The sequence below is a fragment of the Camelina sativa genome, chromosome 9 (assembly GCF_030686135.1).
Source record: "Camelina sativa cultivar CO46 ecotype springtype chromosome 9, ASM3068613v1".
In the NCBI taxonomy this organism is placed as follows: Eukaryota; Viridiplantae; Streptophyta; class Magnoliopsida; order Brassicales; family Brassicaceae; genus Camelina; species Camelina sativa.
Window position 1 is genome coordinate 12,861,668 of NC_141888.1, and position 288,358 is coordinate 13,150,025.

The 288,358-nt window shown below is 38.8% G+C and overlaps 1 long non-coding RNA gene across 1 annotated transcript; it reads left to right on the forward strand.

Annotated features, from left to right (window-relative positions):
• Positions 1-75,529: 75,529 nt before the first annotated feature.
• LOC147938105 (uncharacterized) lies at positions 75,530-233,795 on the forward strand. The gene is made up of 3 exons (XR_015565615.1): positions 75,530-76,500; positions 159,541-160,249; positions 232,535-233,795. It is a non-coding gene; the product is annotated as an uncharacterized LOC147938105 (long non-coding RNA).
• The last annotated feature ends 54,563 nt before the right edge of the window (positions 233,796-288,358 follow it).

The window sequence follows — 288,358 nt, forward strand, 5'->3', positions numbered from 1 at the left end:
CCACTTATATCCATTTTGTCCCAAAACAGGCTAAAACCAAGAAAATATTGCTTAGAAGCTGTAAATAGCTATGTTAGTGTTTCTGGGGTTCAAATGTGTCTTAATCCAATGCAACTGACTAGTTATAATTGTTTGAGATGGATGTGGAGAGTTTAAAAGCCACTTATATCCATTTTGTCCCAAAACAGGCTAAAACCAAGAAAACATTGCTTAGTAGCTGTAAACAGCTATGTTAGTGTTTATGGGGTTAAAATGTGTCTTAATCCAATGCAACTAACTAATTATAAGACTTTGAGATAGATGTGGAGAGTTTAAAAGCCACTTATACCTATTTTGTCCCAAAACAGGCTAAAACCAAGAAAACATTGCTTAGAAGCACTAAACAGCTATGTTAGTGTTTATGGTGTTAAAATGTGTCTTAATCCAATGCAACTAACTTATTATAAGAGTTTGAGATAGATGTGGAGAGTTTAAAAGCCACTTATACCCATTTTGTCCCAAAACAGGCTAAAACCAAGAAAACTTTGCTTAGAAGCTGTAAACAGCTATGTTAGTGTTTATGGGGTTAAAATTTGGCTTAATCCAATGCAGCTAACTAATTATAAGAGTTTGAGATAGATGTGGAGAGTTTAAAAGCCACTTATTATTGATCAAAAGAATAAGCCTAAGGCAGCCATGGCCGTCCGTACGAGTGTTGAATATGGGCTGTCCGTACAAGTGTGGTGAAATGGCCGAGTCTTCTAGTGATAAGGAATGGAGAGGAGGCCTGAAGCCCACTAGAAGGATCGAGAAGCACATTATAACCGTTAGAGAGAAGGGAAGAAAATAGTCACATGTTTGGTAAGGATGGGCTGTCGCTTTCACCTTGGGATGTAGTGTGTCTCTCTCCTAATGTCCCTATCCCACTTGTGTGTCTCGGTCAAGGGTGTAGCCCTAGTTTGTGTTTCCTTAAATAGGCTCATAGCCACCTTGTATTATCGCTTCTCATGGAATAAGAAAACCTAATCTTTTCTCCTTCCTCATTCTCTTTGTCTACCGAAACCTATCTCCATTCTCTTGATTCTCTTCTTTATTCTACAAAGTCTTACATGGTATCAGAGCAAGTTGTTCGATTCTCTACAGTCTAATCTCATTCTTCTACTTGTTTCTATTCTCTAGTCTCCTTTCCTTCTTTTCTTCTCACTCGCATTCTTTTGTTTATTCTCCGGGTAAAAGCTTTATCCATCGGTCCATAGAAATCCGACCATGGAAAACGCCAAGCCCATCGTTTCACCGATTGTCCTAAAGGGGACAAACTACTTGCTGTGGACAAGAACCACAAGAACCGCCCTTGGAGGTCGTGGCCTTTGGAGTCATGTCGAGTCCGACTATGTCCCAAAGCAAAACCCCAAAGAAGAAGATGCTTCCGAGGCGGAAGCGGAGGAAGAGAGCGAGAGGAAGGCCAAATGGTTCCAAGAAGACCAAGTTGTCCTATCTGTTCTCCAAAACTCTCTGGACACGCCTATCCTTGAGGCCTACTCATACTGCGAGACGGCCAAGGAACTGTGGGAAACACTTAAAGGCGTGTATGGTAATGTCTCTAACATGACTAGAGTCTTTGAGGTCAAGAAGGCCATAAACGACCTTAACCAAGATGATGTGGAGTTCACTAAGCATCTTGGTAAGTTCCGTGCACTATGGTCCGAACTTGACATGTTGCGGCCAAGTACACTTGAGGCGAGTGTGCTAAACGAAAGGAAGGAGCAAGACAAGATCTTTGGACTCCTCCTTACCTTGAACCCATCCTTCAATGACCTTTTGAAGCACATCCTAAGGGCAGAGAAGCTTCCCTCCTTTGAAGATATTTGCTCCCAAATTCAGAAAGAACAAGGATCTCTTGATTTGTTTAGCGGTAAGGGGGAGCTTGCTACGGCCAACAAAGGAGTGTACAAGCAAGAGGAGAGGAAGGTGTGGGTATGCGACCACTGCAAGAAGCGGGGCCACCTGAAAGACAAATGCTGGGTTCTCCATCCTCATCTCAAGCCGGCCAAGTTCAAAGCCAACTTCTCAAAGGAAGCGGTTAGCGACAAGGGAGCCGGATCATCAAAGCAGGGAGATGAGGTGGCCATGACCGCAGCCTATGGAGATGTGGTGAGGAAGTCAGACCTTGAGGCTCTCATCCGCTCCATTGCCTCACTCAAGGAGTCTGGTATCTCTTTCTTTACCTCTAAGCCTAGTAAATCGCTTGTTATTGACTCGGGGGCTTCACATCATATGATTAGCAACCCTAGGTTAATTGACAACATAAAACCGGCTTTAGGGAATGTTGTTATTGCCAATGGAGATCAAATACCAGTAAAAGGGATAGGGGACTTGAAACTTTTTGATAAAACCTCAAAAGCTTTCTTTATGCCTACATTTACCTCCAATCTTCTATCGGTTAAGAGGGCCACAAATGATTTGAATTGTTATGCAATTTTTGGTCCTAACAGTGTTCATTTTCAGGATATTGAGACTGGAAAGGTTCTTGGAGAAGGGCAAGGGAGTGGAGATCTCTATGTCCTAGAGAAAACTGATCCAAATTTATCTTCTATTAAGTCTTGTTTTGTTGTTGATTCGAATATGGTGTGGCATGCTAGGCTAGGCCACCCTCATTCGCGTGCTTTAGGACTAATGTTTCCTAATATTTCTTTTGATAATTCTACTTGTGAACCTTGTATTCTTGGAAAACATTGCAAGTCTATCTTTCCTAAGTCAACTACTATTTATGAAAATTGTTTTGATTTAGTTCACTCAGATGTTTGGACTTCACCATGCCTATCTAGAGATAATAACAAGTATTTTGTGACTTTTATTGATGAAAAATCAAAATATACTTGGATTACCTTATTGCCTTCTAAAGATAGAGTGTTTGATGCCTTTGTCAACTTTCAAAACTATGTGACTAATCATTTTAATGCAAAACTTAAGGTACTTAGGTCTGATAATGGTGGAGAATACACAAGTTGCAAGTTCAAAGAACATCTCTCCAAGCATGGCATTCTCCATCAAACTAGTTGTCCCTACACGCCACAACAAAATGGTGTGGCCGAGAGAAAGAACCGGCATCTCATGGAAGTGGCGCGGGCAATCATGTTCCACTCTAGTGTTCCCAAACGATATTGGGGTGATGCTGTGATGACTGCATGCTATCTCATCAACCGGACACCAACCCGAGTTCTTCATGACTTATCTCCATTTGAAGTACTAAACAAATTTAAACCATCCCTTGATCACTTACGCGTTTTTGGTTGTGTTTGTTTTGTGTTAGTACCAGGAGAACAAAGGAGTAAGCTGGATGCCAAGAGTACAAAGTGCATGTTCATTGGCTACTCTACCACACAAAAGGGGTACAAATGTTATGATCCGGCCACAAGTCGTCTATATGTCTCCCGAGATGTCCGGTTCCTAGAGAATGTGGGCTACTATGACAAGAAGGACTGGAACAATCTTAAAGGCCTCTCTCACTCACCTAATGACCGAGCTTCAAGTCTAAGGTTCCTTCTTGATCACCTTGGCAACCCGTCTCCACCAACGGGTGTCGTGCAGCCTATGCTACGCCAAACTCCTACCGACGGTGGGTCTGACCAAGGAGATACGAATAACAATGTTTCAGCCCAAGATAGTGTGTCCCTTGAGTCTGGCCTACCCATAGCCGGTGTTACTGTTCCTGGCCCTACACCGGACACACATGCTCCGGCAGCGGCTCCTACCGAGGAAAACACGGAGACGGTTCTTACGGACGGTACGTCAACGGAGTTGCCTAGGACGGATCCACCTCCTGCACCAGTCCTGCGTCGGAGCACCAGACCTCGATCTGACCCCTCCACTTGGAAGAACAAGCGTGTATATTACAACAGTCAAGCCGTCGCTCATCCCATCCAGTCCGTTTGTTCCCTTGAGCTGTTACCTGCTGATCACCAAGCTTTCTTCGGCCAAGTTGACGCCAATTGGATCCCGCAGACATATGATGAAGCCAAGGAACATCAGGTTTGGTTAGATGCGGTCAAGGATGAAACCGGCGCCATGATCCGGAATCATACGTGGGACGAATCGGATCTTCCTCAAGGCAAGCGGGCAGTTAGCTCCAAATGGGTGTTCACCATAAAGTATTTGAGCAATGGTGACATTGAACGGCATAAAGCCCGGTTAGTGGCCCGTGGCTTCACCCAAACCTATGGTGCGGACTACACGGACACCTTTGCACCCGTGGCCAAGCTCCATACGGTTCGGGTTGTGCTGTCTCTTGCTGTCAACCTATCATGGGACTTATGGCAGATGGATGTGAAGAACGCCTTTCTTCAAGGTGAACTTGATGAAGAAGTGTACATGACGCCTCCTCCCGGCCTTGAAGACATGGTTACACCCGGAAAAGTCTTGAGGCTACGTAAGGCCATCTATGGCCTTAAGCAGTCCCCACGAGCTTGGTACCACAAACTAAGCTCTACTCTCAAGACTTATGGTTTTAAGCGATCGGAGGCTGATCATACTCTCTTCACACGTTGCACCTCTATTGGTTGGGTGGTGGTGCTCATATACGTCGACGACATCATCGTGACTGGTGATGATAAGGCGGCCATTCAGGACACCAAGGACTCCCTCAAGTCGGCATTTGACATCAAGGACCTTGGGGAACTCAAATACTTTCTTGGTATTGAAATTTGTCGCTCACCGGAAGGACTCTTCCTCTCACAACGCAAGTACACTCTTGACTTGTTAGAGGAGACTGGCAAGCTTGGTGTGTCTCCGGTCGCTACGCCACTTGATGAAGACTACCAGCTCAAGCGAAAGGGGGAGAGCTTACGGGAAAAAGAAGGCCGACCAAAGGAACCAATGGACGAGCCATTCTTAGACGTCACACGCTACCGCCGGCTTGTAGGTAAGCTAATATACCTTACTATCACACGACCTGACATATGTTATGCTGTGAATCAGGTTAGCCAACATATGAAGGCACCAAGCAAGTACCAATGGAGTCAAGTCGAGAGGATCCTAAGCTATCTCAAGGGCAGTCCGGGTCAAGGTATTTGGATGGGCAAGAATGACAACACCGAGATTGTTGGCTACTGTGATGCGGATTACAATGGCGACACGCTGGATAGAAGATCCACTACTGGGTACTGCACGTTCGTTGGAGGCAACATGGTTACATGGAGGTCTAAGAAACAAAAGGTGGTTTCATGCTCTAGCGCCGAGGCCGAGTATAGAGCTATGAGGAAGCTCACTAACGAGATGACATGGCTGAAGGGTCTACTCAAGGACTTAGGCATCGAAACAAAGCAGCCCATGACCATGCATTGCGACAATGAAGCGGCCATCCACATTGCCACAAACTCGGTCTTTCATGAGAGGACCAAGCACATAGAAAGCGATTGCCACAAGGTGAGAGAGAAGATTGAAGAAGGAGTGGTGTTACCATGCCACACAAGGAGTCAAGATCAGCTAGCTGACATCTTCACCAAGTCTGCAAGCTCCAAGGTTTGTGATCACATCTATAGCAAACTTGGACTTGTAGACATTACACGGCCATGATCAAGCTTCTCTAATCCGTGGACAGCACACTCTTTTTCCCTTGACTTGGTTTTGTCCCATGAGGTTTTCTAAGTCAAGGTTTTTAATGAGGTGCTGCTTCACGGGTTCCAAGCTTAGCCATTTCATTAGGCTAAGCTTGAGGGGGAGTATTGATCAAAAGAATAAGCCTAAGGCAGCCATGGCCGTCCGTACGAGTGTTGAATATGGGCTGTCCGTACAAGTGTGGTGAAATGGCCGAGTCTTCTAGTGATAAGGAATGGAGAGGAGGCCTGAAGCCCACTAGAAGGATCGAGAAGCACATTATAACCGTTAGAGAGAAGGGAAGAAAATAGTCACATGTTTGGTAAGGATGGGCTGTCGCTTTCACCTTGGGATGTAGTGTGTCTCTCTCCTAATGTCCCTATCCCACTTGTGTGTCTCGGTCAAGGGTGTAGCCCTAGTTTGTGTTTCCTTAAATAGGCTCATAGCCACCTTGTATTATCGCTTCTCATGGAATAAGAAAACCTAATCTTTTCTCCTTCCTCATTCTCTTTGTCTACCGAAACCTATCTCCATTCTCTTGATTCTCTTCTTTATTCTACAAAGTCTTACACTTATACCCATTTTGTCCCAAAAAAGGCTAACAGCAAGAAAACATTGCTTAGAAGCTGTAAACAGCTATGTTAGTGTTTCTGGGGTTAAAATGTGTCTTAATCCAATGCAACTAACTAATTATAAGAGTTTGAGATAGATGTGGAGAGTTTAAAAGCCACTTATACCCATTTTGTCCCAAAACAAACTAACAGCAAGAAAAAATTGCTTAGTAGCTGTAAACAGCTATGTTTGTGTTTATGGGGTTAAAATGTGTCTTAATCCAATGCAACTAACTAAGTATAAGAGTTTGAGATAGATGTGGAGAGTTTAAAAGCCACTTATACCCATTTTGTCCCAAAACAGGCTAAAACCAAGAAAACACTGCTTAGAAGCTATAAACAGTTATGTTAGTGTTTATGGGGTTAAAATGTGTCTTAATCCAATGCAACTAACTAATTATAAGAGTTTGAGATGAATGTGGAGAGTTTTAAAAGCCACTTATACCCATTTTATCCCAAAATAGGCTAACACCAAGAAAACATTGCTTAGAAGCTTTAAACAGCTGTGTTAGTGTTTCTGGGGTTAAAATGTGTCTTAATCCAATGCAACTAACTAATTATAAGAGTTTGAGATAGATGTAGAGAGTTTAAAAGCCACTTATACCCATTTTGTCCCAAAACAGGCTAAAACCAAGAAAACATTGCTTAGACGCTGTAAATAGCTATGTTAGTGTTTCTGGGGTTCAAATGCGTCTTAATCCAATGCAACTGACTAGTTATAATTGTTTGAGATGGATGTGGAGAGTTTAAAAGCCACTTATATCCATTTTGTCCCAAAACAGGCTAAAACCAAGAAAACATTGCTTAGTAGCTGTAAACAGCTATGTTAGTGATTATGGGGTTAAAATGTGTCTTAATCCAATGCAACTAACTAATTATAAGACTTTGAGATAGATGTGGAGAGTTTAAAAGCCACTTATACCTATTTTGTCCCAAAACAGGCTAAAACGAAGAAAACATTGCTTAGAAGCACTAAACAGCTATGTTAGTGTTTATGGTGTTAAAATGTGTCTTAATCCAATGCAACTAACTTATTATAAGAGTTTGAGATAGATGTGGAGAGTTTAAAAGCCACTTATACCCATTTTGTCCCAAAACAGGCTAAAACCAAGAAAACTTTGCTTAGAAGCTGTAAACAGCTATGTTAGTGTTTATGGGGTTAAAATGTGTCTTAATCCAATGCAACTAACTAATTATAAGAGTTTGAGATAGATGTGGAGAGTTTAAAAGCCACTTATACCCATTTTGTCCCAAAAAAGGCTAATAGCAAGAAAACATTGCTTAGAAGCTGTAAACAGCTATGTTAGTGTTTCTGGGGTTAAAATGTGTCTTAATACAATGCAACTAACTAATTATAAGAGTTTGAGATAGATGTGGAGAGTTTAAAAGCCACTTATACCCATTTTGTCCCAAAACAGGCTAAAACCAAGAAAACATTGCTTAGAAGCTGTAAACAGCTATGTTAGTGTTTATGGGGTTAAAATGTATCTTAATCCAATGCAACTAACTAATTATAAGAGTTTGAGATAGATGTGGAGAGTTAAAAAGCCACTTATACCCATTTTGTCCCAAAACAGGCTAAAACCAAGAAAACATTGCTTAGAAGCACTAAACAGCTATGTTAGTGTTTATGGGGTTAAAATGCGTCTTAATCCAATGCAACTAACTAATTATAAGAGTTTGAGATAGATGTGGAGAGTTTAAAAGCCACTTATACCCATTTTGTCCCAAAACAGGCTAAAACCAAGAAAACATTGCTTAGACGCTGTAAATAGCTATGTTAGTGTTTCTGGGGTTCAAATGCGTCTTAATCCAATGCAACTGACTAGTTATAATTGTTTGAGATGGATGTGGAGAGTTTAAAAGCCACTTATATCCATTTTGTCCCAAAACAGGCTAAAACCAAGAAAACATTGCTTAGTAGCTGTAAACAGCTATGTTAGTGTTTATGGGGTTAAAATGTGTCTTAATCCAATGCAACTAACTAATTATAAGATTTGAGATAGATGTGGAGAGTTTAAAAGCCACTTATACCTATTTTGTCCCAAAACAGGCTAAAACGAAGAAAACATTGCTTAGAAGCACTAAACAGCTATGTTAGTGTTTATGGTGTTAAAATGTGTCTTAATCCAATGCAACTAACTTATTATAAGAGTTTGAGATAGATGTGGAGAGTTTAAAAGCCACTTATACCCATTTTGTCCCAAAACAGGCTAAAACCAAGAAAACTTTGCTTAGAAGCTGTAAACAGCTATGTTAGTGTTTATGGGGTTAAAATGTGTCTTAATCCAATGCAACTAACTAATTATAAGAGTTTGAGATAGATGTGGAGAGTTTAAAAGCCACTTATACCCATTTTGTCCCAAAAAAGGCTAATAGCAAGAAAACATTGCTTAGAAGCTGTAAACAGCTATGTTAGTGTTTCTGGGGTTAAAATGTGTCTTAATACAATGCAACTAACTAATTATAAGAGTTTGAGATAGATGTGGAGAGTTTAAAAGCCACTTATACCCATTTTGTCCCAAAACAAACTAACAGCAAGAAAAAATTGCTTAGTAGCTGTAAACAGCTATGTTTGTGTTTATGGGGTTAAAATGTGTGTTAATCCAATGCAACTAACTAAGTATAAGAGTTTGAGATAGATGTGGAGAGTTTAAAAGCCACTTATACCCATTTTGTCCCAAAATAGGCTAAAACCAAGAAAACATTGCTTAGAAGCTATAAACAGTTATGTTAGTGTTTATGGGGTTAAAATGTGTCTTAATCCAATGCAACTAACTAATTATAAGAGTTTGAGATGAATGTGGAGAGTTTTAAAAGCCACTTATACCCATTTTATCCCAAAACAGGCTAACACCAAGAAAACATTGCTTAGAAGCTGTAAACAACTATGTTATTTTTTATGGGGTTAAAATGTGTCTTAATCCAATGCAACTAACTAATTATAAGACTTTGAGATAGATGTGGAGAGTTTAAAAGCCACTTATACCTATTTTGTCCCAAAACAGGCTAAAACCAAGAAAACATTGCTTAGAAGCACTAAACAGCTATGTTAGTGTTTATGGGGTTAAAATGTGTCTTAATCCAATGCAACTAACTAATTATAACAGTTTGAGATAGATGTGGAGAGTTTAAAAGCCGCTTATACCCATTTTGTCCCAAAATAGGCTAAAACCAAGAAAACATTGCTTAGAAGCTATAAACAGTTATGTTAGTGTTTATGGGGTTAAAATGTGTCTTAATCCAATGCAACTAACTAATTATAAGAGTTTGAGATGAATGTGGAGAGTTTTAAAAGCCACTTATACCCATTTTATCCCAAAACAGGCTAACACCAAGAAAACATTGCTTAGAAGCTGTAAACAACTATGTTATTTTTTATGGGGTTAAAATGTGTCTTAATCCAATGCAACTAACTAATTATAAGACTTTGAGATAGATGTGGAGAGTTTAAAAGCCACTTATACCTATTTTGTCCCAAAACAGGCTAAAACCAAGAAAACATTGCTTAGAAGCTGTAAATAGCTATGTTAGTGTTTCTGGGGTTCAAATGTGTCTTAATCCAATGCAACGGACTAGTTATAAGTGTTTGAGATGGATGTGGAGAGTTTAAAAGCCACTTATATCCATTTTGTCCCAAAACAGGCTAAAACCAAGAAAACATTGCTTAGTAGCTATAAACAGCTATGTTAGTGTTTATGGGGTTAAAATGTGTCTTAATCCAATGCAACTAACTAATTATAAGACTTTGAGATAGATGTGGAGAGTTTAAAAGCCACTTATACCTATTTTGTCCCAAAACAGGCTAAAACCAAGAAAACATTGCTTAGAAGCACTAAACAGCTATGTTAGTGTTTATGGGGTTAAAATGTGTCTTAATCCAATGCAACTAACTAATTATAAGAGTTTGAAATATATGTGGAGAGTTTAAAAGCCACTTATACCCATTTTGTCCCAAAACAGGCTAAAACCAAGAAAACATTGCTTAGAAGCTGTAAACAGCTATGTTAGTGTTTATGGGGTTAAAATGTGTCTTAATCCAATGCAATTAACTAATTATAAGACTTTGAGATAGATGGATTAGTATATATGAAGGAGAAGAGAGAGTGAGGCCGGTGAGGCCGAGCTGCACAAGGAAGAAGAGAGTGGCCGGTAAGGCTGCTAGTACAAGAAGTGTGGCCGGTAAGGCCATGAGTGGTGTGGGAGCGGCCAGAAAATTAGTATATATGAAGGAGAAGAGAGAGTGAGGCCGGTGAGGCCGAGCTGCACAAGGAAGAAGAGAGTGGCCGGTAAGGCTGCTAGTACAAGAAGTGTGGCCGGTAAGGCCATGAGTGGTGTGGGAGCGGCCAGAAAGGCCGTGAGCACAATAAGAGTGGCCAATAAGGCCATGTGGGCCGTGAGCACAATGAGAGTGGTTAGCAAGGCCATAGGTGCAATGTGAGAAGAATTGTGAAGTAAAGGCCTTATAAGAAGAAGAGGCCCAAGAAGAAGTTAAATGTCTCACAAAGGGAAAAGAAGGGAAGGAAGGAAGCATGTGAGACCTTGGTTGGTGAAGAATGAGACAACCAAGGGAAGGAGCTGTCCCTTTCACCATACACCCACTTGTGCACCAACGGCCATATGTCCCTTTCATCTCTCATTTGTGTCTAACGGTCATGTGCATTTTGTATTCTCTATATTAAGGTGTAATTTATCTCATATGTAACAACACACAATATTATCTAATAGAAGAGAATCCGATTTCCCCTCTCTACTTGTGTTCTTGTTCATATTCACAATGTAGATTGTTTAGGTGATTAGCGGTTAGGGGCTGCCCTTAAGGCAGCCTATTCTCTTCTCAAATCCACCTAAACTCTTCTTATTTACTGCTTTACTTAGCCTAGATTACTGATTCTTAATCCTCCTTCTCCTAAGTACACAAACTCTAAGTGTTGTGATACTAGAAGAGGATAAGTCTCAAACTAGTGCTTCTCCTAGTTAGGATCCGCTTACTCTCTAGTATTTGGGTTCTATCTAGCTTGTTTATGGGGAGTTCATCACAAGTTGATGTTCTCTCCTCCCCCTTGAGAATGAGTTAGTTTGTTGTGGGTAAAGGGGGATTCATTCACCAAGTGTTTGTCTACCCTCTCTTGTGAGCTTTGTCTCATAAATCCCAACATGGTATCAGAGCAGGCTCTGTTCTTGGTGACTCAAACTCGTTCTCAAGTTGGTTCTCTTAGGAGTTAGCTTAATTAAAGTTTTAATCCTAGCCTAGGTGTTAAATCGCTTAGCTTAGTTTCTTTAAAACTTTAATTTTGCTTTTGTTGTTAAAAACGATTCTCTTACAGCTCAATATTGAGTAAGCTTGGTCTCTTATCTTGTTAGAATTTGTAGACCAAGTGAGTGAAGAGAAATCGAGTTTAAAAGCCTCATCCTTATGCTTTACCGATTTGGTAATAGTTTTGTCTAAATGGGGAAGTGATGAACCGATGAACAAATTATGTTGTTCAGGGTGAGGATTCACGGTTCTTGTGTGCTTATATGTGCCACAGGATCCTCTTTGGATTTGGCTTTAGATGCTAAAGCTTAGTTCCTTGTAAAGGTTTAATTTTGCTTTAGATGCTAAATCGCTTCTTCTTCATCTCTTGGTTGAGAAAGCTTTGTTTCTGGCCATATGGTGTGTCCAGATTCGAGTTTGGGGAAGAGAGAGTTCTTGTTTTTAGCATGTATGGCCCGCTTGGTCAAATAGATTCAAGTTGGTCCAAGATGCATTCTTTTAACCAATGGACAAAAGGTTGTTCCAAAGGTGTTTCTTCTTTTATTTGAATTTTGAACATGGAAAGCATCTTCTATATGCTCTTTCGTGATCCTTGAAGGCATTAGACTCTTGGAGAACACCTGTTTAAGTGATTCTACCATGAGAAGTGTCCCAAACCGTTGGAGAAAGTAATTTTCCAAACGGTCCATGTGTTTCAGCCATTAAAGCACCAAAGTCTTGTTGAATGTTGGATGCTCTTGGCTGTCAAAGCTTCTGCAAACTCAAGAAAACAGAGTATAACTCTGTCCATAAGAACTCTTGAGCAGATTCTCTATTCTACTCTCCATTCATCTTATACTACCGCCAATACTCTCCCTTATACTCTCACTTTCTATACTCTTGGTTACTGATTCTCTGTTCTCTATTTATACTCTTACTTATTCTCTAAATTCTATTTTATTTTTCAGTAATATTCTCTATACTCTAATCTCTAACAATCTCTTGTTTAGAATCTGTTCCATTGAATTTTGGTTTCAGTTTCAGCATTGAGGATTGTGTGGAGCTCGCTCACTATCTCAAGAAGAAGAAGTGGCGAGGTTGAAGGCTACAAGATAGCCATGAGGAGAGCGCAGCACAATGCCTGGAGTTAGAACCAAGGGCCACCAAGTCTTTGTTAAGCTGGTGGAAGGTGATGAATCAGTCCAAGAGCATGTGTGTTAGTGCCAAGTTGTTGATCGGATGTGCACAATGGTCTTTAGGAAAGGTGATGCACAAGGTTTCAACTGTTGATTGGATGTGCACAAGAACGGTGATGCACAAGGCTTCAACTGAGGTGATGAGGTTTCAGCCCATCATCAAGTAAAGGTTACGGGGGAGATCAAGTGACTTCAGACCGTACCTCACAGATTCTGCTCGGCCACAAGCAAAAGTTTTTACTTAAAGCTCAGCCGAAGCGTCTCAAAGATTGACTCGGACGAAACCCTTCCACTGCGATTCAGCTTCCGCGTTCTTCACAAAAGTTCTAGACCATGGAGTCATCTTGCCAGTGGAAGTGGAATCATACCAATCCGAGCAGCCGTTCGAAAGTTATGCCCGATTCAGTGGGCATATGTCAGTCTGACGAATAAAGCTAGCCGGGTTTAAAACCATGGTTAGAGAAGCGGTCTCAAGGAGGAATTCCAAACCGCATCAGTGATCAACTCTCTCCTTCCTATCCATCAAAACACCATAAAGGCTGTGCTCTAAACCCTTCTCTATTTTAATTCATAAATTCATTACCTTAGCTTCATTACTAGTCTTTAGTCTTTAATATGATTCTTCTTAAATTGTCACACTTTTAGAATTTTTCTTTGATATTCCTCATAGCAAACACTTATTCTTTTCTTCTTTATCACTTGTTTAAGGGTAAAGGAGACTATGAGAGCCTCAAAGGAATTCTAAAGGAACAAGGATGGAGATCATAAGGAATGTGCTAAAGGCAAGGAGGGCTAAGGAAGTGTAGCGGTTCAAAGGCTTAAAGAGAAGAGAGCTGGTTCTTGACAAACCAAGATCATTGCGACATCAAGGAACGTGGAGACTACACTCTTTTTACTTAACAAAGTTTTCTCCCAAGTGGTTTTCTTTGTTAAGGTTTTTAATGAGGTAGTCCTCACGTGTCCACGCTTGATCTTTGGTCCCCATGGTGCCCTGCAGATCAAACGTGCGGGGGAGTATTAGTATATATGAAGGAGAAGAGAGAGTGAGGCCGGTGAGGCCGAGCTGCACAAGGAAGAAGAGAGTGGCCGGTAAGGCTGCTAGTACAAGAAGTGTGGCCGGTAAGGCCATGAGTGGTGTGGGAGCGGCCAGAAAGGCCGTGAGCACAATAAGAGTGGCCAATAAGGCCATGTGGGCCGTGAGCACAATGAGAGTGGTTAGCAAGGCCATAGGTGCAATGTGAGAAGAATTGTGAAGTAAAGGCCTTATAAGAAGAAGAGGCCCAAGAAGAAGTTAAATGTCTCACAAAGGGAAAAGAAGGGAAGGAAGGAAGCATGTGAGACCTTGGTTGGTGAAGAATGAGACAACCAAGGGAAGGAGCTGTCCCTTTCACCATACACCCACTTGTGCACCAACGGCCATATGTCCCTTTCATCTCTCATTTGTGTCTAACGGTCATGTGCATTTTGTATTCTCTATATTAAGGTGTAATTTATCTCATATGTAACAACACACAATATTATCTAATAGAAGAGAATCCGATTTCCCCTCTCTACTTGTGTTCTTGTTCATATTCACAATGTAGATTGTTTAGGTGATTAGCGGTTAGGGGCTGCCCTTAAGGCAGCCTATTCTCTTCTCAAATCCACCTAAACTCTTCTTATTTACTGCTTTACTTAGCCTAGATTACTGATTCTTAATCCTCCTTCTCCTAAGTACACAAACTCTAAGTGTTGTGATACTAGAAGAGGATAAGTCTCAAACTAGTGCTTCTCCTAGTTAGGATCCGCTTACTCTCTAGTATTTGGGTTCTATCTAGCTTGTTTATGGGGAGTTCATCACAAGTTGATGTTCTCTCCTCCCCCTTGAGAATGAGTTAGTTTGTTGTGGGTAAAGGGGGATTCATTCACCAAGTGTTTGTCTACCCTCTCTTGTGAGCTTTGTCTCATAAATCCCAACAAGATGTGGAGAGTTTATAAGCCACTTATATCCATTTTGTCCCAAAACAGGCTAAAACCAAGAAAATATTGCTTAGAAGCTGTAAATAGCTATGTTAGTGTTTCTGGGGTTCAAATGTGTCTTAATCCAATGCAACTGACTAGTTATAATTGTTTGAGATGGATGTGGAGAGTTTAAAAGCCACTTATATCCATTTTGTCCCAAAACAGGCTAAAACCAAGAAAACATTGCTTAGTAGCTGTAAACAGCTATGTTAGTGTTTATGGGGTTAAAATGTGTCTTAATCCAATGCAACTAACTAATTATAAGACTTTGAGATAGATGTGGAGAGTTTAAAAGCCACTTATACCTATTTTGTCCCAAAACAGACTAAAACCAAGAAAACATTGCTTAGAAGCACTAAACAGCTATGTTAGTGTTTATGGTGTTAAAATGTGTCTTAATCCAATGCAACTAACTTATTATAAGAGTTTGAGATAGATGTGGAGAGTTTAAAAGCCAGTTATACCCATTTTGTCCCAAAACAGGCTAAAACCAAGAAAACTTTGCTTAGAAGCTGTAAACAGCTATGTTAGTGTTTATGGGGTTAAAATGTGTCTTAATCCAATGCAACTAACTAATTATAAGAGTTTGAGATAGATGTGGAGAGTTTAAAAGCCACTTATACCCATTTTGTCCCAAAAAAGGCTCACAGCAAGAAAACATTGCTTAGAAGCTGTAAACAGCTATGTTAGTGTTTCTGGGGTTAAAATGTGTCTTAATCCAATGCAACTAACTAATTATAAGAGTTTGAGATAGATGTGGAGAGTTTAAAAGCCACTTATACCCATTTTGTCCCAAAACAAACTAACAGCAAGAAAAAATTGCTTAGTAGCTGTAAACAGCTATGTTTGTGTTTATGGGGTTAAAATGTGTCTTAATCCAATGCAACTAACTAAGTATAAGAGTTTGAGATAGATGTGGAGAGTTTAAAAGCCACTTATACCCATTTTGTCCCAAAACAGGCTAAAACCAAGAAAACATTGCTTAGAAGCTATAAACAGTTATGTTAGTGTTTATGGGGTTAAAATGTGTCTTAATCCAATGCAACTAACTAATTATAAGAGTTTGAGATGAATGTGGAGAGTTTTAAAAGCCACTTATACCCATTTTATCCCAAAATAGGCTAACACCAAGAAAACATTGCTTAGAAGCTGTAAACAGCTGTGTTAGTTTTTATGGGGTTAAAATGTGTCTTAATCCAATGCAACTAACTAATTATAAGAGTTTGAGATAGATGTGGAGAGTTTAAAAGCCACTTATACCTATTTTGTCCCAAAACAGGCTAAAACCAAGAAAACATTGCTTAGAAGCACTAAACAGCTATGTTAGTGTTTATGGGGTTAAAATGTGTCTTAATCCAATGCAACTAACTAATTATAAGAGTTTGAGATATATGTGGAGAGTTTAAAAGCCACTTATACCCATTTTGTCCCAAAACAGGCTAAAACCAAGAAAACATTGCTTAGAAGCTGTAAACAGCTATGTTAGTGTTTATGGGGTTAAAATGTGTCTTAATCCAATGCAATTAACTAATTATAAGACTTTGAGATAGATGTGGAGAGTTTATAAGCCACTTATATCCATTTTGTCCCAAAACAGGCTAAAACCAAGAAAATATTGCTTAGAAGCTGTAAATAGCTATGTTAGTGTTTCTGGGGTTCAAATGTGTCTTAATCCAATGCAACTGACTAGTTATAATTGTTTGAGATGGATGTGGAGAGTTTAAAAGCCACTTATATCCATTTTGTCCCAAAACAGGCTAAAACCAAGAAAACATTGCTTAGTAGCTGTAAACAGCTATGTTAGTGTTTATGGGGTTAAAATGTGTCTTAATCCAATGCAACTAACTAATTATAAGACTTTGAGATAGATGTGGAGAGTTTAAAAGCCACTTATACCTATTTTGTCCCAAAACAGGCTAAAACCAAGAAAACATTGCTTAGAAGCACTAAACAGCTATGTTAGTGTTTATGGTGTTAAAATGTGTCTTAATCAAATGCAACTAACTTATTATAAGAGTTTGAGATAGATGTGGAGAGTTTAAAAGCCACTTATACCCATTTTGTCCCAAAACAGGCTAAAACCAAGAAAACTTTGCTTAGAAGCTGTAAACAGCTATGTTAGTGTTTATGGGGTTAAAATGTGTCTTAATCCAATGCAACTAACTAATTATAAGAGTTTGAGATAGATGTGGAGAGTTTAATAGCCACTTATACCCATTTTGTCCCAAAAAAGGCTAACAGCAAGAAAACATTGCTTAGAAGCTGTAAACAGCTATGCTAGTGTTTCTGGGGTTAAAATGTGTCTTAATCCAATGCAACTAACTAATTATAAGAGTTTGAGATAGATGTGGAGAGTTTATAAGCCACTTATACCCATTTTGTCCCAAAACAAACTAACAGCAAGAAAAAATTGCTTAGTAGCTGTAAACAGCTATGTTTGTGTTTATGGGGTTAAAATGTGTCTTAATCCAATGCAACTAACTAAGTATAAGAGTTTGAGATAGATGTGGAAAGATTAAAAGCCACTTATACCCATTTTGTCCCAAAACAGGCTAAAACCAAGAAAACATTGCTTAGAAGCTATAAACCGTTATGTTAGTGTTTATGGGGTTAAAATGTGTCTTAATCCAATGCAACTAACTAATTATAAGAGTTTGAGATAGATGTGGAGAGTTTAAAAGCCACTTATACCCATTTTGTCCCAAAACAGGCTAAAACCAAGAAAACATTGCTTAGAAGCTGTAAACAGCTATGTTAGTGTTTCTGGGGTTAAAATGCGTCTTAATCCAATGCAACTAACTAATTATAAGAGTTTGAGATAGATGTGGAGAGTTTAAAAGCCACTTATACCCATTTTGTCCCAAAACAGGCTAAAACCAAGAAAACATTGCTTAGAAGCTGTAAATAGCTATGTTAGTGTTTCTGGGGTTCAAATGTGTCTTAATCCAATGCAACTGACTAGTTATAATTGTTTGAGATGGATGTGGAGAGTTTAAAAGCCACTTATATCCATTTTGTCCCAAAACAGGCTAAAACCAAGAAAACATTGCTTAGTAGCTGTAAACAGCTATGTTAGTGTTTATGGGGTTAAAATGTGTCTTAATCCAATGCAACTAACTAATTATAAGACTTTGAGATAGATGTGGAGAGTTTAAAAGCCACTTATACCTATTTTGTCCCAAAACAGGCTAAAACCAAGAAAACATTGCTTAGAAGCACTAAACAGCTATGTTAGTGTTTATGGTGTTAAAATGTGTCTTAATCAAATGCAACTAACTTATTATAAGAGTTTGAGATAGATGTGGAGAGTTTAAAAGCCACTTATACCCATTTTGTCCCAAAACAGGCTAAAACCAAGAAAACTTTGCTTAGAAGCTGTAAACAGCTATGTTAGTGTTTATGGGGTTAAAATGTGTCTTAATCCAATGCAACTAACTAATTATAAGAGTTTGAGATAGATGTGGAGAGTTTAATAGCCACTTATACCCATTTTGTCCCAAAAAAGGCTAACAGCAAGAAAACATTGCTTAGAAGCTGTAAACAGCTATGCTAGTGTTTCTGGGGTTAAAATGTGTCTTAATCCAATGCAACTAACTAATTATAAGAGTTTGAGATAGATGTGGAGAGTTTATAAGCCACTTATACCCATTTTGTCCCAAAACAAACTAACAGCAAGAAAAAATTGCTTAGTAGCTGTAAACAGCTATGTTTGTGTTTATGGGGTTAAAATGTGTCTTAATCCAATGCAACTAACTAAGTATAAGAGTTTGAGATAGATGTGGAAAGATTAAAAGCCACTTATACCCATTTTGTCCCAAAACAGGCTAAAACCAAGAAAACATTGCTTAGAAGCTATAAACCGTTATGTTAGTGTTTATGGGGTTAAAATGTGTCTTAATCCAATGCAACTAACTAATTATAAGAGTTTGAGATAGATGTGGAGAGTTTAAAAGCCACTTATACCCATTTTGTCCCAAAACAGGCTAAAACCAAGAAAACATTGCTTAGAAGCTGTAAACAGCTATGTTAGTGTTTCTGGGGTTAAAATGCGTCTTAATCCAATGCAACTAACTAATTATAAGAGTTTGAGATAGATGTGGAGAGTTTAAAAGCCACTTATACCCATTTTGTCCCAAAACAGGCTAAAACCAAGAAAACATTGCTTAGACGCTGTAAATAGCTATGTTAGTGTTTCTGGGGTTCAAATGCGTCTTAATCCAATGCAACTGACTAGTTATAATTGTTTGAGATGGATGTGGAGAGTTTAAAAGCCACTTATATCCATTTAGTCCCAAAACAGGCTAAAACCAAGAAAACATTGCTTAGTAGCTGTAAACAGCTATGTTAGTGTTTATGGGGTTAAAATGTGTCTTAATCCAATGCAACTAACTAATTATAAGACTTTGAGATAGATGTGGAGAGTTTAAAAGCCACTTATACCTATTTTGTCCCAAAACAGGCTAAAACCAAGAAAACATTGCTTAGAAGCACTAAACAGCTATGTTAGTGTTTATGGTGTTAAAATGTGTCTTAATCCAATGCAATTAACTTATTATAAGAGTTTGAGATAGATGTGGAGAGTTTAAAAGCCACTTATACCCATTTTGTCCCAAAACAGGCTAAAACCAAGAAAACTTTGCTTAGAACCTGTAAACAGCTATGTTAGTGTTTATGGGGTTAAAATGTGTCTTAATCCAATGCAACTAACTAATTATAAGAGTTTGAGATAGATGTGGAGAGTTTAAAAGCCACTTATACCCATTTTGTCCCAAAAAAGGCTAACAGCAAGAAAACATTGCTTAGAAGCTGTAAACAGCTATGCTAGTGTTTCTGGGGTTAAAATGTGTCTTAATCCAATGCAACTAGCTAATTATAAGAGTTTGAGATAGATGTGGAGAGTTTATAAGCCACTTATACCCATTTTGTCCCAAAACAAACTAACAGCAAGAAAAAATTGCTTAGTAGCTGTAAACAGCTATGTTTGTGTTTATGGGGTTAAAATGTGTCTTAATCCAATGCAACTAACTAATTATAAGAGTTTGAGATGAATGTGGAGAGTTTTAAAAGCCACTTATACCCATTTTATCCCAAAATAGGCTAACACCAAGAAAACATTGCTTAGAAGCTGTAAACAGCTGTGTTAGTTTTTATGGGGTTAAAATGTGTCTTAATCCAATGCAACTAACTAATTATAAGAGTTTGAGATAGATGTGGAGAGTTTAAAAGCCACTTATACCCATTTTGTCCCAAAACAGGCTAAAACCAAGAAAACATTGCTTAGAAGCTGTAAACAGCTATGTTAGTGTTTATGGGGTTAAAATGTATCTTAATCCAATGCAACTAACTAATTATAAGAGTTTGAGATAGATGTGGAGAGTTTAAAAGCCACTTATACCCATTTTGTCCCAAAACAGGCTAAAACCAAGAAAACATTGCTTAGAAGCTGTAAACAGCTATGTTAGTGTTTCTGGGGTTAAAATGCGTCTTAATCCAATGCAACTAACTAATTATAAGAGTTTGAGATAGATGTGGAGAGTTTAAAAGCCACTTATACCCATTTTGTCCCAAAACAGGCTAAAACCAAGAAAACATTGCTTAGACGCTGTAAATAGCTATGTTAGTGTTTCTGGGGTTCAAATGCGTCTTAATCCAATGCAACTGACTAGTTATAATTGTTTGAGATGGATGTGGAGAGTTTAAAAGCCACTTATATCCATTTTGTCCCAAAACAGGCTAAAACCAAGAAAACATTCCTTAGTAGCTGTAAACAGCTATGTTAGTGTTTATGGGGTTAAAATGTGTCTTAATCCAATGCAACTAACTAATTATAAGACTTTGAGATAGATGTGGAGAGTTTAAAAGCCACTTATACCTATTTTGTCCCAAAACAGGCTAAAACGAAGAAAACATTGCTTAGAAGCACTAAACAGCTATGTTAGTGTTTATGGTGTTAAAATGTGTCTTAATCCAATGCAACTAACTTATTATAAGAGTTTGAGATAGATGTGGAGAGTTTTAAAAGCCACTTATACCCATTTTGTCCCAAAAAAGGCTAAAACCAAGAAAACATTGCTTAGAAGCTGTAAACAGCTATGTTAGTGTTTGTGGGGTTAAAATGTGTCTTAATACAATGCAACTAACTAATTATAAGAGTTTGAGATAGATGTGGAGAGTTTAAAAGCCACTTATACCCATTTTGTCCCAAAACAAACTAACAGCAAGAAAAAATTGCTTAGTAGCTGTAAACAGCTATGTTTGTGTTTATGGGGTTAAAATGTGTGTTAATCCAATGCAACTAACTAAGTATAAGAGTTTGAGATAGATGTGGAGAGTTTAAAAGCCACTTATACCCATTTTGTCCCAAAATAGGCTAAAACCAAGAAAACATTGCTTAGAAGCTATAAACAGTTATGTTAGTGTTTATGGGGTTAAAATGTGTCTTAATCCAATGCAACTAACTAATTATAAGAGTTTGAGATGAATGTGGAGAGTTTTAAAAGCCACTTATACCCATTTTATCCCAAAACAGGCTAACACCAAGAAAACATTGCTTAGAAGCTGTAAACAACTATGTTATTTTTTATGGGGTTAAAATGTGTCTTAATCCAATGCAACTAACTAATTATAAGACTTTGAGATAGATGTGGAGAGTTTAAAAGCCACTTATACCTATTTTGTCCCAAAACAGGCTAAAACCAAGAAAACATTGCTTAGAAGCACTAAACAGCTATGTTAGTGTTTATGGGGTTAAAATGTGTCTTAATCCAATGCAACTAACTAATTATAACAGTTTGAGATAGATGTGGAGAGTTTAAAAGCCACTTATACCCATTTTGTCCCAAAATAGGCTAAAACCAAGAAAACATTGCTTAGAAGCTATAAACAGTTATGTTAGTGTTTATGGGGTTAAAATGTGTCTTAATCCAATGCAACTAACTAATTATAAGAGTTTGAGATGAATGTGGAGAGTTTTAAAAGCCACTTATACCCATTTTATCCCAAAACAGGCTAACACCAAGAAAACATTGCTTAGAAGCTGTAAACAACTATGTTATTTTTTATGGGGTTAAAATGTGTCTTAATCCAATGCAACTAACTAATTATAAGACTTTGAGATAGATGTGGAGAGTTTAAAAGCCACTTATACCTATTTTGTCCCAAAACAGGCTAAAACCAAGAAAACATTGCTTAGAAGCTGTAAATAGCTATGTTAGTGTTTCTGGGGTTCAAATGTGTCTTAATCCAATGCAACGGACTAGTTATAAGTGTTTGAGATGGATGTGGAGAGTTTAAAAGCCACTTATATCCATTTTGTCCCAAAACAGGCTAAAACCAAGAAAACATTGCTTAGTAGCTATAAACAGCTATGTTAGTGTTTATGGGGTTAAAATGTGTCTTAATCCAATGCAACTAACTAATTATAAGACTTTGAGATAGATGTGGAGAGTTTAAAAGCCACTTATACCTATTTTGTCCCAAAACAGGCTAAAACCAAGAAAACATTGCTTAGAAGCACTAAACAGCTATGTTAGTGTTTATGGGGTTAAAATGTGTCTTAATCCAATGCAACTAACTAATTATAAGAGTTTGAAATATATGTGGAGAGTTTAAAAGCCACTTATACCCATTTTGTCCCAAAACAGGCTAAAACCAAGAAAACATTGCTTAGAAGCTGTAAACAGCTATGTTAGTGTTTATGGGGTTAAAATGTGTCTTAATCCAATGCAATTAACTAATTATAAGACTTTGAGATAGATGTGGAGAGTTTATAAGCCACTTATATCCATTTTGTCCCAAAACAGGCTAAAACCAAGAAAATATTGCTTAGAAGCTGTAAATAGCTATGTTAGTGTTTCTGGGGTTCAAATGTGTCTTAATCCAATGCAACTGACTAGTTATAATTGTTTGAGATGGATGTGGAGAGTTTAAAAGCCACTTATATCCATTTTGTCCCAAAACAGGCTAAAACCAAGAAAACATTGCTTAGTAGCTGTAAACAGCTATGTTAGTGTTTATGGGGTTAAAATGTGTCTTAATCCAATGCAACTAACTAATTATAAGACTTTGAGATAGATGTGGAGAGTTTAAAAGCCACTTATACCTATTTTGTCCCAAAACAGACTAAAACCAAGAAAACATTGCTTAGAAGCACTAAACAGCTATGTTAGTGTTTATGGTGTTAAAATGTGTCTTAATCCAATGCAACTAACTTATTGTAAGAGTTTGAGATAGATGTGGAGAGTTTAAAAGCCAGTTATACCCATTTTGTCCCAAAACAGGCTAAAACCAAGAAAACTTTGCTTAGAAGCTGTAAACAGCTATGTTAGTGTTTATGGGGTTAAAATGTGTCTTAATCCAATGCAACTAACTAATTATAAGAGTTTGAGATAGATGTGGAGAGTTTAAAAGCCACTTATACCCATTTTGTCCCAAAAAAGGCTAACAGCAAGAAAACATTGCTTAGAAGCTGTAAACAGCTATGTTAGTGTTTCTGGGGTTAAAATGTGTCTTAATCCAATGCAACTAACTAATTATAAGAGTTTGAGATAGATGTGGAGAGTTTATAAGCCACTTATACCCATTTTGTCCCAAAACAAACTAACAGCAAGAATAAATTGCTTAGTAGCTGTAAACAGCTATGTTTGTGTTTATGGGGTTAAAATGTGTCTTAATCCAATGCAACTAACTAAGTATAAGAGTTTGAGATAGATGTGGAGAGTTTAAAAGCCACTTATACCCATTTTGTCCCAAAACAGGCTAAAACCAAGAAAACATTGCTTAGAAGCTATAAACAGTTATGTTAGTGTTTATGGGGTTAAAATGTGTCTTAATCCAATGCAACTAACTAATTATAAGAGTTTGAGATGAATGTGGAGAGTTTTAAAAGCCACTTATACCCATTTTATCCCAAAATAGGCTAACACCAAGAAAACATTGCTTAGAAGCTGTAAACAGCTGTGTTAGTTTTTATGGGGTTAAAATGTGTCTTAATCCAATGCAACTAACTAATTATAAGAGTTTGAGATAGATGTGGAGAGTTTAAAAGCCACTTATACCCATTTTGTCCCAAAACAGGCTAAAACCAAGAAAACATTGCTTAGAAGCTGTAAACAGCTATGTTAGTGTTTATGGGGTTAAAATGTATCTTAATCCAATGCAACTAACTAATTATAAGAGTTTGAGATAGATGTGGAGAGTTAAAAAGCCACTTATACCCATTTTGTCCCAAAACAGGCTAAAACCAAGAAAACATTGCTTAGAAGCTGTAAACAGCTATGTTAGTGTTTCTGGGGTTAAAATGCGTCTTAATCCAATGCAACTAACTAATTATAAGAGTTTGAGATAGATGTGGAGAGTTTAAAAGCCACTTATACCTATTTTATCCCAAAACAGGCTAAAACCAAGAAAACATTGCTTAGAAGCACTAAACAGCTATGTTAGTGTTTATGGGGTTAAAATGTGTCTTAATCCAATGAAACTAACTAATTATAAGAGTTTGAGATATATGTGGAGAGTTTAAAAGCCACTTATACCCATTTTGTCCCAAAACAGGCTAAAACCAAGAAAACATTGCTTAGAAGCTGTAAACAGCTATGTTAGTGTTTATGGGGTTAAAATGTGTCTTAATCCAATGCAATTAACTAATTATAAGACTTTGAGATAGATGTGGAGAGTTTATAAGCCACTTATATCCATTTTGTCCCAAAACAGGCTAAAACCAAGAAAATATTGCTTAGAAGCTGTAAATAGCTATGTTAGTGTTTCTGGGGTTCAAATGTGTCTTAATCCAATGCAACTGACTAGTTATAATTGTTTGAGATGGATGTGGAGAGTTTAAAAGCCACTTATATCCATTTTGTCCCAAAACAGGCTAAAACCAAGAAAACATTGCTTAGTAGCTGTAAACAGCTATGTTAGTGTTTATGGGGTTAAAATGTGTCTTAATCCAATGCAACTAACTAATTATAAGACTTTGAGATAGATGTGGAGAGTTTAAAAGCCACTTTTACCTATTTTGTCCCAAAACAGGCTAAAACCAAGAAAACATTGCTTAGAAGCACTAAACAGCTATGTTAGTGTTTATGGTGTTAAAATGTGTCTTAATCCAATGCAACTAACTTATTATAAGAGTTTGAGATAGATGTGGAGAGTTAAAAGCCACTTATACCCATTTTGTCCCAAAACAGGCTAAAACCAAGAAAACTTTGCTTAGAAGCTGTAAACAGCTATGTTAGTGTTTATGGGGTTAAAATGTGTCTTAATCCAATGCAACTAACTAATTATAAGAGTTTGAGATAGATGTGGAGAGTTTAATAGCCACTTATACCCATTTTGTCCCAAAAAAGGCTAACAGCAAGAAAACATTGCTTAGAAGCTGTAAACAGCTATGCTAGTGTTTCTGGGGTTAAAATGTGTCTTAATCCAATGCAACTAACTAATTATAAGAGTTTGAGATAGATGTGGAGAGTTTATAAGCCACTTATACCCATTTTGTCCCAAAACAAACTAACAGCAAGAAAAAATTGCTTAGTAGCTGTAAACAGCTATGTTTGTGTTTATGGGGTTAAAATGTGTCTTAATCCAATGCAACTAACTAAGTATAAGAGTTTGAGATAGATGTGGAAAGTTTAAAAGCCACTTATACCCATTTTGTCCCAAAACAGGCTAAAACCAAGAAAACATTGCTTAGAAGCTATAAACCGTTATGTTAGTGTTTATGGGGTTAAAATGTGTCTTAATCCAATGCAACTAACTAATTATAAGAGTTTGAGATAGATGTGGAGAGTTTAAAAGCCACTTATACCCATTTTGTCCCAAAACAGGCTAAAACCAAGAAAACATTGCTTAGAAGCTGTAAACAGCTATGTTAGTGTTTATGGGGTTAAAATGTATCTTAATCCAATGCAACTAACTAATTATAAGAGTTTGAGATAGATGTGGAGAGTTAAAAAGCCACTTATACCCATTTTGTCCCAAAACAGGCTAAAACCAAGAAAACATTGCTTAGAAGCTGTAAACAGCTATGTTAGTGTTTCTGGGGTTAAAATGCGTCTTAATCCAATGCAACTAACTAATTATAAGAGTTTGAGATAGATGTGGAGAGTTTAAAAGCCACTTATACCTATTTTGTCCCAAAACAGGCTAAAACCAAGAAAACATTGCTTAGAAGCACTAAACAGCTATGTTAGTGTTTATGGGGTTAAAATGTGTCTTAATCCAATGCAACTAACTAATTATAAGAGTTTGAGATATATGTGGAGAGTTTAAAAGCCACTTATACCCATTTTGTCCCAAAACAGGCTAAAACCAAGAAAACATTGCTTAGAAGCTGTAAACAGCTATGTTAGTGTTTATGGGGTTAAAATGTGTCTTAATCCAATGCAATTAACTAATTATAAGACTTTGAGATAGATGTGGAGAGTTTATAAGCCACTTATATCCATTTTGTCCCAAAACAGGCTAAAACCAAGAAAATATTGCTTAGAAGCTGTAAATAGCTATGTTAGTGTTTCTGGGGTTCAAATGTGTCTTAATCCAATGCAACTGACTAGTTATAATTGTTTGAGATGGATGTGGAGAGTTTAAAAGCCACTTATATCCATTTTGTCCCAAAACAGGCTAAAACCAAGAAAACATTGCTTAGTAGCTGTAAACAGCTATGTTAGTGTTTATGGGGTTAAAATGTGTCTTAATCCAATGCAACTAACTAATTATAAGACTTTGAGATAGATGTGGAGAGTTTAAAAGCCACTTATACCTATTTTGTCCCAAAACAGACTAAAACCAAGAAAACATTGCTTAGAAGCACTAAACAGCTATGTTAGTGTTTATGGTGTTAAAATGTGTCTTAATCCAATGCAACTAACTTATTGTAAGAGTTTGAGATAGATGTGGAGAGTTTAAAAGCCAGTTATACCGATTTTGTCCCAAAACAGGCTAAAACCAAGAAAACTTTGCTTAGAAGCTGTAAACAGCTATGTTAGTGTTTATGGGGTTAAAATGTGTCTTAATCCAATGCAACTAACTAATTATAAGAGTTTGAGATAGATGTGGAGAGTTTAAAAGCCACTTATACCCATTTTGTCCCAAAAAAGGCTAACAGCAAGAAAACATTGCTTAGAAGCTGTAAACAGCTATGTTAGTGTTTCTGGGGTTAAAATGTGTCTTAATCCAATGCAACTAACTAATTATAAGAGTTTGAGATAGATGTGGAGAGTTTATAAGCCACTTATACCCATTTTGTCCCAAAACAAACTAACAGCAAGAATAAATTGCTTAGTAGCTGTAAACAGCTATGTTTGTGTTTATGGGGTTAAAATGTGTCTTAATCCAATGCAACTAACTAAGTATAAGAGTTTGAGATAGATGTGGAGAGTTTAAAAGCCACTTATACCCATTTTGTCCCAAAACAGGCTAAAACCAAGAAAACATTGCTTAGAAGCTATAAACAGTTATGTTAGTGTTTATGGGGTTAAAATGTGTCTTAATCCAATGCAACTAACTAATTATAAGAGTTTGAGATGAATGTGGAGAGTTTTAAAAGCCACTTATACCCATTTTATCCCAAAATAGGCTAACACCAAGAAAACATTGCTTAGAAGCTGTAAACAGCTGTGTTAGTTTTTATGGGGTTAAAATGTGTCTTAATCCAATGCAACTAACTAATTATAAGAGTTTGAGATAGATGTGGAGAGTTTAAAAGCCACTTATACCCATTTTGTCCCAAAACAGGCTAAAACCAAGAAAACATTGCTTAGAAGCTGTAAACAGCTATGTTAGTGTTTATGGGGTTAAAATGTATCTTAATCCAATGCAACTAACTAATTATAAGAGTTTGAGATAGATGTGGAGAGTTAAAAAGCCACTTATACCCATTTTGTCCCAAAACAGGCTAAAACCAAGAAAACATTGCTTAGAAGCTGTAAACAGCTATGTTAGTGTTTCTGGGGTTAAAATGCGTCTTAATCCAATGCAACTAACTAATTATAAGAGTTTGAGATAGATGTGGAGAGTTTAAAAGCCACTTATACCTATTTTGTCCCAAAACAGGCTAAAACCAAGAAAACATTGCTTAGAAGCACTAAACAGCTATGTTAGTGTTTATGGGGTTAAAATGTATTAGAATGTACCAAGGAGGAGAGAGGAGAGGCCGGTAAGGCCGAACCTTGGAAGAAGAGAAGAAAGGCCGGAAAGGCCATGTAAAGGCCGGTAAGGCCATGTCCGTGTCCGTGAGCGACCATGTACCGTGTCCGGTACCATGTACCGTGTCCGTGAACGGACCCATGTCCGGAGAGCGGCCAGTTAGGCCGTGAACACATTGAAGAGCAGGCCCGTCCGTACAGGCCCGTCCGTACAGGCCCGTCCGTACAGGCCCGTCCATACTATTAGTATATATGAAGGGGAAGAAGAGAGTGGCCGGTAAGGCTGCTAGTACAAGAAGTGTGGCCGGTAAGGCCATGAGTGGTGTGGGAGCGGCCAGTAAGGCCGTGAGCACAATAAGAGTGGCCAATAAGGCCATGTGGGCCGTGAGAACAATGAGAGTGGTCAGCAAGGCCATAAGAGCAATGTGAGAAGAATTGTGAAGTAAAGGCCTTATAAGAAGAAGAGGCCCAAGAAGAAGTTAAATGTCTCACAAAGGGAAAAGAAGGGAAGGAAGGAAGCATGTGAGACCTTGGTTGGTGAAGAATGAGACAACCAAGGGAAGGAGCTGTCCCTTTCACCATACACCCACTTGTGCACCAACGGCTATATGTCACTCTCACCTCTCATTTATCTCAAACGGCCATATACATTTGTTCTCCTATATTAAGCATTGTAATCTCTCATTTTGTAACACATCATAACATTATTCAATAGAAGAGAAACCGATTTCCTCTCTATACTTGTGTTCTTGTTTCATATTAACAATGTAGAGAGTTTAGGATTAGCGGTTAGAGGCTGCCCTTAAGGCAGCCTATTCTCTTCTCAAATCCACCTAAACTCTTCTTATTTACTGCTTTACTTAGCCTAGATTACTGATTCTTAATCCTCCTTCTCCTAAGTACACAAACTCTAAGTGTTGTGATACTAGAAGAGGATAAGTCTCAAACTAGTGCTTCTCCTAGTTAGGATCCGCTTACTCTCTAGTATTTGGGTTCTATCTAGCTTGTTTATGGGGAGTTCATCACAAGTTGATGTTCTCTCCTCCCCCTTGAGAATGAGTTAGTTTGTTGTGGGTAAAGGGGGATTCATTCACCAAGTGTTTGTCTACCCTCTCTTGTGAGCTTTGTCTCATAAATCCCAACATGGTATCAGAGCAGGTTCTGTTCTTGGTGTTTTAAACTCATTCTCAAAGTCGTTTTCTTAGGAGTTAGCTTAGTTAAAGTTTTAGACTTTGCTTAGGTGTTAAATCGCTTAGCTTAGTTTCTTTAAAGCTTTAATTTTGCTTTTGTTGATTAAATCGATTCTCTAGCAGCTCATTGTTGAGTAAGCTTGGTCTCTTGTCTTGTTAGAATTTGTAGACCAAGTGTGTGGAAAGAAATCGATTTTACAAGCCCCATCCTTAAGCTTCACCGATTTGGTAATAGCTTTGTTTATTTTGGGATGTGTGGGAAGTGATGAACCATTGAGCAAATTGTGTTGTTCATGGTGAGGATTCACGGTTCTTGTGTGCTTGTATGAGCCACGAAATTCTTAGGATTTAGTTCTCTTAGGATTTAGTTAATTTTCCTCTAAAGGTTTAATTTTGCTTTTGTTAAATTTCCTTTAAAGTTTAATTACTAAATCACTTCTTCTTCTTCTCAAGGTTGAGAAAGCTTTGTTTCTGGTCATATGGTGTGTCCAGGTTCGAGTTTGAGGAAGAGAGAGACTATTTTAGCATGTAGAGCCCGCTTGGTCAAATAGATTCAAGTTGGTCCAAGATGCATTCTTTTAACCAATGGACAAAAGGTTGTTCCAAAGGTGTTTCTTCTTTTATTTGAATTTTGAACATGGAAAGCATCTTCTATATGCTCTTTCGTGATCCTTGAAGGCATTAGACTCTTGGAGAACACCTGTTTAAGTGATTCTACCATGAGAAGTGTCCTAAACCTTTGGAGAAACTAATTTTCCATAAGGTCCATGTGTTTCAGCCATTAAAGCACCAAAAGAGATTGTCTTCTTGGTTGTTCTTGGCTGTCAAAGCTTCTGCAAACTCAAGAAAACAGAGTCTAACTCTGTCCATAGGAACTCTTGAGCTCTATTCTACTCTCCATTCACCTTATACTATCGCCCATATTCTCTCTTATACTCTCTTATACTTTATTCTCTTGGTTACTTATACTTGGTTACTTATTCTCTAAATTCTATTTTATTTTCAGTAATATTCTATATTCTCTATTCTCTAATCTCTAACAATCTCTTGTGTAGAATCTGTTCCATTGATTTTTGGTTTCAGTTTCAGCATTGAAGATTGTGTGGAGCTCGCTCACTATCTCAAGGAGAAGAAGTGGCGAGGTGAAGGCTACAAGATAGCCATGTAAGAGCGCAGCACAATGCCTGGAGTTAGAACCAAGGGCCACCAAGTCTTTGTTAAGCTGGTGGAAGGTGATGAATCAGTCCAAGAGCATGTGTGTTAGTGCCAAGTTGTTGATCGGATGTGCACAATGGTCTTTAGGAAAGGTGATGCACAAGGTTTCAACTGTTGATTGGATGTGCACAAGAACGGTGATGCACAAGGCTTCAACTGAGGTGATGAGGTTTCAGCCCATCATCAAGTAAAGGTTACGGGGGAGATCAAGTGACTTCAGACCGTACCTCACAGATTCTGCTCGGCCACAAGCAAAAGTCTTTACTTAAAGCTCAGCCTAAGCGTCTCAAAGATCGACTCGGACGAAACCCTTCCACTGCGATTCGGCTTCCGCGTTCTTCATTAAAGTTCGAGACCACAGAGTCATCTTGCCAGTGGAAGTGGAATCATACCAATCCGAGCAGCCGTTCGAAAGTTATGTCCGATTCAGTGGGCATGTGTCAGTCTGACAAATAAAACTGACCGGGTTTAAAACCATGGTTAGAGGAGCGGTCTCAAGGAGGAATTCCAAACCGCAACAGTGATCAACTCTCTCCCTCCTATCCATCAAAACACCATAAAGGCTGTGCTCTAAACTCTTCTCTATTTTAATTCATAAATTCATTACCTTAGCTTCATTACTAGTCTTTAGTCTTTAATATGTTCTCTTAAATTGTCACACTTTTAGAAATTTTCTTTGATATTCCTCATAGCAAACACTTATTCTTTTCTTCTTTATCACTTGTTTAAGGGGTAAAGGAGACTATGAGAGCCTCAAAGAAATTCTAAAGGCGCAAGGATGGAGATCATAAGGAATGTGCTAAAGGCAAGGTGGGCTAAGGAGTAGGAGCGGTTCAAATCATGAAGAGAAGGGAGCTAGTTCTTTGCAAACCAAGGTCAAGGGACATCATGGATAGTGGAGTCTATACTCTTTTTCCCTTAACAAAGTTTTATCCCAAGAGGTTTTCTTTGTTGAGGTTTTTAATGAGGTAGATGACACTAGTCCACCCTTGATCTTTGGTCCCCATGGTGTCCCACCGATCAAGCGTGCGGGGGAGTATTAGAATGTACCAAGGAGGAGAGAGGAGAGGCCGGTAAGGCCGAACCTTGGAAGAAGAGAAGAAAGGCCGGAAAGGCCATGTAAAGGCCGGTAAGGCCATGTCCGTGTCCGTGAGCGACCATGTACCGTGTCCGGTACCATGTACCGTGTCCGTGAACGGACCCATGTCCGGAGAGCGGCCAGTTAGGCCGTGAACACATTGAAGAGCAGGCCCGTCCGTACAGGCCCGTCCGTACAGGCCCGTCCGTACAGGCCCGTCCGTACAGGCCCGTCCATACTATTAGTATATATGAAGGGGAAGAAGAGAGTGGCCGGTAAGGCTGCTAGTACAAGAAGTGTGGCCGGTAAGGCCATGAGTGGTGTGGGAGCGGCCAGTAAGGCCGTGAGCACAATAAGAGTGGCCAATAAGGCCATGTGGGCCGTGAGAACAATGAGAGTGGTCAGCAAGGCCATAAGAGCAATGTGAGAAGAATTGTGAAGTAAAGGCCTTATAAGAAGAAGAGGCCCAAGAAGAAGTTAAATGTCTCACAAAGGGAAAAGAAGGGAAGGAAGGAAGCATGTGAGACCTTGGTTGGTGAAGAATGAGACAACCAAGGGAAGGAGCTGTCCCTTTCACCATACACCCACTTGTGCACCAACGGCTATATGTCACTCTCACCTCTCATTTATCTCAAACGGCCATATACATTTGTTCTCCTATATTAAGCATTGTAATCTCTCATTTTGTAACACATCATAACATTATTCAATAGAAGAGAAACCGATTTCCTCTCTATACTTGTGTTCTTGTTTCATATTAACAATGTAGAGAGTTTAGGATTAGCGGTTAGAGGCTGCCCTTAAGGCAGCCTATTCTCTTCTCAAATCCACCTAAACTCTTCTTATTTACTGCTTTACTTAGCCTAGATTACTGATTCTTAATCCTCCTTCTCCTAAGTACACAAACTCTAAGTGTTGTGATACTAGAAGAGGATAAGTCTCAAACTAGTGCTTCTCCTAGTTAGGATCCGCTTACTCTCTAGTATTTGGGTTCTATCTAGCTTGTTTATGGGGAGTTCATCACAAGTTGATGTTCTCTCCTCCCCCTTGAGAATGAGTTAGTTTGTTGTGGGTAAAGGGGGATTCATTCACCAAGTGTTTGTCTACCCTCTCTTGTGAGCTTTGTCTCATAAATCCCAACAAAATGTGTCTTAATCCAATGCAACTAACTAATTATAAGAGTTTGAGATATATGTGGAGAGTTTAAAAGCCACTTATACCCATTTTGTCCCAAAACAGGCTAAAACCAAGAAAACATTGCTTAGAAGCTGTAAACAGCTATGTTAGTGTTTATGGGGTTAAAATGTGTCTTAATCCAATGCAATTAACTAATTATAAGACTTTGAGATAGATGTGGAGAGTTTATAAGCCACTTATATCCATTTTGTCCCAAAACAGGCTAAAACCAAGAAAATATTGCTTAGAAGCTGTAAATAGCTATGTTAGTGTTTCTGGGGTTCAAATGTGTCTTAATCCAATGCAACTGACTAGTTATAATTGTTTGAGATGGATGTGGAGAGTTTAAAAGCCACTTATATCCATTTTGTCCCAAAACAGGCTAAAACCAAGAAAACATTGCTTAGTAGCTGTAAACAGCTATGTTAGTGTTTATGGGGTTAAAATGTGTCTTAATCCAATGCAACTAACTAATTATAAGACTTTGAGATAGATGTGGAGAGTTTAAAAGCCACTTTTACCTATTTTGTCCCAAAACAGGCTAAAACCAAGAAAACATTGCTTAGAAGCACTAAACAGCTATGTTAGTGTTTATGGTGTTAAAATGTGTCTTAATCCAATGCAACTAACTTATTATAAGAGTTTGAGATAGATGTGGAGAGTTAAAAGCCACTTATACCCATTTTGTCCCAAAACAGGCTAAAACCAAGAAAACTTTGCTTAGAAGCTGTAAACAGCTATGTTAGTGTTTATGGGGTTAAAATGTGTCTTAATCCAATGCAACTAACTAATTATAAGAGTTTGAGATAGATGTGGAGAGTTTAATAGCCACTTATACCCATTTTGTCCCAAAAAAGGCTAACAGCAAGAAAACATTGCTTAGAAGCTGTAAACAGCTATGCTAGTGTTTCTGGGGTTAAAATGTGTCTTAATCCAATGCAACTAACTAATTATAAGAGTTTGAGATAGATGTGGAGAGTTTATAAGCCACTTATACCCATTTTGTCCCAAAACAAACTAACAGCAAGAAAAAATTGCTTAGTAGCTGTAAACAGCTATGTTTGTGTTTATGGGGTTAAAATGTGTCTTAATCCAATGCAACTAACTAAGTATAAGAGTTTGAGATAGATGTGGAAAGTTTAAAAGCCACTTATACCCATTTTGTCCCAAAACAGGCTAAAACCAAGAAAACATTGCTTAGAAGCTATAAACCGTTATGTTAGTGTTTATGGGGTTAAAATGTGTCTTAATCCAATGCAACTAACTAATTATAAGAGTTTGAGATAGATGTGGAGAGTTTAAAAGCCACTTATACCCATTTTGTCCCAAAACAGGCTAAAACCAAGAAAACATTGCTTAGAAGCTGTAAACAGCTATGTTAGTGTTTCTGGGGTTAAAATGCGTCTTAATCCAATGCAACTAACTAATTATAAGAGTTTGAGATAGATGTGGAGAGTTTAAAAGCCACTTATACCCATTTTGTCCCAAAACAGGCTAAAACCAAGAAAACATTGCTTAGACGCTGTAAATAGCTATGTTAGTGTTTCTGGGGTTCAAATGTGTCTTAATCCAATGCAACGGACTAGTTATAAGTGTTTGAGATGGATGTGGAGAGTTTAAAAGCCACTTATATCCATTTTGTCCCAAAACAGGCTAAAACCAAGAAAACATTGCTTAGTAGCTATAAACAGCTATGTTAGTGTTTATGGGGTTAAAATGTGTCTTAATCCAATGCAACTAACTAATTATAAGACTTTGAGATAGATGTGGAGAGTTTAAAAGCCACTTATACCTATTTTGTCCCAAAACAGGCTAAAACCAAGAAAACATTGCTTAGAAGCACTAAACAGCTATGTTAGTGTTTACGGGGTTAAAATGTGTCTTAATCCAATGCAACTAACTAATTATAAGAGTTTGAAATATATGTGGAGAGTTTAAAAGCCACTTATACCCATTTTGTCCCAAAACAGGCTAAAACCAAGAAAACATTGCTTAGAAGCTGTAAACAGCTATGTTAGTGTTTATGGGGTTAAAATGTGTCTTAATCCAATGCAATTAACTAATTATAAGACTTTGAGATAGATGTGGAGAGTTTATAAGCCACTTATATCCATTTTGTCCCAAAACAGGCTAAAACCAAGAAAATATTGCTTAGAAGCTGTAAATAGCTATGTTAGTGTTTCTGGGGTTCAAATGTGTCTTAATCCAATGCAACTGACTAGTTATAATTGTTTGAGATGGATGTGGAGAGTTTAAAAGCCACTTATATCCATTTTGTCCCAAAACAGGCTAAAACCAAGAAAACATTGCTTAGTAGCTGTAAACAGCTATGTTAGTGTTTATGGGGTTAAAATGTGTCTTAATCCAATGCAACTAACTAATTATAAGACTTTGAGATAGATGTGGAGAGTTTAAAAGCCACTGATACCTATTTTGTCCCAAAACAGACTAAAACCAAGAAAACATTGCTTAGAAGCACTAAACAGCTATGTTAGTGTTTATGGTGTTAAAATGTGTCTTAATCCAATGCAACTAACTTACTGTAAGAGTTTGAGATAGATGTGGAGAGTTTAAAAGCCAGTTATACCCATTTTGTCCCAAAACAGGCTAAAACCAAGAAAACTTTGCTTAGAAGCTGTAAACAGCTATGTTAGTGTTTATGGGGTTAAAATGTGTCTTAATCCAATGCAACTAACTAATTATAAGAGTTTGAGATAGATGTGGAGAGTTTAAAAGCCACTTATACCCATTTTGTCCCAAAAAAGGCTAACAGCAAGAAAACATTGCTTAGAAGCTGTAAACAGCTATGTTAGTGTTTCTGGGGTTAAAATGTGTCTTAATCCAATGCAACTAACTAATTATAAGAGTTTGAGATAGATGTGGAGAGTTTATAAGCCACTTATACCCATTTTGTCCCAAAACAAACTAACAGCAAGAATAAATTGCTTAGTAGCTGTAAACAGCTATGTTTGTGTTTATGGGGTTAAAATGTGTCTTAATCCAATGCAACTAACTAAGTATAAGAGTTTGAGATAGATGTGGAGAGTTTAAAAGCCACTTATACCCATTTTGTCCCAAAACAGGCTAAAACCAAGAAAACATTGCTTAGAAGCTATAAACAGTTATGTTAGTGTTTATGGGGTTAAAATGTGTCTTAATCCAATGCAACTAACTAATTATAAGAGTTTGAGATGAATGTGGAGAGTTTTAAAAGCCACTTATACCCATTTTATCCCAAAATAGGCTAACACCAAGAAAACATTGCTTAGAAGCTGTAAACAGCTGTGTTAGTTTTTATGGGGTTAAAATGTGTCTTAATCCAATGCAACTAACTAATTATAAGAGTTTGAGATAGATGTGGAGAGTTTAAAAGCCACTTATACCCATTTTGTCCCAAAACAGGCTAAAACCAAGAAAACATTGCTTAGAAGCTGTAAACAGCTATGTTAGTGTTTATGGGGTTAAAATGTATCTTAATCCAATGCAACTAACTAATTATAAGAGTTTGAGATAGATGTGGAGAGTTAAAAAGCCACTTATACCCATTTTGTCCCAAAACAGGCTAAAACCAAGAAAACATTGCTTAGAAGCTGTAAACAGCTATGTTAGTGTTTCTGGGGTTAAAATGCGTCTTAATCCAATGCAACTAACTAATTATAAGAGTTTGAGATAGATGTGGAGAGTTTAAAAGCCACTTATACCTATTTTGTCCCAAAACAGGCTAAAACCAAGAAAACATTGCTTAGAAGAACTAAACAGCTATGTTAGTGTTTATGGGGTTAAAATGTGTCTTAATCCAATGCAACTAACTAATTATAAGAGTTTGAGATATATGTGGAGAGTTTAAAAGCCACTTATACCCATTTTGTCCCAAAACAGGCTAAAACCAAGAAAACATTGCTTAGAAGCTGTAAACAGCTATGTTAGTGTTTATGGGGTTAAAATCTGTCTTAATCCAATGCAATTAACTAATTATAAGACTTTGAGATAGATGTGGAGAGTTTATAAGCCACTTATATCCATTTTGTCCCAAAACAGGCTAAAACCAAGAAAATATTGCTTAGAAGCTGTAAATAGCTATGTTAGTGTTTCTGGGGTTCAAATGTGTCTTAATCCAATGCAACTGACTAGTTATAATTGTTTGAGATGGATGTGGAGAGTTTAAAAGCCACTTATATCCATTTTGTCCCAAAACAGGCTAAAACCAAGAAAACATTGCTTAGTAGCTGTAAACAGCTATGTTAGTGTTTATGGGGTTAAAATGTGTCTTAATCCAATGCAACTAACTAATTATAAGACTTTGAGATAGATGTGGAGAGTTTAAAAGCCACTTTTACCTATTTTGTCCCAAAACAGGCTAAAACCAAGAAAACATTGCTTAGAAGCACTAAACAGCTATGTTAGTGTTTATGGTGTTAAAATGTGTCTTAATCCAATGCAACTAACTTATTATAAGAGTTTGAGATAGATGTGGAGAGTTTAAAAGCCACTTATACCCATTTTGTCCCAAAACAGGCTAAAACCAAGAAAACATTGCTTAGAAGCTGTAAACAGCTATGTTAGTGTTTATGGGGTTAAAATGTATCTTAATCCAATGCAACTAACTAATTATAAGAGTTTGAGATAGATGTGGAGAGTTAAAAAGCCACTTATACCCATTTTGTCCCAAAACAGGCTAAAACCAAGAAAACATTGCTTAGAAGCTGTAAACAGCTATGTTAGTGTTTCTGGGGTTAAAATGCGTCTTAATCCAATGCAACTAACTAATTATAAGAGTTTGAGATAGATGTGGAGAGTTTAAAAGCCACTTATACCTATTTTGTCCCAAAACAGGCTAAAACCAAGAAAACATTGCTTAGAAGCACTAAACAGCTATGTTAGTGTTTATGGGGTTAAAATGTGTCTTAATCCAATGCAACTAACTAATTATAAGAGTTTGAGATATATGTGGAGAGTTTAAAAGCCACTTATACCCATTTTGTCCCAAAACAGGCTAAAACCAAGAAAACATTGCTTAGAAGCTGTAAACAGCTATGTTAGTGTTTATGGGGTTAAAATCTGTCTTAATCCAATGCAATTAACTAATTATAAGACTTTGAGATAGATGTGGAGAGTTTATAAGCCACTTATATCCATTTTGTCCCAAAACAGGCTAAAACCAAGAAAATATTGCTTAGAAGCTGTAAATAGCTATGTTAGTGTTTCTGGGGTTCAAATGTGTCTTAATCCAATGCAACTGACTAGTTATAATTGTTTGAGATGGATGTGGAGAGTTTAAAAGCCACTTATATCCATTTTGTCCCAAAACAGGCTAAAACCAAGAAAACATTGCTTAGTAGCTGTAAACAGCTATGTTAGTGTTTATGGGGTTAAAATGTGTCTTAATCCAATGCAACTAACTAATTATAAGACTTTGAGATAGATGTGGAGAGTTTAAAAGCCACTTTTACCTATTTTGTCCCAAAACAGGCTAAAACCAAGAAAACATTGCTTAGAAGCACTAAACAGCTATGTTAGTGTTTATGGTGTTAAAATGTGTCTTAATCCAATGCAACTAACTTATTATAAGAGTTTGAGATAGATGTGGAGAGTTTAAAAGCCACTTATACCCATTTTGTCCCAAAACAGGCTAAAACCAAGAAAACTTTGCTTAGAAGCTGTAAACAGCTATGTTAGTGTTTATGGGGTTAAAATGTGTCTTAATCCAATGCAACTAACTAATTATAAGAGTTTGAGATAGATGTGGAGAGTTTAATAGCCACTTATACCCATTTTGTCCCAAAAAAGGCTAACAGCAAGAAAACATTGCTTAGAAGCTGTAAACAGCTATGCTAGTGTTTCTGGGGTTAAAATGTGTCTTAATCCAATGCAACTAACTAATTATAAGAGTTTGAGATAGATGTGGAGAGTTTATAAGCCACTTATACCCATTTTGTCCCAAAACAAACTAACAGCAAGAAAAAATTGCTTAGTAGCTGTAAACAGCTATGTTTGTGTTTATGGGGTTAAAATGTGTCTTAATCCAATGCAACTAACTAAGTATAAGAGTTTGAGATAGATGTGGAAAGTTTAAAAGCCACTTATACCCATTTTGTCCCAAAACAGGCTAAAACCAAGAAAACATTGCTTAGAAGCTATAAACCGTTATGTTAGTGTTTATGGGGTTAAAATGTGTCTTAATCCAATGCAACTAACTAATTATAAGAGTTTGAGATAGATGTGGAGAGTTTAAAAGCCACTTATACCCATTTTGTCCCAAAACAGGCTAAAACCAAGAAAACATTGCTTAGAAGCTGTAAACAGCTATGTTAGTGTTTCTGGGGTTAAAATGCGTCTTAATCCAATGCAACTAACTAATTATAAGAGTTTGAGATAGATGTGGAGAGTTTAAAAGCCACTTATACCCATTTTGTCCCAAAACAGGCTAAAACCAAGAAAACATTGCTTAGACGCTGTAAATAGCTATGTTAGTGTTTCTGGGGTTCAAATGTTGAAATAAGCGGAAGACTTAGAGAGATTTGAGAGGTTTAGAATGAAGAGTTGGTGGCGAATAGTATGAAAGAGAGTGATAATAGATTAGAATTAGGTAGAATATATCAAATACAACACATGACAAAGGTTTAAATAGGGAGGCAGCTAGGGCGACCACATGACCTAAAATAGAAACAAAAGAAATCGACAATTAGGAGAGAGAGGGGGTAGGTGATCGGTGATAGCGACTTGTCCTAGTCTTCCACTCTTGTCCACTTGCGCTTTCTCCCTAACGGCTACACAAGGGATTCTCGATCCTTCTCATGGGCTGAAGGTAAGCAGGCCTCCTCACTATCCTCACACATAGATGACTCGGCCTTAGTGCTTCACTCGGCCTTATTGCTTGCACGTACGGACGGTACGGACTGTACGGACGCCATAGGCTTATTCTTGATCAATACTCCCCCTCAAGCTTAGCCTGATGAAATGGCTAAGCTTGGAACCCGTGAAGCAGCACCTCATTAAAAACCTTGACTTAGAAAACCTCATGGGACAAAACTAAGCCAAGGGAAAAAGAGTGTGCTGTCCACGGATTAGGAAAGTTGATCACGGCCGTGTGATGTCTACAAGTCCAAGTTTGCTATGAATATAATCACAAACCTTGGGACTTGCAGATTTGGTGAAGATGTCGGCTAGCTGGTCTTGACTCCTTGTGTGGCATGGTAGAACCGCTCCCTCTTCGATCCTCTCCCTAACCTTGTGGCAGTCGCTCTCAATGTGCTTGGTCCGTTCATGGAAGACTGAGTTAGTGGCTATGTGGATCGCTGCCTCATTGTCACAATGCATTGTCATCGGCTGTCTTGTTTCAATGCCGAGATCCTTAAGTAGACCTTTCAACCATGTCATCTCATTAGTTAGCTTCCTCATAGCTCGGTACTCAGCCTCGGCACTTGAACATGACACCACCTTTTGCTTCTTAGACCTCCATGTAACTAGGTTTCCTCCAACAAAGGTGCAATATCCAGTAGTTGACCGCCTATCCAATGTGTCTCCATTATAGTCCGCATCACAATAACCCACGATCTCAGTGTTGCCGTTTTTACCCATCCAAATGCCTTGACCAGGGCTGCCCTTGAGATAGCTCAAAATCCTCTCCACTTGACTCCATTGATACTTGCTTGGAGCTTGCATGTGCTGACTCACCTGATTCACAGCATAAGAGATATCAGGTCGTGTGATAGTTAAATAGATCAACTTACCTACAAGCCGTCGGTAGCGTGTGACGTCCGGGAACGGCTCGTCCAATGGTTCGCGTGGTTTGCCTTCCTTCGCCCGAATGCTCTCCCCCTTTCGCTTGAGCTGGTAATCTTCATCCAGTGGTGTAGTAGCTGGAACCGTACCAAGTTTGCCTGTCTCAGCAAGCAAGTCAAGAGCATACTTGCGTTGTGAGAGGAAGATACCCTCCGGGGAACGGCAGATTTCGATGCCGAGGAAGTATTTGAGCTCTCCGAGGTCCTTAATGTCAAAGGCAGACTTGAGAGAGTCTTTAATGGCAACAATACCGGCCTTGTCATCGCCAGTCACGATGATGTCATCGACATAAACCAGCACCACAACCAGGCCAAGTGATGTCTTGAGAGTGAAAAGAGTGTGGTCAGCCTCCGATCGTCTAAAGCCATTCGCCTTAAGAGTGGAGCTGAGCTTATGGTACCAGGCGCGTGGTGACTGTTTGAGGCCATAGATGGCCTTGCGTAACCGTAAGACCTTCCCGGGAGCAACAATGTCCTCAAGGCCAGGCGGAGGAGTCATGTACACTTCTTCATCTAGCTCGCCTTGGAGGAACGCGTTCTTCACATCCATTTGCCATAAGTCCCAAGAAAGGTTCACGGCCACCGATAGCACTACTCGCACGGTATGCAATTTGGCCACGGGAGCAAACGTTGCCGTGTAGTCATCTCCATAGGTTTGAGTGAACCCTCGGGCCACCAGCCGTGCCTTATGCCTTTCAATCTCTCCCGTGCTCAAGAACTTGATGGTGAATACCCACTTTGAACTTACGGCCTTCTTCCCTTTGGGGAGGTCAGCCTCATCCCATGTGTGATTTCTGATCATTGCACCAGCTTCATCCTCCACAGCATCTACCCATACCTTATGTTCTTTGGCCTCCTCGTACGTTTGGGGAACCCAGTGTTCATCAACTTGGCCGAAGAAGGCTTGGTGCTCGGTCGGAAGCAGCTCGAGCGAACATACGGCTTGGATAGGGTGTGCGACGGCTTGACTGTTGTAGTAGACCCTCTTATCTTTCCATGTAGAGGGGTGAGACCGGACACGCGTGCTTCGTCGTGGAGCTGGTTGAGCTGGCGGCACTGATTGGCTGGACTGAGTGACATCTTCGATGACCGGTTCAGCATCAGGTCGTGTCTCGGTCAGGCTTGAGTTTGGCTCGGGCATCTCATGTGCCTCGGTCATGCTCTGGTTTGGCTCGGGCATCTCATGGTCCGGGGATATTATCTCGGGCATAGCACCTTCCGGCTCGAGCGTATGGTCAATGGAGCTCGGGTTGGGTTCTGGCTGAGGAAGGGCTGTGGCCGTAGGCGGATTTCCGAGATGGTCAAGGAGAAACTTAAGGCTGGAGGCTCTATCATTTGGTGATGATGAAAGATCCTTCAAGCTGTTCCAGTCTTTGTTATCAAAATAACCCACATTTTCCAAGAACCGAACATCTCTTGATACATACAGCCGGCTTGTCTTTGGGTCAAAACACTTGTATCCCTTTTGAGTAGTGGAGTAGCCGATGAACATACACCTTATGCTTTTGGGATCGAGCTTACTCCGCTGTTCTCCTGGCACAAGTACAAAAGAAACACACCCAAAGACCCGTAAGTGCTCTAGAGATGGTTTAAATCCATTCAATACCTCAAATGGCGATAGGTCATTAAGGACTTTGGTTGGTGTCCGATTGATCAAGTAGCATGCTGTCATCACAGCATCACCCCAATATCGCCTTGTAACGTGTGAATGGAACATCATCGACCGTGCCACCTCCATTAGATGTCGGTTCTTCCTCTCGGCCACACCATTTTGTTGGGGCGTATAGGGACAACTCGTTTGGTGTAGTATGCCGTGTTTTGCTAGGTGTTCTCTGAATTTGTGACTTGTATACTCTCCACCATTGTCTGATCTAAGTACCTTAATTTTAGCATTGAAATGATTAGTAACATAATTTTGAAAGTTTATAAAAGCATCAAACACTCTATCCTTTGAAGGCAACAAAGTAATCCATGTGTACTTAGATTTTTCATCAATAAAAGTCACAAAATATTTGTTATTATCTCTAGAAAGGCATGGTGAAGTCCACACATCCGAGTGCACTAAATCAAAACAATGCTCATAAATAGTTTTAGACTTGGGAAAAATAGATTTGCAATGTTTACCAAGAATACAAGACTCACACATTGAACTATCAAAAGAAACACTTGGTAACATTAAAGCAAGGGCACGAGAATGAGGATGGCCTAATCTAGCATGCCACACACTATCCAAATTAACAACAAAACAAGATTTAGTAGATAAACTTGGCGAGGTTTTCTCTAGGACATAGAGATCTCCACTCCCTTGTCCCTCTCCAAGAACTTTTCCAGTCTCAATATCCTGAAAATGAACACTATTAGGACCAAAGATTGCATAACAATTCAAATCATTAGTGGTTCTCTTAACCGATAGAAGATTAGATGTGAAGGTAGGCATAAAGAAAGCTTTTGTGGTTTTATCAAATAGTTTCAAGTCCCCTATTCCTTTCACTGGTATTTGTTCTCCATTTGCAATTATAACATTTCCTAAAGCCGGTTTTATATTGTCAATTAGACTAGGATTACTAATCATGTGGTGAGAAGCACCCGAGTCTACGACAAGAGATTTACTAGGCTTAGAGGTAAAGAAAGAGATACCAGACTCCTTGAGTGAGGCAATGGAACGGATGAGCGCCTCAAGGTCTGATTTCCTAACCACTTCTCCATAGGCTGCGGTCATGGCTGCCTCATCTCCTTGCTTTGACGGCCCGGCTCCCTTGTCGCTAACCGCTTCCTTTGAGAGGTTTGCTTTGAACTTGGCCGGTTTGAGATGAGGGTGGAGGACCCAGCACTTGTCTTTCAGGTGACCCCGCCTCTTGCAGTGGTCGCATATCCACACCTTCCTCTCCTCTTGCTTGTACACTCCTTTATTAGCCGTAGCAAGCTCCCCCTTACCGCTAAACAAGTCAAGAGAACCTTGCTCTCTTTGGATTTGTGAACAAATGTCTTCAAAAGAGGGAAGTTTCTCTGCCCTGAGGATGTGCTTCAAGAGATCGTTGAAGGATGGGTTTAAAGTAAGAAGGAGACCAAAGATCTTGTCTTGCTCCTTTCTTTCAGTCAACACACTCGGATCGAGTGTACTCGGCCGCAACATGTCAAGCTCAGACCATAAAGCTCGAAACTTGCCAAGATGTTTAGTGAACTCCACATCATCTTGGTTAAGCTCATTTATGGCCTTCTTGACCTCAAAGACCCGAGTCAAGTTGGAGATATTGCCATAGACACCTTTAAGTGTCTCCCACAACTCCTTGGCCGTCTCGCAATATGAGTAGGCCTCAAGGATTGGTGTGTCAAGAGAGTTTTGGAGAACAGATAGGACAACTTGGTCTTCTTGGAACCACTTGGCCTTCCTCTCGCTCTCTTCTTCTACTTCCTCCTTGGAAGCGCCTTCATCTTCTCCTTTGAGGTTTTGTTTTGGAGCATAGTCACTCTCGACATGACTCCAAAGACCACGACCTCCAAGGGCAGTTCTTGTGGTTCTAGTCCACAGCAAGTAGTTTGTTCCTTTGAGAACAACCGGCATGACAATGGGTTTGGCGTTTTCCATGGTTTAACCGCTATGGACCGATGGACAAAGCTTTTACCCGGAGAATAAAGAGAAATAGGACTGAGAATCGAGTGAACAAGAATGAAGAATGGAAGAATAGAAGAGATAGGTTATCAAGAACGACAACCTAGCTCTGATACCATGTTGAAATAAGCGGAAGACTTAGAGAGATTTGAGAGGTTTAGAATGAAGAGTTGGTGGCGAATAGTATGAAAGAGAGTGATAATAGATTAGAATTAGGTAGAATATATCAAATACAACACATGACAAAGGTTTAAATAGGGAGGCAGCTAGGGCGACCACATGACCTAAAATAGAAACAAAAGAAATCGACAATTAGGAGAGAGAGGGGGTAGGTGATCGGTGATAGCGACTTGTCCTAGTCTTCCACTCTTGTCCACTTGCGCTTTCTCCCTAACGGCTACACAAGGGATTCTCGATCCTTCTCATGGGCTGAAGGTAAGCAGGCCTCCTCACTATCCTCACACATAGATGACTCGGCCTTAGTGCTTCACTCGGCCTTATTGCTTGCACGTACGGACGGTACGGACTGTACGGACGCCATAGGCTTATTCTTGATCAATATCAAATGCGTCTTAATCCAATGCAACTGACTAGTTATAATTGTTTGAGATGGATGTGGAGAGTTTAAAAGCCACTTATATCCATTTAGTCCCAAAACAGGCTAAAACCAAGAAAACATTGCTTAGTAGCTGTAAACAGCTATGTTAGTGTTTATGGGGTTAAAATGTGTCTTAATCCAATGCAACTAACTAATTATAAGACTTTGAGATAGATGTGGAGAGTTTAAAAGCCACTTATACCTATTGTGTCCCAAAACATGCTAAAACCAAGAAAACATTGCTTAGAAGCACTAAACAGCTATGTTAGTGTTTATGGTGTTAAAATGTGTCTTAATCCAATGCAACTAACTTATTATAAGAGTTTGAGATAGATGTGGAGAGTTTAAAAGCCACTTATACCCATTTTGTCCCAAAACAGGCTAAAACCAAGAAAACTTTGCTTAGAACCTGTAAACAGCTATGTTAGTGTTTATGGGGTTAAAATGTGTCTTAATCCAATGCAACTAACTAATTATAAGAGTTTGAGATAGATGTGGAGAGTTTAAAAGCCACTTATACCCATTTTGTCCCAAAAAAGGCTAACAGCAAGAAAACATTGCTTAGAAGCTGTAAACAGCTATGCTAGTGTTTCTGGGGTTAAAATGTGTCTTAATCCAATGCAACTAACTAATTATAAGAGTTTGAGATAGATGTGGAGAGTTTATAAGCCACTTATACCCATTTTGTCCCAAAACAAACTAACAGCAAGAAAAAATTGCTTAGTAGCTGTAAACAGCTATGTTTGTGTTTATGGGGTTAAAATGTGTCTTAATCCAATGCAACTAACTAATTATAAGAGTTTGAGATGAATGTGGAGAGTTTTAAAAGCCACTTATACCCATTTTATCCCAAAATAGGCTAACACCAAGAAAAAATTGCTTAGAAGCTGTAAACAGCTGTGTTAGTTTTTATGGGGTTAAAATGTGTCTTAATCCAATGCAACTAACTAATTATAAGAGTTTGAGATAGATGTGGAGAGTTTATAAGCCACTTATACCCATTTTGTCCCAAAACAAACTAACAGCAAGAAAAAATTGCTTAGTAGCTGTAAACAGCTATGTTTGTGTTTATGGGGTTAAAATGTGTCTTAATCCAATGCAACTAACTAAGTATAAGAGTTTGAGATAGATGTGGAAAGTTTAAAAGCCACTTATACCCATTTTGTCCCAAAACAGGCTAAAACCAAGAAAACATTGCTTAGAAGCTATAAACCGTTATGTTAGTGTTTATGGGGTTAAAATGTGTCTTAATCCAATGCAACTAACTAATTATAAGAGTTTGAGATAGATGTGGAGAGTTTAAAAGCCACTTATACCCATTTTGTCCCAAAACAGGCTAAAACCAAGAAAACATTGCTTAGAAGCTGTAAACAGCTATGTTAGTGTTTCTGGGGTTAAAATGCGTCTTAATCCAATGCAACTAACTAATTATAAGAGTTTGAGATAGATGTGGAGAGTTTAAAAGCCACTTATACCCATTTTGTCCCAAAACAGGCTAAAACCAAGAAAACATTGCTTAGACGCTGTAAATAGCTATGTTAGTGTTTCTGGGGTTCAAATGCGTCTTAATCCAATGCAACTGACTAGTTATAATTGTTTGAGATGGATGTGGAGAGTTTAAAAGCCACTTATATCCATTTAGTCCCAAAACAGGCTAAAACCAAGAAAACATTGCTTAGTAGCTGTAAACAGCTATGTTAGTGTTTATGGGGTTAAAATGTGTCTTAATCCAATGCAACTAACTAATTATAAGACTTTGAGATAGATGTGGAGAGTTTAAAAGCCACTTATACCTATTGTGTCCCAAAACATGCTAAAACCAAGAAAACATTGCTTAGAAGCACTAAACAGCTATGTTAGTGTTTATGGTGTTAAAATGTGTCTTAATCCAATGCAACTAACTTATTATAAGAGTTTGAGATAGATGTGGAGAGTTTAAAAGCCACTTATACCCATTTTGTCCCAAAACAGGCTAAAACCAAGAAAACTTTGCTTAGAAGCTGTAAACAGCTATGTTAGTGTTTATGGGGTTAAAATGTGTCTTAATCCAATGCAACTAACTAATTATAAGAGTTTGAGATAGATGTGGAGAGTTTAAAAGCCACTTATACCCATTTTGTCCCAAAAAAGGCTAACAGCAAAAAAAACATTGCTTAGAAGCTGTAAACAGCTATGTTAGTGTTTCTGGGGTTAAAATGTGTCTTAATCCAATGCAACTAACTAATTATAAGAGTTTGAGATAGATGTGGAGAGTTTAAAAGCCACTTATACCCATTTTGTCCCAAAACAAACTAACAGCAAGAAAAAATTGCTTAGTAGCTGTAAACAGCTATGTTTGTGTTTATGGGGTTAAAATGTGTGTTAATCCAATGCAACTAACTAAGTATAAGAGTTTGAGATAGATGTGGAGAGTTTAAAAGCCACTTATAACCATTTTGTCCCAAAATAGGCTAAAACCAAGAAAACATTGCTTAGAAGCTATAAACAGTTATGTTAGTGTTTATGGGGTTAAAATGTGTCTTAATCCAATGCAACTAACTAATTATAAGAGTTTGAGATGAATGTGGAGAGTTTTAAAAGCCACTTATACCCATTTTATCCCAAAACAGGCTAACACCAAGAAAACATTGCTTAGAAGCTGTAAACAGCTATGTTAGTTTTTATGGGGTTAAAATGTGTCTTAATCCAATGCAACTAACTAATTATAAGAGTTTGAGATAGATGTGGAGAGTTTAAAAGCCACTTATACCCATTTTGTCCCAAAACAGGCTAAAACCAAGAAAACATTGCTTAGAAGCTGTAAAAAGCTATGTTAGTGTTTATGGGGTTAAAATGTGTCTTAATCCAATGCAACTAACTAAGTATAAGAGTTTGAGATAGATGTGGAAAGTTTAAAAGCCACTTATACCCATTTTGTCCCAAAACAGGCTAAAACCAAGAAAACATTGCTTAGAAGCTATAAACCGTTATGTTAGTGTTTATGGGGTTAAAATGTGTCTTAATCCAATGCAACTAACTAATTATAAGAGTTTGAGATAGATGTGGAGAGTTTAAAAGCCACTTATACCCATTTTGTCCCAAAACAGGCTAAAACCAAGAAAACATTGCTTAGAAGCTGTAAACAGCTATGTTAGTGTTTCTGGGGTTAAAATGCGTCTTAATCCAATGCAACTAACTAATTATAAGAGTTTGAGATAGATGTGGAGAGTTTAAAAGCCACTTATACCCATTTTGTCCCAAAACAGGCTAAAACCAAGAAAACATTGCTTAGACGCTGTAAATAGCTATGTTAGTGTTTCTGGGGTTCAAATGCGTCTTAATCCAATGCAACTGACTAGTTATAATTGTTTGAGATGGATGTGGAGAGTTTAAAAGCCACTTATATCCATTTAGTCCCAAAACAGGCTAAAACCAAGAAAACATTGCTTAGTAGCTGTAAACAGCTATGTTAGTGTTTATGGGGTTAAAATGTGTCTTAATCCAATGCAACTAACTAATTATAAGACTTTGAGATAGATGTGGAGAGTTTAAAAGCCACTTATACCTATTGTGTCCCAAAACATGCTAAAACCAAGAAAACATTGCTTAGAAGCACTAAACAGCTATGTTAGTGTTTATGGTGTTAAAATGTGTCTTAATCCAATGCAACTAACTTATTATAAGAGTTTGAGATAGATGTGGAGAGTTTAAAAGCCACTTATACCCATTTTGTCCCAAAACAGGCTAAAACCAAGAAAACTTTGCTTAGAACCTGTAAACAGCTATGTTAGTGTTTATGGGGTTAAAATGTGTCTTAATCCAATGCAACTAACTAATTATAAGAGTTTGAGATAGATGTGGAGAGTTTAAAAGCCACTTATACCCATTTTGTCCCAAAAAAGGCTAACAGCAAGAAAACATTGCTTAGAAGCTGTAAACAGCTATGCTAGTGTTTCTGGGGTTAAAATGTGTCTTAATCCAATGCAACTAACTAATTATAAGAGTTTGAGATAGATGTGGAGAGTTTAAAAGCCACTTATACCCATTTTGTCCCAAAAAAGGCTAACAGCAAAAAAAACATTGCTTAGAAGCTGTAAACAGCTATGTTAGTGTTTCTGGGGTTAAAATGTGTCTTAATCCAATGCAACTAACTAATTATAAGAGTTTGAGATAGATGTGGAGAGTTTAAAAGCCACTTATACCCATTTTGTCCCAAAACAAACTAACAGCAAGAAAAAATTGCTTAGTAGCTGTAAACAGCTATGTTTGTGTTTATGGGGTTAAAATGTGTGTTAATCCAATGCAACTAACTAAGTATAAGAGTTTGAGATAGATGTGGAGAGTTTAAAAGCCACTTATAACCATTTTGTCCCAAAATAGGCTAAAACCAAGAAAACATTGCTTAGAAGCTATAAACAGTTATGTTAGTGTTTATGGGGTTAAAATGTGTCTTAATCCAATGCAACTAACTAATTATAAGAGTTTGAGATGAATGTGGAGAGTTTTAAAAGCCACTTATACCCATTTTATCCCAAAACAGGCTAACACCAAGAAAACATTGCTTAGAAGCTGTAAACAGCTATGTTAGTTTTTATGGGGTTAAAATGTGTCTTAATCCAATGCAACTAACTAATTATAAGAGTTTGAGATAGATGTGGAGAGTTTAAAAGCCACTTATTATTGATCAAGAATAAGCCTATGGCGTCCGTACAGTCCGTACCGTCCGTACGTGCAAGCAATAAGGCCGAGTGAAGCACTAAGGCCGAGTCATCTATGTGTGAGGATAGTGAGGAGGCCTGCTTACCTTCAGCCCATGAGAAGGATCGAGAATCCCTTGTGTAGCCGTTAGGGAGAAAGCGCAAGTGGACAAGAGTGGAAGACTAGGACAAGTCGCTATCACCGATCACCTACCCCCTCTCTCTCCTAATTGTCGATTTCTTTTGTTTCTATTTTAGGTCATGTGGTCGCCCTAGCTGCCTCCCTATTTAAACCTTTGTCATGTGTTGTATTTGATATATTCTACCTAATTCTAATCTATTATCACTCTCTTTCATACTATTCGCCACCAACTCTTCTTCTTCATTCTAAACCTCTCAAATCTCTCTAAGTCTTCCGCTTATTTCAACATGGTATCAGAGCTAGGTTGTCGTTCTTGATAACCTATCTCTTCTATTCTTCCATTCTTCATTCTTGTTCACTCGATTCTCAGTCCTATTTCTCTTTATTCTCCGGGTAAAAGCTTTGTCCATCGGTCCATAGCGGTTAAACCATGGAAAACGCCAAACCCATTGTCATGCCGGTTGTTCTCAAAGGAACAAACTACTTGCTGTGGACTAGAACCACAAGAACTGCCCTTGGAGGTCGTGGTCTTTGGAGTCATGTCGAGAGTGACTATGCTCCAAAACAAAACCTCAAAGGAGAAGATGAAGGCGCTTCCAAGGAGGAAGTAGAAGAAGAGAGCGAGAGGAAGGCCAAGTGGTTCCAAGAAGACCAAGTTGTCCTATCTGTTCTCCAAAACTCTCTTGACACACCAATCCTTGAGGCCTACTCATATTGCGAGACGGCCAAGGAGTTGTGGGAGACACTTAAAGGTGTCTATGGCAATATCTCCAACTTGACTCGGGTCTTTGAGGTCAAGAAGGCCATAAATGAGCTTAACCAAGATGATGTGGAGTTCACTAAACATCTTGGCAAGTTTCGAGCTTTATGGTCTGAGCTTGACATGTTGCGGCCGAGTACACTCGATCCGAGTGTGTTGACTGAAAGAAAGGAGCAAGACAAGATCTTTGGTCTCCTTCTTACTTTAAACCCATCCTTCAACGATCTCTTGAAGCACATCCTCAGGGCAGAGAAACTTCCCTCTTTTGAAGACATTTGTTCACAAATCCAAAGAGAGCAAGGTTCTCTTGACTTGTTTAGCGGTAAGGGGGAGCTTGCTACGGCTAATAAAGGAGTGTACAAGCAAGAGGAGAGGAAGGTGTGGATATGCGACCACTGCAAGAGGCGGGGTCACCTGAAAGACAAGTGCTGGGTCCTCCACCCTCATCTCAAACCGGCCAAGTTCAAAGCAAACCTCTCAAAGGAAGCGGTTAGCGACAAGGGAGCCGGGCCGTCAAAGCAAGGAGATGAGGCAGCCATGACCGCAGCCTATGGAGAAGTGGTTAGGAAATCAGACCTTGAGGCGCTCATCCGTTCCATTGCCTCACTCAAGGAGTCTGGTATCTCTTTCTTTACCTCTAAGCCTAGTAAATCTCTTGTCGTAGACTCGGGTGCTTCTCACCACATGATTAGTAATCCTAGTCTAATTGACAATATAAAACCGGCTTTAGGAAATGTTATAATTGCAAATGGAGAACAAATACCAGTGAAAGGAATAGGGGACTTGAAACTATTTGATAAAACCACAAAAGCTTTCTTTATGCCTACCTTCACATCTAATCTTCTATCGGTTAAGAGAACCACTAATGATTTGAATTGTTATGCAATCTTTGGTCCTAATAGTGTTCATTTTCAGGATATTGAGACTGGAAAAGTTCTTGGAGAGGGACAAGGGAGTGGAGATCTCTATGTCCTAGAGAAAACCTCGCCAAGTTTATCTACTAAATCTTGTTTTGTTGTTAATTTGGATAGTGTGTGGCATGCTAGATTAGGCCATCCTCATTCTCGTGCCCTTGCTTTAATGTTACCAAGTGTTTCTTTTGATAGTTCAATGTGTGAGTCTTGTATTCTTGGTAAACATTGCAAATCTATTTTTCCCAAGTCTAAAACTATTTATGAGCATTGTTTTGATTTAGTGCACTCGGATGTGTGGACTTCACCATGCCTTTCTAGAGATAATAACAAATATTTTGTGACTTTTATTGATGAAAAATCTAAGTACACATGGATTACTTTGTTGCCTTCAAAGGATAGAGTGTTTGATGCTTTTATAAACTTTCAAAATTATGTTACTAATCATTTCAATGCTAAAATTAAGGTACTTAGATCAGACAATGGTGGAGAGTATACAAGTCACAAATTCAGAGAACACCTAGCAAAACACGGCATACTACACCAAACGAGTTGTCCCTATACGCCCCAACAAAATGGTGTGGCCGAGAGGAAGAACCGACATCTAATGGAGGTGGCACGGTCGATGATGTTCCATTCACACGTTACAAGGCGATATTGGGGTGATGCTGTGATGACAGCATGCTACTTGATCAATCGGACACCAACCAAAGTCCTTAATGACCTATCGCCATTTGAGGTATTGAATGGATTTAAACCATCTCTAGAGCACTTACGGGTCTTTGGGTGTGTTTCTTTTGTACTTGTGCCAGGAGAACAGCGGAGTAAGCTCGATCCCAAAAGCATAAGGTGTATGTTCATCGGCTACTCCACTACTCAAAAGGGATACAAGTGTTTTGACCCAAAGACAAGCCGGCTGTATGTATCAAGAGATGTTCGGTTCTTGGAAAATGTGGGTTATTTTGATAACAAAGACTGGAACAGCTTGAAGGATCTTTCATCATCACCAAATGATAGAGCCTCCAGCCTTAAGTTTCTCCTTGACCATCTCGGAAATCCGCCTACGGCCACAGCCCTTCCTCAGCCAGAACCCAACCCGAGCTCCATTGACCATACGCTCGAGCCGGAAGGTGCTATGCCCGAGATAATATCCCCGGACCATGAGATGCCCGAGCCAAACCAGAGCATGACCGAGGCACATGAGATGCCCGAGCCAAACTCAAGCCTGACCGAGACACGACCTGATGCTGAACCGGTCATCGAAGATGTCACTCAGTCCAGCCAATCAGTGCCGCCAGCTCAACCAGCTCCACGACGAAGCACGCGTGTCCGGTCTCACCCCTCTACATGGAAAGATAAGAGGGTCTACTACAACAGTCAAGCCGTCGCACACCCTATCCAAGCCGTATGTTCGCTCGAGCTGCTTCCGACCGAGCACCAAGCCTTCTTCGGCCAAGTTGATGAACACTGGGTTCCCCAAACGTACGAGGAGGCCAAAGAACATAAGGTATGGGTAGATGCTGTGGAGGATGAAGCTGGTGCAATGATCAGAAATCACACATGGGATGAGGCTGACCTCCCCAAAGGGAAGAAGGCCGTAAGTTCAAAGTGGGTATTCACCATCAAGTTCTTGAGCACGGGAGAGATTGAAAGGCATAAGGCACGGCTGGTGGCCCGAGGGTTCACTCAAACCTATGGAGATGACTACACGGCAACGTTTGCTCCCGTGGCCAAATTGCATACCGTGCGAGTAGTGCTATCGGTGGCCGTGAACCTTTCTTGGGACTTATGGCAAATGGATGTGAAGAACGCGTTCCTCCAAGGCGAGCTAGATGAAGAAGTGTACATGACTCCTCCGCCTGGCCTTGAGGACATTGTTGCTCCCGGGAAGGTCTTACGGTTACGCAAGGCCATCTATGGCCTCAAACAGTCACCACGCGCCTGGTACCATAAGCTCAGCTCCACTCTTAAGGCGAATGGCTTTAGACGATCGGAGGCTGACCACACTCTTTTCACTCTCAAGACATCACTTGGCCTGGTTGTGGTGCTGGTTTATGTCGATGACATCATCGTGACTGGCGATGACAAGGCCGGTATTGTTGCCATTAAAGACTCTCTCAAGTCTGCCTTTGACATTAAGGACCTCGGAGAGCTCAAATACTTCCTCGGCATCGAAATCTGCCGTTCCCCGGAGGGTATCTTCCTCTCACAACGCAAGTATGCTCTTGACTTGCTTGCTGAGACAGGCAAACTTGGTACGGTTCCAGCTACTACACCACTGGATGAAGATTACCAGCTCAAGCGAAAGGGGGAGAGCATTCTGTTGAAATAAGCGGAAGACTTAGAGAGATTTGAGAGGTTTAGAATGAAGAAGAAGAGTTGGTGGCGAATAGTATGAAAGAGAGTGATAATAGATTAGAATTAGGTAGAATATATCAAATACAACACATGACAAAGGTTTAAATAGGGAGGCAGCTAGGGCGACCACATGACCTAAAATAGAAACAAAAGAAATCGACAATTAGGAGAGAGAGGGGGTAGGTGATCGGTGATAGCGACTTGTCCTAGTCTTCCACTCTTGTCCACTTGCGCTTTCTCCCTAACGGCTACACAAGGGATTCTCGATCCTTCTCATGGGCTGAAGGTAAGCAGGCCTCCTCACTATCCTCACACATAGATGACTCGGCCTTAGTGCTTCACTCGGCCTTATTGCTTGCACGTACGGACGGTACGGACTGTACGGACGCCATAGGCTTATTCTTGATCAATACTCCCCCTCAAGCTTAGCCTGATGAAATGGCTAAGCTTGGAACCCGTGAAGCAGCACCTCATTAAAAACCTTGACTTAGAAAACCTCATGGGACAAAACTAAGCCAAGGGAAAAAGAGTGTGCTGTCCACGGATTAGGAAAGTTGATCACGGCCGTGTGATGTCTACAAGTCCAAGTTTGCTATGAATATAATCACAAACCTTGGGACTTGCAGATTTGGTGAAGATGTCGGCTAGCTGGTCTTGACTCCTTGTGTGGCATGGTAGAACCGCTCCCTCTTCGATCCTCTCCCTAACCTTGTGGCAGTCGCTCTCAATGTGCTTGGTCCGTTCATGGAAGACTGAGTTAGTGGCTATGTGGATCGCTGCCTCATTGTCACAATGCATTGTCATCGGCTGTCTTGTTTCAATGCCGAGATCCTTAAGTAGACCTTTCAACCATGTCATCTCATTAGTTAGCTTCCTCATAGCTCGGTACTCAGCCTCGGCACTTGAACATGACACCACCTTTTGCTTCTTAGACCTCCATGTAACTAGGTTTCCTCCAACAAAGGTGCAATATCCAGTAGTTGACCGCCTATCCAATGTGTCTCCATTATAGTCCGCATCACAATAACCCACGATCTCAGTGTTGCCGTTTTTACCCATCCAAATGCCTTGACCAGGGCTGCCCTTGAGATAGCTCAAAATCCTCTCCACTTGACTCCATTGATACTTGCTTGGAGCTTGCATGTGCTGACTCACCTGATTCACAGCATAAGAGATATCAGGTCGTGTGATAGTTAAATAGATCAACTTACCTACAAGCCGTCGGTAGCGTGTGACGTCCGGGAACGGCTCGTCCAATGGTTCGCGTGGTTTGCCTTCCTTCGCCCGAATGCTCTCCCCCTTTCGCTTGAGCTGGTAATCTTCATCCAGTGGTGTAGTAGCTGGAACCGTACCAAGTTTGCCTGTCTCAGCAAGCAAGTCAAGAGCATACTTGCGTTGTGAGAGGAAGATACCCTCCGGGGAACGGCAGATTTCGATGCCGAGGAAGTATTTGAGCTCTCCGAGGTCCTTAATGTCAAAGGCAGACTTGAGAGAGTCTTTAATGGCAACAATACCGGCCTTGTCATCGCCAGTCACGATGATGTCATCGACATAAACCAGCACCACAACCAGGCCAAGTGATGTCTTGAGAGTGAAAAGAGTGTGGTCAGCCTCCGATCGTCTAAAGCCATTCGCCTTAAGAGTGGAGCTGAGCTTATGGTACCAGGCGCGTGGTGACTGTTTGAGGCCATAGATGGCCTTGCGTAACCGTAAGACCTTCCCGGGAGCAACAATGTCCTCAAGGCCAGGCGGAGGAGTCATGTACACTTCTTCATCTAGCTCGCCTTGGAGGAACGCGTTCTTCACATCCATTTGCCATAAGTCCCAAGAAAGGTTCACGGCCACCGATAGCACTACTCGCACGGTATGCAATTTGGCCACGGGAGCAAACGTTGCCGTGTAGTCATCTCCATAGGTTTGAGTGAACCCTCGGGCCACCAGCCGTGCCTTATGCCTTTCAATCTCTCCCGTGCTCAAGAACTTGATGGTGAATACCCACTTTGAACTTACGGCCTTCTTCCCTTTGGGGAGGTCAGCCTCATCCCATGTGTGATTTCTGATCATTGCACCAGCTTCATCCTCCACAGCATCTACCCATACCTTATGTTCTTTGGCCTCCTCGTACGTTTGGGGAACCCAGTGTTCATCAACTTGGCCGAAGAAGGCTTGGTGCTCGGTCGGAAGCAGCTCGAGCGAACATACGGCTTGGATAGGGTGTGCGACGGCTTGACTGTTGTAGTAGACCCTCTTATCTTTCCATGTAGAGGGGTGAGACCGGACACGCGTGCTTCGTCGTGGAGCTGGTTGAGCTGGCGGCACTGATTGGCTGGACTGAGTGACATCTTCGATGACCGGTTCAGCATCAGGTCGTGTCTCGGTCAGGCTTGAGTTTGGCTCGGGCATCTCATGTGCCTCGGTCATGCTCTGGTTTGGCTCGGGCATCTCATGGTCCGGGGATATTATCTCGGGCATAGCACCTTCCGGCTCGAGCGTATGGTCAATGGAGCTCGGGTTGGGTTCTGGCTGAGGAAGGGCTGTGGCCGTAGGCGGATTTCCGAGATGGTCAAGGAGAAACTTAAGGCTGGAGGCTCTATCATTTGGTGATGATGAAAGATCCTTCAAGCTGTTCCAGTCTTTGTTATCAAAATAACCCACATTTTCCAAGAACCGAACATCTCTTGATACATACAGCCGGCTTGTCTTTGGGTCAAAACACTTGTATCCCTTTTGAGTAGTGGAGTAGCCGATGAACATACACCTTATGCTTTTGGGATCGAGCTTACTCCGCTGTTCTCCTGGCACAAGTACAAAAGAAACACACCCAAAGACCCGTAAGTGCTCTAGAGATGGTTTAAATCCATTCAATACCTCAAATGGCGATAGGTCATTAAGGACTTTGGTTGGTGTCCGATTGATCAAGTAGCATGCTGTCATCACAGCATCACCCCAATATCGCCTTGTAACGTGTGAATGGAACATCATCGACCGTGCCACCTCCATTAGATGTCGGTTCTTCCTCTCGGCCACACCATTTTGTTGGGGCGTATAGGGACAACTCGTTTGGTGTAGTATGCCGTGTTTTGCTAGGTGTTCTCTGAATTTGTGACTTGTATACTCTCCACCATTGTCTGATCTAAGTACCTTAATTTTAGCATTGAAATGATTAGTAACATAATTTTGAAAGTTTATAAAAGCATCAAACACTCTATCCTTTGAAGGCAACAAAGTAATCCATGTGTACTTAGATTTTTCATCAATAAAAGTCACAAAATATTTGTTATTATCTCTAGAAAGGCATGGTGAAGTCCACACATCCGAGTGCACTAAATCAAAACAATGCTCATAAATAGTTTTAGACTTGGGAAAAATAGATTTGCAATGTTTACCAAGAATACAAGACTCACACATTGAACTATCAAAAGAAACACTTGGTAACATTAAAGCAAGGGCACGAGAATGAGGATGGCCTAATCTAGCATGCCACACACTATCCAAATTAACAACAAAACAAGATTTAGTAGATAAACTTGGCGAGGTTTTCTCTAGGACATAGAGATCTCCACTCCCTTGTCCCTCTCCAAGAACTTTTCCAGTCTCAATATCCTGAAAATGAACACTATTAGGACCAAAGATTGCATAACAATTCAAATCATTAGTGGTTCTCTTAACCGATAGAAGATTAGATGTGAAGGTAGGCATAAAGAAAGCTTTTGTGGTTTTATCAAATAGTTTCAAGTCCCCTATTCCTTTCACTGGTATTTGTTCTCCATTTGCAATTATAACATTTCCTAAAGCCGGTTTTATATTGTCAATTAGACTAGGATTACTAATCATGTGGTGAGAAGCACCCGAGTCTACGACAAGAGATTTACTAGGCTTAGAGGTAAAGAAAGAGATACCAGACTCCTTGAGTGAGGCAATGGAACGGATGAGCGCCTCAAGGTCTGATTTCCTAACCACTTCTCCATAGGCTGCGGTCATGGCTGCCTCATCTCCTTGCTTTGACGGCCCGGCTCCCTTGTCGCTAACCGCTTCCTTTGAGAGGTTTGCTTTGAACTTGGCCGGTTTGAGATGAGGGTGGAGGACCCAGCACTTGTCTTTCAGGTGACCCCGCCTCTTGCAGTGGTCGCATATCCACACCTTCCTCTCCTCTTGCTTGTACACTCCTTTATTAGCCGTAGCAAGCTCCCCCTTACCGCTAAACAAGTCAAGAGAACCTTGCTCTCTTTGGATTTGTGAACAAATGTCTTCAAAAGAGGGAAGTTTCTCTGCCCTGAGGATGTGCTTCAAGAGATCGTTGAAGGATGGGTTTAAAGTAAGAAGGAGACCAAAGATCTTGTCTTGCTCCTTTCTTTCAGTCAACACACTCGGATCGAGTGTACTCGGCCGCAACATGTCAAGCTCAGACCATAAAGCTCGAAACTTGCCAAGATGTTTAGTGAACTCCACATCATCTTGGTTAAGCTCATTTATGGCCTTCTTGACCTCAAAGACCCGAGTCAAGTTGGAGATATTGCCATAGACACCTTTAAGTGTCTCCCACAACTCCTTGGCCGTCTCGCAATATGAGTAGGCCTCAAGGATTGGTGTGTCAAGAGAGTTTTGGAGAACAGATAGGACAACTTGGTCTTCTTGGAACCACTTGGCCTTCCTCTCGCTCTCTTCTTCTACTTCCTCCTTGGAAGCGCCTTCATCTTCTCCTTTGAGGTTTTGTTTTGGAGCATAGTCACTCTCGACATGACTCCAAAGACCACGACCTCCAAGGGCAGTTCTTGTGGTTCTAGTCCACAGCAAGTAGTTTGTTCCTTTGAGAACAACCGGCATGACAATGGGTTTGGCGTTTTCCATGGTTTAACCGCTATGGACCGATGGACAAAGCTTTTACCCGGAGAATAAAGAGAAATAGGACTGAGAATCGAGTGAACAAGAATGAAGAATGGAAGAATAGAAGAGATAGGTTATCAAGAACGACAACCTAGCTCTGATACCATGTTGAAATAAGCGGAAGACTTAGAGAGATTTGAGAGGTTTAGAATGAAGAAGAAGAGTTGGTGGCGAATAGTATGAAAGAGAGTGATAATAGATTAGAATTAGGTAGAATATATCAAATACAACACATGACAAAGGTTTAAATAGGGAGGCAGCTAGGGCGACCACATGACCTAAAATAGAAACAAAAGAAATCGACAATTAGGAGAGAGAGGGGGTAGGTGATCGGTGATAGCGACTTGTCCTAGTCTTCCACTCTTGTCCACTTGCGCTTTCTCCCTAACGGCTACACAAGGGATTCTCGATCCTTCTCATGGGCTGAAGGTAAGCAGGCCTCCTCACTATCCTCACACATAGATGACTCGGCCTTAGTGCTTCACTCGGCCTTATTGCTTGCACGTACGGACGGTACGGACTGTACGGACGCCATAGGCTTATTCTTGATCAATACATTCGGGCGAAGGAAGGCAAACCACGCGAACCATTGGACGAGCCGTTCCCGGACGTCACACGCTACCGACGGCTTGTAGGTAAGTTGATCTATTTAACTATCACACGACCTGATATCTCTTATGCTGTGAATCAGGTGAGTCAGCACATGCAAGCTCCAAGCAAGTATCAATGGAGTCAAGTGGAGAGGATTTTGAGCTATCTCAAGGGCAGCCCTGGTCAAGGCATTTGGATGGGTAAAAACGGCAACACTGAGATCGTGGGTTATTGTGATGCGGACTATAATGGAGACACATTGGATAGGCGGTCAACTACTGGATATTGCACCTTTGTTGGAGGAAACCTAGTTACATGGAGGTCTAAGAAGCAAAAGGTGGTGTCATGTTCAAGTGCCGAGGCTGAGTACCGAGCTATGAGGAAGCTAACTAATGAGATGACATGGTTGAAAGGTCTACTTAAGGATCTCGGCATTGAAACAAGACAGCCGATGACAATGCATTGTGACAATGAGGCAGCGATCCACATAGCCACTAACTCAGTCTTCCATGAACGGACCAAGCACATTGAGAGCGACTGCCACAAGGTTAGGGAGAGGATCGAAGAGGGAGCGGTTCTACCATGCCACACAAGGAGTCAAGACCAGCTAGCCGACATCTTCACCAAATCTGCAAGTCCCAAGGTTTGTGATTATATTCATAGCAAACTTGGACTTGTAGACATCACACGGCCGTGATCAACTTTCCTAATCCGTGGACAGCACACTCTTTTTCCCTTGGCTTAGTTTTGTCCCATGAGGTTTTCTAAGTCAAGGTTTTTAATGAGGTGCTGCTTCACGGGTTCCAAGCTTAGCCATTTCATCAGGCTAAGCTTGAGGGGGAGTATTGATCAAGAATAAGCCTATGGCGTCCGTACAGTCCGTACCGTCCGTACGTGCAAGCAATAAGGCCGAGTGAAGCACTAAGGCCGAGTCATCTATGTGTGAGGATAGTGAGGAGGCCTGCTTACCTTCAGCCCATGAGAAGGATCGAGAATCCCTTGTGTAGCCGTTAGGGAGAAAGCGCAAGTGGACAAGAGTGGAAGACTAGGACAAGTCGCTATCACCGATCACCTACCCCCTCTCTCTCCTAATTGTCGATTTCTTTTGTTTCTATTTTAGGTCATGTGGTCGCCCTAGCTGCCTCCCTATTTAAACCTTTGTCATGTGTTGTATTTGATATATTCTACCTAATTCTAATCTATTATCACTCTCTTTCATACTATTCGCCACCAACTCTTCTTCTTCATTCTAAACCTCTCAAATCTCTCTAAGTCTTCCGCTTATTTCAACACTTATACCCATTTTGTCCCAAAACAGGCTAAAACCAAGAAAACATTGCTTAGAAGCTGTAAAAAGCTATGTTAGTGTTTATGGGGTTAAAATGTGTCTTAATCCAATGCAACTAACTAATTATAAGAGTTTGAGATAGATGTGGAGAGTTTAAAAGCCACTTATACCCATTTTGTCCCAAAACAGGCTAAAACCAAGAAAATATTGCTTAGAAGCTGTAAACAGCTATGTTAGTGTTTCTGAGGTTAAAATGTGTCTTAATCCAATGCAACTAACTAATTATAAGAGTTTGAGATAGATGTGGAGAGTTTAAAAGCCACTTATACCCATTCTGTCACAAAACAGGCTAATAGCAAGAAAACATTGCTTAGTAGCTGTAAACAGCTATGTTTGTGTTTATGGGGTTAAAATGTGTCTTAATCCAATGCAACTAACTAAGTATAAGAGTTTGAGATAGATGTGGAGAGTTTAAAAGCCACTTATACCCATTTTGTCCCAAACAGGCTAAAACCAAGAAAACATTGCTTAGAAGCTGTAAACAGCTATGTTAGTGTTTATGGGGTTAAAATGTGTCTTAATCCAATGCAACTAACTAATTATAAGACTTTGAGATAGATGTGGAGAGTTTATAAGCCACTTATATCTATTTTGTCCCAAAACAGGCTAAAACCAAGAAAACATTGCTTAGAAGCTGTAAATAGCTATGTTAGTGTTTCTGGGGTTCAAATGTGTCTTAATACAATGCAACTGACTAGTTATAAGTGTTTGAGATGGATGTGGAGAGTTTAAAAGCCACTTATATCCATTTTGTCCCAAAACAGGCTAAAACCAAGAAAACATTGCTTAGTAGCTATAAACAGCTATGTTAGTGTTTATGGGGTTAAAATGTGTCTTAATCCAATGCAACTAACTAATTATAAGACTTTGAGATTGATGTGGAGAGTTTAAAAGCCACTTATACCTATTTTGTCCCAAAACAGGCTAAAACCAAGAAAACATTGCTTAGAAGCACTAAACAGCTATGTTAGTGTTTATGGGGTTAAAATGTGTCTTAATCCAATGCAACTAACTAATTATAAGAGTTTGAGATATATGTGGAGAGTTTAAAAGCCACTTATACCCATTTTGTCCCAAAACAGGCTAAAACCAAGAAAACATTGCTTAGAAGCTGTAAACAGCTATGTTAGTGTTTATGGGGTTAAAATGTGTCTTAATCCAATGCAATTAACTAATTATAAGACTTTGAGATAGATGTGGAGAGTTTATAAGCCACTTATATCCATTTTGTCCCAAAACAGGCTAAAACCAAGAAAACATTGCTTAGAAGCTGTAAATAGCTATGTTAGTGTTTCTGGGGTTCAAATGTGTCTTAATCCAATGCAACTGACTAGTTATAATTGTTTGAGATGGATGTGGAGAGTTTAAAAGCCACTTATATCCATTTTGTCCCAAAACAGGCTAAAACCAAGAAAACATTGCTTAGAAGCTGTAAACAGCTATGTTAGTGTTTATGGGGTTAAAATGTGTCTTAATCCAATGCAATTAACTAATTATAAGACTTTGAGATAGATGTGGAGAGTTTATAAGCCACTTATATCCATTTTGTCCCAAAACAGGCTAAAACCAAGAAAACATTGCTTAGAAGCTGTAAATAGCTATGTTAGTGTTTCTGGGGTTCAAATGTGTCTTAATCCAATGCAACTGACTAGTTATAATTGTTTGAGATGGATGTGGAGAGTTTAAAAGCCACTTATATCCATTTTGTCCCAAAACAGGCTAAAACCAAGAAAACATTGCTTAGAAGCTGTAAACAGCTATGTTAGTGTTTATGGGGTTAAAATGTGTCTTAATCCAATGCAACTAACTAATTATAAGAATTTTGAGATAGATGTGGAGAGTTTATAAGCCACTTATATCTATTTTGTCCCAAAACAGGCTAAAACCAAGAAAACATTGCTTAGAAGCTGTAAATAGCTATGTTAGTGTTTCTGGGGTTCAAATGTGTCTTAATCCAATGCAACTGACTAGTTATAAGTGTTTGAGATGGATGTGGAGAGTTTAAAAGCCACTTATATCCATTTTGTCCCAAAACAGGCTAAAACCAAGAAAACATTGCTTAGTAGCTATAAACAGCTATGTTAGTGTTTATGGGGTTAAAATGTGTCTTAATCCAATGCAACTAACTAATTATAAGACTTTGAGATAGATGTGGAGAGTTTATAAGCCACTTATATCCATTTTGTCCCAAAACAGGCTAAAACCAAGAAAATATTGCTTAGAAGCTGTAAATAGCTATGTTAGTGTTTATGGGGTTATCATGTGTCTTAATCCAATGCAACTAACTAATTATAAGAGTTTGAGATATATGTGGAGAGTTTAAAAGCCACTTATACCCATTTTGTCCCAAAACAGGCTAAAACCAAGAAAACATTGCTTAGAAGCTGTAAACAGCGATGTTAGTGTTTATGGGGTTAAAATGTGTCTTAATCCAATGCAATTAACTAATTATAAGACTTTGAGATAGATGTGGAGAGTTTATAAGCCACTTATATCCATTTTGTCCCAAAACAGGCTAAAACCAAGAAAATATTGCTTAGAAGCTGTAAATAGCTATGTTAGTGTTTCTGGGGTTCAAATGAGTCTTAATCCAATGCAACTGACTAGTTATAATTGTTTGAGATGGATGTGGAGAGTTTAAAAGCCACTTATATCCATTTTGTCCCAAAACAGGCTAAAACCAAGAAAACATTGCTTAGTAGCTGTAAACAGCTATGTTAGTGTTTATGGGGTTAAAATGTGTCTTAATCCAATGCAACTAACTAATTATAAGACTTTGAGATAAATGTGGAGAGTTTAAAAGCCACTTATACCTATTTTGTCCCAAAACAGGCTAAAACCAAGAAAACATTGCTTAGAAGCACTAAACAGCTATGTTAGTGTTTATGGTGTTAAAATGTGTCTTAATCCAATGCAACTAACTTATTATAAGAGTTTGAGATAGATGTGGAGAGTTTAAAAGCCACTTATACCCATTTTGTCCCAAAACAGGCTAAAACCAAGAAAACTTTGCTTAGAAGCTGTAAACAGCTATGTGAGTGTTTATGGGGTTAAAATGTGTCTTAATCCAATGCAACTAACTAATTATAAGAGTTTGAGATAGATGTGGAGAGTTTAAAAGCCACTTATACCCATTTTGTCCCAAAAAAGGCTAACAGCAAGAAAACATTGCTTAGAAGCTGTAAACAGCTATGTTAGTGTTTATGGGGTTAAAATGTGTCTTAATCCAATGAAACTAACTAATTATAAGAGTTTGAGATAGATGTGGAGAGTTTAAAAGCCACTTATACCCATTTTGTCCCAAAACAAACTAACAGCAAGAAAAAATTGCTTAGTAGCTGTAAACAGCTATGTTTGTGTTTATGGGGTTAAAATGTGTCTTAATCCAATGCAACTAACTAAGTATAAGAGTTTGAGATAGATGTGGAGAATTTAAAAGCCACTTATACCCATTTTGTCCCAAAACAGGCTAAAACCAAGAAAACATTGCTTAGAAGCTATAAACAGTTATGTTAGTGTTTATGGGGTTAAAATGTGTCTTAATCCAATGCAACTAACTAATTATAAGAGTTTGAGATGAATGTGGAGAGTTTTAAAAGCCACTTATACCCATTTTATCCCAAAATAGGCTAACACCAAGAAAACATTGCTTAGAAGCTGTAAACAGCTGTGTTAGTTTTTATGGGGTTAAAATGTGTCTTAATCCAATGCAACTAACTAATTATAAGAGTTTGAGATAGACGTGGAGAGTTTAAAAGCCACTTATACCCATTTTGTCCCAAAACAGGCTAAAACCAAGAAAACATTGCTTAGAAGCTGTAAACAGCTATGTTAGTGTTTATGGGGTTAAAATGTATCTTAATCCAATGCAACTAACTAATTATAAGAGTTTGAGATAGATGTGGAGAGTTTAAAAGCCACTTATACCCATTTTGTCCCAAAACAGGCTAAAACCAAGAAAACATTTCTTAGAAGCTGTAAACAGCTATGTTAGTGTTTCTGGGGTTAAAATGTGTCTTAATCCAATGCAACTAACTAATTATAAGAGTTTGAGATAGATGTGGAGAGTTTAAAAGCCACTTATACCCATTTTGTCCCAAAACAGGCTAAAACCAAGAAAACATTGCTTAGACGCTGTAAATAGCTATGTTAGTGTTTCTGGGGTTCAAATGTGTCTTAATCCAATGCAACTGACTATTTATAATTGTTTGAGATGGATGTGGAGAGTTTAAAAGCCACTTATATCCATTTTGTCCCAAAACAGGCTAAAACCAAGAAAACATTGCTTAGTAGCTGTAAACAGCTATGTTAGTGTTTATGGGGTTAAAATGTGTCTTAATCCAATGCAACTAACTAATTATAAGACTTTGAGATAGATGTGGAGAGTTTAAAAGCCACTTATACCTATTTTGTCCCAAAACAGGCTAAAACGAAGAAAACATTGCTTAGAAGCACTAAACAGCTATGTTAGTGTTTATGGTGTTAAAATGTGTCTTAATCCAATGCAACTAACTTATTATAAGAGTTTGAGATAGATGTGGAGAGTTTAAAAGCCACTTATACCCATTTTGTCCCAAAACAGGCTAAAACCAAGAAAACATTGCTTAGAAGCTATAAACAGTTATGTTAGTGTTTATGGGGTTAAAATGTGTCTTAATCCAATGCAACTAACTAATTATAAGAGTTTGAGATGAATGAGGAGAGTTTTAAAAGCCACTTATACCCATTTTATCCCAAAATAGGCTAACACCAAGAAAACATTGCTTAGAAGCTGTAAACAGCTGTGTTAGTTTTTATGGGGTTAAAATGTGTCTTAATCCAATGCAACTAACTAATTATAAGAGTTTGAGATAGATCTGGAGAGTTTAAAAGCCACTTATACCTATTTTGTCCCAAAACAGGCTAAAACCAAGAAAACATTGCTTAGAAGCACTAAACAGCTATGTTAGTGTTTATGGTGTTAAAATGTGTCTTAATCCAATGCAACTAACTTATTATAAGAGTTTGAGATAGATGTGGAGAGTTTAAAAGCCACTTATACCCATTTTGTCCCAAAACAGGCTAAAACCAAGAAAACTTTGCTTAGAAGCTGTAAACAGCTATGTGAGTGTTTATGGGGTTAAAATGTGTCTTAATCCAATGCAACTAACTAATTATAAGAGTTTGAGATAGATGTGGAGAGTTTAAAAGCCACTTATACCCATTTTGTCCCAAAAAAGGCTAACAGCAAGAAAACATTGCTTAGAAGCTGTAAACAGCTATGTTAGTGTTTCTGGGGTTAAAATGTGTCTTAATCCAATGCAACTAACTAATTATAAGAGTTTGAGATAGATGTGGAGAGTTTAAAAGCCACTTATACCCATTTTATCCCAAAATAGGCTAACACCAAGAAAACATTGCTTAGAAGCTGTAAACAGCTGTGTTAGTTTTTATGGGGTTAAAATGTGTCTTAATCCAATGCAACTAACTAATTATAAGAGTTTGAGATAGATGTGGAGAGTTTAAAAGCCACTTATACCCATTTTGTCCCAAAACAGGCTAAAACCAAGAAAACATTGCTTAGAAGCTGTAAACAGCTATGTTAGTGTTTATGGGGTTAAAATGTATCTTAATCCAATGCAACTAACTAATTATAAGAGTTTGAGATAGATGTGGAGAGTTTAAAAGCCACTTATACCCATTTTGTCCCAAAACAGGCTAAAACCAAGAAAACATTTCTTAGAAGCTGTAAACAGCTATGTTAGTGTTTCTGGGGTTAAAATGTGTCTTAATCCAATGCAACTAACTAATTATAAGAGTTTGAGATAGATGTGGAGAGTTTAAAAGCCACTTATACCCATTTTGTCCCAAAACAGGCTAAACCCAAGAAAACATTGCTTAGACGCTGTAAATAGCTATGTTAGTGTTTCTGGGGTTCAAATGTGTCTTAATCCAATGCAACTGACTATTTATAATTGTTTGAGATGGATGTGGAGAGTTTAAAAGCCACTTATATCCATTTTGTCCCAAAACAGGCTAAAACCAAGAAAACATTGCTTAGTAGCTGTAAACAGCTATGTTAGTGTTTATGGGGTTAAAATGTGTCTTAATCCAATGCAACTAACTAATTATAAGACTTTGAGATAGATGTGGAGAGTTTAAAAGCCACTTATACCTATTTTGTCCCAAAACAGGCTAAAACGAAGAAAACATTGCTTAGAAGCACTAAACAGCTATGTTAGTGTTTATGGTGTTAAAATGTGTCTTAATCCAATGCAACTAACTTATTATAAGAGTTTGAGATAGATGTGGAGAGTTTAAAAGCCACTTATACCCATTTTGTCCCAAAACAGGCTAAAACCAAGAAAACTTTGCTTAGAAGCTGTAAACAGCTATGTTAGTGTTGATGGGGTTAAAATGTGTCTTAATCCAATGCAACTAACTAATTATAAGAGTTTGAGATGAATGTGGAGAGTTTAAAAGCCACTTATTCCCATTTTGTCCCAAAACAGGCTAAAACCAAGAAAACATTGCTTAGAAGCTATAAACAGTTATGTTAGTGTTTATGGGGTTAAAATGTGTCTTAATCCAATGCAACTAACTAATTATAAGAGTTTGAGATGAATGAGGAGAGTTTTAAAAGCCACTTATACCCATTTTATCCCAAAATAGGCTAACACCAAGAAAACATTGCTTAGAAGCTGTAAACAGCTGTGTTAGTTTTTATGGGGTTAAAATGTGTCTTAATCCAATGCAACTAACTAATTATAAGAGTTTGAGATAGATCTGGAGAGTTTAAAAGCCACTTATACCCATTTTGTCCCAAAACAGGCTAAAACCAAGAAAACATTGCTTAGAAGCTGTAAACAGCTATGTTAGTGTTTATGGGGTTAAAATGTATCTTAATCCAATGCAACTAACTAATTATAAGAGTTTGAGATAGATGTGGAGAGTTTAAAAGCCACTTATACCCATTTTGTCCCAAAACAGGCTAAAACCAAGAAAACATTGCTTAGAAGCTGTAAACAGCTATGTTAGTGTTTCTGGGGTTAAAATGTGTCTTAATCCAATGCAACTAACTAATTATAAGAGTTTGAGATAGATTTGGAGAGTTTAAAAGCCACTTATACCCATTTTGTCCCAAAACAGGCTAAAACCAAGAAAACATTGCTTAGAAGCTGTAAATAGCTATGTTAGTGTTTATGGGGTAAAAATGTGTCTTAATCCAATGCAACTAACTAATTATAAGACTTTGAGATAGATGTGGAGAGTTTAAAAGCCACTTATACCTATTTTGTCCCAAAACAGGCTAAAACCAAGAAAACTTTGCTTAGAAGCTGTAAACAGCTATGTTAGTGTTTATGGGGTTAAAATGTGTCTTAATCCAATGCAACTAACTAATTATAAGAGTTTGAGATAGATGTGGAGAGTTTAAAAGCCACTTATACCCATTTTGTCCCAAAAAAGGCTAACAGCAAGAAAACATTGCTTAGAAGCTGTAAACAGCTATGTTAGTGTTTCTGGGGTTAAAATGTGTCTTAATCCAATGCAACTAACTAATTATAAGAGTTTGAGATAGATGCGGAGAGTTTAAAAGCCACTTATACCCATTTTGTCCCAAAACAAACTAACAGCAAGAAAAAATTGCTTAGTAGCTGTAAACAGCTATGTTTGTGTTTATGGGGTTAAAATGTGTCTTAATCCAATGCAACTAACTAAGTATAAGAGTTTGAGATAGATGTGGAGAGTTTAAAAGCCACTTATACCCATTTTGTCCCAAAACAGGCTAAAACCAAGAAAACATTGCTTAGAAGCTATAAACAGTTATGTTAGTGTTTATGGGGTTAAAATGTGTCTTAATCCAATGCAACTAACTAATTATAAGAGTTTGAGATGAATGTGGAGAGTTTTAAAAGCCACTTATACCCATTTTATCCCAAAATAGGCTAACACCAAGAAAACATTGCTTAGAAGCTGTAAACAGCTGTGTTAGTTTTTATGGGGTTAAAATGTGTCTTAATCCAATGCAACTAGCTAATTATAAGAGTTTGAGATAGATGTGGAGAGTTTAAAAGCCACTTATACCCATTTTGTCCCAAAACAGGCTAAAACCAAGAAAACATTGCTTAGAAGCTGTAAACAGCTATGTTAGTGTTTATGGGGTTAAAATGTATCTTAATCCAATGCAACTAACTAATTATAAGAGTTTGAGATAGATGTGGAGAGTTTAAAAGCCACTTATACCCATTTTGTGCCAAAACAGGCTAAAACCAAGAAAATATTGCTTAGAAGCTGTAAACAGCTATGTTAGTGTTTCTGAGGTTAAAATGTGTCTTAATCCAATGCAACTAACTAATTATAAGAGTTTGAGATAGATGTGGAGAGTTTAAAAGCCACTTATACCCATTTTGTCCCAAAACAGGCTAATAGCAAGAAAACATTGCTTAGTAGCTGTAAACAGCTATGTTTGTGTTTCTGGGGTTAAAATGTGTCTTAATCTAATGCAACTAACTAAGTATAAGAGTTTGAGATAGTTGTGGAGAGTTTAAAAGCCACTTATACCCATTTTGTCCCAAAACAGGCTAAAACCAAGAAAACATTGCTTAGAAGCTGTAAACAGCTATGTTAGTGTTTATGGGGTTAAAATGTGTCTTAATATAATGCAACTATCTAATTATAAGACTTTGAGATAGATGTGGACAGTTTATAAGCCACTTATATCTATTTTGTCCCAAAACAGGCTAAAACCAAGAAAACATTGCTTAGTATCTGTAAACAGCTATGTTAGTGTTTATGGGGTTCAAATGTGTCTTAATCCAATGCAACTAACTAGTTATAAGAGTTTGAGATGAATGTGGAGAGTTTTAAAAGCCACTTATACCCATTTTATCCCAAAATAGGCTAACACCAAGAAAACATTGCTTAGTAGCTATAAACAGCTGTGTTAGTTTTTATGGGGTTAAAATGTGTCTTAATCCAATGCAACTAACTAATTATAAGAGTTTGAGATAGATGTGGAGAGTTTAAAAGCCACTTATACCCATTTTGTCCCAAAACAGGCTAAAACCAAGAAAACATTGCTTAGAAGCTGTAAACAGCTATGTTAGTGTTTATGGGGTTAAAATGTATCTTAATCCAATGCAACTAACTAATTATAAGAGTTTGAGATAGATGTGGAGAGTTTAAAAGCCACTTATACCCATTTTGTCCCAAAACAGGCTAAAACCAAGAAAACATTGCTTAGAAGCTGTAAACAGCTATGTTAGTGTTTCTGGGGTTAAAATGTGTCTTAATCCAATGCAACTAACTAATTATAAGAGTTTGAGATAGATGTGGAGAGTTTAAAAGCCACTTATACCCATTTTGTCCCAAAACAGGCTAACAGCAAGAAAACATTGCTTAGTAGCTGTAAACAGCTATGTTTGTGTTTATGGGGTTAAAATGTTTCTTAGTCCAATGAAACTAACTAAGTATAAGAGTTTGAGATAGATGTGGAGAGTTTAAAAGCCACTTATACCCATTTTGTCCCAAAACAGGCTAAAACCAAGAAAACATTGCTTAGAAGCTGTAAACAGCTATGTTAGTGTTTATGGGGTTAAAATGTGTCTTAATCCAATGCAACTAACTAATTATAAGACTTTGAGATAGATGTGGAGAGTTTATAAGCCACTTATATCCATTTTGTCCCAAAACAGGTTAAAACCTAGAAAACATTGCTTAGAAGCTGTAAATAGCTATGTTAGTGTTTCTGGGGTTCAAATGTGTCTTAATCCACTGCAACTGACTAGTTATAAGTGTTTGAGATGGATGTGGAGAGTTTAAAAGCCACTAATATCCATTTTGTCCCAAAATAGGCTAAAACCTAGAAAACATTGCTTAGTAGCTGTAAACAGCTATGTTAGTGTTTATGGGGTTAAAATGTGTCTTAATCCAATGCAACTAACTAATTATAAGACTTTGAGATAGATGTGGAGAGTTTAAAAGCCACTTATACCTATTTTGTCCCAAAACAGGCTAAAAACAAGAAAACATTGCTTAGAAGCACTAAACAGCTATGTTAGTGTTTATGGGGTTAAAATGTGTCTTAATCCAATGCAACTAACTAATTATAAGAGTTTGAGATAGATGTGGAGAGTTTAAAAGCCACTTATACCCATTTTGTCCCAAAACAGGCTAAAACCAAGAAAACATTGCTTAGAAGCTGTAAACAGTTATGTTAGTGTTTATGGGGTTAAAATGTGTCTTAATCCAATGTAACTAACTAATTACTCCCTCTGTATCAGAATAGTTGATGTTCTAGAATTTTTTCTTGTATCACAAAGGATGATTTTCTGTATACTTTTATCAATTAATACTAAGAAATTACAAATTTCAAAAATCATTAAATGAGAATTTAAAAATTTGATGAAATACTATTAGTTAATAATTATAAAAATATGTTATTATAAATGAAGAATACATTTATTGCTAAACATTAAATGTTTTTCTTAATTCATGTAAAAATTCTAGAACATCAAGTATTATGATACAGAGGGAGTATAAGAGTTTGAGATAGATGTGGAGAGTTTAAAAGCCACTTATACCCATTTTGTCCAAAAACAGGCTAAAACCAAGAAAACATTGCTTAGAAGCTGTAACCAGCTATGTTAGTGTTTCTGGGGTTAAAATGTGTCTTAATCCAATGCAACTAACTAATTATAAGAGTTTGAGATATATGTGAAGAGTTTAAAAGCCACTTATACCCATTTTGCCCCAAAACAGGCTAACAGCAAGAAAACATTGCTTAGTAGCTGTAAACAGCTATGTTTGTGTTTATGGGGTTAAAATGTGTCATAATTCAATGCAACTAACTAAGTATAAGAGTTTGAGATAGATGTGGAGAGTTTAAAAGCCACTTATACCCATTTTATCCCAAAACAGGCTAACACCTAGAAAACATTGCTTAGAAGCTGTAAACAGCTATGTTAGTTTTTATGGGGTTAAAATGTGTCTTAATCCAATGCAACTAACTAATTATAAGAGTTTGAGATAGATGTGGAGAGTTTAAAGGCCACTTATACCCATTTTGTCCCAAAACAAACTAACAGCAAGAAAAAATTGCTTAGTAGCTGTAAACAGCTATGTTTGTGTTTATGGGGTTAACATGTGTCTTAATCCAATGCAACTAACTAAGTATAAGAGTTTGAGATAGATGTGGAGAGTTTAAAAGCCACTTATACCCATTTTTTCCCAAAACAGGCTAAAACCAAGAAAACATTGCTTAAAAGCTATAAACAGTTATGTTAGTGTTTATGGGGTTAAAATGTGTCTTACTCCAATGCAACTAACTAATTATAAGAGTTTGAGATGAATGTGGAGAGTTTTAAAAGCCACTTATACCCATTTTATCCCAAAATAGGCTAACACCAAGAAAACATTGCTTAGAAGCTGTAAACAGCTGTGTTAGTTTTTATGGGGTTAAAATGTGTCTTAATCCAATGCAACTAACTAATTATAAGAGTTTGAGATAGATGTGGAGAGTTTAAAAGCCACTTATACCCATTTTGTCCCAAAACAGGCTAAAACCAAGAAAACATTGCTTAGAAGCTGTAAACAGCTATGTTAGTGTTTATGGGGTTAAAATGTATCTTAATCAAATGCAACTAACTAATTATAAGAGTTTGGGATAGATGTGGAGAGTTTAAAAGCCACTTATACCCATTTTGTCCCAAAACAGGCTAAAACCAAGAAAACATTGCTTAGAAGCTGTAAACAGCTATGTTAGTGTTTCTGGGGTTAAAATGTGTCTTAATCCAATGCAACTAACTAAATATAAGAGTTTGAGATAGATGTGGAGAGTTTAAAAGCCACTTATACCCATTTTGTCCCAAAACAGGCTAAAACCAAGAAAACATTGCTTAGAAGCTGTAAACAGCTATGTTAGTGTTTATGGGGTTAAAATGTTGTTGGGATTTATGAGACAAAGCTCACAAGAGAGGGTAGACAAACACTTGGTGAATGAATCCCCCTTTACCCACAACAAACTAACTCATTCTCAAGGGGGAGGAGAGAACATCAACTTGTGATGAACTCCCCATAAACAAGCTAGATAGAACCCAAATACTAGAGAGTAAGCGGATCCTAACTAGGAGAAGCACTAGTTTGAGACTTATCCTCTTCTAGTATCACAACACTTAGAGTTTGTGTACTTAGGAGAAGGAGGATTAAGAATCAGTAATCTAGGCTAAGTAAAGCAGTAAATAAGAAGAGTTTAGGTGGATTTGAGAAGAGAATAGGCTGCCTTAAGGGCAGCCTCTAACCGCTAATCCTAAACTCTCTACATTGTTAATATGAAACAAGAACACAAGTATAGAGAGGAAATCGGTTTCTCTTCTATTGAATAATGTTATGATGTGTTACAAAATGAGAGATTACAATGCTTAATATAGGAGAACAAATGTATATGGCCGTTTGAGATAAATGAGAGGTGAGAGTGACATATAGCCGTTGGTGCACAAGTGGGTGTATGGTGAAAGGGACAGCTCCTTCCCTTGGTTGTCTCATTCTTCACCAACCAAGGTCTCACATGCTTCCTTCCTTCCCTTCTTTTCCCTTTGTGAGACATTTAACTTCTTCTTGGGCCTCTTCTTCTTATAAGGCCTTTACTTCACAATTCTTCTCACATTGCTCTTATGGCCTTGCTGACCACTCTCATTGTTCTCACGGCCCACATGGCCTTATTGGCCACTCTTATTGTGCTCACGGCCTTACTGGCCGCTCCCACACCACTCATGGCCTTACCGGCCACACTTCTTGTACTAGCAGCCTTACCGGCCACTCTCTTCTTCCTTGTGCAGCTCGGCCTCACCGGCCTCACTCTCTCTTCTCCTTCATATATACTAATAGTACGGACGGGCCTGTACGGACGGGCCTGTACGGACGGGCCTGTACGGACGGGCCTGTACGGACGGGCCTGTACGGACGGGCCTGCTCTTCAATGTGTTCACGGCCTAACTGGCCGCTCTCCGGACATGGGTCCGTTCACGGACACGGTACATGGTACCGGACACGGTACATGGTCGCTCACGGACACGGACATGGCCTTACCGGCCTTTACATGGCCTTTCCGGCCTTTCTTCTCTTCTTCCAAGGTTCGGCCTTACCGGCCTCTCCTCTCTCCTCCTTGGTACATTCTAATACTCCCCCGCACGCTTGATCGGTGGGACACCATGGGGACCAAAGATCAAGGGTGGACTAGTGTCATCTACCTCATTAAAAACCTCAACAAAGAAAACCTCTTGGGATAAAACTTTGTTAAGGGAAAAAGAGTATAGACTCCACTATCCATGATGTCCCTTGACCTTGGTTTGCAAAGAACTAGCTCCCTTCTCTTCATGATTTGAACCGCTCCTACTCCTTAGCCCACCTTGCCTTTAGCACATTCCTTATGATCTCCATCCTTGCGCCTTTAGAATTTCTTTGAGGCTCTCATAGTCTCCTTTACCCCTTAAACAAGTGATAAAGAAGAAAAGAATAAGTGTTTGCTATGAGGAATATCAAAGAAAATTTCTAAAAGTGTGACAATTTAAGAGAACATATTAAAGACTAAAGACTAGTAATGAAGCTAAGGTAATGAATTTATGAATTAAAATAGAGAAGAGTTTAGAGCACAGCCTTTATGGTGTTTTGATGGATAGGAGGGAGAGAGTTGATCACTGTTGCGGTTTGGAATTCCTCCTTGAGACCGCTCCTCTAACCATGGTTTTAAACCCGGTCAGTTTTATTTGTCAGACTGACACATGCCCACTGAATCGGACATAACTTTCGAACGGCTGCTCGGATTGGTATGATTCCACTTCCACTGGCAAGATGACTCTGTGGTCTCGAACTTTAATGAAGAACGCGGAAGCCGAATCGCAGTGGAAGGGTTTCGTCCGAGTCGATCTTTGAGACGCTTAGGCTGAGCTTTAAGTAAAGACTTTTGCTTGTGGCCGAGCAGAATCTGTGAGGTACGGTCTGAAGTCACTTGATCTCCCCCGTAACCTTTACTTGATGATGGGCTGAAACCTCATCACCTCAGTTGAAGCCTTGTGCATCACCGTTCTTGTGCACATCCAATCAACAGTTGAAACCTTGTGCATCACCTTTCCTAAAGACCATTGTGCACATCCGATCAACAACTTGGCACTAACACACATGCTCTTGGACTGATTCATCACCTTCCACCAGCTTAACAAAGACTTGGTGGCCCTTGGTTCTAACTCCAGGCATTGTGCTGCGCTCTTACATGGCTATCTTGTAGCCTTCAACCTCGCCACTTCTTCTCCTTGAGATAGTGAGCGAGCTCCACACAATCTTCAATGCTGAAACTGAAACCAAAAATCAATGGAACAGATTCTAAACAAGAGATTGTTAGAGATTAGAGAATAGAGAATATAGAATATTACTGAAAATAAAATAGAATTTAGAGAATAAGTAACCAAGTATAAGTAACCAAGAGAATAAAGTATAAGAGAGTATAAGAGAGAATATGGGCGATAGTATAAGGTGAATGGAGAGTAGAATAGAGCTCAAGAGTTCCTATGGACAGAGTTAGACTCTGTTTTCTTGAGTTTGCAGAAGCTTTGACAGCCAAGAACAACCAAGAAGACAATCTCTTTTGGTGCTTTAATGGCTGAAACACATGGACCTTATGGAAAATTAGTTTCTCCAAAGGTTTAGGACACTTCTCATGGTAGAATCACTTAAACAGGTGTTCTCCAAGAGTCTAATGCCTTCAAGAATCACGAAAGAGCATATAGAAGATGCTTTCCATGTTCAAAATTCAAATAAAAGAAGAAACACCTTTGGAACAACCTTTTGTCCATTGGTTAAAAGAATGCATCTTGGACCAACTTGAATCTATTTGACCAAGCGGGCTCTACATGCTAAAATAGTCTCTCTCTTCCTCAAACTCGAACCTGGACACACCATATGACCAGAAACAAAGCTTTCTCAACCTTGAGAAGAAGAAGAAGTGATTTAGTAATTAAACTTTAAAGGAAATTTAACAAAAGCAAAATTAAACCTTTAGAGGAAAATTAACTAAATCCTAAGAGAACTAAATCCTAAGAATTTCGTGGCTCATACAAGCACACAAGAACCGTGAATCCTCACCATGAACAACACAATTTGCTCAATGGTTCATCACTTCCCACACATCCCAAAATAAACAAAGCTATTACCAAATCGGTGAAGCTTAAGGATGGGGCTTGTAAAATCGATTTCTTTCCACACACTTGGTCTACAAATTCTAACAAGACAAGAGACCAAGCTTACTCAACAATGAGCTGCTAGAGAATCGATTTAATCAACAAAAGCAAAATTAAAGCTTTAAAGAAACTAAGCTAAGCGATTTAACACCTAAGCAAAGTCTAAAACTTTAACTAAGCTAACTCCTAAGAAAACGACTTTGAGAATGAGTTTAAAACACCAAGAACAGAACCTGCTCTGATACCATGTTGGGATTTATGAGACAAAGCTCACAAGAGAGGGTAGACAAACACTTGGTGAATGAATCCCCCTTTACCCACAACAAACTAACTCATTCTCAAGGGGGAGGAGAGAACATCAACTTGTGATGAACTCCCCATAAACAAGCTAGATAGAACCCAAATACTAGAGAGTAAGCGGATCCTAACTAGGAGAAGCACTAGTTTGAGACTTATCCTCTTCTAGTATCACAACACTTAGAGTTTGTGTACTTAGGAGAAGGAGGATTAAGAATCAGTAATCTAGGCTAAGTAAAGCAGTAAATAAGAAGAGTTTAGGTGGATTTGAGAAGAGAATAGGCTGCCTTAAGGGCAGCCTCTAACCGCTAATCCTAAACTCTCTACATTGTTAATATGAAACAAGAACACAAGTATAGAGAGGAAATCGGTTTCTCTTCTATTGAATAATGTTATGATGTGTTACAAAATGAGAGATTACAATGCTTAATATAGGAGAACAAATGTATATGGCCGTTTGAGATAAATGAGAGGTGAGAGTGACATATAGCCGTTGGTGCACAAGTGGGTGTATGGTGAAAGGGACAGCTCCTTCCCTTGGTTGTCTCATTCTTCACCAACCAAGGTCTCACATGCTTCCTTCCTTCCCTTCTTTTCCCTTTGTGAGACATTTAACTTCTTCTTGGGCCTCTTCTTCTTATAAGGCCTTTACTTCACAATTCTTCTCACATTGCTCTTATGGCCTTGCTGACCACTCTCATTGTTCTCACGGCCCACATGGCCTTATTGGCCACTCTTATTGTGCTCACGGCCTTACTGGCCGCTCCCACACCACTCATGGCCTTACCGGCCACACTTCTTGTACTAGCAGCCTTACCGGCCACTCTCTTCTTCCTTGTGCAGCTCGGCCTCACCGGCCTCACTCTCTCTTCTCCTTCATATATACTAATAGTACGGACGGGCCTGTACGGACGGGCCTGTACGGACGGGCCTGTACGGACGGGCCTGTACGGACGGGCCTGTACGGACGGGCCTGTACGGACGGGCCTGCTCTTCAATGTGTTCACGGCCTAACTGGCCGCTCTCCGGACATGGGTCCGTTCACGGACACGGTACATGGTACCGGACACGGTACATGGTCGCTCACGGACACGGACATGGCCTTACCGGCCTTTACATGGCCTTTCCGGCCTTTCTTCTCTTCTTCCAAGGTTCGGCCTTACCGGCCTCTCCTCTCTCCTCCTTGGTACATTCTAATAAATGTGTCTTAATCCAATGCAACTAACTAATTATAAGACTTTGAGATAGATGTGGAGAGTTTATAAGCCACTTATATCCATTTTGTCCCAAAACAGGTTAAAACCTAGAAAACATTGCTTAGAAGCTGTAAATAGCTATGTTAGTGTTTCTGGGGTTCAAATGTGTCTTAATCCACTGCAACTGACTAGTTATAAGTGTTTGAGATGGATGTGGAGAGTTTAAAAGCCACTTATATCCATTTTGTCCCAAAATAGGCTAAAACCTAGAAAACATTGCTTAGTAGCTGTAAACAGCTATGTTAGTGTTTATGGGGTTAAAATGTGTCTTAATCCAATGCAACTAAATAATTATAAGACTTTGAGATAGATGTGGAGAGTTTAAAAGCCACTTATACCTATTTTGTCCCAAAACAGGCTAAAAAACAAGAAAACATTGCTTAGAAGCACTAAACAGCTATGTTAGTGTTTATGGGGTTAAAATGTGTCTTAATCCAATGCAACTAACTAATTATAAGAGTTTGAGATAGATGTGGAGAGTTTAAAAGCCACTTATACCCATTTTGTCCCAAAACAGGCTAAAACCAAGAAAACATTGCTTAGAAGCTGTAAACAGTTATGTTAGTGTTTATGGGGTTAAAATGTGTCTTAATCCAATGTAACTAACTAATTACTCCCTCTGTATCAGAATACTTGATGTTCTAGAATTTTTTCTTGTATCACAAAGGATGATTTTCTGTATACTTTTATCAATTAATACTAAGAAATTACAAATTTCAAAAATCATTAAATGAGAATTTAAAAATTTGATGAAATACTATTAGTTAATAATTATAAAAATATGTTATTATAAATGAAGAATACATTTATTGCTAAACATTAAATGTTTTTCTTAATTCATGTAAAAATTCTAGAACATCAAGTATTATGATACAGAGGGAGTATAAGAGTTTGAGATAGATGTGGAGAGTTTAAAAGCCACTTATACCCATTTTGTCCCAAAACAGGCTAAAACCAAGAAAACATTGCTTAGAAGCTGTAACCAGCTATGTTAGTGTTTCTGGGGTTAAAATGTGTCTTAATCCAATGCAACTAACTAATTATAAGAGTTTGAGATAGATGTGGAGAGTTTAAAAGCCACTTATACCCATTTTGTCCCAAAAGAGGCTAACAGCAAGAAAACATTGCTTAGTAGCTGTAAACAGCTATGTTTGTGTTTATGGGGTTAAAATGTGTCTTAATCGAATGCAACTTACTAATTATAAGAGTTTGAGATAGATGTGGAGAGTTTAAAAGCCACTTATACCCATTTTGTCCCAAAACAGGCTTAAACCAAGAAGACATTGCTTAGAAGCTGTAAACAGCTATGTTAGTGTTTATGAGTTTAAAATGTGTCTTAATCCAATGCAACTAACTAATTATAAGACTTTGAGATAGATGTGGAGAGTTTAAAAGCCACTTATACCCATTTTGTCCCAAAACAAACTAACAGCAAGAAAAAATTGCTTAGTAGCTGTAAACAGCTATGTTTGTGTTTATGGGGTTAAAATGTGTCTTAATCCAATGCAACTAACTAAGTATAAGAGTTTGAGATAGATGTGGAGAGTTTAAAAGCCACTTATACCCATTTTGTCCCAAAACAGGCTAAAACCAAGAAAACATTGCTTAGAAGCTATAAACAGTTATGTTAGTGTTTATGGGGTTAAAATGTGTCTTAATCCAATGCAACTAATTAATTATAAGAGTTTGAGATGAATGTGGAGAGTCTTAAAAGCCACTTATACCCATTTTATCCCAAAACAGGCTAACACCTAGAAAACATTGCTTAGAAGCTGTAAACAGCTATGTTAGTTTTTATGGGGTTAAAATGTGTCTTAATCCAATGCAACTAACTAATTATAGGAGTTTGAGATAGATGTGGAGAGTTTAAAAGCCACTTATACCCATTTTGTCCCAAAACAGGCTAAAACCAAGAAAACATTGCTTAGAAGCTGTAAACAGCTATGTTAGTGTTTATGGGGTTAAAATGTGTCTTAATCCAATGAAACTAACTAATTATAAGAGTTTGAGATAGATGTGGAGGGTTTAAAAGCCACTTATACCCATTTTGTCCCAAAACAGGCTAAAACCAAGAAAACATTGCTTAGAAGCTGTAAACAGCTATGTTAGTGTTTCTGGGGTTAAAATGTGTCTTAATCCAATGCAACTAACTAATTATAAGAGTTTGAGATAGATGTGGAGAGTTTAAAAGCCACTTATACCCATTTTGTCCCAAAAGAGGCTAACAGCAAGAAAACATTGCTTAGTAGCTGTAAACAGCTATGTTTGTGTTTATGGGGTTAAAATGTGTCTTAATCGAATGCAACTAACTAATTATAAGAGTTTGAGATAGATGTGGAGAGTTTAAAAGCCACTTATACCCATTTTGTCCCAAAACAGGCTTAAACCAAGAAGACATTGCTTAGAAGCTGTAAACAGCTATGTTAGTGTTTATGAGGTTAAAATGTGTCTTAATCCAATGCAACTAACTAATTATAAGACTTTGAGATAGATGTGGAGAGTTTATAAGCCACTTATATCCATTTTGTCCCAAAACAGGCTAAAACCAAGAAAACATTGCTTAGAAGCTGTAAATAGCTATGTTAGTGTTTCTGGGGTTCAAATGTGTCTTAATCCAATGCAACTGACTAGTTATAAGTGTTTGAGATGGATGTGGAGAGTTTAAAATCCACTTATATCCATTTTGTCCCAAAAAAGGCTAAAACCAAGAAAACATTGCTTAGTAGCTGTAAATAGCTAGGTTAGTGTTTATGGGGTTAAAATATGTCTTAATCCAATGCAACTAACTAATTATAAGACTTTGAGATAGATGTGGAGAGTTTAAAAGCCACTTATACCTATTTTGTCCCAAAACAGGCTAAAACCAAGAAAACATTGCTTAGAAGCTGTAAACAGCTATGTTAGTGTTTATGGGGTTAAAATGTGTCTTAATCCAATGCAACTAACTAATTATAAGAGTTTGAGATAGATGTGGAGAGTTTAAAAGCCACTTATACCCATTTTGTCCCAAAAGAGGCTAACAGCAAGAAAACATTGCTTAGTAGCTGTAAACAGCTATGTTTGTGTTTATGGGGTTAAAATGTGTCTTAATCCAATGCAACTAACTAATTATAAGACTTTGAGATAGATGTGGAGAGTTTATAAGCCACTTATATCCATTTTGTCCCAAAACAGGCTAAAACCAAGAAAACATTGCTTAGAAGCTGTAAATAGCTATGTTAGTGTTTCCGGGGTTCAAATGTGTCTTAATCCAATGCAACTGACTAGTTATATGTGTTTGAGATGGATGTGGAGAGTTTAAAATCCACTTATATCCATTTTGTCCCAAAACAGGCTAAAACCAAGAAAACATTGCTTAGTAGCTGTAAATAGCTATGTTAGTGTTTATGGGGTTAAAATGTGTCTTAATCCAATGCAACTAACTAATTATAAGAGTTTGAGATAGATGTGGAGAGTTTAAAAGCCACTTATACCCATTTTGTCCCAAAACAAACTAACAACAAGAAAAAATTGCTTAGTAGCTGTAAACAGCTATGTTTGTGTTTATGGGGTTAAAATGTGTCTTAATCCAATGCAACTAACTAAGTATAAGAGTTTGAGATAGATGTGGAGAGTTTAAAAGCCACTTATACCCATTTTGTCCCAAAACAGGCTAAAACCAAGAAAACATTGCTTAGAAGCTATAAACAGTTATGTTAGTGTTTATGGGGTTAAAATGTGTCTTAATCCAATGCAACTAATTAATTATAAGAGTTTGAGATGAATGTGGAGAATTTTAAAAGCCACTTATACCCATTTTATCCCAAAACAGGCTAACACCTAGAAAACATTGCTTAGAAGCTGTAAACAGCTATGTTAGTTTTTATGGGGTTAAAATGTGTCTTAATCCAATGCAACTAACTAATTATAGGAGTTTGAGATAGATGTGGAGAGTTTAAAAGCCACTTATACCCATTTTGTCCCAAAACAGGCTAAAACCAAGAAAACATTGCTTAGAAGCTGTAAACAGCTATGTTAGTGTTTATGGGGTTAAAATGTGTCTTAATCCAATGAAACTAACTAATTATAAGAGTTTGAGATAGATGTGGAGGGTTTAAAAGCCACTTATACCCATTTTGTCCCAAAACAGGCTAAAACCAAGAAAACATTGCTTAGAAGCTGTAAACAGCTATGTTAGTGTTTCTGGGGTTAAAATGTGTCTTAATCCAATGCAACTAACTAATTATAAGAGTTTGAGATAGATGTGGAGAGTTTAAAAGCGACTTATACCCATTTTGTCCCAAAAGAGGCTAACAGCAAGAAAACATTGCTTAGTAGCTGTAAACAGCTATGTTTGTGTTTATGGGGTTAAAATGTGTCTTAATCGAATGCAACTAACTAATTATAAGAGTTTGAGATAGATGTGGAGAGTTTAAAAGCCACTTATACCCATTTTGTCCCAAAACAGGCTTAAACCAAGAAGACATTGCTTAGAAGCTGTAAACAGCTATGTTAGTGTTTATGAGGTTAAAATGTGTCTTAATCCAATGCAACTAACTAATTATAAGACTTTGAGATAGATGTGGAGAGTTTAAAAGCCACTTATACCCATTTTGTCCCAAAACAAACTAACAGCAAGAAAAAATTGCTTAGTAGCTGTAAACAGCTATGTTTGTGTTTATGGGGTTAAAATGTGTCTTAATCCAATGCAACTAACTAAGTATAAGAGTTTGAGATAGATGTGGAGAGTTTAAAAGCCACTTATACCCATTTTGTCCCAAAACAGGCTAAAACCAAGAAAACATTGCTTAGAAGCTATAAACAGTTATGTTAGTGTTTATGGGGTTAAAATGTGTCTTAATCCAATGCAACTAATTAATTATAAGAGTTTGAGATGAATGTGGAGAGTTATAAAAGCCACTTATACCCATTTTATCCCAAAACAGGCTAACACCTAGAAAACATTGCTTAGAAGCTGTAAACAGCTATGTTAGTTTTTATGGGGTTAAAATGTGTCTTAATCCAATGCAACTAACTAATTATAGGAGTTTGAGATAGATGTGGAGAGTTTAAAAGCCACTTATACCCATTTTGTCCCAAAACAGGCTAAAACCAAGAAAACATTGCTTAGAAGCTGTAAACAGCTATGTTAGTGTTTATGGGGTTAAAATGTGTCTTAATCCAATGAAACTAACTAATTATAAGAGTTTGAGATAGATGTGGAGGGTTTAAAAGCCACTTATACCCATTTTGTCCCAAAACAGGCTAAAACCAAGAAAACATTGCTTAGAAGCTGTAAACAGCTATGTTAGTGTTTCTGGGGTTAAAATGTGTCTTAATCCAATGCAACTAACTAATTATAAGAGTTTGAGATAGATGTGGAGAGTTTAAAAGCCACTTATACCCATTTTGTCCCAAAAGAGGCTAACAGCAAGAAAACATTGCTTAGTAGCTGTAAACAGCTATGTTTGTGTTTATGGGGTTAAAATGTGTCTTAATCGAATGCAACTAACTAATTATAAGAGTTTGAGATAGATGTGGAGAGTTTAAAAGCCACTTATACCCATTTTGTCCCAAAACAGGCTTAAACCAAGAAGACATTGCTTAGAAGCTGTAAACAGCTATGTTAGTGTTTATGAGGTTAAAATGTGTCTTAATCCAATGCAACTAACTAATTATAAGACTTTGAGATAGATGTGGAGAGTTTATAAGCCACTTATATCCATTTTGTCCCAAAACAGGCTAAAACCAAGAAAACATTGCTTAGAAGCTGTAAATAGCTATGTTAGTGTTTCTGGGGTTCAAATGTGTCTTAATCCAATGCAACTGACTAGTTATAAGTGTTTGAGATGGATGTGGAGAGTTTAAAATCCACTTATATCCATTTTGTCCCAAAAAAGGCTAAAACCAAGAAAACATTGCTTAGTAGCTGTAAATAGCTAGGTTAGTGTTTATGGGGTTAAAATATGTCTTAATCCAATGCAACTAACTAATTATAAGACTTTGAGATAGATGTGGAGAGTTTAAAAGCCACTTATACCTATTTTGTCCCAAAACAGGCTAAAACCAAGAAAACATTGCTTAGAAGCTGTAAACAGCTATGTTAGTGTTTATGGGGTTAAAATGTGTCTTAATCCAATGCAACTAACTAATTATAAGAGTTTGAGATAGATGTGGAGAGTTTAAAAGCCACTTATACCCATTTTGTCCCAAAAGAGGCTAACAGCAAGAAAACATTGCTTAGTAGCTGTAAACAGCTATGTTTGTGTTTATGGGGTTAAAATGTGTCTTAATCCAATGCAACTAACTAATTATAAGACTTTGAGATAGATGTGGAGAGTTTATAAGCCACTTATATCCATTTTGTCCCAAAACAGGCTAAAACCAAGCAAACATTGCTTAGAAGCTGTAAATAGCTATGTTAGTGTTTCTGGGGTTCAAATGTGTCTTAATCCAATGCAACTGACTAGTTATAAGTGTTTGAGATGGATGTGGAGAGTTTAAAATCCACTTATATCCATTTTGTCCCAAAACAGGCTAAAACCAAGAAAACATTGCTTAGTAGCTGTAAATAGCTATGTTAGTGTTTATGGGGTTAAAATGTGTCTTAATCCAATGCAACTAACTAATTATAAGAGTTTGAGATAGATGTGGAGAGTTTAAAAGCCACTTATACCCATTTTGTCCCAAAACAGGCTAAAACCAAGAAAACATTGCTTAGAAGCTGTAAACAGCTATGTTAGTGTTTCTGGGGTTAAAATGTGTCTTAATCCAATGCAACTAACTAATTATAAGAGTTTGAGATAGATGTGGAGAGTTTAAAAGCCACTTATACCCATTTTGTCCCAAAATAGGCTAACAGCAAGAAAACATTGCTTAGTAGCTGTAAACAGCTATGTTTGTGTTTATGGGGTTAAAATGTGTCTTAATTCAATGCAACTAACTAAGTATAAGAGTTTGAGATAGATGTGGAGAGTTTAAAAGCCACTTATACCCATTTTGTCCCAAGAAAGGCTAAAACCAAGAAAACATTGCTTAGAAGCTGTAAACAGCTATGTTAGTGTTTATGGGGTTAAAATGTTTCTTAATCCAATGCAACTAACTAATTATAAGACTTTGAGATAGATGTGGAGAGTTTAGAAGCCACTTATATCCATTTTGTCCCAAAACAGGCTAAAACCTAGAAAACATTGCTTAGAAGCTGTAAATAGATATGTTAGTGTTTCTGAGGTTAGAATGTGTCTTAATCCAATGCAACTGACTAGTTATAAGAGTTTGAGATGGATGTGGAGAGTTTAAAAGCCACTTATACCCATTTTGTCCCAAAACAGGCTAAAACCAAGAAAACATTGCTTAGAAGCTGTAAACAGCTATGTTAGTGTTTATGGGGTTAAAATGTGTCTTAATCCAATGCAACTAACTAATTATAAGAGTTTGAGATAGATGTGGAGAGTTTAAAAGCCACTTATACCCATTTTGTCCCAAAACAGGCTAAAACCAAGAAAACATTGCTTAGAAGCTGTAAATAGTTATGTTAGTGTTTATGGGGTTAAAATGTGTCTTAATCCAATGCAACTAACTAATTATAAGAGTTTGAGATGGATGTGGAGAGTTTAAAAGCCACTTATACCCATTTTGTCCCAAAACAGGCTAACAGCAAGAAAACATTGCTTAGTAGCTGTAAACAGCTATGTTTGGGTTTATGGGGTTAATATGTGTCTTAATTCAATGCAACTAACTAAGTATAAGAGTTTGAGATAGATGTGGAGAGTTTAAAAGCCACTTATACCCATTTTGTCCCAAAACAGGCTAAAACCAAGAAAACATTGCTTAGAGGCTGTAAACAGCTATGTTAGTGTTTGTGGGGTTAAAATATGTCTTAATCCAATGCAACTAACTAATTATAAGACTTTGAGATAGATGTGGAGAGTTTATAAGCCACTTATATCCATTTTGTCCCAAAACAGGCTAAAACCAAGAAAACATTGCTTAGAAGCACTAAACAGCTATGTTAGTGTTTATGGGGTTAAAATGTGTCTTAATCCAATGCAACTAACTAATTGATGTTCATATATTTTACCTTGTTTTCCCTGAGTTTATTCACATCTTTTGCATCTTTTGCTATCCATTTAGGCCATTATTGTGTTACCTATGTTTATGGGGTTAAAATGTGTCTTAATCCAATGCAACTAACTAAGTATAAGAGTTTGAGATAGATGTGGAGAGTTTAAAAGCCACTTATACCCATTTTGTCCCAAAACAGGCTAAAACCAAGAAAACATTGCTTAGAAGCTGTAAACAGCTATGTTAGTGTTTATGGGGTTGAAATGTGTCTTAATCCAATGCAACTAACTAATTATAAGACTTTGAGATAGATGTGGAGAGTTTATAAGCCACTTATATCCATTTTGTCCCAAAACAGGCTAAAACCAAGAAAACATTGCTTCGAAGCTGTAAATAGCTATATAAGTGTTTATGGGGTTCAAATATGTCTTAATCCAATGCAACTGACTAGTTATAAGAGTTTGAGATGGATGTGGAGAGTTTAAAAGCCACTTAAATCCATTTTGTCCCAAAACAGGCTAAAACCAAGAAAACATTGCTTAGTAGCTGTAAACAGCTATGTTAGTGTTTATGGGGTTAAAATGTGTCTTAATCCAATGCAACTAACTAATTATAAGAGTTTGAGATAGATGTGGAGAGTTTATAAGCCACTTATATCCATTTTGTCCCAAAACAGGCTAAAACCAAGAAAACATTGCTTAGAAGCCGTAAACAGCTATGTTAGTGTTTATGGGGTTAAAATGTGTCTTAATCCAATGCAACTAACTAATTATAAGAGTTTAAAACAGATGTGGAGAGTTTAAAAGCCACTTATACCATTTTTGTCCCAAAACAGGCTAAAACGAAGAAAACATTGCTTAGAAGATGTAAACAGCTATGTTTGTGTTTCGGGGGTTAAAATGTGTCTTAATCGAATGCAACTAACTAATTATAAGAGTTTGAGATAGATGTGGAGAGTTTCAAAGCCACTTATACCCATTTTGTCCCAAAAGAGGCTAACAACAAGAAAACATTGCTTAGTACCTGTAAACAGCTATGTTTGTGTTTATGGGGTTAAAATGTGTCTTAATCCAATGCAACTAACTAATTATAAGAGGTTGAGATAGATGTGGAGAGTTTAAAAGCCACTTATACCCATTTTGTCCCAAAACAGGCTAAAACCAAGAAAACATTGCTTAGAAGCTGTAAACAGCTATGTTAGTGTTTATGGGGTTAAAATGTGTCTTAATCCAATGCAACTAACTAATTATAAGAGTTTGAGATAGATGTGGAGAGTTTAAAGGCCACTTATACCCATTTTGTCCCAAAACAGGCTAAAACCAAGAAGACATTGCTTAGAAGCTGTAAACAGCTATGTTAGTGTTTATGGGGTTAAAATGTGTCTTAATCCAATGCAACTAACTAATTATAAGAGTTTGAGATAGATGTGGAGAGTTTAAAAGCCACTTATACCCATTTTGTCCCAAAACAGGCTAAAAACAAGAAAACATTGCTTAGAAGCTGTAAACAGCTATGTTTGTGTTTCTGGGGTTAAAATGTGTCTTAATCCAATGCAACTAACTAATTATAAGAGTTTGAGATAGATGTCGAGAGTTTAAAAGCCACTTATACCCATTTTGTCCCAAAACAAACTAACAGCAAGAAAAAATTGCTTAGTAGCTGTAAACTGCTATGTTTGTGTTTATGGGGTTAAAATGTGTCTTTATCCAATGCAACTAACTAATTATAAGAGTTTGAGATAGATGTGGAGAGTTTAAAAGCCACTTATTCCCATTTTGTCCCAAAAAAGGCTAAACCCAAGAAAACATTGCTTAGAAGATGTAAACAGCTATGTTAGTGTTTCTGGGGTTAAAATGTGTATTAATCCAATGCAACTAACTAATTATAAGAGTTTGAGATAGATGTGGAGAGTTTAAAAGCCACTTATTCCCATTTTGTCCCAAAAAAGGCTAAACCCAAGAAAAAATTGCTTAGAAGCTGTAAACAGCTATGTTAGTGTTTCTGGGGTTAAAAATGTGTCTTAATCCAATGCAACTAACTAATTATAAGAGTTTGAGATAGATGTGGAGAGTTTAAAAGCCACTTATACCCATTTTGTCCCAAAACAGGCTAACAGCAAGAAAACATTGCTTAGTAGCTGTATATGTTAGTGTTTATGGGATTAAAATGTGTCTTAATCCAATGCAACTAACTAAGTATAAGAGTTTGAGATAGATGTGGAGAGTTTAAAAGCCACTTATACCCATTTTGTCCCAAAACAAGCTAAAACCAAGAAAACATTGCTTAGAAGCTGTAAACTGTTATGTTAGTGTTTATGGGGTTAAAATGTGTCTTAATCCAATGCAACTAACTAATTATAAGAGTTTGAGATGAATGTGGAGAGTTATAAAAGCCACTTATACCCATTTTATCCCAAAACAGGCTAACACCAAGAAAACATTGCTTAGAAGCTGTAAACAGCTATGTTAGTTTTTATGGGGTTAAAATGTGTCTTAAACCAATGCTGTTGAAATAAGCGGAAGACTTAGAGAGATTTGAGAGGTTTAGAATGAAGAAGAAGAGTTGGTGGCGAATAGTATGAAAGAGAGTGATAATGGAGTAGAATTAGGTAGAATATCACAAATACAACACATGACAAAGGTTTAAATAGGGAGGCAGCTAGGGCGACCACATGACCTAAAATAGAAACAAAAGAAATCGACAATTAGGAGAGAGAGGGGGTAGGTGATCGGTGATAGCGACTTGTCCTAGCCTTCCACTCTTGTCCACCTGCGCTTTCTCCCTAACAGCTACACAAGGGATTCTCGATCCTTCTCATGGGCCGAAGGTAAGCAGGCCTCCTCACTATCCTCACACATAGATGACTCGGCCTTAGTGCTTCACTCGGCCTTATTGCTTGCACGTACGGACTGTACGGACTGTACGGACGCCGTAGGCTTATTCTTGATCAATACTCCCCCTCAAGCTTAGCCTGATGAAATGGCTAAGCTTGGAACCCGTGAAGCAGCACCTCATTAAAAACCTTGACTTAGAAAACCTCATGGGACAAAACTAAGCCAAGGGAAAAAGAGTGTGCTGTCCACGGATTAGGAAAGTTGATCACGGCCGTGTGATGTCTACAAGTCCAAGTTTGCTATGAATATAATCACAAACCTTGGGACTTGCAGATTTGGTGAAGATGTCGGCTAGCTGGTCTTGACTCCTTGTGTGGCATGGTAGAACCGCTCCCTCTTCGATCCTCTCCCTAACCTTGTGGCAGTCGCTCTCAATGTGCTTGGTCCGTTCATGGAAGACTGAGTTAGTGGCTATGTGGATCGCTGCCTCATTGTCACAATGCATTGTCATCGGCTGTCTTGTTTCAATGCCGAGATCCTTAAGTAGACCTTTCAACCATGTCATCTCATTAGTTAGCTTCCTCATAGCTCGGTACTCAGCCTCGGCACTTGAACATGACACCACCTTTTGCTTCTTAGACCTCCATGTAACTAGGTTTCCTCCAACAAAGGTGCAATATCCAGTAGTTGACCGCCTATCCAATGTGTCTCCATTATAGTCCGCATCACAATAACCCACGATCTCAGTGTTGCCGTTTTTACCCATCCAAATGCCTTGACCAGGGCTGCCCTTGAGATAGCTCAAAATCCTCTCCACTTGACTCCATTGATACTTGCTCGGAGCTTGCATGTGCTGACTCACCTGATTCACATCATAAGAGATATCAGGTCGTGTGATAGTTAAATAGATCAACTTACCTACAAGCCGTCGGTAGCGTGTGACGTCCGGGAACGGCTCGTCCAATGGTTCGCGTGGTTTGCCTTCCTTCGCCCGAATGCTCTCCCCCTTTCGCTTGAGCTGGTAATCTTCATCCAGTGGTGTAGTAGCTGGAAACGTACCAAGTTTGCCTGTCTCAGCAAGCAAGTCAAGAGCATACTTGCGTTGTGAGAGGAAGAGACCCTCCGGGGAACGGCAGATTTCGATGCCGAGGAAGTATTTGAGCTCTCCGAGGTCCTTAATGTCAAAGGCAGACTTGAGGGAGTCTTTAATGGCAACAATACCGGCCTTGTCATCGCCAGTCACGATGATGTCATCGACATAAACCAGCACCACAACCAGGCCAAGTGATGTCTTGAGAGTGAAAAGAGTGTGGTCAGCCTCCGATCGTCTAAAGCCATTCGCCTTAAGAGTGGAGCTGAGCTTATGGTACCAGGCGCGTGGTGACTGTTTGAGGCCATAGATGGCCTTGCGTAACCGTAAGACCTTCCCGGGAGCAACAATGTCCTCAAGGCCAGGCGGAGGAGTCATGTACACTTCTTCATCTAGCTCGCCTTGGAGGAACGCGTTCTTCACATCCATTTGCCATAAGTCCCAAGAAAGGTTCACGGCCAACGATAGCACCACTCGCACAGTATGCAATTTGGCCACGGGAGCAAACGTTGCCGTGTAGTCATCTCCATAGGTTTGAGTGAACCCTCGGGCCACCAGCCGCGCCTTATGCCTTTCAATCTCTCCCGTGCTCAAGAACTTGATGGTGAATACCCACTTTGAACTTACGGCCTTCTTCCCTTTGGGGAGGTCAGCCTCATCCCATGTGTGATTTCTGATCATTGCACCAGCTTCATCCTCCACAGCATCTACCCATACCTTATGTTCTTTGGCCTCCTCGTACGTTTGGGGAACCCAGTGTTCATCAACTTGGCCGAAGAAGGCTTGGTGCTCGGCCGGAAGCAGCTCGAGCGAACATACGGCTTGGATAGGATGTGCGACGGCTTGACTGTTGTAGTAGACCCTCTTATCTTTCCATGTAGAGGGGTGAGACCGGACACGCGTGCTTCGTCGTGGAGCTGGTTGAGCCGGCGGCACTGATTGGCTGGACTGAGTGACATCTTCGATGACCGGTTCAGCATCAGGTCGTGTCTCGGTCAGGCTTGAGTTTGGCTCGGGCATCTCATGAGCCTCGGTCATGCTCTGGTTTGGCTCGGGCATCTCATGGTCTGGGGATATCATCTCGGGCATAGCACCTTCCGGCTCGAGCGTATGGTCAATGGAGCTCGGGTTGGGTTCTGGCTGAGGAAGGGCTGTGGCCGTAGGCGGATTTCCGAGATGGTCAAGGAGGAACTTAAGGCTGGAGGCTCTATCATTTGGTGATGATGAAAGATCCTTCAAGCTGTTCCAGTCTTTGTTATCAAAATAACCCACATTTTCCAAGAACCGAACATCTCTTGATACATACAGCCGGCTTGTCTTTGGGTCAAAACACTTGTATCCCTTTTGGGTAGTGGAGTAGCCGATGAACATACACCTTATGCTTTTGGGATCGAGCTTACTCCGCTGTTCTCCTGGCACAAGTACAAAAGAAACACACCCAAAGACCCGTAAGTGCTCTAGAGATGGTTTAAATCCATTCAATACCTCAAATGGCGATAGGTCATTAAGGACTTTGGTTGGTGTCCGATTGATCAAGTAGCATGCTGTCATCACAACATCACCCCAATATCGCCTTGTAACGTGTGAATGGAACATCATCGACCGTGCCACCTCCATTAGATGTCGGTTCTTCCTCTCGGCCACACCATTTTGTTGGGGCGTATAGGGACAACTCGTTTGGTGTAGTATGCCGTGTTTTGCTAGGTGTTCTCTGAATTTGTGACTTGTATACTCTCCACCATTGTCTGATCTAAGTACCTTAATTTTAGCATTGAAATGATTAGTAACATAATTTTGAAAGTTTATAAAAGCATCAAACACTCTATCCTTTGAAGGCAACAAAGTAATCCATGTGTACTTAGATTTTTCATCAATAAAAGTCACAAAATATTTGTTATTATCTCTAGAAAGGCATGGTGAAGTCCACACATCCGAGTGCACTAAATCAAAACAATGCTCATAAATAGTTTTAGACTTGGGAAAAATAGATTTGCAATGTTTACCAAGAATACAAGACTCACACATTGAACTATCAAAAGAAACACTTGGTAACATTAAAGCAAGGGCACGAGAATGAGGATGGCCTAATCTAGCATGCCACACACTATCCAAATTAACAACAAAACAAGATTTAGTAGATAAACTTGGCGAGGTTTTCTCTAGGACATAGAGATCTCCACTCCCTTGTCCTTCTCCAAGAACTTTTCCAGTCTCAATATCCTGAAAATGAACACTATTAGGACCAATGATTGCATAACAATTCAAATCATTAGTGGTTCTCTTAACCGATAGAAGATTAGATGTGAAGGTAGGCATAAAGAAAGCTTTTGTGGTTTTATCAAATAGTTTCAAGTCCCCTATTCCTTTCACTGGTATTTGTTCTCCATTAGCAATTATAACATTTCCTAAAGCCGGTTTTATATTGTCAATTAGACTAGGATTACTAATCATGTGGTGAGAAGCACCCGAGTCTATGACAAGAGAATTACTAGGCTTAGAGGTAAAGAAAGAGATACCAGACTCCTTGAGTGAGGCAATGGAACGGATGAGCGCCTCAAGGTCTGATTTCCTCACCACTTCTCCATAGGCTGCGGTCATGGCTGCCTCATCTCCTTGCTTTGACGGCCCGGCTCCCTTGTCGCTAACCGCTTCCTTTGAGAGGTTTGCTTTGAACTTGGCCGGTTTGAGATGAGGGTGGAGGACCCAGCACTTGTCTTTCAGGTGACCCCGCCTCTTGCAGTGGTCGCATATCCACACCTTCCTCTCCTCTTGCTTGTACACTCCTTTATTAGCCTTAGCAAGCTCCCCCTTACCGCTAAACAAGTCAAGAGAACCTTGCTCTCTTTGGATTTGTGAACAAATGTCTTCAAAAGAGGGAAGTTTCTCTGCCCTGAGGATGTGCTTCAAGAGATCGTTGAAGGATGGGTTTAAAGTAAGAAGGAGACCAAAGATCTTGTCTTGCTCCTTTCTTTCAGTCAACACACTCGGACCATAAAGCTCGAAACTTGCCAACATGTCAAGCTCGGACCATAAAGCTCGAAACTTGCCGCAACATGTCAAGCTCGGACCATAAAGCTCGAAACTTGCCAAGATGTTTAGTGAACTCCACATCATCTTGGTTAAGCTCATTTATGGCCTTCTTGACCTCAAAGACCCGAGTCAAGTTGGAGATATTGCCATAGACACCTTTAAGTGTCTCCCACAACTCCTTGGCCGTCTCGCAATATGAGTAGGCCTCAAGGATTGGTGTGTCAAGAGAGTTTTGGAGAACAGATAGGACAACTTGGTCTTCTTGGAACCACTTGGCCTTCCTCTCGCTCTCTTCTTCTACTTCCTCCTCGAAAGCGCCTTCATCTTCTCCTTTGAGGTTTTGTTTTGGAGCATAGTCACTCTCGACATGGCTCCAAAGACCACGACCTCCAAGGGCAGTTCTTGTGGTTCTAGTCCACAGCAAGTAGTTTGTTCCTTTGAGAACAACCGGCATGACAATGGGTTTGGCGTTTTCCATGGTTTAACCGCTATGGACCGATGGAAAAAGCTTTTACCCGGAGAATAAAGAGAAATAGGACTGAGAATCGAGTGAACAAGAATGAAGAATGGAAGAATAGAAGAGATAGGTTATCAAGAACGACAACCTAGCTCTGATACCATGTTGAAATAAGCGGAAGACTTAGAGAGATTTGAGAGGTTTAGAATGAAGAAGAAGAGTTGGTGGCGAATAGTATGAAAGAGAGTGATAATGGAGTAGAATTAGGTAGAATATCACAAATACAACACATGACAAAGGTTTAAATAGGGAGGCAGCTAGGGCGACCACATGACCTAAAATAGAAACAAAATAAATCGACAATTAGGAGAGAGAGGGGGTAGGTGATCGGTGATAGCGACTTGTCCTAGCCTTCCACTCTTGTCCACTTGCGCTTTCTCCCTAACGGCTACACAAGGGATTCTCGATCCTTCTCATGGGCCGAAGGTAAGCAGGCCTCCTCACTATCCTCACACATAGATGACTCGGCCTTAGTGCTTCACTCGGCCTTATTGCTTGCACGTACGGACGGTACGGACTGTACGGACGCCGTAGGCTTATTCTTGATCAATAAATGCAACTAACTAATTATAAGAGTTTGAGATAGATGTGGAGAGTTTAAAAGCCACTTATACCCATTTTGTCCCAAAACAGTCTAAAACCAAGAAAACATTGCTTAGAAGCTGTAAACAGCTATGTTAGTGTTTATGGGGTTAAAATGTGTCTTAATCCAATGCAACTAACTAATTATAAGAGTTTGAGATAGATGTGGAGAGTTTAAAAGCCACTTATACCCATTTTGTCCCAAAACAGGCTAAAACCAAGAAAACATTGCTTAGAAGCTGTAAACAGCTATATTAGTGTTTCTGGGGTTAAAAAGTGTCTTAATCCAATGCAACTAGCTAATTATAAGAGTTTGAGATAGATGTGGAGAGTTTATAAGCCACTTATATCCATTTTGACCCAAAACAGGCTAAAACCAAGAAAACATTGCTTAGAAACTGTAAATAGCTATATAAGTGTTTATGGGGTTCAAATGTGTCTTAATCCAATGCAACTGACTAGTTATAAGAGTTTGAGATGGATGTGGAGAATTTAAAAGCCACTTATATCCATTTTGTCCCAAAACAGGCTAAAACCAAGAAAACATTGCTTAGTAGCTTTAAACAGCTATGTTAGTGTTTATGGGGTTAAAATGTGTCTTAATCCAATGCAACTAACTAATTATAAGAGTTTGAGATAGATGTGGAGAGTTTATAAGCCACTTATATCCATTTTGTCCCAAAACAGGCTAAAACCAAGAAAACATTGCTTAGAAGCCGTAAACAGCTATGTTAGTGTTTATGGGGTTAAAATGTGTCTTAATCCAATGCAACTAACTAATTATAAGAGTTTAAGACAGATGTGGAGAGTTTAAAAGCCACTTATACCTTTTTTGTCCCAAAACAGGCTAAAACCAAGAAAACATTGCTTAGAAGCTGTAAACAGCTATGTTAGTGTTTCTGGGGTTAAAATGTGTCTTAATCGAATGCAACTAACTAATTATAAGAGTTTGAGATAGATGTGGAGAGTTTAAAAGCCACTTATACCCATTTTGTCCCAAAAGAGGCTAACAGCAAGAAAACATTGCTTAGTAGCTTTAAACAGCTATGTTTGTGTTTATGGGGTTAAAATGTGTCTTAATCCAATGCAACTAACTAATTATAAGAGTTTGAGATAGATGTGGAGAGTTTAAAAGCCACTTATACCCATTTTGTCCCAAAACAGGCTAAAACCAAGAAGACATTGCTTAGAAGCTGTAAACAGCTATGTTAGTGTTTATGGGGTTAAAATGTGTCTTAATCCAATGCAACTAACTAATTATAAGAGTTTGAGATAGATGTGGAGAGTTTAAAAGCCACTTATACCCATTTTGTCCCAAAACAGGCTAAAACCAAGAAAACATTGCTTAGAAGCTGTACACAGCTATGTTAGTGTTTCTGGGGTTAAAATGTGTCTTAATCCAATGAAACTAACTAATTATAAGAGTTTGAGATAGATGTGGAGAGTTTAAAAGCCACTTATACCCATTTTGTCCCAAAACAGGCTAACAGCAAGAAAACATTGCTTAGTAGCTGTAAACAGCTATTTTTGTGTTTATGGGGTTAAAATGTGTCTTAATCCAATGCAACTAACTAAGTATAAGAGTTTGAGATAGATGTGGAGAGTTTAAAAGCCACTTATACCCATTTTGTCCCAAAACAGGCTAAAACCAAGAAAACATTGCTTAGAAGCTGTAAACAGCTATGTTAGTGTTTATGGGGTTGAAATGTGTCTTAATCCAATGCAACTAACTAATTATAAGACTTTGAGATAAATGTGGAGAGTTTATAAGCCACTTATATCCATTTTATCCCAAAACAGGCTAAAACCAAGAAAACATTGCTTAGAAGCTGTAAATAGCTATATAAGTGTTTATGGGGTTCAAATGTGTCTTAATCCAATGCAACTGACTAGTTATAAGAGTTTGAGATGGATGTGGAGAGTTTAAAAGCCACTTATATCCATTTTGTCCCAAAACAGGCTAAAACCAAGAAAACATTGCTTAGTAGTATTAGAGAGTAAGGAGGAAGAGAGAGGAGAGGCCGGTAAGGCCGAGCCTTGAAGGAAGAGGAGAAACGGCCGGTAAGGTCGTGTACACCAAGAGAATGGCCGGTGAGGCCATGGGAGGCATGAGAGCGGCCAGTTAGGCCGCGAACAAGAGAAGAAAGGCCGTGAAGGCCCATGGAGGCACATGTGAGATGTGCCAATCTCGTGTCCGTACGGTCAGCCTCTACCTATGTCCGTACGGTCGTGCTCTTAGGGCTGCTCTCGGTCCATGTGATAGAAAGGCCGAGTTTGAGAGGCTTGGGAGAAAGGAAAACGAGGCCTTACAAGGGAGAGAGGCCCATGGAGAAGAAGAAAGGAAATATCTCAAGGGAAAAGGAAGGAAGAAGGAAAAGGAAAGGAGGAGATTCAAGTGGGCGTTTGTGATGCACGAAGGAAGAGAGAAGTCGCTCTCTACTTCCTCTACTCGAGACAAACGGCCACAAGTCACTCTCATCTTCTATCTTCTCTCTAACGGTCATATGACCATGTATTCCTATATTAATGTGTAATCTCTCATATGTAACATAACACAACATTATCTAATAAGAAGAGAATCCGATTTCCCCTCTTTTACCTTGTGTTCTTGTTCTTAGCTTCAATGTAGATAGTTTAGGGAATCGGTTAGAGGCTGCCCTTAAGGCAGCCTATTCTCTTCCTAAATCTCACCTAAACTCTTCTTATTTACTGCTTTATATAGCCTAGATTACTGATTCTTAATCCTCTTCTCCTAAGTACACAAACTCTAAGTGTTGTGATACTAGAACAAGGATAAGTCTCAAACTAGTGCTTCTCCTTGATAGGATCCGCTTACTCTCTAGTATTTGGGTTCTATCTAGCTTGTTTATGGGGAGTTCATCACAAGTTGATGTTCTCTCCTCCCCCTTGAGATCGAGTTAGTTTGTTGTGGGTAAAGGGGGATTCATTCACCAAGTGTTTGTCTTCCCTCTCTTATGAGCTTTGTCTCATAAATCCCAACATGGTATCAGAGCAGGTTCTGTTCTTGGTGATTCAAACTCGTTCTCAATTCAATTCATCTTAGGATTCGCTTAGTTAAAGTTTTTAAATTTCGCTTAAGTGTTAATTCGCTTAGCTTAGTTCTTTAAAGCTTTAATTTTGCTTTTGTCGTTAAATCGATTCTCTAAACAGCTCAATGTTGAGTAAGCTTGGTCTCTTGTCTTGTTAGAATTTGTAGACCAAGTGAGTGAAGAGAAATCGAGTTTAAAAGCCCCATCCTTAAGCTTTACCGATTTGGTAATAGCTTTGTTTAATTTGGGATGGTGGGGAAGTGATGAACCATTGAGCAACTTGTTTTGTTCATGGTGAGGATTCACGGTTCTTGTGTGCTTGTATGAGCCACGAAATTCTTAGGATTTTCTTAGGATTCTCTTAGGATTTAGTTAATTTTCCTTTAAAGGTTTAATTTTGCTTTAAGTTAATTTTCCTTTAAAGGTTTAGTTGCTAAATCGCTACTTCTTCTTCTCAAGGTTGAGAAAGCTTTGTTTCTGGCCGTGGTGTGTCCAGATTCGAGCTTGAGGAAGAGAGAGTTCTTGTTTTTAGCATGTATGGCCCGCTTGGTCAAATAGATTCAAGTTGGTCCAAGATGCATTCTTTTAACCGTTGGAAAATAGGTTGTTCCAAAGGTTCTCTTTTGTTTTCTTTGCTTGTGACCACGGAGAAGCATCTTCTATATGTGATTTTCGTGGATCTATAGCCATATGCTCTTGGAGAACACTCTGTTTAGGTGATTCTACCATGAGCCTTGTTGTTAAACCGTGGGAGTCTCAAAACCCCATGGTCCGTAGAAGCTCCAGCCACTAAAACGCCCAAGTACTCGAGTAAACAAACACCATGGTGTGTTACTCCCTAAAGTTCTGGGCTGTTCAAGGCTGCCTAAAGCTTCTCTCAACTCAAGAAAACAGAGTATGCTCTGTCCATAAGAACTCTTGAGCAAATTCTCTATTCTACTCACCATTCACTTATACTTCCGCCTTTATTCTCTCTTAATTCTTGGTTACTTATTCTATAAATTCTATTTTATTTTTCTGTAATATTCTCTATTCTCTAATCTCTCACCATCTCTTGTTTAGAATCTGTCTTGATCTCAAACAGGTTCCTGATTTAAAGATGGTGAAGTGGTTGGCGCATTACAATGCTTGGAAGTTAGAACCGATGGCCATCGAGTTGGTGGAAGGCGATGAATCAGCTCCAAAGTATGTGTGGTGGTGTCAACAGCCAAATGGAGGCACTAGAAGCTTACGGGGGAGCTAGAACCATTCGCAACCAGAAGTGATGCTCTCTTAGGCGAATCTAACCAAGTCAAAGCTCAAGGCAACACCAAGAGGGAGTTCGGCCGGCGAACTCAAGAAGTTGTTCAAGGGAATGGTCTATGGTAGATAAGCAAGGGGAGAAGGAAACTGGTGTGAAGTGCTGAATCAATCCCATGTTTGATGAGTGTCGAAGTTTGGAGGTGCACAAGACTTTCAAAGTCGTTGGTGTACCAAAGTTCAAAATCATGTTCTTCAAGGAAGCGTCTCAAAGAACGACTCGGACGAAACCCTTCCACTGAGATTCAGCTTCCGCGTTCTTCATCAAAGTTCGAGACCACAGAGTCATCTTGCCAGTGGAAGTGGAATCATACCAATCCGAGCAGCCGTTCGAGAGTTATGTCCGATTCAAGTGACATACATCATTCTGACGCGACTTAGAAGAAGCGGTCTCAAGAGGAGAATTCAAACCGCAACAATGATCAACTCTTATCTTCTCCTCAATCAAAAACACCAAAAGGCTGTGCTCTAAACTCTATTCTATTTAAATTAATTCATTATCTTAGTTCCATTACTAGTCTTTACTCTTTATGTTCTCTTAAATTGTCACATTTTCTTTAAAATTTTCTTTGATATTCCTCATGATCTCTACTTGTTTAAAGTATACTATGAGAGCCTCAAAGAGATTGTCTTTGATATTCCTCATCATTTATACTTATTCAAAGTAGACTATGAGAGCCTCAAAGAAACTTTTTGAAAAATTTCCTTTGATATTCCTCATAGCATACACTTATACTTTTCTTCTTTATCACTTGTTTAGGGGGTAAAGGAGACTATGAGAGCCTCAAGGAAATTCGGAAAAGTGTGAGCTGGAGATCATGCGAAGTGAAGGCAAGGAGAGCTAAGGAAGTGTAGCGGTTCAAAGCCATGGAGAGAAGAGAGCCGGTCCTTACAAACCAAGATCATTGCGACATCAAGGACCGTGAAGGCTACACTCTTTTTACTTAACAAAGTTTTCTCCCAAGTGGTTTTCTTTGTTAAGGTTTTTAATGAGGTAGTCGACACGTGTCCACGCTTGATCTTTGGTCCATATGGTGTCCCGGCGATCAAACGTGCGGGGGAGTATTAGTATATGAGGAGGAGAAGAGAGAGTGAGGCCGGTGAGGCCGAGCTGCACAAGGAAGAAGAGAGTGGCCGGTAAGGCTGCTAGTACAAGAAGTGTGGCCGGTACGGCCATGAGTGGTGTGGGAGCGGCCAGTAAGGCCGTGAGCACAATGAGAGTGGCCAATAAGGCCATGTGGGCCGTGAGAAGAATGAGAGTGGTCAGCAAGGCCATAAGTGCAATGTGAGAAGAATTGTGAAGTAAAGGCCTTATAAGAAGAAGAGGCCCAAGAAGAAGTTAAATGTCTCACAAAGGGAAAAGAAGGGAAGGAAGGAAGCATGTGAGACCTTGGTTGGTGAAGAATGAGACAACCAAGGGAAGGAGCTGTCCCCTTCACCATACACCCACTTGTGCACCAACGGCTATATATCACTCTCATCTCTCATTTATCTCTAACGGCCATATCAACTTGTATTCTCTATATTAAGCATTGTAATCTCTCATTTGTATATCACAACATTATCTAATAAGAAGAGATCCGATTTCCCTCTCTACTTGTGTTCTTGTTCATATCAACAATGTAGAGTGTTTAGGAGATTAGCGGTTAGGGGCTGCCCTTAAGGCAGCCTATTCTCTTCTCAAATCCCACCTAAATTCTTCTTATTTACTCTTTACTAAGTCTTGTTTATGGGGAGTTCATCACAAGTTGATGTTCTCTCCTCCCCCTTGAGAATGAGTTAGTTTGTTGTGGGTAAAGGGGGATTCATTCACCAAGTGTTTGTCTACCCTCTCTTATGAGCTTTGTCTCATAAATCCCAACATCTCAAACTCTTATAATTAGTTAGTTGCATTGGATTAAGACACATTTTAACCCCAAAAACACTAACATAGCTGTTTACAGCTTCTAAGCAATGTTTTCTTAGTTTTAGCCTGTTTTGGGACAAAATGGGTATAAGTGGCCTTTAAACTCTCCACATCTATCTCAAACTCTTATAAATAGTTAGTTGCATTGGATTAAGACACATTTTAACCCCATAAACACTAACATAGCTGTTTACGGCTTCTAAGCAATGTTTTCTTGGTTTTAGCCTGTTTTGGGACAAAATGGGTATAAGTGGCTTATAAACTCTCCACATCTATCTCAAAGTCTTATAATTAGTTAGTTGCATTGGATTAAGACACATTTCAACCCCATAAACACTAACATAGCTGTTTACAGCTTCTAAGCAATGTTTTCTTGGTTTTAGCCTGTTTTGGGACAAAATGGGTATAAGTGGCTTTTAAACTCTCCACATCTATCTCAAACTCTTATAATTAGTTAGTTGCATTGGATTAAGAAACATTTTAACCCCATAAAAACTAACATAGCTGTTTACACCTTCTAAGCAATGTTTTCTTGGTGTTAGCCTGTTTTGGGATAAAATGGGTATAAGTGGCTTTTAAAACTCTCCACATTCATCTCAAACTCCTATAATTAGTTAGTTGCATTGGATTAAGACACATTTTAACCCCATAAACACTAACATAACTGTTTACAGCTTCTAAGCAATGTTTTCTTGGTTTTAGCCTGTTTTGGGACAAAATGGGTATAAGTGGCTTTTAAACTCTCCACATCTATCTCAAACTCTTATACTTAGTTAGTTGCATTGGATTAAGACACATTTTAACCCCATAAACACAAACATAGCTGTTTAAAGCTACTAAGCAATTTTTTCTTGCTGTTAGTTCGTTTTGGGACAAAATGGGTATAAGTAGCTTTTAAACTCTCCACATCTATCTCAAACTCTTATAATTAGTTAGTTGCATTGGATTTAGACACATTTTAACCCCAGAAACACTAACATAGCTGTTTACAGCTTCTAAGCAATGTTTTCTTGGTTTTAGCCTGTTTTGGGATAAAATGGGTATAAGTGGCTTTTAAACTCTCCACATCTATCTCAAACTCTTATAATTAGTTAGTTGCATTGGATTAAGACACATTTTAACCCCATAAACACTAACATAGCTGTTTACAGCTTCTAAGCAATGTCTTCTTGGTTTTAGCCTGTTTTGGGACAAAATGGGTATAAGTGGCTTTTAAACTCTCCACATCTATCTCAAACTCTTATAATTAGTTAGTTGCATTGGATTAAGACACATTTTAACCCCATAAACACAAACATAGCTGTTTACAGCTACTAAGCAATGTTTTCTTGCTGTTAGCCTCTTTTGGGACAAAGTGGGTATAAGTGGCTTTTAAACTCTCCACATCTATCTCAAACTCTTATAATTAGTTAGTTGCATTCGATTAAGACACATTTTGACCCTAGAAACACTAACATAGCTGTTTACAGCTTCTAAGCAATGTTTTCTTGGTTTTAGCCTGTTTTGGGACAAAAAGGGTATAAGTGGCTTTTAAACTCTCCACATCTGTCTTAAACTCTTATAATTAGTTAGTTGCATTGGATTAAGACACATTTTAACCCCATAAACACTAACATAGCTGTTTACGGCTTCTAAGCAATGTTTTCTTGGTTTTAGCCTGTTTTGGGACAAAATGGATATAAGTGGCTTATAAACTCTCCACATCTATCTCAAAGTCTTATAATTAGTTAGTTGCATTGGATTAAGACACATTTCAACCCCATAAACACTAACATAGCTGTTTACAGCTTCTAAGCAATGTTTTCTTGGTTTTAGCCTGTTTTGGGACAAAATGGGTATAAGTGGCTTTTAAACTCTCCACATCTATCTCAAACTCTTATAATTAGTTAGTTGCACTGGATTAAGACACATTTTAACCCCATAAACACTAACATAGCTGTTTACAGCTTCTAAGCAATGTTTTCTTGGTTTTAGACTGTTTTGGGACAAAATGGGTATAAGTGGCTTTTAAACTCTCCACATCTATCTCAAACTCTTATAATTAGTTAGTTGCATTGGTTTAAGACACATTTTAACCCCATAAAAACTAACATAGCTGTTTACAGCTTCTAAGCAATGTTTTCTTGGTGTTAGCCTGTTTTGGGATAAAATGGGTATAAGTGGCTTTTATAACTCTCCACATTCATCTCAAACTCTTATAATTAGTTAGTTGCATTGGATTAAGACACATTTTAACCCCATAAACACTAACATAACAGTTTACAGCTTCTAAGCAATGTTTTCTTGGTTTTAGCTTGTTTTGGGACAAAATGGGTATAAGTGGCTTTTAAACTCTCCACATCTATCTCAAACTCTTATACTTAGTTAGTTGCATTGGATAAAGACACATTTTAACCCCATAAACACAAACATAGCAGTTTACAGCTACTAAGCAATTTTTTCTTGCTGTTAGTTTGTTTTGGGACAAAATGGGTATAAGTGGCTTTTAAACTCTCCACATCTATCTCAAACTCTTATAATTAGTTAGTTGCATTGGATTAAGACACATTTTAACCCCAGAAACACAAACATAGCTGTTTACAGCTTCTAAGCAATGTTTTCTTGTTTTTAGCCTGTTTTGGGACAAAATGGGTATAAGTGGCTTTTAAACTCTCCACATCTATCTCAAACTCTTATAATTAGTTAGTTGCATTGGATTAAGACACATTTTAACCCCATAAACACTAACATAGCTGTTTACAGCTTCTAAGCAATGTCTTCTTGGTTTTAGCCTGTTTTGGGACAAAATGGGTATAAATGGCTTTTAAACTCTCCACATCTATCTCAAACTCTTATAATTAGTTAGTTGCATTGGATTAAGACACATTTTAACCCCATAAACACTAACATAGCTGTTTACAGCTTCTAAGCAATGTCTTCTTGGTTTTAGCCTGTTTTGGGACAAAATGGGTATAAGTGGCTTTTAAACTCTCCACATCTATCTCAAACTCTTATAATTAGTTAGTTGCATTGGATTAAGACACATTTTAACCCCATAAACACAAACATAGCTGTTTACAGGTACTAAGCAATGTTTTCTTGTTGTTAGCCTCTTTTGGGACAAAATGGGTATAAGTGGCTTTGAAACTCTCCACATCTATCTCAAACTCTTATAATTAGTTAGTTGCATTCGATTAAGACACATTTTAACCCCAGAAACACTAACATAGCTGTTTACATCTTCTAAGCAATGTTTTCTTGGTTTTAGCCTGTTTTGGGACAAAAAGGGTATAAGTGGCTTTTAAACTCTCCACATCTGTTTTAAACTCTTATAATTAGTTAGTTGCATTGGATTAAGACACATTTTAACCCCATAAACACTAACATAGCTGTTTACGGCTTCTAAGCAATATTTTCTTGGTTTTCGCCTGTTTTGGGACAAAATGGATATAAGTGGCTTATAAACTCTCCACATCTATCTCAAACTCTTATAATTAGTTAGTTGCATTGGATTAAGACACATTTTAACCCCATAAACACTAACATAGCTGTTTACAGCTACTTGTTGGGATTTATGAGACAAAGCTCATAAGAGAGGGAAGACAAACACTTGGTGAATGAATCCCCCTTTACCCACAACAAACTAACTCGATCTCAAGGGGGAGGAGAGAACATCAACTTGTGATGAACTCCCCATAAACAAGCTAGATAGAACCCAAATACTAGAGAGTAAGCGGATCCTATCAAGGAGAAGCACTAGTTTGAGACTTATCCTTGTTCTAGTATCACAACACTTAGAGTTTGTGTACTTAGGAGAAGAGGATTAAGAATCAGTAATCTAGGCTATATAAAGCAGTAAATAAGAAGAGTTTAGGTGAGATTTAGGAAGAGAATAGGCTGCCTTAAGGGCAGCCTCTAACCGATTCCCTAAACTATCTACATTGAAGCTAAGAACAAGAACACAAGGTAAAAGAGGGGAAATCGGATTCTCTTCTTATTAGATAATGTTGTGTTATGTTACATATGAGAGATTACACATTAATATAGGAATACATGGTCATATGACCGTTAGAGAGAAGATAGAAGATGAGAGTGACTTGTGGCCGTTTGTCTCGAGTAGAGGAAGTAGAGAGCGACTTCTCTCTTCCTTCGTGCATCACAAACGCCCACTTGAATCTCCTCCTTTCCTTTTCCTTCTTCCTTCCTTTTCCCTTGAGATATTTCCTTTCTTCTTCTCCATGGGCCTCTCTCCCTTGTAAGGCCTCGTTTTCCTTTCTCCCAAGCCTCTCAAACTCGGCCTTTCTATCACATGGACCGAGAGCAGCCCTAAGAGCACGACCGTACGGACATAGGTAGAGGCTGACCGTACGGACACGAGATTGGCACATCTCACATGTGCCTCCATGGGCCTTCACGGCCTTTCTTCTCTTGTTCACGGCCTAACTGGCCGCTCTCATGCCTCCCATGGCCTCACCGGCCATTCTCTTGGTGTACACGACCTTACCGGCCGTTTCTCCTCTTCCTTCAAGGCTCGGCCTTACCGGCCTCTCCTCTCTCTTCCTCCTTACTCTCTAATACTCCCCCGCACGCTTGATCTGCAGGGCACCATGGGGACCAAAGATCAAGGGTGGACTCGTGTCGACTACCTCATTAAAAACCTTAACAAAGAAAACCACTTGGGAAAAACTTTGTTAAGTAAAAAGAGTGTAGTTTCCACGGTCCTTGATGTCCCATTGATCTTGGTTTGTCAAGAACCAGCTCTCTCCTCTTCAGGCCTTTGAACCGCTACACTCCTTAGCCCTTCTTGCCTTGAACTCACTTCATATGATCTCTCCAAGCTTGCACTTCTCGAATTTTCTTTTGAGGCTCTCATAGTCTCCTTCACCCTTGAAACAAGTGATAAAGAAGAAAAGAATAAGTGTTTGCTATGAGGAATATCAAAGAAAATTCTAAAGAAAACTTTAAAAGAACATATTAAAGAGTAAAGACTAGTAATAGAGCTAAGATAATGAATTTAAGAAATTTAAATAGAGTAGAGTTTAGAGCACAGCCTTTATGGTGTTTTGATGGATAGGAAGAAGAGAGTTTATCATTGTTGCGGTTTAAACTCTCTTCTTGAGACCGCTTCTCTAGCCATGGTTTTTAACCAGGCCAGTTTTATCGTCAGACTGATATATGTCCACTGAATCGGACATAACTCTCGAACGGCTGCTCGGATTGGTATGATTCCACTTCCACTGGCAAGATGACTCTATGGTCTAGAACTTTTGTGAAGAACGCGGAAGCTGAATCGCAGTGGAAGGCTTTCGTCCGAGTCGATCTTTGAGACGCTTCGGCTGAGCTTTAAGTAAAACTTTTTGCTTCTGACCGAGCAGAATCTGTGAGGTGCGGTGTGAAGTCACTTGATAGTCGATCTCCCCCGCAACCTTTACTTGATGATGGGACTCTCCTCATCATCTCAGTTGAAACCTTGTGCATCACCTTTCCTAAAGACAATTGTGCACATCCGATCAACACCTTGGCACTAACACACATGCTCTTGGGCTGATTCATCACCTTCCACCAGCTTAACAAAGACTTGGTGGCCCTTGGTTCTAACTCCAGGCATTGTGCTGCGCTCTCCTCATGGCTTTCTTGTAGCCTTCAACCTCGCCACTTCTTCTTGAGATAGTAAGCGAGCTCCACACAATCTTCAAGGCTGAAACTGAAACCAAATTCAATGGGACAGATTCTAAAACAAGAGATTGTGAGAGATTAGAGTATAGAGTATATTACTGAAAATAAATACAGAATTTAGAGAATAAGTGAGAGAATTAGTAACCAAGAATATAGAGTATAGTAGAGTATATGGGCGGAAATATAAGTGAATGGAGAGTAGAATAGAGAATTTGCTCAAGAGTTCTTATGGGCAGAGATTAACTCTGTTTTTCTTGAGTTGAAAGAAGCTTTGACAGCCAAGAACATCCAAGAAGACAAGCTTTTGGTGCTTTAATGGCTGAAACACAATGGACCGTTTGGAAAATTAATTTCTCCAACGGTTTAGGCATATCTTATGGTAGAATCACTTAAAACAAAGTGTTCTCCAAGATCATAAAGCTTTAGATCCACGAAGATAACATATAGAAGATGTTTTTCGTGGTCACAAGCAAAGAAGAAACAACAAAAGCCTTTGGAACAACCTATTGTCCAACGGTTAAAAGAAAACATCTTCGAACAGCTTTAGTCTAGTTGACCAAGCGGACATGAGATGCGAAAATTAAGATCTCTCTCTTCTTCAAGCTTGAATCTGGACACACCATACGGCCAGAAACAAAGCTTTCTCAACATTGAGAAGAAGAAGAAGTGATTTAGCAACTAAACCTTTAAAGGAAAATTAACTAAAGCATGTGAGACATTTAACTTCTTCTTGGGCCTCTTCTTCTTATTATTAGAATGTACCAAGGAGGAGAGAGGAGAGGCCGGTAAGGCCGAACCTTGGAAGAAGAGAAGAAAGGCCGGAAAGGCCATGTAAAGGCCGGTAAGGCCATGTCCGTGTCCGTGAGCGACCATGTACCGTGTCCGGTACCATGTACCGTGTCCGTGAACGGACCCATGTCCGGAGAGCGGCCAGTTAGGCCGTGAACACATTGAAGAGCAGGCCCGTCCGTACAGGCCCGTCCGTACAGGCCCGTCCGTACAGGCCCGTCCGTACAGGCCCGTCCGTACTATTAGTATATATGAAGGAGAAGAGAGAGTGAGGCCGGTGAGGCCGAGCTGCACAAGGAAGAAGAGAGTGGCCGGTAAGGCTGCTAGTACAAGAAGTGTGGCCGGTAAGGCCATGAGTGGTGTGGGAGCGGCCAGTAAGGCCGTGAGCACAATAAGAGTGGCCAATAAGGCCATGTGGGCCGTGAGAACAATGAGAGTGGTCAGCAAGGCCATAAGAGCAATGTGAGAAGAATTGTGAAGTAAAGGCCTTATAAGAAGAAGAGGCCCAAGAAGAAGTTAAATGTCTCACAAAGGGAAAAGAAGGGAAGGAAGGAAGCATGTGAGACCTTGGTTGGTGAAGAATGAGACAACCAAGGGAAGGAGCTGTCCCTTTCACCATACACCCACTTGTGCACCAACGGCTATATGTCACTCTCACCTCTCATTTATCTCAAACGGCCATATACATTTGTTCTCCTATATTAAGCATTGTAATCTCTCATTTTGTAACACATCATAACATTATTCAATAGAAGAGAAACCGATTTCCTCTCTATACTTGTGTTCTTGTTTCATATTAACAATGTAGAGAGTTTAGGATTAGCGGTTAGAGGCTGCCCTTAAGGCAGCCTATTCTCTTCTCAAATCCACCTAAACTCTTCTTATTTACTGCTTTACTTAGCCTAGATTACTGATTCTTAATCCTCCTTCTCCTAAGTACACAAACTCTAAGTGTTGTGATACTAGAAGAGGATAAGTCTCAAACTAGTGCTTCTCCTAGTTAGGATCCGCTTACTCTCTAGTATTTGGGTTCTATCTAGCTTGTTTATGGGGAGTTCATCACAAGTTGATGTTCTCTCCTCCCCCTTGAGAATGAGTTAGTTTGTTGTGGGTAAAGGGGGATTCATTCACCAAGTGTTTGTCTACCCTCTCTTGTGAGCTTTGTCTCATAAATCCCAACATGGTATCAGAGCCAGCTCTGTTCTTGGTGACTCAAACTCGTTCTCAAGTTGGTTCTCTTAGGAGTTAGCTTAATTAAAGTTTTAATCCTAGCCTAGGTGTTAAATCGCTTAGCTTAGTTTCTTTAAAACTTTAATTTTGCTTTTGTTGTTAAATCGATTCTCTAGCAGCTCAATGTTGAGTAAGCTTGGTCTTGGGTCTTTGTAGAGTTCATAGACCAAGTGTGTGAAAGAAATCGATTTTAAAACCTCATCCTTAGGCTTCACCGATTGGGTAAAAGCTTGGGTTTAAATTGAGGTGGTGATGAACCAAGGAGCAAATTGTTCTTGTTCTTGGTAAGGATTCACGTGTTTTTAGGCTTGTATAGAGCCACGAAATCCTTAGGATTTTTCCTAGGATTCTCTTAAGATTTAGTTAATTTTCCTTTAAAGGTTTAATTTTGCTTTTGTTAAATTTCCTTTAAAGTTTAATTACTAAATCACTTCTTCTTCTTCTCAAGGTTGAGAAAGCTTTGTTTCTGGTCATATGGTGTGTCCAGGTTCGAGTTTGAGGAAGAGAGAGACTTTATTTTAGCATGTAGAGCCCGCTTGGTCAAATAGATTCAAGTTGGTCCAAGATGCATTCTTTTAACCGTTGGACAATAGGCTGTTCCAAAGGCTTTTGTTGTTTCTTCTTTGCTTGGGACCACGAAAAACATCTTCTATATGTTATCTTCGTGGATCTAAAGCCTTAATCTCTTGAAGAACACTTGTTTAAGTGATTCTACAAAGAGTTTTGTTGTTAAACCTTTGGAGAAACTAATTTTCCATAAGGTCCATTGTGTTTCAGCCATTAAAGCACCAAAAGAGATTGTCTTCTTGGATGTTCTTGGCTGTCAAAGCTTCTTTCAACTCAAGAAAACAGAGTTAAACTCTGTCCATAAGAACTCTTGAGCAGATTCTCTATTCTACTCTCCATTCATCTTATACTACCGCCAATACTCTCCCTTATACTCTCACTTTCTATTCTCCATATATACTCTTATTAATTCTCTAAATTCTCTATTTAATTTCAGTAATATTCTCTATACTCTAATCTCTAACAATCTCTTGTTTAGAATCTGTTCCATTGATTTTTGGTTTCAGTTTCAGCATTGAAGATTGTGTGGAGCTCGCTCACTATCTCAAGGAGAAGAAGTGGCGAGGTTGAAGGCTACAAGATAGCCATGTAAGAGCGCAGCACAATGCCTGGAGTTAGAACCAAGGGCCACCAAGTCTTTGTTAAGCTGGTGGAAGGTGATGAATCAGTCCAAGAGCATGTGTGTTAGTGCCAAGTTGTTGATCGGATGTGCACAATGATCTTTAGGAAAGGTGATGCACAAGGTTTCAACCGTTGATTGGATGTGCACAAGAACGGTGATGCACAAGGCTTCAACTGAGGTGATGAGGTTTCAGCCCATCATCAAGTAAAGGTTACGGGGGAGATCAAGTGACTTCAGACCGTACCTCACAGATTCTGCTCGGCCACAAGCAAAAGTTTTTACTTAAAGCTCAGCCGAAGCGTCTCAAAGATCGACTCGGACGAAACCCTTCCACTGCGATTCGGCTTCCGCGTTCTTCATTAAAGTTCGAGACCACAGAGTCATCTTGCCAGTGGAAGTGGAATCATACCAATCCGAGCAGCCGTTCGAAAGGTATGTCCGATTCAGTGGGCATATGTCAGTCTGACGATAAAACTGACCGGGTTTAAAACCATGGTTAGAGAAGCGGTCTCAAGGAGGAATTCCAAACCGCAACTGTGATCAACTCTCTCCTTCCTATCCATCAAAACACCATAAAGGCTGTGCTCTAAACCCTTCTCTATTTTAATTCATAAATTAATTACCTTAGCTTCATTACTAGTCTTTACTCTTTAATATGTTCTCTTAAATTGTCACACTTTTAGAAATTTTCTTTGATATTCCTCATAGCAAACACTTATTCTTCTCTTCTTTATCACTTGTTTAAGGGGTAAAGGAGACTATGAGAGCCTCAAAGAAATTCTAAAGGCGCAAGGATGGAGATCATAAGGAATGTGCTAAAGGCAAGGTGGGCTAAGGAGTAGGAGCGGTTCAAATCATGAAGAGAAGGGAGCTAGTTCTTTGCAAACCAAGGTCAAGGGACATCATGGATAGTGGAGTCTATACTCTTTTTCCCTTAACAAAGTTTTATCCCAAGAGGTTTTCTTTGTTGAGGTTTTTAATGAGGTAGATGACACTAGTCCACCCTTGATCTTTGGTCCCCATGGTGTCCCACCGATCAAGCGTGCGGGGGAGTATTAGAATGTACCAAGGAGGAGAGAGGAGAGGCCGGTAAGGCCGAACCTTGGAAGAAGAGAAGAAAGGCCGGAAAGGCCATGTAAAGGCCGGTAAGGCCATGTCCGTGTCCGTGAGCGACCATGTACCGTGTCCGGTACCATGTACCGTGTCCGTGAACGGACCCATGTCCGGAGAGCGGCCAGTTAGGCCGTGAACACATTGAAGAGCAGGCCCGTCCGTACAGGCCCGTCCGTACAGGCCCGTCCGTACAGGCCCGTCCGTACAGGCCCGTCCGTACTATTAGTATATATGAAGGAGAAGAGAGAGTGAGGCCGGTGAGGCCGAGCTGCACAAGGAAGAAGAGAGTGGCCGGTAAGGCTGCTAGTACAAGAAGTGTGGCCGGTAAGGCCATGAGTGGTGTGGGAGCGGCCAGTAAGGCCGTGAGCACAATAAGAGTGGCCAATAAGGCCATGTGGGCCGTGAGAACAATGAGAGTGGTCAGCAAGGCCATAAGAGCAATGTGAGAAGAATTGTGAAGTAAAGGCCTTATAAGAAGAAGAGGCCCAAGAAGAAGTTAAATGTCTCACAAAGGGAAAAGAAGGGAAGGAAGGAAGCATGTGAGACCTTGGTTGGTGAAGAATGAGACAACCAAGGGAAGGAGCTGTCCCTTTCACCATACACCCACTTGTGCACCAACGGCTATATGTCACTCTCACCTCTCATTTATCTCAAACGGCCATATACATTTGTTCTCCTATATTAAGCATTGTAATCTCTCATTTTGTAACACATCATAACATTATTCAATAGAAGAGAAACCGATTTCCTCTCTATACTTGTGTTCTTGTTTCATATTAACAATGTAGAGAGTTTAGGATTAGCGGTTAGAGGCTGCCCTTAAGGCAGCCTATTCTCTTCTCAAATCCACCTAAACTCTTCTTATTTACTGCTTTACTTAGCCTAGATTACTGATTCTTAATCCTCCTTCTCCTAAGTACACAAACTCTAAGTGTTGTGATACTAGAAGAGGATAAGTCTCAAACTAGTGCTTCTCCTAGTTAGGATCCGCTTACTCTCTAGTATTTGGGTTCTATCTAGCTTGTTTATGGGGAGTTCATCACAAGTTGATGTTCTCTCCTCCCCCTTGAGAATGAGTTAGTTTGTTGTGGGTAAAGGGGGATTCATTCACCAAGTGTTTGTCTACCCTCTCTTGTGAGCTTTGTCTCATAAATCCCAACACTTATAAGGCCTTTACTTCACAATTCTTCTCACATTGCACTTATGGCCTTGCTGACCACTCTCAGTCTTCTCACGGCCCACATGGCCTTATTGGCCACTCTCATTGTGCTCACGGCCTTACTGGCCGCTCCCACACCACTCATGGCCGTACCGGCCACACTTCTTGTACTAGCAGCCTTACCGGCCACTCTCTTCTTCCTTGTGCAGCTCGGCCTCACCGGCCTCACTCTCTCTTCTCCTCCTCATATACTAATATGAGATAGATGTGGAGAGTTTAAAAGCCACTTATACCCATTTTGTCCCAAAACAGGCTAAAACCAAGAAAACATTGCTTAGAAGCTGTAAACAGCTATGTTAGTGTTTATGGGGTTGAAATGTGTCTTAATCCAATGCAACTAACTAATTATAAGACTTTGAGATAGATGTGGAGAGTTTATAAGCCACTTATATCCATTTTGTCCCAAAACAGGCTAAAACCAAGAAACCATTGCTTAGAAGCTGTAAATAGCTATATAAGTGTTTATGGGGTTCAAATGTGTCTTAATCCAATGCAACTGACTAGTTATAAGAGTTTAAGATGGATGTGGAGAGTTTAAAAGCCACTTATATCCATTTTGTCCCAAAACAGGCTAAAACCAAGAAAACATTGCTTAGTAGCTCTAAACAGCTATGTTAGGGTTTATGGGGTTAAAATGTGTCTTAATCCAATGCAACTAACTAATTATAAGAGTTTGAGATAGATGTGGAGAGTTTAAAAGCCACTTATACCCATTTTGTCCCAAAACAGGCTAAAACCAAGAAAACTTTGCTTAGAAGCTGTAAACAGCTATGTTAGTGTTTCTGGGGTTAAAATGTGTCTTAATCCAATGCAACTAACTAATTAGAAGAGTTTGAGATAGATGTGGAGAGTTTAAAAGCCACTTATACCCATTTTGTCCCAAAACAGGCTAACAACAAGAAAACATTGCTTAGAAGCTGTAAACAGCTATGTTAGTGTTTCTGGGGTTAAAATGTGTCTTAATCCAATGTAACTAACTAATTATAAGAGTTTGAGATAGATGTGGAGAGTTTAAAAGCCACTTATACCCACTTTGTCCCAAAACAAACTAACAGCAAGAAAAAATTGCTTAGTAGCTGTAAACAGCTAGGTTTGTGTTTATGGGGTTAAAATGTGTCTTAATCCAATGCAACTAACTAAGTATAAGAGTTTGAGATAGATGTGGAGAGTTTAAAAGCCACTTATACCCATTTGCACCAAAACAGGCTAAAACCAAGAAAACATTGCTTAGAAGCTGTAAACAGCTATGTTAGTGTTTTTGGGGTTAAAATGTGTCTTAATCCAATGCAACTATCTAATTATAAGAGTTTGAGGTAGATGTGGAGAGTTTAAAAGCCACTTGTACCCATTTTGTCCCAAAACAGGCTAACAGCAAGAAAACATTGCTTAGTAGCTGTAAACAGCTATGTTTGTGTTTATGGGGTTAAAATGTGTCTTAATCCAATGCAACTAACTAAGTATAAGAGTTTGAGATAGATGTGGAGAGTTTAAAAGCCACTTATACCCATTTTGTCCCAAAACAGGCTAAAACCAAGAAAACATTGCTTAGAAGCTGTAAACAGCTATGTTAGTGTTTATGGGGTTAAAATGTGTCTTAATCCAATGCAAGTAACTAATTATAAGAGTTTGAGATAGATGTGGAGAGTTTAAAAGCCACTTATACCCATTTTGTCCCAAAACAGGCTAAAACCAAGAAAACATTGCTTAGAAGCTGTAAACAGCTATGTTAGTGTTTCTGGGGTTAAAATGTGTCTTAATCCAATGCAACTAACTAATTATAAGAGTTTGAGATAGATGTGGAGAGTTTAAAAGCCACTTATACCCATTTTGTCCCAAAACAAACTAACAGCAAGAAAAAATTACTTAGTAGCTGTAAACAGCTATGATTGTGTTTATGGGGTTAAAATGTGTCTTAATCCAATGCAACTAACTAAGTATAAGAGTTTGAGATAGATGTGGAGAGTTTAAAAGCCACTTATACCCTTTTTGTCCCAAAACAGGCTAAAACCAAGAAAACATTGCTTAGAAGCTGTAAACAGCTATGTTAGTGTTTATGGGGTTAAAATGTGTCTTAATCCAATGCAACTAACTAATTATAAGAGTTTGAGATAGATGTGGAGAGTTTAAAAGCCACTTATACCCATTTTGTCCCAAAACAGGCTAAAACCAAGAAATCATTGCTTAGAAGCTGTAAACAGCTATGTTAGTGTTTATGGGGTTAAAATGTGTCTTAATCCAATGCAATTAACTAATTACAAGAGTTTGAGATAGATGTGGAGAGTTTAAAAGTCACTTATTCCCATTTTGTCCCAATAGAGGCTAAAACCAAGAAAACATTGCTTAGTAGCTGTAAACAGCTATGTTAGTGTTTATGGGGTTAAAATGTGTACTAATCCAATGCAACTAACTAAATATAAGAGTTTGAGATAGATGTGGAGAGTTTAAAAGCCACTTATACCCATTTTGTCCCAAAACAGGCTAAAACCAAGAAAACATTGCTTAGAAGCTGTAAACAGCTATGTTAGTGTTTATGGGGGTAAAATGTGTCTTAATCCAATGCAACTAACTAATTATAAGAGTTTAAGATAGATGTGGAGAGTTTAAAAGCCACTTATACCCTTTTTGTCCCAAAATAGGCTAAAACCCAAAAAACATTGCTTAGAAGCTGCAAAAAGCTAGGTTAGTGTTTCTGGGGTTAAAATGTGTCTTAATCCAATGCAACTATCTAATTATAAGAGTTTGAGATAGATGTGGAGAGTTTAAAAGCCACTTATATCCATTTTGTCCCAAAACAAGCTAACAGCAAGAAAACATTGCTTAGTAGCTGTAAATAGCTATGTTTGTGTTTATGGGGTTAAAATGTGTCTTAATCCAATGCAACTAACTAATTATAAGAGTTTGAGATAGATGTGGAGAGTTTAAAAGCCACTTATACCCATTTTGTCCCAAAACAGGCTAACACAAAGAAAACATTGCTTAGAAGCTGTAAACAGCTATGTTAGTGTTTATGGGGTTAAAATGTGTCTTAATCCAATGCAACTAACTAATTATAAGAGTTTACGATAGATGTGGAGAGTTTAAAAGCCACTTATACCCTTTTTGTCCCAAAACAGGCTAAAACCAAGAAAACATTGCTTAGAAGCTGTAAACAGCTATGTTAGTGTTTATAGGGTTAAAATGTGTCTTAATCCAATGCAACTAACTAATTATAAGAGTTTGAGATAGATGTGGAGAGTTTAAAAGCCACTTATACCCATTTTGTCCCAAAACAGGCTAAAACCAAGAAAACATTGCTTAGAAGCTGTAAACAGCTATGTTAGTGTTTATGGGGTTAAAATGTGTCTTAATCCAATGCAACTAACTAATTATAAGAGTGTGAGATAGATGTGGAGAGTTTAAAAGCCACTTATACCCATTTTGTCCCAAAACGGGCTAAAACCAAGAAAACATTGCTTAGAAGCTGTAAAAAGCTATGTTAGTGTTTATGGGGTTAAAATGTGTCTTAATCCAATGCAACTAACTAATTATAAGAGTTTGAGATAGATGTGGAGAGTTTAAAAGCCACTTATACCCATTTTGTCCCAAAACAGGCTAAAACCAAGAAAACATTGCTTAGAAGCTGTAAACAGCTATGTTAGTGTTTTTGGGGTTAAAATGTGTCTTAATCCAATGCAACTAACTAATTATAAGAGTTTGAGATAGATGTGGAGAGTTTAAAAGCCACTTATACCCATTTTGTCCCAAAACAGGCTAAAACCAAGAAAACATTGCTTAGAAGCTGTAAACAGCTATGTTAGTGTTTATGGGGTTGAAATGTGTCTTAATCCAATGCAACTAACTAATTATAAGACTTTGAGATAGATGTGGAGAGTTTATAAGCCACTTATATCCATTTTGTCCCAAAACAGGCTAAAACCAAGAAACCATTGCTTAGAAGCTGTAAATAGCTATATAAGTGTTTATGGGGTTCAAATGTGTCTTAATCCAATGCAACTGACTAGTTATAAGAGTTTAAGATGGATGTGGAGAGTTTAAAAGCCACTTATATCCATTTTGTCCCAAAACAGGCTAAAACCAAGAAAACATTGCTTAGTAGCTGTAAACAGCTATGTTAGGGTTTATGGGGTTAAAATGTGTCTTAATCCAATGCAACTAACTAATTATAAGAGTTTGAGATAGATGTGGAGAGTTTAAAAGCCACTTATACCCATTTTGTCCCAAAACAGGCTAAAACCAAGAAAACTTTGCTTAGAAGCTGTAAACAGCTATGTTAGTGTTTCTGGGGTTAAAATGTGTCTTTATCCAATGCAACTAACTAATTAGAAGAGTTTGAGATAGATGTGGAGAGTTTAAAAGCCACTTATACCCATTTTGTCCCAAAACAGGCTAACAACAAGAAAACATTGCTTAGAAGCTGTAAACAGCTATGTTAGTGTTTCTGGGGTTAAAATGTGTCTTAATCCAATGCAACTAACTAATTATAAGAGTTTGAGATAGATGTGGAGAGTTTAAAAGCCACTTATACCCACTTTGTCCCAAAACAAACTAACAGCAAGAAAAAATTGCTTAGTAGCTGTAAACAGCTAGGTTTGTGTTTATGGGGTTAAAATGTGTCTTAATCCAATGCAACTAACTAAGTATAAGAGTTTGAGATAGATGTGGAGAGTTTAAAAGCCACTTATACCCATTTTGTCCCAAAACAGGCTAAAACCAAGAAAACATTGCTTAGAAGCTGTAAACAGCTATGTTAGTGTTTATGGGGTTAAAATGTGTCTTAATCCAATGCAACTAACTAATTATAAGAGTGTGAGATAGATGTGGAGAGTTTAAAAGCCACTTATACCCATTTTGTCCCAAAACGGGCTAAAACCAAGAAAACATTGCTTAGAAGCTGTAAAAAGCTATGTTAGTGTTTCTGGGGTTAAAATGTGTCTTAATCCAATGCAACTAACTAATTATAAGAGTTTGAGATAGATGTGGAGAGTTTAAAAGCCACTTATACCCATTTTGTCCCAAAACAGGCTAAAACCAAGAAAACATTGCTTAGAAGCTGTAAACAGCTATGTTAATGTTTTTGGGGTTAAAATGTGTCTTAATCCAATGCAACTAACTAATTATAAGAGTTTGAGATAGATGTGGAGAGTTTAAAAGCCACTTATACCCATTTTGTCCCAAAACAGGCTAAAACCAAGAAAACATTGCTTAGAAGCTGTAAACAGCTATGTTAGTGTTTATGGGGTTGAAATGTGTCTTAATCCAATGCAACTAACTAATTATAAGACTTTGAGATAGATGTGGAGAGTTTATAAGCCACTTATATCCATTTTGTCCCAAAACAGGCTAAAACCAAGAAACCATTGCTTAGAAGCTGTAAATAGCTATATAAGTGTTTATGGGGTTCAAATGTGTCTTAATCCAATGCAACTGACTAGTTATAAGAGTTTAAGATGGATGTGGAGAGTTTAAAAGCCACTTATATCCATTTTGTCCCAAAACAGGCTAAAACCAAGAAAACATTGCTTAGTAGCTGTAAACAGCTATGTTAGGGTTTATGGGGTTAAAATGTGTCTTAATCCAATGCAACTAACTAATTATAAGAGTTTGAGATAGATGTGGAGAGTTTAAAAGCCACTTATACCCATTTTGTCCCAAAACAGGCTAAAACCAAGAAAACTTTGCTTAGAAGCTGTAAACAGCTATGTTAGTGTTTCTGGGGTTAAAATGTGTCTTTATCCAATGCAACTAACTAATTAGAAGAGTTTGAGATAGATGTGGAGAGTTTAAAAGCCACTTATACCCATTTTGTCCCAAAACAGGCTAACAACAAGAAAACATTGCTTAGAAGCTGTAAACAGCTATGTTAGTGTTTCTGGGGTTAAAATGTGTCTTAATCCAATGCAACTAACTAATTATAAGAGTTTGAGATAGATGTGGAGAGTTTAAAAGCCACTTATACCCACTTTGTCCCAAAACAAACTAACAGCAAGAAAAAATTGCTTAGTAGCTGTAAACAGCTAGGTTTGTGTTTATGGGGTTAAAATGTGTCTTAATCCAATGCAACTAACTAAGTATAAGAGTTTGAGATAGATGTGGAGAGTTTAAAAGCCACTTATACCCTTTTTGTCCCAAAACAGGCTAAAACCAAGAAAACATTGCTTAGAAGCTGTAAACAGCTATGTTAGTGTTTATGGGGTTAAAATGTGTCTTAATCCAATGCAAGTAACTAATTATAAGAGTTTGAGATAGATGTGGAGAGTTTAAAAGCCACTTATACCCATTTTGTCCCAAAACAGGCTAAAACCAAGAAAACATTGCTTAGAAGCTGTAAACAGCTATGTTAGTGTTTCTGGGGTTAAAATGTGTCTTAATCCAATGCAACTAACTAATTATAAGAGTTTGAGATAGATGTGGAGAGTTTAAAAGCCACTTATACCCATTTTGTCCCAAAACAAACTAACAGCAAGAAAAAATTACTTAGTAGCTGTAAACAGCTATGTTTGTGTTTATGGGGTTAAAATGTGTCTTAATCCAATGCAACTAACTAAGTATAAGAGTTTGAGATAGATGTGGAGAGTTTAAAAGCCACTTATACCCTTTTTGTCCCAAAACAGGCTAAAACCAAGAAAACATTGCTTAAAAGCTGTAAACAGCTATGTTAGTGTTTATGGGGTTAAAATGTGTCTTAATCCAATGCAACTAACTAATTATAAGAGTTTGAGATAGATGTGGAGAGTTTAAAAGCCACTTATACCCATTTTGTCCCAAAACAGGCTAAAACCAAGAAATCATTGCTTAGAAGCTGTAAACAGCTATGTTAGTGTTTATGGGGTTAAAATGTGTCTTAATCCAATGCAACTAACTAATTACAAGAGTTTGAGATAGATGTGGAGAGTTTAAAAGTCACTTATTCCCATTTTGTCCCAATAGAGGCTAAAACCAAGAAAACATTGCTTAGTAGCTGTAAACAGCTATGTTAGTGTTTATGGGGTTGAAATGTGTCTTAATCCAATGCAACTAACTAATTATAAGACTTTGAGATAGATGTGGAGAGTTTATAAGCCACTTATATCCATTTTGTCCCAAAACAGGCTAAAACCAAGAAACCATTGCTTAGAAGCTGTAAATAGCTATATAAGTGTTTATGGGGTTCAAATGTGTCTTAATCCAATGCAACTGACTAGTTATAAGAGTTTAAGATGGATGTGGAGAGTTTAAAAGCCACTTATATCCATTTTGTCCCAAAACAGGCTAAAACCAAGAAAACATTGCTTAGTAGCTGTAAACAGCTATGTTATGGTTTATGGGGTTAAAATGTGTCTTAATCCAATGCAACTAACTAATTATAAGAGTTTGAGATAGATGTGGAGAGTTTAAAAGCCACTTATACCCATTTTGTCCCAAAACAGGCTAAAACCAAGAAAACTTTGCTTAGAAGCTGTAAACAGCTATGTTAGTGTTTCTGGGGTTAAAATGTGTCTTTATCCAATGCAACTAACTAATTAGAAGAGTTTGAGATAGATGTGGAGAGTTTAAAAGCCACTTATACCCATTTTGTCCCAAAACAGGCTAACAACAAGAAAACATTGCTTAGAAGCTGTAAACAGCTATGTTAGTGTTTCTGGGGTTAAAATGTGTCTTAATCCAATGCAACTAACTAATTATAAGAGTTTGAGATAGATGTGGAGAGTTTAAAAGCCACTTATACCCACTTTGTCCCAAAACAAACTAACAGCAAGAAAAAATTGCTTAGTAGCTGTAAACAGCTAGGTTTGTGTTTATGGGGTTAAAATGTGTCTTAATCCAATGCAACTAACTAAGTATAAGAGTTTGAGATAGATGTGGAGAGTTTAAAAGCCACTTATACCCTTTTTGTCCCAAAACAGGCTAAAACCAAGAAAACATTGCTTAGAAGCTGTAAACAGCTATGTTAGTGTTTATGGGGTTAAAATGTGTCTTAATCCAATGCAAGTAACTAATTATAAGAGTTTGAGATAGATGTGGAGAGTTTAAAAGCCACTTATACCCATTTTGTCCCAAAACAGGCTAAAACCAAGAAAACATTGCTTAGAAGCTGTAAACAGCTATGTTAGTGTTTCTGGGGTTAAAATGTGTCTTAATCCAATGCAACTAACTAATTATAAGAGTTTGAGATAGATGTGGAGAGTTTAAAAGCCACTTATACCCATTTTGTCCCAAAACAAACTAACAGCAAGAAAAAATTACTTAGTAGCTGTAAACAGCTATGTTTGTGTTTATGGGGTTAAAATGTGTCTTAATCCAATGCAACTAACTAAGTATAAGAGTTTGAGATAGATGTGGAGAGTTTAAAAGCCACTTATACCCTTTTTGTCCCAAAACAGGCTAAAACCAAGAAAACATTGCTTAAAAGCTGTAAACAGCTATGTTAGTGTTTATGGGGTTAAAATGTGTCTTAATCCAATGCAACTAACTAATTATAAGAGTTTGAGATAGATGTGGAGAGTTTAAAAGCCACTTATACCCATTTTGTCCCAAAACAGGCTAAAACCAAGAAATCATTGCTTAGAAGCTGTAAACAGCTATGTTAGTGTTTATGGGGTTAAAATGTGTCTTAATCCAATGCAACTAACTAATTACAAGAGTTTGAGATAGATGTGGAGAGTTTAAAAGTCACTTATTCCCATTTTGTCCCAATAGAGGCTAAAACCAAGAAAACATTGCTTAGTAGCTGTAAACAGCTATGTTAGTGTTTATGGGGTTGAAATGTGTCTTAATCCAATGCAACTAACTAATTATAAGACTTTGAGATAGATGTGGAGAGTTTATAAGCCACTTATATCCATTTTGTCCCAAAACAGGCTAAAACCAAGAAACCATTGCTTAGAAGCTGTAAATAGCTATATAAGTGTTTATGGGGTTCAAATGTGTCTTAATCCAATGCAACTGACTAGTTATAAGAGTTTAAGATGGATGTGGAGAGTTTAAAAGCCACTTATATCCATTTTGTCCCAAAACAGGCTAAAACCAAGAAAACATTGCTTAGTAGCTGTAAACAGCTATGTTAGGGTTTATGGGGTTAAAATGTGTCTTAATCCAATGCAACTAACTAATTATAAGAGTTTGAGATAGATGTGGAGAGTTTAAAAGCCACTTATACCCATTTTGTCCCAAAACAGGCTAAAACCAAGAAAACTTTGCTTAGAAGCTGTAAACAGCTATGTTAGTGTTTCTGGGGTTAAAATGTGTCTTTATCCAATGCAACTAACTAATTAGAAGAGTTTGAGATAGATGTGGAGAGTTTAAAAGCCACTTATACCCATTTTGTCCCAAAACAGGCTAACAACAAGAAAACATTGCTTAGAAGCTGTAAACAGCTATGTTAGTGTTTCTGGGGTTAAAATGTGTCTTAATCCAATGCAACTAACTAATTATAAGAGTTTGAGATAGATGTGGAGAGTTTAAAAGCCACTTATACCCACTTTGTCCCAAAACAAACTAACAGCAAGAAAAAATTGCTTAGTAGCTGTAAACAGCTAGGTTTGTGTTTATGGGGTTAAAATGTGTCTTAATCCAATGCAACTAACTAAGTATAAGAGTTTGAGATAGATGTGGAGAGTTTAAAAGCCACTTATACCCATTTGCACCAAAACAGGCTAAAACCAAGAAAACATTGCTTAGAAGCTGTAAACAGCTATGTTAGTGTTTTTGGGGTTAAAATGTGTCTTAATCCAATGCAACTATCTAATTATAAGAGTTTGAGGTAGATGTGGAGAGTTTAAAAGCCACTTGTACCCATTTTGTCCCAAAACAGGCTAACAGCAAGAAAACATTGCTTAGTAGCTGTAAACAGCTATGTTTGTGTTTATGGGGTTAAAATGTGTCTTAATCCAATGCAACTAACTAAGTATAAGAGTTTGAGATAGATGTGGAGAGTTTAAAAGCCACTTATACCCATTTTGTCCCAAAACAGGCTAAAACCAAGAAAACATTGCTTAGAAGCTGTAAACAGCTATGTTAGTGTTTATGGGGTTAAAATGTGTCTTAATCCAATGCAAGTAACTAATTATAAGAGTTTGAGATAGATGTGGAGAGTTTAAAAGCCACTTATACCCATTTTGTCCCAAAACAGGCTAAAACCAAGAAAACATTGCTTAGAAGCTGTAAACAGCTATGTTAGTGTTTCTGGGGTTAAAATGTGTCTTAATCCAATGCAACTAACTAATTATAAGAGTTTGAGATAGATGTGGAGAGTTTAAAAGCCACTTATACCCATTTTGTCCCAAAACAAACTAACAGCAAGAAAAAATTACTTAGTAGCTGTAAACAGCTATGTTTGTGTTTATGGGGTTAAAATGTGTCTTAATCCAATGCAACTAACTAAGTATAAGAGTTTGAGATAGATGTGGAGAGTTTAAAAGCCACTTATACCCATTTTGTCCCAAAACAGGCTAAAACCAAGAAAACATTGCTTAGAAGCTGTAAACAGCTATGTTAGTGTTTTTGGGGTTAAAATGTGTCTTAATCCAATGCAACTATCTAATTATAAGAGTTTGAGGTAGATGTGGAGAGTTTAAAAGCCACTTGTACCCATTTTGTCCCAAAACAGGCTAACAGCAAGAAAACATTGCTTAGTAGCTGTAAACAGCTATGTTTGTGTTTATGGGGTTAAAATGTGTCTTAATCCAATGCAACTAACTAAGTATAAGAGTTTGAGATAGATGTGGAGAGTTTAAAAGCCACTTATACCCATTTTGTCCCAAAACAGGCTAAAACCAAGAAAACATTGCTTAGAAGCTGTAAACAGCTATGTTAGTGTTTATGGGGTTAAAATGTGTCTTAATCCAATGCAAGTAACTAAATATAAGAGTTTGAGATAGATGTGGAGAGTTTAAAAGCCACTTATACCCATTTTGTCCCAAAACAGGCTAAAACCAAGAAAACATTGCTTAGAAGCTGTAAACAGCTATGTTAGTGTTTATGGGGGTAAAATGTGTCTTAATCCAATGCAACTAACTAAGTATAAGAGTTTGAGATAGATGTGGAGAGTTTAAAAGCCACTTATACCCATTTTGTCCCAAAACAGGCTAAAACCAAGAAAACATTGCTTAGAAGCTGTAAACAGCTATGTTTGTGTTTATGGGGTTAAAAGGTGTCTTAATCCAATGCAACTAACTAATTATAAGAGTTTGAGATAGATGTGGAGAGTTTAAAAGCCACTTATACCCATTTTGTCCCAAAACAAACTAACAGCAAGAAAAAATTACTTAGTAGCTGTAAACAGCTATGTTTGTGTTTATGGAGTTAAAATGTGTCTTAATCCAATGCAACTAACTAAGTATAAGAGTTTGAGATAGATGTGGAGAGTTTAAAAGCCACTTATACCCTTTTTGTCCCAAAACAGGCTAAAACCAAGAAAACATTGCTTAAAAGCTGTAAACAGCTATGTTAGTGTTTATGGGGTTAAAATGTGTCTTAATCCAATGCAACTAACTAATTATAAGAGTTTGAGATAGATGTGGAGAGTTTAAAAGCCACTTATACCCATTTTGTCCCAAAACAGGCTAAAACCAAGAAATCATTGCTTAGAAGCTGTAAACAGCTATGTTAGTGTTTATGGGGTTAAAATGTGTCTTAATCCAATGCAACTAACTAATTACAATAGTTTGAGATAGATGTGGAGAGTTTAAAAGTCACTTATTCCCATTTTGTCCCAATAGAGGCTAAAACCAAGAAAACATTGCTTAGTAGCTGTAAACAGCTATGTTAGTGTTTATGGGGTTAAAATGTGTATTAATCCAATGCAACTAACTAAATATAAGAGTTTGAGATAGATGTGGAGAGTTTAAAAGCCACTTATACCCATTTTGTCCCAAAACAGGCTAAAACCAAGAAAACATTGCTTAGAAGCTGTAAACAGCTATGTTAGTGTTTATGGGGGTAAAATGTGTCTTAATCCAATGCAACTAACTAATTATAAGAGTTTAAGATAGATGTGGAGAGTTTAAAAGCCACTTATACCCTTTTTGTCCCAAAATAGGCTAAAACCCAGAAAACATTGCTTAGAAGCTGCAAAAAGCTAGGTTAGTGTTTCTGGGGTTAAAATGTGTCTTAATCCAATGCAACTAACTAATTATAAGAGTTTCAGATAGATGTGGAGAGTTTAAAAGCCACTTATACCCATTTTGTCCCAAAACAGGCTAACACAAAGAAAACATTGCTTAGAAGCTGTAAACAGCTATGTTAGTGTTTATGGGGTTAAAATGTGTCTTAATCCAATGCAACTAACTAATTATAAGAGTTTACGATAGATGTGGAGAGTTTAAAAGCCACTTATACCCTTTTTGTCCAAAAACAGGCTAAAACCAAGAAAACATTGCTTAGAAGCTGTAAACAGCTATGTTAGTGTTTATAGGGTTAAAATGTGTCTTAATCCAATGCAACTAACTAATTATAAGAGTTTGAGATAGATGTGGAGAGTTTAAAAGCCACTTATACCCATTTTGTCCCAAAACAGGCTAAAACCAAGAAATCATTGCTTAGAAGCTGTAAACAGCTATGTTAGTGTTTATGGGGTTAAAATGTGTCTTAATCCAATGCAACTAACTAATTACAATAGTTTGAGATAGATGTGGAGAGTTTAAAAGTCACTTATTCCCATTTTGTCCCAATAGAGGCTAAAACCAAGAAAACATTGCTTAGTAGCTGTAAACAGCTATGTTAGTGTTTATGGGGTTAAAATGTGTATTAATCCAATGCAACTAACTAAATATAAGAGTTTGAGATAGATGTGGAGAGTTTAAAAGCCACTTATACCCATTTTGTCTTAAAACAGGCTAAAACCAAGAAAACATTGCTTAGAAGCTGTAAACAGCTATGTTAGTGTTTCTGGGGTTAAAATGTGTCTTAATCCAATGCAACTAACTAATTATAAGAGTTTAAGATAGATGTGGAGAGTTTAAAAGCCACTTATACCCTTTTTGTCCCAAAATAGGCTAAAACCCAGAAAACATTGCTTAGAAGCTGCAAAAAGCTAGGTTAGTGTTTCTGGGGTTAAAATGTGTCTTAATCCAATGCAACTAACTAATTATAAGAGTTTCAGATAGATGTGGAGAGTTTAAAAGCCACTTATACCCATTTTGTCCCAAAACAGGCTAACACAAAGAAAACATTGCTTAGAAGCTGTAAACAGCTATGTTAGTGTTTATGGGGTTAAAATGTGTCTTAATCCAATGCAACTAACTAATTATGAGAGTTTACGATAGATGTGGAGAGTTTAAAAGCCACTTATACCCTTTTTGTCCAAAAACAGGCTAAAACCAAGAAAACATTGCTTAGAAGCTGTAAACAGCTATGTTAGTGTTTATAGGGTTAAAATGTGTCTTAATCCAATGCAACTAACTAATTATAAGAGTTTGAGATAGATGTGGAGAGTTTAAAAGCCACTTATACCCATTTTGTCCCAAAACAGGCTAAAACCAAGAAATCATTGCTTAGAAGCTGTAAACAGCTATGTTAGTGTTTATGGGGTTAAAATGTGTCTTAATCCAATGCAACTAACTAATTACAAGAGTTTGAGATAGATGTGGAGAGTTTAAAAGTCACTTATTCCCATTTTGTCCCAATAGAGGCTAAAACCAAGAAAACATTGCTTAGTAGCTGTAAACAGCTATGTTAGTGTTTATGGGGTTAAAATGTGTATTAATCCAATGCAACTAACTAAATATAAGAGTTTGAGATAGATGTGGAGAGTTTAAAAGCCACTTATACCCATTTTGTCCCAAAACAGGCTAAAACCAAGAAAACATTGCTTAGAAGCTGTAAACAGCTATGTTAGTGTTTCTGGGGTTAAAATGTGTCTTAATCCAATGCAACTAACTAATTATAAGAGTTTAAGATAGATGTGGAGAGTTTAAAAGCCACTTATACCCTTTTTGTCCCAAAATAGGCTAAAACCCAGAAAACATTGCTTAGAAGCTGCAAAAAGCTAGGTTAGTGTTTCTGGGGTTAAAATGTGTCTTAATCCAATGCAACTAACTAATTATAAGAGTTTCAGATAGATGTGGAGAGTTTAAAAGCCACTTATACCCATTTTGTCCCAAAACAGGCTAACACAAAGAAAACATTGCTTAGAAGCTGTAAACAGCTATGTTAGTGTTTATGGGGTTAAAATGTGTCTTAATCCAATGCAACTAACTAATTATGAGAGTTTACGATAGATGTGGAGAGTTTAAAAGCCACTTATACCCTTTTTGTCCAAAAACAGGCTAAAACCAAGAAAACATTGCTTAGAAGCTGTAAACAGCTATGTTAGTGTTTATAGGGTTAAAATGTGTCTTAATCCAATGCAACTAACTAATTATAAGAGTTTGAGATAGATGTGGAGAGTTTAAAAGCCACTTATACCCATTTTGTCCCAAAACAGGCTAAAACCAAGAAATCATTGCTTAGAAGCTGTAAACAGCTATGTTAGTGTTTATGGGGTTAAAATGTGTCTTAATCCAATGCAACTAACTAATTACAAGAGTTTGAGATAGATGTGGAGAGTTTAAAAGTCACTTATTCCCATTTTGTCCCAATAGAGGCTAAAACCAAGAAAACATTGCTTAGTAGCTGTAAACAGCTATGTTAGTGTTTCTGGGGTTAAAATGTGTCTTAATCCAATGCAACTAACTAATTATAAGAGTTTAAGATAGATGTGGAGAGTTTAAAAGCCACTTATACCCATTTTGTCCCAAAACAGGCTAAAACCAAGAAAACATTGCTTAGAAGCTGTAAACAGCTATGTTAGTGTTTATGGGGTTAAAATGTGTCTTAATCCAATGCAACTAACTAATTATAAGAGTTTGAGATAGATGTGGAGAGTTTAAAAGCCACTTATACCCATTTTGTCCCAAAACAATCTAACAGCAAGAAAAAATTGCTTAGTAGCTGTAAACAGCTATGTTTGTGTTTATGGGGTTAAAATGTGTCTTAATCCAATGCAACTAACTAAGTATAAGAGTTTGAGATAGATGTGGAGAGTTTAAAAGCCACTTATACCCATTTTGTCCTAAAACAGGCTAAAACCAAGAAAACATTGCTTAGAAGCTGTAAACAGTTATGTTAGTGTTTATGGGGTTAAAATGTGTCTTAATCCAATGCAACTAACTAATATAAGAGTTTGAGATGAATGTGGAGAGTTTTAAAAGCCACTTATACCCATTTTATCCCAAAACAGGCTAACAGCAAGAAAACATTGCTTAGTAGCTGTAAATAGCTATGTTAGTTTTTATGGGGTTAAAATGTGTCTTAATCCAATGCAACTAACTAATTATAAGAGTTTGAGATAGATGTGGAGAGTTTAAAAGCCACTTATACCCATTTTGTCCCAAAACAGGCTAAAACCAAGAAATCATTGCTTAGAAGCTGTAAAGAGCTATGTTAGTGTTTATGGGGTTAAAATGTGTCTTAATCCAATGCAACTAACTAATTATAAGAGTTTGAGATAGATGTGGAGAGTTTAAAAGCCACTTGTACCCATTTTGTCCCAAAACAGGCTAACAGGAAGAAAACATTGCTTAGTAGCTGTAAACAGCTATGTTTGTGTTTATGGGGTTAAAATGTGTCTTAATCCAATGAAACTAACTAAGTATAAGAGTTTGAGATAGATGTGGAGAGTTTAAAAGCCACTTATACCCATTTTGTCCTAAAACAGGCTAAAACCAAGAAAACATTGCTTAGAAGCTGTAAACAGTTATGTTAGTGTTTATGGGGTTAAAATGTGTCTTAATCCAATGCAACTAACTAATTATAAGAGTTTGAGATGAATGTGGAGAGTTGAAAAGCCACTTATACCCTTTTTGTCCCAAAATAGGCTAAAACCAAGAAAACATTGCTTAGAAGCTGTAAACAGCTATGTTAGTGTTTATGGGGTTAAAATGTGTCTTAATCCAATGCAACTAACTAATTATAAGAGTTTGAGATAGATGTGGAGAGTTTAAAAGCCACTTATACCCATTTTGTCCCAAAACAGGCTAAAACCAAGAAAACATTGCTTAGAAGCTGTAAACAGCTATGTTAGTGTTTCTGGGGTTAAAATGTGTCTTAATCCAATGCAACTAACTAATTATAAGAGTTTGAGATAGATGTGGAGAGTTTAAAAGCCACTTATACCCATTTTGTCCCAAAACAAACTAACAGCAAGAAAAAATTGCTTAGTAGCTGTAAACAGCTATGTTTGTGTTTATGGGGTTAAAATGTGTCTTAATCCAATGCAACTAACTAAGTATAAGAGTTTGAGATAGATGTGGAGAGTTTAAAAGCCACTTATACCCATTTTGTCCTAAAACAGGCTAAAACCAAGAAAACATTGCTTAGAAGCTGTAAACAGTTATGTTAGTGTTTATGGGGTTAAAATGTGTCTTAACCCAATGCAACTAACTAATATAAGAGTTTGAGATGAATGTGGAGAGTTTTAAAAGCCACTTATACCCATTTTATCCCAAAACAGGCTAACTGCAAGAAAACATTGCTTAGTAGCTGTAAATGTTGGTTTTGCAAGAGAGAAAGCTCTTGATAAGGAAGAACAAAACCCCAATGGTTAAGTCTCCTTAAACCCACAACAAACTAACTCGATCTCAAGGGAAAGAAGAGGTCATCAACTTGTGATGAACTCCCCATAAAATAGCTTGAAAGAACCCTAAGAAAAGAGTAAATAAGAAGAGTTTAGGGTGAGATTTAGGAAGAGAATCGGCTGCCTTAAGGGCAGCCTCTAACCGTTTATACTCTAAGCTCTCTACATTGGAACTAAGAACATAAACATAAGTAGAGAGGAGATAAACGAAATAATGATTCTCTTATTATTGAATTGTGTTGTGTTAGATTACATATGAGCTCTCATACAACTTAATATAGGGAAACAAATGCATATGACCGTTAGACACACAATGAGATTCCAATGGGAGCTGAAAGTGACATTCACGAGTTGGTGTATATTGAAAGGGACAGCTCCTTCCCTTTGGTTGACTCGCTATGCTTCCCAACCAAAGCCACACGTGATCCTTCCTTCCTTCCTTGCCTTGTGACCGTTTGATCCTTCTTCCTTCCTTTCATTGTGGCCATTAGATCCTTCTTTCCTTCCTTGTGAGATATTTCCTTCTTCTTGGGCTTCTTCTTCTTATAAGGCCTTTGTTCTTCTTATAATGCACTTATGGCCTTGCTGACCACTCTCCTTGCTCTCACGGCCCACATGGCCTTATTGGCCACTCTTATTGTGCTCACGGCCTTACTGGCCGCTCCCACACCACTCATGGCCTTACCGGCCACACTTCTTGTACTAGCAGCCTTACCGGCCACTCTCTTCTTCCTTGTGCAGCTCGGCCTCACCGGCCTCACTCTCTCTTCTCCTTCATATATACTAATAGTACGGACGGGCCTGTACGGACGGGCCTGTACGGACGGGCCTGTACGGACGGGCCTGTACGGACGGGCCTGCTCTTCAATGTGTTCACGGCCTAACTGGCCGCTCTCCGGACATGGGTCCGTTCACGGACACGGTACATGGTACCGGACACGGTACATGGTCGCTCACGGACACGGACATGGCCTTACCGGCCTTTACATGGCCTTTCCGGCCTTTCTTCTCTTCTTCCAAGGTTCGGCCTTACCGGCCTCTCCTCTCTCCTCCTTGGTACATTCTAATACTCCCCCGCACGCTTGATCGGTGGGACACCATGGGGACCAAAGATCAAGGGTGGACTAGTGTCATCTACCTCATTAAAAACCTCAACAAAGAAAACCTCTTGGGATAAAACTTTGTTAAGGGAAAAAGAGTATAGCCTTCACTATCCATGATGTCCCTTGATCTTGGTTTGTAAAGAACCAGCTCTCTTCTCTTCATGTTTTGAACCGCTACTCTTCCTTAGTCCACCTTGCCTTTAACACACTTCTTATGATCTCCATCTTTGCACCTTTAGAATTTCTTTGAGGCTCTCATAATCTTCTTTACCCTTCAAACAAGTGATAAAGAAGAAACAATAAGTGTATGTTATGAGGAATATCAAAGACAATTTTTCACATTTCTTTGAGGCTCTCATAGTCTATAATGTATGAGGAATATCAAAGTAAATTTCTTTGAGGCTCTCATAATTTAATGTATGAGGAATATCAAAGTAAATTTCTTTGAGGCTCTCATAAAACAATATGAGGAATATCAAAGGAGGAGAGAGGAGAGGCCGGTAATGGAGCTAATATAATAAATTTAAGAAAATAATTTAAATAGAGTAGAGTTTAGAGCACAGCCTTTTTATTTCGGTGTCTTTGATGGAGAAGAGGAAGAGAGTTTATCATTGTTGCGGTTTGAACTCTCTTCTTGAGACCGCTTCTTTAAAACGCGTCAGAATGATATATGCCCACTGATTCGGACATACCTTTCGAACGGCTGCTCGGATTGGTATGATTTCACTTCCACTGGCAAGATGACTCTATGGTCTAGACCTTTTGTGAAGAACGCGGAAGCTGAATCGCAGTGGAAGTCCTTCGTACGAATCGATCTTTGAAACGCATCGGCAAAACTTTTGCTTGTTGCAGAGAATTTGAAACCATAGACTGTGAGGTGCGGTGAAGCCACTTGAAAGTTGATCTCCCCCGCAACCCTTACTTGATGATGGGCTGAAACCTCATCATTTCACTTGAAACCTTGTGCATGACCTTCCTTGAAGTCTTGTGCACATCCGATCAATAACTTGGCACTAACACACATGCTTGTGAGCTGATTCATCACCTTCCACCAGCTTAACAAAGACTTGGTGGCCCTTGGTTCTAACTCCAGGCATTGTGCTGCGCCTCCTCATGGCTTTCTTGTAGCCTTCATCCTCGCCACTTCTTCTTGAGATAGCAAGCGAGCTCCACACAATCTTCAAGGTTGAAACTGAAACCAAATTCAATGGGACAGATTCTAAACAAGAGATTGTGAGTGATTAGAGAATAGAGTATAGAGTATCAAAGAGTATAAAGAGTATTAGTAACCAAAGAGTATAGTATCGAGTAACCGAGAATAGAGTATCGAGTAACCAAGAGTATTAGAGTATAAAGGAGAGTATGGGCGATAGTATAAGGTGAATGGAGAGTAGAATAGAGCTCAAGAGTTCCAATGGACAGAGTTATACTCTGTTTTCTTGAGTTTGCAGAAGCTTTGACAGCCAAGAGCATCCAAGAATCAACAAGCTTTTGGTGCTTTAATGGCTGAAACACATGGACCATATGGAAAATTAATTTCTCCAACGGTCAAGATATTGTGCTCATGGTAGAATCACCTAAACCTAGTGTTCTCCAAGAGCTTAAGACTTTAAGATTCACGAAACAACACATGAACAAGTGTTTTTCGCTGACTAGAATTGAACAAATCCCACAAGATATCATATTGAAGATGATTTTGTGGTCAGATTCAAATAAAAGCTAAAACCACCTTTGGAACACCCTTGTGTCCATCGGTTAAAAGACTGCACCTTGGACCAGCTTTAATCTATTTGACCAAGCGGACCATATATGCTAAAAACAAGACCTCTCTCTTCCTCAAGCTCGAATCTGGACACACCATACGGCCAGAAACAAAGCTTTCTCAACTTTGAGAAGAAAGAGAAGCGATTTAGCAACTAAACCTTTAAAGGAAAATTAACTAAAGCAAAATTAAACCTTTAAAGGAAACTCAATCCTAAGAGAATCCTAAGAATTTCGTGGCTCATACAAGCACACAAGAACCGTGAATCCTCACCATGAACAACACAATTTGCTCAATGGTTCATCACTTCCCACACATCCCAAATTAAACAAAGTTATTACCAAATCGGTAAAGCTTAAGGATGGGGCTTTTAAACTCGATTTCTCATCACTCACTTGGTCTACAAATTCTAACAAGACAAGAGACCAAGCTTACTCAATATTGAGCTGTTTTGAGAATCGATTTAACAATTAAACCAAAAAATAAACCTTTAAAGACTCCTAAGCTTAAGCGGATTACCTAGGACCTAAGACAAATCAAAAGACTGACTTTAGATCGAGTTTGAGTCACCAAGAACAGAACCGGCTCTGATACCATGTTGGTTTTGCAAGAGAGAAAGCTCTTGATAAGGAAGAACAAAACCCCAATGGTTAAGTCTCCTTAAACCCACAACAAACTAACTCGATCTCAAGGGAAAGAAGAGGTCATCAACTTGTGATGAACTCCCCATAAAATAGCTTGAAAGAACCCTAAGAAAAGAGTAAATAAGAAGAGTTTAGGGTGAGATTTAGGAAGAGAATCGGCTGCCTTAAGGGCAGCCTCTAACCGTTTATACTCTAAGCTCTCTACATTGGAACTAAGAACATAAACATAAGTAGAGAGGAGATAAACGAAATAATGATTCTCTTATTATTGAATTGTGTTGTGTTAGATTACATATGAGCTCTCATACAACTTAATATAGGGAAACAAATGCATATGACCGTTAGACACACAATGAGATTCCAATGGGAGCTGAAAGTGACATTCACGAGTTGGTGTATATTGAAAGGGACAGCTCCTTCCCTTTGGTTGACTCGCTATGCTTCCCAACCAAAGCCACACGTGATCCTTCCTTCCTTCCTTGCCTTGTGACCGTTTGATCCTTCTTCCTTCCTTTCATTGTGGCCATTAGATCCTTCTTTCCTTCCTTGTGAGATATTTCCTTCTTCTTGGGCTTCTTCTTCTTATAAGGCCTTTGTTCTTCTTATAATGCACTTATGGCCTTGCTGACCACTCTCCTTGCTCTCACGGCCCACATGGCCTTATTGGCCACTCTTATTGTGCTCACGGCCTTACTGGCCGCTCCCACACCACTCATGGCCTTACCGGCCACACTTCTTGTACTAGCAGCCTTACCGGCCACTCTCTTCTTCCTTGTGCAGCTCGGCCTCACCGGCCTCACTCTCTCTTCTCCTTCATATATACTAATAGTACGGACGGGCCTGTACGGACGGGCCTGTACGGACGGGCCTGTACGGACGGGCCTGTACGGACGGGCCTGCTCTTCAATGTGTTCACGGCCTAACTGGCCGCTCTCCGGACATGGGTCCGTTCACGGACACGGTACATGGTACCGGACACGGTACATGGTCGCTCACGGACACGGACATGGCCTTACCGGCCTTTACATGGCCTTTCCGGCCTTTCTTCTCTTCTTCCAAGGTTCGGCCTTACCGGCCTCTCCTCTCTCCTCCTTGGTACATTCTAATAGTAAATAGCTATGTTAGTTTTTATGGGGTTAAAATGTGTCTTAATCCAATGCAACTAACTAATTATAAGAGTTTGAGATAGATGTGGAGAGTTTAAAAGCCACTTATACCCTTTTTGTCCCAAAACAGGCTAAAACCAAGAAAACATTGCTTAAAAGCTGTAAACAGCTATGTTAGTGTTTATGGGGTTAAAATGTGTCTTAATCCAATGCAACTAACTAATTATAAGAGTTTGAGATAGATGTGGAGAGTTTAAAAGCCACTTATACCCATTTTGTCCCAAAACAGGCTAAAACCAAGAAATCATTGCTTAGAAGCTGTAAACAGCTATGTTAGTGTTTATGGGGTTAAAATGTGTCCTAATCCAATGCAACTAACTAATTATAAGAGTTTAAGATAGATGTGAAGAGTTTAAAAGCCACTTATACCCTTTTTGTCCCAAAATAGGCTAAAACCAAGAAAACATTGCTTAGAAGCTGTAAACAGCTATGTTAGTGTTTATGGGGTTAAAATGTGTCTTAATCCAATGCAACTGACTAATTATAAGAGTCTGAGATAGATGTGGAGAGTTTAAAAGCCACTTATACCCATTTTGTCCCAAAACAGGCTAAAACCAAGAAAACATTGCTTAGAAGCTGTAAACAGCTATGTTAGTGTTTCTGGGGTTAAAATGTGTCTTAATCCAATGCAACTAACTAATTATAAGAGTTTGAGATAGATGTGGAGAGTTTAAAAGCCACTTATACCCATTTTGTCCCAAAACAGGCTAAAACCAAGAAAACATTGCTTAGAAGCTGTAAACAGCTATGTTAGTGTTTCTGGGGTTAAAATGTGTCTCAATCCAATGCAACTAACTAATTATAAGAGTTTGAGATAGATGTGGAGAGTTTAAAAGCCACTTATACCCATTTTGTCCCAAAACAAACTAACAGCAAGAAAAAATTGCTTAGTAGCTGTAAACAGCTATGTTTGTGTTTATGGGGTTAAAATGTGTCTTAATCCAATGCAACTAACTAAGTATAAGAGTTTGAGATAGATGTGGAGAGTTTAAAAGCCACTTATACCCATTTTGTCCTAAAACAGGCTAAAACCAAGAAAACATTGCTTAGAAGCTGTAAACAGTTAGGTTAGTGATTATGGGGTTAAAATGTGTCTTAATCCAATGCAACTAACTAATTATAAGAGTTTGAGATGAATGTGGAGAGTTTTAAAAGCCACTTATACCCATTTTATCCCAAAACAGGCTAAAACCAAAAAATCATTGCTTAGAAGCTGTAAAGAGCTATTTTAGTGTTTCTGGGGTTAAAATGTGTCTTAATCCAATGCAACTAACTAATTATAAGAGTTTGAGATAGATGTGGAGAGTTTAAAAACCACGTATACCCATTTTATCCCAAAACAGGCTAACACAAAGAAAACATTGCTTAGAAGCTGTAAACAGCTATGTTAGTGTTTATGGGGTTAAAATGTGTCTTAATCCAATGCAACTAATTATTTATAAGAGTTTGAGATAGATGTGGAGAGTTTAAAAGCCACTTATACCCTTTTTGTCCCAAAACAGGCTAAAACCAAGAAAACATTGCTTAGAAGCTGTAAACAGCTATGTTAGTGTTTATGGGGTTAAAATGTGTCTTAATCCAATGCAACTAACTAATTATAAGAGTTTGAGATAGATGTGGAGAGTTTAAAAGCCACTTATACCCATTTTGTCCCAAAACAGGCTAAAACCAAGAAATCATTGCTTAGAAGCTGTAAACAGCTATGTTAGTGTATATGGGGTTAAAATGTGTCTTAATCCAATGCAACTAACTAATTACAAGAGTTTGAGATAGATGTGGAGAGTTTAAAAGTCACTTATTCCCATTTTGTCCCAATAGAGGCTAAAACCAAGAAAACATTGCTTAGTAGCTGTAAACAGCTATGTTAGTGTTTATGGGGTTAAAATGTGTATTAATCCAATGCAACTAACTAAATATAAGAGTTTGAGATAGATGTGGAGAGTTTAAAAGCCACTTATACCCATTTTGTCCCAAAACAGGCTAAAACCAAGAAAACATTGCTTAGAAGCTGTAAACAGCTATGTTAGTGTTTATGGGGGTAAAATGTGTCTTAATCCAATGCAACTAACTAATTATAAGAGTTTGAGATAGATGTGGAGAGTTTAAAAGCCACTTATACCCATTTTGTCCCAAAACAGGCTAAAACCAAGAAATCATTGCTTAGAAGCTGTAAACAGCTATGTTAGTGTATATGGGGTTAAAATGTGTCTTAATCCAATGCAACTAACTAATTACAAGAGTTTGAGATAGATGTGGAGAGTTTAAAAGTCACTTATTCCCATTTTGTCCCAATAGAGGCTAAAACCAAGAAAACATTGCTTAGTAGCTGTAAACAGCTATGTTAGTGTTTATGGGGTTAAAATGTGTATTAATCCAATGCAACTAACTAAATATAAGAGTTTGAGATAGATGTGGAGAGTTTAAAAGCCACTTATACCCATTTTGTCCCAAAACAGGCTAAAACCAAGAAAACATTGCTTAGAAGCTGTAAACAGCTATGTTAGTGTTTATGGGGGTAAAATGTGTCTTAATCCAATGCAACTAACTAATTATAAGAGTTTAAGATAGATGTGGAGAGTTTAAAAGCCACTTATACCCTTTTTGTCCCAAAATAGGCTAAAACCCAGAAAACATTGCTTAGAAGCGCTGTAAACAGCTATGTTAGTGTTTCTGGGGTTAAAATGTGTCTTAATCCAATGCAACTATCTAATTATAAGAGTTTGAGATAGATGTGGAGAGTTTAAAAGCCACTTATATCCATTTTGTCCGAAAACAAGCTAACAGCAAGAAAACATTGCTTAGTAGCTGTAAATAGCTATGTTTGTGTTTATGGGGTTAAAATGTGTCTTAATCCAATGCAACTAACTAATTATAAGAGTTTGAGATAGATGTGGAGAGTTTAAAAGCCACTTATACCCATTTTGTCCCAAAACAGGCTAACACAAAGAAAACATTGCTTAGAAGCTGTAAACAGCTATGTTAGTGTTTATGGGGTTAAAATGTGTCTTAATCCAATGCAACTAACTAATTATAAGAGTTTACGATAGATGTGGAGAGTTTAAAAGCCACTTATACCCTTTTTGTCCCAAAACAGGCTAAAACCAAGAAAACATTGCTTAGAAGCTGTAAACAGCTATGTTAGTGTTTATAGGGTTAAAATGTGTCTTAATCCAATGCAACTAACTAATTATAAGAGTTTGAGATAGATGTGGAGAGTTTAAAAGCCACTTATACCCATTTTGTCCCAAAACAGGCTAAAACCAAGAAAACATTGCTTAGAAGCTGTAAACAGCTATGTTAGTGTTTATGGGGTTAAAATGTGTCTTAATCCAATGCAACTAACTAATTATAAGAGTGTGAGATAGATGTGGAGAGTTTAAAAGCCACTTATACCCATTTTGTCCCAAAACGGGCTAAAACCAAGAAAACATTGCTTAGAAGCTGTAAAAAGCTATGTTAGTGTTTATGGGGTTAAAATGTGTCTTAATCCAATGCAACTAACTAATTATAAGAGTTTGAGATAGATGTGGAGAGTTTAAAAGCCACTTATACCCATTTTGTCCCAAAACAGGCTAAAACCAAGAAAACATTGCTTAGAAGCTGTAAACAGCTATGTTAGTGTTTTTGGGGTTAAAATGTGTCTTAATCCAATGCAACTAACTAATTATAAGAGTTTGAGATAGATGTGGAGAGTTTAAAAGCCACTTATACCCATTTTGTCCCAAAACAGGCTAAAACCAAGAAAACATTGCTTAGAAGCTGTAAACAGCTATGTTAGTGTTTATGGGGTTGAAATGTGTCTTAATCCAATGCAACTAACTAATTACAAGAGTTTGAGATAGATGTGGAGAGTTTAAAAGTCACTTATTCCCATTTTGTCCCAATAGAGGCTAAAACCAAGAAAACATTGCTTAGTAGCTGTAAACAGCTATGTTAGTGTTTATGGGGTTAAAATGTGTATTAATCCAATGCAACTAACTAAATATAAGAGTTTGAGATAGATGTGGAGAGTTTAAAAGCCACTTATACCCATTTTGTCCCAAAACAGGCTAAAACCAAGAAAACATTGCTTAGAAGCTGTAAACAGCTATTTTAGTGTTTATGGGGGTAAAATGTGTCTTAATCCAATGCAACTAACTAATTATAAGAGTTTGAGATAGATGTGGAGAGTTTAAAAGCCACTTATACCCATTTTGTCCCAAAACAGGCTAAAACCAAGAAATCATTGCTTAGAAGCTGTAAACAGCTATGTTAGTGTATATGGGGTTAAAATGTGTCTTAATCCAATGCAACTAACTAATTATAAGAGTTTGAGATAGATGTGGAGAGTTTAAAAGCCACTTATACCCATTTTGTCCCAAAACAGGCTAAAACCAAGAAAACATTGCTTAGAAGCTGTAAACAGCTATGTTAGTGTTTATGGGGTTAAAATGTGTCTTAATCCAATGCAACTAACTAATTATAAGAGTGTGAGATAGATGTGGAGAGTTTAAAAGCCACTTATACCCATTTTGTCCCAAAACGGGCTAAAACCAAGAAAACATTGCTTAGAAGCTGTAAAAAGCTATGTTAGTGTTTATGGGGTTAAAATGTGTCTTAATCCAATGCAACTAACTAATTATAAGAGTTTGAGATAGATGTGGAGAGTTTAAAAGCCACTTATACCCATTTTGTCCCAAAACAGGCTAAAACCAAGAAAACATTGCTTAGAAGCTGTAAACAGCTATGTTAGTGTTTTTGGGGTTAAAATGTGTCTTAATCCAATGCAACTAACTAATTATAAGAGTTTGAGATAGATGTGGAGAGTTTAAAAGCCACTTATACCCATATTGTCCCAAAACAGGCTAAAACCAAGAAAACATTGCTTAGAAGCTGTAAACAGCTATGTTAGTGTTTATGGGGTTGAAATGTGTCTTAATCCAATGCAACTAACTAATTATAAGACTTTGAGATAGATGTGGAGAGTTTATAAGCCACTTATATCCATTTTGTCCCAAAACAGGCTAAAACCAAGAAACCATTGCTTAGAAGCTGTAAATAGCTATATAAGTGTTTATGGGGTTCAAATGTGTCTTAATCCAATGCAACTGACTAGTTATAAGAGTTTAAGATGGATGTGGAGAGTTTAAAAGCCACTTATATCCATTTTGTCCCAAAACAGGCTAAAACCAAGAAAACATTGCTTAGTAGCTGTAAACAGCTATGTTAGGGTTTATGGGGTTAAAATGTGTCTTAATCCAATGCAACTAACTAATTATAAGAGTTTGAGATAGATGTGGAGAGTTTAAAAGCCACTTATACCCATTTTGTCCCAAAACAGGCTAAAACCAAGAAAACTTTGCTTAGAAGCTGTAAACAGCTATGTTAGTGTTTCTGGGGTTAAAATGTGTCTTAATCCAATGCAACTAACTAATTAGAAGTGTTTGAGATAGATGTGGAGAGTTTAAAAGCCACTTATATCTGAAATGGGACACCACCGTCCGTACGGCCGTACGGACGTCCGTACTGTTATCAAAGTGGGCCGTCCGTACAACCATCGAGAATATCAGGTCCAGCCCATCAGTGAGAGCCTCCAACGGTCACAAGCCTTCGAGATCCTTCCTCCTTCATAACCGTTGACAAGCTGTGCAAGTGGAAGGGAAAGGAAGATCACATGTTGTGATTAAGGAGGTGTCACTATCTCCATTTGTAAATGTGTATAGCATCTTAGAGGAATATTCTTGTATGTATGACTATAATAAGGATGTAACTAGGTTACTAATAAAGTAAGAAGAGAAAATATCTCTTTCTCCAATTCTCTCCATGCGCCTACTCTCTTCCCTTCTCTATCCGATCTCTATTCTTAGTTACTCTCAAATCTCTCTAATTTAAAACTTACATGGTATCAGAGCAGATTGTTCCTGTTCTTTGACTTCATCTCCATCACAATCTTCCGCATTCTCTCTATCTTGTGCTTTCAAATCTCTTTGTTCCCAAAATTTCTTTTAACCGTTGGGTAAACACCTAAACCACCGAATTCATCATGGAAAACACCAAAACTATGATTGTTCCGGTTACTCTCAAGGGAGAGAACTACTTACTGTGGGCTAGAACCACGAAGACAGCCCTATGCGGCCGAGGACTTTGGTCCCATGTTGAAGCGAGTGAGGCTCCAAGTGGCGAGGCCACCAAAGACGACAAGGATCTTGTCGCAGACGAAAGGAACAAGTGGTTTCAAGAAGACCAAGGAGTCCTAGCCATTATTCAAAACTCCCTAGATGCCCCCATCCTTGAAGCTTACTCCTATTGCGAAACTGCAAAGGACTTATGGGACACTCTTAAGAATGTCTTTGGAAATGTTACTAACGTGAACCGGATCTTCGAGATTAAGAGAACCATCAACAATCTCAACCAGGAAGACATGGAGTTCACTAAACACTTTGGAAAGTTTAGGTCACTTTGGGCTGAACTAGAGATGCTCCGGCCGGCGACCGTAGATCCAGCCATCTTGAACGAAAGGCGTGAACAAGATAAAGTGTTCGGCTTACTCTTAACGTTGAACCCCTCCTACAACGACCTTATCAAGCATATCCTACGATCTGACAAGCTTCCTAGCCTAGACGACGTATGTAACCAAATTCAAAAGGAACATGGTTCCATGGGGCTATTCGGAGGAAAAGGGGAGTTAATAACTGTCAACAAGGTGGAAATGGCATCGGCTAACCGAGGATACTACAAGCCGGACGACAAGAATCCACCAGTATGTGAACATTGTAAGAAAGTGGGTCACTTCAAGAGCCGCTGCTGGATCCTTCACCCACACCTTCGCCGTGGAGGACCAAACCGTGGAGGACCACCAAGAGCCCATCAAGCCGCTGTAATGGGAGAAACACCAACCGAACCATCCCAACAAGCTACTGCACTCACGGCGTCCTCCGAGCTGGTGAGGAAGTCCGACCTTGATGCGCTCATCAAAGCCCTCAAGGAGGCCTCCGGTAAATCTTTTCTCGCCCTAAACAAAACTAAACCTCTTATTGTTGATTCCGGTGCATCTCATCACATGATTAGTGATTCTAGATTAATAAGTGATATTACACCGGCAAATGGTAATGTTGTTATAGCTAATGGCGAGAAGGTACCGGTTAAAGGTGTAGGAAATTTGAAATTGTTTGACAAAGTAACCAAGGCTTTTTATATGCCAACTTTCACATCAAATTTACTATCCGTTAAGAGAGCTACCACTGATTTGAATTGTTATGCAATATTTAGTCCTAACAAGGTTCATTTTCAGGATATTGAAACAAGTAAAGTTCTTGGACAAGGAGGTTCTAAGGATGATCTCTATGTGCTTGAGGACTTGAATCTATCTTCTACTTCTGCATCTTGTTTTAAATCGGTTGTTGTTAAACCTAATGACTCTATTCTTCATGCTAGATTAGGACATCCTCACACTAGAGCCTTAACCTTGATGTTTCCTAGTATTTCTTTTAAAAATGATGAATGTGAGGCTTGTATCCTTGGTAAACATTGCAAAGCTGTTTTTCCTAAATCTATTACTATGTATGAAAACTGTTTTGATTTAGTCCATTCTGATGTTTGGACATCTCCTTGCCTTTCTAGAGAAAATCAAAAGTATTTTGTTATTTTTATTGATGAAAAATCGAAATATACTTGGTTGACCTTACTCCCTTCTAAGGATAGAGTTCTTGAGGCCTTTACTAATTTCCAAAATTATGTTACTAACCACTATCATGCAAAGATTAAAATTTTGAGATCAGATAATGGTGGAGAGTACACAAGTCATGCCTTTAAACAACATCTAGCCAAACATGGAATTCTTCACCAAACTAGTTGCCCATACACACCACAACAAAATGGAGTGGCTGAGAGGAAGAATAGGCATCTCATGGAGGTTGCAAGGTCTATGATGTTCCATACAACGGTTCCAAAGCGCTTTTGGGGTGATGCTGTCCTTGCGGCCTGTTACCTTATTAATCGCACACCAACGAAGATCCTTAATGACATATCCCCATTTGAGGTATTAAACAAGGCTAAACCTACATTTGACCATCTAAGGGTGTTTGGTTGTGTTTGTTATGTGTTGCGACCAGGTGAACTACGAGACAAACTCGATGCCAAGAGTGTTAAGAGCATGTTTATCGGCTACTCCACAACACAAAAGGGCTATAAGTGCTATGATCCGGCGACAAGGAGAGTTCTCATATCTCGTGATGTCAAGTTTGTGGAGACAAAAGGATTCTATGACGAGCCCAACTGGGATGAACTACGTAACCTATCAACCACCCCATCGGATCGAACGCGGAACCTACGTGTCATCCTTGAGCGGCTAGGCATTGAAAACGATCGGGCCGCCAATGATCCTGCCGAGCCAACTGAACCTTCTGTCCCATCTACTGATCCTGTTCCTGTCGAGCCAAATGCACCAGAAACATCTATGGAAGATCATGGTACCGCGGACTCCGGACACGGACACGGACACGGACACGGACACGGACACAGTACCATTCACGGAACCGGAAGTTCCAGTCAGTGCTGAGTCCGAGGCTGGGCCTATCGTTCCTCTCCGACGAAGTCAGCGCATCAAGTTTCACCCCAACAACTGGACGAACACTCGAGTGTACTACAACAACATGGCCGTCGCGCACCCAATTCAGGCCGTATGTTCACTTGCTCATCTCCCGATTGATCATCAAGTCTTTCTTGGCCACATTGATGCGAACTGGATTCCCCAGACCTATGCTGAGGCCAAGGACCACAAGGAATGGCAAGATGCGATCAACGCTGAAAACACGGCCATGGTCCAAAACCGTACGTGGGATGAAGCCGATTTGCCCAACGGCAAGAAGGCCGTTACCTCGCGTTATATCTTCACCATCAAATACAAGAGCAATGGTGAGATCGAACGCTACAAAGCCCGGCTTGTTGCACGAGGATTCACACAAACGTATGGGGAGGACTATCTTGATACGTTTGCTCCGGTGGCCAAGCTTCACACCGTTCGAGTTGTTCTCTCTCTTGCCACCAACCTCGATTGGGAACTTTGGCAAATGGATGTTAAGAACGCCTTCTTGCAAGGAGAGCTTGAAGACGAAGTGTATATGCGGCCACCACCGGGCTTAGAAGACACCATTAGTCCGGGCAAGGTGTTAAAACTCAACAAAGCAATCTATGGCCTAAAACAGTCTCCAAGAGCATGGTACCACAAGCTAAGCACCACTCTCCTTGACAAAGGATTCCGAAAATCCGAGGCTGATCATACTCTATTCACGCTAACAAGCACAAAAGGTATAATAGTCATTCTAGTGTATGTTGATGATATCATCATCACTGGAAGTGACTCGGTAGGTATTCAAACCACTAAAACCTTTTTGAAATCAGTTTTTGATATTAAAGACCTTGGAGAGTTGAAATATTTTCTTGGGATAGAAGTTTACAGATCGGATAAAGGTCTATTCTTGTCACAAAGGAAATATGCACTTGACTTGTTGAGTGAAACAGGAAAATTAGGTTCAAAAGCGGTGTCTACACCCCTTGAAGAGAACTACAAGGCCGGAGGACAGGGGGAGCTTGATACAGCTCCGTTCAAGGACGTTAGCCTATACCGGCGCCTAGTAGGTAAGCTTATCTACTTAACGATCACACGACCTGATATTTGTTTTGCTGTGAACCAGGCCAGCCAGCATATGAAGAACCCAACGATCCATCATTGGAACATGGTGACACGAATCCTCAAGTACATCAAAGGCTCACCGGGACAAGGCATTTGGATGGGACGCAATAAGAACACCGAACTAGTGGGCTATTGCGATGCTGACTATGCCGGAGATCGAGAGGACCGCCGCTCAACTACAGGCTACTGCACGTTCCTTGGTGGTAACTTGGTCACTTGGAAGAGCAAGAAGCAAAAGGTCGTATCACTTTCAAGTGCGGAGTCCGAGTATAGAGCTATGAGGAAACTAACAACGGAACTGATGTGGTTAAAGGCACTCCTCAAGGATCTTGGAATTGAATCACCGAAACCAATCACTATGCATTGTGATAATGAAGCCGCCATCCATATCGCCACCAATTCAGTGTTTCATGAGAGAACCAAGCATATTGAAGTCGATTGTCATAAAGTTAGAGAGCAAATCAAGCTTGGGGTTGTCCTACCATGTCATACTGAAAGCAAAGAACAACTGGCTGACATCCTCACCAAAGCAGCAAGCCCACAAGTGTGTGAATACATTCACTCGAAGCTTGGCCTCATAGACCTTACTCGGCCATGAGATCCTAAATCGGCACCTACACTCTTTTTCCCTTGTGTATAGTTTTTCCCAAGTGGTTTTCTATACTAAGGTTTTTAATGAGGTGGGTGCCCATTTAGTCAAGCTTGATCCATGGCCTTAGTCAAGCTTGAGGGGGAGTCTGAAATGGGACACCACCGTCCGTACGGCCGTACGGACGTCCGTACTGTTATCAAAGTGGGCCGTCCGTACAACCATCGAGAATATCAGGTCCAGCCCATCAGTGAGAGCCTCCAACGGTCACAAGCCTTCGAGATCCTTCCTCCTTCATAACCGTTGACAAGCTGTGCAAGTGGAAGGGAAAGGAAGATCACATGTTGTGATTAAGGAGGTGTCACTATCTCCATTTGTAAATGTGTATAGCATCTTAGAGGAATATTCTTGTATGTATGACTATAATAAGGATGTAACTAGGTTACTAATAAAGTAAGAAGAGAAAATATCTCTTTCTCCAATTCTCTCCATGCGCCTACTCTCTTCCCTTCTCTATCCGATCTCTATTCTTAGTTACTCTCAAATCTCTCTAATTTAAAACTTACATTATACCCATTTTGTCCCAAAACAGGCTAACAACAAGAAAACATTGCTTAGAAGCTGTAAACAGCTATGTTAGTGTTTCTGGGGTTAAAATGTGTCTTAATCCAATGCAACTAACTAATTATAAGAGTTTGAGATAGATGTGGAGAGTTTAAAAGCCACTTATACCCACTTTGTCCCAAAACAAACTAACAGCAAGAAAAAATTGCTTAGTAGCTGTAAACAGCTAGGTTTGTGTTTATGGGGTTAAAATGTGTCTTAATCCAATGCAACTAACTAAGTATAAGAGTTTGAGATAGATGTGGAGAGTTTAAAAGCCACTTATACCCATTTGCACCAAAACAGGCTAAAACCAAGAAAACATTGCTTAGAAGCTGTAAACAGCTATGTTAGTGTTTTTGGGGTTAAAATGTGTCTTAATCCAATGCAACTATCTAATTATAAGAGTTTGAGGTAGATGTGGAGAGTTTAAAAGCCACTTGTACCCATTTTGTCCCAAAACAGGCTAACAGCAAGAAAACATTGCTTAGTAGCTGTAAACAGCTATGTTTGTGTTTATGGGGTTAAAATGTGTCTTAATCCAATGCAACTAACTAAGTATAAGAGTTTGAGATAGATGTGAAGAGTTTAAAAGCCACTTATACCCATTTTGTCCCAAAACAGGCTAAAACCAAGAAAACATTGCTTAGAAGCTGTAAACAGCTATGTTAGTGTTTATGGGGTTAAAATGTGTCTTAATCCAATGCAAGTAACTAATTATAAGAGTTTGAGATAGATGTGGAGAGTTTAAAAGCCACTTATACCCATTTTGTCCCAAAACAGGCTAAAACCAAGAAAACATTGCTTAGAAGCTGTAAACAGCTATGTTAGTGTTTCTGGGGTTAAAATGTGTCTTAATCCAATGCAACTAACTAATTATAAGAGTTTGAGATAGATGTGGAGAGTTTAAAAGCCACTTATACCCATTTTGTCCCAAAACAAACTAACAGCAAGAAAAAATTACTTAGTAGCTGTAAACAGCTATGTTTGTGTTTATGGGGTTAAAATGTGTCTTAATCCAATGCAACTAACTAAGTATAAGAGTTTGAGATAGATGTGGAGAGTTTAAAAGCCACTTATACCCTTTTTGTCCCAAAACAGGCTAAAACCAAGAAAACATTGCTTAAAAGCTGTAAACAGCTATGTTAGTGTTTATGGGGTTAAAATGTGTCTTAATCCAATGCAACTAACTAATTATAAGAGTTTGAGATAGATGTGGAGAGTTTAAAAGCCACTTATACCCATTTTGTCCCAAAACAGGCTAAAACCAAGAAATCATTGCTTAGAAGCTGTAAACAGCTATGTTAGTGTTTCTGGGGTTAAAATGTGTCTTAATCCAATGCAACTAACTAATTAGAAGTGTTTGAGATAGATGTGGAGAGTTTAAAAGCCACTTATACCCATTTTGTCCCAAAACAGGCTAACAACAAGAAAACATTGCTTAGAAGCTGTAAACAGCTATGTTAGTGTTTCTGGGGTTAAAATGTGTCTTAATCCAATGCAACTAACTAATTATAAGAGTTTGAGATAGATGTGGAGAGTTTAAAAGCCACTTATACCCACTTTGTCCCAAAACAAACTAACAGCAAGAAAAAATTGCTTAGTAGCTGTAAACAGCTAGGTTTGTGTTTATGGGGTTAAAATGTGTCTTAATCCAATGCAACTAACTAAGTATAAGAGTTTGAGATAGATGTGGAGAGTTTAAAAGCCACTTATACCCATTTGCACCAAAACAGGCTAAAACCAAGAAAACATTGCTTAGAAGCTGTAAACAGCTATGTTAGTGTTTTTGGGGTTAAAATGTGTCTTAATCCAATGCAACTATCTAATTATAAGAGTTTGAGGTAGATGTGGAGAGTTTAAAAGCCACTTGTACCCATTTTGTCCCAAAACAGGCTAACAGCAAGAAAACATTGCTTAGTAGCTGTAAACAGCTATGTTTGTGTTTATGGGGTTAAAATGTGTCTTAATCCAATGCAACTAACTAAGTATAAGAGTTTGAGATAGATGTGGAGAGTTTAAAAGCCACTTATACCCATTTTGTCCCAAAACAGGCTAAAACCAAGAAAACATTGCTTAGAAGCTGTAAACAGCTATGTTAGTGTTTATGGGGTTAAAATGTGTCTTAATCCAATGCAAGTAACTAATTATAAGAGTTTGAGATAGATGTGGAGAGTTTAAAAGCCACTTATACCCATTTTGTCCCAAAACAGGCTAAAACCAAGAAAACATTGCTTAGAAGCTGTAAACAGCTATGTTAGTGTTTCTGGGGTTAAAATGTGTCTTAATCCAATGCAACTAACTAATTATAAGAGTTTGAGATAGATGTGGAGAGTTTAAAAGCCACTTATACCCATTTTGTCCCAAAACAAACTAACAGCAAGAAAAAATTACTTAGTAGCTGTAAACAGCTATGTTTGTGTTTATGGGGTTAAAATGTGTCTTAATCCAATGCAACTAACTAAGTATAAGAGTTTGAGATAGATGTGGAGAGTTTAAAAGCCACTTATACCCTTTTTGTCCCAAAACAGGCTAAAACCAAGAAAACATTGCTTAAAAGCTGTAAACAGCTATGTTAGTGTTTATGGGGTTAAAATGTGTCTTAATCCAATGCAACTAACTAATTATAAGAGTTTGAGATAGATGTGGAGAGTTTAAAAGCCACTTATACCCATTTTGTCCCAAAACAGGCTAAAACCAAGAAATCATTGCTTAGAAGCTGTAAACAGCTATGTTAGTGTTTATGGGGTTAAAATGTGTCTTAATCCAATGCAACTAACTAATTACAAGAGTTTGAGATAGATGTGGAGAGTTTAAAAGTCACTTATTCCCATTTTGTCCCAATAGAGGCTAAAACCAAGAAAACATTGCTTAGTAGCTGTAAACAGCTATGTTAGTGTTTATGGGGTTAAAATGTGTATTAATCCAATGCAACTAACTAAATATAAGAGTTTGAGATAGATGTGGAGAGTTTAAAAGCCACTTGTACCCATTTTGCACCAAAACAGGCTAAAACCAAGAAAACATTGCTTAGAAGCTGTAAACAGTTATGTTAGTGTTTATGGGGTTAAAATGTGTCTTAATCCAATGCAACTAACTAATTATAAGAGTTTGAGATGAATGTGGAGAGTTTAAAAGCCACTTATACCCTTTTTGTCCCAAAATAGGCTAAAACCAAGAAAACATTGCTTAGAAGCTGTAAACAGCTATGTTAGTGTTTATGGGGTTAAAATGTGTGTTAATCCAATGCAACTAACTAATTATAAGAGTTTGAGATAGATGTGGAGAGTTTAAAAGCCACTTATACCCATTTTGTCCCAAAACAGGCTAAAACCAAGAAAACATTGCTTAGAAGCTGTAAACAGCTATGTTAGTGTTTATGGGGGTAAAATGTGTCTTAATCCAATGCAACTAACTACTAATATGAGTTTAAGATAGATGTGGAGAGTTTAAAAGCCACTTATACCCTTTTTGTCCCAAAATAGGCTAAAACCCAGAAAACATTGCTTAGAAGCTGTAAACAGCTATGTTAGTGTTTCTGGGGTTAAAATGTGTCTTAATCCAATGCAACTATCTAATTATAAGAGTTTGATATAGATGTGGAGAGTTTAAAAGCCACTTATATCCATTTTGTCCCAAAACAAGCTAACAGCAAAAAAACATTGCTTAGTAGCTGTAAATAGCTATGTTTGTGTTTATGGGGTTAAAATGTGTCTTAATCCAATGCAACTAACTAAGTATAAGAGTTTGAGATAGATGTGGAGAGTTTAAAAGCCACTTATACCCATTTTGCACCAAAACAGGCTAAAACCAAGAAAACATTGCTTAGAAGCTGTAAACAGCTATGTTAGTGTTTTTGGGGTTAAAATGTGTCTTAATCCAATGCAACTATCTAATTATAAGAGTTTGAGGTAGATGTGGAGAGTTTAAAAGCCACTTGTACCCATTTTGTCCCAAAACAGGCTAACAGCAAGAAAACATTGCTTAGTAGCTGTAAATAGCTATGTTTGTGTTTATGGGGTTAAAATGTGTCTTAATCCAATGCAACTAACTAAGTATAAGAGTTTGAGATAGATGTGGAGAGTTTAAAAGCCACTTATACCCATTTTGTCCCAAAACAGGCTAAAACCAAGAAAACATTGCTTAGAAGCTGTAAACAGCTATGTTAGTGTTTATGGGGTTAAAATGTGTCTTAATCCAATGCAACTAACTAATTATAAGAGGTTAAGATAGATGTGAAGAATTTAAAAGCCACTTATACCCTTTTTGTCCCAAAATAGGCTAAAACCAAGAAAACATTGCTTAGAAGCTGTAAACAGCTATGTTAGTGTTTATGGGGTTAAAATGTGTCTTAATCCAATGCAACTAACTAATTATAAGAGTTTGAGATAGATGTGGAGAGTTTAAAAGCCACTTATACCCATTTTGTCCCAAAACAGGCTAAAACCAAGAAAACATTGCTTAGAAGCTGTAAACAGCTATGTTAGTGTTTCTGGGGTTAAAATGTGTCTTAATCCAATGCAACTAACTAATTATAAGAATTTGAGATAGATGTGGAGAGTTTAAAAGCCACTTATACCCATTTTGTCCCAAAACAGGCTAAAACCAAGAAAACATTGCTTAGAAGCTGTAAACAGCTATGTTTGTGTTTATGGGGTTAAAATGTGTCTTAATCCAATGCAACTAACTAAGTATAAGAGTTTGAGATAGATGTGGAGAGTTTAAAAGCCACTTATACCCATTTTGCACCAAAACAGGCTAAAACCAAGAAAACATTGCTTAGAAGCTGTAAACAGCTATGTTAGTGTTTTTGGGGTTAAAATGTGTCTTAATCCAATGCAACTATCTAATTATAAGAGTTTGAGGTAGATGTGGAGAGTTTAAAAGCCACTTGTACCCATTTTGTCCCAAAACAGGCTAACAGCAAGAAAACATTGCTTAGTAGCTGTAAATAGCTATGTTTGTGTTTATGGGGTTAAAATGTGTCTTAATCCAATGCAACTAACTAAGTATAAGAGTTTGAGATAGATGTGGAGAGTTTAAAAGCCACTTATACCCATTTTGTCCCAAAACAGGCTAAAACCAAGAAAACATTGCTTAGAAGCTGTAAACAGCTATGTTAGTGTTTATGGGGTTAAAATGTTTCTTAATCCAATGCAACTAACTAATTATAAGAGTTTAAGATAGATGTGAAGAATTTAAAAGCCACTTATACCCTTTTTGTCCCAAAATAGGCTAAAACCAAGAAAACATTGCTTAGAAGCTGTAAACAGCTATGTTAGTGTTTATTATTGACCATGTTACTTAAGACTTGGAGGTTGTCCGTACGGACGTCCGTACGATCGTCCTAATGGCCACCCTTAAGGTTGAGGCCTATTGAGAGAAATGAGAAGGCTTGGGGTTGGAAACAATACCAAGCCCATTAGAAGGATCTCGAAGAAGAATGTGACCGTTGGAGGATAAGAGTCACGAGATAGCTTCCCTTAGGGAGACAAGGTCACGTCGCTTTCTATCTTGGGATCGCTCCCTTCTCTCTCTTCATGTCTCTATCTACAAGTTGTCGAGTTGGTGGGATTGTTAACCTAGTTTTCATTCTATTTAAGGCCTTTGGCCGACATTGTAAAAGCTATTCTAATACAAGCTCTCATTTTATCTCACATTCTCTCTAATTTGCTTCCGCATACTCAATTTAAACCAACATGGTATCAGAGCAAGTTTATTGATCCATGGTTCTATAAACTTTCTCCTCTTCTTTTTCTTGTTCTTATTTGATTCTACTTTGCATTCTCTACTCGTATACTACTCCTTTACTCTATTCTTCATTCTACTCACTCATTCGCGCTTCATTCTATCCGCTACTCTATCGTTTTTCTCGCTACTCTACCTAACAATGGACAACAACAAGCCTATTGTTACCCCGGTGGTGCTCAAAGGAGCAAACTACCTGTTGTGGAAAAGAACCACAAAGACCGCTCTCAGTGGCCGAGGACTTTGGATCCATGTAGAAACGGACCAACTCCCCAAGAAAGCCACTAAGGAGGACGGTAAAGAAGGAACGGAAGAAGACAAGGAGGCTGATCTCGAGAAGGAAGTCAAGTGGTTCCAAGAAGATCAGACCGTGCTTGCCATTCTCCAAAACTCGCTAGACGCACCGATTCTTGAAGCCTACTCGTACTGCGAGACGGCCAAAGAACTATGGGAGACGCTAGCGAATGTGTATGGGAACGTGACCAACTTGACTCGGGTATTTGAGGTCAAGAAGGCTATCAACGGTCTCCATCAAGAAGACTTGGAGTTTACCAAGCATTTTGGGAAGTTCCGGTCATTGTGGGCCGAGTTGGAGATGCTCCGGCCAAGTACTATCGATCCGGCCATCCTCAATGAACGAAAGGAGCAAGACAAGGTGTTTGGTCTCCTGCTCACTCTCAATCCGGCGTTCAATGACCTGATTAAGCACATCCTCCGTGGAGACAAGCTACCTACTCTTGAAGACGTGTGTTCTCAAGTGCAAAAGGAACAAGGTTCACTTGGTCTCTTTTGTGAAAAGGACGACTTGGCTACCGCGAACAAAGGAGTCTACAAGCAAGATGACCGGAAAACAATGGTGTGCGACCACTGCAAGAAGAAGGGACACATGAAGGACAAGTGCTGGATCCTTCACCCTCATCTCAAACCGGCTAAGTTCAAGGCGCATATCTCGCAAGAAGGACCAAGCGGCCAAGGTTTCGGTGCAGCAAACCAAGGCAACGCGGCGGCTACGGCCATGGCGGCTTCTCTTAGAGATCTTGTGAGGAAATCAGACCTGGAGGCCCTCATCAAGTCCATCGCAGCCCTAAAGGAATCTGGTATCACTTTCTTCGCTTCACAACCTAGTAAAACGCTTGTTGTAGACTCGGGTGCTTCTCATCACATGATAAGTAACCCGAGCCTTATACACAACATAAAGCCGACTGTGGGAAATGTGATTATTGCAAATGGGGATAGGATACCAGTTAAAGGTGTAGGAGATTTAAAGTTGTTTGATAAGAACTCAAAGGCCTTCTTTATGCCTAATTTTACTTCTAACCTATTATCGGTTAAGAGAGCTACAACCGATTTGAATTGTTATACCATATTTGGTCCTAACAGTGTGCATTTTCAGGATATTGAGACTGGCAAGATTCTTGGAGGTGGAGATGCTAAGGGAGATCTCTATGTCCTAGAGAAAAACTCATCAAGTTCACCTAATATGTTTTCTTTTAAATCGGACCTTAGTAGTATTTCAAGTGAAGTGTGGCATGCTAGACTAGGCCACCCTCACTCTAGAGCTTTTCAATTAATGTTGCCTAAATTTTCTTTTGATAGTTCAAGTTGTGAACCTTGTATTCTTGGCAAACATTGCAAATCGGTTTTCCCTAAATCTACTACCATTTATGAACATTGTTTTGACTTAGTACATTCTGATGTTTGGACCTCACCATGCCTATCTAGAGACAATAACAAGTATTTTGTGACTTTTATTGATGAAAAATCAAAATATACTTGGCTCACATTGTTACCATCTAAAGATAGGGTTTATGATGCATTTGTTAATTTTCAGAATTATGTTACTAATCATTTCAATGCAAAAATAAAGGTACTAAGATCAGATAATGGGGGAGAGTACATCAGTCATAGACTCAAAGATCATTTGTCCAAACACGGCATTCTACAACAAACGAGTTGTCCATATACGCCCCAACAGAATGGCGTGGCCGAGAGGAAGAACCGGCACCTTATGGAAGTGGCGAGGTCGATGATGTTCCAAACCAATGTCACCAAACGATTCTGGGGAGATGCTGTCATGACGGCTTGCTACTTGATTAATAGGACTCCTACCAAAGTTCTACAAGACAAACCTCCATATGAGGTACTCAATCAATTTAAACCATCTTTGGATCACTTACGCGTTTTCGGGTGTGTATGCTTTGTTTTGGTTCCAGGGGAACAAAGGACTAAGCTCGACGCCAAAAGCACCAAATGTATGTTCATTGGCTACTCGACAAGTCAGAAGGGCTATAAGTGCTATGATCCAGCTGCTGGCCGCCTACATATCTCTCGAGAAGTGCGGTTCCTTGAACACCAAGGATACTATGCGACAAAGGATTGGGACAGTCTCAAGGATCTCTCTCGGTCCAACTCTGATCGTTCGGCCAACCTACGGTTCCTCCTCGATCACCTCGGCATCACCACTCCATCAAGCCCGTCGAGCCATGCTCAGCCTACTCCGACCTCACATGAACCGGATGTACCCGCTATCTCACCCGTAGAAGAAGAAGTTCAAGAAAATGCCTCCGTGCCGCTTGTTCCTCCTCCGGCTGAACCATGTGCCGAGCCTACTCATGAGGACAATGATCATCTCGTGACCTCAACCGATGCTCTCCCACGGGAATCTATGGTTGCTCTTCCCCGGCAAAGTCAACGTCTAAAGTTTCATCCTTCGACATGGAAAGATAAGCGGGTCTACTACAACAATCAGGCCGTGGCCCATCCTATCCAAGCGGTGTGTTCACTTGACCTGGTTCCTCAGGAACACGCTGCCTTCCTCACCAAGATTGATGCTCAATTCGTTCCTCAAACCTATGATGAAGCCAAAGAGCACAAAGAGTGGTTAGCGGCGGTTGATGCTGAGACCGATGCTATGATCCGGAACCACACTTGGGACGAAGCGGATCTTCCCAAGGGAAAGAAGGTGGTCAGCTCAAAATGGGTCTTCACAATTAAGTACCTGAGCAATGGCGACGTGGAGCGCTATAAGGCTCGCCTTGTGGCTCGCGGTTTCACACAAACATACGGTACCGACTATACGGACACGTTTGCCCCGGTCGCCAAGCTGCACACCGTTCGTGTCGTTCTCTCCTTGGCTACAAACCTCTCGTGGGACCTTTGGCAGATGGACGTCAAGAATGCCTTCCTTCAGGGGGAGCTTGAAGAAGAAGTGTATATGCACCCACCTCCGGGCTTCGAACATCTTGTGGCTCCGGGCAAAGTTCTCCGCCTTCGCAAGGCCATCTACGGCCTCAAACAATCCCCTCGGGCGTGGTACCACAAACTCAGCTCGACACTTCGCACCAATGGTTTTCGACGCTCGGAAGCCGACCACACATTGTTCACTCTACGGACTGCCGGCGGTCGCGTCGTGGTGCTCGTCTATGTCGATGATATAATCATCACTGGCGATGACAAGGAAGGTATTTCCACTACCAAGACTCTCCTTCACTCAGCCTTTGACATCAAGGACCTCGGTGAACTGAAATATTTTCTTGGGATTGAAATCTCCCGATCGCCGGAAGGACTCTTTCTCTCCCAACGGAAGTACATGCTGGACTTGCTCAAGGAAACTGGTAAGCTGGGGGCTAAACCGGTCTCTACGCCACTAGAAGAAGGCTACCAGGTCAAGCGAAAGGGGGAGATGAAGACGTTACCGAACAAGTTGGCTGAGCCATATGAGGACGTGGGCAGATATAGGCGGCTGGTTGGGAAGCTGATTTACCTCACCATCACACGGCCGGATCTGTGCTATGCTGTGAACCAAGTAAGCCAGCACATGAAAGCACCAACAAACTTTGATTGGAACACTGTTGAGAGGATCCTATGCTATCTAAAGGGAAGCCCTGGCCGCGGCATTTGGATGGGAAAGAACAACAATACCGAGCTTGTTGGCTATTGCGACGCGGATTATGCGGGCGACACAACCGATAGAAGGTCTACAACAGGATACTGTACGTTTGTTGGTGGGAACCTAGTCACTTGGAAGTCGAAGAAACAGAAGGTGGTGTCTCAATCAAGTGCCGAGTCAGAATATAGGGCCATGAAGAAGCTCACAAACGAGCTAACTTGGCTCAAAGGTCTTCTCAAGGACCTTGGAGTGGAGATAGATGAACCCATCACTATGCACTGTGACAACAAGGCTGCAATACATATAGCAACCAACTCTGTTTTCCATGAGAGGACCAAGCATATCGAAGTAGACTGCCACACAGTGCGAGAGAAGATTGAAGAAGGGGTTGTCTTACCGTGTCACACGCCGAGCAAGGACCAACTGGCCGATATTTTCACAAAAGCCACTAGTCCACAGATTTGCGAGTATATCTCTAGCAAACTTGGACTAGTCGATCCTACACATCCATGAGAAGACTCCTCTAACCCGTGGAGAGCACACTCTTTTCCTTGATATGGTTTTATCCCATGTGGTTTTCCATATTAAGGTTTTTAACGAGGTGGTCTTGTGCGGGTTCCAAGCTTAGCCGTTTCACTTGGCTAAGCTTGAGGGGGAGTATTGACCATGTTACTTAAGACTTGGAGGTTGTCCGTACGGACGTCCGTACGATCGTCCTAATGGCCACCCTTAAGGTTGAGGCCTATTGAGAGAAATGAGAAGGCTTGGGGTTGGAAACAATACCAAGCCCATTAGAAGGATCTCGAAGAAGAATGTGACCGTTGGAGGATAAGAGTCACGAGATAGCTTCCCTTAGGGAGACAAGGTCACGTCGCTTTCTATCTTGGGATCGCTCCCTTCTCTCTCTTCATGTCTCTATCTACAAGTTGTCGAGTTGGTGGGATTGTTAACCTAGTTTTCATTCTATTTAAGGCCTTTGGCCGACATTGTAAAAGCTATTCTAATACAAGCTCTCATTTTATCTCACATTCTCTCTAATTTGCTTCCGCATACTCAATTTAAACCAACATTTATGGGGTTAAAATGTGTCTTAATCCAATGCAACTAACTAATTATAAGAGTTTGAGATAGATGTGGAGAGTTTAAAAGCCACTTATACCCATTTTGTCCCAAAACAGGCTAAAACCAAGAAAACATTGCTTAGAAGCTGTAAACAGCTATGTTAGTGTTTCTGGGGTTAAAATGTATCTTAATCCAATGCAACTAACTAATTATAAGAGTTTGAGATAGATGTGGAGAGTTTAAAAGCCACTTATACCCATTTTGTCCCAAAACAAACTAACAGCAAGAAAAAATTGCTTAGTAGCTGTAAACAGCTATGTTTGTGTTTATGGGGTTAAAATGTGTCTTAATCCAATGCAACTAACTAAGTATAAGAGTTTGAGATAGATGTGGAGAGTTTAAAAGCCACTTATACCCATTTTGTCCTAAAACAGGCTAAAACCAAGAAAACATTGCTTAGTAGCTGTAAATAGCTATGTTTGTGTTTATGGGGTTAAAATGTGTCTTAATCCAATGCAAGTAACTAAGTATAAGAGTTTGAGATAGATGTGGAGAGTTTAAAAGCCACTTAAACCCATTTTGTCCCAAAACAGGCTAAAACCAAGAAAACATTGCTTAGAAGCTGTAAACAGCTATGTTAGTGTTTATGGGGTTAAAATGTTTCTTAATCCAATTCAACTAACTAATTATAAGAGTTTAAGATAGATGTGAAGAATTTAAAAGCCACTTATACCCTTTTTGTCCCAAAATAGGCTAAAACCAAGAAAACATTGCTTAGAAGCTGTAAACAGCTATGTTAGTGTTTATGGGGTTAAAATGTGTCTTAATCCAATGCAACTAACTAATTATAAGAGTTTGAGATAGATGTGGAGAGTTTAAAAGCCACTTATACCCATTTTGTCCCAAAACAGGCTAAAACCAAGAAAACATTGCTTAGAAGCTGTAAACAGCTATGTTAGTGTTTCTGGGGTTAAAATGTGTCTTAATCCAATGCAACTAACTAAGTATAAGAGTTTGAGATAGATGTGGAGAGTTTAAAAGCCACTTATACCCATTTTGTCCCAAAACAGGCTAAAACAAAGAAAACATTGCTTAGAAGCTGTAAACAGCTATGTTAGTGTTTATGGGGTTAAAATGTGTCTTAATCCAATGCAACTAACTAATTATAAGAGTTTAAGATAGATGTGAAGAATTTAAAAGCCACTTATACCCTTTTTGTCCCAAAATAGGCTAAAACCAAGAAAACATTGCTTAGAAGCTGTAAACAGCTATGTTAGTGTTTATGGGGTTAAAATGTGTCTTAATCCAATGCAACTAACTAATTATAAGAATTTGAGATAGATGTGGAGAGTTTAAAAGCCACTTATACCCATTTAGTCCCAAAACAAACTAACAGCAAGAAAAAATTGCTTAGTAGCTGTAAACAGCTATGTTAGTGTTTATGGGGTTAAAATGTGTCTTAATCCAATGCAACTAACTAATTATAAGAGTTTGAGATAGATGTGGAGAGTTTAAAAGCCAGTTATACCCATTTTGTCCTAAAACAGGCTAAAACCAAGAAAACATTGCTTAGAAGCTGTAAACAGCTATGTTAGTGTTTCTGGGGTTAAAATGTGTCTTAATCCAATGCAACTAACTAATTATAAGAGTTTGAGATAGATGTGGAGAGTTTAAAAGCCACTTATACCCATTTTGTCCCAAAACAAACTAACAGCAAGAAAAAATTGCTTAGTAGCTGTAAACAGCTATGTTTGTGTTTATGGGGTTAAAATGTGTCTTAATCCAATGCAACTAACTAAGTATAAGAGTTTGAGATAGATGTGGAGAGTTTAAAAGCCACTTATACCCATTTTGTCCTAAAACAGGCTAAAACCAAGAAAACATTGCTTAGAAGCTGTAAACAGTTATGTTAGTGTTTATGGGGTTAAAATGTGTCTTAATCCAATGCAACTAACTAATTATAAGAGTTTGAGATGAATGTGGAGAGTTTTAAAAGCCACTTATACCCATTTTATCCCAAAACAGGCTAACAGCAAGAAAACATTGCTTAGTAGCTGTAAATAGCTATGTTAGTTTTTATGGGGTTAAAATGTGTCTTAATCCAATGCAACTAACTAATTATAAGAGTTTGAGATAGATGTGGAGAGTTTAAAAGCCACTTATACCCATTTTGTCCCAAAACAGGCTAAAACCAAGAAATCATTGCTTAGAAGCTGTAAAGAGCTATGTTAGTGTTTATGGGGTTAAAATGTCTCTTAATCCAATGCAACTAACTAATTATAAGAGTTTGAGATAGATGTGGAGAGTTTAAAAGCCACTTGTACCCATTTTGTCCCAAAACAGGCTAACAGCAAGAAAACATTGCTTAGTAGCTGTAAACAGCTATGTTTGTGTTTATGGGGTTAAAATGTGTCTTAATCCAATGCAACTAACTAAGTATAAGAGTTTGAGATAGATGTGGAGAGTTTAAAAGCCACTTATACCCATTTTGTCCTAAAATAGGCTAAAACCAAGAAAACATTGCTTAGAAGCTGTAAACAGTTATGTTAGAGTTTATGGGGTTAAAATGTGTCTTAATCCAATGCAACTAACTAATTATAAGAGTTTGAGATGAATGTGGAGAGTTTAAAAGCCACTTATACCCTTTTTGTCCCAAAATAGGCTAAAACCAAGAAAACATTGCTTAGAAGCTGTAAACAGCTATGTTAGTGTTTCTGGGGTTAAAATGTGTCTTAATCCAATGCAACTAACTAATTATAAGAGTTTGAGATAGATGTGGAGAGTTTAAAAGCCACTTATACCCATTTTGTCCCAAAACAGGCTAAAACCAAGAAAACATTGCTTAGAAGCTGTAAACAGCTATGTTAGTGTTTATGGGGGTAAAATGTGTCTTAATCCAATGCAACTAACTAATTATAAGAGTTTAAGATAGATGTGGAGAGTTTAAAAGCAACTTATACCCTTTTTGTCCCAAAATAGGCTAAAACCCAGAAAACATTGCTTAGAAGCTGTAAACAGCTATGTTAGTGTTTCTGGGGTTAAAATGTGTCTTAATCCAATGCAACTATCTAATTATAAGAGTTTGAGATAGATGTGGAGAGTTTAAAAGCCACTTATATCCATTTTGTCCCAAAACAAGCTAACAGCAAGAAAACATTGCTTAGTAGCTGTAAATAGCTATGTTTGTGTTTATGGGGTTAAAATGTGTCTTAATCCAATGCAACTAACTAAGTATAAGAGTTTGAGATAGATGTGGAGAGTTTAAAAGCCACTTATACCCATTTTGCACCAAAACAGGCTAAAACCAAGAAAACATTGCTTAGAAGCTGTAAACAGCTATGTTAGTGTTTTTGGGGTTAAAATGTGTCTTAATCCAATGCAACTATCTAATTATAAGAGTTTGAGGTAGATGTGGAGAGTTTAAAAGCCACTTGTACCCATTTTGTCCCAAAACAGGCTAACAGCAAGAAAACATTGCTTAGTAGCTGTAAATAGCTATGTTTGTGTTTATGGGGTTAAAATGTGTCTTAATCCAATGCAACTAACTAAGTATAAGAGTTTGAGATAGATGTGGAGAGTTTAAAAGCCACTTATACCCATTTTGTCCCAAAACAGGCTAAAACCAAGAAAACATTGCTTAGAAGCTGTAAACAGCTATGTTAGTGTTTATGGGGTTAAAATGTGTCTTAATCCAATGCAACTAACTAATTATAAGAGTTTAAGATAGATGTGAAGAGTTTAAAAGCCACTTATACCCTTTTTGTCCCAAAATAGGCTAAAACCAAGAAAACATTGCTTAGAAGCTGTAAACAGCTATGTTAGTGTTTATGGGGTTAAAATGTGTCTTAATCCAATGCAACTAACTAATTATAAGAGTTTGAGATAGATGTGGAGAGTTTAAAAGCCACTTATACCCATTTTGTCCCAAAACAGGCTAAAACCAAGAAAACATTGCTTAGAAGCTGTAAACAGCTATGTTAGTGTTTCTGGGGTTAAAATGTATCTTAATCCAATGCAACTAACTAATTATAAGAGTTTGAGATAGATGTGGAGAGTTTAAAAGCCACTTATACCCATTTTGTCCCAAAACAAACTAACAGCAAGAAAAAATTGCTTAGTAGCTGTAAACAGCTATGTTTGTGTTTATGGGGTTAAAATGTGTCTTAATCCAATGCAACTAACTAAGTATAAGAGTTTGAGATAGATGTGGAGAGTTTAAAAGCCACTTATACCCATTTTGTCCTAAAACAGGCTAAAACCAAGAAAACATTGCTTAGAAGCTGTAAACAGTTATGTTAGTGTTTATGGGGTTAAAATGTGTCTTAATCCAATGCAACTAACTAATTATAAGAGTTTGAGATGAATGTGGAGAGTTTTAAAAGCCACTTATACCCATTTTATCCTAAAACAGGCTAACAGCAAGAAAACATTGCTTAGTAGCTGTAAATAGCTATGTTAGTTTTTATGGGGTTAAAATGTGTCTTAATCCAATGCAACTAACTAATTATAAGAGTTTGAGATAGATGTGGAGAGTTTAAAAGCCACTTATACCCATTTTATCTCAAAACAGGCTAAAACCAAGAAATCATTGCTTAGAAGCTGTAAAGAGCTATGTTAGTGTTTATGGGGTTAAAATGTGTCTTAATCCAATGCAACTAACTAATTATAAGAGTTTGAGATAGATGTGGAGAGTTTAAAAGCCACTTGTACCCATTTTGTCCCAAAACAGGCTAACAGCAAGAAAACATTGCTTAGTAGCTGTAAACAGCTATGTTTGTGTTTATGGGGTTAAAATGTGTCTTAATCCAATGCAACTAACTAAGTATAAGAGTTTGAGATAGATGTGGAGAGTTTAAAAGCCACTTATACCCATTTTGTCCTAAAACAGGCTAAAACCAAGAAAACATTGCTTAGAAGCTGTAAACAGTTATGTTAGAGTTTATGGGGTTAAAATGTGTCTTAATCCAATGCAACTAACTAATTATAAGAGTTTGAGATGAATGTGGAGAGTTTAAAAGCCACTTATACCCTTTTTGTCCCAAAATAGGCTAAAACCAAGAAAACATTGCTTAGAAGCTGTAAACAGCTATGTTAGTGTTTATGGGGTTAAAATGTGTCTTAATCCAATGCAACTAACTAATTATAAGAGTTTGAGATAGATGTGGAGTGTTTAAAAGCCACTTATACCCATTTTGTCCCAAAACAGGCTAAAACCAAGAAAACATTGCTTAGAAGCTGTAAACAGCTATGTTAGTGTTTCTGGGGTTAAAATGTGTCTTAATCCAATGCAACTAACTAATTATAAGAGTTTGAGATAGATGTGGAGAGTTTAAAAGCCACTTATACCCATTTTGTCCCAAAACAGGCTAAAACCAAGAAATCATTGCTTTGTTGGGATTTATGAGACAAAGCTCACAAGAGAGGGTAGACAAACACTTGGTGAATGAATCCCCCTTTACCCACAACAAACTAACTCATTCTCAAGGGGGAGGAGAGAACATCAACTTGTGATGAACTCCCCATAAACAAGCTAGATAGAACCCAAATACTAGAGAGTAAGCGGATCCTAACTAGGAGAAGCACTAGTTTGAGACTTATCCTCTTCTAGTATCACAACACTTAGAGTTTGTGTACTTAGGAGAAGGAGGATTAAGAATCAGTAATCTAGGCTAAGTAAAGCAGTAAATAAGAAGAGTTTAGGTGGATTTGAGAAGAGAATAGGCTGCCTTAAGGGCAGCCCCTAACCGCTAATCCTAAACTCTCTACATTGTTAATATGAACAAGAACACAAGTAGAGAGGGGAAATCGGATTCTCTTCTATTAGATAATATGTTGATGTGTTACAAAATGAGAGATTACAATGCTTAATATAGGAGAACAAATGTATATGGCCGTTTGAGATAAATGAGAGGTGAGAGTGACATATAGCCGTTGGTGCACAAGTGGGTGTATGGTGAAAGGGACAGCTCCTTCCCTTGGTTGTCTCATTCTTCACCAACCAAGGTCTCACATGCTTCCTTCCTTCCCTTCTTTTCCCTTTGTGAGACATTTAACTTCTTCTTGGGCCTCTTCTTCTTATAAGGCCTTTACTTCACAATTCTTCTCACATTGCTCTTATGGCCTTGCTGACCACTCTCATTGTTCTCACGGCCCACATGGCCTTATTGGCCACTCTTATTGTGCTCACGGCCTTACTGGCCGCTCCCACACCACTCATGGCCTTACCGGCCACACTTCTTGTACTAGCAGCCTTACCGGCCACTCTCTTCTTCCTTGTGCAGCTCGGCCTCACCGGCCTCACTCTCTCTTCTCCTTCATATATACTAATAGTACGGACGGGCCTGTACGGACGGGCCTGTACGGACGGGCCTGTACGGACGGGCCTGTACGGACGGGCCTTCTCTTCAATGTGTTCACGGCCTAACTGGCCGCTCACCGGACATGGGTCCGTTCACGGACACGGTACATGGTACCGGACACGGTACATGGTCGCTCACGGACACGGACATGGCCTTACCGGCCTTTACATGGCCTTTCCGGCCTTTCTTCTCTTCTTCCAAGGCTCGGCCTTACCGGCCTCTCCTCTCTCCTCCTTGGTACATTCTAATACTCCCCCGCACGCTTGATCGGTGGGACACCATGGGGACCAAAGATCAAGGGTGGACTAGTGTCATCTACCTCATTAAAAACCTCAACAAAGAAAACCTCTTGGGATAAAACTTTGTTAAGGGAAAAAGAGTATAGACTCCACTATCCATGATGTCCCTTGACCTTGGTTTGCAAAGAACTAGCTCCCTTCTCTTCATGATTTGAACCGCTCCTACTCCTTAGCCCACCTTGCCGTTAGCACATTCCTTATGATCTCCATCCTTGCGCCTTTAGAATTTCTTTGAGGCTCTCATAGTCTCCTTTACCCCTTAAACAAGTGATAAAGAAGAAAAGAATAAGTGTTTGCTATGAGGAATATCAAAGAAAATTTCTAAAAGTGTGACAATTTAAGAGAACATATTAAAGACTAAAGACTAGTAATGAAGCTAAGGTAATGAATTTATGAATTAAAATAGAGAAGAGTTTAGAGCACAGCCTTTATGGTGTTTTGATGGATAGGAGGGAGAGAGTTGATCACTGTTGCGGTTTGGAATTCCTCCTTGAGACCGCTCCTCTAACCATGGTTTTAAACCCGGTCAGTTTTATTTGTCAGACTGACACATGCCCACTGAATCGGACATAACTTTCGAACGGCTGCTCGGATTGGTATGATTCCACTTCCACTGGCAAGATGACTCTGTGGTCTCGAACTTTAATGAAGAACGCGGAAGCCGAATCGCAGTGGAAGGGTTTCGTCCGAGTCGATCTTTGAGACGCTTCGGCTGAGCTTTAAGTAAAGACTTTTGCTTGTGGCCGAGCAGAATCTGTGAGGTACGGTCTGAAGTCACTTGATCTCCCCCGTAACCTTTACTTGATGATGGGCTGAAACCTCATCACCTCAGTTGAAGCCTTGTGCATCACCGTTCTTGTGCACATCCAATCAACAGTTGAAACCTTGTGCATCACCTTTCCTAAAGACCATTGTGCACATCCGATCAACAACTTGGCACTAACACACATGCTCTTGGACTGATTCATCACCTTCCACCAGCTTAACAAAGACTTGGTGGCCCTTGGTTCTAACTCCAGGCATTGTGCTGCGCTCTTACATGGCTATCTTGTAGCCTTCAACCTCGCCACTTCTTCTTCTTGAGATAGTAGGCGAGCTCCACACAATCTTCAAGGCTGAAGCTGAAACCAAATTCAATGGAACAGATTCTAAACAAGAGATTGTTAGAGATTAGAGAATAGAGAATATAGAATATTACTGAAAATAAAATAGAATTTAGAGAATAAGTAACCAGAGAATTAGTAACCAAGAGTATAGAGTATAGTAGAGTATATGGGCGGAAGTATAAGGTGAGTGGAGAGTAGAATAGAGAATTTGCTCAAGAGTTCTTATGGACAGAGTTATACTCTGTTTTCTTGAGTTTGCAGAAGCTTTGACAGCCAAGAGCATCCAACATTCAACAAGACTTTGGTGCTTTAATGGCTGAAACACATGGACCGTTTGGAAAATTAATTTCTCCAACGGTTTGGACCTAACTCATGGTAGAATCACTTAAACAAAGTGTTCTCCAAGATCTTAAGGCTTTAGATCCACGAAAATAACATATAGAAGATGTTTTTCGTGGTCCCAAGCAAAGAAGAAACAACAAAAGCCTTTGGAACAACCTATTGTCCAACGGTTAAAAGAATGCATCTTTGAACAGCTTTAGTCTAGTTGACCAAGCGGACATGAGATGCGAAAATTAAGATCTCTCTCTTCTTCAAGCTTGAATCTGGACACACCATAGGGCCAGAAACAAAGCTTTCTCAACATTGAGAAGAAGAAGTAGCGATTTAGTAATTAAGCCTTTAAAGGAAATTTAACAAAAGCAAAATTAAACCTTTAGAGGAAAATTAACTAAATCCTAAGAGAGCTAAATCCTAAGAATTTCGTGGCTCATACAAGCACACAAGAACCGTGAATCCTCACCATGAACAACACAATTTGCTCAATGGTTCATCACTTCCCACACATCCCAAAATAAACAAAGCTATTACCAAATCGGTAAAGCTTAAGGATGGGGCTTGTAAAATCGATTTCTTTCCACACACTTGGTCTACAAATTCTAACAAGACAAGAGACCAAGCTTACTCAACAATGAGCTGCTAGAGAATCGATTTAATCAACAAAAACAAAATTAAAGCTTTAAAGAAACTAAGCTAAGCGATTTAACACCTAAGCAAAGTCTAAAACTTTAACTAAGCTAACTCCTAAGAAAACGACTTTGAGAATGAGTTTGAGTCACCAAGAACAGAGCCTGCTCTGATACCATGTTGGGATTTATGAGACAAAGCTCACAAGAGAGGGTAGACAAACACTTGGTGAATGAATCCCCCTTTACCCACAACAAACTAACTCATTCTCAAGGGGGAGGAGAGAACATCAACTTGTGATGAACTCCCCATAAACAAGCTAGATAGAACCCAAATACTAGAGAGTAAGCGGATCCTAACTAGGAGAAGCACTAGTTTGAGACTTATCCTCTTCTAGTATCACAACACTTAGAGTTTGTGTACTTAGGAGAAGGAGGATTAAGAATCAGTAATCTAGGCTAAGTAAAGCAGTAAATAAGAAGAGTTTAGGTGGATTTGAGAAGAGAATAGGCTGCCTTAAGGGCAGCCCCTAACCGCTAATCCTAAACTCTCTACATTGTTAATATGAACAAGAACACAAGTAGAGAGGGGAAATCGGATTCTCTTCTATTAGATAATATGTTGATGTGTTACAAAATGAGAGATTACAATGCTTAATATAGGAGAACAAATGTATATGGCCGTTTGAGATAAATGAGAGGTGAGAGTGACATATAGCCGTTGGTGCACAAGTGGGTGTATGGTGAAAGGGACAGCTCCTTCCCTTGGTTGTCTCATTCTTCACCAACCAAGGTCTCACATGCTTCCTTCCTTCCCTTCTTTTCCCTTTGTGAGACATTTAACTTCTTCTTGGGCCTCTTCTTCTTATAAGGCCTTTACTTCACAATTCTTCTCACATTGCTCTTATGGCCTTGCTGACCACTCTCATTGTTCTCACGGCCCACATGGCCTTATTGGCCACTCTTATTGTGCTCACGGCCTTACTGGCCGCTCCCACACCACTCATGGCCTTACCGGCCACACTTCTTGTACTAGCAGCCTTACCGGCCACTCTCTTCTTCCTTGTGCAGCTCGGCCTCACCGGCCTCACTCTCTCTTCTCCTTCATATATACTAATAGTACGGACGGGCCTGTACGGACGGGCCTGTACGGACGGGCCTGTACGGACGGGCCTGTACGGACGGGCCTTCTCTTCAATGTGTTCACGGCCTAACTGGCCGCTCACCGGACATGGGTCCGTTCACGGACACGGTACATGGTACCGGACACGGTACATGGTCGCTCACGGACACGGACATGGCCTTACCGGCCTTTACATGGCCTTTCCGGCCTTTCTTCTCTTCTTCCAAGGCTCGGCCTTACCGGCCTCTCCTCTCTCCTCCTTGGTACATTCTAATATGCTTAGAAGCTGTAAAGAGCTATGTTAGTGTTTATGGGGTTAAAATGTCTCTTAATCCAATGCAACTAACTAATTATAAGAGTTTGAGATAGATGTGGAGAGTTTAAAAGCCACTTGTACCCATTTTGTCCCAAAACAGGCTAACAGCAAGAAAACATTGCTTAGTAGCTGTAAACAGCTATGTTTGTGTTTATGGGGTTAAAATGTGTCTTAATCCAATGCAACTAACTAAGTATAAGAGTTTGAGATAGATGTGGAGAGTTTAAAAGCCACTTATACCCATTTTGTCCTAAAACAGGCTAAAACCAAGAAAACATTGCTTAGAAGCTGTAAACAGTTATGTTAGAGTTTATGGGGTTAAAATGTGTCTTAATCCAATGCAACTAACTAATTATAAGAGTTTGAGATAGATGTGGAGAGTTTAAAAGCCACTTATACCCATTTTGTCCCAAAACAGGCTAAAACCAAGAAAACATTGCTTAGAAGCTGTAAACAGCTATGTTAGTGTTTATGGGGGTAAAATGTGTCTTAATCCAATGCAACTAACTAATTATAAGAGTTTAAGATAGATGTGGAGAGTTTAAAAGCCACTTATACCCTTTTTGTCCCAAAATAGGCTAAAACCCAGAAAACATTGCTTAGAAGCTGTAAACAGCTATGTTAGTGTTTCTGGGGTTAAAATGTGTCTTAATCCAATGCAACTATCTAATTATAAGAGTTTGAGATAGATGTGGAGAGTTTAAAAGCCACTTATATCCATTTTGTCCCAAAACAAGCTAACAGCAAGAAAACATTGCTTAGTAGCTGGAAAGAGCTATGTTAGTGTTTATGGGGTTAAAATGTCTCTTAATCCAATGCAACTAACTAATTATAAGAGTTTGAGGTAGATGTGGAGAGTTTAAAAGCCACTTGTACCCATTTTGTCCCAAAACAGGCTAACAGCAAGAAAACATTGCTTAGTAGCTGTAAATAGCTATGTTTGTGTTTATGGGGTTAAAATGTGTCTTAATCCAATGCAACTAACTAAGTATAAGAGTTTGAGATAGATGTGGAGAGTTTAAAAGCCACTTATACCCATTTTGTCCCAAAACAGGCTAAAACCAAGAAAACATTGCTTAGAAGCTGTAAACAGCTATGTTAGTGTTTATGGGGTTAAAATGTGTCTTAATCCAATGCAACTAACTAATTATAAGAGTTTAAGATAGATGTGAAGAGTTTAAAAGCCACTTATACCCTTTTTGTCCCAAAATAGGCTAAAACCAAGAAAACATTGCTTAGAAGCTGTAAACAGCTATGTTAGTGTTTATGGGGTTAAAATGTGTCTTAATCCAATGCAACTAACTAATTATAAGAGTTTGAGATAGATGTGGAGAGTTTAAAAGCCACTTATACCCATTTTGTCCCAAAACAGGCTAAAACCAAGAAAACATTGCTTAGAAGCTGTAAAAAGCTATGTTAGTGTTTCTGGGGTTAAATGTATCTTAATCCAATGCAACTAACTAATTATAAGAGTTTGAGATAGATGTGGAGAGTTTAAAAGCCACTTATACCCATTTTGTCCCAAAACAAACTAACAGCAAGAAAAAATTGCTTAGTAGCTGTAAACAGCTATGTTTGTGTTTATGGGGTTAAAATGTGTCTTAATCCAATGCAACTAACTAAGTATAAGAGTTTGAGATAGATGTGGAGAGTTTAAAAGCCACTTATACCCATTTTGTCCTAAAACAGGCTAAAACCAAGAAAACATTGCTTAGAAGCTGTAAACAGTTATGTTAGTGTTTATGGGGTTAAAATGTGTCTTAATCCAATGCAACTAACTAATTATAAGAGTTTGAGATGAATGTGGAGAGTTTTAAAAGCCACTTATACCCATTTTATCCTAAAACAGGCTAACAGCAAGAAAACATTGCTTAGTAGCTGTAAATAGCTATGTTAGTTTTTATGGGGTTAAAATGTGTCTTAATCCAATGCAACTAACTAATTATAAGAGTTTGAGATAGATGTGGAGAGTTTAAAAGCCACTTATACCCATTTTATCTCAAAACAGGCTAAAACCAAGAAATCATTGCTTAGAAGCTGTAAAGAGCTATGTTAGTGTTTATGGGGTTGAAATGTGTCTTAATCCAATGCAACTAACTAATTATAAGAGTTTGAGATAGATGTGGAGAGTTTAAAAGCCACTTGTACCCATTTTGTCCCAAAACAGGCTAACAGCAAGAAAACATTGCTTAGTAGCTGTAAACAGCTATGTTTGTGTTTATGGGGTTAAAATGTGTCTTAATCCAATGCAACTAACTAAGTATAAGAGTTTGAGATAGATGTGGAGAGTTTAAAAGCCACTTATACCCATTTTGTCCTAAAACAGGCTAAAACCAAGAAAACATTGCTTAGAAGCTGTAAACAGTTATGTTAGTGTTTATGGGGTTAAAATGTGTCTTAATCCAATGCAACTAACTAATTATAAGAGTTTGAGATGAATGTGGAGAGTTTAAAAGCCACTTATACCCTTTTTGTCCCAAAATAGGCTAAAACCAAGAAAACATTGCTTAGAAGCTGTAAACAGCTATGTTAGTGTTTATGGGGTTAAAATGTGTCTTAATCCAATGCAACTAACTAATTATAAGAGTTTGAGATAGATGTGGAGTGTTTAAAAGCCACTTATACCCATTTTGTCCCAAAACAGGCTAAAACCAAGAAAACATTGCTTAGAAGCTGTAAACAGCTATGTTAGTGTTTCTGGGGTTAAAATGTGTCTTAATCCAATGCAACTAACTAATTATAAGAGTTTGAGATAGATGTGGAGAGTTTAAAAGCCACTTATACCCATTTTGTCCCAAAACAAACTAACAGCAAGAAAAAATTGCTTAGTAGCTGTAAACAGCTATGTTTGTGTTTATGGGGTTAAAATGTGTCTTAATCCAATGCAACTAACTAATTATAAGAGTTTGAGATGTAAGACTTTGTAGAATAAAGAAGAGAATCAAGAGATTGATGAGAGATATCGGTAGACAAAGAGAATGAGGAAGAAGAAAAGATTAGGTTATTGTTCCATAAGAATACATATTACAATGTAGGCTAAAGCCTATATATATCAAGGGAAAATTAGGGCTACACCCTCTACCAACCGATCGTATAAGTGATAGGGACAAGGAGAGAGATAGAACTAATCCCAACGGTGATAGTGACCCGTCCTAGTCTCCTTAAACACAACATAACCCGTGACTCCACTTGTTCCTCCTCTCTAACGGCTACAAGCGACATTCTAGATCCTTCTCATGGGCCTAAGGAGAGCAGGCCTCCTCATTGTCTTTACACACTTACATGACTCGGCCTTATTGCTTGGTTGTACGGACGGCCCCATAATTGTACGGACGGCCATGGCTGCCTTAGGCTTATTCTCTTGATCAATACTCCCCCTCAAGCTTAGCCGAGTGAAATGGCTAAGCTTGGAACCCGTGAAGCAGCACCTCATTAAAAACCTTGACTTAGAAAACCTCATGGGACAAAACCAAGTCAAGGGAAAAAGAGTGTGCTGTCCACGGATTAGGGAAGCTTGATCATGGCCGTGTAATGTCTACAAGTCCAAGTTTGCTGTAGATGTGATCACAAACCTTGGAGCTTGCAGACTTGGTGAAGATGTCAGCTAGCTGATCTTGACTCCTTGTGTGGCATGGTAACACCACTCCTTCTTCAATCTTCTCTCTCACCTTGTGGCAATCGCTTTCTATGTGCTTGGTCCTCTCATGAAAGACTGAGTTTGTGGCAATGTGGATAGCCGCTTCATTGTCGCAGTGCATGGTCATGGGCTGCTTTGTCTCGATGCCTAAGTCCTTGAGTAGGCCCTTCAGCCATGTCATCTCGTTAGTGAGCTTCCTCATAGCTCTATACTCGGCCTCGGCGCTAGAGCATGAAACCACCTTTTGTTTCTTAGACCTCCATGTAACCAAGTTGCCTCCAACAAACGTGCAGTACCCAGTGGTGGATCTCCTATCCAGCGTGTCGCCATTGTAATCCGCATCACAATAGCCAACGATTTCGGTGTTGTCATTCTTGCCCATCCAAATACCTTGACCCGGACTGCCCTTGAGATAGCTTAGGATCCTTTCGACTTGACTCCATTGGTACTTGCTTGGTGCCTTCATATGTTGGCTAACCTGATTCACAGCATAGGATATGTCAGGTCGTGTGATAGTAAGGTATATCAGCTTACCTACAAGCCGGCGGTAGCGTGTGACGTCTAAGAATGGCTCGTCCATTGGTTCCTTAGGTCGGCCTTCTTTTGCCCGTAAGCTCTCCCCCTTTCGCTTGAGCTGGTAATCATCATCAAGGGGCGTAGCAACCGGAGACACACCAAGCTTGCCAGTCTCCTCTAACAAGTCAAGAGTATACTTGCGTTGTGAGAGGAAGAGTCCTTCCGGTGAGCGACAAATCTCAATACCAAGAAAGTATTTGAGTTCCCCAAGGTCCTTGATGTCAAATACCGACTTGAGAGAGTCCTTGGTGTCCTGAATGGCCGCCTTATCATCACCAGTCACGATGATGTCGTCGACGTATATGAGCACCACCACCCAACCAATAGAGGTGCGACGCGTGAAGAGAGTATGATCAGCCTCCGATCGCGTAAAACCATCAGTCTTGAGAGTGGAGCTTAGTTTGTGGTACCACGCTCGTGGGGACTGCTTAAGGCCATAGATGGCCTTACGCAGCCTCAAGACTTTTCCGGGTGTAACCATGTCTTCAAGGCCGGGAGGAGGCGTCATGTACACTTCTTCATCAAGTTCACCTTGAAGGAAGGCGTTCTTCACATCCATCTGCCATAAGTCCCATGAGAGGTTGACAGCAAGAGACAGCACAACCCGAACCGTATGGAGCTTGGCCACGGGTGCAAAGGTGTCCGTGTAGTCCGCGCCATAGGTTTGGGTGAAGCCACGGGCCACTAACCTGGCTTTATGCCGTTCAATGTCACCATTGCTCAAATACTTTATGGTAAACACCCATTTGGAGCTAACTGCCCGCTTGCCTTGAGGAAGATCCGATTCGTCCCACGTATGATTCCGGATCATGGCGCCAGTTTCATCCTTGACCGCATCTAACCAAACTTGATGTTCCTTGGCTTCATCATATGTCTGCGGGATCCAATTGGTGTCCACTTGGCCGAAGAAAGCTTGGTGATCAGCAGGTAACAGCTCAAGGGAACAAACGGACTGAATGGGATGAGCGACAGCTTGGCTGTTGTAATAGACACGCTTGTTCTTCCAAGTGGAGGGATCCGATCGAGGTCTGGTGCTCCGACGCAGAACTGGTGCCGGAAGTGGATCCACGCTAGGCAACACGGTGGACGTACCGTCCGTAGGAGCCGTCTCCGTGTTTTCCTCGGTAGAGGCCGCCGCCGGAGCATGCGTGTCCGTTGTAGGGCCAGGGACGGGAACACCGGTTATGGGTAGGCCAGACTCGAGAGATTCACCATCTTGGGCTGAACCATTGTCATTTGCATCTCCTTGGTCAGACCCACCATCGGTAGAAATTTGACTTAGTGTTGGCCGCACGGCACCCGTTGGTGGAGATGGGTTGCCAAGGTGATCAAGAAGGAACCGTAGACTCGAAGCTCGGTCATTAGATGAGTGAGAGAGATCTTTAAGGCTGTTCCAATCCCTCTTGTCATGGTAGCCCACATGTTCTAGAAACCGGACATCTCGAGAGACATATAGTCGACTTGTGGCCGGATCATAACATTTGTACCCCTTTTGTGTGGTGGAGTAGCCAATGAACATACACTTTGTACTTTTGGCATCCAGCTTACTCCTTTGTTCTCCTGGTACTAACACAAAACAAACACAGCCGAAAACTCGTAAGTGATCAAGAGATGGTTTAAATTTGTTTAGTACTTCAAATGGAGATAAGTCATGAAGAACTCTAGTTGGTGTTCGGTTGATTAGGTAGCATGCAGTCATCACGGCATCACCCCAATATCGTTTAGGAACACTCGAATGGAACATGATTGCCCGCGCCACTTCCATGAGGTGCCGGTTCTTCCTCTCGGCCACACCATTTTGTTGTGGCGTGTAGGGACAACTAGTTTGATGGAGAATGCCATGCTTGGAGAGATGTTCTTTGAACTTGCAACTTGTGTATTCCCCCCCATTATCAGACCTAAGTACCTTAAGTTTAGCATTGAAGTGATTAGTCACATAATTTTGAAAATTGATAAAGGCATCAAATACTCTATCTTTAGATGGCAACAAGGTAATCCAAGTGTATTTTGATTTTTCATCAATAAAAGTCACAAAATACTTGTTATTATCTCTAGATAGGCATGGTGATGTCCAAACATCTGAGTGAACTAAATCAAAACAATTCTCATAAATAGTAGTTGACTTAGGAAAGATAGACTTGCAATGTTTTCCAAGAATACAAGGTTCACAAGTAGAATTATCAAAAGAAATATTAGGAAACATCAACCCTAAAGCACGTGAATGTGGGTGGCCTAGCCTAGCATGCCACACCATATTCGAATCAACAACAAAACAAGACTTAGTAGAGGATAAATTTGGATCGGTTTTCTCTAGGACATAGAGATCTCCACTCCCTTGCCCTTCTCCAAGAACCTTTCCAGTCTCAATATCCTGAAAATAAACATTGTTAGGACCAAAGATTGCATAACAATTCAAATCATTTGTGGCCCTCTTAACCGATAGTAAATTGGAGGTAAAGGTAGGCATAAAGAAAGCTTTTGAGGTTTTATCAAATAGTTTCAAGTCCCCTATTCCCTTTACTGGTATTTGTTCTCCATTTGCAATAACAACATTTCCTAAGGCCGGTTTTATGTTGTCAATTAAACTAGGGTTACTAATCATATGATGTGAGGCTCCCGAGTCAATAACAAGCGATTTGCTAGGCCTAGAAGTAAAGAAAGAGATACCAGACTCCTTGAGTGAAGCAATGGAGCGGATGAGAGCCTCAAGGTCTGACTTCCTCACCACATCTCCGTAGGCTGCGGTCATGGCCACCTCATCTCCCTGCTTTGATGATCCGGCTCCTTTATCGCTAACCGCTTCCTTTGAGAGGTTGGCTTTGAACTTGGCCGGCTTGAGATGAGGATGGAGAACCCAGCACTTGTCTTTCAGATGACCCCGCTTCTTGCAGTGGTCGCACACCAACAACTTCCTCTCCTCTTGCTTGTACATTCCTTTGTTGGCCGAAGCAAGCTCCCCCTTACCGCTAAACAAATCAAGGGATCCTTGCTCTTTCTGAATTTGGGAGCAAATATCTTCAAAGGAGGGGAGCTTCTCTGCCCTTAGGATGTGCTTCAAGAGGTCGTTGAAGGACGGGTTCAAGGTAAGTAGGAGTCCGAAGACTTTGTCTTGCTCCTTTCTTTCGTTTAGCACACTTGCCTCAAGTGTACTTGGCCGCAACATGTCAAGCTCGGACCATAGTGCACGGAACTTACCAAGATGCTTAGTGAACTCCACATCATCTTGGTTAAGATCATTTATGGCCTTCTTGACCTCAAAGACTCTAGTCATGTTAGAGACATTACCATACACGCCTTTAAGTGTTTCCCACAGTTCCTTGGCCGTCTCGCAATATGAGTAGGCCTCAAGGATAGGCGTGTCCAGAGAGTTTTGGAGAACAGATAGGACAACTTGGTCTTCTTGGAACCATTTGGCCTTCCTCTCGCTCTCTTCCTCCGCTTCCGCCTCGGAAGCGTCCTCTCCTTTGGGGTTTTTCTTTGGGACATAGTCGGACTCGACATGACTCCAAAGGCCACGACCTCCAAGGGCGGTTCTTGTGGTTCTTGTCCACAGCAAGTAGTTTGTCCCCTTTAGGACAACCGGTGAAACAATGGGCTTGGCGTTTTCCATGGTCGGATTTCTATGGACCGATGGGTAAAGCTTTTACCCGGAGAATAAAAGAGATGCGAGTAAGAAGAAACGAAGATAAGGAGACTAGTGTGTAGAAATGAGTAGGAGAATGAGATTAGACTGTAGAGAATCGAAGAACTTGCTCTGATACCATGTAAGACTTTGTAGAATAAAGAAGAGAATCAAGAGATTGATGAGAGATATCGGTAGACAAAGAGAATGAGGAAGAAGAAAAGATTAGGTTATTGTTCCATAAGAATACATATTACAATGTAGGCTAAAGCCTATATATATCAAGGGAAAATTAGGGCTACACCCTCTACCAACCGATCGTATAAGTGATAGGGACAAGGAGAGAGATAGAACTAATCCCAACGGTGATAGTGACCCGTCCTAGTCTCCTTAAACACAACATAACCCGTGACTCCACTTGTTCCTCCTCTCTAACGGCTACAAGCGACATTCTAGATCCTTCTCATGGGCCTAAGGAGAGCAGGCCTCCTCATTGTCTTTACACACTTACATGACTCGGCCTTATTGCTTGGTTGTACGGACGGCCCCATAATTGTACGGACGGCCATGGCTGCCTTAGGCTTATTCTCTTGATCAATATGAGATAGATGTGGAGAGTTTAAAAGCCACTTATACCCATTTTGTCCTAAAACAGGCTAAAACCAAGAAAACATTGCTTAGAAGCTGTAAACAGTTATGTTAGTGTTTATGGGGTTAAAATGTGTCTTAATCCAATGCAACTAACTAATTATAAGAGTTTGAGATGAATGTGGAGAGTTTTAAAAGCCACTTATACCCATTTTATCCCAAAACAGGCTAACAGCAAGAAAACATTGCTTAGTAGCTGTAAATAGCTATGTTAGTTTTTATGGGGTTAAAATGTGTCTTAATCCAATGCAACTAACTAATTATAAGAGTTTGAGATAGATGTGGAGAGTTTAAAAGCCACTTATACCCATTTTGTCCCAAAACAGGCTAAAACCAAGAAATCATTGCTTAGAAGCTGTAAAGAGCTATGTTAGTGTTTATGGGGTTAAAATGTCTCTTAATCCAATGCAACTAACTAATTATAAGAGTTTGAGATAGATGTGGAGAGTTTAAAAGCCACTTGTACCCATTTTGTCCCAAAACAGGCTAACAGCAAGAAAACATTGCTTAGTAGCTGTAAACAGCTATGTTTGTGTTTATGGGGTTAAAATGTGTCTTAATCCAATGCAACTAACTAAGTATAAGAGTTTGAGATAGATGTGGAGAGTTTAAAAGCCACTTATACCCATTTTGTCCTAAAACAGGCTAAAACCAAGAAAACATTGCTTAGAAGCTGTAAACAGTTATGTTAGAGTTTATGGGGTTAAAATGTGTCTTAATCCAATGCAACTAACTAATTATAAGAGTTTGAGATGAATGTGGAGAGTTTAAAAGCCACTTATACCCTTTTTGTCCCAAAATAGGCTAAAACCAAGAAAACATTGCTTAGAAGCTGTAAACAGCTATGTTAGTGTTTATGGGGTTAAAATGTGTCTTAATCCAATGCAACTAACTAATTATAAGAGTTTGAGTGTTGGGATGAGAGATTACAATGCTTAATATAGGAGAACAAATGTATATGGCCGTTTGAGATAAATGAGAGGTGAGAGTGACATATAGCCGTTGGTGCACAAGTGGGTGTATGGTGAAAGGGACAGCTCCTTCCCTTGGTTGTCTCATTCTTCACCAACCAAGGTCTCACATGCTTCCTTCCTTCCCTTCTTTTCCCTTTGTGAGACATTTAACTTCTTCTTGGGCCTCTTCTTCTTATAAGGCCTTTACTTCACAATTCTTCTCACATTGCTCTTATGGCCTTGCTGACCACTCTCATTGTTCTCACGGCCCACATGGCCTTATTGGCCACTCTTATTGTGCTCACGGCCTTACTGGCCGCTCCCACACCACTCATGGCCTTACCGGCCACACTTCTTGTACTAGCAGCCTTACCGGCCACTCTCTTCTTCCTTGTGCAGCTCGGCCTCACCGGCCTCACTCTCTCTTCTCCTGTTTTGGGACAAAATGTTGGGATTTATGAGACAAAGCTCACAAGAGAGGGTAGACAAACACTTGGTGAATGAATCCCCCTTTACCCACAACAAACTAACTCATTCTCAAGGGGGAGGAGAGAACATCAACTTGTGATGAACTCCCCATAGAACAGCTAGATAGAACCCAAATACTAGTGAGTAAGCGGATCCTATCAAGGAGAAGCACTAGTTTGAGACTATCCCCTTCTAGTATCACAACACTTATAGTTTGTGTACTTAGGAGAAGGAGGATTAGAATCAGTAATCTAGGCTTAGTAAAGAGAGTAAATAAAGAAGAGTTTAGGTGGATTTAGAAAGAGAATAGGCTGCCTTAAGGGCAGCCTCTAACCGAAATCCCTAAGCTCTCTACATTGCAAATAAGAACATAAACACTTGTGTAGAGAGGAGAAGATGGGAAACGGTTTCTCTTTGTTATTGAATAGAATGTGATATCTTACATTGAAGTGAATTACAACTTAATATAGGGAATACAATGCTTATGACCGTTAGAGAGAGGGAGGTGAAGGTGATAGTGACATCCTTCCCTTCTTTGCACACGTGATTCTTCTCTTCTTCCCTTCCTTTTGACCGTTGGAGCCTTCTTCCTTGAAAGCGACTTCCTTCCTTCTTCCTTTGGCATCTTCTTCCCTTTGGCAGCTTCTTGATCACATGGTGGGCCGAGTCTTCCTTCTTCTCATCACTCATACTCGGCCTTATTCCTTCCTTCTTTCCTTTGTGAGACTTTCTCTTGGGCTTCTTCTTCTTATAAGGCCTTTGCTCTTCTCATTGCACTTATGGCCTTATTAACCTCTTTCCTTGCTCACACAGCCCACATGGCTTCTCTTATTGTGTTCACGGCCTAACTGGCCGCTCACACACCACTCATGGCCTTACGGCCACTCCTCTTGGTGCACACGGCCTTACCGGCCACTTCTCTTCTTCTTCTATGGCTCGGCCTTACCGGCCTCTCCTCTCTTCTCTTCCTTATATTCTAATACTCCCCCGCACGCTTGATCGGCGGTACACCATGAGGACCAAAGATCAAGGGTGGACTAGTGTCATCTACCTCATTAAAAACCTCAACAAAGAAAACCTCTTGGGATAAAACTTTGTTAAGGGAAAAAGAGTATAGACTTCACTATCCATGATGTCCCTTGACCTTGGTTTGGAAAGAACTTGCTTCCTTCTCTTCATAATTTGAACTGCTCCTACTCCTTAGCCCACCTTGCCTTTAGCACATTCCTTATGATCTCCATCCTTGTTCCTTTAGAATTCCTTTGAGGCTCTCATAGTCTCCTTTACCCTTAAACAAGTGATAAAGAAGAAAAGAATAAGTGTTTGCTATGAGGAATATCAAAGAAAATTTCTAAAAGTGTGACAATTTAAGAGAACATATTAAAGAGTAAAGACTAGTAATGAAGCTAAGGTAATGAATTTAAGAAATTTAAATAGAGTAGAGTTTAGAGCACAGCCTTTATGGTGTTTTGATGGATAGGAAGGAGAGAGTTGATCACTGATGTGGTTTGGAATTCCTCCTTGAGACCGCTTCTCTAACCATGGTTTTTAAACCCGGCCAGTTTTATCGTCAGACTGACATATGCCCACTGAATCGGACATAACTTTTGAACGGCTGCTCGGATTGGTATGATTCCACTTCCACTGGCAAGATGACTCCATGGTCTCGAACTTTGTTGAAGAACGCGGAAGCTGAATTGCAGTGGAAGGGTTTCGTCCGAGTCGATCTTTGAGACGCTTCGGCTGAGCTTTAAGTAAAAACTTTTGCTTGTGGCCGAGCAGAATCTGTGAGGTACGGTCTGAAGTCACTTGATAGTTGATCTCCCCCGTAACCTTTACTTGATGATGGGCTGAAACCTCATCACCTCAGTTGAAACCTTGTGCATCACCGTTCTTGTGCACATCCGATCAACAGTTGAAACCTTGTGCATCACCTTTCTTAAAGACCATTGTGCACATCCGATCAACAACTTGGCACTAACACACATGCTCTTGGACTGATTCATCACATTCCACCAGCTTAACAAAGACTTGGTGGCCCTTGGTTCTAACTCCAGGCATTGTGCTGCGCTCTCCTCATGGCTATCTTGTAGCCTTCAACCTCGCCACTTCTTCTAGAGATAGCCAGCGAGCTCCACATATCTTCAAGGTTGAAACTGAAACCAAAACTCAATGGGACAGTTTCTAAACAAGAGATTGTGAGAGATTAGAGTATAGAGTATAGACTGAAAATAAATAGAGAATTTAGAGAATTAATAAGAGTATAAATAGAGAATTAGTAACCAAGTATAAGTAACCAAGAGAATAAAGTATAAGAGAGTATAAGAGAGAATATGGGCGATAGTATAAGGTGAATGGAGAGTAGAATAGAGCTCAAGAGTTCCTATGGACAGAGTTAGACTCTGTTTTCTTGAGTTTGCAGAAGCTTTGACAGCCAAGAACAACCAAGAAGACAATCTCTTTTGGTGCTTTAATGGCTGAAACACATGGACCTTATGGAAAATTAGTTTCTCCAAAGGTTTAGGCATATCTCATGGTAGCATCACTTAAACAAAGTGTTCTCCAAGATTAAAAGCCTTCAAGAACCACGAATTAGCATATAGAAGATGCTTTCCATGGTCAAAAATCAAAATAAAAGAAGAACCACCTTTGGAACAACCTTTTGTCCATTGGTTAAAAGAATGCATCTTGGACCACCTTGAATCTATTTGACCAAGCGGGCCATACATGCTAAAATAAAGTCTCTCTCTTCCTCAAGCTCGAATTTGGACACACCATATGGCCAGAAACAAAGCTTTCTCAACATTGAGATGAAGAAGAAGCGATTTAGCAACTAAACCTTTAAAGGAAAATTAACTAAAGCAAAATTAAACCTTTAAAGGAAAATTAACTAAATCCTAAGAGAATCCTAAGAAAATCCTAAGAATTTCGTGGCTCATACAAGCACACAAGAACCGTGAATCCTCACCATGAACAAAACAAGTTGCTCAATGGTTCATCACTTCCCCACCATCCCAAATTAAACAAAGCTATTACCAAATCGGTAAAGCTTAAGGATGGGGCTTTTAAACTCGATTTCTCTTCACTCACTTGGTCTACAAATTCTAACAAGACAAGAGACCAAGCTTACTCAACATTGAGCTGTTTAGAGAATCGATTTAACGACAAAAGCCAAAATTAAAGCTTTAAAGAACTAAGCTAAGCGAATTAACACTTAAGCGAAATTTAAAAACTTTAACTTAGCGAATCCAAAGATGAATTGAATTGAGAACGAGTTTGAATCACCAAGAGCAGAACCTGCTCTGATACCATGTTGGGATTTATGAGACAAAGCTCACAAGAGAGGGTAGACAAACACTTGGTGAATGAATCCCCCTTTACCCACAACAAACTAACTCATTCTCAAGGGGGAGGAGAGAACATCAACTTGTGATGAACTCCCCATAGAACAGCTAGATAGAACCCAAATACTAGTGAGTAAGCGGATCCTATCAAGGAGAAGCACTAGTTTGAGACTATCCCCTTCTAGTATCACAACACTTATAGTTTGTGTACTTAGGAGAAGGAGGATTAGAATCAGTAATCTAGGCTTAGTAAAGAGAGTAAATAAAGAAGAGTTTAGGTGGATTTAGAAAGAGAATAGGCTGCCTTAAGGGCAGCCTCTAACCGAAATCCCTAAGCTCTCTACATTGCAAATAAGAACATAAACACTTGTGTAGAGAGGAGAAGATGGGAAACGGTTTCTCTTTGTTATTGAATAGAATGTGATATCTTACATTGAAGTGAATTACAACTTAATATAGGGAATACAATGCTTATGACCGTTAGAGAGAGGGAGGTGAAGGTGATAGTGACATCCTTCCCTTCTTTGCACACGTGATTCTTCTCTTCTTCCCTTCCTTTTGACCGTTGGAGCCTTCTTCCTTGAAAGCGACTTCCTTCCTTCTTCCTTTGGCATCTTCTTCCCTTTGGCAGCTTCTTGATCACATGGTGGGCCGAGTCTTCCTTCTTCTCATCACTCATACTCGGCCTTATTCCTTCCTTCTTTCCTTTGTGAGACTTTCTCTTGGGCTTCTTCTTCTTATAAGGCCTTTGCTCTTCTCATTGCACTTATGGCCTTATTAACCTCTTTCCTTGCTCACACAGCCCACATGGCTTCTCTTATTGTGTTCACGGCCTAACTGGCCGCTCACACACCACTCATGGCCTTACGGCCACTCCTCTTGGTGCACACGGCCTTACCGGCCACTTCTCTTCTTCTTCTATGGCTCGGCCTTACCGGCCTCTCCTCTCTTCTCTTCCTTATATTCTAATATGTTGGGATTTATGAGACAAAGCTCACAAGAGAGGGTAGACAAACACTTGGTGAATGAATCCCCCTTTACCCACAACAAACTAACTCATTATCAAGGGGGAGGAGAGGACATCAACTTGTGATGAACTCCCCATAATCTAGGCTTAGTAAAGAGTAAATAAGAAGAGTTTAGGTGGGATTTGATAAGAGAATAGGCTGCCTTAAGGGCAGCCTCTAACCGCTAATCCTACACCACTCTACATTGTTGATAAGAACAAGAACAAGAGGTGTAGAGAGGGAATCGGTTTCTCTTATTGAATAATGTTGTGTTGTGTTACAAAATGAGAGATTACAATGCTTAATATAGGAGAACAAATGTATATGGCCGTTTGAGATAAATGAGAGGTGAGAGTGACATATAGCCGTTGGTGCACAAGTGGGTGTATGGTGAAAGGGACAGCTCCTTCCCTTGGTTGTCTCATTCTTCACCAACCAAGGTCTCACATGCTTCCTTCCTTCCCTTCTTTTCCCTTTGTGAGACATTTAACTTCTTCTTGGGCCTCTTCTTCTTATAAGGCCTTTACTTCACAATTCTTCTCACATTGCTCTTATGGCCTTGCTGACCACTCTCATTGTTCTCACGGCCCACATGGCCTTATTGGCCACTCTTATTGTGCTCACGGCCTTACTGGCCGCTCCCACACCACTCATGGCCTTACCGGCCACACTTCTTGTACTAGCAGCCTTACCGGCCACTCTCTTCTTCCTTGTGCAGCTCGGCCTCACCGGCCTCACTCTCTCTTCTCCTTCATATATACTAATACTCCCCCGCACGTTTGATCTGCAGGGCACCATGGGGACCAAAGATCAAGCGTGGACACGTGAGGACTACCTCATTAAAAACCTTAACAAAGAAAACCACTTGGGAGAAAACTTTGTTAAGTAAAAAGAGTGTAGTCTCCACGTTCCTTGATGTCGCAATGATCTTGGTTTGTCAAGAACCAGCTCTCTTCTCTTTAAGCCTTTGAACCGCTACACTTCCTTAGCCCTCCTTGCCTTTAGCACATTCCTTATGATCTCCATCCTTGTTCCTTTAGAATTCCTTTGAGGCTCTCATAGTCTCCTTTACCCTTAAACAAGTGATAAAGAAGAAAAGAATAAGTGTTTGCTATGAGGAATATCAAAGAAAATTTCTAAAAGTGTGACAATTTAAGGAGAATCATATTAAAGACTAAAGACTAGTAATGAAGCTAAGGTAATGAATTTATGAATTAAAATAGAGAAGAGTTTAGAGCACAGCCTTTATGGTGTTTTGATGGATAGGAGGGAGAGAGTTGATCACTGTTGCGGTTTGGAATTCCTCCTTGAGACCGCTCCTCTAACCATGGTTTTAAACCCGGTCAGTTTTATTTGTCAGACTGACACATGCCCACTGAATCGGACATAACTTTCGAACGGCTGCTCGGATTGGTATGATTCCACTTCCACTGGCAAGATGACTCTGTGGTCTCGAACTTTAATGAAGAACGCGGAAGCCGAATCGCAGTGGAAGGGTTTCGTCCGAGTCGATCTTTGAGACGCTTAGGCTGAGCTTTAAGTAAAGACTTTTGCTTGTGGCCGAGCAGAATCTGTGAGGTACGGTCTGAAGTCACTTGATCTCCCCCGTAACCTTTACTTGATGATGGGCTGAAACCTCATCACCTCAGTTGAAGCCTTGTGCATCACCGTTCTTGTGCACATCCAATCAACAGTTGAAACCTTGTGCATCACCTTTCCTAAAGACCATTGTGCACATCCGATCAACAACTTGGCACTAACACACATGCTCTTGGACTGATTCATCACCTTCCACCAGCTTAACAAAGACTTGGTGGCCCTTGGTTCTAACTCCAGGCATTGTGCTGCGCTCTTACATGGCTATCTTGTAGCCTTCAACCTCGCCACTTCTTCTCCTTGAGATAGTGAGCGAGCTCCACACAATCTTCAATGCTGAAACTGAAACCAAAAATCAATGGAACAGATTCTAAACAAGAGATTGTTAGAGATTAGAGAATAGAGAATATAGAATATTACTGAAAATAAAATAGAATTTAGAGAATAAGTAACCAGAGAGAATAGAGTATAGTAGAGTATATGGGCGGAAGTATAAGGTGAGTGGAGAGTAGAATAGAGAATTTGCTCAAGAGTTCTTATGGACAGAGTTATACTCTGTTTTCTTGAGTTTGCAGAAGCTTTGACAGCCAAGAGCATCCAACATTCAACAAGACTTTGGTGCTTTAATGGCTGAAACACATGGACCGTTTGGAAAATTAATTTCTCCAACGGTTTGGACCTAACTCATGGTAGAATCACTTAAACAAAGTGTTCTCCAAGATCTTAAGGCTTTAGATCCACGAAAATAACATATAGAAGATGTTTTTCGTGGTCCCAAGCAAAGAAGAAACAACAAAAGCCTTTGGAACAACCTATTGTCCAACGGTTAAAAGAATGCATCTTTGAACAGCTTTAGTCTAGTTGACCAAGCGGACATGAGATGCGAAAATTAAGATCTCTCTCTTCTTCAAGCTTGAATCTGGACACACCATAGGGCCAGAAACAAAGCTTTCTCAACATTGAGAAGAAGAAGTAGTGATTTAGTAATTAAGCCTTTAAAGGAAATTTAACAAAAGCAAAATCAAACCTTTAGAGGAAAATTAACTAAATCCTAAGAGAGCTAAATCCTAAGAATTTCGTGGCTCATACAAGCACACAAGAACCGTGAATCCTCACCATGAACAACACAATTTGCTCAATGGTTCATCACTTCCCACACATCCCAAAATAAACAAAGCTATTACCAAATCGGTAAAGCTTAAGGATGGGGCTTGTAAAATCGATTTCTTTCCACACACTTGGTCTATGAACTCTACAAAGACCCAAGACCAAGCTTACTCAACATTGAGCTGCTAGAGAATCGATTTAACAACAAAAGCAAAATTAAAGTTTTAAAGAAACTAAGCTAAGCGATTTAACACCTAGGCTAGGATTAAAACTTTAATTAAGCTAACTCCTAAGAGAACCAACTTGAGAACGAGTTTGAGTCACCAAGAACAGAGCCTGCTCTGATACCATGTTGGGATTTATGAGACAAAGCTCATAAGAGAGGGTAGACAAACACTTGGTGAATGAATCCCCCTTTACCCACAACAAACTAACTCATTATCAAGGGGGAGGAGAGGACATCAACTTGTGATGAACTCCCCATAATCTAGGCTTAGTAAAGAGTAAATAAGAAGAGTTTAGGTGGGATTTGATAAGAGAATAGGCTGCCTTAAGGGCAGCCTCTAACCGCTAATCCTACACCACTCTACATTGTTGATAAGAACAAGAACAAGAGGTGTAGAGAGGGAATCGGTTTCTCTTATTGAATAATGTTGTGTTGTGTTACAAAATGAGAGATTACAATGCTTAATATAGGAGAACAAATGTATATGGCCGTTTGAGATAAATGAGAGGTGAGAGTGACATATAGCCGTTGGTGCACAAGTGGGTGTATGGTGAAAGGGACAGCTCCTTCCCTTGGTTGTCTCATTCTTCACCAACCAAGGTCTCACATGCTTCCTTCCTTCCCTTCTTTTCCCTTTGTGAGACATTTAACTTCTTCTTGGGCCTCTTCTTCTTATAAGGCCTTTACTTCACAATTCTTCTCACATTGCTCTTATGGCCTTGCTGACCACTCTCATTGTTCTCACGGCCCACATGGCCTTATTGGCCACTCTTATTGTGCTCACGGCCTTACTGGCCGCTCCCACACCACTCATGGCCTTACCGGCCACACTTCTTGTACTAGCAGCCTTACCGGCCACTCTCTTCTTCCTTGTGCAGCTCGGCCTCACCGGCCTCACTCTCTCTTCTCCTTCATATATACTAATATTGAGATAGATGTGGAGAGTTTAAAAGCCACTTATACCCATTTTGTCCCAAAACAGGCTAAAACCAAGAAAACATTGCTTAGAAGCTGTAAACAGCTATGTTAGTGTTTATGGGGGTAAAATGTGTCTTAATCCAATGCAACTAACTAATTATAAGAGTTTAAGATAGATGTGGAGAGTTTAAAAGCCACTTATACCCTTTTTGTCCCAAAATAGGCTAAAACCCAGAAAACATTGCTTAGAAGCTGTAAACAGCTATGTTAGTGTTTCTGGGGTTAAAATGTGTCTTAATCCAATGCAACTATCTAATTATAAGAGTTTGAGATAGATGTGGAGAGTTTAAAAGCCACTTATATCCATTTTGTCCCAAAACAAGCTAACAGCAAGAAAACATTGCTTAGTAGCTGTAAATAGCTATGTTTGTGTTTATGGGGTTAAAATGTGTCTTAATCCAATGCAACTAACTAAGTATAAGAGTTTGAGATAGATGTGGAGAGTTTAAAAGCCACTTATACCCATTTTGCACCAAAACAGGCTAAAACCAAGAAAACATTGCTTAGAAGCTGTAAACAGCTATGTTAGTGTTTTTGGGGTTAAAATGTGTCTTAATCCAATGCAACTATCTAATTATAAGAGTTTGAGGTAGATGTGGAGAGTTTAAAAGCCACTTGTACCCATTTTGTCCCAAAACAGGCTAACAGCAAGAAAACATTGCTTAGTAGCTGTAAATAGCTATGTTTGTGTTTATGGGGTTAAAATGTGTCTTAATCCAATGCAACTAACTAAGTATAAGAGTTTGAGATAGATGTGGAGAGTTTAAAAGCCACTTATACCCATTTTGTCCCAAAACAGGCTAAAACCAAGAAAACATTGCTTAGAAGCTGTAAACAGCTATGTTAGTGTTTATGGGGTTAAAATGTGTCTTAATCCAATGCAACTAACTAATTATAAGAGTTTAAGATAGATGTGAAGAGTTTAAAAGCCACTTATACCCTTTTTGTCCCAAAATAGGCTAAAACCAAGAAAACATTGCTTAGAAGCTGTAAACAGCTATGTTAGTGTTTATGGGGTTAAAATGTGTCTTAATCCAATGCAACTAACTAATTATAAGAGTTTGAGATAGATGTGGAGAGTTTAAAAGCCACTTATACCCATTTTGTCCCAAAACAAACTAACAACAAGAAAAAATTGCTTAGTAGCTGTAAACAGCTATGTTTGTGTTTATGGGGTTAAAATGTGTCTTAATCCAATGCAACTAACTAAGTATAAGAGTTTGAGATAGATGTGGAGAGTTTAAAAGCCACTTATACCCATTTTGTCCTAAAACAGGCTAAAACCAAGAAAACATTGCTTAGAAGCTGTAAACAGTTATGTTAGTGTTTATGGGGTTAAAATGTGTCTTAATCCAATGCAACTAACTAATTATAAGAGTTTGAGATGAATGTGGAGAGTTTTAAAAGCCACTTATACCCATTTTATCCTAAAACAGGCTAACAGCAAGAAAACATTGCTTAGTAGCTGTAAATAGCTATGTTAGTTTTTATGGGGTTAAAATGTGTCTTAATCCAATGCAACTAACTAATTATAAGAGTTTGAGATAGATGTGGAGAGTTTAAAAGCCACTTATACCCATTTTATCTCAAAACAGGCTAAAACCAAGAAATCATTGCTTAGAAGCTGTAAAGAGCTATGTTAGTGTTTATGGGGTTAAAATGTGTCTTAATCCAATGCAACTAACTAATTATAAGAGTTTGAGATAGATGTGGAGAGTTTAAAAGCCACTTGTACCCATTTTGTCCCAAAACAGGCTAACAGCAAGAAAACATTGCTTAGTAGCTGTAAACAGCTATGTTTGTGTTTATGGGGTTAAAATGTGTCTTAATCCAATGCAACTAACTAAGTATAAGAGTTTGAGATAGATGTGGAGAGTTTAAAAGCCACTTATACCCATTTTGTCCTAAAACAGGCTAAAACCAAGAAAACATTGCTTAGAAGCTGTAAACAGTTATGTTAGTGTTTATGGGGTTAAAATGTGTCTTAATCCAATGCAACTAACTAATTATAAGAGTTTGAGATGAATGTGGAGAGTTTAAAAGCCACTTATACCCTTTTTGTCCCAAAATAGGCTAAAACCAAGAAAACATTGCTTAGAAGCTGTAAACAGCTATGTTAGTGTTTATGGGGTTAAAATGTGTCTTAATCCAATGCAACTAACTAATTATAAGAGTTTGAGATAGATGTGGAGTGTTTAAAAGCCACTTATACCCATTTTGTCCCAAAACAGGCTAAAACCAAGAAAACATTGCTTAGAAGCTGTAAACAGCTATGTTAGTGTTTCTGGGGTTAAAATGTGTCTTAATCCAATGCATCTAACTAATTATAAGAGTTTGAGATAGATGTGGAGAGTTTAAAAGCCACTTATACCCATTTTGTCCCAAAACAGGCTAAAACCAAGAAATCATTGCTTAGAAGCTGTAAAGAGCTATGTTAGTGTTTATGGGGTTAAAATGTCTCTTAATCCAATGCAACTAACTAATTATAAGAGTTTGAGATAGATGTGGAGAGTTTAAAAGCCACTTGTACCCATTTTGTCCCAAAACAGGCTAACAGCAAGAAAACATTGCTTAGTAGCTGTAAACAGCTATGTTTGTGTTTATGGGGTTAAAATGTGTCTTAATCCAATGCAACTAACTAAGTATAAGAGTTTGAGATAGATGTGGAGAGTTTAAAAGCCACTTATACCCATTTTGTCCTAAAACAGGCTAAAACCAAGAAAACATTGCTTAGAAGCTGTAAACAGTTATGTTAGAGTTTATGGGGTTAAAATGTGTCTTAATCCAATGCAACTAACTAATTATAAGAGTTTGAGATAGATGTGGAGAGTTTAAAAGCCACTTATACCCATTTTGTCCCAAAACAGGCTAAAACCAAGAAAACATTGCTTAGAAGCTGTAAACAGCTATGTTAGTGTTTATGGGGGTAAAATGTGTCTTAATCCAATGCAACTAACTAATTATAAGAGTTTAAGATAGATGTGGAGAGTTTAAAAGCCACTTATACCCTTTTTGTCCCAAAATAGGCTAAAACCCAGAAAACATTGCTTAGAAGCTGTAAACAGCTATGTTAGTGTTTCTGGGGTTAAAATGTGTCTTAATCCAATGCAACTATCTAATTATAAGAGTTTGAGATAGATGTGGAGAGTTTAAAAGCCACTTATATCCATTTTGTCCCAAAACAAGCTAACAGCAAGAAAACATTGCTTAGTAGCTGTAAATAGCTATGTTTGTGTTTATGGGGTTAAAATGTGTCTTAATCCAATGCAACTAACTAAGTATAAGAGTTTGAGATAGATGTGGAGAGTTTAAAAGCCACTTATACCCATTTTGCACCAAAACAGGCTAAAACCAAGAAAACATTGCTTAGAAGCTGTAAACAGCTATGTTAGTGTTTTTGGGGTTAAAATGTGTCTTAATCCAATGCAACTATCTAATTATAAGAGTTTGAGGTAGATGTGGAGAGTTTAAAAGCCACTTGTACCCATTTTGTCCCAAAACAGGCTAACAGCAAGAAAACATTGCTTAGTAGCTGTAAATAGCTATGTTTGTGTTTATGGGGTTAAAATGTGTCTTAATCCAATGCAACTAACTAAGTATAAGAGTTTGAGATAGATGTGGAGAGTTTAAAAGCCACTTATACCCATTTTGTCCCAAAACAGGCTAAAACCAAGAAAACATTGCTTAGAAGCTGTAAACAGCTATGTTAGTGTTTATGGGGTTAAAATGTGTCTTAATCCAATGCAACTAACTAATTATAAGAGTTTAAGATAGATGTGAAGAGTTTAAAAGCCACTTATACCCTTTTTGTCCCAAAATAGGCTAAAACCAAGAAAACATTGCTTAGAAGCTGTAAACAGCTATGTTAGTGTTTATGGGGTTAAAATGTGTCTTAATCCAATGCAACTAACTAATTATAAGAGTTTGAGATAGATGTGGAGAGTTTAAAAGCCACTTATTATTGATCAAGAGAATAAGCCTAAGGCAGCCATGGCCGTCCGTACAATTATGGGGCCGTCCGTACAACCAAGCAATAAGGCCGAGTCATGTAAGTGTGTAAAGACAATGAGGAGGCCTGCTCTCCTTAGGCCCATGAGAAGGATCTAGAATGTCGCTTGTAGCCGTTAGAGAGGAGGAACAAGTGGAGTCACGGGTTATGTTGTGTTTAAGGAGACTAGGACGGGTCACTATCACCGTTGGGATTAGTTCTATCTCTCTCCTTGTCCCTATCACTTATACGATCGGTTGGTAGAGGGTGTAGCCCTAATTTTCCCTTGATATATATAGGCTTTAGCCTACATTGTAATATATTTTCTTATGGAACAATAACCTAATCTTTTCTTCTTCCTCATTCTCTTTGTCTACCGATATCTCTCATCAATCTCTTGATTCTCTTCTTTATTCTACAAAGTCTTACATGGTATCAGAGCAAGTTCTTCGATTCTCTACAGTCTAATCTCATTCTCCTACTCATTTCTACACACTAGTCTCCTTATCTTCGTTTCTTCTTACTCGCATCTCTTTTATTCTCCGGGTAAAAGCTTTACCCATCGGTCCATAGAAATCCGACCATGGAAAACGCCAAGCCCATTGTTTCACCGGTTGTCCTAAAGGGGACAAACTACTTGCTGTGGACAAGAACCACAAGAACCGCCCTTGGAGGTCGTGGCCTTTGGAGTCATGTCGAGTCCGACTATGTCCCAAAGAAAAACCCCAAAGGAGAGGACGCTTCCGAGGCGGAAGCGGAGGAAGAGAGCGAGAGGAAGGCCAAATGGTTCCAAGAAGACCAAGTTGTCCTATCTGTTCTCCAAAACTCTCTGGACACGCCTATCCTTGAGGCCTACTCATATTGCGAGACGGCCAAGGAACTGTGGGAAACACTTAAAGGCGTGTATGGTAATGTCTCTAACATGACTAGAGTCTTTGAGGTCAAGAAGGCCATAAATGATCTTAACCAAGATGATGTGGAGTTCACTAAGCATCTTGGTAAGTTCCGTGCACTATGGTCCGAGCTTGACATGTTGCGGCCAAGTACACTTGAGGCAAGTGTGCTAAACGAAAGAAAGGAGCAAGACAAAGTCTTCGGACTCCTACTTACCTTGAACCCGTCCTTCAACGACCTCTTGAAGCACATCCTAAGGGCAGAGAAGCTCCCCTCCTTTGAAGATATTTGCTCCCAAATTCAGAAAGAGCAAGGATCCCTTGATTTGTTTAGCGGTAAGGGGGAGCTTGCTTCGGCCAACAAAGGAATGTACAAGCAAGAGGAGAGGAAGTTGTTGGTGTGCGACCACTGCAAGAAGCGGGGTCATCTGAAAGACAAGTGCTGGGTTCTCCATCCTCATCTCAAGCCGGCCAAGTTCAAAGCCAACCTCTCAAAGGAAGCGGTTAGCGATAAAGGAGCCGGATCATCAAAGCAGGGAGATGAGGTGGCCATGACCGCAGCCTACGGAGATGTGGTGAGGAAGTCAGACCTTGAGGCTCTCATCCGCTCCATTGCTTCACTCAAGGAGTCTGGTATCTCTTTCTTTACTTCTAGGCCTAGCAAATCGCTTGTTATTGACTCGGGAGCCTCACATCATATGATTAGTAACCCTAGTTTAATTGACAACATAAAACCGGCCTTAGGAAATGTTGTTATTGCAAATGGAGAACAAATACCAGTAAAGGGAATAGGGGACTTGAAACTATTTGATAAAACCTCAAAAGCTTTCTTTATGCCTACCTTTACCTCCAATTTACTATCGGTTAAGAGGGCCACAAATGATTTGAATTGTTATGCAATCTTTGGTCCTAACAATGTTTATTTTCAGGATATTGAGACTGGAAAGGTTCTTGGAGAAGGGCAAGGGAGTGGAGATCTCTATGTCCTAGAGAAAACCTATCCAAATTTATCCTCTACTAAGTCTTGTTTTGTTGTTGATTCGAATATGGTGTGGCATGCTAGGCTAGGCCACCCACATTCACGTGCTTTAGGGTTGATGTTTCCTAATATTTCTTTTGATAATTCTACTTGTGAACCTTGTATTCTTGGAAAACATTGCAAGTCTATCTTTCCTAAGTCAACTACTATTTATGAGAATTGTTTTGATTTAGTTCACTCAGATGTTTGGACATCACCATGCCTATCTAGAGATAATAACAAGTATTTTGTGACTTTTATTGATGAAAAATCAAAATACACTTGGATTACCTTGTTGCCATCTAAAGATAGAGTATTTGATGCCTTTATCAATTTTCAAAATTATGTGACTAATCACTTCAATGCTAAACTTAAGGTACTTAGGTCTGATAATGGGGGGGAATACACAAGTTGCAAGTTCAAAGAACATCTCTCCAAGCATGGCATTCTCCATCAAACTAGTTGTCCCTACACGCCACAACAAAATGGTGTGGCCGAGAGGAAGAACCGGCACCTCATGGAAGTGGCGCGGGCAATCATGTTCCATTCGAGTGTTCCTAAACGATATTGGGGTGATGCCGTGATGACTGCATGCTACCTAATCAACCGAACACCAACTAGAGTTCTTCATGACTTATCTCCATTTGAAGTACTAAACAAATTTAAACCATCTCTTGATCACTTACGAGTTTTCGGCTGTGTTTGTTTTGTGTTAGTACCAGGAGAACAAAGGAGTAAGCTGGATGCCAAAAGTACAAAGTGTATGTTCATTGGCTACTCCACCACACAAAAGGGGTACAAATGTTATGATCCGGCCACAAGTCGACTATATGTCTCTCGAGATGTCCGGTTTCTAGAACATGTGGGCTACCATGACAAGAGGGATTGGAACAGCCTTAAAGATCTCTCTCACTCATCTAATGACCGAGCTTCGAGTCTACGGTTCCTTCTTGATCACCTTGGCAACCCATCTCCACCAACGGGTGCCGTGCGGCCAACACTAAGTCAAATTTCTACCGATGGTGGGTCTGACCAAGGAGATGCAAATGACAATGGTTCAGCCCAAGATGGTGAATCTCTCGAGTCTGGCCTACCCATAACCGGTGTTCCCGTCCCTGGCCCTACAACGGACACGCATGCTCCGGCGGCGGCCTCTACCGAGGAAAACACGGAGACGGCTCCTACGGACGGTACGTCCACCGTGTTGCCTAGCGTGGATCCACTTCCGGCACCAGTCCTGCGTCGGAGCACCAGACCTCGATCGGATCCCTCCACTTGGAAGAACAAGCGTGTCTATTACAACAGCCAAGCTGTCGCTCATCCCATTCAGTCCGTTTGTTCCCTTGAGCTGTTACCTGCTGATCACCAAGCTTTCTTCGGCCAAGTGGACACCAATTGGATCCCGCAGACATATGATGAAGCCAAGGAACATCAAGTTTGGTTAGATGCGGTCAAGGATGAAACTGGCGCCATGATCCGGAATCATACGTGGGACGAATCGGATCTTCCTCAAGGCAAGCGGGCAGTTAGCTCCAAATGGGTGTTTACCATAAAGTATTTGAGCAATGGTGACATTGAACGGCATAAAGCCAGGTTAGTGGCCCGTGGCTTCACCCAAACCTATGGCGCGGACTACACGGACACCTTTGCACCCGTGGCCAAGCTCCATACGGTTCGGGTTGTGCTGTCTCTTGCTGTCAACCTCTCATGGGACTTATGGCAGATGGATGTGAAGAACGCCTTCCTTCAAGGTGAACTTGATGAAGAAGTGTACATGACGCCTCCTCCCGGCCTTGAAGACATGGTTACACCCGGAAAAGTCTTGAGGCTGCGTAAGGCCATCTATGGCCTTAAGCAGTCCCCACGAGCGTGGTACCACAAACTAAGCTCCACTCTCAAGACTGATGGTTTTACGCGATCGGAGGCTGATCATACTCTCTTCACGCGTCGCACCTCTATTGGTTGGGTGGTGGTGCTCATATACGTCGACGACATCATCGTGACTGGTGATGATAAGGCGGCCATTCAGGACACCAAGGACTCTCTCAAGTCGGTATTTGACATCAAGGACCTTGGGGAACTCAAATACTTTCTTGGTATTGAGATTTGTCGCTCACCGGAAGGACTCTTCCTCTCACAACGCAAGTATACTCTTGACTTGTTAGAGGAGACTGGCAAGCTTGGTGTGTCTCCGGTTGCTACGCCCCTTGATGATGATTACCAGCTCAAGCGAAAGGGGGAGAGCTTACGGGCAAAAGAAGGCCGACCTAAGGAACCAATGGACGAGCCATTCTTAGACGTCACACGCTACCGCCGGCTTGTAGGTAAGCTGATATACCTTACTATCACACGACCTGACATATCCTATGCTGTGAATCAGGTTAGCCAACATATGAAGGCACCAAGCAAGTACCAATGGAGTCAAGTCGAAAGGATCCTAAGCTATCTCAAGGGCAGTCCGGGTCAAGGTATTTGGATGGGCAAGAATGACAACACCGAAATCGTTGGCTATTGTGATGCGGATTACAATGGCGACACGCTGGATAGGAGATCCACCACTGGGTACTGCACGTTTGTTGGAGGCAACTTGGTTACATGGAGGTCTAAGAAACAAAAGGTGGTTTCATGCTCTAGCGCCGAGGCCGAGTATAGAGCTATGAGGAAGCTCACTAACGAGATGACATGGCTGAAGGGCCTACTCAAGGACTTAGGCATCGAGACAAAGCAGCCCATGACCATGCACTGCGACAATGAAGCGGCTATCCACATTGCCACAAACTCAGTCTTTCATGAGAGGACCAAGCACATAGAAAGCGATTGCCACAAGGTGAGAGAGAAGATTGAAGAAGGAGTGGTGTTACCATGCCACACAAGGAGTCAAGATCAGCTAGCTGACATCTTCACCAAGTCTGCAAGCTCCAAGGTTTGTGATCACATCTACAGCAAACTTGGACTTGTAGACATTACACGGCCATGATCAAGCTTCCCTAATCCGTGGACAGCACACTCTTTTTCCCTTGACTTGGTTTTGTCCCATGAGGTTTTCTAAGTCAAGGTTTTTAATGAGGTGCTGCTTCACGGGTTCCAAGCTTAGCCATTTCACTCGGCTAAGCTTGAGGGGGAGTATTGATCAAGAGAATAAGCCTAAGGCAGCCATGGCCGTCCGTACAATTATGGGGCCGTCCGTACAACCAAGCAATAAGGCCGAGTCATGTAAGTGTGTAAAGACAATGAGGAGGCCTGCTCTCCTTAGGCCCATGAGAAGGATCTAGAATGTCGCTTGTAGCCGTTAGAGAGGAGGAACAAGTGGAGTCACGGGTTATGTTGTGTTTAAGGAGACTAGGACGGGTCACTATCACCGTTGGGATTAGTTCTATCTCTCTCCTTGTCCCTATCACTTATACGATCGGTTGGTAGAGGGTGTAGCCCTAATTTTCCCTTGATATATATAGGCTTTAGCCTACATTGTAATATATTTTCTTATGGAACAATAACCTAATCTTTTCTTCTTCCTCATTCTCTTTGTCTACCGATATCTCTCATCAATCTCTTGATTCTCTTCTTTATTCTACAAAGTCTTACACTTATACCCATTTTGTCCCAAAACAGGCTAAAACCAAGAAAACATTGCTTAGAAGCTGTAAACAGCTATGTTAGTGTTTCTGGGGTTAAAATGTATCTTAATCCAATGCAACTAACTAATTATAAGAGTTTGAGATAGATGTGGAGAGTTTAAAAGCCACTTATACCCATTTTGTCCCAAAACAAACTAACAGCAAGAAAAAATTGCTTAGTAGCTGTAAACAGCTATGTTTGTGTTTATGGGGTTAAAATGTGTCTTAATCCAATGCAACTAACTAAGTATAAGAGTTTGAGATAGATGTGGAGAGTTTAAAAGCCACTTATACCCATTTTGTCCTAAAACAGGCTAAAACCAAGAAAACATTGCTTAGAAGCTGTAAACAGTTATGTTAGTGTTTATGGTGTTAAAATGTGTCTTAATCCAATGCAACTAACTAATTATAAGAGTTTGAGATGAATGTGGAGAGTTTTAAAAGCCACTTATACCCATTTTATCCTAAAACAGGCTAACAGCAAGAAAACATTGCTTAGTAGCTGTAAATAGCTATGTTAGTTTTTATGGGGTTAAAATGTGTCTTAATCCAATGCAACTAACTAATTATAAGAGTTTGAGATAGATGTGGAGAGTTTAAAAGCCACTTATACCCATTTTATCTCAAAACAGGCTAAAACCAAGAAATCATTGCTTAGAAGCTGTAAAGAGCTATGTTAGTGTTTATGGGGTTAAAATGTGTCTTAATCCAATGCAACTAACTAATTATAATAGTTTGAGATAGATGTGGAGAGTTTAAAAGCCACTTGTACCCATTTTGTCCCAAAACAGGCTAACAGCAAGAAAACATTGCTTAGTAGCTGTAAACAGCTATGTTTGTGTTTATGGGGTTAAAATGTGTCTTAATCCAATGCAACTAACTAAGTATAAGAGTTTGAGATAGATGTGGAGAGTTTAAAAGCCACTTATACCCATTTTGTCCTAAAACAGGCTAAAACCAAGAAAACATTGCTTAGAAGCTGTAAACAGTTATGTTAGTGTTTATGGGGTTAAAATGTGTCTTAATCCAATGCAACTAACTAATTATAAGAGTTTGAGATGAATGTGGAGAGTTTAAAACCCACTTATACCCTTTTTGTCCCAAAATAGGCTAAAACCAAGAAAACATTGCTTAGAAGCTGTAAACAGCTATGTTAGTGTTTATGGGGTTAAAATGTGTCTTAATCCAATGCAACTAACTAATTATAAGAGTTTGAGATAGATGTGGAGTGTTTAAAAGCCACTTATACCCATTTTGTCCCAAAACAGGCTAAAACCAAGAAAACATTGCTTAGAAGCTGTAAACAGCTATGTTAGTGTTTCTGGGGTTAAAATGTGTCTTAATCCAATGCAACTAACTAATTATAAGAGTTTGAGATAGATGTGGAGAGTTTAAAAGCCACTTATACCCATTTTGTCCCAAAACAAACTAACAGCAAGAAAAAATTGCTTAGTAGCTGTAAACAGCTATGTTTGTGTTTATGGGGTTAAAATATGTCTTAATCCAATGCAACTAACTAAGTATAAGAGTTTGAGATAAATGTGGAGAGTTTAAAAGCCACTTATACCCATTTTGTCCTAAAACAGGCTAAAACCAAGAAAACATTGCTTAGAAGCTGTAAACAGTTATGTTAGTGTTTATGGGGTTAAAATGTTTCTTAATCCAATGCAACTAACTAATTATAAGAGTTTGAGATGAATGTGGAGAGTTTTAAAAGCCACTTATACCCATTTTATCCCAAAACAGGCTAACAGCAAGAAAACATTGCTTAGTAGCTGTAAATAGCTATGTTAGTTTTTATGGGGTTAAAATGTGTCTTAATCCTATGCAACTAACTAATTATAAGAGTTTGAGATAGATGTGGAGAGTTTAAAAGCCACTTATACCCATTTTGTCCCAAAACATGCTAAAACCAAGAAATCATTGCTTAGAAGCTGTAAAGAGCTATGTTAGTGTTTATGGGGTTAAAATGTGTCTTAATCCAATGCAACTAACTAATTATAAGAGTTTGAGATAGATGTGGAGAGTTTAAAAGCCACTTGTACCCATTTTGTCCCAAAACAGGCTAACAGCAAGAAAACATTGCTTAGTAGCTGTAAACAGCTATGTTTGTGTTTATGGGGTTAAAATGTGTCTTAATCCAATGCAACTAACTAAGTATAAGAGTTTGAGATAGATGTGGAGAGTTTAAAAGCCACTTATACCCATTTTGCACCAAAACAGGCTAAAACCAAGAAAACATTGCTTAGAAGCTGTAAACAGCTATGTTAGTGTTTTTGGGGTTAAAATGTGTCTTAATCCAATGCAACTATCTAATTATAAGAGTTTGAGGTAGATGTGGAGAGTTTAAAAGCCACTTGTACCCATTTTGTCCCAAAACAGGCTAACAGCAAGAAAACATTGCTTAGTGTTGGGATTTCAAGAGAGATGGCTCTTGACAAAGGAGAGACAACTCCCAAGGATTGAATCTCCTTATACCCACAACAAACTAGCTCATTCTCAAGGGGGAAGGAGAGGACATCAACTTGTGATGAACTCCCCACAAACAACCTCAATAGACCCCAAATACTAGATATAAATCGGATCTATGAGGAACAAACAGCCTAGTTTGAGACTTATCCTCTTCTAGTATCACAACACTCAAGTTTGTGTACTTAGGAGAAAGAGGATTAAGAATCAGTAATCTAGGCTATAGAAAACAGTAAATAAGGAAGATTTTAGGTGGATTTGAGAAGAGAATAGGCTGCCTTAAGGGCAGCCCCTAAATCGTTTACCCTAATCTCTCTACATTGGTGACATGAACAAGAACACAAGGTAGAGAGAGGAAAAATCGTTTCTCTTCTTTTATTCAATATTATTGTTGTGTTATTACATATGAGAGTGTATACAATGTAATATATGAGTACAAAATGTTATATGACCGTTAGAGAGAGAAGAAGGGAGATAGGGACATAAAGTGGTCTTCTCTTGGGCAAGACAATGGTGAAAGGGACAGCTCCTTCCTTCACCAACCAAAGGCCACGTGATTCTTCCTTCCCTTCCTTCCTTGTGCGCTTTTCCCTTCTTCTTCTTCCCATTGGCCTCTCTTTTCTTCTCTTCTTCCCATGGGCCTCTCTCTCTTGTAAGGCCTTGTTTTCCTTCTCTCAAACTCGGCCTTTCTCTTGTGAGGCCCCTTGGACCAAGCGCAGGCCGTACGGACGTAACAGGCCGAGACCGTACGGACGGGCCTGTACGGACGGGCCTGTACGGACGGGCCTGTACGGACGGACCTGTACGGACGGGCATCTTCATGGGCCTTCTCTTCCTGGTGTTCACGGCCTACCTGGCCGCTCACCGGACATGGGTCCGTTCACGGACACGGTACATGGTACCGGACACGGTACATGGTCGCTCACGGACACGGACATGGCCTTACCGGCCTTTACATGGCCTTTCCGGCCTTTCTTCTCTTCTTCCAAGGTTCGGCCTTACCGGCCTCTCCTCTCTCCTCCTTGGTACATTCTAATACTCCCCCGCACGCTTGATCGGTGGGACACCATGGGGACCAAAGATCAAGGGTGGACTAGTGTCATCTACCTCATTAAAAACCTCAACAAAGAAAACCTCTTGGGATAAAACTTTGTTAAGGGAAAAAGAGTATAGACTCCACTATCCATGATGTCCCTTGACCTTGGTTTGCAAAGAACTAGCTCCCTTCTCTTCATGATTTGAACCGCTCCTACTCCTTAGCCCACCTTGCCTTTAGCACATTCCTTATGATCTCCATCCTTGCGCCTTTAGAATTTCTTTGAGGCTCTCATAGTCTCCTTTACCCCTTAAACAAGTGATAAAGAAGAAAAGAATAAGGGTTTGCTATGAGGAATATCAAAGAAAATTTCTAAAAGTGTGACCATTTAAGAGAACATATTAAAGACTAAAGACTAGTAATGAAACTAAGGTAATGAATTTATGAATTAAAATAGAGAAGAGTTTAGAGCACAGCCTTTATGGTGTTTTGATGGATAGGAGGGAGAGAGTTGATCACTGTTGCGGTTTGGAATTCCTCCTTGAGACCGCTCCTACTCTAACCATGGTTTTTAAACCTGGTCAGTTTTATTTGTCAGACTGACACATGCCCACTGAATCGGACATAACTTTCGAACGGCTGCTCGGATTGGTATGATTCCACTTCCACTGGCAAGATGACTCTGTGGTCTCGAACTTTAATGAAGAACGCGGAAGCCGAATCGCAGTGGAAGGGTTTCGTCCGAGTCGATCTTTGAGACGCTTCGGCTGAGCTTTAAGTAAAGACTTTTGCTTGTGGCCGAGCAGAATCTGTGAGGTACGGTCTGAAGTCACTTGATCTCCCCCGTAACCTTTACTTGATGATGGGCTGAAACCTCATCACCTCAGTTGAAGCCTTGTGCATCACCGTTCTTGTGCACATCCAATCAACAGTTGAAACCTTGTGCATCACCTTTCCTAAAGACCATTGTGCACATCCGATCAACAACTTGGCACTAATACACATGTCCTTGGGCTGATTCATCACCTTCCACCAGCTCTCTCCACTAGAACTTCCTCCATAGCTTTATCTCTCTCGGTCAGCCTTAAATAGACCACCTCGCTCAAAAGAGTCTTCTGCTCTCCTCGGATGAGTCTAACCGCCGGAGTTTAATACCCAAAGCTTTATCTCTCTCGGTCAGCTTAATAGGTTACCTCGCTCAAAAGAGTCTTCTGCTCTCCTCGGGTAAACCTGACCGCCGGAGTTTATTACTATGGTGGTGAAACGTGTGGTCTAAGAAGCTTGATGGCCATTGGTTCTAACTCCAAGCATTGTGCTGCGCCTTCTCATGGCTTCTTTGTAGCCTTCAACCTCGCCACTTCTTCTTGAGATAGCAAGTGAGCTCCACACAATCTTCAAGTTTGAAACTGAAACCAAAATTTAATGGGACAGATTCTAAACAAGAGATTGTTAGGGGTTAGAGTATAGAGTGTAGAGTAGAGTATAGAGTGTAAATGGAGAATAAGTAACCAAAGAGAGTATAATAGAGTATATATATAAGAGAATGGGGGGTAGTATAAGATGGATGGAGTGTAGAATTGGACTCAAGAGTTCCAATGGACAGAGTTATACTCTGTTTTCTTGAGTTTGAGACAACTTTGACAGCCAAGAACAACCAACAAGACAATCTCTTTTGGTGCTTTAGTGGCTGAAACACATGGACCGATTGGAAAATTAATCTCTCCAACGGTTTAGACAAATTTCATGGTAGAATCACTTAAACAAAGTGTTCTCCAAGATCTTAAGGCTTTAGATCCACGAAAATAACATAAAGAAGATGCTTTTCGTGGTCACAAGCAAACAAGAAACAAAAGAGCCTTTGGAACACCCTATTGTCCATCGGTTAAAACAAAGCATTCTTGGACCAGCTTTAATCTCTTTGACCAAGCAGACCATATATGCGAAAAACAAGGTCTCTCTCTTCCTCAAGCGTGAATCCTAACCATGAACACAACCGATTTGCTCATTAGTTCATCACTACCTCATTTTGTACCCAACTTTCACCAAATCGGTAAAGCTTAAGAATGAGGCTTTTAAAGCTTAAGGATGGGGCTGTAAAATCGATTTCTCTTTACACACTTGGTCTACAAGTTCTAACAAGACAAGAGACCAAGCTTACTCAACATTGAGCTGTTAGAGAATCGTTTTTAACAACAAAAGCAAAGTTAAAGCTTTAAAGAACAAGGCTAAGCGAATTAACACTTAAGCAAAGTTTAAAACTTTCACTAAGCTATCTCCTAAGAGATTTAAACCTTGAGAACGAGTTTGAATCACCAAGAACAGAACCTGGGCTCTGATACCATGTTGGGATTTCAAGAGAGATGGCTCTTGACAAAGGAGAGACAACTCCCAAGGATTGAATCTCCTTATACCCACAACAAACTAGCTCATTCTCAAGGGGGAAGGAGAGGACATCAACTTGTGATGAACTCCCCACAAACAACCTCAATAGACCCCAAATACTAGATATAAATCGGATCTATGAGGAACAAACAGCCTAGTTTGAGACTTATCCTCTTCTAGTATCACAACACTCAAGTTTGTGTACTTAGGAGAAAGAGGATTAAGAATCAGTAATCTAGGCTATAGAAAACAGTAAATAAGGAAGATTTTAGGTGGATTTGAGAAGAGAATAGGCTGCCTTAAGGGCAGCCCCTAAATCGTTTACCCTAATCTCTCTACATTGGTGACATGAACAAGAACACAAGGTAGAGAGAGGAAAAATCGTTTCTCTTCTTTTATTCAATATTATTGTTGTGTTATTACATATGAGAGTGTATACAATGTAATATATGAGTACAAAATGTTATATGACCGTTAGAGAGAGAAGAAGGGAGATAGGGACATAAAGTGGTCTTCTCTTGGGCAAGACAATGGTGAAAGGGACAGCTCCTTCCTTCACCAACCAAAGGCCACGTGATTCTTCCTTCCCTTCCTTCCTTGTGCGCTTTTCCCTTCTTCTTCTTCCCATTGGCCTCTCTTTTCTTCTCTTCTTCCCATGGGCCTCTCTCTCTTGTAAGGCCTTGTTTTCCTTCTCTCAAACTCGGCCTTTCTCTTGTGAGGCCCCTTGGACCAAGCGCAGGCCGTACGGACGTAACAGGCCGAGACCGTACGGACGGGCCTGTACGGACGGGCCTGTACGGACGGGCCTGTACGGACGGACCTGTACGGACGGGCATCTTCATGGGCCTTCTCTTCCTGGTGTTCACGGCCTACCTGGCCGCTCACCGGACATGGGTCCGTTCACGGACACGGTACATGGTACCGGACACGGTACATGGTCGCTCACGGACACGGACATGGCCTTACCGGCCTTTACATGGCCTTTCCGGCCTTTCTTCTCTTCTTCCAAGGTTCGGCCTTACCGGCCTCTCCTCTCTCCTCCTTGGTACATTCTAATACTTAGTAGCTGTAAATAGCTATGTTTGTGTTTATGGGGTTAAAATGTGTCTTAATCCAATGCAACTAACTAAGTATAAGAGTTTGAGATAGATGTGGAGAGTTTAAAAGCCACTTATACCCATTTTGTCCCAAAACAGGCTAAAACCAAGAAAACATTGCTTAGAAGCTGTAAACAGCTATGTTAGTGTTTATGGGGTTAAAATGTGTCTTAATCCAATGCAACTAACTAATTATAAGAGTTTAAGATAGATGTGAAGAGTTTAAAAGCCACTTATACCCTTTTTGTCCCAAAATAGGCTAAAACCAAGAAAACATTGCTTAGAAGCTGTAAACAGCTATGTTAGTGTTTATGGGGTTAAAATGTGTCTTAATCCAATGCAACTAACTAATTATAAGAGTTTGAGATAGATGTGGAGAGTTTAAAAGCCACTTATACCCATTTTGTCCCAAAACAGGCTAAAACCAAGAAAACATTGCTTAGAAGCTGTAAACAGCTATGTTAGTGTTTCTGGGGTTAAAATGTATCTTAATCCAATGCAACTAACTAATTATAAGAGTTTGAGATAGATGTGGAGAGTTTAAAAGCCACTTATACCCATTTTGTCCCAAAACAAACTAACAGCAAGAAAAAATTGCTTAGTAGCTGTAAACAGCTATGTTTGTGTTTATGGGGTTAAAATGTGTCTTAATCCAATGCAACTAACTAAGTATAAGAGTTTGAGATAGATGTGGAGAGTTTAAAAGCCACTTATACCCATTTTGTCCTAAAACAGGCTAAAACCAAGAACACATTGCTTAGAAGCTGTAAACAGTTATGTTAGTGTTTATGGGGTTAAAATGTGTCTTAATCCAATGCAACTAACTAATTATAAGAGTTTGAGATGAATGTGGAGAGTTTTAAAAGCCACTTATACCCATTTTATCCTAAAACAGGCTAACAGCAAGAAAACATTGCTTAGTAGCTGTAAATAGCTATGTTAGTTTTTATGGGGTTAAAATGTGTCTTAATCCAATGCAACTAACTAATTATAAGAGTTTGAGATAGATGTGGAGAGTTTAAAAGCCACTTATACCCATTTTATCTCAAAACAGGCTAAAACCAAGAAATCATTGCTTAGAAGCTGTAAAGAGCTATGTTAGTGTTTATGGGGTTAAAATGTGTCTTAATCCAATGCAACTAACTAATTATAATAGTTTGAGATAGATGTGGAGAGTTTAAAAGCCACTTGTACCCATTTTGTCCCAAAACAGGCTAACAGCAAGAAAACATTGCTTAGTAGCTGTAAACAGCTATGTTTGTGTTTATGGGGTTAAAATGTGTCTTAATCCAATGCAACTAACTAAGTATAAGAGTTTGAGATAGATGTGGAGAGTTTAAAAGCCACTTATACCCATTTTGTCCCAAAACAGGCTAAAACCAAGAAAACATTGCTTAGAAGCTGTAAACAGCTATGTTAGTGTTTATGGGGTTAAAATGTGTCTTAATCCAATGCAACTAACTAATTATAAGAGTTTAAGATAGATGTGAAGAGTTTAAAAGCCACTTATACCCTTTTTGTCCCAAAATAGGCTAAAACCAAGAAAACATTGCTTAGAAGCTGTAAACAGCTATGTTAGTGTTTATGGGGTTAAAATGTGTCTTAATCCAATGCAACTAACTAATTATAAGAGTTTGAGATAGATGTGGAGAGTTTAAAAGCCACTTATACCCATTTTGTCCCAAAACAGGCTAAAACCAAGAAAACATTGCTTAGAAGCTGTAAACAGCTATGTTAGTGTTTCTGGGGTTAAAATGTATCTTAATCCAATGCAACTAACTAATTATAAGAGTTTGAGATAGATGTGGAGAGTTTAAAAGCCACTTATACCCATTTTGTCCCAAAACAAACTAACAGCAAGAAAAAATTGCTTAGTAGCTGTAAACAGCTATGTTTGTGTTTATGGGGTTAAAATGTGTCTTAATCCAATGCAACTAACTAAGTATAAGAGTTTGAGATAGATGTGGAGAGTTTAAAAGCCACTTATACCCATTTTGTCCTAAAACAGGCTAAAACCAAGAAAACATTGCTTAGAAGCTGTAAACAGTTATGTTAGTGTTTATGGGGTTAAAATGTGTCTTAATCCAATGCAACTAACTAATTATAAGAGTTTGAGATGAATGTGGAGAGTTTTAAAAGCCACTTATACCCATTTTATCCTAAAACAGGCTAACAGCAAGAAAACATTGCTTAGTAGCTGTAAATAGCTATGTTAGTTTTTATGGGGTTAAAATGTGTCTTAATCCAATGCAACTAACTAATTATAAGAGTTTGAGATAGATGTGGAGAGTTTAAAAGCCACTTATACCCATTTTATCTCAAAACAGGCTAAAACCAAGAAATCATTGCTTAGAAGCTGTAAAGAGCTATGTTAGTGTTTATGGGGTTAAAATGTGTCTTAATCCAATGCAACTAACTAATTATAATAGTTTGAGATAGATGTGGAGAGTTTAAAAGCCACTTGTACCCATTTTGTCCCAAAACAGGCTAACAGCAAGAAAACATTGCTTAGTAGCTGTAAACAGCTATGTTTGTGTTTATGGGGTTAAAATGTGTCTTAATCCAATGCAACTAACTAAGTATAAGAGTTTGAGATAGATGTGGAGAGTTTAAAAGCCACTTATACCCATTTTGTCCTAAAACAGGCTAAAACCAAGAAAACATTGCTTAGAAGCTGTAAACAGTTATGTTAGTGTTTATGGGGTTAAAATGTGTCTTAATCCAATGCAACTAACTAATTATAAGAGTTTGAGATGAATGTGGAGAGTTTAAAACCCACTTATACCCTTTTTGTCCCAAAATAGGCTAAAACCAAGAAAACATTGCTTAGAAGCTGTAAACAGCTATGTTAGTGTTTATGGGGTTAAAATGTGTCTTAATCCAATGCAACTAACTAATTATAAGAGTTTGAGATAGATGTGGAGTGTTTAAAAGCCACTTATACCCATTTTGTCCCAAAACAGGCTAAAACCAAGAAAACATTGCTTAGAAGCTGTAAACAGCTATGTTAGTGTTTCTGGGGTTAAAATGTGTCTTAATCCAATGCAACTAACTAATTATAAGAGTTTGAGATAGATGTGGAGAGTTTAAAAGCCACTTATACCCATTTTGTCCCAAAACAAACTAACAGCAAGAAAAAATTGCTTAGTAGCTGTAAACAGCTATGTTTGTGTTTATGGGGTTAAAATATGTCTTAATCCAATGCAACTAACTAAGTATAAGAGTTTGAGATAAATGTGGAGAGTTTAAAAGCCACTTATACCCATTTTGTCCTAAAACAGGCTAAAACCAAGAAAACATTGCTTAGAAGCTGTAAACAGTTATGTTAGTGTTTATGGGGTTAAAATGTTTCTTAATCCAATGCAACTAACTAATTATAAGAGTTTGAGATGAATGTGGAGAGTTTTAAAAGCCACTTATACCCATTTTATCCCAAAACAGGCTAACAGCAAGAAAACATTGCTTAGTAGCTGTAAATAGCTATGTTAGTTTTTATGGGGTTAAAATGTGTCTTAATCCTATGCAACTAACTAATTATAAGAGTTTGAGATAGATGTGGAGAGTTTAGAAGCCACTTATACCCATTTTGTCCCAAAACATGCTAAAACCAAGAAATCATTGCTTAGAAGCTGTAAAGAGCTATGTTAGTGTTTATGGGGTTAAAATGTGTCTTAATCCAATGCAACTAACTAATTATAAGAGTTTGAGATAGATGTGGAGAGTTTAAAAGCCACTTGTACCCATTTTGTCCCAAAACAGGCTAACAGCAAGAAAACATTGCTTAGTAGCTGTAAACAGCTATGTTTGTGTTTATGGGGTTAAAATGTGTCTTAATCCAATGCAACTAACTAAGTATAAGAGTTTGAGATAGATGTGGAGAGTTTAAAAGCCACTTATACCCATTTTGCACCAAAACAGGCTAAAACCAAGAAAACATTGCTTAGAAGCTGTAAACAGCTATGTTAGTGTTTTTGGGGTTAAAATGTGTCTTAATCCAATGCAACTATCTAATTATAAGAGTTTGAGGTAGATGTGGAGAGTTTAAAAGCCACTTGTACCCATTTTGTCCCAAAACAGGCTAACAGCAAGAAAACATTGCTTAGTAGCTGTAAATAGCTATGTTTGTGTTTATGGGGTTAAAATGTGTCTTAATCCAATGCAACTAACTAAGTATAAGAGTTTGAGATAGATGTGGAGAGTTTAAAAGCCACTTATACCCATTTTGTCCCAAAACAGGCTAAAACCAAGAAAACATTGCTTAGAAGCTGTAAACAGCTATGTTAGTGTTTATGGGGTTAAAATGTGTCTTAATCCAATGCAACTAACTAATTATAAGAGTTTAAGATAGATGTGAAGAGTTTAAAAGCCACTTATACCCTTTTTGTCCCAAAATAGGCTAAAACCAAGAAAACATTGCTTAGAAGCTGTAAACAGCTATGTTAGTGTTTATGGGGTTAAAATGTGTCTTAATCCAATGCAACTAACTAAGTATAAGAGTTTGAGATAGATGTGGAGAGTTTAAAAGCCACTTATACCCATTTTGTCCCAAAACAGGCTAAAACCAAGAAAACATTGCTTAGAAGCTGTAAACAGCTATGTTAGTGTTTCTGGGGTTAAAATGTATCTTAATCCAATGCAACTAACTAATTATAAGAGTTTGAGATAGATGTGGAGAGTTTAAAAGCCACTTATACCCATTTTGTCCCAAAACAAACTAACAGCAAGAAAAAATTGCTTAGTAGCTGTAAACAGCTATGTTTGTGTTTATGGGGTTAAAATGTGTCTTAATCCAATGCAACTAACTAAGTATAAGAGTTTGAGATAGATGTGGAGAGTTTAAAAGCCACTTATACCCATTTTGTCCTAAAACAGGCTAAAACCAAGAACACATTGCTTAGAAGCTGTAAACAGTTATGTTAGTGTTTATGGGGTTAAAATGTGTCTTAATCCAATGCAACTAACTAATTATAAGAGTTTGAGATGAATGTGGAGAGTTTTAAAAGCCACTTATACCCATTTTATCCTAAAACAGGCTAACAGCAAGAAAACATTGCTTAGTAGCTGTAAATAGCTATGTTAGTTTTTATGGGGTTAAAATGTGTCTTAATCCAATGCAACTAACTAATTATAAGAGTTTGAGATAGATGTGGAGAGTTTAAAAGCCACTTATACCCATTTTATCTCAAAACAGGCTAAAACCAAGAAATCATTGCTTAGAAGCTGTAAAGAGCTATGTATTGATCAAGAATAAGCCTATGGCGTCCGTACAGTCCGTACCGTCCGTACGTGCAAGCAATAAGGCCGAGTGAAGCACTAAGGCCGAGTCATCTATGTGTGAGGATAGTGAGGAGGCCTGCTTACCTTCAGCCCATGAGAAGGATCGAGAATCCCTTGTGTAGCCGTTAGGGAGAAAGCGCAAGTGGACAAGAGTGGAAGACTAGGACAAGTCGCTATCACCGATCACCTACCCCCTCTCTCTCCTAATTGTCAATTCCTTTTGTTTCTATTTTAGGTCATGTGGTCGCCCTAGCTGCCCCCCTATTTAAAACCTTTGTCATGTGTTGTATTTGTTACATTCTACCTAATTCTAATCTATTATCACTCTCTTTCATACTATTCGCCACCAACTCTTCTTCTTCATTCTAAACCTCTCAAATCTCTCTAAGTCTTCCGCTTATTTCAACATGGTATCAGAGCCAGGTTGTCGTTCTTGATAACCTATCTCTTCTATTCTTCCATTCTTCATTCTTGTTCACTCGATTCTCAGTCCTATTTCTCTTTATTCTCCGGGTAAAAGCTTTGTCCATCGGTCCATAGCGGTTAAACCATGGAAAACGCCAAACCCATTGTCATGCCGGTTGTTCTCAAAGGAACAAACTACTTGCTGTGGACTAGAACCACAAGAACTGCCCTTGGAGGTCGTGGTCTTTGGAGTCATGTCGAGAGTGACTATGCTCCAAAACAAAACCTCAAAGGAGAAGATGAAGGCGCTTCCGAGGAGGAAGTAGAAGAAGAGAGCGAGAGGAAGGCCAAGTGGTTCCAAGAAGACCAAGTTGTCCTATCTGTTCTCCAAAACTCTCTTGACACACCAATCCTTGAGGCCTACTCATATTGCGAGACGGCCAAGGAGTTGTGGGAGACACTTAAAGGTGTCTATGGCAATATCTCCAACTTGACTCGGGTCTTTGAGGTCAAGAAGGCCATAAATGAGCTTAACCAAGATGATGTGGAGTTCACTAAACATCTTGGCAAGTTTCGAGCTTTATGGTCCGAGCTTGACATGTTGCGGCCGAGTACACTCGATCCGAGTGTGTTGACTGAAAGAAAGGAGCAAGACAAGATCTTTGGTCTCCTTCTTACTTTAAACCCATCCTTCAACGATCTCTTGAAGCACATCCTCAGGGCAGAGAAACTTCCCTCTTTTGAAGACATTTGTTCACAAATCCAAAGAGAGCAAGGTTCTCTTGACTTGTTTAGCGGTAAGGGGGAGCTTGCTACGGCTAATAAAGGAGTGTACAAGCAAGAGGAGAGGAAGGTGTGGATATGCGACCACTGCAAGAGGCGGGGTCACCTGAAAGACAAGTGCTGGGTCCTCCACCCTCATCTCAAACCGGCCAAGTTCAAAGCAAACCTCTCAAAGGAAGCGGTTAGCGACAAGGGAGCCGGGCCGTCAAAGCAAGGAGATGAGGCAGCCATGACCGCAGCCTATGGAGAAGTGGTTAGGAAATCAGACCTTGAGGCGCTCATCCGTTCCATTGCCTCACTCAAGGAGTCTGGTATCTCTTTCTTTACCTCTAAGCCTAGTAAATCTCTTGTCATAGACTCGGGTGCTTCTCACCACATGATTAGTAATCCTAGTCTAATTGACAATATAAAACCGGCTTTAGGAAATGTTATAATTGCAAATGGAGAACAAATACCAGTGAAAGGAATAGGGGACTTGAAACTATTTGATAAAACCACAAAAGCTTTCTTTATGCCTACCTTCACATCTAATCTTCTATCGGTTAAGAGAACCACTAATGATTTGAATTGTTATGCAATCTTTGGTCCTAATAGTGTTCATTTTCAGGATATTGAGACTGGAAAAGTTCTTGGAGAGGGACAAGGGAGTGGAGATCTCTATGTCCTAGAGAAAACCTCGCCAAGTTTATCTACTAAATCTTGTTTTGTTGTTAATTTGGATAGTGTGTGGCATGCTAGATTAGGCCATCCTCATTCTCGTGCCCTTGCTTTAATGTTACCAAGTGTTTCTTTTGATAGTTCAATGTGTGAGTCTTGTATTCTTGGTAAACATTGCAAATCTATTTTTCCCAAGTCTAAAACTATCTATGAGCATTGTTTTGATTTAGTGCACTCGGATGTGTGGACTTCACCATGCCTTTCTAGAGATAATAACAAATATTTTGTGACTTTTATTGATGAGAAATCTAAGTACACATGGATTACTTTGTTGCCTTCAAAGGATAGAGTGTTTGATGCTTTTATAAACTTTCAAAATTATGTTACTAATCATTTCAATGCTAAAATTAAGGTACTTAGATCAGACAATGGTGGAGAGTATACAAGTCACAAATTCAGAGAACACCTAGCAAAACACGGCATACTACACCAAACGAGTTGTCCCTATACGCCCCAACAAAATGGTGTGGCCGAGAGGAAGAACCGACATCTAATGGAGGTGGCACGGTCGATGATGTTCCATTCACACGTTACAAGGCGATATTGGGGTGATGCTGTGATGACAGCATGCTACTTGATCAATCGGACACCAACCAAAGTCCTTAATGACCTATCGCCATTTGAGGTATTGAATGGATTTAAACCATCTCTAGAGCACTTACGGGTCTTTGGGTGTGTTTCTTTTGTACTTGTGCCAGGAGAACAGCGGAGTAAGCTCGATCCCAAAAGCATAAGGTGTATGTTCATCGGCTACTCCACTACTCAAAAGGGATACAAGTGTTTTGACCCAAAGACAAGCCGGCTGTATGTATCAAGAGATGTTCGGTTCTTGGAAAATGTGGGTTATTTTGATAACAAAGACTGGAACAGCTTGAAGGATCTTTCATCATCACCAAATGATAGAGCCTCCAGCCTTAAGTTTCTCCTTGACCATCTCGGAAATCCGCCTACGGCCACAGCCCTTCCTCAGCCAGAACCCAACCCGAGCTCCATTGACCATACGCTCGAGCCGGAAGGTGCTATGCCCGAGATGATATCCCCGGACCATGAGATGCCCGAGCCAAACCACAGCATGACCGAGGCACATGAGATGCCCGAGCCAAACTCAAGCCTGACCGAGACACGACCTGATGCTGAACCGGTCATCGAAGATGTCACTCAGTCCAGCCAATCAGTGCCGCCAGCTCAACCAGCTCCACGACGAAGCACGCGTGTCCGGTCTCACCCCTCTACATGGAAAGATAAGAGGGTCTACTACAACAGTCAAGCCGTCGCACATCCTATCCAAGCCGTATGTTCGCTCGAGCTGCTTCCGACCGAGCACCAAGCCTTCTTCGGCCAAGTTGATGAACACTGGGTTCCCCAAACGTACGAGGAGGCCAAAGAACATAAGGTATGGGTAGATGCTGTGGAGGATGAAGCTGGTGCAATGATCAGAAATCACACATGGGATGAGGCTGACCTCCCCAAAGGGAAGAAGGCCGTAAGTTCAAAGTGGGTATTCACCATCAAGTTCTTGAGCACGGGAGAGATTGAAAGGCATAAGGCACGGCTGGTGGCCCGAGGGTTCACTCAAACCTATGGAGATGACTACACGGCAACGTTTGCTCCCGTGGCCAAATTGCATACCGTGCGAGTAGTGCTATCGGTGGCCGTGAACCTTTCTTGGGACTTATGGCAAATGGATGTGAAGAACGCGTTCCTCCAAGGCGAGCTAGATGAAGAAGTGTACATGACTCCTCCGCCTGGCCTTGAGGATATTGTTGCTCCCGGGAAGGTCTTACGGTTACGCAAGGCCATCTATGGCCTCAAACAGTCACCACGCGCCTGGTACCATAAGCTCAGCTCCACTCTTAAGGCGAATGGCTTTAGACGATCGGAGGCTGACCACACTCTTTTCACTCTCAAGACATCACTTGGCCTGGTTGTGGTGCTGGTTTATGTCGATGACATCATCGTGACTGGCGATGACAAGGCCGGTATTGTTGCCATTAAAGACTCTCTCAAGTCTGCCTTTGACATTAAGGACCTCGGAGAGCTCAAATACTTCCTCGGCATCGAAATCTGCCGTTCCCCGGAGGGTATCTTCCTCTCACAACGCAAGTATGCTCTTGACTTGCTTGCTGAGACAGGCAAACTTGGTACGGTTCCAGCTACTACACCACTGGATGAAGATTACCAGCTCAAGCGAAAGGGGGAGAGCATTCGGGCGAAGGAAGGCAAACCACGCGAACCATTGGACGAGCCGTTCCCGGACGTCACACGCTACCGACGGCTTGTAGGTAAGTTGATCTATTTAACTATCACACGACCTGATATCTCTTATGCTGTGAATCAGGTGAGTCAGCACATGCAAGCTCCAAGCAAGTATCAATGGAGTCAAGTGGAGAGGATTTTGAGCTATCTCAAGGGCAGCCCTGGTCAAGGCATTTGGATGGGTAAAAACGGCAACACTGAGATCGTGGGTTATTGTGATGCGGACTATAATGGAGACACATTGGATAGGCGGTCAACTACTGGATATTGCACCTTTGTTGGAGGAAACCTAGTTACATGGAGGTCTAAGAAGCAAAAGGTGGTGTCATGTTCAAGTGCCGAGGCTGAGTACCGAGCTATGAGGAAGCTAACTAATGAGATGACATGGTTGAAAGGTCTACTTAAGGATCTCGGCATTGAAACAAGACAGCCGATGACAATGCATTGTGACAATGAGGCAGCGATCCACATAGCCACTAACTCAGTCTTCCATGAACGGACCAAGCACATTGAGAGCGACTGCCACAAGGTTAGGGAGAGGATCGAAGAGGGAGCGGTTCTACCATGCCACACAAGGAGTCAAGACCAGCTAGCCGACATCTTCACCAAATCTGCAAGTCCCAAGGTTTGTGATTATATTCATAGCAAACTTGGACTTGTAGACATCACACGGCCGTGATCAACTTTCCTAATCCGTGGACAGCACACTCTTTTTCCCTTGGCTTAGTTTTGTCCCATGAGGTTTTCTAAGTCAAGGTTTTTAATGAGGTGCTGCTTCACGGGTTCCAAGCTTAGCCATTTCATCAGGCTAAGCTTGAGGGGGAGTATTGATCAAGAATAAGCCTATGGCGTCCGTACAGTCCGTACCGTCCGTACGTGCAAGCAATAAGGCCGAGTGAAGCACTAAGGCCGAGTCATCTATGTGTGAGGATAGTGAGGAGGCCTGCTTACCTTCAGCCCATGAGAAGGATCGAGAATCCCTTGTGTAGCCGTTAGGGAGAAAGCGCAAGTGGACAAGAGTGGAAGACTAGGACAAGTCGCTATCACCGATCACCTACCCCCTCTCTCTCCTAATTGTCAATTCCTTTTGTTTCTATTTTAGGTCATGTGGTCGCCCTAGCTGCCCCCCTATTTAAAACCTTTGTCATGTGTTGTATTTGTTACATTCTACCTAATTCTAATCTATTATCACTCTCTTTCATACTATTCGCCACCAACTCTTCTTCTTCATTCTAAACCTCTCAAATCTCTCTAAGTCTTCCGCTTATTTCAACACTATGTTAGTGTTTATGGGGTTAAAATGTGTCTTAATCCAATGCAACTAACTAATTATAATAGTTTGAGATAGATGTGGAGAGTTTAAAAGCCACTTGTACCCATTTTGTCCCAAAACAGGCTAACAGCAAGAAAACATTGCTTAGTAGCTGTAAACAGCTATGTTTGTGTTTATGGGGTTAAAATGTGTCTTAATCCAATGCAACTAACTAAGTATAAGAGTTTGAGATAGATGTGGAGAGTTTAAAAGCCACTTATACCCATTTTGTCCTAAAACAGGCTAAAACCAAGAAAACATTGCTTAGAAGCTGTAAACAGTTATGTTAGTGTTTATGGGGTTAAAATGTGTCTTAATCCAATGCAACTAACTAATTATAAGAGTTTGAGATGAATGTGGAGAGTTTAAAAGCCACTTATACCCTTTTTGTCCCAAAATAGGCTAAAACCAAGAAAACATTGCTTAGAAGCTGTAAACAGCTATGTTAGTGTTTATGGGGTTAAAATGTGTCTTAATCCAATGCAACTAACTAATTATAAGAGTTTGAGATAGATGTGGAGTGTTTAAAAGCCACTTATACCCATTTTGTCCCAAAACAGGCTAAAACCAAGAAAACATTGCTTAGAAGCTGTAAACAGCTATGTTAGTGTTTCTGGGGTTAAAATGTGTCTTAATCCAATGCAACTAACTAATTATAAGAGTTTGAGATAGATGTGGAGAGTTTAAAAGCCACTTATACCCATTTTGTCCCAAAACAAACTAACAGCAAGAAAAAATTGCTTAGTAGCTGTAAACAGCTATGTTTGTGTTTATGGGGTTAAAATATGTCTTAATCCAATGCAACTAACTAAGTATAAGAGTTTGAGATAAATGTGGAGAGTTTAAAAGCCACTTATACCCATTTTGTCCTAAAACAGGCTAAAACCAAGAAAACATTGCTTAGAAGCTGTAAACAGTTATGTTAGTGTTTATGGGGTTAAAATGTTTCTTAATCCAATGCAACTAACTAATTATAAGAGTTTGAGATGAATGTGGAGAGTTTTAAAAGCCACTTATACCCATTTTATCCCAAAACAGGCTAACAGCAAGAAAACATTGCTTAGTAGCTGTAAATATCTATGTTAGTTTTTATGGGGTTAAAATGTGTCTTAATCCTATGCAACTAACTAATTATAAGAGTTTGAGATAGATGTGGAGAGTTTAAAAGCCACTTATACCCATTTTGTCCCAAAACATGCTAAAACCAAGAAATCATTGCTTAGAAGCTGTAAAGAGCTATGTTAGTGTTTATGGGGTTAAAATGTGTCTTAATCCAATGCAACTAACTAATTATAAGAGTTTGAGATAGATGTGGAGAGTTTAAAAGCCACTTGTACCCATTTTGTCCCAAAACAGGCTAACAGCAAGAAAACATTGCTTAGTAGCTGTAAACAGCTATGTTTGTGTTTATGGGGTTAAAATGTGTCTTAATCCAATGCAACTAACTAAGTATAAGAGTTTGAGATAGATGTGGAGAGTTTAAAAGCCACTTATACCCATTTTGTCCCAAAACAGGCTAAAACCAAGAAAACATTGCTTAGAAGCTGTAAACAGCTATGTTAGTGTTTATGGGGTTAAAATGTGTCCTAATCCAATGCAACTAACTAATTATAATAGTTTAAGATAGATGTGAAGAGTTTAAAAGCCACTTATACCCTTTTTGTCCCAAAATAGGCTAAAACCAAGAAAACATTGCTTAGAAGCTCTAAACAGCTATGTTAGTGTTTATGGGGTTAAAATGTGTCTTAATCCAATGCAACTAACTAATTATAAGAGTTTGAGTTAGATGTGGAGAGTTTAAAAGCCACTTATACCCATTTTGTCCCAAAACAGGCTAAAACCAAGAAAACATTGCTTAGAAGCTGTAAACAGCTATGTTAGTGTTTCTGGGGTTAAAATGTGTCTTAATCCAATGCAACTATCTAATAATAAGAGTTTGAGATAGATGTGGAGAGTTTAAAAGCCACTTATACCCATTTTGTCCCAAAACAAACTAAAACCAAGAAAAAATTGCTTAGTAGCTGTAACCAGCTATGTTTGTGTTTATGGGGTTAAAATGTGTCTTAATCCAATGCAACTAACTAAGTATAAGAGTTTGAGATAGATGTGGAGAGTTTAAAAGCCACTTATACCCATTTTGTCCTAAAACAGGCTAAAACCAAGAAAACATTGCTTAGAAGCTGTAAACAGTTATGTTAGTGTTTATGGGGTTAAAATGTGTCTTAATCCAATGCAACTAACTAATTATAAGAGTTTGAGATGAATGTGGAGAGTTTTAAAAGCCACTTATACCCATTTTATCCCAAAACAGGCTAACACCAAGAAAACATTGCTTAGAAGCTGTAAACAGCTATGTTAGTTTTTATGGGGTTAAAATGTGTCTTAATCCAATGCAACTAACTAATTATAAGAGTTTGAGATAGATGTGGAGAGTTTAAAAGCCACTTATACCCATTTTGTCCCAAAACAGGCTAAAACCAAGAAATCATTGCTTAGAAGCTGTAAAGAGCTATGTTAGTGTTTATGGGGTTAAAATGTGTCTTAATCCAATGAAACTAACTAATTATAAGAGTTTGAGATAGATGTGGAGAGTTTAAAAGCCACTTATTCCCATTTTGTCTCAATAGAGGCTAAAACCAAGAAAACATTGCTTAGTAGCTGTAAGCAGCTATGTTAGTGTTTATGGGGTTAAAATGTGTATTAATCCAATGCAACTAACTAAATATAAGAGTTTGAGATAGATGTGGAGAGTTTAAAAGCCACTTATACCCATTTTGTCCCAAAACAGGCTAAAACCAAGAAAACATTGCTTAGAAGCTTTAAACAGCTATGTTAGTGTTTATGGGGTTAAAATGTGTCTTAATCCAATGCAACTAACTAATTTTAAGAGTTTAAGATAGATGTGGAGAGTTTAAAAGCCACTTATACCCTTTTTGTCCCAAAATAGGCTAAAACCAAAAAAACATTGCTTAGAAGCTGTAAACAGCTATGTTAGTGTTTATGGGGTTAAAATGTGTCTTAATCCAATGCAACTAACTACTTATAAGAGTTTGAGATAGATGTGGAGAGTTTAAAAGCCACTTATACCCATTTTGTCCCAAAACAGGCTAAAACCAAGAAAACATTGCTTAGAAGCTGTAAACAGCTATGTTAGTGTTTCTGGGGTTAAAATGTGTCTTAATCAAATGCAACTAACTAATTATAAGAGTTTGAGATAGATGTGGAGAGTTTTAAAGCCACTTATACCCATTTTGTCCCAAAACAGGCTAACACCAAGAAAACATTGCTTAGTAGCTGTAAACAGCTATGTTAGTGTTTATGGGGATAAAATGTGTCTTAATCTAATGCAACTAACTAAGTATAAGAGTTTGAGATGAATGTGGAGAGTTTAAAAACCACTTATACCCATTTTGTCCCAAAACAGGCTAACACAAAGAAAACATTGCTTAGAAGATGTAAACAGCTATGTTAGTGTTTATGGGGTTAAAATGTGTCTTAATCCAATGCAACTAACTAATTATAAGAGTTTAAGATAGATGTGGAGAGTTTAAAAGCCACTTATACCCTTTTTGTCCCAAAACAGGCTAAAACCAAGAAAACATTGCTTAGAAGCTGTAAACAGCTATGTTAGTGTTTATGGGGTTAAAATGTGTCTTAATCCAATGCAACTAACTAATTATAAGAGTTTGAGAGAGATGTGGAGAGTTTAAAAGCCACTTATACCCATTTTGTCCCAAAACATGCTAAAACCAAGAAATCATTGCTTAGAAGCTGTAAACAGCTATGTTAGTGTTTATGGGGTTAAAATGTGTCTTAATCCAATGCAAATAACTAATTACAAGAGTTTGAGATAGATGTGGAGAGTTTAAAAGCCACTTATTCCCATTTTGTCCCAATAGAGGATAAAACCAAGAAAACATTGCTTAGTAGCTGTAAACAGCTATGTTAGTGTTTATGGGGTTAAAATGTGTATTAATCCAATGCAACTAACTAAATATAAGAGTTTGAGATAGATGTGGAGAGTTTAAAAGCCACTTATACCCATTTTGTCCCAAAACAGGCTAAAACCACGAAAACATTGCTTAGAAGCTGTAAACAGCTATGTTAGTGTTTATGGGGTTAAAATGTGTCTTAATCCAATGCAACTAACTAATTATAAGAGTTTAAGATAGATGTGGAGAGTTTAAAAGCCACTTATACCCTTTTTGTCCCAAAATAGGCTAAAACCAAGAAAACATTGCTTAGAAGCTGTAAACAGCTATGTTAGTGTTTATAAGGTTAAAATGTGTCTTAATCCAATGCAACTAACTAAGTATAAGAGTTTGAGATAGATGTGGAGAGTTTAAAAGCCACTTATACCCATTTTGTCCCAAAATAGGCTAAAACCAAGAAAACATGCTTAGAAGCTGTAAACAGCTATGTTAGTGTTTATGGGGTTAAAATGTGTCTTAATCCAAGGCAACTAACTAATTATAAGAGTTTAAGATAGATGTGAAGAGTTTAAAAGCCACTTATACCCATTTTGTCCCAAAACAGGCTAAAACCAAGAAAACATTGCTTAGAAGCTGTAAACAGCTATGTTAGTGTTTATGGGGTTAAAATGTGTCTTAATCCAATGCAACTAACTAATTATAAGAGTTTGAGATAGATGTGGAGAGTTTAAAAGCCACTTATACCCATTTTGTCCCAAAACAGGCTAAAACCAAGAAAACATTGCTTAGAAGCTGTAAACAGCTATGTTAGTGTTTATGGGGTTAAAATGTGTCTTAATCCAATGCAAATAACTAATTACAAGAGTTTGAGATAGATGTGGAGAGTTTAAAAGCCACTTATTCCCATTTTGTCCCAATAGAGGCTAAAACCAAGAAAACATTGCTTAGTAGCTGTAAACAGCTATGTTAGTGTTTATGGGGTTAAAATGTGTATTAATCCAATGCAACTAACTAAATATAAGAGTTTGAGATAGATGTGGAGAGTTTAAAAGCCACTTATACCCATTTTGTCCCAAAACAGGCTAAAACCACGAAAACATTGCTTAGAAGCTGTAAACAGCTATGTTAGTGTTTATGGGGTTAAAATGTGTCTTAATCCAATGCAGCTAACTAATTATAAGAGTTTAAGATAGATGTGGAGAGTTTAAAAGCCACTTATACCCTTTTTGTCCCAAAATAGGCTAAAACCAAGAAAACATTGCTTAGAAGCTGTAAACAGCTATGTTAGTGTTTATAAGGTTAAAATGTGTCTTAATCCAATGCAACTAAGTATAAGAGTTTGAGATAGATGTGGAGAGTTTAAAAGCCACTTATACCCATTTTGTCCCAAAATAGGCTAAAACCAAGAAAACATGCTTAGAAGCTGTAAACAGCTATGTTAGTGTTTATGGGGTTAAAATGTGTCTTAATCCAATGCAACTAACTAATTATAAGAGTTTAAGATAGATGTGAAGAGTTTAAAAGCCACTTATACCCATTTTGTCCCAAAACAGGCTAAAACCAAGAAAACATTGCTTAGAAGCTGTAAACAGCTATGTTAGTGTTTATGGGGTTAGAATGTGTCTTAATCCAATGCAACTAACTAATTATAAGAGTTTGAGATAGATGTGGAGAGTTTAAAAGCCACTTATACCCATTTTGTCCCAAAACAGGCTAAAACCAAGAAAACATTGCTTAGAAGCTGTAAACAGCTATGTTAGTGTTTCTGGGGTTAAAATGTGTCTTAATCAAATGCAACTAACTAATTATAAGAGTTTGAGATAGATGTGGAGAGTTTAAAAGCCACTTATACCCATTTTGTCCCAAAACAGGCTAACAGCAAGAAAGCATTGCTTAGTAGCTGTAAACAGCTATGTTAGTGTTTATGGGGTTAAAATGCGTCTTAATCTAATGCAACTAACTAAGTATAAGAGTTTGAGATGAATGTGGAGAGTTTAAAAGCCACTTATACCCATTTTGTCCCAAAACAGGCTAACACCAAGAAAACATTGCTTAGAAGCTGTAAACAGCTATGTTAGTGTTTATGGGGTTAAAATGTGTCTTAATCCAATGCAACTAACTAATTATAAGAGTTTAAGATAGATGTGAAGAGTTTAAAAGCCACTTATACCCATTTTGTCCCAAAACAGGCTAAAACAAAGAAAACATTGCTTAGAAGCTGTAAACAGCTATGTTAGTGTTTATGGGGTTAAAATGTGTCTTAATCCAATGCAACTAACTAATTATAAGAGTTTAAGATAGATGTGAAGAGTTTAAAAGCCACTTATACCCATTTTGTCCCAAAACAGGCTAAAACAAAGAAAACATTGCTTAGAAGCTGTAAACAGCTATGTTAGTGTTTATGGGGTTAAAATGTGTCTTAATCCAATGCAACTAACTAATTATAAGAGTTTGAGATAGATGTGGAGAGTTTAAAAGCCACTTATACCCATTTTGTCCCAAAATAGGCTAAAACCAAGAAATTATTGCTTAGAAGCTGTAAACAGCTATGTTAGTGTTTATGGGGTTAAAATGTGTCTTAATCCAATGCAACTAACTAATTATAAGAGTTTAAGATAGATGTGAAGAGTTTAAAAGCCACTTATACCCATTTTGTCCCAAAACAGGCTAAAACCAAGAAAACATTGCTTAGAAGCTGTAAACAGTTATGTTAGTGTTTATAAGGTTAAAATGTGTCTTAATCCAATGCAACTAACTAAGTATAAGAGTTTGAGATAGATGTGGAGAGTTTAAAAGCCACTTATACCCATTTTGTCCCAAAATAGGCTAAAACCAAGAAAACATTGCTTAGAAGCTGTAAACAGCTATGTTAGTGTTTATGGGGTTAAAATGTGTCTTAATCCAATGCAACTAACTAATTATAAGAGTTTGAGATAGATGTGGAGAGTTTAAAAGCCACTTATACCCATTTTGTCCCAAAATAGGCTAAAACCAAGAAAACATTGCTTAGAAGCTGTAAACAGTTATGTTAGTGTTTATAAGGTTAAAATGTGTCTTAATCCAATGCAACTAACTAAGTATAAGAGTTTGAGATAGATGTGGAGAGTTTAAAAGCCACTTATACCCATTTTGTCCCAAAACAGGCTAAAACCAAGAAAACATTGCTTAGAAGCTGTAAACAGCTATGTTAGTGTTTATGGGGTTAAAATGTGTCTTAATCCAATGCAACTAACTAATTATAAGAGTTTAAGATAGATGTGAAGAGTTTAAAAGCCACTTATACCCATTTTGTCCCAAAACAGGCTAAAACAAAGAAAACATTGCTTAGAAGCTGTAAACAGCTATGTTAGTGTTTATGGGGTTAAAATGTGTCTTAATCCAATGCAACTAACTAATTATAAGAGTTTGAGATAGATGTGGAGAGTTTAAAAGCCACTTATACCCATTTTGTCCCAAAACAGGCTAACAGCAAGAAAGCATTGCTTAGTAGTTGTAAACAGCTATGTTAGTGTTTATGGGGTTAAAATGCGTCTTAATCTAATGCAACTAACTAAGTATAAGAGTTTGAGATGAATGTGGAGAGTTTAAAAGCCACTTATTGTAAGTTTGAGAGTAGAGTAATCAAGAGATTATGGAAGAGAGTGAAATCGTGTAAAGAGTGAGGAGAGTGAACGATTGAGAGAGAGAGTGTTGGAGAAAGAGAATAAACTCTTTTCTTACTTCTATTAGTATGATACTTACAAACTATTTAAAGACATATACAAATAGGATATTCTCTTAGGATCCTATGCACACTAATATGAGGAGAAAGCGACATCTCCTTATTCTAACATGTGATCTCCTCTTCTCTCTTACAACTTGCTCCAACGGCTACAAAGGAAGGATCGAGATGAATGGCGACCGTTGGAGGATCTCTTTGGTGGATTGGGCTCATGAAGACTTCTATTTGAGGATGGCCCGTTGGTTGGTCGTACGGACGTCCGTACGGTCGTACGGACGCCGTACGGTCGTACGGACAAGTGTGTGTGCTGGTTCATACTCCCCCTCAAGCTTGACTTGGGGAACTAGTCAAGCTTGACAACATAGGCACCCACCTCATTAAAAACCTTAGTATAGAAAAACCTCTTGGGAAAACTATACTTAAGGGAAAAAGAGTGTAGGCGCCAAAACAAAGCAAGTCATGGCCGAGTGAGGTTTAGGAGGCCAAGCTTAGGATGGATGTATTCACACACTTGGGGGCTCGCAGCTTTAGTCAGGACGTCTGCAAGTTGTTCTTTGCTTTCGGTATGGCAAGGTAAGACAACTCCAAGCTTGATTTGTTCTCGGACCTTATGGCAATCCACTTCAATGTGCTTGGTCCGCTCATGGAACACTGAATTGGTTGCTATATGAATGGCTGCTTTGTTATCACAGTGCATGGTGATCGGCTTTGTTGATTCTATTCCAAGATCCTTGAGTAACATCTTCAGCCACATTAGCTCCGTCGTTAGCTTCCTCATAGCTCTATACTCGGATTCGGCACTTGAGAGTGAGACGACCTTTTGCTTCTTGCTCTTCCATGTGACCAGGTTCCCTCCAAGGAACGTGCAATAGCCTGTGGTTGAGCGTCGGTCCCCACGATCTCCGGCATAGTCAGCGTCGCAGTAGCCTACCAACTCAGTGCTCTTGTTGCGTCCCATCCATATGCCTTGGCCGGGTGAGCCCTTGATGTACTTGAGGATCCGTGTCAGCATGTTCCAATGGTGCACGGTGGGGTTCTTCATATGCTGGCTTACCTGGTTCACGGCAAAGCAAATGTCAGGCCGTGTGATAGTCAAATAAATGAGCTTACCGACTAGCCGCCGGTAGAGGCTAACGTCCTCGAATGGAGCAGTGTCAAGCTCCCCCTGTCCTCCATCCTTGTAATTCTCTTCTAGGGGCGTTGTTACTGCCTTAGCTCCTAGTTTTCCTGTTTCACTCAATAAGTCTAGTGCATACTTTCTTTGAGACAACAATAACCCTTCATTTGATCTATAAACTTCTATCCCAAGAAAGTATTTCAACTCTCCAAGATCTTTAATATCAAAAACTGATTTCAAGAATGTTTTAGAGTCTTGAATACCTACCGAGTCACTTCCAGTGATGATGATATCATCAACATACACTAGAATGACTACTATACCTTTGGCGCTTGGTAAGGTGAACAAGGTGTGGTCAGCTTCGGATTTGCGAAAGCCTTTGTCAAGGAGTGTGGTGCTAAGCTTGTGATACCAAGCCCTTGGTGACTGCTTCAAGCCATAGATAGCTTTGTTGAGTTTCAAGACCTTTCCCGGACCAATAGTATCCTGCAAACCCGGTGGTGGTCGCATATACACTTCATCCTCCAGTTCTCCTTGCAAGAAGGCGTTCTTCACGTCCATTTGCCAAAGTTCCCAGTCGAGGTTGGTGGCGAGAGAGAGTACAACTCGAACCGTGTGAAGCTTAGCCACCGGAGCAAACGTATCAAGATAGTCCTCCCCATACGTTTGCGTGAACCCTCGTGCGACTAGGCGGGCTTTGTGGCGTTCAATCTCCCCATTGCTCTTATATTTGATTGTGAAGATATACCGAGAGGTGACAGCCTTCTTGCCCTTGGGTAAGTCAGCCTCGTCCCATGTATGATTTTGCACCATGGCCGTATTCTCGGCATCCACTGCATCTCTCCATACTTTGTGCTGCTTAGCCTCATCATAGGTCTTGGGGATCCAATCCTCATCAATATGGCCAAGAAACACTTGATGCTCTATCGGAAAATGAGCCAAGGTGCACACGGCCTGAATCGGATAAGCAACGGCCATGTTGTTGTAGTACACACGGGTGTTCTTCCAATGACTAGGAGGATACCTAATACGTTGGCTGCGCCGAAGAGGAACTATAGCCCCAGCTTCGGAGTTGGCTCGTCCTGGAGTAATGATCTCCTCAAGCTGTTCAGCCGTCTCCTCGGTTGTTTCGGCCGTGTTGTCCGCGAGTGACTCGGGTGCTTCCTCATGCTGCTCAGTATGGTCATCGGCATGTGTAGCAGGCTCAGGCTCAGTAAATGGCTCAGGTTGCTCTGGTGATGCTGGTCTGGCTGACTCGGTAGTGATCCGATCGTTTTCAAGACCTAGTCGCTCAAGGATTACTCGGAGGTTGCGCGTCCGATCAGATGGTGAATCAGAGAGGTTACGGAGCTCATCCCAATTCTTCTCATCGTAAAAACCTTGTGTCTCCATGAACTTGACATCACGAGATACTAGAACCCTCCTTGTTGTAGGTTCATAGCACTTATACCCCTTTTGTGTGGTAGAGTAGCCAAGAAACATAGCCTTTGTACTCTTTGCATCAAGCTTGTCTCTTAGCTCACCTGGTCGCAACACATAGCACACACAACCAAACACTCGTAAGTGATCAAATGTAGGTTTGTCATTCGTTAATACCTCAAATGGAGACACATCCTTTAGGATCTTTGTTGGTGTGCGGTTAATAAGATAACAAGCGGCTAGCACAGCATCTCCCCAAAACCTCTTTGGAACCCTTGTGTGAAACATCATAGACCTTGCTACTTCCATGAGATGCCTATTCTTTCTCTCAGCCACTCCATTTTGTTGTGGTGTGTAAGGACAGCTAGTTTGATGAAGAATTCCATGTTTGGCTAGATATTGCTTAAAGGCATGGCTTGTGTACTCTCCACCATTATCTGATCTCAAAATTTTAATCTTGGCATGAAAGTGGTTAGTGACATAATTTTGAAAATTAGTAAAGGCCTCAAGGACTCTATCCTTAGAGGGAAGTAAAGTTATCCAAGTATATTTTGATTTTTCATCAATAAAAGTCACAAAATACTTTTGATTATCTCTAGATAAGCAAGGAGATGTCCAAACATCATAATGAATTAAATCAAAACATTTTTCATAAATAGTAATAGATTTAGGAAAAACAGCCTTGCAATGTTTACCAAGAATACAAGCCTCACACTCATCATTTTGAAAAGAAACATTAGGAAATATTAAAGATAAAGCTCTTGTGTGAGGGTGTCCTAGCCTAGCATGTAAAATAGAATCACTAAATATAGCATAACAATTTAAATCAGTAGTGGCTCTCTTAACTGATAGCAAGTTAGAAGTAAAGTTTGGCATATAAAATGCCTTAGTCTCCTTATCAAATAGTTTCAAGTTTCCAATGCCTTTAACTGGTACTTTCTCACCATTTGCTATTATCACATTACCATTAGCAGGTTTAATATCACTAATTAGCCTAGAATCACTAATCATGTGATGGGATGCACCAGAATCAACTATGAGGGGTTTAATTTTGTTTGAGGCAAGAAACGCCTTACCGGTGGCCTCTTTGATGGCTTTGATGAGCGCATCAAGGTCGGACCGCCTTACCAGCTCGGACGATGCTGCAGCAAGAGCAGTTCCACTGGTCACTTGTTGAGGTTGCTCAGAGATTGATGACTCCCCCATGGCTACTGCTTGATGAGCTCTCGGTGGTCCTCCGCGGTTTGGTCGTCCACCTCGGATGGTACCCGGCGGTGGTGCTAGATGAGGGTGTAGAATCCAGCAGCGGCTCTTGAAGTGACCAAGCTTCTTACAATGCTCACAAAATGGCGGGTTGTTCTTGTCCTCCGGCTTGTAGTAGCCCTTGTTTGCTGATGCCGTCTCAGCTTTGTTAGCGGTCACAAGTTCTCCCTTGCCGCCAAACAATCCCATGGAGCCATGCTCCTTTTGAATTTGGTTACAGACATCATCAAGGCTAGGGAGCTTGTCCGACCGTAGAATATGCTTGATAAGGTCATTGTAGGAGGGGTTCAAGGTCAAGAGAAGGCCGAACACCTTATCTTGTTCACGCCTCTCATTCAGAATGGCCGGATCTATAGTCGCCGGCCGGAGCATCTCTAGTTCAGCCCAAAGGGACCTAAACTTCCCAAAGTGCTTGGTGAACTCCATGTCTTCTTGGTTGAGGTTGTTGATGGCCCTCTTAATCTCAAAAATTCGGTTTACATTTGTAACATTCCCAAAAACATTCTTGAGAGTGTCCCACAAGTCTTTTGCTGTCTCGCAATAAGAGTAAGCTTCAAGTATAGGTGCATCTAGGGAGTTTTGAATGATAGCTAGGACTCCCTGATCTTCTTGAAACCACTTGTTCTTCTCATCGACAAGATCCTTGCCGTCTTTGGTGGTCTCGCCACTAGGAGCTTCGCTCGTCTCAACATGGGACCAAAGTCCTCGGCCGCATAGGGCTGTCTTTGTGGTTCTAGCCCACAGTAAGTAATTCTCTCCCTTGAGAGTAACTGGAACAATGAGAGTTTTGGTAGTTTCCATGGAAAAAGATGAAGAGACCGTTGGTTAAAGCTATTGTCCAATGGTTAAAGAAAGAAGATTCAAGAACAAGAAATTTCAAGAACAAGAAAGAGAATGCGGAAGGGAGTGATGGAGATTTGAGGCAAGAACAGAATCAAATCTGCTCTGATACCATGTAAGTTTGAGAGTAGAGTAATCAAGAGATTATGGAAGAGAGTGAAATCGTGTAAAGAGTGAGGAGAGTGAACGATTGAGAGAGAGAGTGTTGGAGAAAGAGAATAAACTCTTTTCTTACTTCTATTAGTATGATACTTACAAACTATTTAAAGACATATACAAATAGGATATTCTCTTAGGATCCTATGCACACTAATATGAGGAGAAAGCGACATCTCCTTATTCTAACATGTGATCTCCTCTTCTCTCTTACAACTTGCTCCAACGGCTACAAAGGAAGGATCGAGATGAATGGCGACCGTTGGAGGATCTCTTTGGTGGATTGGGCTCATGAAGACTTCTATTTGAGGATGGCCCGTTGGTTGGTCGTACGGACGTCCGTACGGTCGTACGGACAAGTGTGTGTGCCGGTTCATACTTATATCCATTTTGTCCCAAAATAGGCTAAAACCAAGAAAACATTGCTTAGAAGCTGTAAACAGCTATGTTAGTGTTTATGGGGTTAAAATGTGTCTTAATCCAATGCAACTAACTAATTATAAGAGTTTAAGATAGATGTGAAGAGTTTAAAAGCCACTTATACCCATTTTGTCCCAAAACAGGCTAAAACCAAGAAAACATTGCTTAGAAGCTGTAAACAGCTATGTTAGTGTTTATGGGGTTAAAATGTGTCTTAATCCAATGCAACTAACTAATTATAAGAGTTTGAGATAGATGTGGAGAGTTTAAAAAGCCACTTATACCCATTTTGTCCCAAAACAGGCTAAAACCAAGAAAACATTGCTTAGAAGCTGTAAACAGCTATGTTAGTGTTTCTGGGGTTAAAATGTGTCTTAATCAAATGCAACTAACTAATTATAAGAGTTTGAGATAGATGTGGAGAGTTTAAAAGCCACTTATACCCATTTTGTCCCAAAACAGGCTAAAACCAAGAAAACATTGCTTAGAAGCTGTAAACAGCTATGTTAGTGTTTATGGGGTTAAAATGTGTCTTAATCCAATGCAACTAACTAATTATAAGAGTTTAAGATAGATGTGGAGAGTTTAAAAGCCACTTATACCCTTTTTGTCCCAAAATAGGCTAAAACCAAGAAAACATTGCTTAGAAGCTGTAAACAGTTATGTTAGTGTTTATAAGGTTAAAATGTGTCTTAATCCAATGCAACTAACTAAGTATAAGAGTTTGAGATAGATGTGGAGAGTTTAAAAGCCACTTATACCCATTTTGTCCCAAAATAGGCTAAAACCAAGAAAACATTGCTTAGAAGCTGTAAACAGCTATGTTAGTGTTTATGGGGTTAAAATGTGTCTTAATCCAATGCAACTAACTAATTATAAGAGTTTAAGATAGATGTGAAGAGTTTAAAAGCCACTTATACCCATTTTGTCCCAAAACAGGCTAAAACAAAGAAAACATTGCTTAGAAGCTGTAAACAGCTATGTTAGTGTTTATGGGGTTAAAATGTGTCTTAATCCAATGCAACTAACTAATTATAAGAGTTTGAGATAGATGTGGAGAGTTTAAAAGCCACTTATACCCATTTTGTCCCAAAACAGGCTAAAACCAAGAAAACATTGCTTAGAAGCTGTAAACAGCTATGTTAGTGTTTCTGGGGTTAAAATGTGTCTTAATCAAATGCAACTAACTAATTATAAGAGTTTGAGATAGATGTGGAGAGTTTAAAAGCCACTTATACCCATTTTGTCCCAAAACAGGCTAACAGCAAGAAAGCATTGCTTAGTAGCTGTAAACAGCTATGTTAGTGTTTATGGGGTTAAAATGCGTCTTAATCTAATGCAACTAACTAAGTATAAGAGTTTGAGATGAATGTGGAGAGTTTAAAAGCCACTTATATCCATTTTGTCCCAAAACAGGCTAAAACAAAGAAAACATTGCTTAGAAGCTGTAAATAGCTATGTTAGTGTTTATGGGGTTAAAATGTGTCTTAATCTAATGCAACTTACTAAGTATAAGAGTTTGAGATAGATGTGGAGAGTTTAAAAGCCACTTATACCCATTTTTCCCAAAATAGGCTAAAACCAAGAAAACATTGCTTAGAAGCTGTAAACAGCTATGTTAGTGTTTATGGGGTTAAAATGTGTCTTAATCCAATGCAACTAACTAATTATAAGAGTTTAAGATAGATGTGAAGAGTTTAAAAGCCACTTATACCCATTTTGTCCCAAAACAGGCTAAAACCAAGAAAACATTGCTTAGAAGCTGTAAACAGCTATGTTAGTGTTTATGGGGTTAAAATGTGTCTTAATCCAATGCAACTAACTAATTATAAGAGTTTGAGATAGATGTGGAGAGTTTAAAAAGCCACTTATACCCATTTTGTCCCAAAACAGGCTAAAACCAAGAAAACATTGCTTAGAAGCTGTAAACAGCTATGTTAGTGTTTCTGGGGTTAAAATGTGTCTTAATCAAATGCAACTAACGAATTATAAGAGTTTGAGATAGATGTGGAGAGTTTAAAAGCCACTTATACCCATTTTGTCCCAAAACAGGCTAAAACCAAGAAAACATTGCTTAGAAGCTGTAAACAGCTATGTTAGTGTTTATGGGGTTAAAATGTGTCTTAATCCAATGCAACTAACTAATTATAAGAGTTTAAGATAGATGTGGAGAGTTTAAAAGCCACTTATACCCTTTTTGTCCCAAAATAGGCTAAAACCAAGAAAACATTGCTTAGAAGCTGTAAACAATTATGTTAGTGTTTATAAGGTTAAAATGTGTCTTAATCCAATGCAACTAACTAAGTATAAGAGTTTGAGATAGATGTGGAGAGTTTAAAAGCCACTTATACCCATTTTGTCCCAAAATAGGCTAAAACCAAGAAAACATTGCTTAGAAGCTGTAAACAGCTATGTTAGTGTTTATGGGGTTAAAATGTGTCTTAATCCAATGCAACTAACTAATTATAAGAGTTTAAGATAGATGTGAAGAGTTTAAAAGCCACTTATACCCATTTTGTCCCAAAACAGGCTAAAACAAAGAAAACATTGCTTAGAAGCTGTAAACAGCTATGTTAGTGTTTATGGGGTTAAAATGTGTCTTAATCCAATGCAACTAACTAATTATAAGAGTTTGAGATAGATGTGGAGAGTTTAAAAGCCACTTATACCCATTTTGTCCCAAAACAGGCTAAAACCAAGAAAACATTGCTTAGAAGCTGTAAACAGCTATGTTAGTGTTTCTGGGGTTAAAATGTGTCTTAATCAAATGCAACTAACTAATTATAAGAGTTTGAGATAGATGTGGAGAGTTTAAAAGCCACTTATACCCATTTTGTCCCAAAACAGGCTAACAGCAAGAAAGCATTGCTTAGTAGCTGTAAACAGCTATGTTAGTGTTTATGGGGTTAAAATGTGTCTTAATCCAATGCAACTAACTAAGTATAAGAGTTTGAGATAGATGTGGAGAGTTTAAAAGCCACTTATACCCATTTTGTCCCAAAACAGGCTAAAACCAAGAAAACATTGCTTAGAAGCTGTAAACAGCTATGTTAGTGTTTCTGGGGTTAAAATGTGTCTTAATCAAATGCAACTAACTAATTATAAGAGTTTGAGATAGATGTGGAGAGTTTAAAAGCCACTTATACCCATTTTGTCCCAAAACAGGCTAACAGCAAGAAAGCATTGCTTAGTAGCTGTAAACAGCTATGTTAGTGTTTATGGGGTTAAAATGCGTCTTAATCCAATGCAACTAACTAAGTATAAGAGTTTGAGATGAATGTGGAGAGTTTAAAAGCCACTTATATCCATTTTGTCCCAAAACAGGCTAAAACAAAGAAAACATTGCTTAGAAGCTGTAAACAGCTATGTTAGTGTTTCTGGGGTTAAAATGTGTCTTAATCAAATGCAACTAACTAATTATAAGAGTTTGAGATAGATGTGGAGAGTTTAAAAGCCACTTATACCCATTTTGTCCCAAAACAGGCTAACAGCAAGAAAGCATTGCTTAGTAGCTGTAAACAGCTATGTTAGTGTTTATGGGGTTAAAATGCGTCTTAATCTAATGCAACTAACTAAGTATAAGAGTTTGAGATGAATGTGGAGAGTTTAAAAGCCACTTATATCCATTTTGTCCCAAAACAGGCTAAAACAAAGAAAACATTGCTTAGAAGCTGTAAATAGCTATGTTAGTGTTTATGGGGTTAAAATGTGTCTTAATCTAATGCAACTTACTAAGTATAAGAGTTTGAGATAGATGTGGAGAGTTTAAAAGCCACTTATACCCATTTTTCCCAAAATAGGCTAAAACCAAGAAAACATTGCTTAGAAGCTGTAAACAGCTATGTTAGTGTTTATGGGGTTAAAATGTGTCTTAATCCAATGCAACTAACTAATTATAAGAGTTTAAGATAGATGTGAAGAGTTTAAAAGCCACTTATACCCATTTTGTCCCAAAACAGGCTAAAACCAAGAAAACATTGCTTAGAAGCTGTAAACAGCTATGTTAGTGTTTATGGGGTTAAAATGTGTCTTAATCCAATGCAACTAACTAATTATAAGAGTTTGAGATAGATGTGGAGAGTTTAAAAAGCCACTTATACCCATTTTGTCCCAAAACAGGCTAAAACCAAGAAAACATTGCTTAGAAGCTGTAAACAGCTATGTTAGTGTTTCTGGGGTTAAAATGTGTCTTAATCAAATGCAACTAACGAATTATAAGAGTTTGAGATAGATGTGGAGAGTTTAAAAGCCACTTATACCCATTTTGTCCCAAAACAGGCTAAAACCAAGAAAACATTGCTTAGAAGCTGTAAACAGCTATGTTAGTGTTTATGGGGTTAAAATGTGTCTTAATCCAATGCAACTAACTAATTATAAGAGTTTAAGATAGATGTGGAGAGTTTAAAAGCCACTTATACCCTTTTTGTCCCAAAATAGGCTAAAACCAAGAAAACATTGCTTAGAAGCTGTAAACAATTATGTTAGTGTTTATAAGGTTAAAATGTGTCTTAATCCAATGCAACTAACTAAGTATAAGAGTTTGAGATAGATGTGGAGAGTTTAAAAGCCACTTATACCCATTTTGTCCCAAAATAGGCTAAAACCAAGAAAACATTGCTTAGAAGCTGTAAACAGCTATGTTAGTGTTTATGGGGTTAAAATGTGTCTTAATCCAATGCAACTAACTAATTATAAGAGTTTAAGATAGATGTGAAGAGTTTAAAAGCCACTTATACCCATTTTGTCCCAAAACAGGCTAAAACAAAGAAAACATTGCTTAGAAGCTGTAAACAGCTATGTTAGTGTTTATGGGGTTAAAATGTGTCTTAATCCAATGCAACTAACTAATTATAAGAGTTTGAGATAGATGTGGAGAGTTTAAAAGCCACTTATACCCATTTTGTCCCAAAACAGGCTAAAACCAAGAAAACATTGCTTAGAAGCTGTAAACAGCTATGTTAGTGTTTCTGGGGTTAAAATGTGTCTTAATCAAATGCAACTAACTAATTATAAGAGTTTGAGATAGATGTGGAAAGTTTAAAAGCCACTTATACCCATTTTGTCCCAAAACAGGCTAACAGCAAGAAAGCATTGCTTAGTAGCTGTAAACAGCTATGTTAGTGTTTATGGGGTTAAAATGCGTCTTAATCTAATGCAACTAACTAAGTATAAGAGTTTGAGATGAATGTGGAGAGTTTAAAAGCCACTTATATCCATTTTGTCCCAAAACAGGCTAAAACAAAGAAAACATTGCTTAGAAGCTGTAAATAGCTATGTTAGTGTTTATGGGGTTAAAATGTGTCTTAATCTAATGCAACTAACTAAGTATAAGAGTTTGAGATAGATGTGGAGAGTTTAAAAGCCACTTATACCCATTTTGTCCCAAAATAGGCTAAAACCAAGAAAACATTGCTTAGAAGCTGTAAACAGCTATGTTAGTGTTTATAAGGTTAAAATGTGTCTTAATCCAATGCAACTAACTAAGTATAAGAGTTTGAGATAGATGTGGAGAGTTTAAAAAGCCACTTATACCCATTTTGTCCCAAAACAGGCTAAAACCAAGAAAACATTGCTTAGAAGCTGTAAACAGCTATGTTAGTGTTTCTGGGGTTAAAATGTGTCTTAATCAAATGCAACTAACGAATTATAAGAGTTTGAGATAGATGTGGAGAGTTTAAAAGCCACTTATACCCATTTTGTCCCAAAACAGGCTAAAACCAAGAAAACATTGCTTAGAAGCTGTAAACAGCTATGTTAGTGTTTATGGGGTTAAAATGTGTCTTAATCCAATGCAACTAACTAATTATAAGAGTTTAAGATAGATGTGAAGAGTTTAAAAGCCACTTATACCCATTTTGTCCCAAAACAGGCTAAAACCAAGAAAACATTGCTTAGAAGCTGTAAACAGCTATGTTAGTGTTTATGGGGTTAAAATGTGTCTTAATCCAATGCAACTAACTAATTATAAGAGTTTGAGATAGATGTGGAGAGTTTAAAAGCCACTTATACCCATTTTGTCCCAAAACAGGCTAAAACCAAGAAAACATTGCTTAGAAGCTGTAAACAGCTATGTTAGTGTTTCTGGAGTTAAAATGTGTCTTAATCAAATGCAACTAACTAATTATAAGAGTTTGAGATAGATGTGGAGAGTTTAAAAGCCACTTATACCCATTTTTTCCCAAAACAGGCTAAAACCAAGAAAACATTGCTTAGAAGCTGTAAACAGCTATGTTAGTGTTTATGGGGTTAAAATGTGTCTTAATCCAATGCAACTAACTAATTATAAGAGTTTAAGATAGATGTGGAGAGTTTAAAAGCCACTTATACCCTTTTTGTCCCAAAATAGGCTAAAACCAAGAAAACATTGCTTAGAAGCTGTAAACAGCTATGTTAGTGTTTCTGGGGTTAAAATGTGTCTTAATCAAATGCAACTAACTAATTATAAGAGTTTGAGATAGATGTGGAGAGTTTAAAAGCCACTTATACCCATTTTGTCCCAAAACAGGCTAACAGCAAGAAAACATTGCTTAGAAGCTGTAAACAGCTATGTTAGTGTTTATGGGGTTAAAATGTGTCTTAATCCAATGCAACTAACTAATTATAAGAGTTTAAGATAGATGTGAAGAGTTTAAAAGCCACTTATACCCATTTTGTCCCAAAACAGGCTAAAACCAAGAAAACATTGCTTAGAAGCTGTAAACAACTATGTTAGTGTTTATGGGGTTAAAATGTGTCTTAATCCAATGCAACTAACTAATTATAAGAGTTTGAGATAGATGTGGAGAGTTTAAAAAGCCACTTATACCCATTTTGTCCCAAAACAGGCTAAAACCAAGAAAACATTGCTTAGAAGCTGTAAACAGCTATGTTAGTGTTTCTGGGGTTAAAATGTGTCTTAATCAAATGCAACTAACGAATTATAAGAGTTTGAGATAGATGTGGAGAGTTTAAAAGCCACTTATACCCATTTTGTCCCAAAACAGGCTAAAACCAAGAAAACATTGCTTAGAAGCTGTAAACAGCTATGTTAGTGTTTATGGGGTTAAAATGTGTCTTAATCCAATGCAACTAACTAATTATAAGAGTTTAAGATAGATGTGGAGAGTTTAAAAGCCACTTATACCCTTTTTGTCCCAAAATAGGCTAAAACCAAGAAAACATTGCTTAGAAGCTGTAAACAGTTATGTTAGTGTTTATAAGGTTAAAATGTGTCTTAATCCAATGCAACTAACTAAGTATAAGAGTTTGAGATAGATGTGGAGAGTTTAAAAGCCACTTATACCCATTTTGTCCCAAAATAGGCTAAAACCAAGAAAACATTGCTTAGAAGCTGTAAACAGCTATGTTAGTGTTTATGGGGTTAAAATGTGTCTTAATCTAATGCAACTAACTAAGTATAAGAGTTTGAGATAGATGTGGAGAGTTTAAAAGCCACTTATACCCTTTTTGTCCCAAAATAGGCTAAAACCAAGAAAACATTGCTTAGAAGCTGTAAACAGTTATGTTAGTGTTTATAAGGTTAAAATGTGTCTTAATCCAATGCAACTAACTAAGTATAAGAGTTTGAGATAGATGTGGAGAGTTTAAAAGCCACTTATACCCATTTTGTCCCAAAATAGGCTAAAACGAAGAAAACATTGCTTAGAAGCTGTAAACAGCTATGTTAGTGTTTATGGGGTTAAAATGTGTCTTAATCTAATGCAACTAACTAAGTATAAGAGTTTGAGATAGATGTGGAGAGTTTAAAAGCCACTTATACCCATTTTGTCCCAAAACAGGCTAAAACAAAGAAAACATTGCTTAGAAGCTGTAAACAGCTATGTTAGTGTTTATGGGGTTAAAATGTGTCTTAATCCAATGCAACTAACTAATTATAAAAGTTTGAGATAGATGTGGAGAGTTTAAAAGCCACTTATACCCATTTTGTCCCAAAACAGGCTAAAACCAAGAAAACATTGCTTAGAAGCTGTAAACAGCTATGTTAGTGTTTCTGGGGTTAAAATGTGTCTTAATCAAATGCAACTAACTAATTATAAGAGTTTGAGATAGATGTGGAGAGTTTAAAAGCCACTTATACCCATTTTGTCCCAAAACAGGCTAACAGCAAGAAAGCATTGCTTAGTAGCTGTAAACAGCTATGTTAGTGTTTATGGGGTTAAAATGCGTCTTAATCTAATGCAACTAACTAAGTATAAGAGTTTGAGATGAATGTGGAGAGTTTAAAAGCCACTTATATCCATTTTGTCCCAAAACAGGCTAAAACAAAGAAAACATTGCTTAGAAGCTGTAAATAGCTATGTTAGTGTTTATGGGGTTAAAATGTGTCTTAATCTAATGCAACTTACTAAGTATAAGAGTTTGAGATAGATGTGGAGAGTTTAAAAGCCACTTATACCCATTTTTCCCAAAATAGGCTAAAACCAAGAAAACATTGCTTAGAAGCTGTAAACAGCTATGTTAGTGTTTATGGGGTTAAAATGTGTCTTAATCCAATGCAACTAACTAATTATAAGAGTTTAAGATAGATGTGAAGAGTTTAAAAGCCACTTATACCCATTTTGTCCCAAAACAGGCTAAAACCAAGAAAACATTGCTTAGAAGCTGTAAACAGCTATGTTAGTGTTTATATTAGTATATATGAAGGAGCTGTCCCTTTCACCATACACCCACTTGTGCACCAACGGCTATATGTCACTCTCACCTCTCATTTATCTCAAACGGCCATATACATTTGTTCTCCTATATTAAGCATTGTAATCTCTCATTTTGTAACACAACACAACATTATTCAATAAGAGAAACCGATTCCCTCTCTACACCTCTTGTTCTTGTTCTTATCAACAATGTAGAGTGGTGTAGGATTAGCGGTTAGAGGCTGCCCTTAAGGCAGCCTATTCTCTTATCAAATCCCACCTAAACTCTTCTTATTTACTCTTTACTAAGCCTAGATTATGGGGAGTTCATCACAAGTTGATGTCCTCTCCTCCCCCTTGATAATGAGTTAGTTTGTTGTGGGTAAAGGGGGATTCATTCACCAAGTGTTTGTCTACCCTCTCTTATGAGCTTTGTCTCATAAATCCCAACATGGTATCAGAGCAGGCTCTGTTCTTGGTGACTCAAACTCGTTCTCAAGTTGGTTCTCTTAGGAGTTAGCTTAATTAAAGTTTTAATCCTAGCCTAGGTGTTAAATCGCTTAGCTTAGTTTCTTTAAAACTTTAATTTTGCTTTTGTTGTTAAATCGATTCTCTAGCAGCTCAATGTTGAGTAAGCTTGGTCTTGGGTCTTTGTAGAGTTCATAGACCAAGTGTGTGGAAAGAAATCGATTTTACAAGCCCCATCCTTAAGCTTTACCGATTTGGTAATAGCTTTGTTTATTTTGGGATGTGTGGGAAGTGATGAACCATTGAGCAAATTGTGTTGTTCATGGTGAGGATTCACGGTTCTTGTGTGCTTGTATGAGCCACGAAATTCTTAGGATTTAGCTCTCTTAGGATTTAGTTAATTTTTGTTGGGATTTATGAGACAAAGCTCACAAGAGAGGGTAGACAAACACTTGGTGAATGAATCCCCCTTTACCCACAACAAACTAACTCATTCTCAAGGGGAAGAAGAGAACATCAACTTGTGATGAACTCCTCATAAACTAGGCTAGATAGAACCCAAATACTAGAGAGTAAGCGGATCCTATCAAGGAGAAGCACTAGTTTGAGACTTATCCTTGTTCTAGTAACACAACACTAAGAGTTTGTGTACTTAGGAGAGGAGGATTAAGAATCAGTAATCTAGGCTATATGAAAGAGTAAATAAGAAGACTTTAGGTGAGATTTGGGAAGAGAATAGGCTGCCTTAAGGGCAGCCTCTAACCGATTCCCTAAACTATCTACATTGAAGCTAGAACAAGAACACAAGGTAAAAGAGGGGAAATCGGATTCTCTTATTGAATAATGTTGTGATGTGTTACAAAATGAGAGATTACAATGCTTAATATAGGAGAACAAATGTATATGGCCGTTTGAGATAAATGAGAGGTGAGAGTGACATATAGCCGTTGGTGCACAAGTGGGTGTATGGTGAAAGGGACAGCTCCTTCCCTTGGTTGTCTCATTCTTCACCAACCAAGGTCTCACATGCTTCCTTCCTTCCCTTCTTTTCCCTTTGTGAGACATTTAACTTCTTCTTGGGCCTCTTCTTCTTATAAGGCCTTTACTTCACAATTCTTCTCACATTGCTCTTATGGCCTTGCTGACCACTCTCATTGTTCTCACGGCCCACATGGCCTTATTGGCCACTCTTATTGTGCTCACGGCCTTACTGGCCGCTCCCACACCACTCATGGCCTTACCGGCCACACTTCTTGTACTAGCAGCCTTACCGGCCACTCTCTTCTTCCTTGTGCAGCTCGGCCTCACCGGCCTCACTCTCTCTTCTCCTTCATATATACTAATACTCCCCCGCACGTTTGATCTGCAGGGCACCATGGGGACCAAAGATCAAGCGTGGACACGTGAGGACTACCTCATTAAAAACCTTAACAAAGAAAACCACTTGGGAGAAAACTTTGTTAAGTAAAAAGAGTGTAGTCTCCACGTTCCTTGATGTCGCATTGATCTTGGTTTGTCAAGAACCAGCTCTCTTTCTCTTTAAGCCTTTGAACCGCTACACTTCCTTAGCCCTCCTTGCCTTTAGCACATTCCTTATGATCTCCATCCTTGTTCCTTTAGAATTCCTTTGAGGCTCTCATAGTCTCCTTTACCCTTAAACAAGTGATAAAGAAGAAAAGAATAAGTGTTTGCTATGAGGAATATCAAAGAAAATTTCTAAAAGTGTGACAATTTAAGAAGAATCATATTAAAGACTAAAGACTAGTAATGAAGCTAAGGTAATGAATTTATGAATTAAAATAGAGAAGAGTTTAGAGCACAGCCTTTATGGTGTTTTGATGGATAGGAGGGAGAGAGTTGATCACTGTTGCGGTTTGGAATTCCTCCTTGAGACCGCTCCTCTAACCATGGTTTTAAACCCGGTCAGTTTTATTTGTCAGACTGACACATGCCCACTGAATCGGACATAACTTTCGAACGGCTGCTCGGATTGGTATGATTCCACTTCCACTGGCAAGATGACTCTGTGGTCTCGAACTTTAATGAATAACGCGGAAGCCGAATCGCAGTGGAAGGGTTTCGTCCGAGTCGATCTTTGAGACGCTTCGGCTGAGCTTTAAGTAAAGACTTTTGCTTGTGGCCGAGCAGAATCTGTGAGGTACGGTCTGAAGTCACTTGATCTCCCCCGTAACCTTTACTTGATGATGGGCTGAAACCTCATCACCTCAGTTGAAGCCTTGTGCATCACCGTTCTTGTGCACATCCAATCAACAGTTGAAACCTTGTGCATCACCTTTCCTAAAGACCATTGTGCACATCCGATCAACAACTTGGCACTAACACACATGCTCTTGGACTGATTCATCACCTTCCACCAGCTTAACAAAGACTTGGTGGCCCTTGGTTCTAACTCCAGGCATTGTGCTGCGCTCTTACATGGCTATCTTGTAGCCTTCAACCTCGCCACTTCTTCTCCTTGAGATAGTGAGCGAGCTCCACACAATCTTCAATGCTGAAACTGAAACCAAAAATCAATGGAACAGATTCTAAACAAGAGATTGTTAGAGATTAGAGTATAGAGAATATTACTGAAATTAAATAGAGAATTTAGAGAATTAATAAGAGTATATATGGAGAATAGAAAGTGAGAGTATAAGGGAGAGTATTGGCGGTAGTATAAGATGAATGGAGAGTAGAATAGAGAATCTGCTCAAGAGTTCTTATGGACAGAGTTTAACTCTGTTTTCTTGAGTTGAAAGAAGCTTTGACAGCCAAGAACATCCAAGAAGACAATCTCTTTTGGTGCTTTAATGGCTGAAACACAATGGACCTTATGGAAAATTAGTTTCTCCAAAGGTTTAACAACAAAACTCCTTGTAGAATCACTTAAACAAGTGTTCTTCAAGAGATTAAGGCTTTAGATCCACGAAGATAACATATAGAAGATGTTTTTCGTGGTCCCAAGCAAAGAAGAAACAACAAAAGCCTTTGGAACAGCCTATTGTCCAACGGTTAAAAGAATGCATCTTGGACCAACTTGAATCTATTTGACCAAGCGGGCTCTACATGCTAAAATAGTCTCTCTCTTCCTCAAACTCGAACCTGGACACACCATATGACCAGAAACAAAGCTTTCTCAACCTTGAGAAGAAGAAGAAGTGATTTAGTAATTAAACTTTAAAGGAAATTTAACAAAAGCAAAATTAAACCTTTAAAGGAAAATTAACTAAATCTTAAGAGAATCCTAGGAAAAATCCTAAGGATTTCGTGGCTCTATACAAGCCTAAAAACACGTGAATCCTTACCAAGAACAAGAACAATTTGCTCCTTGGTTCATCACCACCTCAATTTAAACCCAAGCTTTTACCCAATCGGTGAAGCCTAAGGATGAGGTTTTAAAATCAATTTCTTTCACACACTTGGTCTATGAACTCTACAAAGACCCAAGACCAAGCTTACTCAACATTGAGCTGCTAGAGAATCGATTTAACAACAAAAGCAAAATTAAAGTTTTAAAGAAACTAAGCTAAGCGATTTAACACCTAGGCTAGGATTAAAACTTTAATTAAGCTAACTCCTAAGAGAACCAACTTGAGAACGAGTTTGAGTCACCAAGAACAGAGCCTGCTCTGATACCATGTTGGGATTTATGAGACAAAGCTCACAAGAGAGGGTAGACAAACACTTGGTGAATGAATCCCCCTTTACCCACAACAAACTAACTCATTCTCAAGGGGAAGAAGAGAACATCAACTTGTGATGAACTCCTCATAAACTAGGCTAGATAGAACCCAAATACTAGAGAGTAAGCGGATCCTATCAAGGAGAAGCACTAGTTTGAGACTTATCCTTGTTCTAGTAACACAACACTAAGAGTTTGTGTACTTAGGAGAGGAGGATTAAGAATCAGTAATCTAGGCTATATGAAAGAGTAAATAAGAAGACTTTAGGTGAGATTTGGGAAGAGAATAGGCTGCCTTAAGGGCAGCCTCTAACCGATTCCCTAAACTATCTACATTGAAGCTAGAACAAGAACACAAGGTAAAAGAGGGGAAATCGGATTCTCTTATTGAATAATGTTGTGATGTGTTACAAAATGAGAGATTACAATGCTTAATATAGGAGAACAAATGTATATGGCCGTTTGAGATAAATGAGAGGTGAGAGTGACATATAGCCGTTGGTGCACAAGTGGGTGTATGGTGAAAGGGACAGCTCCTTCCCTTGGTTGTCTCATTCTTCACCAACCAAGGTCTCACATGCTTCCTTCCTTCCCTTCTTTTCCCTTTGTGAGACATTTAACTTCTTCTTGGGCCTCTTCTTCTTATAAGGCCTTTACTTCACAATTCTTCTCACATTGCTCTTATGGCCTTGCTGACCACTCTCATTGTTCTCACGGCCCACATGGCCTTATTGGCCACTCTTATTGTGCTCACGGCCTTACTGGCCGCTCCCACACCACTCATGGCCTTACCGGCCACACTTCTTGTACTAGCAGCCTTACCGGCCACTCTCTTCTTCCTTGTGCAGCTCGGCCTCACCGGCCTCACTCTCTCTTCTCCTTCATATATACTAATAATTTTCCTCTAAAGGTTTGATTTTGCTTTTGTTAAATTTCCTTTAAAGGCTTAATTACTAAATCACTACTTCTTCTTCTCAATGTTGAGAAAGCTTTGTTTCTGGCCCTATGGTGTGTCCAGATTCAAGCTTGAAGAAGAGAGAGATCTTAATTTTCGCATCTCATGTCCGCTTGGTCAACTAGACTAAAGCTGTTCAAAGATGCATTCTTTTAACCGTTGGACAATAGGTTGTTCCAAAGGCTTTTGTTGTTTCTTCTTTGCTTGGGACCACGAAAAACATCTTCTATATGTTATTTTCGTGGATCTAAAGCCTTAAGATCTTGGAGAACACTTTGTTTAAGTGATTCTACCATGAGTTAGGTCCAAACCGTTGGAGAAATTAATTTTCCAAACGGTCCATGTGTTTCAGCCATTAAAGCACCAAAGTCTTGTTGAATGTTGGATGCTCTTGGCTGTCAAAGCTTCTGCAAACTCAAGAAAACAGAGTATAACTCTGTCCATAAGAACTCTTGAGCAAATTCTCTATTCTACTCTCCACTCACCTTATACTTCCGCCCATATACTCTACTATACTCTATTCTCTCTGGTTACTTATTCTCTAAATTCTATTTTATTTTCAGTAATATTCTATATTCTCTATTCTCTAATCTCTAACAATCTCTTGTTTAGAATCTGTTCCATTGATTTTTGGTTTCAGTTTCAGCATTGAAGATTGTGTGGAGCTCGCTCACTATCTCAAGGAGAAGAAGTGGCGAGGTTGAAGGCTACAAGATAGCCATGTAAGAGCGCAGCACAATGCCTGGAGTTAGAACCAAGGGCCACCAAGTCTTTGTTAAGCTGGTGGAAGGTGATGAATCAGTCCAAGAGCATGTGTGTTAGTGCCAAGTTGTTGATCGGATGTGCACAATGGTCTTTAGGAAAGGTGATGCACAAGGTTTCAACTGTTGATTGGATGTGCACAAGAACGGTGATGCACAAGGCTTCAACTGAGGTGATGAGGTTTCAGCCCATCATCAAGTAAAGGTTACGGGGGAGATCAAGTGACTTCAGACCGTACCTCACAGATTCTGCTCGGCCACAAGCAAAAGTCTTTACTTAAAGCTCAGCCGAAGCGTCTCAAAGATCGACTCGGACGAAACCCTTCCACTGCGATTCGGCTTCCGCGTTCTTCATTAAAGTTCGAGACCACAGAGTCATCTTGCCAGTGGAAGTGGAATCATACCAATCCGAGCAGCCGTTCGAAAGTTATGTCCGATTCAGTGGGCATGTGTCAGTCTGACAAATAAAACTGACCGGGTTTAAAACCATGGTTAGAGGAGCGGTCTCAAGGAGGAATTCCAAACCGCAACAGTGATCAACTCTCTCCCTCCTATCCATCAAAACACCATAAAGGCTGTGCTCTAAACTCTTCTCTATTTTAATTCATAAATTCATTACCTTAGCTTCATTACTAGTCTTTAGTCTTTAATATGATTCTCCTTAAATTGTCACACTTTTAGAAATTTTCTTTGATATTCCTCATAGCAAACACTTATTCTTTTCTTCTTTATCACTTGTTTAAGGGTAAAGGAGACTATGAGAGCCTCAAAGGAATTCTAAAGGAACAAGGATGGAGATCATAAGGAATGTGCTAAAGGCAAGGAGGGCTAAGGAAGTGTAGCGGTTCAAAGGCTTAAAGAGAAGAGAGCTGGTTCTTGACAAACCAAGATCATTGCGACATCAAGGAACGTGGAGACTACACTCTTTTTACTTAACAAAGTTTTCTCCCAAGTGGTTTTCTTTGTTAAGGTTTTTAATGAGGTAGTCCTCACGTGTCCACGCTTGATCTTTGGTCCCCATGGTGCCCTGCAGATCAAACGTGCGGGGGAGTATTAGTATATATGAAGGAGAAGAGAGAGTGAGGCCGGTGAGGCCGAGCTGCACAAGGAAGAAGAGAGTGGCCGGTAAGGCTGCTAGTACAAGAAGTGTGGCCGGTAAGGCCATGAGTGGTGTGGGAGCGGCCAGTAAGGCCGTGAGCACAATAAGAGTGGCCAATAAGGCCATGTGGGCCGTGAGAACAATGAGAGTGGTCAGCAAGGCCATAAGAGCAATGTGAGAAGAATTGTGAAGTAAAGGCCTTATAAGAAGAAGAGGCCCAAGAAGAAGTTAAATGTCTCACAAAGGGAAAAGAAGGGAAGGAAGGAAGCATGTGAGACCTTGGTTGGTGAAGAATGAGACAACCAAGGGAAGGAGCTGTCCCTTTCACCATACACCCACTTGTGCACCAACGGCTATATGTCACTCTCACCTCTCATTTATCTCAAACGGCCATATACATTTGTTCTCCTATATTAAGCATTGTAATCTCTCATTTTGTAACACAACACAACATTATTCAATAAGAGAAACCGATTCCCTCTCTACACCTCTTGTTCTTGTTCTTATCAACAATGTAGAGTGGTGTAGGATTAGCGGTTAGAGGCTGCCCTTAAGGCAGCCTATTCTCTTATCAAATCCCACCTAAACTCTTCTTATTTACTCTTTACTAAGCCTAGATTATGGGGAGTTCATCACAAGTTGATGTCCTCTCCTCCCCCTTGATAATGAGTTAGTTTGTTGTGGGTAAAGGGGGATTCATTCACCAAGTGTTTGTCTACCCTCTCTTATGAGCTTTGTCTCATAAATCCCAACAGTTTATGGGGTTAAAATGTGTCTTAATCCAATGCAACTAACTAATTATAAGAGTTTGAGATAGATGTGGAGAGTTTAAAAAGCCACTTATACCCATTTTGTCCCAAAACAGGCTAAAACCAAGAAAACATTGCTTAGAAGCTGTAAACAGCTATGTTAGTGTTTCTGGGGTTAAAATGTGTCTTAATCAAATGCAACTAACGAATTATAAGAGTTTGAGATAGATGTGGAGAGTTTAAAAGCCACTTATACCCATTTTGTCCCAAAACAGGCTAAAACCAAGAAAACATTGCTTAGAAGCTGTAAACAGCTATGTTAGTGTTTATGGGGTTAAAATGTGTCTTAATCCAATGCAACTAACTAATTATAAGAGTTTAAGATAGATGTGGAGAGTTTAAAAGCCACTTATACCCTTTTTGTCCCAAAATAGGCTAAAACCAAGAAAACATTGCTTAGAAGCTGTAAACAATTATGTTAGTGTTTATAAGGTTAAAATGTGTCTTAATCCAATGCAACTAACTAAGTATAAGAGTTTGAGATAGATGTGGAGAGTTTAAAAGCCACTTATACCCATTTTGTCCCAAAATAGGCTAAAACCAAGAAAACATTGCTTAGAAGCTGTAAACAGCTATGTTAGTGTTTATGGGGTTAAAATGTGTCTTAATCCAATGCAACTAACTAATTATAAGAGTTTAAGATAGATGTGAAGAGTTTAAAAGCCACTTATACCCATTTTGTCCCAAAACAGGCTAAAACAAAGAAAACATTGCTTAGAAGCTGTAAACAGCTATGTTAGTGTTTATGGGGTTAAAATGTGTCTTAATCCAATGCAACTAACTAATTATAAGAGTTTGAGATAGATGTGGAGAGTTTAAAAGCCACTTATACCCATTTTGTCCCAAAACAGGCTAAAACCAAGAAAACATTGCTTAGAAGCTGTAAACAGCTATGTTAGTGTTTCTGGGGTTAAAATGTGTCTTAATCAAATGCAACTAACTAATTATAAGAGTTTGAGATAGATGTGGAGAGTTTAAAAGCCACTTATACCCATTTTGTCCCAAAACAGGCTAACAGCAAGAAAGCATTGCTTAGTAGCTGTAAACAGCTATGTTAGTGTTTATGGGGTTAAAATGCGTCTTAATCTAATGCAACTAACTAAGTATAAGAGTTTGAGATGAATGTGGAGAGTTTAAAAGCCACTTATATCCATTTTGTCCCAAAACAGGCTAAAACAAAGAAAACATTGCTTAGAAGCTGTAAATAGCTATGTTAGTGTTTATGGGGTTAAAATGTGTCTTGATCTAATGCAACTAACTAAGTATAAGAGTTTGAGATAGATGTGGAGAGTTTAAAAGCCACTTATACCCATTTTGTCCCAAAATAGGCTAAAACCAAGAAAACATTGCTTAGAAGCTGTAAACAGCTATGTTAGTGTTTATAAGGTTAAAATGTGTCTTAATCCAATGCAACTAACTAAGTATAAGAGTTTGAGATAGATGTGGAGAGTTTAAAAAGCCACTTATACCCATTTTGTCCCAAAACAGGCTAAAACCAAGAAAACATTGCTTAGAAGCTGTAAACAGCTATGTTAGTGTTTCTGGGGTTAAAATGTGTCTTAATCAAATGCAACTAACGAATTATAAGAGTTTGAGATAGATGTGGAGAGTTTAAAAGCCACTTATACCCATTTTGTCCCAAAACAGGCTAAAACCAAGAAAACATTGCTTAGAAGCTGTAAACAGCTATGTTAGTGTTTATGGGGTTAAAATGTGTCTTAATCCAATGCAACTAACTAATTATAAGAGTTTAAGATAGATGTGAAGAGTTTAAAAGCCACTTATACCCATTTTGTCCCAAAATAGGCTAAAACCAAGAAAACATTGCTTAGAAGCTGTAAACAGCTATGTTAGTGTTTATAAGGTTAAAATGTGTCTTAATCCAATGCAACTAACTAAGTATAAGAGTTTGAGATAGATGTGGAGAGTTTAAAAAGCCACTTATACCCATTTTGTCCCAAAACAGGCTAAAACCAAGAAAACATTGCTTAGAAGCTGTAAACAGCTATGTTAGTGTTTCTGGAGTTAAAATGTGTCTTAATCAAATGCAACTAACGAATTATAAGAGTTTGAGATAGATGTGGAGAGTTTAAAAGCCACTTATACCCATTTTGTCCCAAAACAGGCTAAAACCAAGAAAACATTGCTTAGAAGCTGTAAACAGCTATGTTAGTGTTTATGGGGTTAAAATGTGTCTTAATCCAATGCAACTAACTAATTATAAGAGTTTAAGATAGATGTGAAGAGTTTAAAAGCCACTTATACCCATTTTGTCCCAAAACAGGCTAAAACCAAGAAAACATTGCTTAGAAGCTGTAAACAGCTATGTTAGTGTTTATGGGGTTAAAATGTGTCTTAATCCAATGCAACTAACTAATTATAAGAGTTTGAGATAGATGTGGAGAGTTTAAAAGCCACTTATACCCATTTTGTCCCAAAACAGGCTAAAACCAAGAAAACATTGCTTAGAAGCTGTAAACAGCTATGTTAGTGTTTCTGGAGTTAAAATGTGTCTTAATCAAATGCAACTAACTAATTATAAGAGTTTGAGATAGATGTGGAGAGTTTAAAAGCCACTTATACCCATTTTTTCCCAAAACAGGCTAAAACCAAGAAAACATTGCTTAGAAGCTGTAAACAGCTATGTTAGTGTTTATGGGGTTAAAATGTGTCTTAATCCAATGCAACTAACTAATTATAAGAGTTTAAGATAGATGTGGAGAGTTTAAAAGCCACTTATACCCTTTTTGTCCCAAAATAGGCTAAAACCAAGAAAACATTGCTTAGAAGCTGTAAACAGCTATGTTAGTGTTTCTGGAGTTAAAATGTGTCTTAATCAAATGCAACTAACTAATTATAAGAGTTTGAGATAGATGTGGAGAGTTTAAAAGCCACTTATACCCATTTTGTCCCAAAACAGGCTAACAGCAAGAAAACATTGCTTAGAAGCTGTAAACAGCTATGTTAGTGTTTATGGGGTTAAAATGTGTCTTAATCCAATGCAACTAACTAATTATAAGAGTTTAAGATAGATGTGAAGAGTTTAAAAGCCACTTATACCCATTTTGTCCCAAAATAGGCTAAAACCAAGAAAACATTGCTTAGAAGCTGTAAACAGCTATGTTAGTGTTTATGGGGTTAAAATGTGTCTTAATCCAATGCAACTAACTAATTATAAGAGTTTGAGATAGATGTGGAGAGTTTAAAAAGCCACTTATACCCATTTTGTCCCAAAACAGGCTAAAACCAAGAAAACATTGCTTAGAAGCTGTAAACAGCTATGTTAGTGTTTCTGGGGTTAAAATGTGTCTTAATCAAATGCAACTAACGAATTATAAGAGTTTGAGATAGATGTGGAGAGTTTAAAAGCCACTTATACCCATTTTGTCCCAAAACAGGCTAAAACCAAGAAAACATTGCTTAGAAGCTGTAAACAGCTATGTTAGTGTTTATGGGGTTAAAATGTGTCTTACTCCAATGCAACTAACTAATTATAAGAGTTTAAGATAGATGTGGAGAGTTTAAAAGCCACTTATACCCTTTTTGTCCCAAAATAGGCTAAAACCAAGAAAACATTGCTTAGAAGCTGTAAACAGTTATGTTAGTGTTTATAAGGTTAAAATGTGTCTTAATCCAATGCAACTAACTAAGTATAAGAGTTTGAGATAGATGTGGAGAGTTTAAAAGCCACTTATACCCATTTTGTCCCAAAATAGGCTAAAACCAAGAAAACATTGCTTAGAAGCTGTAAACAGCTATGTTAGTGTTTATGGGGTTAAAATGTGTCTTAATCTAATGCAACTAACTAAGTATAAGAGTTTGAGATAGATGTGGAGAGTTTAAAAGCCACTTATACCCATTTTGTCCCAAAATAGGCTAAAACCAAGAAAACATTGCTTAGAAGCTGTAAACAGCTATGTTAGTGTTTATGGGGTTAAAATGTGTCTTAATCCAATGCAACTAACTAATTATAAGATTTTAAGATAGATGTGAAGAGTTTAAAAGCCACTTATACCCATTTTGTCCCAAAACAGGCTAAAACAAAGAAAACATTGCTTAGAAGCTGTAAACAGCTATGTTAGTGTTTATGGGGTTAAAATGTGTCTTAATCCAATGCAACTAACTAATTATAAGAGTTTGAGATAGATGTGGAGAGTTTAAAAGCCACTTATACCCATTTTGTCCCAAAACAGGCTAAAACCAAGAAAACATTGCTTAGAAGCTGTAAACAGCTATGTTAGTGTTTATGGGGTTAAAATGTGTCTTAATCAAATGCAACTAACTAATTATAAGAGTTTGAGATAGATGTGGAGAGTTTAAAAGCCACTTATACCCATTTTGTCCCAAAACAGGCTAACAGCAAGAAAGCATTGCTTAGTAGCTGTAAACACCTATGTTAGTGTTTATGGGGTTAAAATGCGTCTTAATCTAATGCAACTAACTAAGTATAAGAGTTTGAGATGAATGTGGAGAGTTTAAAAGCCACTTATATCCATTTTGTCCCAAAACAGGCTAAAACAAAGAAAACATTGCTTAGAAGCTGTAAATAGCTATGTTAGTGTTTATGGGGTTAAAATGTGTCTTAATCTAATGCAACTAACTAAGTATAAGAGTTTGAGATAGATGTGGAGAGTTTAAAAGCCACTTATACCCATTTTGTCCCAAAACAGGCTAACAGCAAGAAAGCATTGCTTAGTAGCTGTAAACAGCTATGTTAGTGTTTATGGGGTTAAAATGCGTCTTAATCTAATGCAACTAACTAAGTATAAGAGTTTGAGATGAATGTGGAGAGTTTAAAAGCCACTTATATCCATTTTGTCCCAAAACAGGCTAAAACAAAGAAAACATTGCTTAGAAGCTGTAAATAGCTATGTTAGTGTTTATGGGGTTAAAATGTGTCTTAATCTAATGCAACTAACTAAGTATAAGAGTTTGAGATAGATGTGGAGAGTTTAAAAGCCACTTATACCCATTTTGTCCCAAAATAGGCTAAAACCAAGAAAACATTGCTTAGAAGCTGTAAACAGCTATGTTAGTGTTTATAAGGTTAAAATGTGTCTTAATCCAATGCAACTAACTAAGTATAAGAGTTTGAGATAGATGTGGAGAGTTTAAAAAGCCACTTATACCCATTTTGTCCCAAAACAGGCTAAAACCAAGAAAACATTGCTTAGAAGCTGTAAACAGCTATGTTAGTGTTTCTGGGGTTAAAATGTGTCTTAATCAAATGCAACTAACGAATTATAAGAGTTTGAGATAGATGTGGAGAGTTTAAAAGCCACTTATACCCATTTTGTCCCAAAACAGGCTAAAACCAAGAAAACATTGCTTAGAAGCTGTAAACAGCTATGTTAGTGTTTATGGGGTTAAAATGTGTCTTAATCCAATGCAACTAACTAATTATAAGAGTTTAAGATAGATGTGAAGAGTTTAAAACCCACTTATACCCATTTTGTCCCAAAACAGGCTAAAACCAAGAAAACATTGCTTAGAAGCTGTAAACAGCTATGTTAGTGTTTATGGGGTTAAAATGTGTCTTAATCCAATGCAACTAACTAATTATAAGAGTTTGAGATAGATGTGGAGAGTTTAAAAGCCACTTATACCCATTTTGTCCCAAAACAGGCTAAAACCAAGAAAACATTGCTTAGAAGCTGTAAACAGCTATGTTAGTGTTTCTGGAGTTAAATTGTGTCTTAATCAAATGCAACTAACTAATTATAAGAGTTTGAGATAGATGTGGAGAGTTTAAAAGCCACTTATACCCATTTTGTCCCAAAACAGGCTAAAACCAAGAAAACATTGCTTAGAAGCTGTAAACAGCTATGTTAGTGTTTCTGGAGTTAAAATGTGTCTTAATCAAATGCAACTAACTAATTATAAGAGTTTGAGATAGATGTGGAGAGTTTAAAAGCCACTTATACCCATTTTTTCCCAAAACAGGCTAAAACCAAGAAAACATTGCTTAGAAGCTGTAAACAGCTATGTTAGTGTTTCTGGAGTTAAAATGTGTCTTAATCAAATGCAACTAACTAATTATAAGAGTTTGAGATAGATGTGGAGAGTTTAAAAGCCACTTATACCCATTTTTTCCCAAAACAGGCTAAAACCAAGAAAACATTGCTTAGAAGCTGTAAACAGCTATGTTAGTGTTTATGGGGTTAAAATGTGTCTTAATCCAATGCAACTAACTAATTATAAGAGTTTAAGATAGATGTGGAGAGTTTAAAAGCCACTTATACCCTTTTTGTCCCAAAATAGGCTAAAACCAAGAAAACATTGCTTAGAAGCTGTAAACAGCTATGTTAGTGTTTCTGGGGTTAAAATGTGTCTTAATCAAATGCAACTAACTAATTATAAGAGTTTGAGATAGATGTGGAGAGTTTAAAAGCCACTTATACCCATTTTGTCCCAAAACAGGCTAACAGCAAGAAAACATTGCTTAGAAGCTGTAAACAGCTATGTTAGTGTTTATGGGGTTAAAATGTGTCTTAATCCAATGCAACTAACTAATTATAAGAGTTTAAGATAGATGTGAAGAGTTTAAAAGCCACTTATACCCATTTTGTCCCAAAACAGGCTAAAACCAAGAAAACATTGCTTAGAAGCTGTAAACAGCTATGTTAGTGTTTATGGGGTTAAAATGTGTCTTAATCCAATGCAACTAACTAATTATAAGAGTTTGAGATAGATGTGGAGAGTTTAAAAAGCCACTTATACCCATTTTGTCCCAAAACAGGCTAAAACCAAGAAAACATTGCTTAGAAGCTGTAAACAGCTATGTTAGTGTTTCTGGGGTTAAAATGTGTCTTAATCAAATGCAACTAACGAATTATAAGAGTTTGAGATAGATGTGGAGAGTTTAAAAGCCACTTATACCCATTTTGTCCCAAAACAGGCTAAAACCAAGAAAACATTGCTTAGAAGCTGTAAACAGCTATGTTAGTGTTTATGGGGTTAAAATGTGTCTTACTCCAATGCAACTAACTAATTATAAGAGTTTAAGATAGATGTGGAGAGTTTAAAAGCCACTTATACCCTTTTTGTCCCAAAATAGGCTAAAACCAAGAAAACATTGCTTAGAAGCTGTAAACAGTTATGTTAGTGTTTATAAGGTTAAAATGTGTCTTAATCCAATGCAACTAACTAAGTATAAGAGTTTGAGATAGATGTGGAGAGTTTAAAAGCCACTTATACCCATTTTGTCCCAAAATAGGCTAAAACCAAGAAAACATTGCTTAGAAGCTGTAAACAGCTATGTTAGTGTTTATGGGGTTAAAATGTGTCTTAATCTAATGCAACTAACTAAGTATAAGAGTTTGAGATAGATGTGGAGAGTTTAAAAGCCACTTATACCCATTTTGTCCCAAAATAGGCTAAAACCAAGAAAACATTGCTTAGAAGCTGTAAACAGCTATGTTAGTGTTTATGGGGTTAAAATGTGTCTTAATCCAATGCAACTAACTAATTATAAGAGTTTAAGATAGATGTGAAGAGTTTAAAAGCCACTTATACCCATTTTGTCCCAAAACAGGCTAAAACAAAGAAAACATTGCTTAGAAGCTGTAAACAGCTATGTTAGTGTTTATCGGGTTAAAATGTGTCTTAATCCAATGCAACTAACTAATTATAAGAGTTTGAGATAGATGTGGAGAGTTTAAAAGCCACTTATACCCATTTTGTCCCAAAACAGGCTAAAACCAAGAAAACATTGCTTAGAAGCTGTAAACAGCTATGTTAGTGTTTCTGGGGTTAAAATGTGTCTTAATCAAATGCAACTAACTAATTATAAGAGTTTGAGATAGATGTGGAGAGTTTAAAAGCCACTTATACCCATTTTGTCCCAAAACAGGCTAACAGCAAGAAAGCATTGCTTAGTAGCTGTAAACACCTATGTTAGTGTTTATGGGGTTAAAATGCGTCTTAATCTAATGCAACTAACTAAGTATAAGAGTTTGAGATGAATGTGGAGAGTTTAAAAGCCACTTATATCCATTTTGTCCCAAAACAGGCTAAAACAAAGAAAACATTGCTTAGAAGCTGTAAATAGCTATGTTAGTGTTTATGGGGTTAAAATGTGTCTTAATCTAATGCAACTAACTAAGTATAAGAGTTTGAGATAGATGTGGAGAGTTTAAAAGCCACTTATACCCATTTTGTCCCAAAACAGGCTAACAGCAAGAAAGCATTGCTTAGTAGCTGTAAACAGCTATGTTAGTGTTTATGGGGTTAAAATGCGTCTTAATCTAATGCAACTAACTAAGTATAAGAGTTTGAGATGAATGTGGAGAGTTTAAAAGCCACTTATATCCATTTTGTCCCAAAACAGGCTAAAACAAAGAAAACATTGCTTAGAAGCTGTAAATAGCTATGTTAGTGTTTATGGGGTTAAAATGTGTCTTAATCTAATGCAACTAACTAAGTATAAGAGTTTGAGATAGATGTGGAGAGTTTAAAAGCCACTTATACCCATTTTGTCCCAAAATAGGCTAAAACCAAGAAAACATTGCTTAGAAGCTGTAAACAGCTATGTTAGTGTTTATAAGGTTAAAATGTGTCTTAATCCAATGCAACTAACTAAGTATAAGAGTTTGAGATAGATGTGGAGAGTTTAAAAAGCCACTTATACCCATTTTGTCCCAAAACAGGCTAAAACCAAGAAAACATTGCTTAGAAGCTGTAAACAGCTATGTTAGTGTTTCTGGGGTTAAAATGTGTCTTAATCAAATGCAACTAACGAATTATAAGAGTTTGAGATAGATGTGGAGAGTTTAAAAGCCACTTATACCCATTTTGTCCCAAAACAGGCTAAAACCAAGAAAACATTGCTTAGAAGCTGTAAACAGCTATGTTAGTGTTTATGGGGTTAAAATGTGTCTTAATCCAATGCAACTAACTAATTATAAGAGTTTAAGATAGATGTGAAGAGTTTAAAAGCCACTTATACCCATTTTGTCCCAAAACAGGCTAAAACCAAGAAAACATTGCTTAGAAGCTGTAAACAGCTATGTTAGTGTTTATGGGGTTAAAATGTGTCTTAATCCAATGCAACTAACTAATTATAAGAGTTTGAGATAGATGTGGAGAGTTTAAAAGCCACTTATACCCATTTTGTCCCAAAACAGGCTAAAACCAAGAAAACATTGCTTAGAAGCTGTAAACAGCTATGTTAGTGTTTCTGGAGTTAAAATGTGTCTTAATCAAATGCAACTAACTAATTATAAGAGTTTGAGATAGATGTGGAGAGTTTAAAAGCCACTTATACCCATTTTTTCCCAAAACAGGCTAAAACCAAGAAAACATTGCTTAGAAGCTGTAAACAGCTATGTTAGTGTTTATGGGGTTAAAATGTGTCTTAATCCAATGCAACTAACTAATTATAAGAGTTTAAGATAGATGTGGAGAGTTTAAAAGCCACTTATACCCTTTTTGTCCCAAAATAGGCTAAAACCAAGAAAACATTGCTTAGAAGCTGTAAACAGCTATGTTAGTGTTTCTGGGGTTAAAATGTGTCTTAATCAAATGCAACTAACTAATTATAAGAGTTTGAGATAGATGTGGAGAGTTTAAAAGCCACTTATACCCATTTTGTCCCAAAACAGGCTAACAGCAAGAAAACATTGCTTAGAAGCTGTAAACAGCTATGTTAGTGTTTATGGGGTTAAAATGTGTCTTAATCCAATGCAACTAACTAATTATAAGAGTTTAAGATAGATGTGAAGAGTTTAAAAGCCACTTATACCCATTTTGTCCCAAAACAGGCTAAAACCAAGAAAACATTGCTTAGAAGCTGTAAACAGCTATGTTAGTGTTTATGGGGTTAAAATGTGTCTTAATCCAATGCAACTAACTAATTATAAGAGTTTGAGATAGATGTGGAGAGTTTAAAAAGCCACTTATACCCATTTTGTCCCAAAACAGGCTAAAACCAAGAAAACATTGCTTAGAAGCTGTAAACAGCTATGTTAGTGTTTCTGGGGTTAAAATGTGTCTTAATCAAATGCAACTAACGAATTATAAGAGTTTGAGATAGATGTGGAGAGTTTAAAAGCCACTTATACCCATTTTGTCCCAAAACAGGCTAAAACCAAGAAAACATTGCTTAGAAGCTGTAAACAGCTATGTTAGAGTTTATGGGGTTAAAATGTGTCTTAATCCAATGCAACTAACTAATTATAAGAGTTTAAGATAGATGTGGAGAGTTTAAAAGCCACTTATACCCTTTTTGTCCCAAAATAGGCTAAAACCAAGAAAACATTGCTTAGAAGCTGTAAACAGTTATGTTAGTGTTTATAAGGTTAAAATGTGTCTTAATCCAATGCAACTAACTAAGTATAAGAGTTTGAGATAGATGTGGAGAGTTTAAAAGCCACTTATACCCATTTTGTCCCAAAATAGGCTAAAACCAAGAAAACATTGCTTAGAAGCTGTAAACAGCTATGTTAGTGTTTATGGGGTTAAAATGTGTCTTAATCTAATGCAACTAACTAAGTATAAGAGTTTGAGATAGATGTGGAGAGTTTAAAAGCCACTTATACCCATTTTGTCCCAAAATAGGCTAAAACCAAGAAAACATTGCTTAGAAGCTGTAAACAGCTATGTTAGTGTTTATAAGGTTAAAATGTGTCTTAATCCAATGCAACTAACTAAGTATAAGAGTTTGAGATAGATGTGGAGAGTTTAAAAAGCCACTTATACCCATTTTGTCCCAAAACAGGCTAAAACCAAGAAAACATTGCTTAGAAGCTGTAAACAGCTATGTTAGTGTTTCTGGGGTTAAAATGTGTCTTAATCAAATGCAACTAACGAATTATAAGAGTTTGAGATAGATGTGGAGAGTTTAAAAGCCACTTATACCCATTTTGTCCCAAAACAGGCTAAAACCAAGAAAACATTGCTTAGAAGCTGTAAACAGCTATGTTAGTGTTTATGGGGTTAAAATGTGTCTTAATCCAATGCAACTAACTAATTATAAGAGTTTAAGATAGATGTGAAGAGTTTAAAAGCCACTTATACCCATTTTGTCCCAAAACAGGCTAAAACCAAGAAAACATTGCTTAGAAGCTGTAAACAGCTATGTTAGTGTTTATGGGGTTAAAATGTGTCTTAATCCAATGCAACTAACTAATTATAAGAGTTTGAGATAGATGTGGAGAGTTTAAAAGCCACTTATACCCATTTTGTCCCAAAACAGGCTAACAGCAAGAAAACATTGCTTAGAAGCTGTAAACAGCTATGTTAGTGTTTATGGGGTTAAAATGTGTCTTAATCCAATGCAACTAACTAATTATAAGAGTTTAAGATAGATGTGAAGAGTTTAAAAGCCACTTATACCCATTTTGTCCCAAAACAGGCTAAAACCAAGAAAACATTGCTTAGAAGCTGTAAACAGCTATGTTAGTGTTTATGGGGTTAAAATGTGTCTTAATCCAATGCAACTAACTAATTATAAGAGTTTAAGATAGATGTGGAGAGTTTAAAAAGCCACTTATACCCATTTTGTCCCAAAATAGGCTAAAACCAAGAAAACATTGCTTAGAAGCTGTAAACAGCTATGTTAGTGTTTCTGGGGTTAAAATGTGTCTTAATCAAATGCAACTAACGAATTATAAGAGTTTGAGATAGATGTGGAGAGTTTAAAAGCCACTTATACCCATTTTGTCCCAAAACAGGCTAAAACCAAGAAAACATTGCTTAGAAGCTGTAAACAGCTATGTTAGTGTTTATGGGGTTAAAATGTGTCTTAATCCAATGCAACTAACTAATTATAAGAGTTTAAGATAGATGTGGAGAGTTTAAAAGCCACTTATACCCTTTTTGTCCCAAAATAGGCTAAAACCAAGAAAACATTGCTTAGAAGCTGTAAACAGTTATGTTAGTGTTTATAAGGTTAAAATGTGTCTTAATCCAATGCAACTAACTAATTATAAGAGTTTGAGATAGATGTGGAGAGTTTAAAAGCCACTTATACCCATTTTGTCCCAAAACAGGCTAAAACCAAGAAAACATTGCTTAGAAGCTGTAAACAGCTATGTTAGTGTTTATGGGGTTAAAATGTGTCTTAATCTAATGCAACTAACTAAGTATAAGAGTTTGAGATAGATGTGGAGAGTTTAAAAGCCACTTATACCCATTTTGTCCCAAAATAGGCTAAAACCAAGAAAACATTGCTTAGAAGCTGTAAACAGCTATGTTAGTGTTTATAAGGTTAAAATGTGTCTTAATCCAATGCAACTAACTAATTATAAGAGTTTGAGATAGATGTGGAGAGTTTAAAAAGCCACTTATACCCTTTTTGTCCCAAAATAGGCTAAAACCAAGAAAACATTGCTTAGAAGCTGTAAACAGCTATGTTAGTGTTTATAAGGTTAAAATGTGTCTTAATCAAATGCAACTAACGAATTATAAGAGTTTGAGATAGATGTGGAGAGTTTAAAAGCCACTTATACCCATTTTGTCCCAAAACAGGCTAAAACCAAGAAAACATTGCTTAGAAGCTGTAAACAGCTATGTTAGTGTTTATGGGGTTAAAATGTGTCTTAATCCAATGCAACTAACTAATTATAAGAGTTTAAGATAGATGTGAAGAGTTTAAAAGCCACTTATACCCATTTTGTCCCAAAACAGGCTAAAACAAAGAAAACATTGCTTAGAAGCTGTAAACAGCTATGTTAGTGTTTATGGGGTTAAAATGTGTCTTAATCCAATGCAACTAACTAATTATAAGAGTTTGAGATAGATGTGGAGAGTTTAAAAGCCACTTATACCCATTTTGTCCCAAAACAGGCTAAAACCAAGAAAACATTGCTTAGAAGCTGTAAACAGCTATGTTAGTGTTTCTGGGGTTAAAATGTGTCTTAATCAAATGCAACTAACTAATTATAAGAGTTTGAGATAGATGTGGAGAGTTTAAAAGCCACTTATACCCATTTTGTCCCAAAACAGGCTAACAGCAAGAAAGCATTGCTTAGTAGCTGTAAACACCTATGTTAGTGTTTATGGGGTTAAAATGCGTCTTAATCTAATGCAACTAACTAAGTATAAGAGTTTGAGATGAATGTGGAGAGTTTAAAAGCCACTTATATCCATTTTGTCCCAAAACAGGCTAAAACAAAGAAAACATTGCTTAGAAGCTGTAAATAGCTATGTTAGTGTTTATGGGGTTAAAATTGTTGAAATAAGCGGAAGACTTAGAGAGATTTGAGAGGTTTAGAATGAAGAAGAAGAGTTGGTGGCGAATAGTATGAAAGAGAGTGATAATAGATTAGAATTAGGTAGAATGTCACAAATACAACACATGACAAAGGTTTAAATAGGGGGGCAGCTAGGGCGACCACATGACCTAAAATAGAAACAAAAGGAATTGACAATTAGGAGAGAGAGGGGGTAGGTGATCGGTGATAGCGACTTGTCCTAGTCTTCCACTCTTGTCCACTTGCGCTTTCTCCCTAACGGCTACACAAGGGATTCTCGATCCTTCTCATGGGCTGAAGGTAAGCAGGCCTCCTCACTATCCTCACACATAGATGACTCGGCCTTAGTGCTTCACTCGGCCTTATTGCTTGCACGTACGGACGGTACGGACTGTACGGACGCCATAGGCTTATTCTTGATCAATACTCCCCCTCAAGCTTAGCCTGATGAAATGGCTAAGCTTGGAACCCGTGAAGCAGCACCTCATTAAAAACCTTGACTTAGAAAACCTCATGGGACAAAACTAAGCCAAGGGAAAAAGAGTGTGCTGTCCACGGATTAGGAAAGTTGATCACGGCCGTGTGATGTCTACAAGTCCAAGTTTGCTATGAATATAATCACAAACCTTGGGACTTGCAGATTTGGTGAAGATGTCGGCTAGCTGGTCTTGACTCCTTGTGTGGCATGGTAGAACCGCTCCCTCTTCGATCCTCTCCCTAACCTTGTGGCAGTCGCTCTCAATGTGCTTGGTCCGTTCATGGAAGACTGAGTTAGTGGCTATGTGGATCGCTGCCTCATTGTCACAATGCATTGTCATCGGCTGTCTTGTTTCAATGCCGAGATCCTTAAGTAGACCTTTCAACCATGTCATCTCATTAGTTAGCTTCCTCATAGCTCGGTACTCAGCCTCGGCACTTGAACATGACACCACCTTTTGCTTCTTAGACCTCCATGTAACTAGGTTTCCTCCAACAAAGGTGCAATATCCAGTAGTTGACCGCCTATCCAATGTGTCTCCATTATAGTCCGCATCACAATAACCCACGATCTCAGTGTTGCCGTTTTTACCCATCCAAATGCCTTGACCAGGGCTGCCCTTGAGATAGCTCAAAATCCTCTCCACTTGACTCCATTGATACTTGCTTGGAGCTTGCATGTGCTGACTCACCTGATTCACAGCATAAGAGATATCAGGTCGTGTGATAGTTAAATAGATCAACTTACCTACAAGCCGTCGGTAGCGTGTGACGTCCGGGAACGGCTCGTCCAATGGTTCGCGTGGTTTGCCTTCCTTCGCCCGAATGCTCTCCCCCTTTCGCTTGAGCTGGTAATCTTCATCCAGTGGTGTAGTAGCTGGAACCGTACCAAGTTTGCCTGTCTCAGCAAGCAAGTCAAGAGCATACTTGCGTTGTGAGAGGAAGATACCCTCCGGGGAACGGCAGATTTCGATGCCGAGGAAGTATTTGAGCTCTCCGAGGTCCTTAATGTCAAAGGCAGACTTGAGAGAGTCTTTAATGGCAACAATACCGGCCTTGTCATCGCCAGTCACGATGATGTCATCGACATAAACCAGCACCACAACCAGGCCAAGTGATGTCTTGAGAGTGAAAAGAGTGTGGTCAGCCTCCGATCGTCTAAAGCCATTCGCCTTAAGAGTGGAGCTGAGCTTATGGTACCAGGCGCGTGGTGACTGTTTGAGGCCATAGATGGCCTTGCGTAACCGTAAGACCTTCCCGGGAGCAACAATATCCTCAAGGCCAGGCGGAGGAGTCATGTACACTTCTTCATCTAGCTCGCCTTGGAGGAACGCGTTCTTCACATCCATTTGCCATAAGTCCCAAGAAAGGTTCACGGCCACCGATAGCACTACTCGCACGGTATGCAATTTGGCCACGGGAGCAAACGTTGCCGTGTAGTCATCTCCATAGGTTTGAGTGAACCCTCGGGCCACCAGCCGTGCCTTATGCCTTTCAATCTCTCCCGTGCTCAAGAACTTGATGGTGAATACCCACTTTGAACTTACGGCCTTCTTCCCTTTGGGGAGGTCAGCCTCATCCCATGTGTGATTTCTGATCATTGCACCAGCTTCATCCTCCACAGCATCTACCCATACCTTATGTTCTTTGGCCTCCTCGTACGTTTGGGGAACCCAGTGTTCATCAACTTGGCCGAAGAAGGCTTGGTGCTCGGTCGGAAGCAGCTCGAGCGAACATACGGCTTGGATAGGATGTGCGACGGCTTGACTGTTGTAGTAGACCCTCTTATCTTTCCATGTAGAGGGGTGAGACCGGACACGCGTGCTTCGTCGTGGAGCTGGTTGAGCTGGCGGCACTGATTGGCTGGACTGAGTGACATCTTCGATGACCGGTTCAGCATCAGGTCGTGTCTCGGTCAGGCTTGAGTTTGGCTCGGGCATCTCATGTGCCTCGGTCATGCTGTGGTTTGGCTCGGGCATCTCATGGTCCGGGGATATCATCTCGGGCATAGCACCTTCCGGCTCGAGCGTATGGTCAATGGAGCTCGGGTTGGGTTCTGGCTGAGGAAGGGCTGTGGCCGTAGGCGGATTTCCGAGATGGTCAAGGAGAAACTTAAGGCTGGAGGCTCTATCATTTGGTGATGATGAAAGATCCTTCAAGCTGTTCCAGTCTTTGTTATCAAAATAACCCACATTTTCCAAGAACCGAACATCTCTTGATACATACAGCCGGCTTGTCTTTGGGTCAAAACACTTGTATCCCTTTTGAGTAGTGGAGTAGCCGATGAACATACACCTTATGCTTTTGGGATCGAGCTTACTCCGCTGTTCTCCTGGCACAAGTACAAAAGAAACACACCCAAAGACCCGTAAGTGCTCTAGAGATGGTTTAAATCCATTCAATACCTCAAATGGCGATAGGTCATTAAGGACTTTGGTTGGTGTCCGATTGATCAAGTAGCATGCTGTCATCACAGCATCACCCCAATATCGCCTTGTAACGTGTGAATGGAACATCATCGACCGTGCCACCTCCATTAGATGTCGGTTCTTCCTCTCGGCCACACCATTTTGTTGGGGCGTATAGGGACAACTCGTTTGGTGTAGTATGCCGTGTTTTGCTAGGTGTTCTCTGAATTTGTGACTTGTATACTCTCCACCATTGTCTGATCTAAGTACCTTAATTTTAGCATTGAAATGATTAGTAACATAATTTTGAAAGTTTATAAAAGCATCAAACACTCTATCCTTTGAAGGCAACAAAGTAATCCATGTGTACTTAGATTTCTCATCAATAAAAGTCACAAAATATTTGTTATTATCTCTAGAAAGGCATGGTGAAGTCCACACATCCGAGTGCACTAAATCAAAACAATGCTCATAAATAGTTTTAGACTTGGGAAAAATAGATTTGCAATGTTTACCAAGAATACAAGACTCACACATTGAACTATCAAAAGAAACACTTGGTAACATTAAAGCAAGGGCACGAGAATGAGGATGGCCTAATCTAGCATGCCACACACTATCCAAATTAATAACAAAACAAGATTTAGTAGATAAACTTGGCGAGGTTTTCTCTAGGACATAGAGATCTCCACTCCCTTGTCCCTCTCCAAGAACTTTTCCAGTCTCAATATCCTGAAAATGAACACTATTAGGACCAAAGATTGCATAACAATTCAAATCATTAGTGGTTCTCTTAACCGATAGAAGATTAGATGTGAAGGTAGGCATAAAGAAAGCTTTTGTGGTTTTATCAAATAGTTTCAAGTCCCCTATTCCTTTCACTGGTATTTGTTCTCCATTTGCAATTATAACATTTCCTAAAGCCGGTTTTATATTGTCAATTAGACTAGGATTACTAATCATGTGGTGAGAAGCACCCGAGTCTATGACAAGAGATTTACTAGGCTTAGAGGTAAAGAAAGAGATACCAGACTCCTTGAGTGAGGCAATGGAACGGATGAGCGCCTCAAGGTCTGATTTCCTAACCACTTCTCCATAGGCTGCGGTCATGGCTGCCTCATCTCCTTGCTTTGACGGCCCGGCTCCCTTGTCGCTAACCGCTTCCTTTGAGAGGTTTGCTTTGAACTTGGCCGGTTTGAGATGAGGGTGGAGGACCCAGCACTTGTCTTTCAGGTGACCCCGCCTCTTGCAGTGGTCGCATATCCACACCTTCCTCTCCTCTTGCTTGTACACTCCTTTATTAGCCGTAGCAAGCTCCCCCTTACCGCTAAACAAGTCAAGAGAACCTTGCTCTCTTTGGATTTGTGAACAAATGTCTTCAAAAGAGGGAAGTTTCTCTGCCCTGAGGATGTGCTTCAAGAGATCGTTGAAGGATGGGTTTAAAGTAAGAAGGAGACCAAAGATCTTGTCTTGCTCCTTTCTTTCAGTCAACACACTCGGATCGAGTGTACTCGGCCGCAACATGTCAAGCTCGGACCATAAAGCTCGAAACTTGCCAAGATGTTTAGTGAACTCCACATCATCTTGGTTAAGCTCATTTATGGCCTTCTTGACCTCAAAGACCCGAGTCAAGTTGGAGATATTGCCATAGACACCTTTAAGTGTCTCCCACAACTCCTTGGCCGTCTCGCAATATGAGTAGGCCTCAAGGATTGGTGTGTCAAGAGAGTTTTGGAGAACAGATAGGACAACTTGGTCTTCTTGGAACCACTTGGCCTTCCTCTCGCTCTCTTCTTCTACTTCCTCCTCGGAAGCGCCTTCATCTTCTCCTTTGAGGTTTTGTTTTGGAGCATAGTCACTCTCGACATGACTCCAAAGACCACGACCTCCAAGGGCAGTTCTTGTGGTTCTAGTCCACAGCAAGTAGTTTGTTCCTTTGAGAACAACCGGCATGACAATGGGTTTGGCGTTTTCCATGGTTTAACCGCTATGGACCGATGGACAAAGCTTTTACCCGGAGAATAAAGAGAAATAGGACTGAGAATCGAGTGAACAAGAATGAAGAATGGAAGAATAGAAGAGATAGGTTATCAAGAACGACAACCTGGCTCTGATACCATGTTGAAATAAGCGGAAGACTTAGAGAGATTTGAGAGGTTTAGAATGAAGAAGAAGAGTTGGTGGCGAATAGTATGAAAGAGAGTGATAATAGATTAGAATTAGGTAGAATGTCACAAATACAACACATGACAAAGGTTTAAATAGGGGGGCAGCTAGGGCGACCACATGACCTAAAATAGAAACAAAAGGAATTGACAATTAGGAGAGAGAGGGGGTAGGTGATCGGTGATAGCGACTTGTCCTAGTCTTCCACTCTTGTCCACTTGCGCTTTCTCCCTAACGGCTACACAAGGGATTCTCGATCCTTCTCATGGGCTGAAGGTAAGCAGGCCTCCTCACTATCCTCACACATAGATGACTCGGCCTTAGTGCTTCACTCGGCCTTATTGCTTGCACGTACGGACGGTACGGACTGTACGGACGCCATAGGCTTATTCTTGATCAATAAAAATGTGTCTTAATCTAATGCAACTAACTAAGTATAAGAGTTTGAGATAGATGTGGAGAGTTTAAAAGCCACTTATACCCATTTTGTCCCAAAATAGGCTAAAACCAAGAAAACATTGCTTAGAAGCTGTAAACAGCTATGTTAGTGTTTATAAGGTTAAAATGTGTCTTAATCCAATGCAACTAACTAAGTATAAGAGTTTGAGATAGATGTGGAGAGTTTAAAAGCCACTTATACCCATTTTGTCCCAAAATAGGCTAAAACCAAGAAAACATTGCTTAGAAGCTGTAAACAGCTATGTTAGTGTTTATGGGGTTAAAATGTGTCTTAATCCAATGCAACTAACTAATTATAAGAGTTTAAGATAGATGTGAAGAGTTTAAAAGCCACTTATACCCATTTTGTCCCAAAACAGGCTAAAACCAAGAAAACATTGCTTAGAAGCTGTAAACAGCTATGTTAGTGTTTATGGGGTTAAAATGTGTCTTAATCCAATGCAACTAACTAATTATAAGAGTTTGAGATAGATGTGGAGAGTTTAAAAGCCACTTATACCCATTTTGTCCCAAAACAGGCTAAAACCAAGAAAACATTGCTTAGTAGCTGTAAACAGCTATGTTAGTGTTTATGGGGTTAAAATGTGTCTTAATCAAATGCAACTAACTAATTATAAGAGTTTGAGATAGATGTGGAGAGTTTAAAAGCCACTTATACCCATTTTGTCCCAAAACAGGCTAAAACCAAGAAAACATTGCTTAGAAGCTGTAAACAGCTATGTTAGTGTTTATGGGGTTAAAATGTGTCTTAATCCAATGCAACTAACTAATTATAAGAGTTTAAGATAGATGTGGAGAGTTTAAAAGCCACTTATACCCTTTTTGTCCCAAAATAGGCTAAAACCAAGAAAACATTGCTTAGAAGCTGTAAACAGCTATGTTAGTGTTTCTGGGGTTAAAATGTGTCTTAATCAAATGCAACTAACTAATTATAAGAGTTTGAGATAGATGTGGAGAGTTTAAAAGCCACTTATACCCATTTTGTCCCAAAACAGGCTAACAGCAAGAAAACATTGCTTAGAAGCTGTAAACAGCTATGTTAGTGTTTATGGGGTTAAAATGCGTCTTAATCTAATGCAACTAACTAAGTATAAGAGTTTAAGATAGATGTGAAGAGTTTAAAAGCCACTTATACCCATTTTGTCCCAAAACAGGCTAAAACCAAGAAAACATTGCTTAGAAGCTGTAAACAGCTATGTTAGTGTTTATGGGGTTAAAATGTGTCTTAATCCAATGCAACTAACTAAGTATAAGAGTTTGAGATAGATGTGGAGAGTTTAAAAGCCACTTATACCCATTTTGTCCCAAAACAGGCTAAAACCAAGAAAACATTGCTTAGAAGCTGTAAACAGCTATGTTAGTGTTTATAAGGTTAAAATGTGTCTTAATCCAATGCAACTAACTAAGTATAAGAGTTTGAGATAGATGTGGAGAGTTTAAAAGCCACTTATACCCATTTTGTCCCAAAATAGGCTAAAACCAAGAAAACATTGCTTAGAAGCTGTAAACAGCTATGTTAGTGTTTATGGGGTTAAAATGCGTCTTAATCTTATGCAACTAACTAAGTATAAGAGTTTGAGATGAATGTGGAGAGTTTAAAAGCCACTTATACCCTTTTTGTCCCAAAATAGGCTAAAACCAAGAAAACATTGCTTAGAAGCTGTAAACAGCTATGTTAGTGTTTATGGGGTTAAAATGTGTCTTAATCCAATGCAACTAACTAATTATAAGAGTTTAAGATAGATGTGGAGAGTTTAAAAGCCACTTATACCCTTTTTGTCCCAAAATAGGCTAAAACCAAGAAAACATTGCTTAGAAGCTGTAAACAGCTATGTTAGTGTTTCTGGGGTTAAAATGTGTCTTAATCAAATGCAACTAACTAATTATAAGAGTTTGAGATAGATGTGGAGAGTTTAAAAGCCACTTATACCCATTTTGTCCCAAAACAGGCTAACAGCAAGAAAACATTGCTTAGAAGCTGTAAACAGCTATGTTAGTGTTTATGGGGTTAAAATGCGTCTTAATCTAATGCAACTAACTAAGTATAAGAGTTTAAGATAGATGTGAAGAGTTTAAAAGCCACTTATACCCATTTTGTCCCAAAACAGGCTAAAACCAAGAAAACATTGCTTAGAAGCTGTAAACAGCTATGTTAGTGTTTATGGGGTTAAAATGTGTCTTAATCCAATGCAACTAACTAAGTATAAGAGTTTGAGATAGATGTGGAGAGTTTAAAAGCCACTTATACCCATTTTGTCCCAAAACAGGCTAAAACCAAGAAAACATTGCTTAGAAGCTGTAAACAGCTATGTTAGTGTTTATAAGGTTAAAATGTGTCTTAATCCAATGCAACTAACTAAGTATAAGAGTTTGAGATAGATGTGGAGAGTTTAAAAGCCACTTATACCCATTTTGTCCCAAAATAGGCTAAAACCAAGAAAACATTGCTTAGAAGCTGTAAACAGCTATGTTAGTGTTTATGGGGTTAAAATGCGTCTTAATCTTATGCAACTAACTAAGTATAAGAGTTTGAGATGAATGTGGAGAGTTTAAAAGCCACTTATACCCTTTTTGTCCCAAAATAGGCTAAAACCAAGAAAACATTGCTTAGAAGCTGTAAACAGCTATGTTAGTGTTTATAAGGTTAAAATATGTCTTAATCCAATGCAACTAACTAAGTATAAGAGTTTGAGATAGATGTGGAGAGTTTAAAAGCCACTTATACCCATTTTGTCCCAAAACAGGCTAAAACCAAGAAAACATTGCTAAGAAGCTGTAAAGAGCTATGTTAGTGTTTATGGGGTTAAAATGTGTCTTAATCCATTGCAACAAACTAATTATAAGAGTTTGAGATAGATGTCGAGAGTTTAAAAGCCACTTATTCCCATTTTGTCCCAATAGAGGCTAAAACCAAGAAAACATTGCTTAGTAGCTGTAAACAGCTATGTTAGTGTTTATGGGGTTAAAATGTGTATTAATCCAATGCAACTAACTAAGTATAATACTTTGAGATAGATGTGGAGAGTTGATAAGCCACTTATATCCATTTTGTCCCAAAATAGGCTAAAACAAAGAAAACATTGCTTAGAAGCTGTAAATAGCTATGTTAGTGTTTATGGGGTTAAAATGTGTCTTAATCTAATGCAACTAACTAAGTATAAGAGTTTGAGATGAATATGGAGAGTTTAAAAGCCACTTATACCCATTTTGTCCCAAAACAGGCTCAAACCAAGAAAACATTGCTTAGAAGCTGTAAACAGCTATGTTAGTGTTTCTGGGGTTAAAATGTGTCTTAATCCAATGCAATTAACTAATTATAAGAGTTTGAGATAGATGTGGAGAGTTTAAAAGCCACTTATTCCCATTTTGTCCCAAAACAGGCTAAAACCAAGAAAACATTGCTTAGAAGCTGTAAACAGCTATGTTAGTGTTTATGGGGTTAAAATGTGTCTTAATCCAATGCAACTAACTAATTATAAGAGTTTAAGATAGATGTGGAGAGTTTAAAAACCACTTATACCCATTTTGTCCCAAAACAGGCTAAAACCAAGAAAACATTGCTTAGAAGCTGTAAACAGCTATCTTAGTGTTTATGGGGTTAAAATGTGTCTTAATCCAATGCAACTAACTAATTATAAGAGTTTGAGATAGATGTGGAGAGTTTAAAACCCACTTGTACCCATTTTGTCCCAAAACAGGCTAAAACCAAGAAAACGTTGCTTAGAAGCTGTAATTAGCTATGTTAGTGTTTATGGGGTTAAAATGTGTCTTAATCCAATGCAACTAACTAGTTATAATACTTTGAGATAGATGTGGAGAGTTGATAAGCCACTTATATCCATTTTTTCCCAAAACAGGCTAAAACAAAGAAAACATTGCTTAGAAGCTGTAAATAGCTATGTTAGTGTTTATGGGGTTAAAATGTGTCTTAATCTAATGTAACTAACTAAGTATAAGAGTTTGAGATGTATGTGGAGAGTTTAAAAGCCACTTATACCCATTTTGTCCCAAAACAGGCTAACACCAAGAAAACATTGCTTAGAAGCTGTAAACAGCTATGTTAGTATTTATGGGGTTAAAATGTGTCTTAATCCAATGCAACTAACTAATTATAAGAGTTTGAGATAGATGTGGAGAGTTTAAAAGCCACTTATACCCATTTTGTCCCAAAACAGGCTAAAACCAAGAAAACATTGCTAAGAAGCTGTAAAGAGCTATGTTAGTGTTTATGGGGTTAAAATGTGTCTTAATCCATTGCAACAAACTAATTATAAGAGTTTGAGATAGATGTCGAGAGTTTAAAAGCCACTTATTCCCATTTTGTCCCAATAGAGGCTAAAACCAAGAAAACATTGCTTAGTAGCTGTAAACAGCTATGTTAGTGTTTATGGGGTTAAAATGTGTCTTAATCCAATGCAACTAACTAATTATAAGACTTTGAGATAGATGTGGAGAGTTTATAAGCCACTTATATCCATTTTGTCCCAAAACAGGCTAAAACCAAGAAAACATTACATAGAAGCTGTAAACAGCTATGTTTGTATTTATGGGGTTAAACTATGTCTTAATCCAATGCATCTAACTAATTAAAAGAGTTTGAGATAGATGTGGAGAGTTTAAAAGCCACTTATACCCATTTTGTCCCAAAACAGGCTAAAACCAAGAAAACATTGCTTAGAAGCTGTAAACAGCTATGTTAGTGTTTATGGGGTTAAAATGTGTCTTAATCCAATGCAACTAACTAATTATAAGAGTTTAAGATAGATGTGGAGAGTTTAAAAGCCACTTATACCCTTTTTGTCCCAAAATAGGCTAAAACCAAGAAAACATTGCTTAGAAGCTGTAAACAGCTATGTTAGTGTTTATAAGGTTAAAATGTGTCTTAATCCAATGCAACTAACTAAGTATAAGAGTTTGAGATAGATGTGGAGAGTTTAAAAGCCACTTATACCCATTTTGTCCCAAAATAGGCTAAAACCAAGAAAACATTGCTAAGAAGCTGTAAAGAGCTATGTTAGTGTTTATGGGGTTAAACTGTGTCTTAATCCATTGCAACAAACTAATTATAAGAGTTTGAGATAGATGTCGAGAGTTTAAAAGCCACTTATTCCCATTTTGTCCCAATAGAGGCTAAAACCAAGAAAACATTGCTTAGTAGCTGTAAACAGCTATGTTAGTGTTTATGGGGTTAAAATGTGTATTAATCCAATGCAACTAACTAAGTATAATACTTTGAGATAGATGTGGAGAGTTGATAAGCCACTTATATCCATTTTGTCCCAAAACAGGCTAAAACAAAGAAAACATTGCTTAGAAGCTGTAAATAGCTATGTTAGTGTTTATGGGGTTAAAATGTGTCTTAATCTAATGCAACTAACTAAGTATAAGAGTTTGAGATGAATATGGAGAGTTTAAAAGCCACTTATACCCATTTTGTCCCAAAACAGGCTCAAACCAAGAAAACATTGCTTAGAAGCTGTAAACAGCTATGTTAGTGTTTCTGGGGTTAAAATGTGTCTTAATCCAATGCAATTAACTAATTATAAGAGTTTGAGATAGATGTGGAGAGTTTAAAAGCCACTTATTCCCATTTTGTCCCAAAACAGGCTAAAACCAAGAAAACATTGCTTAGAAGCTGTAAACAGCTATGTTAGTGTTTATGGGGTTAAAATGTGTCTTAATCCAATGCAACTAACTAATTATAAGAGTTTAAGATAGATGTGGAGAGTTTAAAAACCACTTATACCCATTTTGTCCCAAAACAGGCTAAAACCAAGAAAACATTGCTTAGAAGCTGTAAACAGCTATCTTAGTGTTTATGGGGTTAAAATGTGTCTTAATCCAATGCAACTAACTAATTATAAGAGTTTGAGATAGATGTGGAGAGTTTAAAACCCACTTGTACCCATTTTGTCCCAAAACAGGCTAAAACCAAGAAAACGTTGCTTAGAAGCTGTAATTAGCTATGTTAGTGTTTATGGGGTTAAAATGTGTCTTAATCCAATGCAACTAACTAGTTATAATACTTTGAGATAGATGTGGAGAGTTGATAAGCCACTTATATCCATTTTTTCCCAAAACAGGCTAAAACAAAGAAAACATTGCTTAGAAGCTGTAAATAGCTATGTTAGTGTTTATGGGGTTAAAATGTGTCTTAATCTAATGTAACTAACTAAGTATAAGAGTTTGAGATGTATGTGGAGAGTTTAAAAGCCACTTATACCCATTTTGTCCCAAAACAGGCTAACACCAAGAAAACATTGCTTAGAAGCTGTAAACAGCTATGTTAGTATTTATGGGGTTAAAATGTGTCTTAATCCAATGCAACTAACTAATTATAAGAGTTTGAGATAGATGTGGAGAGTTTAAAAGCCACTTATACCCATTTTGTCCCAAAACAGGCTAAAACCAAGAAAACATTGCTAAGAAGCTGTAAAGAGCTATGTTAGTGTTTATGGGGTTAAAATGTGTCTTAATCCATTGCAACAAACTAATTATAAGAGTTTGAGATAGATGTCGAGAGTTTAAAAGCCACTTATTCCCATTTTGTCCCAATAGAGGCTAAAACCAAGAAAACATTGCTTAGTAGCTGTAAACAGCTATGTTAGTGTTTATGGGGTTAAAATGTGTCTTAATCCAATGCAACTAACTAATTATAAGACTTTGAGATAGATGTGGAGAGTTTATAAGCCACTTATATCCATTTTGTCCCAAAACAGGCTAAAACCAAGAAAACATTACATAGAAGCTGTAAACAGCTATGTTAGTATTTATGGGGTTAAAATATGTCTTAATCCAATGCATCTAACTAATTAAAAGAGTTTGAGATAGATGTGGAGAGTTTAAAAGCCACTTATACCCATTTTGTCCCAAAACAGGCTAAAACCAAGAAAACATTGCTTAGAAGCTGTAAACAGCTATGTTAGTGTTTATGGGGTTAAAATGTGTCTTAATCCAATGCAACTAACTAATTATAAGAGTTTAAGATAGATGTGGAGAGTTTAAAAGCCACTTATACCCTTTTTGTCCCAAAATAGGCTAAAACCAAGAAAACATTGCTTAGAAGCTGTAAACAGCTATGTTAGTGTTTATAAGGTTAAAATGTGTCTTAATCCAATGCAACTAACTAAGTATAAGAGTTTGAGATAGATGTGGAGAGTTTAAAAGCCACTTATACCCATTTTGTCCCAAAATAGGCTAAAACCAAGAAAACATTGCTTAGAAGCTGTAAACAGCTATGTTAGTGTTTATGGGGTGAAAATTTGTCTTAATCCAATGCAACTAACTAATTATAAGAGTTTGAGATAGATGTGGAGAGTTTAAAAGCCACTTATACCCATTTTGTCCTAAAACATGCTAAAACCAAGAAAACATTGCTTAGAAGCTGTAAACAGCTATGTTTGTGTTTATGGGGTTAAAATGTGTCTTAATCCAATGCAACTAACTAAGTATAAGAGTTTGAGATAGATGTGGAGAGTTTAAAAGCCACTTATACCCATTTTGTCCTAAAACAGGCTAAAACCAAGAAAACATTGCTTAGAAGCTGTAAACAGTTATGTTAGTGTTTATGGGGTTAAAATGTGTCTTAATCCAATGCAACTAACTAATTATAAGAGTTTGAGATGAATGTGGAGAGTTTTAAAAGCCACTTATACCCATTTTATCCCAAAACAGGCTAACACCAAGAAAACATTGCTTAGAAGCTGTAAACAGCTATGTTAGTTTTTATGGGGTTAAAATGTGTCTTAATCCAATGCAACTAACTAATTATAAGAGTTTGAGATAGATGTGGAGAGTTTAAAAGCCACTTATACCCATTTTGTCCCAAAACAGGCTAAAACCAAGAAATCATTGCTTAGAAGCTGTAAAGAGCTATGTTAGTGTTTATGGGGTTAAAATGTGTCTTAATCCAATGCAACTAACTAATTATAAGAGTTTGAGATAGATGTGGAGAGTTTAAAAGCCACTTATTCCCATTTTGTCCCAATAGAGGCTAAAACCAAGAAAACATTGCTTAGTAGCTGTAAACAGCTATGTTAGTGTTTATGGGGTTAAAATGTGTATTAATCCAATGCAACTAACTAAATATAAGAGTTTGAGATAGATGTGGAGAGTTTAAAAGCCACTTATACCCATTTTGTCCCAAAACAGGCTAAAACCAAGAAAACATTGCTTAGAAGCTGTAAACAGCTATGTTAGTGTTTATGGGGTTAAAATGTGTTGTATCCAATGCAACTAACTAATTATAAGAGTTTAAAATAGATGTGGAGAGTTTAAAAGCCACTTATACCCTTTTTGTCCCAAAATAGGCTAAAACCAAGAAAACATTGCTTAGAAGCTGTAAACAGCTATGTTAGTGTTTATAAGGTTAAAATGTGTCTTAATCCAATGCAACTAACTAAGTATAAGAGTTTGAGATAGATGTGGAGAGTTTAAAAGCCACTTATACCCATTTTGTCCCAAAATAGGCTAAAACCAAGAAAACATTGCTTAGAAGCTGTAAACAGCTATGTTAGTGTTTATGGGGTTAAAATGTGTCTTAATCCAATGCAACTAACTAATTATAAGAGTTTAAGATAGATGTGAAGAGTTTAAAAGCCACTTATACCCATTTTGTCCCAAAACAGGCTAAAACCAAGAAAACATTGCTTAGAAGCTGTAAACAGCTATGTTAGTGTTTATGGGGTTAAAATGTGTCTTAATCCAATGCAACTAACTAATTATAAGAGTTTGAGATAGATGTGGAGAGTTTAAAAGCCACTTATACCCATTTTGTCCCAAAACAGGCTAAAACCAAGAAAACATTGCTTAGAAGCTGTAAACAGCTATGTTAGTGTTTCTGGGGTTAAAATGTGTCTTAATCAAATGCAACTAACTAATTATAAGAGTTTGAGATAGATGTGGAGAGTTTAAAAGCCACTTATACCCATTTTGTCCCAAAACAGGCTAACAGCAAGAAAGCATTGCTTAGTAGCTGTAAACAGCTATGTTAGTGTTTATGGGGTTAAAATGCGTCTTAATCTAATGCAACTAACTAAGTATAAGAGTTTGAGATGAATGTGGAGAGTTTAAAAGCCACTTATACCCATTTTGTCCCAAAACAGGCTAACACCAAGAAAACATTGCTTAGAAGCTGTAAACAGCTATGTTAGTGTAAGTTTGAGAGTAGAGTAATCAAGAGATTATGGAAGAGAGTGAAATCGTGTAAAGAGTGAGGAGAGTGAACGATTGAGAGAGAGAGTGTTGGAGAAAGAGAATAAACTCTTTTCTTGCTTAAATTAGAACATACTTACAAACCATATATAGAGCTATACAAAGAGGATATTCTTTCCTAGGGTTCTATGTGCACATTAATGGGAGATAGCGACATCTCCTTATTCCTACATGTGACTAAACCTTTGACTTCCCACTTGCAAGTTGCCTAACGGCTATAATAGAAGGATCTCGATGAAGGGAGATCGTTGGAAGCTCTCCTTAGTGGATTGGGCTTATGAGATACGAGATGGCTTGGTCAGCCCATAGGTTGTCGATCGTACGGACGTCCGTACGGTTGTACGGACGGTGGTGGCCAAGGTGGTGTGCCAAACTCATACTCCCCCTCAAGCTTGACTTAGATGATCAGGCAAGCTTGACAGTCCAGGCACCCACCTCATTAAAAAAACCTTAGTATAGAAAACCTCATGGGAAAAACTATACATAAGGGAAAAAGAGTGTAGGTGCCTTGTGAAAGACTCATGGCCGAGTGAGGTCTATAAGGCCGAGCTTCGAGTGAATATATTCGCACACTTGGGGACTTGCAGCTTTGGTGAGGATGTCAGCGAGTTGTTCCTTGCTCTCGGTGTGACATGGTAGGACAACTCCAAGCTTGATTTGCTCTCGCACCTTATGACAGTCCACCTCAATATGTTTGGTCCTCTCATGAAACACTGAATTGGTTGCTATGTGAATGGCAGCTTCATTGTCACAATGCATGGTGATAGGACTTGTGATTTCCACTCCTAAATCCTTGAGGAGTGCTTTGAGCCACATTAGTTCAGTTGTGAGTTTGCGCATGGCCCTATACTCGGATTCGGCACTTGAAAGCGATACGACCTTTTGTTTCTTGCTCTTCCATGTGATCAGGTTGCCTCCAAGGAATGTGCAATAGCCAGTTGTGGAGCGACGGTCTCCACGGTCTCCAGCATAGTCAGCGTCGCAATATCCTACCAACTCGGTGTTCTTGTTGCGGCCCATCCAAATGCCTTGTCCCGGTGAGCCCTTGATGTATTTAAGGATTCGGTCGACCATGTTCCAATGATGGACAGTTGGATTGTTCATGTGCTGGCTCACCTGGTTCACAGCAAAGCAAATATCAGGCCGTGTTATAGTTAAATAGATTAACTTACCTACTAGGCGCCGGTAGCGACCAACGTCCTTGTATGGTGCCTGCTCAAGCTCCCCCTGTCCTCCGGCCTTGTAGTTCTCTTCAAGAGGTGATGCCACTGCCTTTGAACCTAATTTTCCTGTCTCATTTAACAAGTCAAGAGCATATTTTCTTTGTGATAGAAATAAACCTTCCTTTGATCTACATATTTCTATCCCAAGAAAATATTTCAACTCTCCAAGGTCCTTAATATCAAAGACTGATTTCAAGAAGGTTTTAGTGTTTTGAATACCTACCGAGTCACTCCCAGTGATGATGATATCATCAACATACACTAGGATGACTACTATACCTTTGGTGCTTGGTGAGGTAAATAGTGTGTGATCAGCCTCGGATTTGCGAAAGCCTTTGTCAAGGAGGATTGTGCTCAGCTTGTGGTACCACGCCCTTGGCGACTGCTTTAGTCCATAGATGGCTTTGTTGAGCTTGAGAACCTTCCCCGGACCAATGGTGTCTTCTAGGCCCGGTGGTGGCCGCATATACACTTCATCTTCGAGCTCGCCTTGTAGGAAGGCGTTCTTCACATCCATTTGCCATAGCTCCCAATCAAGATTTGTGGCAAGAGAGAGAACCACTCGAACAGTGTGAAGTTTGGCCACCGGAGCAAACGTATCAAGATAGTCCTCCCCATACGTTTGCGTGAATCCCCGGGCTACGAGGCGTGCCTTATACCGTTCTATCTCCCCATTGCTCTTATATTTGATTGTGAAGATATACCGAGATGTGACAGCCTTCTTGCCCTTGGGTAAGTCAGCCTCGTCCCATGTGTGATTTTGCACCATGGCCGTATTCTCGGCGTCCACCGCATCTCTCCATACCTTGTGCTGCTTAGCCTCATCATAGGCCTTGGGAATCCAATGCTCATCAATATGGCCAAGAAACACTTGATGCTCTATCGGAAAATGAGCTAAGGTGCACACGGCCTGAATCGGATGAGCAACGGCCATGTTGTTGTAGTACACACGGGTGTTCTTCCAATGACTAGGAGGATACTTGATACGTTGGCTGCGCCTAAGAGGAACTACAACCCCAGCTTCGGAGTTGGCCCGTCCCGGAGTTATGATTTCCTCAAGCTGTTCGGCCGACTCCTCGGTTGTTTCGGCCGTGATGTCCGCGGGTGACTCCTCATGCTGCTCAGTATGGTCATCGGCATGTATATCAGGATCAGGCTCAGTGAATGGCTCAGATTGTTCTGGTGATGTTGGTCTGGCTGACTCGGTAGAGATCCTATCATTTTCAAGACCTAGCCGCTCAAGAATTACTCGGAGGTTGCGCGTCCGATCAGATGGAGAGTCGGAGAGATTACGGAGCTCATCCCAATTCTTCTCGTCATAAAAGCCGTGTGTCTCCATGAACTTGACATCACGAGATACTAGAATTCTCCTTGTTGTAGGTTCATAGCACTTATACCCCTTTTGTGTAGTAGAATAGCCAAGAAACATAGCCTTTGTACTCTTTGCATCAAGCTTGTCTCTTAGCTCACCTGGTCGCAAAACATAGCACACACAACCAAACACTCGTAAGTGATCAAATGTAGGTTTGTCATTAGTTAATACCTCAAATGGAGACACATCCTTTAGAATTTTTGTTGGTGTGCGGTTAATAAGATAACAAGCGGCTAGCACAGCATCTCCCCAAAAACTCTTTGGAACCCTTGTGTGAAACATCATAGACCTTGCTACCTCCATCAGATGCCTATTCTTCCTCTCAGCCACTCCATTTTGTTGTGGTGTGTAAGGACAACTAGTTTGGTGAAGAATTCCATGTTTGGCTAGATATTGCTTAAAGGCATGGCTTGTGTACTCTCCACCATTATCTGATCTCAAAATTTTAATCTTGGCATGAAAGTGGTTAGTGACATAATTTTGAAAATTAGTAAAGGCCTCAAGAACTCTATCCTTAGAGGGAAGCAAAGTTATCCAAGTATATTTTGATTTTTCATCAATAAAAGTCACAAAATATTTTTGATTATCTCTAGATAAGCAAGGAGATGTCCAAACATCAGAATGAATTAAATCAAAACATTTTTCATAAATAGTAATAGATTTAGGAAAAACAGCCTTGCAATGTTTACCAAGAATACAAGCCTCACACTCATCATTTTGAAAAGAAACATTAGGAAATATTAAAGATAAAGCTCTTGTGTGAGGGTGTCCTAGCCTAGCATGTAAAATAGAATCACTAGGTTTCATAATAACCGAATTAAAACAAGATACATTAGAAGATAAGTTCAAGTCCTCAAGCACATAGAGGTCATCCTTGGATCCTCCTTGACCAAGAACCTTACTTGTCTCAATATCCTGAAAATGAACATTGTTAGGACCAAATATAGCATAACAATTTAAATCAGTAGTGGCTCTCTTAACTGATAGCAAGTTAGAAGTAAAGTTTGGCATATAAAATGCCTTAGTCTCCTTATCAAATAGTTTCAAGTTTCCAATGCCTTTAACTGGTACTTTCTCACCATTTGCTATTATCACATTACCATTAGCAGGTTTAATATCACTAATTAGCCTAGAATCACTAATCATGTGATGGGATGCACCAGAATCAACTATGAGGGGTTTAATTTTGTTTGAGGCAAGAAACGCCTTACCGGTGGCCTCTTTGATGGCTTTGATGAGCGCATCAAGGTCGGACCGCCTTACCAGCTCGGACGATGCTGCAGCAAGAGCAGTTCCACTGGTCACTTGTTGAGGTTGCTCAGAGATTGATGACTCCCTCATAGCTACTGCTTGATGAGCTCTCGGTGGTCCTCCGCGGTTTGGTCGTCCACCTCGGATGGTACCCGGCGGTGGTGCTAGATGAGGGTGTAGAATCCAGCAGCGGCTCTTGAAGTGACCAAGCTTCTTACAATGCTCACAAAATGGCGGGTTGTTCTTGTCCTCCGGCTTGTAGTAGCCCTTGTTTGCTGATGCCGTCTCAGCTTTGTTAGCGGTCACAAGTTCTCCCTTGCCGCCAAACAATCCCATGGAGCCATGCTCCTTTTGAATTTGGTTACAGACATCATCAAGGCTAGGGAGCTTGTCCGACCGTAGAATATGCTTGATAAGGTCATTGTAGGAGGGGTTCAAGGTCAAGAGAAGGCCGAACACCTTATCTTGTTCACGCCTCTCATTCAGAATGGCCGGATCTATAGTCGCCGGCCGGAGCATCTCTAGTTCAGCCCAAAGGGACCTAAACTTCCCAAAGTGCTTGGTGAACTCCATGTCTTCTTGGTTGAGGTTGTTGATGGCCCTCTTAATCTCAAAAATTCGGTTTACATTTGTAACATTCCCAAAAACATTCTTGAGAGTGTCCCACAAGTCTTTTGCTGTCTCGCAATAAGAGTAAGCTTCAAGTATAGGTGCATCTAGGGAGTTTTGAATGATAGCTAGGACTCCCTGATCTTCTTGAAACCACTTGTTCTTCTCATCGACAAGATCCTTGCCGTCTTTGGTGGTCTCGCCACTAGGAGCTTCGCTCGTCTCAACATGGGACCAAAGTCCTCGGCCGCATAGGGCTGTCTTTGTGGTTCTAGCCCACAGTAAGTAATTCTCTCCCTTGAGAGTAACTGGAACAATGAGAGTTTTGGTAGTTTCCATAAAAAAAGGATGAAGAGACCGTTGGTTAAAGCTATTGTCCAACGGTTAAAGAAAGAAGATTCAAGAACAAGAAATTTCAAGAACAAGAAAGAGAATGCGGAAGGGAGTGATGGAGATTTGAGGCAAGAACAGAATCAAATCTGCTCTGATACCATGTAAGTTTGAGAGTAGAGTAATCAAGAGATTATGGAAGAGAGTGAAATCGTGTAAAGAGTGAGGAGAGTGAACGATTGAGAGAGAGAGTGTTGGAGAAAGAGAATAAACTCTTTTCTTGCTTAAATTAGAACATACTTACAAACCATATATAGAGCTATACAAAGAGGATATTCTTTCCTAGGGTTCTATGTGCACATTAATGGGAGATAGCGACATCTCCTTATTCCTACATGTGACTAAACCTTTGACTTCCCACTTGCAAGTTGCCTAACGGCTATAATAGAAGGATCTCGATGAAGGGAGATCGTTGGAAGCTCTCCTTAGTGGATTGGGCTTATGAGATACGAGATGGCTTGGTCAGCCCATAGGTTGTCGATCGTACGGACGTCCGTACGGTTGTACGGACGGTGGTGGCCAAGGTGGTGTGCCAAACTCATAGTTAGTGTTTATGGGGTTAAAATGTGTCTTAATCCAATGCAACTAACTAATTATAAGAGTTTGAGATAGATGTGGAGAGTTTAAAAGCCACTTATACCCATTTTGTCCCAAAACAGGCTAATACCAAGAAAACATTGCTAAGAAGCTGTAAAGAGCTATGTTAGTGTTTATGGGGTTAAAATGAGTCTTAATCCATTGCAACAAACTAATTATAAGAGTTTGAGATAGATGTCGAGAGTTTAAAAGCCACTGATTCCCATTTTGTCCCAATAGAGGCTAAAACCAAGAAAACATTGCTTAGTAGCTGTAAACAGCTATGTTAGTGTTTATGGGGTGAAAATTTGTCTTAATCCAATGCAACTAACTAATTATAAGAGTTTGAGATAGATGTGGAGAGTTTAAAAGCCACTTATACCCATTTTGTCCTAAAACATGCTAAAACCAAGAAAACATTGCTTAGAAGCTGTAAACAGCTATGTTTGTGTTTATGGGGTTAAAATGAGTCTTAATCCATTGCAACAAACTAATTATAAGAGTTTGAGATAGATGTCGAGAGTTTAAAAGCCATTGATTCCCATTTTGTCCCAATAGAGGCTAAAACCAAGAAAACATTGCTTAGAAGCTGTAAACAGTTATGTTAGTGTTTATGGGGTTAAAATGTGTCTTAATCCAATGCAACTAACTAATTATAAGAGTTTGAGATGAATGTGGAGAGTTTTAAAAGCCACTTATACCCATTTTATCCCAAAACAGGCTAACACCAAGAAAACATTGCTTAGAAGCTGTAAACAGCTATGTTAGTTTTTATGGGGTTAAAATGTGTCTTAATCCAATGCAACTAACTAATTCTAAGAGTTTGAGATAGATGTGGAGAGTTTAAAAGCCACTTATACCCATTTTGTCCCAAAACAGGCTAAAACCAAGAAATCATTGCTTAGAAGCTGTAAAGAGCTATGTTAGTGTTTATGGGGTTAAAATGTGTCTTAATCCAATGCAACTAACTAATTATAAGAGTTTGAGATAGATGTGGAGAGTTTAAAAGCCACTTATTCCCATTTTGTCCCAATAGAGGCTAAAACCAAGAAAACATTGCTTAGTAGCTGTAAACAGCTATGTTAGTGTTTATGGGGTTAAAATGTGTATTAATCCAATGCAACTAACTAAATATAAGAGTTTGAGATAGATGTGGAGAGTTTAAAAGCCACTTATACCCATTTTGTCCCAAAACAGGCTAAAACCAAGAAAACATTGCTTAGAAGCTGTAAACAGCTATGTTAGTGTTTATGGGGTTAAAATGTGTCTTAATCCAATGCAACTAACTAATTATAAGAGTTTAAAATAGATGTGGAGAGTTTAAAAGCCACTTATACCCTTTTTGTCCCAAAATAGGCTAAAACCAAGAAAACATTGCTTAGAAGCTGTAAACAGCTATGTTAGTGTTTATAAGGTTAAAATGTGTCTTAATCCAATGCAACTAACTAAGTATAAGAGTTTGAGATAGATGTGGAGAGTTTAAAAGCCACTTATACCCATTTTGTCCCAAAATAGGCTAAAACCAAGAAAACATTGCTTAGAAGCTGTAAACAGCTATGTTAGTGTTTATGGGGTTAAAATGTGTCTTAATCCAATGCAACTAACTAATTATAAGAGTTTAAGATAGATGTGAAGAGTTTAAAAGCCACTTATACCCATTTTGTCCCAAAACAGGCTAAAACCAAGAAAACATTGCTTAGAAGCTGTAAACAGCTATGTTAGTGTTTATGGGGTTAAAATGTGTCTTAATCCAATGCAACTAACTAATTATAAGAGTTTGAGATAGATGTGGAGAGTTTAAAAGCCACTTATACCCATTTTGTCCCAAAACAGGCTAAAACCAAGAAAACATTGCTTAGAAGCTGTAAACAGCTATGTTAGTGTTTCTGGGGTTAAAATGTGTCTTAATCAAATGCAACTAACTAATTATAAGAGTTTGAGATAGATGTGGAGAGTTTAAAAGCCACTTATACCCATTTTGTCCCAAAACAGGCTAACAGCAAGAAAGCATTGCTTAGTAGCTGTAAACAGCTATGTTAGTGTTTATGGGGTTAAAATGCGTCTTAATCTAATGCAACTAACTAAGTATAAGAGTTTGAGATGAATGTGGAGAGTTTAAAAGCCACTTATACCCATTTTGTCCCAAAACAGGCTAACACCAAGAAAACATTGCTTAGAAGCTGTAAACAGCTATGTTAGTGTTTATGGGGTTAAAATGTGTCTTAATCCAATGCAACTAACTAATTATAAGAGTTTGAGATAGATGTGGAGAGTTTAAAAGCCACTTATACCCATTTTGTCCCAAAACAGGCTAATACCAAGAAAACATTGCTAAGAAGCTGTAAAGAGCTATGTTAGTGTTTATGGGGTTAAAATGAGTCTTAATCCATTGCAACAAACTAATTATAAGAGTTTGAGATAGATGTCGAGAGTTTAAAAGCCACTGATTCCCATTTTGTCCTAATAGAGGCTAAAACCAAGAAAACATTGCTTAGTAGCTGTAAACAGCTATGTTAGTGTTTATGGGGTTAAAATGTGTATTAATCCAATGCAACTAACTAAGTATAATACTTTGAGATGGATGTGGAGAGTTGATAAGCCACTTATATCCATTTTGTCCCAAAACAGGCTAAAACAAAGAAAACATTGCTTAGAAGCTGTAAATAGCTATGTTAGTGTTTATGGGGTTAAAATGTGTCTTAATCTAATGCAACTAACTAAGTATAAGAGTTTGAGATAGATGTGGAGAGTTTAAAAGCCACTTATACCCATTTTGTCCCAAAACAGGCTCAAACCAAGAAAACATTGCTTAGAAGCTGTAAACAGCTATGTTAGTGTTTCTGGGGTTAAAATGTGTCTTAATCCAATGCAACTAACTAATTATAAGAGTTTGAGATAGATGTGGAGAGTTTAAAAGCCACTTATTCCCATTTTGTCCCAAAACAGGCTAAAACCAAGAAAACATTGCTTAGAAGCTGTAAACAGCTATGTTAGTGTTTATGGGGTTAAAATGTGTCTTAATCCAATGCAACTAACTAATTATAAGAGTTTAAGATAGATGTGGAGAGTTTAAAAACCACTTATACCCATTTTGTCCCAAAACAGGCTAAAACCAAGAAAACATTGCTTAGAAGCTGTAAACAGCTATGTTAGTGTTTATGGGGTTAAAATGTGTCTTAATCCAATGCAACTAACTAATTATAAGAGTTTGAGATAGATGTGGAGAGTTTAAAACCCACTTGTACCCATTTTGTCCCAAAACAGGCTAAAACCAAGAAAACATTGCTTAGAAGCTGTAAACAGATATGTTAGTGTTTCTGGGGTTAAAATGTGTCTTAATCAAATGCAACTAACTAAGTATAAGAGTTTGAGATGAATGTGGAGAGTTTAAAAGCCACTTATACCCATTTTGTCCCAAAACAGGCTACCACCAAGAAAACATTACTTAGAAGCTGTAAACAGCTATGTTAGTGTTTATGGGGTTAAAATGTGTCTTAATCCAATGCAACTAACTAATTATAAGAGTTTGAGATAGATGTGGAGAGTTTAAAAGCCACTTATACCCATTTTGTCCCAAAACAGGCTACAACCAAGAAAACATTGCTAAGAAGCTGTAAAGAGCTATGTTAGTGTTTATGGGGTTAAAATGTGTCTTAATCCATTGCAACAAACTAATTATAAGACTTTGAGATAGATGTCGAGAGTTTAAAAGCCACTTATTCCCATTTTGTCCCAATAGAGGCTAAAACCAAGAAAACATTGCTTAGTAGCTGTAAACAGCTATGTTAGTGTTTATGGGGTTAAAATGTGTCTTAATCCAATGCAACTAACTAATTATAAGACTTTGAGATAGATGTGGAGAGTTTATAAGCCACTTATATCCATTTTGTCCCAAAACAGGCTAAAACCAAGAAAACATTACATAGAAGCTGTAAACAGCTATGTTAGTATTTATGCGGTTAAAATATGTCTTAATCCAATACAACTAACTAATTATAAGAGTTTGAGATAGATGTGGAGAGTTTAAAAGCCACTTATACCCATTTTGTCCCAAAACAGGCTAAAACCAAGAAAACATTGCTTAGAAGCTGTAAACAGCTATGTTAGTGTTTATGGGGTTAAAATGTGTCTTAATCCAATGCAACTAACTAATTATAAGAGTTTAAGATAGATGTGGAGAGTTTAAAAGCCACTTATACCCTTTTTGTCCCAAAATAGGCTAAAACCAAGAAAACATTGCTTAGAAGCTGTAAACAGCTATGTTAGTGTTTATAAGGTTAAAATGTGTCTTAATCCAATGCAACTAACTAAGTATAAGAGTTTGAGATAGATGTGGAGAGTTTAAAAGCAACTTATACCCATTTTGTCCCAAAATAGGCTAAAACCAAGAAAACATTGCTTAGAAGCTGTAAACAGCTATGTTAGTGTTTATGGGGTTAAAATGTGTCTTAATCCAATGCAACTAACTAATTATAAGAGTTTAAGATATTGACCATGTTACTTAAGACTTGGAGGTTGTCCGTACGGACGTCCGTACGATCGTCCTAATGGCCACCCTTAAGGTTGAGGCCTATTGAGAGAAATGAGAAGGCTTGGGGTTGGAAACAATACCAAGCCCATTAGAAGGATCTCGAAGAAGAATGTGACCGTTGGAGGATAAGAGTCACGAGATAGCTTCCCTTAGGGAGACAAGGTCACGTCGCTTTCTATCTTGGGATCACTCCCTTCTCTCTCTTCATGTCTCTATCTACAAGTTGTCGAGTTGGTGGGATTGTTAACCTAGTTTTCATTCTATTTAAGGCCTTTGGCCGACATTGTAAAAGCTATTCTAATACAAGCTCTCATTTTATCTCACATTCTCTCTAATTTGCTTCCGCATACTCAATTTAAACCAACATGGTATCAGAGCAAGTTTATTGATCCATGGTTCTATAAACTTTCTCCTCTTCTTTTTCTTGTTCTTATTTGATTCTACTTTGCATTCTCTACTCGTATACTACTCCTTTACTCTATTCTTCATTCTACTCACTCATTCGCGCTTCATTCTATCCGCTACTCTATCGTTTTTCTCGCTACTCTACCTAACAATGGACAACAACAAGCCTATTGTTACCCCGGTGGTGCTCAAAGGAGCAAACTACCTGTTGTGGAAAAGAACCACAAAGACCGCTCTCAGTGGCCGAGGACTTTGGATCCATGTAGAAACGGACCAACTCCCCAAGAAAGCCACTAAGGAGGACGGTAAAGAAGGAACGGAAGAAGACAAGGAGGCTGATCTCGAGAAGGAAGTCAAGTGGTTCCAAGAAGATCAGACCGTGCTTGCCATTCTCCAAAACTCGCTAGACGCACCGATTCTTGAAGCCTACTCGTACTGCGAGACGGCCAAAGAACTATGGGAGACGCTAGCGAATGTGTATGGGAACGTGACCAACTTGACTCGGGTATTTGAGGTCAAGAAGGCTATCAACGGTCTCCATCAAGAAGACTTGGAGTTTACCAAGCATTTTGGGAAGTTCCGGTCATTGTGGGCCGAGTTGGAGATGCTCCGGCCAAGTACTATCGATCCGGCCATCCTCAATGAACGAAAGGAGCAAGACAAGGTGTTTGGTCTCCTGCTCACTCTCAATCCGGCGTTCAATGACCTGATTAAGCACATCCTCCGTGGAGACAAGCTACCTACTCTTGAAGACGTGTGTTCTCAAGTGCAAAAGGAACAAGGTTCACTTGGTCTCTTTTGTGGAAAGGACGACTTGGCTACCGCGAACAAAGGAGTCTACAAGCAAGATGACCGGAAAACAATGGTGTGCGACCATTGCAAGAAGAAGGGACACATGAAGGACAAGTGCTGGATCCTTCACCCTCATCTCAAACCGGCTAAGTTCAAGGCGCATATCTCGCAAGAAGGACCAAGCGGCCAAGGTTTCGGTGCAGCAAACCAAGGCAATGCGGCGGCTACGGCCATGGCGGCTTCTCTTGGAGATCTTGTGAGGAAATCAGACCTGGAGGCCCTCATCAAGTCCATCGCAGCCCTAAAGGAATCTGGTATCACTTTCTTCGCTTCACAACCTAGTAAAACGCTTGTTGTAGACTCGGGTGCTTCTCATCACATGATAAGTAACCCGAGCCTTATACACAACATAAAGCCGACTGTGGGAAATGTGATTATTGCAAATGGGGATAGGATACCAGTTAAAGGTGTAGGAGATTTAAAGTTGTTTGATAAGAACTCAAAGGCCTTCTTTATGCCTACTTTTACTTCTAACCTATTATCGGTTAAGAGAGCTACAACCGATTTGAATTGTTATACCATATTTGGTCCTAACAGTGTGCATTTTCAGGATATTGAGACTGGCAAGATTCTTGGAGGTGGAGATGCTAAGGGAGATCTCTATGTCCTAGAGAAAAACTCATCAAGTTCACCTAATATGTTTTCTTTTAAATCGGACCTTAGTAGTATTTCAAGTGAAGTGTGGCATGCTAGACTAGGCCACCCTCACTCTAGAGCTTTTCAATTAATGTTGCCTAAATTTTCTTTTGATAGTTCAAGTTGTGAACCTTGTATTCTTGGCAAACATTGCAAATCGGTTTTCCCTAAATCTACTACCATTTATGAACATTGTTTTGACTTAGTACATTCTGATGTTTGGACCTCACCATGCCTATCTAGAGACAATAACAAGTATTTTGTGACTTTTATTGATGAAAAATCAAAATATACTTGGCTCACATTGTTACCATCTAAAGATAGGGTTTATGATGCATTTGTTAATTTTCAGAATTATGTTACTAATCATTTCAATGCAAAAATAAAGGTACTAAGATCAGATAATGGGGGAGAGTACATCAGTCATAGACTCAAAGATCATTTGTCCAAACACGGCATTCTACAACAAACGAGTTGTCCATATACGCCCCAACAGAATGGCGTGGCCGAGAGGAAGAACCGGCACCTTATGGAAGTGGCGAGGTCGATGATGTTCCAAACCAATGTCACCAAACGATTCTGGGGAGATGCTGTCATGACGGCTTGCTACTTGATTAATAGGACTCCTACCAAAGTTCTACAAGACAAATCTCCATATGAGGTACTCAATCAATTTAAACCATCTTTGGATCACTTACGCGTTTTCGGGTGTGTATGCTTTGTTTTGGTTCCAGGGGAACAAAGGACTAAGCTCGACGCCAAAAGCACCAAATGTATGTTCATTGGCTACTCGACAAGTCAGAAGGGCTATAAGTGCTATGATCCAGCTGCTGGCCGCCTACATATCTCTCGAGAAGTGCGGTTCCTTGAACACCAAGGATACTATGCGACAAAGGATTGGGACAGTCTCAAGGATCTCTCTCGGTCCAACTCTGATCGTTCGGCCAACCTACGGTTCCTCCTCGATCACCTCGGCATCACCACTCCATCAAGCCCGTCGAGCCATGCTCAGCCTACTCCGACCTCACATGAACCGGATGTACCCGCTATCTCACCCGTAGAAGAAGAAGTTCAAGAAAATGCCTCCGTGCCGCTTGTTCCTCCTCCGGCTGAACCATGTGCCGAGCCTACTCATGAGGACAATGATCATCTCGTGACCTCAACCGATGCTCTCCCACGGGAATCTATGGTTGCTCTTCCCCGGCGAAGTCAACGTCTAAAGTTTCATCCTTCGACATGGAAAGATAAGCGGGTCTACTACAACAATCAGGCCGTGGCCCATCCTATCCAAGCGGTGTGTTCACTTGACCTGGTTCCTCAGGAACACGCTGCCTTCCTCACCAAGATTGATGCTCAATTCGTTCCTCAAACCTATGATGAAGCCAAAGAGCACAAAGAGTGGTTAGCGGCGGTTGATGCTGAGACCGATGCTATGATCCGGAACCACACTTGGGACGAAGCGGATCTTCCCAAGGGAAAGAAGGTGGTCAGCTCAAAATGGGTCTTCACAATTAAGTACCTGAGCAATGGCGACGTGGAGCGCTATAAGGCTCGCCTTGTGGCTCGCGGTTTCACACAAACATACGGTACCGACTATACGGACACGTTTGCCCCGGTCGCCAAGCTGCACACCGTTCGTGTCGTTCTCTCCTTGGCTACAAACCTCTCGTGGGACCTTTGGCAGATGGACGTCAAGAATGCCTTCCTTCAGGGGGAGCTTGAAGAAGAAGTGTATATGCACCCACCTCCGGGCTTCGAACATCTTGTGGCTCCGGGCAAAGTTCTCCGCCTTCGCAAGGCCATCTACGGCCTCAAACAATCCCCTCGGGCGTGGTACCACAAACTCAGCTCGACACTTCGCACCAATGGTTTTCGACGCTCGGAAGCCGACCACACATTGTTCACTCTACGGACTGCCGGCGGTCGCGTCGTGGTGCTCGTCTATGTCGATGATATAATCATCACTGGCGATGACAAGGAAGGTATTTCCACTACCAAGACTCTCCTTCACTCAGCCTTTGACATCAAGGACCTCGGCGAACTGAAATATTTTCTTGGGATTGAAATCTCCCGATCGCCGGAAGGACTCTTTCTCTCCCAACGGAAGTACACGCTGGACTTGCTCAAGGAAACTGGTAAGCTGGGGGCTAAACCGGTCTCTACGCCACTAGAAGAAGGCTACCAGGTCAAGCGAAAGGGAGAGATGAAGACGTTACCGAACAAGTTGGCTGAGCCATATGAGGACGTGGGCAGATATAGGCGGCTGGTTAAGAAGCTGATTTACCTCACCATCACACGGCCGGATCTGTGCTATGCTGTGAACCAAGTAAGCCAGCACATGAAAGCACCAACAAACTTTGATTGGAACACTGTTGAGAGGATCCTATGCTATCTAAAGGGAAGCCCTGGCCGCGGCATTTGGATGGGAAAGAACAACAATACCGAGCTTGTTGGCTATTGCGACGCGGATTATGCGGGCGACACAACCGATAGAAGGTCTACAACAGGATACTGTACGTTTGTTGGTGGGAACCTAGTCACTTGGAAGTCGAAGAAACAGAAGGTGGTGTCTCAATCAAGTGCCGAGTCAGAATATAGGGCCATGAAGAAGCTCACAAACGAGCTAACTTGGCTCAAAGGTCTTCTCAAGGACCTTGGAGTGGAGATAGATGAACCCATCACTATGCACTGTGACAACAAGGCTGCAATACATATAGCAACCAACTCTGTTTTCCATGAGAGGACCAAGCATATCGAAGTAGACTGCCACACAGTGCGAGAGAAGATTGAAGAAGGGGTTGTCTTACCGTGTCACACGCCGAGCAAGGACCAACTGGCCGATATTTTCACAAAAGCCACTAGTCCACAGATTTGCGAGTATATCTCTAGCAAACTTGGACTAGTCGATCCTACACATCCATGAGAAGACTCCTCTAACCCGTGGAGAGCACACTCTTTTCCTTGATATGGTTTTGTCCCATGTGGTTTTCCATATTAAGGTTTTTAACGAGGTGGTCTTGTGCGGGTTCCAAGCTTAGCCGTTTCACTTGGCTAAGCTTGAGGGGGAGTATTGACCATGTTATTTAAGACTTGGAGGTTGTCCGTACGGACGTCCGTACGATCGTCCTAATGGCCACCCTTAAGGTTGAGGCCTATTGAGAGAAATGAGAAGGCTTGGGGTTGGAAACAATACCAAGCCCATTAGAAGGATCTCGAAGAAGAATGTGACCGTTGGAGGATAAGAGTCACGAGATAGCTTCCCTTAGGGAGACAAGGTCACGTCGCTTTCTATCTTGGGATCGCTCCCTTCTCTCTCTTCATGTCTCTATCTACAAGTTGTCGAGTTGGTGGGATTGTTAACCTAGTTTTCATTCTATTTAAGGCCTTTGGCCGACATTGTAAAAGCTATTCTAATACAAGCTCTCATTTTATCTCACATTCTCTCTAATTTGCTTCCGCATACTCAATTTAAACCAACATAAGATAGATGTGAAGATTTTAAAAGCCACTTATACCCATTTTGTCCCAAAACAGGCTAAAACCAAGAAAACATTGCTTAGAAGCTGTAAACAGCTATGTTTGTGTTTATGGGGTTAAAATGTGACTTAATCCAATGCAACTAACTAAGTATAAGAGTTTGAGATAGATGTGGAGAGTTTAAAAGCCACTTATACCCATTTTGTCCTAAAACAGGCTAAAACCAAGAAAACATTGCTTAGAAGCTGTAAACAGTTATGTTAGTGTTTATGGGGTTAAAATGTGTCTTAATCCAATGCAACTAACTAATTATAAGAGTTTGAGATGAATGTGGAGAGTTTTAAAAGCCACTTATACCCATTTTATCCCAAAACAGGCTAACACCAAGAAAACATTGCTTAGAAGCTGTAAACAGCTATGTTAGTTTTTATGGGGTTAAAATGTGTCTTAATCCAATGCAACTAACTAATTATAAGAGTTTGAGATAGATGTGGAGAGTTTAAAAGCCACTTATACCCATTTTGTCCCAAAACAGGCTAAAACCAAGAAATCATTGCTTAGAAGCTGTAAAGAGCTATATTAGTGTTTATGGGGTTAAATTGTGTCTTAATCCAATGCAACTAACTAATTATAAGAGTTTGAGATAGATGTGGAGAGTTTAAAAGCCACTTATTCCCATTTTGTCCCAATAGAGGCTAAAACCAAGAAAACATTGCTTAGTAGCTGTAAACAACTATGTTAGTGTTTATGGGGTTAAAATGTGTATTAATCCAATGCAACTAACTAAATATAAGAGTTTGAGATAGATGTGGAGAGTTTAAAAGCCACTTATACCCATTTTGTCCCAAAACAGGCTAAAACCAAGAAATCATTGCTTAGAAGCTGTAAAGAGCTATGTTAGTGTTTATGGGGTTAAAATGTGTCTTAATCTAATGCAACTAACTAATTTTAAGAGTTTAAGATAGATGTGGAGAGTTTAAAAGCCACTTATACCCTTTTTGTCCCAAAATAGGCTAAAACCAAGAAAACATTGCTTAGAAGCTGTAAACAGCTATGTTAGTGTTTATGGGGTTAAAATGTGTCTTAATCCAATGCAACTAACTAATTATAAGAGTTTGAGATAGATGTGGAGAGTTTAAAAGCCACTTATACCCATTTTGTCCCAAAACAGGCTAAAACCAAGAAAACATTGCTTAGAAGCTGTAAACAGCTATGTTAGTGTTTATAAGGTTAAAATGTGTCTTAATCCAATGCAACTAACTAAGTATAAGAGTTTCAGATAGATGTGGAGAGTTTAAAAGCCACTTATACCCATTTTGTCCCAAAATAGGCTAAAACCAAGAAAACATTGCTTAGAAGCTGTAAACAGCTATGTTAGTGTTTATGGGGTTAAAATGTGTCTTAATCCAATGCAACTAACTAATTATAAGAGTTTAAGATAGATGTGAAGAGTTTAAAAGCCACTTATATCCATTTTGTCCCAAAACAGGCTAAAACCAAGAAAACATTGCTTAGAAGCTGTAAACAGCTATGTTAGTATTTCTGGGGTTAAAATGTGTCTTAATCAAATGCAACTAACTAATTATAAGAGTTTGAGATAGATGTGGAGAGTTTAAAAGCCACTTATACCCATTTTGTCCCAAAACAGGCTAACACCAAGAAAACATTGCTTAGTAGCTGTAAACAGCTATGTTAGTGTTTATGGGGATAAAATGTGTCTTAATCTAATGCAACTAACTAAGTATAAGAGTTTGAGATGAATGTGGAGAGTTTAAAAACCACTTATACCCATATTGTCCCAAAACAGGCTAACACAAAGAAAACATTGCTTAGAAGATGTAAACAGCTATGTTAGTGTTTATGGGGTTAAAATGTGTCTTAATCCAATGCAACTAACTAATTATAAGAGTTTAAGATAGATGTGGAGAGTTTAAAAGCCACTTATACCCTTTTTGTCCCAAAACAGGCCAAAACCAAGAAAACATTGCGTAGAAGCTGTAAACAGCTATGTTAGTGTTTATGGGGTTAAAATGTGTCTTAATCCAATGCAACTAACTAATTATAAGAGTTTGAGATAGATGTGGAGAGTTTAAAAACCACTTATACCCATTTTGTCCCAAAACAGGCTAAAACCAAGAAATCATTGCTTAGAAGCTGTAAACAGCTATGTTAGTGTTTATGGGGTTAAAATGTGTTTTAATCCAATGCAACTAACTAATTACAAGAGTTTGAGATAGATGTGGAGAGTTTAAAAGCCACTTATTCCCATTTTGTCCCAATAGAGGCTAAAACCAAGAAAACATTGCTTAGTAGCTGTAAACAGCTATGTTAGTGTTTATGGGGTTAAAATGTGTATTAATCCAACGCAACTAACTAAATATAAGAGTTTGAGATAGATGTGGAGAGTTTAAAAGCCACTTATACCCATTTTGTCCCAAAACAGGCTAAAACCAAGAAAACATTGCTTAGAAGCTGTAAACAGCTATGTTAGTGTTTATGGGGTTAAAATGTGTCTTAATCCAATGCAACTAACTAATTATAAGAGTTTAAGATAGATGTGGAGAGTTTAAAAGCCACTTATACCCTTTTTGTCCCAAAATAGGCTAAAACCAAGAAAACATTGCTTAGAAGCTGTAAACAGCTATGTTAGTGTTTATAAGGTTAAGATGTGTCTTAATCCAATGCAACTAACTAAGTATAAGAGTTTGAGATAGATGTGGAGAGTTTAAAAGCCACTTATACCCATTTTGTCCCAAAATAGGTTAAAACCAAGAAAACATTGCTTAGAAGCTGTAAACAGCTATGTTAGTGTTTATGGGGTTAAAATGTGTCTTAATCCAATGCAACTAACTAATTATAAGAGTTTAAGATAGATGTGAAGAGTTTAAAAGCCACTTATACCCATTTTGTCCCAAAACAGGCTAAAACCAAGAAAACATTGCTTAGAAGCTGTAAACAGCTATGTTAGTGTCTATGGGGTTAAAATGTGTCTTAATCCAATGCAACTAACTAATTATAAGAGTTTGAGATAGATGTGGAGAGTTTAAAAGCCACTTATACCCATTTTGTCCCAAAACAGGCTAAAACCAAGAAAACATTGCTTAGAAGCTGTAAACAGCTATGTTAGTGTTTCTGGGGTTAAAATGTGTCTTAATCCAATGCAACTAACTAATTATAAGAGTTTGAGATAGATGTGGAGAGTTTAAAAGCCACTTATACCCATTTTGTCCCAAAACAAGCTAACAGCAAGAAAGCATTGCTTAGTATGAAACCGCACACACACCTTGTCCGTACATCCGTCCGTACAACCATCACCATTGGGCCGTCCGTACAGCTAAAGGCCTACCAAGCTCAACCCATGAGGATCACGAGTCCATTCCATGTTCACCAGCCTCCAACGGTCACAAGAGCTTCTCGATCCTTCTCCTCATAGCCGTTAGTGTAGAGTGCGCAAGTGGGAAGGATCACATGTCTTCTTAAGGACATGTCGCTATCTTTATATGTAAATGTGCCTAGGATCATCTTAGTATATTCTTTTGTATATGTCTATAAGTAGATTGTAATTATGTTCTAAATGAGGTAAGAAGAGATAATATCTCTTTCTCCACAATACTCTCTCTATACTCTCTTACTATACTCTCAACGATTCTCACTCTCTTGTTATTCAAATCTTCTCACTAAACTCATAATCGATCCTATTAATTCTTTCATGGTATCAGAGCCTGGTTGCTCGTCATTCTAAAGTTTTTGATCATCACTTACTTCCGCTTCTCCTTCTCTCTCATTTTCTGTTTTGACTTGAAAGTCATTTTCTTTAACCGTTGGATAATAGCTTTACCTAACGGTCTCTTCATCATGGAAAGTGTCAAAACCATGGTTGTTCCGGTGACTCTCAAGGGAGAGAACTATCTGCTGTGGGCGAGGACCACGAAAACTGCCCTTTGTGGCCGAGGCCTTTGGTCTCACGTTGAGAAGAGCGAAGCTCCGAGTGGTGAGGCCACCAAGGACGGCAAGGAACTTGCCGGAGATGAAAAGAACAAATGGTTCCAAGAAGACCAAGGGGTCTTAGCCATCATTCAAAACTCTCTAGATGCCCCCATTCTTGAAGCCTACTCCTACTGCGAGACGGCGAAGGACTTGTGGGACACCCTCAAGAACGTTTTTGGTAATATTACCAATGTCAATCGTATCTTCGAGATTAAAAGGGCCATCAATAACCTCAATCAAGAGGATATGGAGTTTACAAAGCATTTTGGGAAGTTTAGGTCCCTTTGGGCTGAACTAGAAATGCTGCGACCGGCGACAATTGATCCGGCCATACTGAACGAGAGGCGTGAACAAGACAAAGTGTTTGGGCTGCTCTTGACCCTAAACCCCTCCTACAATGATCTCATCAAACACATCTTGCGGTCAGATAAACTCCCAAGCCTTGATGATGTTTGTAACCAAATTCAAAAGGAGCGTGGCTCCATGGGATTGTTCGGCAGCAAGGGAGAGCTGGTGACCGCTAACAAAGCTGAGATGGCATCAGCAAACAAAGGCTACTACCGACCGGAGGACAAGAACAACCCGCCGGTTTGTGAGCACTGTAAGAAACTTGGCCACTTCAAGAGCCGCTGCTGGATCCTACATCCGCATCTAGCACCACCACCGGGAACAATCCGAGGTGGACGACCAAACCGCGGAGGACAACCGAGAGCTCACCAAGCAACTGCCGTGGGGGAGCCATTGATCTCTGAGCAGCCTCAACAAGTGACCGGTGGAACTGCTCTTGCTGCAGCATCGTCCGAGCTGGTAAGGCGGTCCGACCTTGATGCGCTCATCAAAGCCCTCAAGGAGGCCACCGGTAAGGCGTTTCTTACTTCAAACAAAACTAAGTCTCTTATTGTTGATTCTGGTGCATCTCATCACATGATTAGTGATTCTAGGTTAATGAGTGATATTAAGCCTGCTAATGGTAATGTTGTGATAGCTAATGGTGAGAAAGTTCCAATTAAAGGCATAGGGAATTTAAAGTTATTTAACAAAGAAACTAAAGCTTTCTATATGCCAAATTTCACATCTAATTTGCTATCAGTTAAGAGGGCCACCACTGATTTAAATTGTTATGCAATATTTGGTCCTAACAAGGTTCATTTTCAGGATATTGAGACAAGTAAAGTTCTTGGTCAAGGAGGTTCCAAGGATGATCTATATGTGCTTGAGGACTTGAATCTATCTTCTTCTACTGCATCTTGTTTTAATTCGGTTATTATTAAACCTAGTGATTCTATTTTACATGCTAGGCTAGGACATCCTCATACTAGAGCTTTATCATTAATGTTTCCTAATATTTCTTTTAAAAATGATGAGTGTGAGGCATGTATTCTTGGTAAACATTGCAAGGCTGTTTTTCCTAAATCTATGACTATTTATGAAAATTGTTTTGATTTAATCCATTCAGATGTTTGGACTTCCCCTTGCTTGTCTAGAGAAAATCAAAAATATTTTGTGACCTTTATTGATGAAAAATCAAAATATACTTGGCTGACCTTGCTTCCCTCTAAAGATAGAGTTCTTGAAGCCTTCACTAATTTTCAAAAATATGTGACTAACCATTATAATGCAAAGATTAAAATTTTGAGATCAGATAATGGAGGAGAGTATACAAGCCATGCCTTCAAACAATACCTAGCAAACCATGGGATTATTCATCAAACAAGCTGTCCATATACACCCCAACAAAATGGTGTTGCTGAAAGGAAGAATAGGCACCTCATGGAAGTGGCAAGATCCATGATGTTTCACACCAATGTTCCAAAGAAGTTTTGGGGAGATGCTGTTCTTGCGGCTTGCTACCTCATTAACCGGACACCAACCAAAGTTCTTCAAGACAGTTCACCGTTTGAGGTAATAAACAAGGTAAAACCCTCATTTGATCATTTAAGAGTATTTGGCTGCGTGTGTTATGTGTTGAAGCCAGGAGAACTACGCGACAAGCTTGATACTAAGAGTGTTAAGAGCATGTTCCTTGGGTACTCGACGACTCAAAAAGGCTACAAGTGCTACGAGCCAAACATGAAGCGCGTTTTTGTCTCTCGTGATGTTAAGTTCGTGGAGTCTAAAGGCTTCTATGAGGAAAAGAACTGGGAGAGCCTTCGAGACTTGTCCACCTCACCATCTGACCGAGCTAACAACCTTCGCATCCTTCTCGAGAGACTCGGTGTTGACAATGCCCCCGCGTCAACACCTGCACCCCCAGTCAATGCACCGGCCACTTCACCGCCGGAGTCTCTAGACAATGATCCCTCGGCTGCACTTGATGAACACTCGGCTGAACTTGATGAACAATCCGATGATGAAAATGGTTTAAATTCAGTTCCGGTGGACAATGCTTCCGGTGATGAGGATTATGTGCCCACCGAGGAAGACAATGACGATGAGGCCACACCACAGGAAGTTATCCCACTTCGCCGCAGTGAACGCCTCAAGTTTCCCCTCTCCAATTGGCGAAACACTCGGGTCTACTACAACAACGTTGCTGTAGCTCATCCGATTCAAGCGGTATGCACCTTGGCTCATTTTCCTCCACACCATCAAGTGTTTCTTGGCAAGATTGATGCTCATTGGATTCCCAAAGACTATGAAGAAGCCAAGAATCATAAGGAATGGTGTGATGCTGTCAATGCCGAGAAGAATGCAATGGAGGCCAATCATACATGGGACGAGGCTGACTTACCCAAAGGCAAGAAGGCTGTGACATCCAGGTGGATCTTTACCATTAAATATAAGAGTGATGGGGAGATCGAACGCTACAAAGCCAGACTCGTTGCAAGAGGGTTCACTCAAACGTATGGGGAGGACTACCAAGATACGTTTGCACCGGTGGCCAAACTTCACACGGTTCGAGTTGTTCTCTCTCTTGCAACCAACCTTGACTGGAACTTATGGCAAATGGATGTTAAGAACGCCTTCTTACAAGGAGAGCTCGAGGATGAAGTTTATATGAGGCCACCTCCGGGTTTAGAAGACATCATTGGTCCCGGGAAAGTATTAAAACTGAACAAGGCGATTTATGG